Below are 248,748 nucleotides of genomic sequence, written 5' to 3' on the forward strand. Positions count from 1 at the left end.
AAGTCAATGGACTCCCCGGCTTCTGGGTATTATTTCTATTACTATTTTTAGTTTGCAGTGAAGTGGGAGGGCATGGTGGTAGCTGTGGTTTACTGGAAGCAATTTACTTTCCTGGAAAGTTAAGTGATGTTCTTGTACCTATTTGTTGTTATTGGTATATGTCTTTTAAATATTTCATATAAAAGACTGCTTTGTTGTTAAGTCTTCTTTGTGGAATCACAAAGCTGAGTATTCTAGAATAGATGCAACAGTATAGTTCCTGTTATTTAATTTAATTGATATATTTTAAATATATAATAAATTCAAAATAATTATGATGAGCTATTTATAGTAAGGGATAGAAAACAATGTCCAAGACAAGTTCTTCCCTCAGCGTACTTATCATCTAATTTGAGAAAAAAAAATGTCACACACACACATGGGGAAATCTAAATGGCATGCACATCCTTTGAAGAAAAAAGAGATTGCTGGAGCTTTAGGAGTGGGTTTAACCTCAGTCCTTGAAGGACTGGTAAGATTTAGGTAGGCAGAAAAAAGGAAAAGGGACTCCAGGTGAGAGCAAATTCTTCCACAGTGTGATATAATATATATCACACCTGCAAGGTGCCTAGGGCAGGTATTCCCACCTACTGAATAGGACATTTTAAACCAGAAAGCAACTTGAGAACTTACCAAGTTAGTTAATATAAGACAGGGATTGGAAAATTGTAGTCAGCTGCCTGTTGGTATTTTTTAACATCTTTATTGGAGTATAATTGCTTTACGATGGTGTGTTTCTGCTGTATAGCAAAGTGAATCAGCTATACATATACATATACCCCCATATCTCCTCCCTCTTGCATCTCCCTCCCACCCTCCCTATCCCACCCCTCTAGGTGGTCATGACCTACAAGCTAAAAATGGTTTTTACAACTTTAAATTGTTATAATTTAAATGGTTATATAAAAACCTCTATTACACCTTTGATTTTTCCTCTTAGCCTGTGATCAAATACAAACTAAATCCTGCAAAGCCTAAACTACTTACAATCTGGCCCTTTAAGAAAAAGTGTGTCAACCACTGATTTAGGATCTTCATTATGAAATAAAACATATTTGGATTATTATAATGAAATTAAGATATGGAATTATTACAATACACTTAAATATGGATCATCCTGTAAATATAGTTTTGTATCTGTCTCTTTTCCATCGAAACTTATACCTGTTCTTTTTATTCATCATATTTTCAAAAACATTATTTTGATGCTTGCTATTCCATTATAGAAATCTGAGATAATTCATTTAAATATTATTCTATTGTTAACATATAGAACATACAGATTGCTTCTAATTTCACTCATGAAAAATACAACAGTAAAAAAATCCTTGCACATAAATATTAACATCTTTTAAATTTAATTTATATAAAGCCCTAGAAGTAGAATTACTAGTTCAAAAGTCACAAAATGAACAGTTTAAAGGATTTCAAATGAATATTGCTAAATTGCCCTCAGAAAGGCTGTATACTTTATTCTTCCAATAGTAATGTATGGAAGTGCCTATTTTGCCATACCTTTGGAAACTCCAGTGCTCTCCTAAATATTTAGCCAACATTATGTAGAGGGTGTCTTATTTTAATTTGTTTTGCTGATGATTCTTGACATTAATTTTTTTCAATATTCTTAATGGCATTTTGCATTTCTTGATTTATTTTTTATTTTGTGTGTGTGTATGTATGGATTTTTTGCCCCTTTTACTATTCAAGCATACATCTTATTTCATAGATTTGTACATATTCTTTTTTTTTTTTTTTTTTTTTTGCGGTACGCAGGGCTCTCACTGTTGTGGCCTCTCCCGTTGAGGAGCACAGGCTCCGGACGTGCAGGCTCAGTGGCCATGGCTCACGGGCCCAGCCGCTCCACGGCATGTGGGATCTTCCCAGACCGGGGCACGAACCCATGTCCCCTGCATCGGCAGGCGGACTCTCAACCACTGCGCCACGAGGGAAGCCCTAAAAGCTTTTAACTTTAATCAGGTCCCGTTTGTTTATTTTTGTTTTTATTCTCATTACTCTAGGAGGGGGGTCAAAAAAGATCTTGCTGTGATTTATGTCAAAGAGTGTTTTTCCTCTAAGAGTTTTATAGTGTCCGGTGTTACATTTAGGTCTTTAATCCATTTTGAGTTTATTTTTGTGTATGGTGTTAGGGAGTGTTCTAATTTCATTCTTTTACATGTAGCTGTCCAGTTTTCCTAGCACCACTTATTGAAGAGACTATCTTTTCTCCATTGTATGTTCTTGCCTCCTTTGTCATAGATTAGGTGGCCATAGGTGTGTGGGTTTATCTCTGGGCTTTCTATCCTGTTCCATTGATCTATATTTCTGTTTTTGTGCCAATACCATACTACCTTGATTATTGTAGCTTTGTAGTATAGTCTGAAGTCAGGGAGCCTGATTCTTCCAACTCCATTTTTCTTTCTCAAGATTGCTTTGGCTATTCGAGGTCTTTTGTGTTTCCATACAAATTGTAAAATCTTGTTCTAATTCTGTGAAGAATGCCATTGGTAATTTGATAGGGATTGCATTGAATCTGTAGATTGCTTTGGGTAGTATAGTCATTTTCACAATATTGATTCTTCCGATCTAAAAACATGGTATATCTCTCTATCTGTTTATGTCATCTTTGATTTTTTTTCATCAGTGTTGTATAGTTTTCTGAGTACAGGTCTTTTGTCTCCTTAGGTAGGTTTATTCCTGAGTATTTTTTTCTTTTTGTTGTGGTGGTAAATGGGATTGTTCCCTTAATTTCTCTTTCTGATCATTTGTTGTTAGTGTATAGGAATGCAAGAGATTTCTGTGCATTAATTTTGTGTCCTGCAACTTTACCAGATTCATTGATTAGCTCTAGTAGTTTTCTGGTGGCATCTTTAGGATTTTCTATGTATAGTATCATGACGTCTGCAAACACTGACAGTTTTACTTCTTCTTTTCCAATTTGTATTCCATTTATATATTTTTCTTCTCTGATTGCCATGACTAAGACTTCTAAAACTATGTTGAATAATCATGGCAAGAGTGGATATCCTTGTCTTGTTCCTGATCTTAGAGAAGTGCTTTCAGCTTTCACCACTGAGAATGATGTTTGCTGTGGATTTGTCATATATGGCCTTTATTATGTTGAGGTAGATTCCCTCTATGCCCATATTCTGGAGAGTTTTTATCATAAATGGGTGTTGACTTTTGTCAAAAGTTTTTTCTGCATCTATTGAGATGATCATACAGTTTTTATTCTTCAATTTGTTAATATTCTTTAATTTGTATCACGTTGATTGATCTGCATATATTGAAGAATCCTTGCATCCCTGGGATAAATGCCACTTGATCATGGTGTATGATCCTTTTAATGTGTTGTTAGATTCTGTTTGCTAGTATTTTGTTGAGGATTTTTGCATCTATGTTTATCAGTGATATTGGTCTGTAATTTTCTTTTTTGTAATACCTTTGTCTGGTTTTGGTATCAGCATGATAGTGGCCTCGTAAAACAAGTTTGGGAGTATTCCTCCCTCTGCAATTTTTTGGAAGAGTTTGAGAAGGATAAATGTTAGCTCTTCTCTAAATGTTTGATAGAATTTGCCTGTGAAGCCATCTGGTCCTGGACTTTTGTTTGTTGGAAAATTTATAATTACAATTTCAAATTCATTACTTGTGATTGGTCTCTTTATATTTTCTAATTCTTCCTGGGTCTAATTCTTCCTGTACCTTTCCAAGAATTTGTCCATTTCTTCCAGGTTGTCTGTTTTATTGGCATATAGTTGTTTGTAGTAGTCTTTTATGATCCTTTGTATTTCTGCGGTGTCAGCTGTAACCTCCCCTTTTTCATTTCTAATTTTATTGATTTGAGTCCTCTCCCTTTTTTTCTTAATGAGCCTGGCTAAAGGTTATCAATTTTGTTTATCTTCTCAAAGAACCAACTTATAGTTTTATTGATCTTTGCTATTGTTTTCTTCATTTATTTCTGCTCTGATCTTTATGATTCCTTTCCTTCTACTAACTTTGGGGGGGGTTTGTTCTTCTTCTTCTTCTTTCTCTAGTTGCTTTAGGTGTAAGGTTAGATTGTTTATTTGAGATTTTTCTTGTTTCTTGAGGTGCAATTGAATTGCTATAAACTTCCCTCTTAGAGCTGCTTTTGCTGTGTCCCATAGGTTTTGGGTTGTTGTGTTTCCATTGCCATTTGTTTCTATGTATTTTTTTATTTCCTCTTTGATTTCTTCAGTGATCTCTTGGTTATTCAGCAATGCACTGTTTAGCCTCCATGTGTTTGTGTTTTTTACAGGTTTTTTTTCCTGTAATTGATTTCTAATCTCATAGCTTTGTGTTGGAAAAGATGCTTGATATGACTTCAATTTTCCTAAATTTTCTGAGACTTGATTTATGACCCAAGATGTGACCTATCCTGGAGAATGTTCTGTGTGCACTTGAGAAGAAAGTGTATTCTGCCACTTTTGGGTGGAATGTCCTATAAATATCAATTAAATTTATCTGGTCTATTGTGTCATTTAAAGTTTGTGTTTCGTTATTTATTTTCTGTCTGGATGATCTGTCCACTGGTTTAAGTAGGGTGTTTTAGTCATATCACTCAATCTGAGATTTAGTTTTCTTGTCTCTAAAATTGGAAACCTACCTCATGAAGGATGTTTAAAGGATTAAATATGATTGCATGGTGGCAAAATAGGAAAAGGATCCTGGGAAGAGGGAACAGCATAGAGGAAGTATGGAGTCTTAACACGAGTGCTTAAAGTTTGGGAGACAGTATAGCTGGAGGCAGGGCACATGTACAGCAGGTATGGGGATAGAAATGGGCTCCTATGGAGACACTTAAAAGGGAGGCCTAATCTCTTTTTGGAAGGTCAAGGAAATGATATCTGAGCTGAGGTCTAAAGCAGAGGGGGAGGATATCTGGTCAATATGGTAGACTGAGCTGAAGTGACAAATATCCCATCCCACTTCAAATATACAGTGATGTAGAAAAAAAATACAACAAGAAGGGTGTGATATGAAGCCAAACTCAAAGCAAGGAAGCTATGGTAGATTAAAGATGGTGACAAATTCTTTACTACTACCCATCTTGTTGAGAGGTGGTGACTATTTACTCTCCCCTTGAGCTGGGTTGCCTTGTTGACTAGCTTGACCAGTAGAAGGTGGCTGAACTAACAGTCTGGGACTTCTGAGGCTAGGTTGTAAGAAGTCTTGTAGCTTTGGCCCAAGACTCTTTGAAGACTCATTCTTGGAGTCCTGAGGCACCATGTAAGAAGCCCAACTATCTTGAGGGAGAGACCATGTGAAAAAGCCCTGAGACTACATGGAAAGTGACAGTTGGATTAAAATTTGAAAATTCATCAATATAATTTACCACATTAACAGAATAAGGGAGGGGGAAAAGCCATGATCATCTAAATAAATGCTGGAAGCATCTAACAAAATGCAAAATCCACCCATGATAAATATTCTCAGCAATGTAGGAATAGAAGAGAACTTCCTAAACCAAATAAAAGGCTTCTACAAAAAAACCTATAGTTAGCATCACAATTAATAGTGAAAGACTGAATGATTTCCCTCTGTGATTAGGAACAAAGCAGGCAATCTGTTCTTATCACTGCAATTCTATATTGTACTACAAATCCAAACCAGTGTAATAAAGCAAGAAAAAGAAATAAAAGACACACAGATTAGAGATGAAGAAGTAAAACTATCCTTTTTTTCCCCACAGACGACATGACTGTGTATGAGAAAATCCTAGGAATTACACCAAACAGTCACTAGACCTAACAAGTGAGTTTAGCAAGGTCTCAGGATATAAGTTCATCATAATACCAAAAACAATTGAATTTTTATATGTTGGCAACAAATAAACAAGAGATATATCATGTTCACTGATAGGTAGACTTAATATTAAGATAACAATTCTGCCAAAATTGATCTATAAAATTCAACACAATCATAGTGCCAGGATATATTTTTGTATAAATTGAAAAACTGATCCTAAAATTTATATGGAAATACCTTGGACCAGGAATATCCAATACAATTTTGAAAAAGAGTAACAAAGTTGGAGTATAACAAAGTTATACTAAAGTACTTGATTTTGAGACTTATTAAAGCAATGTAATCAAGACCATATGGTGTTGGTAAAAGGACAGATATACGAATCAACAGGACAGAATAGAGAGTCCAGAAATAGACCCACACATATATGGTCATTTGATTTCTGATAAAGGCCATTCAATGGGAGAGGACAGTTTTTTTTTTTTAAGTAGTGCTAGAAGAAGTGGCTATCCATATAGAACAAAATAAACTTCAACTTTTAACTCACCCAATACGCAAAATTCACTCAAAATGGATTATAGATGCAACAGTAAATGATAAATCTATATTTCTAAAACACATAAAGAATATCTTTGCAACTCTGGGTAGATGAAGATTTTTTAGGTGCTCACAAAAGTATAAACCATAAAATAAAACACTGATAAGCTGGATTTCATCAAAACTAAAACCATCTGCTCTTCAAAAGACACCATTAAGAAATTGAAGAGGCAAAGGAGAGAATGGGAGAAAAATTTCAAAGTACATATACATGACAGAGGACTTGTTTGCAGAATAGATGAAGAATGCTTACAACTTAATTAGATGGCAACCCAATAAATAATGGGCACATGACTTGAATAGAGATTTCCTTAAAGAAGATACAAGAATGGCTGATAAGCATATGAAAAGTTGTACAACATCATTAGTCATCAGAGAAATGCAAATTAAAACCACAATGGGATATGAGTACATATCCATTAGGATTGCTAAAATTAAAAAGACTGATACTACCAAGGGTTGGCAAGAATATGGAGCAACTAAGTAACTAGAACTCTCTTACATTGCTGATAGGAATGTAAAACCAATCACCTTGAAAAGCACTTAGTTGCTTGTAGAGCTAAACATATACCTACCATGTGATCCAACCATCTCACTACTAGGAATTTACCCAAGAGAAATGGACACGTGTTCCTTCACACAGACTTGTACAAGAATAGTTATAGCAGCGTTATTCACAATAGCCAAAGTCTGGACATACCCCAAAAGCCAATCAACAAAGTGATGGATAAACACACTGTGGTATATGTATATATAATGTACTCCTATTCATTACTAGAAAGGAATGAATTACTGAGATATACAACAATATAAATTAATCTAAAAATTATTATGCTGAGCAAAAGAAGCCATGCATGTTAGAGTACATGCTGTATGATTCTATTTACATGACACTCTAGAGAAGACACAATTAATCACAGTAAATCTAACCCCTCAGGTCCTAGCTATAGGGCCCTCTCACAATATGGCAGCTGCTGCTTCTTCAAGACCAGCAGGAGAATTGTCACTCCAGGCTGCTCAGAGTCTTACATAACATAATGTAATCACAGGAATGATTCTCCCATCCAATTCACAAGGCTTGGTCACTTTGAAAAGGTGGGGATTATTCAGAGCACGTACACCAAGAAGTGGGAATATGGGGGCTACTGAAGAATTCTGCTTACCACAGTTGGCCTTGTTCTACTGTCCAAAAGTTGAGATGGATATATTTGCACTGGACTCAATTTCTCTCTCTCTATTTCCTGCATATATAATATGAAATGCAAACTTTTGTCTCAACTGAGAGGCGCAAGATGTATCAGATACATGGTTTACCAATGTGGGGAAATGACATATGAGCTTTGCTTGGTCATCACATAATGGGATCAGAAGTTTGAAATTCAACACTTCTCACTCAGTTCTAGTACTGGAGGCCGACTCTGCTCTGGTCTGTAAAATGGTGTTTGATACTGTTTGGAGCATTATAGAGATACTTAATTTTTTACAGTGAAAGATTTACCGAAGTCTGACTGCCAGCACATACATACATATAACAATGCTATCTATTGATTACAGAAACGATAGGCAATCAAATAGTAAGTTCAACTGGGTCCATAATTCTTTATTTTCTAAAAAAAAAAAAAAATCTGATGTGAATATGATAAAATGTTCCTATTTGTACTTTCTGGGTTTGTGGGTGTTTTTCTTTTTCCGTATTTACATAAAGAGTAAGTAAATCACTATGATGTAAATTTGCTGACATATTCTTCTTTGTAAAATATTCAAAATTTTCCTATAACTTCCTTAGGAATAGTAAGCCTTGAGTAGATACTCATGAGAAAACTAAGACACAAGCTCTTGCAGGGCTGTGTTTGTTTGAGAGAGTTCCTGAACCTACTAATTGGTTCCTCAGTGGTATACCATTACTTGGATATCTAGTTCCATCTTAACAGGCTTATCAGATCTTTCTGGGTCAGAGTAACTTCAGTGTTAAGGAAGGCTCTGAGGAAGGCTCTTGTACCTGTAGGGACTCCTAGAGGGTAGATTACAATAGGCTTCTGTTAAAAGCCTCTTCCATTTACTGGGTGAAGAAGAGGTTAAGGGGTGGTGCTCATTCCCAGCTATAGAAAGTTGGATCAATTTATGATGTAGTGGCAAAGGATAATTTCTCATGACTCATCATCCTAGCCATTGTCTATCACAAGATTTCCCAAAGTATGTTCTCAAGAGCACAAACTCTGTGGAAAGCCCACAGAAACTGAAACAAAAACAAAAAACCCAAAACTAGAAGCTTCCATGGTCAAATACATTTAGGAAATATTAGATTAAACAAGTATAAACAGCTTTCTTTATCTCATCCAAGAAGGGATACAGTAGGGTTCTTTTCCAAATGTATTTGTGTTTTAGAAATGTATTTGATCACAGTAGTATCTTTTCACTCTTTTGAGAAACATGCTCTAACAAGATTATCTCTGATTTTTAAAATCCTTGAGCAGCCACAAAGCAAGCTGATCTTTCTTAAAAGTCATGCTGATAACTACAAGCAAGCTCTCCTTACCTACCCATTCACTGGCTCTCAAAGGCTGCTCTGTTATCTCCAATTCCTCACTAGCTGTTTCTGGATGCTAAAACAGAAAAGAAATGCCTCCTATTTCTTTCTTCTCCTCTCTTTCCTCTTAATTCTTCAAAAAATTAGAGACAGATTATATAACCTTGGGCTTCCCCTGAGTATATTGCTGGAAATATTCAAAAGCACTCCTTAGTACCTTGTGAGGTACTTTAAACACTTAAAAATACAAAAGGCAACTCAATAGGACTCCTTTAGGAATCTTTTTATAAGCTCAAGATGTGAATGATTCCTCAATAGAACAGACTAGAAAGTCCAGAAATAAGCTCCAATACATACAGGAATTTAGTATATGCTAAAGGTGGTATTTAAATCCATGGAGAAGAGATTCTTGAATAAACGGTGTTGAGACAACTCGGTAGAAAGCCAGAAAAAAATAAAGTTGAATCTACAACTCACACCAGACCCAAAATAAATTCCAGATGAATCAGAGTTTTAACATAAAAAATAAAACCGTGAAAAAGGCTAAAAAAGAAAAGAAAAAAACATTCCTATGGCCTGAGCTGACATAATACACGCTCAGCACTGTCCTTGTAAGTGACAGCCCACAATGAAATTGAAACTTTGATAGGAAAAGCAGGATCCAACTCTTCACCTGAGGCTGGGAAATGGTTTGATTAGGCAGAAGAGAAAAAAACTAAAAGATGTTTGTCGTCATGACAATGAGAAGCTATTAAGTTAATCATGTAATCAAGTGTGGCATATCTGGGGGACAGTAGGAGCCCTGATGGATATTAAAGGGAGAGATGTTTGGATATATAAGATGGGACCAGACTGTAGAGGATTTTGGATACCCAGATGAAGAGTTTACCCTTGATTCTCTGGGGGTTGATGAGCTAGGGTGCAGGATTTCTCAATTTCAGGACTATTGACATTTTTGACCAGATAATTTTTTGTTATAGGTGGCTGGGCCTGTGCATCATAGGATGTTTAGTAGCATCCCTGGCACCTACCTATTAGATACTACTAGCATCTCCCCCTTTTCGAATTGTGACAACCAAAAGTGTCTCCAGATATTGCCAAATGTTTCCTGGGGAACAAAATTACCACTGATTCAGAACGACTGAGTTCCAGAATGACAGAATAATTGATGTTTAAGAAGGACTGTCCAGCTGTGGTTGTAGAATGAACAGGAAATCAAGGACAGGAGCCCAAGAGAATGTATTAGAGGCTAGGTATGGTATATTGTTATAGTAAGGGCCCCCGATAAAGTACATCTCCCTGTATCCATGACCTTGTATAATCCCCTCCCCCATTGACTTAGGGCTTGGCCATGTGACTTGCTTTGATCAGTGGAATATCAACAAACACGACACAAGCTGAGGCTAGAAAAGCATTTGTGCACTGGGACTTACACTCATGAGACACTGCCACCATATGACAAAGCCAGTGCTAGCCTCCTAAAGACATATCCAGCTAAAAGCCAGCACCAAATTCAGACATGAGTTAGACACTTAAGACCATGCAGCCACAATAAAGCTATCATGACTACATGATCCTAGGCAGGCCAGCAGAAAAACCACCTACTGGAGCCCTGCCCAAGTTGATGGCAATGAAATGTTGAACAAATAAAATGGCTGATGTTTTAAATCACTAGGTGTTTGTTGTGTTGTTATGTAGTGATAGATAACTGTTACAGTAGGTGTGGAGCAGATTCACATCAGTGGAAATGAGATGTGTACACAAGACATTTGGAATAATCCATGTTTCTTGACGACTCTTCAATGAAGGGGCTTACAGAAAGGACAAAGCAGGTGAAAGAATATAAGAATTTACAATTGAGTGCAAAGGTCAGAGTGAGTTAATGAAGGAAGTTGCATGAGCAGTCTTCAAAAAAAGCACTTCTGGGCTTCCCTGGTGGCGCAGTGGTTGAGAGTCCGCCTGCCGATGCAGGGGACACGGGTTCGTGCCCCGGTCCGGGAAGATCCCACATGCCGCGGAGCGGCTGGGCCCGTGAGCCATGGCCGCTGAGCCTGCGCGTCCGGAGCCTGTGCTCCGCAATGGGAGAGGCCACAACAGTGAGAGGCCCGCGTACCGCAAAAAAAAAAAACACAAAAAACTAAAAAAGCACTTCTGCCTAAGAAGTTAAAAATATTATTAACTCATCTATTTTGAAAAATACAGCTATTTATTAATTGCTAAAAGAACAATGATAATATTTCAGAGATTCAGTTTAATAAGTAAATTTGTAAAGCTTTAAAGGCATTACCAAGCTAGCCATTTCTTTTTTTTAATAAATTTATGTATTTTATTTATTTATTTTTGGCTGCATTGGGTCTTCGTTGCGGTGCGCAGGCTTCTCATTGTGGTGGCTTCTCTTGTAGCGAAGCACAGGTTCTACGCACGCGGGCTTCAGTAGCTGTGGCTCACAGGCTCTAGAGCGCAGGCTCAGTAGTTGTGGCCCACGGGCTTTGTTGCTCTGTGGCATGTGGGATCTTCCAGGACCAGGGCTTGAACCCGTGTCCCCAGCATTGGCAGGTGGATTCTTAACCACTCCGCCACCAGGTAAGTCCCATTTCTTCTTTATATGGAAAAAATCAACCTTTAGAATAAACAGGAAAGCACATGAACTCAAAAATCGCTAACAATTTACATTGCACTGATAATAAAATTCATTTCAATGTATTAGCTATCTATTTGTATAGTACTGTATTCACTTAGCGAATAGATTGCTAAGTCCAGGGCTTCTAATGGAATGCCTCTCATAATTTACCAGTTAAATTTACAGATGGTAATTATCAGTGGTATTTACAGCTTGACAGATGCTGTGCGTGTTGACTTTATTTATTGTACTACACAAGAAGAAACAGTTCCTCAGATGCTTAGCACTTAGCTTTCTGTTTAAGAACACAAGCTTGAGGAACTGTGTCAGTCAAATCCTCTATTTTTATTATATCGAAAACAAAATAGTAAGCAATAAAGAGAATCCAGAATGAGAATAAGTGAAATAGAGTCATAACTAAAAGAAATGGAAATAAATAAAAGAAAATCTAAAAAGTGGCGGAAATTGACGTGAATAAAGTAAAAATAACCCAAATGCACTTTCACAGGCTATGAGAATCACCAAAGGGAACATATACATAAATCATGACAGAGTGAGGGTCTCTTGGAAATAAGACAAGATTTTTTAAGAGGATAAAAATGGCTGAATTTTAAAGATCTTATACCCATGAAGCAGCCAATATTAAAGAAACAATAGCATTGTTGAAATAAATGTTTAAGATCAAAGGGTAACATACATCTGCATAATTTCCATAAGATTGGTTGAAAGGAAAAAAAAAGCTACCTCAGTCCTTGTTTAAATATTGCTGCCTGCCAAGGATTTTGGTTATTAATTTTCTCTCAGGTTGAGGAGACAAGGGCTGAGAAAAATTATTTGGATTTGAGCATCTGGAAGATCTATGTGATTCCTACTGTGCGTTAACTAGTTGGACCTTAACGTTGGAGGGACATGCATTAAAGAAAGCCAGTAAAATCAGAGAATGGGGTCTTCTGGTAAATTTCATACTTTGGTTTGTAAGAAAACTTGTATACACGGAAGTTTACCAATTTTCCGGAATCAGAAAATAATAAAATACACATAACGTTAACCAATTTGGAATCCTACCCCTACCTTCCTTTCCCCTCTCTATCCAGTGAGTTAGTTTCTCATACCAGCTCTCGATTTACCCGAGCAAACACTGTTTATACCGAAGGCCCTGGCAACGCTTCTGCCTCACCCCCAGTTCTGGCCGGGCTCCCCAGCTCCAGGAGCCCCAAACACAGGTTCCAGAGGCCAGCACGGAAAGCACAGCCGGACTCTCGAAGGCGTGGGAACCGGAGCGGGGCGCTCCTCCTCCCAGGTTGGGCGGAGCCGGGCCTCGCTGGGCAAGTGCGTGAGGCCGCGCCGGGCGCTCAGTCGCGGCGGGCGTTGCTGCGCGGTGCGCGGGGCTAGGGGCGCGCTCGCACCGCTCTGGGGCTGAGCCCGGCCAGGGTCCGCGCGCGGAGCCACTTCGGAGCGCGCCGTCCCGACCCACCTAGGCGCTTTGCCCCGCCCCGACGTTCCCGCCAGTGGCCTAACCTGCTTGACTCGCCGCAACTCCCGGCGGCAGCAGGTGGCCTCGGACTCGCCGCCGTCACCGCTGCCCGAGCGGGCCGCGCGGGCAGGAGCCCTCTCGGTCGCCCCCGACAGGCGGGATGGAGCCGGACGGGGACCTGGAGGAGCTGGCCCGGCTGCGCTCCGTCTTCGCCGCCTGCGACGCGAACCGCTCGGGGCGCCTGGAGCGCGAGGAGTTCAGCGCGCTGTGCGCGGAGCTGCGCGTGCGGCCGGCCGACGCCGAGGCCGTGTTCCAGCGGCTTGACGCCGACCGCGACGGCGCCATCACCTTCCAGGAGTTCGCGCGCGGCTTCCGCGGGGCCCACCGCGGGAGACGGCGCTGGGGCCGGGGGCCGCGGGAGCCCGCGTTCACTGCGGCCCTGGTGGGGTCCGACCCCGGGGACAGCCAGGAGGACGAGGGCGACGAGGACGCGGCGGCGGCACTGGCCGCCCACTGGGACTCGGCGAGCCCGGGCCAGGCTTGGCAGGACTTCCAGGCGCGACTCGGGGACGAGGTCAAGTTCATCCCCAGGTGCGTGTGTGGTTTGCAGAGCGGAAGGTGGTGGTGGTGTTTCTGTCCTCCCTGGGACGCTGCCATCTCTCCCTCTTACATTCGGAGTGTGCAGACCCAGTGGACCCTTTCTCTCTCTCTCCTCTGTCTCTCTCTCTGTCTCTCGCTCTCTCTCTCTGTCTCTCTCTCGCTCTCTCTCTCTGTCTCTCTCTCTGTCTCTCCCTCTCTCTCTCTGTCTCTCTCTCTGTCTCTCCCTCTCTCTCTCTGTCTCTCTCTGTGTCTCTCTCTCTGTCTCTCCCTCTCTCTCTCTGTCTCTCTCTCTGTCTCTCCCTCTCTCTCTCTGTCTCTCTCTGTCTCTCCCTCTCTCTGTCTCTCCCTCTCCCTGTGTCTCTGTGTCTCTGTCTCTCTGTCTCTGTCTCTCTCTCTCTATCGCTTTCCTCCTTTCACCGACGCACTTTTAACTCTTCCAAGACGGGATCCCCTAGAGTTAAGGAAAAGGAATGCGTTCGGAGTCACAGTTCGGGGAGAAAGTTTCACCTGCTCATTTCTCAGTTTCACAAGCCGGAGTGAAATCCACAGCGTCCGGAGATTCTTCCGGGACGCTGGTTTAGGAGCGCTCCCCGAACCTCAGAGACTTGATTACATCACCTCCTACTCCTGGCCTCCAGGCTGCACCCGGAGCAGCAGCGCTCGGTGACCCGGTCTGCTAGCCAATTTGCCATTCTCTATGGTGGTTTTTGTGTTTGTTGTTTTCCTGCTACTACGTAGAAAACGACATTGTTGCGCATTTATATTGCTGCAGGTTCAGGGCATGGTGGGAAGGATATTCAGGTTTTATTGAGATTAATTTGCGTCTGTCTCTGCCTAGAGTCATGGTATGTCTTGAGCTGTTTTCACTTCTTCCTCAGGCACTACAAACATCTTAATACTATAAAATGTTTTTCTGCTCTCTGGATTTTCATTGAAATTTTATGCATCTCTGGTTGTCATTATTAGGAAGATCTGAACATTTTGCTTGGCAGTTCGCATATCTGAGACATAAGACTCAGAAAAGGAAATAGCCCTGGAAGACAGCAGTGGCCTGGCTCACCCATTCACCGCTTAGACCTGCAGGGCTGGGAGTCCTCAATTCCTCCTCCGCCCAGCTTCTCCCTCCTGTTTGGAAAGTTCAGGAATACTGGGCATGGAAGTTTACTCACTGCAGTATAAGAGAGATTGTGTAGAGAAAGTGGGCTTGATACCCATCTTTTCTGTTACTTACAAATGAGTGAAAATGCAGTGTCTCCACCAGGGAAGTAGAAAAATTTAAACTTTGCTATAAACCATATACTTTGAATCATCTTTCATCTGTAACTTGGTTTGGGTCCAGCTAGTTTAAAAAGGTAACAATATTAAGAATAAGAAAAGGTCAGACCACACCGTATTTTACACACGCAGACACACACACACACACACACACACACACACACTGAACTACTTTTCAGAGTTGCTAAGTCTCAGCAGCCAATATTTGACACTTAACCTTTAAATGATGAAAATGACCTTCTTAGGATCAGCATACAACCAGGTCTTAATATTATTGGTGACATCATTATTATCACGATGTCTTTCCGACTCTTGAGATGTTATTAAATATAATGGCACCAGCGTCACCTGGTAGACTTGTGTCCTAAGTCCCTGCGAGATTAACAAGGACAATATTTGCCTTCCTGTACTCGTTCAAGTGGAAAAGAACTAAACTGAATTGCTTCACCTGATTGTTACTATGGCAGCCGTTAGCTGTTTTGGTAAATTGGGTTGCTTCTATTCTACTTCCTCATACAGCTGTTCATCTGCCCTTCCTCCCATTCAGATGTGATAAAAATCTTTCCTTATTGACAATGTCATTGCCATTATTTCAGCCAAATTAATTCTGCAAACATTGTTGAGTGCCTGTTTTGTGCCACTGTCTTAGGTACTGTCCTAGGTACTTGGAGACAAAGAGAAGGAGATGGTGGTTCATGCCCTCAGGAAGTTCATAGTTTGGGTGAAATACTTCTCAAAAATTTCCTCAGAGAACATGTAAAGGCAGGAGGGTTATTTGTAGAGTTATCTGCATGTATTGTGGACATAACCCAGTAAACTGCCTGCAAGCAGGAACTTTCTTTGAATTCTTGAGGTTTTACCTTAAAAAAAAGAAGTCATGTTCACTTTATAATATACTGGGGCTTGGTTTAACGTAAAATATTATATATTCTTCCAGGGGGAAAATTGTCTCTCTGGGAAGCTGTGCCGTTTCATCTGGTGCCTTAGTTTCCCACCTGTCACTCCATCTTCCCCCAGGTGGCACCCTGTCCCACGTCTATCCTAGGGGGGTATTTGTGTACAGTTTAAGCAGAACAGATAGCAGATATAGGAATGTTTGGTTCCTGCAAAGGCAAACCGTGGTAGTGATTTCCATTTCAAAGATCATTCAAACTCTTAGATCAAAATATTAAACAAATTTGGGTTAAAGTCCTCAGTCGTCGATAATTGTAATATTAGAGAGAAAATAATATTGCACTGCGAAAGAATAAAAATGCTCTCTGGGTGGTGTGTTAAATTCTCAAGTTGGTCTTCTCTTAGAAACTGAGGGACTCCTTTCCTTAAAGGTTGGGGAGGGGAGTGTCCCGCCAGGTGTCACTGTTAACCTGAGCTGGGCAGGTGTAAATGGTCCAGAGGGTCAGGATGGGCCGTTACCACTAGTTCCAGTAAGCTGGAACTAGGTCAGCCAGCAGGTGAAACCAGAATGGCCAAGGCAATGTAGTTACTTAAGAGAATTCCAGAAGGAGGATTGTATCAGGCCAAGAAAAATCCATGAAGTGGGAAGAGAATGTCTGGGGAGAAACAGAGAGCAGAGTTGTAATTACCTAGTGAAGCCAGTTTCTGGTGTCAGGGGCATTATCTTGGTGAAAGGGAGGTTTGTATCCAGTAGGTACTCAATAAATGTACTCAATAAATATTTGCTGAATGTTCTTTGATTCCCTGCTTCATATACTGAGAATGCAGTTAGTTCATGCTGCATGCATTCTCTTCATTTCTTTTGTTGGTTCCCTCCCTATATTTTCACATTCTGGTGAGAGCTGGTATCTTCCGAGATTGGCAAGGAGAGAAGGATATAGGGTGTGTGTGTCTGTGTGTGTGTGTATGTGTGCATTGAGCATTCGACTGCGGCGGGGTCATGACAGGAATTCACCTCTCTCCTCTAGTCAGAACCGAAGCTTTTCAGAGTGTTCTCAATTCCATTTGTAGCGATTGAGTGTCATTTGTGGACTGATTCACTTTAACTTAGAACCCCACGTTCTCACAAACAGAAATGCTAGGGTCCAGCTGGCACCAGAACCACAATGGACTTGTGAATGGGCACCAGTTTTGCCACAATAGCCAGATTAGACCCAGGGTGGGTGGGTGCCTCTGGTGTAACAGGGGTTAGCGTGATTGGTGACGTGCCAGACAGGGCTGGGGCGGGACTTGTTCAGGCACCAAAATCAGACCTGTGTGGTCAAGCTGTTTCACATGATTTGTGCCCTTTCTACACACACAACGCTGAAGAAGAGTCTTCTGTTGAATAACTTAGAAACAAGAAATTTAATTGAGAAGAACCAAAACTACCCACGTGTGAACTGTTATGTGGATTGTCAAAAAGGTTTACTTCGGCACGTCCACATAACTATGAAGATGATGTCTAAAATGGAGAGGAAAAGCAACAGATGACACCAATCCCACTTAACTAGGACGCTTTAGAAAACACGAAGCTACAAGTAGGCAGAGGCATAGTTTCATGGTCAGGGACTCCTTTACATTTCCCTTTCTTGGGGTCCACTTTAGGGCTTTTGCCTCTGATCGTCTTCTTTTGTAATAGTGCAGTTGCTTCAAAAGCCCGCTTCACCTTAATGGTATGGTGCTTGGCAGGATGGGAAAGGGAGAGGAGAGTTGGACGCAAAGGGAGAGGTGAACACAGAGAGGGCTGGAGACACAGGGTGAGAGGAGGCAGAAGACAAGCAGACAGAGAGACACTGATTGATTAGATAGTGCCTCACTTTTCCCTCTCTTCCCACTCAGTGAGGGTATGGCCTTGAGACAGCTTGGGATGCGAGAGTTAAATCAGCTCTTCTCTGTTTGATCTCAGCTCTTGAGTATCTTCCACATGTGAGCATCTGGGTGCTTTGGACTGTGGTTTTTTTGTTTTGTTTTGTTTTTGCGGTACACGTGCCTCTCACTGTTGTGGCCTCTCCCATTGCGGAGCACAGGCTCCTGACGCGCAGGCTCAGCGGCCATGGCTCACGGGCCCAGCCGCTCCGCAGCATGTGGGATCTTCCCGGACCGGGGCACGAACCCGTGTCCCCTCCATCAGCAGGCGGACTCTCAACCACTGCGCCACCAGGGAAACCCCTGGACTGTGTTTTTAATGTTTGAAGATAAGTATATTTTTTTCACCCATATTGCCAGTAATATCTGCTACTCATCCAAGGAGATAGAGATTGGTTCCAGCCTTGAGGCACCATAGTGGGTTGGACTTCAGTCCTGGAAGAGGTTCAAAGATGTTTTTGACTGTGTGTGATGCTTACCTTTGGCACTGGCTTTGAGGCCTATCAGTGTGCTAGCCACAAGCTTTCCAGAGATTTCCTGCCGTTTCTGCATTCAGAACTGGGGATATATATATATGTATGTGTGTGTGTGTATATATATATATATGTATATATATATATATATGTATATCTTTATATGTCTCTATCTCTATATATAGATTGTATATATCTTTATTTTCTGTTTCTGGTCTGTTGCTGTTTGGTTTTCCTCTTCAGTATATCCTCTATCACAATTATGTGTCATTACGCTACTGCTGAGTGGGAGAAACCTGTCCATTTAAAGCACAGCTCTTCCTTGAACCATCCAAACCTTGCTCCTGGGCCTAGCGGGAGTCTCTGTATGGCTTATTTTTTATGAGCTCTGCTTGCTTGTGGTGGCCCCTTCTGGTTCTGATATTTGAATTTCATCTCGAGGTAGTAATTTCTTTTTGGCCTCCCGGCCCCAGAAAGGTATTCTGGGCTCCCATCCTTAGAGGACTGCCAGTTTTGGCCATACAGACAGTGGCCTGCTCTGACCCTCAGATCTCACTGATTGTTCAGAGCTCTGCTGGCAGGTTTTGGTGAGAGATTGTTTACTCAGCCCTTATGGTATGGGTAAAAAGAAAAAGGCTTAAGATGGGGTGTCATTGGAAGACTACCCTCCAAGGACCACAGACTCTTCTCTAGCTTGTCTTTTAGCCTAAAGTTTTCATTTACTTCTCTCCGGAATCACTGTTCAAATACACGGTCACTTTGAGCTTGTAAAACCTGTTTCTTGATTTCTTCCCAGGTTACATGATTTTATTTCATTTGTAAAATGGAAGTAGCTGAATCAGGCTGATCGGCCTTGAATGGAGGCTTAGAGGCTGATGGCGGAGAAGAGAGCCTTTGATGATGGGGGAGGTTAGGATGCTGAGGTGATTCAAACGTCTGCTTTTTTCTCCTAAGAGGATATACAGTATACTTTCTTGCTTCATGTGTAGCTTGTGAAAGCTTAGTTGCACCTGACTGCAGTATATCGTTGGAGGGAAGAAATGGGAAGAGAGTATTTATGGTGGGTATTTGGGCTGCTCCTATCTGACTCTGTTAGTCTCATATCACGTTGTAAAATGGAAAGTAAACACTGTTTCCCAGAGGAAAGCTGTAATGATGGAATGACACTTATGATTTCTTTGATATTAATTCCTCAAAAAAACAGTTTCACTGCTTCAACTGGTAAATATTTGGGGTCTTTCAAATTATAATTGCCTTTGTCAGAGTAATTATAAAAAGAGAAAAGTGAATTTTAGCCCTTAAGGCCTTATGTATATGTCTTATAAAAACAAGACATATAGATGCAGTAGCTCAGGCGTGTTTCTTTCATTCTTTCTCTAATTCCCTCGGTATTCATGTGCCTGCCAGTGTCCCAGGCACTAGAGAGACTCCTTCGTAGACCTGACCTTCAAGGAGCTCATTGTCTCACGTTTTTAAATACCTAGGAGTTTCTGACATCTGAAGGACCTGAGATGCAGTATAATAAATGCAGAAAAATACCTCAGGGCACATCTCCAGACTATGGACATTTCATGTCAAGAGTGTTTCTCAAATTGGGGGCCCTTTGGGTCTTTATGTGTATGCTTGGCAATCTTAGAAGACTAAACATTTATGTTTTCATTTTATGTTATCATTATATGATAATATAAAACAAATTAATTTGAGCACATTTGGAATCACCTGGATGACTCTTACATGACAGATTTGGCTACAGTGTTTCAAAACCTGCCTCTGTGTTTAAGATTGTATGGCATCTGTTCCTTGTCATGCATGGGCTGATGAGGAAGGCACAACAGTGGACTTGGTGCAAGTGATGTGTCCACGTAAATTGAAAGTGACCAACAACACAGAGTGTTGGGTTGTCTGTGTCCTCAATGGAAAAGTGATCAGGGAGTGGGGTTTTGATCCTGTAAGTGTGGCTGGAAAGTGCAGTACACAAGCTGCCAGGACCATACTGACATTGGCTGTGGGGGTGTAGTTTCAGTAGAAGTGCATCCCTTGTCAGTTTAAATGAATGTTGCTAATTCTCATTCCACTGATTTTGCAAATGCGTGTTGGTCACATAAATGTTTGGGAGCTATAAGTATAAGGAGTTTATATCTGGTTTATGTTTGTTTATAGTTAAGTGACGTAATATAAACAATATTTACATCAACTCTGGAATCCATAGGAGATATTTTCTTTAATAAGGTCTACATGTTTATCAAGTGTGAGAAATACTGGTCTAAAAGGACTTGAAATCCTCAAGAACTGTATAAGATTGAAAACATTAGTTTCTCTATTTTTCATTGCTTATCGATCTCATCCATCATTTAAATTGAGGGCATAATATTGTGGAAGAAGTTCATCTTAAATTGTTCCCAGTCTTAAGGATCATTTTTGTTATTTGCCCACAGAGGAAACTCTTCTTGCCTTTTCCCTATGTCATTCATTCACTCCTTCATTTAAAAAACTTTTCTTTTAATGCATGTGTGCCTGGAACTGCACCAGGAATGGGGTGCTTTAAAATGATATCCAGTCAAAACTCAAAAGTTTCTTAGACAGTTTCTCTCTCTCCAAAGGGGATGGCATCGGTGAGCGTAATGAACGGGAAGAATCACAAGGTGGGTGGTCTGGGTCCAGCTCTCACTGGGGGTCAGAAATCAAGCAGACCAAATTGACAGATGAATGGATAAAGAAGATGTGGCACATATATACAATGGAATATTACTCAGCCATAAAAAGAAACGAAATTGAGTTATTTGTAGTGAGGTGGATGGACCTAGAGTCTATCATACAGAGTGAAGTAAATCAGAAAGAAAAACAAATACCGTATGCTAACACGGTATATATATGGAATCTAAAAAAGAAAAAAATGGTTCTGATGAACCTAGGCGCAGGACAGGAATAAAGATGCAGACATAGGGAATGGACTTAAGGACACGGGGGTGGGAAGGGTAAGCTGGGACAAAGTGAGAGAGTGGCATGGACTTATATACACTACCAAATGTAAAATAGATAGCTAGAGGGAAGCAGCCGCATAGCACAGGGAGATCAGCTCGGTGCTTTGTGTCCACCTAGAGGGGTGGGATAGGGAGGGTGGGAGGGAGACACAAGAGGAAGGGGATATGGGGATATAAGTATACGTATAGCTGATTCACTTTGTTATACAGCAGAAACTAACACAACAATGTAAAGCAATTATACTCCAATAAAGATGTTAAAAAAATAATAAGGCATTAATTTTAAAAAAAAAAAAAGAAAGAAAAATCAAGTGGACAAACTAAATTCAGGGAGTTTCCTCCTCTCTTCAGTAGAGCAGTTATCTCCATTTATCTTGTGTGGTGGTGTCACAGTTCCAGCAAGAGAGACTCTAGGCCCTGTCAAATTATCTCCACGTTCCCTCCTCTTACCACCCCGTGGGCTGTGACTGATGTAATGGAGGGGGGCTCACAGACTCTGAAGCCTCCGGGGCCAGGCAGGTAACATAGACCTGGTGGAGTGGAGCTGGGGCCCAGTAGCAGCCTCTGCTTCATATGCTGGGGGGACGGACAGATGCTGCCATGCAGGACATCGGCCCAGTTTTGCCAGCAACGCCAACTTATAAAGGATGGTGAAAAATCCAGATTTTAAGTAGGAATCTCCAGTTTTGCATATTCCATGAAGGACAAAGCACAGAGGCGGGAAAGATACTTTTTCCAGTTTGCAACCCCTGTTTCCTACCTGAGAATGTGCCCTAGTAAATTCAAGTGTCAGGCGTGATCTTGCTTTGAAGGTTCGTGTTGATGTGAACATGTGGTTCCATGGTACCCTAACTTAGTATTTTAATCATGCTACTTCTTCCCCTTCCAAGTTTGTGGGATAGTATTTTGACCCAAAGATAGTCTGTCTGTACTCTCTTTTTTGCTCTTGGGTGTTCTTGTAGTTTCCTGAGTTACCTTGTTCAGGCTTAACAGATGTTGCTGTACAGTATTTTCTGCCTCCAGATTTGCTGCCCTGATGGTGTGTCCTTGGAGGAGGAGGGCTGAGCTCTGAAAGCATTGAGATGTCCAGAACACCTTTTACCCTGATGTCTTTCTTTCTCTTCATTTGAAGCTGAAAGTATTTGTCACTGTTTTAAGATATGTTTAAAAAAAAAAAAAAAGGAATGAAATAAAAATAAGGGAATTTAGTGATGAGAGGTTATATTTTCTGGTACCACAGTGGTATTTCCTTTCATTATTGGAATATTTTGTCCTTCAGTCAAAAAAAATTTTATGGGGATGAAAAGATGCTCATCACTAATCATCAGAGAAATGCAGATCAAAACCATAATGGAATATTGCCTCATACCTGTTAGGATGGCTGTTATCAAAAACACAGAAAGTAACAATTGCTAGTTAGAATGTGGAGAAATTGGGACCCTTGTACATTGTTGGTGGGAATGTAAATTGGTGCAGCCACTATGGAAAACGGTATGGAGGCTCCTCAAAAAATTAAAAATAGAACTACCATAGATCCAGCAATCCCACTTCTGCATGTGTATCCAAAAAAATGAAATCAGGATCTAGAAGAGATATCTGCACTCCTGTGATCATTGCAGCACTAGTCACAATAGCCAAGAGGTGGAAACAGCTCAAGTGTCCATTGACAGATGAATGAATAAAGAAAATGTGGTATATACATACAATGGAATATTACTGAACTATACAAAAAGAAGGAACTTCTGTAGTATGTGACAACACAGATGGACCTGAGGACATTAGTCACAGAAGGACAAATAATCTATAATTCCACTTATATGAGGTATCTAAAGTAGTCAACTCTTAGAAAGTTGAATGGTGGTTGCCAGGGGCTCAGGGATTGGGAAATGAAGAGTTGCAGTTCAGTGGATCATAGAGCTTCAGTCGTTCAACATGAAAAAGCTCTAGAGATCTGCACAATAAGGTGCATGTAGACAACAATACCGTACACTTAAGAGTTTGTTAAGAATAGAGATTTCATGTTATATGCTTCTTAACCACAAGAAAAGCAAACATATGGAATACAAATTTCTTTTTTACAGAGATAAGAAATTGGGATAGCTACAAAAGCTCTGTGTCTCATATCTTTTTGGATCAGTCCCAAATACAGGCTCCGTCAAGGTTTGCCCTTTAAATATAATCACACCTGTCGTTTTCAGGTGACCAAGCAGAAACACTCAAAATAATGACACATTCTGAGAGCTCCCTCCCACCACACACACTGAGGGCAACCGCTCTCTACAATTTCAGTTTTTGGGGGGCATTTTATGGGCATGTTCAGCCATGATACCCCCTCGCGATCATTACAATTATGGAGCATGCTCCAAGTGACCATTTTGTTATAATGGTATCTCTGACCTACAGTGGTTTTTTTTTAATGTCTGGATAGAAAACAAACAAGTGGGGCTTCCCTGGTGGCGCAGTGATTGAGAGTCCGCCTGCCGATGCAGGGGACGCGGGTTCGGGCCCCGGTCCGGGAGGATCCCACGTGCCGCGGAGCGGCTGGGCCCGTGAGCCATGGCCGCTGAGCCTGCGCATCCGGAGCCTGTGCTCCGCAACGGGAGAGGTCACAACAGTGAGAGGCCCGCGTACCGCAAAAGAAAAAAGAAAACAAACAAGTGCAGATGAGTTATTCATTCTGAAATCTGGGTGCAGCGGTGGAAGTTTCACCTGCTGTGAGCCTCTTGTGGCTGCCTGGTCCAGAGGTGGAGGGGCGGTGGGAGGTTGAGGCAGCCGGCACTGGCTTGTTGCCCATCTCCTTAGGCATGGGGGTTGCACAGTGCATCCCCTGGTGTGACCCACTCACCTCATAATTCTTGCTCCTGTAGAACAGTTACAGTCTGCTCTGGCTGAGGTGGACGAATTCCTGAGGAGTCAACCAACATTTGCTTAGAAAATCCATGTTTTAGGACGTTCATATATCATGTTTTCTAATGGACATGCCATAAACTAGTGTTCGTGTTTGTGATGCAAATATGTTTTCTTTTCCTCCTTGGGGATCTGTTGGCATAGCATGTACTTCAGTCTGGCAGAGATGGTTAGCCTGGGGATGTCAGTGAATGAATTACAGTGCATGCATTTCTACTCTAACACAGCACATGTATTCCAGACAAACCTAATGTTCTGCAAACACACAAAGGACATATGGAAAATAAAAGTAGGGATGGGGCTGATCTCTCCATATCTGTATAGCTTTGCAACCAGCATACTCAGAAAACCAGTAACAATCTGAATAAGATATTAGCACAATAAAAAAGTCACATTAGATGCTTAATAGAAACATACGACAGTCCAGGGTACCAGTACAGAAAAACTGTAAATGTTTTAAAGCAAGTATAGGATTTTGCACTTTGTTTTTTAAGGTGAAGGTAACTTGGTGGATGGAGGTACCTGGGTTGTGGCTGCTGGGTTACAGGAACAAGGACAGAATGCACAAAGACAGTGCATGTGTACCGTCTGTGCTGGGAGGAAGCCCCCAGGGAATGGGCATTGTGTCCAGACTGAGTTCACCTGCAGCCGGCTGCCTTCGGCTGTGGTAATGGGCTTGCACTTGGTGACTGTTACTTGGGCGCAGAGCATCGACATGCTGGGAAATGCAACTTCCACTTCTGCGTCATTCAGCTATTGACCTAAGGGATGAGCTAATTGATGCTGTAGGAACATGCACTGTGTCTGAGCAGTCCTAGTCTTGAGTGAAAATGCATGGGAGGCTAAAGCAAGGCACAAAGCCAGAAATGAGGGTTAGATTGATTCTGTGTGTACAGGTCTGGAGGTTTTATATTGGTCAAAAAGGGACAGTGCATTGCCTCTCTCCTAAAAGATGACAGTGAATAAGCTGTCTTCAGGCTAATAAACATCTGTCCAAAAAAGTCCACAGATCTGTTGGATAGGCTGTGATAGGTTCATCCTAATGAACCCTGGTGAGAATAATGTTATGTTGTAGGTGAGCATTTGGGCCATTAAAAAGTGACCTATTCTGTTGAATAATATTTTAAATTAAAGTTCTTATTTAGCAACTGAATAAGAATTCAGTTCTTATTGAATTCAATTTATTCAACCAAGTAAGCTGAATAACCTCATTCATCTGTTTTAAGCAGTGCTAGCATATACTCATGGTGAAGCTGGTACATTTGTTTATGCGATTAACCCCAGGAAAAGTACAGTGATATAAGCCACTGAGTTAGTTAGAGAAATAGAGCCAATAAGATGTGAGCGTGTGTGTGAGCGTGTGTGTGTGTGTGTGTGTGTGTGTGTGTGTGTGTGTAGATGAGGGGGCGTGGATTTATTTTAAGGAATAGGCTCACACGATTGTGGAGGCTGGCAAGTCTGTAATCTGCAGGGTGGGCCAGCAGGCCGGAGACCCAGGGAAATGCTGATATAGCAGTTTGAGCCCCAAGGCAGTGGGCTGGTAGAATTCCCTCTTCCTTAGGGGTGCTCAGTCTTCATTTAAAGGTCTTCAACTCACTGGATGAGGCCTGCCCACGTTCTGGAGGGTAATCTGCTTTACTCAAAATCTAACTGATTGAAATGTTAATCTCATGTACAAAAGACCTTCACAGCAACGTCCAGACATGTATGACCAAATATTGGAGCACTGCAGCCTAGCCAAGCTGACACATGCCATTAACCATCGCAGCTACTAAAAAAAGTTTTCCAGATACTCTGTTTTTGAGATTCCCTATGCTATGCGAATTGGTTCCGGTGAGATCAGAGAGCATTTTTTTATTGCTTCCAGCTTATAAAATATGCACCAGAAATTTTTCAAATATTTATTTGAATCTGGAAAAATCCCTTTACATATATTATAGTCCCCTTGTACCCCTTCCAAATGCCTAAACACTTCAAAACCACATATCAAATTTCAGGGGTGGTTTAATGTTATTAATATTTTTCTATCTGCCAAGAAGAGGCTTACCCTCCCTGTGTTCATGGCTCTGAGATGCCCCCTGGGAGAAGAGGGCTTCTTCACCCTGGTGTCCACCCCTCCATTCTCACCCTACACCCTCACTCATCCTCAAAATATCCATAACTCCACACTGAGCCCCTCACAGAAGAGACATCTTGGATTTAAGCAGCCTCAGCCGTCTGGCAAGTCACGCCAGCACTTTACGTTGCTGCACTTTCCCAGGCAGTCTAACTGCTTGCTTGTTCATTTCCTTTCTTCCTTTACCTCCTCTTCCTCTCTCCCTCCCTCCCTCCCTCCCTCCCTTCTGCAACTGCTGTGGGAAAAGCACTATGCTAAGAAGTCCAAAGGTGAAGTTTTAATGAGAAATTGTACAAAAATCCCCAGAGTAGGAACAGGTTCTTACTTTACTGTCCCCAACTGCTAGTTTTTGTCCCTGAGTTGGTAGAGCTAACAGGGATGCAAATTGAGAGGCACAGGGAGGCCCAAAATGTTCCACCAGATACAGGTCCTAAAACTCAGCCGTAAGGAGGCCGTGAGTTCCATGCTCAGTTTCCCAGGACAGGCATTATTCAGCTCCCAGGAGCTGGTTTTAAATCACGTCTTTTCTCAGGCTCTGCAGCTCAGGGCCTCAGACCAGCAACACTGGCCACACCTGGGCGCTCTTCCAGCAACGCAGGCTGTAGGCCCCACCACAGACCTACTGAAGCATCTGCGTTTTAACAAGATCCCTGGGAGACTCGTGCATGTCTTCAATTCTGCTGAGGAAATGAGAATTGAGGGTGTGGAATGCAGCCACGTTGGGTTGGGAGCTGCTATTCAAAAGGTAGAAAAGCCCCAGGAAGAGAATGTGGAACTGAGGTAGAAAAGGTAAACATCACGTGCTTCAGATTTTGCCTTGGGTTGCCTCTGAAATGAAATCCAAATTGTGAAGTGTTCGTGATTGAATTTCCCATGAAGATAAAAAATATATACCTCCTCGAATATATTGTGTAATATTTTGTGAACGTGTTCCTCAGAGACAAATACACCTACAGAAGAGTGCAAGGAGCTTGGTAGACGGCTTGCTGACTCTTCACAGATGGAACACTCTCATATGTGGCATCCAGATCTAGAAACAGCACGCACCTAGAAGCCCCGTGCTCCCTTCCCGCCACCATAGCCCCTCCCTGCCCCCCGGCATGATTTCTTCGGTGTCTCTTTCCTTACTACGTAGGTCTGGCTTCTTGCACTCACCATTATGCTTGTGAGCCTGTAGTCGTAGATCTGTCATTTTCTCTCTTCATTGTGCGAAGATATCGCAGTTTATCCATTTTACTTTTCACGGCCATTTGGGTCATTTCTACTTTGTGGCTGTTACATAGCGTGCCGCGATGGGCAGTCCATCTTTTGGCAGGCATATGGACTCACACGGTGCCTTGCTTTTAATAACTTCAGCTTTCCTTGCTAACTCAGGGTCATCATTATGAAGCTGAGTTTCATCCCGGGCTGTGGTGTAGCGTATCCCCAGGATTTGTGGGGATGGCAGTTCAGTTTGGCTTTTCGAGTTCCTGTGTGCATTTTCTGTTCTTGCTGTCAGGCTGCCGGGTGACGGTTTACTGTTGTCAGTTCTTCCTTCCTTCCTGGGTACCTTCGTTTACTGAAGACGCAGAAAGCAAACTGATCAGATGAATTAGAACTGTGTTCAGAACCCCTTTGAATGCATGTTACTCCTGTGCCAAGGACGGGGCTCACAGGCCGTTGTTCGTTCTCTCCTGACTTTGTCTGCTTTTGTATTCTTCTCAGGGCCAGATGCCTGAGCTTCAAAGGGCTGGAGTGCTGCCGTCGTTTTGAACTTAATTTTTTTTTTGACGGTTTTATTCCTTTTCCATTTTTATTTATATTTTAACTCCTTGCCCCCTTTCATCCATTTTGGAAGTTCCCCAAGGTAGACACTGTAGTTCTAATTGTCTTTGTAGAAATTATCCCATGCAGAAGAGGTCCAAGAGGGAGGGGATATAGGTATACACATAGCTGATTCACGTCATTGTACAGCAGAAACTAACACAACATTGTAAAGCAATTATACTCCAAGAAAAAGAAAAGTAAGCACAAAACGTGGATTTATATTATCATGACTACATGTGAGAAGTACGCACCTAGCCAAGAGTAGGCATGCTGTTACGCTGAGATGAATCCACAGGAGTCTGGCAAGTCTCGCACCTGGGTCTTGGGCCCCAGACCAATAGTTGCTTATTGAAATTATTTTTAATGCTCTTTTCTTTGAAAAGAAATGCTACAAAAACTGTACATGGAGGTAAACAGATACTGCTGCTTTGTGAGGTTCTCCTTGTCCACTCAGGCCGATTATTGTAATCACCTATTACAGCTCCTTCTTTAGTACCACTTATACAACAATCTGAATAAGATATTAACACAATAAAAAAGTCACATTCGATGTTTCATAGAAACATACAACAGTCCAGGGTACCAGTACAGAAAAACTGTAAATGTTTTAATGCAAGTATAGGATTTAAAGCAACCATTCAGCTTTTATTTCCATTTTGTTTAGTAGCTTTTAGGCCAGTTGTACACTCCAGAAGGGATGTTATCCACACCAGGTGAGAGAGGGCAGCTCATACCCCAGGGAAGCAGAACTGGAAACAAGGGCAAAATAAAGGTTTCAGATGAAAAATGTAAACTGAAATAAATGTAAATGCACAGTTGACTGAAATTGCTTTTTCATTATCTGATGAACCAGTGAATTAAGATGATGACTCGAGAAAAGACCAGTTTCTCTTTTCTTGGCTCTCCAGAGGGGTTGAGGTCAGATTCCTTCAGGAGATAGTGTTTGCAAATCTGCAGGTTGGTTGCTCTTCTAGTGGACTGTGGCTCTGGGAGCACAGAAGTGGACTAGTTTTCAGGGCAGCTGATTCTGGTATAATGTGGAAAAGTCAGATTTTAATAGCTTTTTTTGGCTACCTTCTTTTTTAAATCACATTCCAGAAAAATCACCCTTTGGTTCTTCAGAAAATCAAATGAAAAAGTAATTAAACTTCCCTGCAGGTTGCTAGGGAAGCAATGAAGTGCAAAGTTGATGAGCAGTGGAGTGTATCTCAGGAAACTTCTGTCTTGTGGAAAATATACCCTAGGCATCGTTGAATGAGACCAAGAACCTCTCAAAGGGTTTTAACTGTTGAAATGTCAAAATTAAAGATGTCAACAACGTTTTATTTTAGAGGGGAAGTGTGTTCAAGAAAATTTGTAAGAAAATCTCTACAACTAATTTTGCATTATTTTGATTTTTTTTTTGTCCATCTCTGCATAAACAGAGAGACTGGAAAACCATTATTGGTTTTTGATGGTTAGGTAGCAAGGTAGGTAGGTAAAAGTCAATGGTTAGGTAGCAAGGTAGGTAGGTAAAAGTCAATGATTCTTAAAAGTAGATTAAAATTTTTTCTGTGATATTTGTGTACCGTAACTAAACAAACACTACATGTTTGTTTTAAGTTAAAAATAAACTTAAAAATAGTTTTAAGATAGTTCAAAGATGTCATAGAAAAGAAATTCTCATTTAACTACATGATTATCAGGGCTAACTCTTATAACCTTTCAGAAAGACTTTTAAGAAGGCCAGAGCAGGTTGTGTACAATCTCCAACAGATTTCCTTGCCAGTATCATGTACACTCAAGCATAAGGTCGAGATTTAACTGTTGAAGACAATGTGACTGTAGCTTATGTACCTAACAGTTATCCTTTCATGATATCAATAATAATTTAGAGTTAAATGCCAGTCATTCAGTAGTTAGTAGCAGTTATTCGATATATATTAAATACGAATTCAAGAAGTAAGTTTACTTAAAAAACTAAAAATGGAGCTACCATATGACCCAGCAATCCCACTACTGAGCATATACCCTTAGAAAACCATAATTCAAAAAGAGTCATGTACCACAATGTTCACTGCAGCACTGTTTACAATAGCCAGGACATGGAAGCAACCTAAATGCCCATCGACAGACGAATGGATAAAGAAGATGTGGCACACGTATATAGTGGAATATTACTCAGCCATAGAAAGAAACGAAATTGAGTTAGTTGTAGTGAGGTGGATGGACCTAGAGTCTGTCATACAGAGTGAAGTAAGTCAGAAAGAGAAAAACAAATACCGTATGCTAACACATATATATGGAATCTAAAAAAAATGGTTCTGATGAACCTAGGGGCAGGACAGGAATAAAGACGCAGACGTAGAGAATGGACTTGAGGACATGGGGAGGGGGAAGGGTAAGCTGGGATGAAGTGAGAGAGTAGCATTGACATACATATACTACCAAATGTAAAATAGATAGCTAGTAGGAAGCAGCTGCATAGCACAGGGAGATCAGCTCGATGCTTTGTGACCACCTAGAGGGGTGGGAGGGAGACACAAAAGGGAGGAGATATGGGGATATATGTATTCGTATAGCTGATTCACTTTGTTATACAGCAGAAACTAACACAACATTGTAAAGCAATTAGACTCCAATAAAGAAGTTAAATTTAAAAAAAAAATTTACTGCTGAGTGAACAGATAGAATTCACTTATATCCCAGAATATGCTCATTTTAGGAGAGGAAATGAGTTCTTTGCTGGTACTCATGTTTCTGTGGTATATAGTAAGAAGTCCTTGGGAGATTTTAGAAAGACAAGCAAATCCTCATCTTCTGTAGAAGCTGGTGATGGGTTATCTATATAATGCAATATTTTAATAAGTCCATGTTGATCTTCATAAAATCATGTGATTTAATTTGCTTTTAGAACTCACATATATAATAATATCTATAAACTTAAACATTATTTTGTTTAAAATGCATCCTAATTTATTATTGAAATATATTTAGGATTCACCATATTGTTTTAGCCATTTAGCTTGGATGGAGTTCTGATTTCAGCATCCTCAACCCACAAACACACAAATCTGAAGTGGAAGAAAAGGAAGGGGTCTCTGTGTATCAGAAATATTAGTTAGAAATCCCCACAGGACATTTTCTCCAGTTGACGATTTTTGACTCTCTTCAGCTTTCTCAGTGTATGTTATATAGCAAATATTGGCTGCTTCCCTGTTGGAAACAGTGTGAAAGGAGAAAGGGGAAAATTAAATCAAGGCAAAAGGCAGCCAGCAGGTTGAAGAGGAGTGTATGCCCTTGCATGTAGATTTTAGATGCAACCTGGTGTGCTTCTAGAATCTCTCCTTTCTCACTGTGTTGTGAAGGGAATTGACCCTTTTCAGCTTGGCAGTCAGATATACCAGCTTGTCTCCTTCCTGACCCTGTGCCCAGCAAGGCTCATCTGCTCCCTCCTCACCACTGTCTTCTTTACCCTCCGTGAGGCCGAGTCCTTAGCCTGCCTCAGATCCAGTACAAAGCTCCACCTTCTCCACTCCACCCCGCACTGTGTCCGCCTTCCCTAGGCTCCGGCCTCATTCATTCATAATGCAGGATCTGTTGCTGGTCAGATCTCTGGGTGCTGCAAGGGATGTGGAGACTGATAGGGTAACTGGGAAGATAAAACATCCACAAAAAACTCAGTACATAGAGCTTCAGATGAAATGTGGCATGGGAAGGATTTCTTGTGGTTGAATCATTCAGAGCAGGCTTCATGGAAGAGGCAACTTTTGAGAGAGGCTTGACTGATGTGCAGAGTTTGATTTCTAGATAGGAGTTACAGAAAGTTTTGGTTTTGATCAGAGAGTAAGATTAAAATATTCTTTGACTAGGGAGAAATAAAGCTGTTTCCCAACTCTTTTCAGTCTCGAAAATTGAAAAAAAAAGTTAAGGAATGGTATAATTTGAAATCAACCAAGATAACATATTTGTCTCCTTTTTTGAAAATTTATGTATTGTGTGTTGGGCACTGTGCAAAATATTTGAGGACAGTGAGCACCTAAGAGTGTTTAGAAGATGGGACGTTTGAAGGAAATGAGATAGGAAAGTAGAGTGGCTGTAAAATTGGTTCTCCAAACCAGAATTTTCCTATGAATAAAATGAGAACTAATATACTTAAAATTATCTAATATTATTGAAATATTATTTTGTCTGAAAAATTGCTTTTATTATATATGTGGTCCTATAAAACAGTTCTATATAAAATCTTTTTAATAAATAAAAAATAAAGTTATTTCTAAAATATATAAAAATTTTTAGGTACATTAGTGCAAAGAAAATCTTTTAATAAATATGTGAACATTTAAAAATTGCAAAGCAGAGTAGTTTTGGAAAATATTTAAGTATTTTAATCTGTTGCTTATTCATTTATCTCTGATACTTTTTTGAAGAATATATATTTTTTCCAATGTGGTCTTATTATGCTTTTTTCCTCCATAAAATTGCTTGTAATCTTTGGAGTTACATTTTATGATTATTAAATTTGAAATTGTTGACATCAGCAATTGACTTTTCTCTGTGGGTCATGTTTTTAATTAAGAAAATTATTCTGTGTACAAGGGCTGAAGAGCACTTCAAGAGCAAATTCTGTGATAAGCTTAGAGCAGATTCTACTAAACAGGATATTCTCAATTTTTTTTTTGGTATGGACATGTATGAATATCGACTTTTGTAAATAGTTCAGCCCTTGATTGTCCCAAGTTCTGTTTTTGCCTCCCTTCAAAGTACTTTCTTTGACAAATACTTTGACAAGTTTCTTAGCTTTTATAAGACAAGACTTGTCAAATAAATTGTCTCCGTTTATGACTCTTTTGAATGTTTTCCCATACTTAGATGCTTCAAAATTGTAGGCCTTTTCAACTTCGTTTTATTTTGGTACAGAATATAAATTTAAAAGATGTAGATGCTGATGCTTCTTCAGGAGATTTGTGTCTTCTGGTTCACGTGGTTAACGATATCACTCTAATTCACTCTCGTGGAGGATAAATGCTGACAAACTTTTTTTTAATAAGCCTATTTTTAAAGAATGTTGTCAGGTTTACAGAAAAATTGTGAAGATGGTACAGAGAGTTCCTATATAACCTGTACCCACTTTCCCTCATTTATGACATTTTGCATTGGTGTAGTAATTTGTTAAAATGAATGAAATGATATTGATATATTATTAGTAATTAAATTCTATACTTTATTCAGATTTCCTCAGTTTTTCCCTAATATCCTTTTTTTGGTTCCATCATTCCACCAGGACACCACATTATACTTAGTTGTCATGTCTCCTGAGGCTCCTCTTGGCTGTGACAGTTAAATATTTCAAGCAAGTTACACGGTTATCACCATCATTCTTGAGGAAAGGAAATTTGGTACTGAACTTTTTATTAAGCATGCATCTTTGTTTGTCTTGTGGGGTCATTGCTGCTAAAAGGATTTACTGCAAAATGTAAAAGCATTACCATCCAGTAAAATAACTGGTTATACATTTAAACCACACTAAAAATGGTTAAATCACAGTAGCGAAAACATTCTAGTTACTTTCTGTTGCTCTGTGGCAGGACTCTCCAACTTGTGTTTTTGGTACCTATTTCCTGTACACTGTGCCTGTAATTTCCTAATTTCCCACTGATGTGGCCAAATGGCTGCCCGGCAGCACTGTGCATCTATCTGCGGGTAGCAGCACAACTGGCTGGTTTTCCAGGTGGCCCGCAGGTCAGACCCCTCCATCTTTCTGCATCACCATCGAGACCCGTAGGAGTTATCTGTCTCCAGCTTCTCTTGTCCAAGCTTAATTTGTTTTATCAGTGAGTATGTTTCCTGCTCCTGAAAAGAAAGTCTTAGTTACATTGTGTCTAGAGAGAGTCAGGAAAGGAGAGATGGGTTTATCACTGATTGTCTTCTGATTTAGCAGCACATTAGTGAGAAGTCTTTTCACTGCACAAATGTATCAACGCTACGTTCACCTTCAGGTGAACGCTGAAGGTAAAAAGCGCACATCCACTGACTCACCCTGGCTTATTTTAATGCAGCTGTTAATAACTTTAATGCTTAAGAAAACCTTTAATGTATAGTTAGTACACAGTTTAATAACAGTTACTACCTGTTAATGCAACTTTTTGATTACAGAAAAGGGGAAATTCTGGATAAATGCTAAAGGACAACAGGCTTAAATTGGAATTGTTCCTGGCAAACCTGGGAAGGTGATAGATGTCGTCTAAAGGGAAAATTTAGCATAGAAACTGATATGGCACTCTTTATTTTCTCCCCAACCCCTATCTTTCCTGCCCAAATAAAAATTTTCAGTGAAAAATAACTATAATCCACATAGTTGCACTAACATTACTAGATTAAATGCCTACATTTAACTTGACTCAAGGTAAATTGATAGGAATATTGGGAGAGTGAATGTGCATTATAAGGTAAGAAAGACACATATTCCCACATATACCTGCCCACTGTCTACAATATAAGCACATTGATAATGTGATGCCCATAAATGAAAAAATTTGATATGGACCTAGGGACAGGGTGAGAGCAAAGGCCTGTGTGTTCCTGGGTACAGAAGGGTTAGGTCTGCATTGCCCCATCCCCATTCCTGTGCTCAGGGCCCAAAGTAAGGCCCATTTGGCCCTCTGCCTGTTTGTGTAAATAGTTTTAGTGGAGCACAACCAAGCTCATTTGTTGATTGTTGTCTATGGCTGCTTTCATGCTACAATGGCAGAGTTAAGTAGTTGCAACAGAGATGGTAAGTATTTTATATCTGGTGCTTTAAAGAAAAGGTTTACTGACCCCTGGACTATATAAGCTTTGCAGACTGACCGCGAGCGTGACCCAACTCTCACTTTTCAGTTTCCGCTGCCCTGGCCCCATAAGACAACATTTCAGTCCAAGGGGCTTCCACGCCACACGGCTTTCTTCCTTTCAGCCCTTTTCCAGTACACAACATAGAAGCAGACAGGAGATAACCACCTACTTCTCTCTAACTCATTGGGGTAGAGGAGTCGAGAGGAAGCGTGACAATGGCTAATGTTTATCAATTACCTACAGCATTCCTTGCACTGTTGTCTGTGCTCCAGTTGGGTTAATCCTCACATTTCGTGGTAGGTTCAAGTACTATGCCCACTTTATAACTGAGGAAACTGGAGCTCAAGAGGTTAAGTGTTTCTCACAAGGCCCAGGATGTGCTGAGGAAGCATGTGAATTTAGCCAGGCCGTTACACTTACCCCGTGCACTCCTCCTTCCTGGCTTCAGGAGCCCTCCGCTGGCTCTGTCTTCCTCCCTCCATTGGCAAACTCCCAGTAACTAAATTTCAGTGATTTTAAATAGGAAGCAATTTGCAATTTGAAATGTTTCTAGACTTTGCATAAATCTAGTTAACGTGCTCACCTTCCAGGAAGTTTCCATTTTAAAACCTTTTGGGAAATGTTTCCCAAATAAGTACTTAGGCAAGTAAAATATTTTTTCAGGGTGACGGGAATCCAGGAGGAATTTTACCCGCAGGAGATGTATTCGGGCTGGGGGTCCTGGAGTAGGCAGCAGTGGTTGGTTACCTGAACTAGATCATCCTCTGACTCAGCAGCAGCAAAACAGCTGAGAAAAGCCCAGGCCACTGGATTGGTTGTGTTTCCCAGTCTGTGGGGTAGTGGGACCAGGTTGAATAAACCATTGTTTGTTTTTTCTAGAAGGGAGAGCCAGATCACCATTCTGTAACTGAGTTAATGAAGAGCAAAACCTGTTGTGAGAAACAGGCGGCCAGTGTGAGGCTGTTAGTGGGCAGAGGTACATCCTGTCTGGAAAGCAAGACTTGAACCTCCAAAAGAGAACTGATGCTGCCCTGTTCTAGCAGCACAGCTGGATTTTGGCTGTTGGAATTTATTTTCCAGTCAGTTGAGGTTTATTCTGAAAGTATGTGTACTATGTAATAAGAGTACACTTTGAAATCATTCATTTTCTCTTAACTTGTAAGGGGGAAAGAGGCTAAGCCTTTCCCCCTCAACTGACTAAATGACAGTATGGTTTGTTCAGGGCAGCTAAAAAGATCAGTTGGTGTCACCTGAATAGGAATATACTCATTATCCTTATTCCCAAAGAGAAATAAACTATCAGATTTTAAAAAGACTTTATTTTTTTAGAGCAGTTTTAAGTTCACAGCAAAATTAAGAGGAAGGTACACAGATTTCCTATACACCCCCTGCTCCCACACATGCACGGCCTCCCCATATCAACAGCTCCCACCAGAGTGGTACCTTTGTTCAAATTGATGAACCTACATTTTCACATCATTATCACCCCAATTCCTTACTTTACGTTAGGGTTCACTCTTGCTGTTGTATGTTCTGTGGATTTGGACAAACGTACACTGATATGTAGCCATCATTATAGTATCATGCGAAGTCTTTCACTGCCTTAAAACTCCTTTGTGCTCCGCCTGTTCATCCCTCCCCTCCAACCACCGGCAACCAATGATATTTTTACTGTCTCCAAGTGTTTCCTTTTCCAGAATGTCATGTAGTTGGAATCATAAAGTATGTAGTCTTTTCAGATTGGCTTCTTTTTCTTAGTAATATGCATTTAAAGTTCCTCCATGCCTTTTCATGGCTTGATAGCGTATTTCTTTCTAGTGCTGAAAAATACTCCATTGTCTAGATCCTGAATAATATTCCATTGTCTGGATGTGCCACAGTTTATTAAAATCCATTCATCTACTAAGGGACATCTTGGTCTCTTCCAAGTTTTGGCAATTATGAATAAATCTGCTATAAACATCTGTGTGGACATAAGTTTTCATCTCCTTTGGGCAAATACCAAGGAACACAATTTCTGGATCATATGGTAAAAGAATGCTTAGTTTTGTTAAAATTTGCCAAACTGTCTTCAAAGTGGCTGTACTGTTTTGCATGCCCAGTAGCAATGAATGAGAGTTCCTGTTGCTCCACATCCTCAATAGCATTTAGTGTTGTCAGTGATCTGGATTTTCGCCACTGTAATAGGCGTGTAGTGATAGTTTGTTGTTGTTTTAATTTGTATTTCCCTGATGACATATGATGTAGACTATATTTTTTCATTAATTTTTATTGGAGTATATGCTTTTTTATTAATTTTTATAGAGTATCCTTTTTATGCTTACTTTCCATCTGTATATCTTCTTTGGTGAGGTGTCAGTTAAGGTCTTTGACCAATTTTGTAATCAGGTTGTTTTTCTTACTGTTAAGTTTTAAGAGTTCTTTTTATATTTTGGATGACAGTCCTTTATCAGATGTGTCTTTTGCAAATATTTTCTCCCAGTCTATGGCTTATCCTCTCATTCTCTTGACATTGTCTTTTGCAGAGCAGTTTTTAATTTTAATGAAGACTAGGTTATCAGTTATGTCTTTCATGGATCATGCCTTTGGTGTTGTATCTAATAGGGCATCGCCCTATCTGAGGCCATCTAGGTTTTCTCCTAGGCTTATCTTCTAGGAGTATGATAACTTTGCATTTTACATTCATATCTGTGATCCACTTGGAGTTAGTTTTTATGAAGGATGTAAGATCTGTGTCTAGGTTCATTATTTTGCCATGTGGATGTCCAGTTGTACCAGCACCATTTGTTGAAAGACTGTCTTTGCTTCATTGTGTTGTCCTTGGTCCTTTGTCAATGACTATATTTATGTAGGTCTATTTCTGGGCTCTCTATTCTGTTTCATTGATCTGTCTATATGATAAGATTTTAGTTGTCTATAATTTTACACATTCTGTAATAAGGGAAAGTAGAAGCTAGTGAAAACTCCTGAAGTCCCACATTTCTGGATTAAATTACAGTAGACTTAGATTTACCTTCTTATCTGCAAACCTGTTTCAAAATCCTTCGCTTAATTCTCTGCTGCAGCCAAAACTTTGAGAAGTTGAGAATGGTTAAGATGTACACTTGATCATGTTGTCTCTTCCTTTAAACCTTCCAGCACCTTACCACCCTCTCAGAATAATTGCCCCTCTCCCATGTCTTTACCGTGCTTTCAGGCTCTGTGCAGTCATCTGGCTCTTGCTAACTTCTCCCCCAATCTGATGCTGCTGGTCCCTCCCCCACTCTAAGCTCCTCAGCCTCACCAGCTTCTTCCATTTACAGGAACTGCTGCTGGCCCCTCCCCTGCCCTCAAACCCCTCAACCTATGATTGGTTATTGGTTCCTGGAACAGGCCACCCCCACCCCACTTCTGCCTAGTTGGCATCTACTTATCTTTCAGGTCATCATACTGCAAGGCTTGGTCATGTTCACCTGCTCTATGCTGTCAGAGCATCTTGTACTTAATCTTCATGGTGAGCCTAATGAGGGAAGGTACTCAGTATGTTTCTTAGCATTTTATTTCCAGGATCTAACATAGTGCCCTTTGGATTGCCTGGATATTTAATTTCCCATGCTCAGATGTTAGGGTCATAGTGTCAGTTTTCTTCCAGCCATCCCTAGTGTAGGATGATGTAGACATTGAATACTATTTGCTTTTGTCCACAGAGAACCATTTAGGGTTTTAGATCTATGTAACTTACAGTTTGAATAAATTGGTTAGCTCTCTATTTCAGTGCTTAAAGCAGCAAGACTTTGAATCTAAGCGCCAATTTTCCTACCAACCTTACTGGGTCACCGTGTTCTTTAGCCTGGAATGATGTTGTCTGCACTTGACTATTTCCCAGAGCTGTCCTGAGACCAGAGGTGTCCAGGCATTCTAAATACTGGCCTTACAACATTACAAATACATAAACATAGATAAATATGTGCTCTTCTAAGTAAAATGTAAATCCTGTGGAAGTGTGTGACATTTAAAATTTTTACCAATCTTAATTATACCTATTTTTTTCCTCCTAAATTCAGGTAATTTATCTCTCAGCTTCAGTGGGAATATTTGCAATTTACAATGCTTATTTCCCAGGGATCATTTAAAATTTTTAAGTTGTGAATCTTTGATCAGCAGTTTGCCATTATCACTGTCTTTCAAACAAATCATCTTGTAATTTATTGAACAAAACGATGAAAAGGCTCAGATCTAAAACCAGTTGGTAATCCAGGGTGTGTCTTTCTCATTTCATTTGATCTCTTTCCTTAAGATATAAATTAGATTATTTTTAGCGTGAGTGGCTCTCTCCGAACAGAAGCAGAGACTGTTTTTCATCTTGGCTGACTAACGTGCATGACCTGACCCTTAATCTCTACCCAGTATTTGTCTGGTACACCTGTAAACAGGTTTGCATGGTATTTGTGAATCCAAGCATAGTTGTCTTATATGAGGCCCTGGACTTAAGTCTTGTCACTACCGGGCACCCTTTTCCACACCCAGAGGCACCACCCTGGGTGAGGGTCAGGAGTAAACAGAGCTGTGTGTGCAGCATTGTGTGGTCTGCTTGTTTAACGTTTGACGTCAGGAGCACGGACACTGGGAGAGACTGGTGACTCCTGTAATCTCGGGAGCAGAACAAAAAGACTGTCTTGGTACCAAGTAATGGCACCCAGTCTGTTGAGCTGAAGAATCCATAGGTGTTTAGCTGCCTGTACAGGGCACAGCATTTAAATCTTACATAGAGGGACCACGTATTATCTTGTTAAAGTAAAGTATTTTTTGTTTTTGTTTTGTTTTTTGCATCAGGTGTGAAAATCGCCATGTGCACTGCATTGCAGTCTCTAGGCATAATCCAGATGCTTCTCTAGTTTCACAGATAAGGACCGAATGAACCAAGCAGACAAAAGGAGGGGAAGAAGGGAGTGTGCCTCACTGTGTACAGTAGTGCTTTCCCCAAATAGCTTTAGGTAAATAAGAATTGATCAGATTATCTCATCTTAATCTTAGTTGTGCCTTCATTCGTTAAAGGAGTCCCTTTGTAATGTAAATGGTGCTTGTAGCAATAATACCTATCCTCTAAAATAATTTTCAAAAAATCTTGGTACATCAAAGTTTTTTAAATGGAGACAAGCACTTGGGACCCCTGAAAAGCAGATTAGCACTTACTTTTGGTATAAAGAGCTAGTTCCTCTGGAGAATTGGAATCCTAGCTCTGGTACCAGAATGATACTTACCTCTCTTGACCTCAGTTTCCTCTGTGGTAAATAGGATACTAGTGATAACTTCTTCATAAGGCTGTTGTCAGGATTAAGTGAATAGTACATTTAAAAGCTGAGATCACTGCTGGGACTGCATATGTAAGGTGCTTAATAAATGTCTGCTTCACTATATGAATGCTTCAGAATAGGCTTTTATTCCCTTGAAAGAGAATGGATGGTGGCAGTAAAGACTCACCCTGGTCATAGAAGTTTTATTATTTATTTAATATGAATCTATCAAGGAAGGAGTTAAGAAAGTAATTTAATCTGGAAGGTGATGATTAAAAAAACAAGTTAGGAAAGTATGACGCCAACTTTTTAAGTTCAAGTTGAGTTTTACAAAGAACTTCCAAGCCTTAGGCTCTACAAAATACAAACATTTCTTTCTCTCATATCGGGAAGATGGATGTGGTCAGGCATCCTTCCCGAGCAGTTTCCCTCCGTGTGGTGATCCAAACATATTTCATCACATGGTTTCACCATATTGGAGTTTTTCACTTCGGCCATGAGGATGAGGAAATGAGGAGGGAGGCAGAGAAGGAGAGGGCAGTGGGGAGAGGGGAGAAACAGAGAGAGAGAGAAATAGATATGAGAGAGGGATAATGAGAATGCATAAGAGCTGAGGATCTTACAAAGGATTTTAGGGGCCAAACATGGAAGTGGCAAACACATCATTTCTGCTGCCACTCCATTGGCCACAATTAGTCAGATGGCTCCAACCTGCCTGCCCAGGGTTCTGAGGAGTCAGTTCTCCCCTGTGTGCCCTATAAAAAGAAGCAGCATAGATGAGTATCCAGCTAGTCTCTGACACAACAGTTAACCATGTAATTTATTTCCTGCTAGTGGCAGACATTTTCTATAATTAATCTATTTGTACACTTCACTGTAAACTATTCCTGAAATTCTGTGTAATACCAGGACCAGCAAAGGACTCAAGAGAATTTACAATCATTATGTTCTTTTCTTATTTTAGAAATTTTCAAAAATTCAGGGAATTTTCGGAGACATCTACTTCTGAACATTATATTGCTGTGCAGTTAGCCAAGAAACAAGGACTCTTGGTGACAGTATCTTAATGGCAATCCTTGACAGGCAGGTCCCTATTAACAAGAAAGTTTTTATGCTTTGTAAACCGCTGATGGTCAGTAAATGACAAAAGGCAAGGAAGTTAGTGATCCTGTTGTACATTGAAATTACATGGGACAATGTAAGAGTTTTTTTTTTTTTTTTGCTGCTCGTTAATAAATATGGCTCACTACTGTAGCCAGTATTTGTACTCAGCTCTGACAGGAAGGATGATGGCAACTTTCTGTGTCTTATATCACCAAATAAAGTGACTTATTCCTTCAGGTTTATTAATAATATTTCAGTTGAGCAGTTCTTTTCAATCATAATTGGCCACTGCACACATCAAGCAGTTTATTTTTTTTTTATTTTTTTGTGGTACACGGGCCTCTCACTGTTGTGGCCTCTCCCGTTGCGGAGCACAGACTCCGGACACGCAGGCTCAGCGGCCATGGCTCACGGGCCCAGCCGCTCCGCGGCATGTGGGATCTTCCCGGACCGGGGCACGAACCCGTGTCCCCTGCATCGGCAGGCAGACTCTCAACCACTGCGCCACCAGGGAAGCCCCGAGCAGTTCATTTCTAAGAGAAAAACTGGGAGAGTTTATAGCTACGTGGACACACCTCAGGGCCATGCCTAAATAAGCTTTGGGTTAATATATACCTTACATTTTGAAGTGTTTCATAGTTCTGTGTAATGATTTTGAATCCCATTTCTTCTGCCAAGGTTCAGATGTTTACCACCACTGGGAAGCAATATAATGTAATGGTTGACCGTGTGATCTGCAGTATCAGACTGAGTTTTGAATCCCAATTCTGCCGTTCAGTCACTATGTGACCTTGGAAATTTTCACTGTGTGCTATGGTTGCCTAGGTATTTCCGATAACAAATATCAGACTGGGTGGCTTAAACAACAGAGATTTATTTTCTCACAATTCTGGAGACTGGAAGTTTGAGATCAAGGTATTGGCAGGGTTGGAGGTGAGAGCCTCTCTTCCTGGCTTGTCAACGGCGGTCTGACTGTGTCTTCACATGGCCTTATCTCTGTATCACTCAACATCAGCTCCCAAACTTGAGTCAAGGACACCACCAGCCTCACTGACTCACTCCTTTATCCCCTAGCAGAACAGCTGCCCAGTCTTACCAGGTTTTCTTTTGAAATGACTCTGAAATATTTGTCTTTGACAAATGTTAATAATAACAAGTATGAGGATTCTCACATATAAATATAATATATATGAAATAATTTTTAACTGACTATAAAACAATAGGTATATGTACTTTTAGGATCATAAAGTCTGAAGTATGTCTTATAGGGATTGGTGGAACATATTATTAAGTAATTAGTTTGCTACCTAACTTTTTTTCTGTAAATCTATTTAACTTTCTATGAAAGGAAAAAAACCCAGCAGTGACAAAAAAATCCTTCCCTATCACTCCTTCCCTGTGCATGTCCACTGCCCTCACTGGCCTCCATCTTCTAATATTAAATCATCACATTGTACACCTTAAAAAATCACGCTGTACAACCTAAATATGTACAATTTTTATTTGTCAGTCATTTCTCAATAAAGCTGGGGGAAAAAATGAAGTTGCTGTTCCACTGTTAAAAATATAATAATAATATGAAGAATAGTGCAGTAGCATCTCTGACTGCTATCTTCCCTCCATTCTGGTCATTCTATTGTTACATTTTTCTTCCTTGGTTCTTATGTGTCTCTTTCCTAAAAAATATTCTGAAATTTTGACTTTTTTTACTCGGTTTTATTTAATTTTTAATCTAATTCTTTTGGCAGAAAAGAGCAAGTTAGTACCTTGTATCAAAACATCAACCTCGTGGAGCCAAGACTAATTCAGCCATATGAACATGTTATAAAGAACTTCATCCATGAGATCAAACTTCAAAGCACAGAAATGGAAAACCTGGCCATTGCAGTGAAGAGGTATTTAGTCTTTCCTGTCTCAGTGGCAGAAGGGGTCCTTTAACTGGCTCTCTGACCAAGTGGCACAAAGACGGAACTGCATTATCATATGGTATGGGGGGTCAACCCGAACCTGAGGAATCTGGAACTTTCTAAACTAAGCCAGCACGAGGGAAGCTGAGTGAGACAGTACTTTGTAGGGTCAGCCAGCAATCCATCAGCAGGTTCCCATGATCCTATCATATAAACCCTTCAAGGCCTGTGATGCCATATAGAACAGTTCAAAGAGATTCGTTATCTTATATCCAGACCCTTGAAACATACAGGATACTTTTCATCCAGAGAGGCAGGCAGACTCCATTTGAAGCCTGGCCTTGTCACTGACAGAAGAGTGACTTTGGGCAGGTTACTTAATCTCCCTGAGTCTCAGCTTCTGCATCTGCAAAACGAGGCTGTAAATATTCACATCCTCGGGGTGTGGAGACCTCATAGGCTTGGGTGAAGCACTTGGCACTGGGCCTACCACATGGTGGGTACTCAGCAGTGTTTCTTTCCCTCTCTCTACCCCTCCTCACCAGCTTGACCTGAAAGCCTAGAAACTGTTGAGCCCTTACTCTCATACAGTTTATATAAGCCACAGCTGGCTTACATAGGATATCTTATTGGTTTTAACAGCAACCCAGTGCCAAAAAAGAATTTATATGTGTTGCAATCCAAACATCAGCCTCTTTGTTCCCTGGAAGACCACACTCCTTTGGCATATATTGGGAGAGAGGGCATTTTATTTGTCACAATTCCTGGGTGTTCTGCCCCACAGATGCTTCTCACCTCCATGTGCTCTGCCGCCAGCAGCTCCCAGTGTGCTGCGCACCGCACTGGTCTCTGCCCAGAACTCGTAAACGGCCCCTTTCATAGGATGCCCCCCATTTGCATGGGGGCAGGTGAAGGCCGTTCCTCTCTCTTTATTCTTTCCCTCCACATGATGATAAAACTATCTAGCTGACCCTGTGAAGTAATTAAAATATAGAAGAGAAAATGTTTTAAAACACTGATGCTAAATAGGACTGTTTTTATAGTCCTAGAATCATACAAGAGTTGAACTATCCACAGGGGGTTTTTTGTTCGTTTTTTTTTATGGTACGCGGGCCTCTCACTGTTGGGGCCTCTCCCGTTGCGGAGCACAGGCTCCGGACGCGCAGGCTCAGCGGCCATGGCTCACGGACCCAGCCGCTCCGTGGCATGTGAGATCTTCCCGGACCAGGGCACGAACCCGTGTCCCCTGCGTAGGCAGGTGGACTCAACCACTGCGCCACCAGGGAAGCCCACACAGGGGGTTTTTAAGTGAACATTTTCAGTTCCTGACTCCAATCTTTTCCCTCAAGTTTGCCTGCTAGAGGCTTTCAGTGAGATCATAGGGCGGTCCTCAGATCATCAATTTCTGTAGAGCATTCTGGGGTGTGGATCAGAGCCCCAGATTTGGCCTCCTTTGAGGGGTGACTAGCAGACACACATACTGAGTTTTTAAAGAGTCCAGTGAATATCTGTGAAAACACACTAACTCCCCTGTACATACACAGATGCGTATACACAGACCCCCACAAAGATACATGGGACACACACACATTCATTCACACATAACCTCTAAGTATAGTCCTGTGTAAACCCATAAGGGAAAGAAGAATGGCATTTTCTTCCCTCTGCTCTCATTCCCAGCCGGGCCGCTCTCTGCTGTGCACGGAGTGCATCACGTGATGTGGAGCTGATGGTGCTTCTCTCCTCCCAGCTTCTGTGCTCTGTGGGTGGGATCCGAAGTCGGGCTCTGTCCTAAGCCTAAGGCCTCCTAAAGGCCGCTCTCTGAGCTGGCAGAGACCGTGCCGAGGTGTTTAAGTGACTACTGTAAATATTCCCTTACATCCTTAACTAAGGACCATGCGTCCCCACCTCTGTTTTTGGTTAGGGGAGGGCCTCAGTCTTTTCGCTCAGCACTTGCACCTGAAGAAGGGGTTCCCAGTGTCCTGGTAGGAGCCCTGGACTAAGGTTAAAGTGGACATTCCCAACATGGTAGATGCTTTACTGGGAACTGGGAATTGCTGGGGCAAACAGTGTGTCATTATAGACTACCCTGATTTACTCCCCCTCCCCCAAAAAATAAGAAAGAAAGAAAAAAGAGTTGTTCAGAAGTGAAAAAGGCAGAAGGAACACATTGGGGAGGCGTCCCAGATGCCCAGATGTTTGGGACTGGATGTCTAGAAGGAATGGCTGGAAAAAAATAGTCATAACAAAGGGAGAAATGGATGTGTGGCTTAGCTATTCCCAGTCCCAGAGTTGACCAAAAAACCCTGAAAGTTGCTGTGGAGATACATAAAGCCTAGATTTCAAACATCAAGTGTTTGTAAACAAACCAGAACTAGCTGACTGTCCAAACTTGGTTAACATAACCTCGGGCAGGCTGTAAGGTGAAGAGGAAGTTAACAGGAGCAGAAAATAGTGATAAGTCACTCCGAAGTTTACTTCCGGGTCTTCCCTCTACCCATCAATGCTTGTTTGGAAGCTCATGTAGAAATTAAATTAATGCATGAACAAATTGTGTTGGGAGGGAGTAAATAAGTTGAAAGCAGGTAGGATGGTATAGCAGAAGCTATCAGACTGGAAGACAGAGGCCTTCTACTGAGGTCCTGTTTCTACTTTTATTAACACCATGTCATTGGGCCAAGTACATTGACTCTAAATCTCATGGTGGCTGCTTTCAGGTCACTTCCAATCTAGTTGAGTAGGCAAGACATACACATGTGAAAATTTAGATAATTGGACACAGAGCTGAGAGAGAACAAAAAATAAATTTTTTAGGGCTTAATCTGAAGCTTCAATCATTGTAAAGTGACAGGTGTCTCCATGCTAGACAACTGCTAAATAAAGCTATCTGGGTATCTTCGCAACGACATTTTCTCATTTCTAACTGTTTGGCAGATCAGTATTCTCTGCCTCCAGAGAAATACGATTTATTGATTGTATTAATAAAAGAAACAGGAATTTTCTAAAGGGCAACTATATCTACATTCTAGAACTTTAGGGAACCAATCAGAAATAATTTTTGAGATCTCTTCTTTTTTTCCCTTCTAACTATAGCATTTAGCATTGTGTTTTTCATATGGTAAAATTTCAAAATTTTATCTAACCATCTCTTTGCCATGGAGTTCTTTTCTTGTCTGGGATTGTAGCTCAGTCATCGCAGCAAAAAAGGTTTTCAGAATTTATTGAGAGCCTCCCAGCAATTTGGTATCTTTATCTGTTCTTTGCTACACTCTAGTTTAATACCATTTAATCTATTCCATTTATTTAATATCTAGTTTCAATGTCCCTTTACACCCAACTGATCGAATTGCCAACATCATTTTATTATGTGGAAGGAACAGGGAATATTATTTTAAATGGTATGTTTCTCCTCATCTGTAAAATAGAGAGCTTGAAATAGATGAGGTCAGAGTTTTCTCTTCATGTTACAAGGCCAAGAGTATAATGAAAAGGTGTGCATCCTCTTAAATTTCAGAGCCCAGGACAAGGCAGCCATGCAGTTGAGTGAATTGGAAGAGGAAATGGATCAGAGGATTCAGGCTGCAGAACACAAGACACGGAAAGACGTGAGTTTGTGGGATGGCCCCTTCATGCGATGAATCCTCAGAACACCTTTTATGGACAGGGCACCGGGCATCCTCTGGGTGCAGCAAGTCCAGACTGCCACAGGTGCTCTCAACAAGGGCACCGTTAGTGCTGGTGGTTTTATCAGGGCGGGGGTGGGGGGTAGAGTAAGGAGACAGGGAGAGGGAGTGGGGGGGGGAGAGGGAGAGAGAGAGAGAGAGAGAGAGAGAGAAAGTAATCAAATAAAGTGGCTAATTTCAGATGGCAACAAGCACAGTAAAGAAATGGCATGTGTGATAGACAGGCTGCTTCGGGTTGGGAGGTCAGGGGCCTCTGTGAAGAGGGGACAGGAGAGCTGAGGCCTGGAGAAGGCAGAGCCCGCCTTCGTAAAGGATGGTGGCTCCACCCTTAATACCACTGTCTTGCTGCCCATGTCCACCGCTACTTTAAATCTAGATTACAATGAAGTTAAAATGCTCCCTGCTAATTTTGGTGTTGTTTTACAATGGGATATACTTTTACTCATCAATATAGGAACTCTCATAGTTGAAAGTTGGGTGCTACCTTCAGTGATTTCCATAGGAGAAATAATTATCTTTTTCCTTTATGAAATATATTTGGGTGATTGATGTTTACTGAAAAGAGAAAATAGACATATTTCTTTGAGTAGCTAACTTCAGGTTGAACATTCCCTTTTTTTCTATTCATTTTCCCCATTAACTCTGAGAGGCAGAAAATTGAGAGAGAAGGGCCTGGGTGTTGGCATCCAATAGACCTTAGTTTGCCTCCTGGCTCTGCCCCGTCTCAGTTAAGTGGCACTGGAAAAATAACGTAACCTCTGAGCCTTTGTTTTTCCAGCTTTAGATGGGATAATGCCACCTACCTGCTTTAAGGAGGGTCGAGCCTGGTGATCTGTATGCGTGCCTAGTGCAGTGCCTGAGGTATGGTAGGGGCACCGTGGCCATTGCAGTTCTGCTCTTTTCTGGTGCTCTGCGTACCTTGTGCCCTTTCAGATTCTTCACCTTAAATTGCTTTACCACATGTATGCCTTCGGGTCTCTTGATTGTCTCATCTCTTAATAACACATTTAATAACTGTTTGGAAGTCATGTTCACAGAGTGAATAGCTCAGAGTCCATGGTCCAGCTTTATTACAATGATTATCCCATTCTTTTGTTAGCGCTTTATTTCTTCTAGTCTAGAAACAGTAACATCCTATTTTTTTCTGCCTTTTTCCCTCTCCATCCATTTAATCTGTGCATTCATTCATTCATCACACACTTATCAAGCATATGCGTTATTCTGTCATCAAATCTCCGCCTCTTCCAGCTAAGCACTTCCCAAACTCGTTGTTGGTGATGGATACCTGACCATGGCCCTACCCCTTATCACTTCATGTTTTGTTAATTATACCATCTTCCTCATTTTCCTTGGCTCTGGTACAGGGGTGGTGAATACATGGCATCTTTCTCTGTTCCACAGCGATGGCATAAGTGGCTGGTGAGTCACTGCACAGATGTGGTCTCTGAAACCTCAGCACACTGCTGCCAATGGAGCAGCTTTGGCCCTGGGATGACACATATTTGCCAGTCTGCCCCAGTCTCCTAGTCTCTCTGGACTAACACATCCACGCTGACTGAAGGTTTTCCCTAACTCACCTCCACTAAGCGTGGCTTACCTTGGCTCCCCACACACAGTTCTTCACCCCGCAGCTCTGGCCTGGCTCATTGCTCTGCTTTCACTCCAGCTGGTTTTTTTTGCCTTGATAACTCCTCTCCACTTTCCTAAATTTTGCAAAGATCAAAGAAAGTCTCCCCTTCTCCCCAGTGCCCTCCCCTAGTCCTCTAGCCACGTTCACCTCTTCCTGACCTTGACTCCTCTTGCACATAGAGTGTTTATCCCATTGTTTCAGTTAGGGTTTTAAAAATATGTTGTAACAGCTTTATTGAGGTATAATGGGCATGCAATAAACTGTACCTACTCAAAGTGTAGAATATGATAAGATTGGATATGTGTATATACCGAGAAACCGTCACCACAATCAAGATAAAGGTAGGTTCACATACTGTTGGTTTCCACGCCCCTGTGTCATGCCATCCTTCCTTGCCCCTCCTTGTCAGGCAACCGTCTTACGTCTTCTTTGGTGAAGCGTCTATTAAAATCTTTTGCTCACTCTTAAAACTAGGTTGTTTGTTTTCTTATTATTGAGTTTGGGGAGTCCTTTATATATTCTGATCTATAAATATTTCCTGACTTATCTTTTCATTCTCCTAACAGTGTCTTTTGAAGAGTAGAAATTTTTTATTTTTATGAAGTCCAATGCATCATAGATTTAAAGTAGTGGTGGACGTGGGCAGCATGGATATGTTTTTTCTCTGACGGATGTGTTTTTGATATTTAAGAAATCTTCGCATAACCCAAGGTTGCAGAGATTTTCTCCTGTGTTTTTTCTATAAGTTTTATTGTTTTAGATTTCACATTTAGGATCTAGTTTTTAAGGTATGGATCAAAGTTCATATTTTTTGCATATGCATATCTAATTGTTCCAGCCCATTTGCTGAAAATACTATCTGTTCTCTGCTGAATTGCCTTTGCACTTTGTCCAAAATCAGTTTTCTGTATTTGTGTTGGGTTTATTTCTGGGCTCTCCATTCTGTTCCATTGATTGATTTGTCTATCTTTATGCTGGTTATTACATTGTCTTGATGATTATTGCTTTATAATGTCTTGAATTAGTTCCATAATGAGTCTAGTATTAGTTCTTCAGCTTTGTTCTTTTTCAAAGTTGTATTGGCTATTTTAGGTCCTCAATTTCCTTGTCAGCTTGTCAATTTTGAAAAACAACAACAACAAAAACCCAAAACCTGTTGGGGGTTTGACTGGACTTCATTGCATCTGTAGATCAACTGGGGGAGATTTGGCATCTTATTAATAATGAATAATCCACAAACCTGATATATTCTCCATTTATTTAGGTCTTATTACACTCAACTCCACTGGTTATAAACTTAAAACTTTATTTGAATACAGAACATAGGATATTAAATTCCATAATGTGTTAAGAGAAAAAGGAAACTGAAAGATATTTGGGCTCATGGGAGCTGCAGCCCCTGACCTCCTGGAGTGCCCTTTTGCCATTCTCTGTACCAGGGGTGACACACATGAGAAGTACCAGCCTATGGGGCAGCACTTTGCATAGAAATTTGCAGGTGATGTGGTTTGAATTTAGATAAGGTGTAAACTCTTGGAAAAGCAGTAAACCCATCAGGCCTTCCTGAGTCCTGAGGACATGATAGGATTCAGGCAAGCACTGGGGCCCTTGATTGTGCCATAGCTTTTAATTAAACGCAGCCATATTTAATTAGCTAGTTAATTGATGAGCTGCAGCCCTCTATCACAGTAGAGTAGTGGTCTTAGAGGTGTCACCCCAGGTTACGTGTGTATGTAGGTTGTGGGATTCTGCAGTTCTTCCAGTCTTGTAAGTTTCCATTCCAGAAGTGCTGGGCATCTAAAGTTTGGTTACTTCTGCTTTACCTTCTCACTGTCTCTGTGTAGGAGACTTGGGGTCAGCCTTAGTTTGACACAAAATGTTTCTCACCTACAGGATTTTGAAGAACCTATTTAAATCAACAAAATCATTTTTTTTTTCTTTCAGGAAAAACGCAAAGCTGAAGAAGCCCTCAGTGACCTCAGGCGTCAGTATGAAACAGAAGTGGGAGATCTACAGGTGACAATAAAGAAACTCAAAAAGGTAGGTTTGTGGCAGCTGGGCTTTGAGGGATACTTTCAGTATCTCAATGTGTCTACATTTTTAGCAACTAAAAACATGCAGAATCATATTGAATCAGTGGATAGATCAGATTTCAGAATCAAATTGGACTCCTTGGCATGAATTTTTTTTAAAGGCCTGTAATTTCTATTTCTAAGGGCAGCCTATCTTCTGCATAGATCTAGTAAATATTTCTGGTCCCTTGAACAGTTGTCCATCAAACCTCAGTTTTCTTTCCTTGGTCTTTACCAAGTGCCTTCAAGTCCCACGTGTCCAGTGGACTGTCTGCTCACGACAGCAGGGACACTCTCTTTCCTGGTCATGTAGCCCTACACTCAGCTTACTGCAAGGTATATGTATTCAGTGAATATTTATTAAATGAAATGAATACTTCTCTGTGGAAAGTTCCAGATCTAGAGGACCACTGATCAGCAAGAAGTGGGAGAGAACCTGTTGACATGAAAGCAGAGGTGTGATTGGTTTGGGCTTCTGCTCTATTTGGTTTCTAATGATTAGGGTCCATTTCACTCAGTGGTATGCTGGTAGATGTTTTACAACAGGCTCTGGAAAGGGGAGGAAGGGAGGAGGCATTTGTAGCATTTGCCGATCTTCATGGTATAAATATTCCCACCATTACCGATTTCAAGCTACCAAGTTGACATCAGTGAATGCAGAGTTTGGGAAGAAATGCTTAAAATAAATAGGCTCTCGCCTGCTGGTACACATTGGCTCCAGCATAACACTGGATTCACTTCCTGCATGTGGATGGTCTCCATAACTAATGGAAATACCTTAGCTAAAATGAAAATGGGTACTTAAAAAATAATCGTCCCCGAAAGTGGCATTGTGAATTTAGGCACATCACTTTGCTTCTCTGGTTTTTCATAACCAGAGATAACCTTTAATGCTCCTTCCAGTGTTTATAGTGAATGAGATTAAGTGATAATTAACTGCATTTGTGGGTTACTGCAATTTAAACCTCTGGAATTATTAAGAATTCTCCCCAGTATCCTTCTTGGAAAAGTATTATCAACGTCAACCTTATATCTGATTTCCAAAGGTCATTAGACCATAATACTATTCTTGTATTACAGAATTTGAATGGACCAATCCTTTGCTTAATGCTAGAGTTACAGATTCTGCTAGTCACTGTCCTCAATTATTTCTGTGTCATCCAAACCTTTAAACTAAGAGAATGTTTGCAAGAGGAGACACAGAGTTGTTTTTTCATATAGTATATGATGAAGACCAAATAGGCCCTGAACAGTAAGAGTCAGGAATGATGAGACCCAAGTCCTTATCAAGACTGTGCCAATTTCAGACTCCCCTGGTGGTGCAGTGGTTAAGAGTCCGCCTGACAAGGCAGGGGACACGGGTTTGAGCCCTGGTCCGGGAAGACCCCACATGCCGCAGAGCTAATAACTAAACCAATGCGCCACAACTACTGAGCCTGCACTCTAGAGCCAGCGAGCCGCAACTACTGAGCCCACGTGCTGCAACTACTGAAGCCCACGCACCTAGAGCCTGTGCTCCGCAACAAGAGAAGCCACCGCAGTGAGAAGCCCACGCACCGCGAAGCCCACGCACCGCAACGAAGAGTAGCCCCCGCTCGCCGCAACTAGAGGGAAAGCCCATGGGTAGCAACAAAGACCCAACGCAGCCAAAAATAAAAAAAAAAAATTTTAATTTAAAAAAGACTGTGCCAATTTCTTCTGTAACACCCAGGACAATTGGCTTCATCGTTCTTTTTTTTTAAAAAATAAATTTATTTAGTTATTTATTCATTTATTTATTTTTGGCTGCGTTGGGTCTTCGTTGCTGCACGCGGGGGGCTTTCTCTAGTTGTGGCGAGCGGGGGCTCTTCATTGCGGTGCACGGGCTTCTCACTGCGGTGGCTTCTCGTTGCAGAACATGGGCTCTAGGTGCACAGGCTTCAGTAGTTGTGGCACGCGGGCTCAGTAGTTGTGGCTCATGGGTTTGGTTGCTCCGCGGCATGTGGGATCCTCCTGGAGCAGGGATCGAACTCGTATCCCCTGCCTTGGCAGGCAGACTCTTAACCACTGCACCACCAGGGAAGTCCGGCTTCATCATTCTGATCGTTAGCTTCTCATCTGTAAGATGGGATTAATAATAAACTATCCTGTCTAACCACAGTGACTGACATTTTCTTGACTTTGTAGCTTATTAAGCTCTTCTTCATAATTTAAAAAAATCAAATACTTAAACTTTCTCTGAGGAAAGTGCAAACTTCCCACTTTTACAGATGAGAACACTGAGTTCCAGGTTAAATAACTTGCACAAAGTCACTCAGCTAATAAGCAATGGGTTGTCTTTCTGTCTTTACACAGTTGGTGCTTTCTCACTTATACCAGACTTCCTGCCTGCCTGATAGGGTTGTTCTGCGAGAGAGTAAGAGATAATTTATGGGAGAACATGTTAAAAGCTGTAAAGGAATATACAGAAGTCTACAGATTTAATATAATCACCAGACATTACCTTATGCCAGTGGTTCTGAGAAACTCATTTTTTTCTCCACAGTTTTTTTTCTCTGAAATTGGCATGATCTTAAAATCAGTGGCTCTTTCGGCTTCAGCCACTTGAAAACCTTCCACTGATGCCACCTGGCAAGATGAAGAAAGTCTATCATCAAAGTACTTAGATTTTGATGAAATATCACATTCATTTTGATCAATGCATGCATATTCTATTAATGGACACCCACAAATCCCCACATTTCCCAAGGGATGTAAGCTATGTGTAAGAAAGACATTTTTGTTGTCCATGTTAGGGATGCTTCTGAGCCAATTTAGTCCGGTAATGCTCAGTAATCAACCAGGAAGTAAAGCTCATTTGTGTATTTATATAATTTTGTGTGTGTGTCTCTAACTTCATACCATACTTAAATTTTATTGACTTAAATCATTAAATAAGCATTTTTTGACATCACCATGAAGAAAACATAGTTGATTTTTGACACCAATTCTGCTCTTAAAAATCTTGGACTCTAGTAAGAGAGTTAAAACACTCATAAGTAATTATGATATAGAATAGCAAGTGTTAAATGCAGATAAAGTTTAAGAGAATATAAAGGTCCAGACTGATACGCAACATAACTGAAAAAGGGAGGACTGAGTTGCTTGATAGTTGAATGGTTTCCCCAAAACGGCTTTTCAATTGTTTCAAAGAAAAATATACACACTACTATATATATAAAATAGACTACTATATATAAAATAGATAACCTACTATATATAAAATAGATAACCAACACGGACCTACTGTATAGCACAGGAAACTGTACTCAGTATCTTATAATAACCTATAATGGAAGAGAATGTAAAAAAAGAATGTATATATATGTGTGTAATTGTACATAAGTACATATGTATAATATGTACTTTACACCTGAAACTAACACACTGTAAATCAACTATATTTCAATTTAAAAAAAAAAGAAAAAAAATGTACCTTGGCAAAAAAAAGAAAATTCATAAAATAAGAAAACCCTTTAAATGTTTAAATTATTTAAAGCAAATTTTCAAATCCTACTGGATTATATGTAGTTTAATGATTTATAAGGTTGTATAATGTTGAAAATTGGAGACTTCTAGAATTCCCATATCTACATGCACATATATTCCTAAACTTAACCAAATCAATTCAAAGTGAGTTTGTAAACGCCCAACTTGTATTTGCTTTTTCAGCTAGAAGAACAATCAAAACACGTAAGTCAAAAGGAAGATGTAGCTGCATTAAAAAAACAAATTTATGACTTATCAATGGTAAGAATTAACTTTTCACTTACAGTAATATATTTCCTGTTAGACTACTGTTTCCTAAATAAAATCATGCTATGATTTCAATATTCCAGGAATACAAGCTTAAAGAGAAATTAATACTACAGTTAGAGAAAGTCTTTGAAATACCTCTGACTAAAGGTATTATATTTATGCAGGCTTTTTCCCTCAGTGATACCTATTGTAAATGCTTTTTTTTTTATTCAAAGCAATAATGGCATGGCCTTTAAATTTTAAATAGTTAACCCCTGCATTCTTATAACATCAACTTTTATCTGTTTCCCTGACTTTGTAAGATGAGGTATTATTGCCCTGCCCTTCCTCCAAGTTTTCTGTCTGTCCCTTTTCCATCTTCTGCTGACCCTATCTTTAGTATTTCTGTTGCCATAAATGATAACATCGACATCGTTAGATTATCGTCATTTTCTTTATTTTGTTTTCAGGTTGACTCTAAAAGTTGAAAACCAATAATGAACATGTCCTTTATCGTGACTCTAAATATTCTCCCTGCAGAGCCAAGAAGTGAGCTAAAATTGCAGTTCTTTCTCTCCAGTCATTATCCCTGTGCCACTCAAAAGAGAAGGTCCCCCAGCTTTGTGGTCAGATAAATCCCCTTTATGCATTACCAGTTTCAGATTTTGCTACCTCCTAGTTGGTTTTGTGCTTGGATCACAATGTTCTCGTAGAGTTGCTTACTTCTCTTGGATTCTCTGGTGGAGTTTTTGGTTTCTTGTAAAAAGAGCCTGCCATCTTCACGATATTACCTCTACCTTGCAACTTATTTATTCTTTCCAGTACATGGAATTTGTTTTTTTCTCCTTGAAAATATTAATTTTGGAGTCCCGGAAATTTCAATTCTTATTGGACTGGCTGCTTTTTAAACTTGCTACCCAGATGTCATCTTGGAATTTCTGATCATTTTAGGTAGCTGTGGTAGGATTCCTGTACAGCTAGGCAAACATCTGTTTAGCTCAAGGCCTCTCCCCTGAAAGATGGCCTTCCTCAGAGCCCTGTGTGTGAAGCTGGCTGTCAGACATAGGAACCCAATTACCAGATGCATGGGGCCTGGATGTTCAGAGAGAAGCCTTAGCTTTGCTTTTGGGAATCATTCAGTTATTTTAAAAAAGACAAGCCCCGTCTTGTTGCCTTTGGAATCAACTCTGGCTTATCTGCTCTTCTTTCCTAGGGTAAGAGCAGGTAAAGGCTTGAGAGGCAGCATGTCTTAATGTACAGTTTTAATCTCTATTTCCAGACTCCCTTCTCACTCTCTGGGGTTCTGCCTGACCAGTGTCTCTTCTTTGTTCTACAGCAGAACCTTCAACACACATCTTCTGGACCTCCTTTTCCCCTACTCTCTTCCCCTTGTCAGCACATTGCCATCCGGTTTCCTTTTTCCAGCAATATGTTTAAATCACTTGACTGCTGATGGGCCCTTCTTCCATTCTTTTAATTTTTATTGGTTTATTTCCTTTGGTATTTCATGTTAATGGGGTCTCAAAAGGGAAAGAAGACAAATTCATGTGCCCAGTCCACCATATTGAACTGGAAGCCTCCAATGATTTTTTTTCTTCTTTCTCTTTTTTGTTTTTGTGTTTGTTCTTTTGTTTTTAAGAAAAATATAGAAATCTCCTAACCACACTGGCTTATTTTCAAGTGCAAAATTTAAAATTTTAGGTGATAGGATTTATTGTGAAAAGTAGCCAGTCTACCTGGTAACAGGTATTGTTAATTCCACAGAATATCTATCAGTAGTTCCACAGCTCTCATTAAGTAAAACAGATGTTTAAATGTTTGGTCTCCGTTAATTTGCCAATAACATGTTAAAGTACGTCATGATAAACTCTTGACTGTTGTAGTTTCACACCAAATGTCAAGTATTTTAAAAAAAGAGCTTTGAGGATTTAATTTTTGATACTTTCTTTAATACTTTATGAAAATATCAAATTACCTTGAATTGATAATTAGTTCTTTGAACACCAAGACTTGAAGACTTGTGGAGGGGTGAGAGTGATGTGTGGGAAGGTTACACTACACTTGACTTCACTTCTCCCGGGTAGAAACTGAGTCTAATGACCTGCACTGTGCCTTTCCTCTAGGAAAATCAGAAAGTTAAGAAAGATCTTTTAGAAGCACAGACAAACATAGCCTTTCTTCAGAGTGAATTAGATTCTTTGAAAAGTGATTATGCTGATCAGAGTCTGAATTCTGAAAGGTATGAAACTTCACATTTTACTTTGCAGTTTGAGTGGAATGTTTATTTAGGCAACCATCCATGTCAATGGAGCTCAGCTATGTAGTAATAAAGGGTTATTTATTAACTTTACTAACGTGTTCTTTGCTTTCTAAAGATTTTACTTGAGGTGTCAGATTTCCTAGTGATTTTTGTGTTTTCAATTTTTTAAATTATTGGCTGCTCAGGAAAGTGCAGGGCTTAGTAATGTTTGAATTAACTGGCAGCAGAAGAATATATCTAAAGTGTCAAGAGGCAGCGCTAACTGAAGTACTTTGAAGGTAAGAATCCTGGCCCTACAACATAAAATAATGGAAAATGAGACATCTTAGGCAAGTCATTTTATTTTGCTGTGCTTTAGTTTTGCAGTATGGTGTTAATAACATATGACCTAACACACATGCACCCACAGAGGCATGTAATTATATATAAGGAAGATACACATGTATATTTATATAAGGGTATTTAAATATAAAATTCATCTATATGCATTAGTATATGTGTGTATCCCCTAGTACATGTATACTTGAGAAAAACACCTTGTGTTTTGTTTGTTGGTTTGCAGACTTTAATCAGAATTAAGGTCCTGTAATGGAAAGCAGTGAAACATTTATTAAGGACTTACTATATACAGGTCCCTGAGCTAGATAAGGAGTTATGAGTGTGGAATATATAAAAAAAGAAAAGACGTGGCCTCTGCTCTTTGAGAACTTCAAATTTAGTTAGGAAAAATTAAAAGTTAAAAGCGTTATGGAGTTGAACAGCATAAGAACTCAGCCATGTCAGAAACAATACCACTGCAGTGTCACAGGTTGGGTTCATTGCCATGAGATGGTAGACAGAGTGTTCCTTTAGTTCAGAAAGGTGGAGACTTTATTAAAGAAGAGATACTTGAGATGAGTTTGTCAGCAAGCAACACAGGTCACACTGACAATTGCCCGGCACTGTCTTTAGTACTTTACTAGCATTAACGCATTCATGGTTTCCTATGAGATAGGGACTTTCCTTATCCCCATTTCACAGATGGGAGAAGAGTCTCAGAGATGTTCCAGGTGAGGCAGAACCCAAAGCAGGAGCAAGGACATGGGGAAGGATGAGACTGGTTTGGGGAACAGTGGTCAGCCTGGTGGACAGAAAAGGATATTTGGAATGGAAAGGCAAATGTTTAAAAAAGATTAAAAAGTTTAAAAGCTAGTTTAAGGCTATAATGTAAGGCCCCAGAATTTTTGGCTAAGGAACTTAAATTCCTACAGACAATTGGGAAACTTTTAGCCTTATCAAGAGAGCAAATGGACAGCTTATTACAGACAAAATTTGACAGCCTGAGGATTTTTGGAAGCTAATGATGGGGTTTTATCTGCTTAGAAATGGGGCAGGTGTGAGGTAGGGGCTGGAGGTAAGTGGCTGATGTTCTGAGTGGACATTTTGAGGAGGAGGCCAGGGCTTCTTCACAATAAAGCAACAGAGGAATCGCTGAGCATGAGTTTACAGTGAACAGAGAAAGCCTGGTCCTGTGGATTCCACTGTGGCTTAGGGTAAGGCGGGGAGGGCAGGCAGGGCTGGGAGCACAGAGACGAGAAGGAATCACAAGAAGGGAGAGTACAGCTGGGGCTGAAGTTGCATACAGCTTGGAATGAGCAGAGAAGAGTCAGAGGTGAGAGAATGGATTGGGCGGAAGGGACTGGTAATGTGAGTAGCTGGGGAGAGGGGACTCAGCAGAACATCAGGGGGTTCAGTCCCAGTGAAGAACAGAACCAGGTCAGTGGGCTGGGGTGGAGGAGCTGGTGGGTGCGGGGAGGGGGATGGGGGGAGCAGAGCCTTGCGAGAGGAAGCAGAGGCGTGGGTGTGCTTGTGGGTCACAGGAGGAGAGGAGGCTGCTGATGTCTCAGAGGAACCGGGCAGCAGCACAGAGAGATGGAAGACCACGGTCAAGGACACAGGCCTTTGGAAAAGGCGGAAAGAGGTCTGGGAGGGTAGGTGTCGGTAAGGCAGGACTGAACACCTAATCCGCATTCAAACATAAAATATAATTTTACAGGGATCTGGAAATAATCCGAGAGTACACAGAAGATCGAAATAGTCTTGAGAGGCAAATTGAAATACTCCAGTAAGTTCTCATATAAAGTCCTCATCACATTTACATTTAACCTATGTTTTGTTAGTAAAACAGGTGCCACATGTAACACGAGTTGCCATATATCAAAGGCTGGGTTCGCGGCTCCACGCGTGTCCCTTCTCAACACGGTGTGTTCAGCACGTCAGCTTGGCTTTCTGATGCTTCTAATCCTACATAAACTATTCAAATCCAGGGACTAGAGTATAATTCTCTAAAAGTGCTCGCAAGTCAGGTGATATGTCTGGCACGTCTTTATGATACCTTTATTTTACTGTAAAGGACAGTGGCCCTGACCTCATCAGCTTTCTCTGCAGCTCAGCACGCTGAGAGGTTTCAGGCGTCTCACATAGTGCATGTCACATCACTAGGCATACACGATCATTCTTTGGCAATTTATTGTGTCTGGTTAGCAGTATACTTTTCTTTTCTTTTTTTTTAACCTCTTGGAAATATTACACCTGCTCTGTCAAATTTGCAGCTAAGTTTTAGGAATTCCATCCTCTGAGACCTTCCCCACAAAACCTCCCCCTTTCCCACTGCCCCTTTCTCTCTTTTTCACCTAGGCAGTATTTTCTTCTGGTTTTAGTTCCCCCAAATGATGCCAGGTCAGATTTGACAATTTTTTTCCATCATTATGAATGCTTATTACATCTCACCTGTGACAATGATAGAGTTGATATATTACAAGAATCCTGTTAATTCATTTATTCATTCATTCAGCAGGTTTTCACTCAGCACCTTTTATGGTTCAGGTATGCCAGGAGCTGAGGATACAGTAGCAAGTAGGAGAAAAAGGCCTCTCTCCTTATGGGGCTAGTCCAGGGGAAGAGGATGGAACCTGATCAATACTTACAGATGTTAGATACCAAAGGAGCGGCAGGGGCCAAGGGGAGCCGAGTGTCTCGTAAGGGCATCCTCCTAACCAGAAAGGTCTAGGAAGCGTCTGACTTCTGAAGGACGAATAAGCCTGAAGCAGGGAGATAGTAGCCAGTCTCTACGGCAGAGACTTCATTTGATAGAAGAGGTTGCTCAGTCTCTGATAGCTTAAATGGCTGCTGTAAGGCATACAGAAAGTAAGTGCCTGAGTTGGGATTTGAACTTGAGTCAACATTGGAGCCTTTAACTGGTATAAAACAGTGCCTGGTGGTACAGCACCATGCCACAAGAAGGATGCAGGAGTAGCCAGGAGAAAGAAGTGTGACATAACACAGCACATCCGTGCAGTGGGGATAGAGAGTAGGTGGGGCCGGCTGGCTTCAGGCCTTTAGGGAACACAGACCTGCACCAAACCTATCCAAACAGTGGAGCTACCTGAAGGAGCAGTGGGTTCCACAGCATAGCTGACTCACTCCTAAAATGCCTTGAGACCTTTAAAGAGAGGTGACACACTGTTAAGTTGCACTTCTAGTAATGAATTATGATCTCGGTTTATGAGGTTTGAAGGGAAGTGGCAGAAAGATACAAGCGGTGGTAATGCCACGTTCTGAATATCACAGCCTGAAAAGAAGTGGTGACTTTCACCCCCACTAATACTTTCCTTATCTATTATTATTCCTTATCTATTATTATTATTTTATTTACTTTGTAGAACAGCTAACAGGAAACTGCATGACAGTAACGATGGCCTAAGGAGTGCCCTTGAAAACAGTTACAGCAAGTTCAACAGATCCTTGGTATGTGATAGAATTTTATAATGCATTTCATTCTTTCTCGTGGTATTTTGATAAAAATCATATATTTTCTTAGAAGAGAACTTATAATAATGAGAAACTATTTCATATAATAAAAGGAGACATTTTCCCAACTTAAAAAATATGCCACTCCTCTGCATAAATAAATGTCTAGGTGTCAGCCAACTCTTTGTTCAATGTTCCAGAAAACCAGAGAAAGATGTATAAGGTGTGACCTGGGTCCTGGAAGAGTTTATAGTATAGTAGGGAGTTAAGATGTGCACAGATAGCAATAATAGAAGAAAAAGTGAGATGTCTCATGGAGGTTAAAATATATATTGCCCAGTTGAGAGGAGAGAGAGGGTGCTTCTGGCTGAGGAGTTTATTTAGACCCACTGGTTTGTTCTTTCTGGTAGTGAGATCATCAGAGTGGAGGCCTTGGGCTTTAAACCCTCCTACAGAAACAAGCTAAGGCCCGTTTGGAATTTTGAGGACCTTTCCCTAGACTACATGTGCCAGAAAGCCTCTTCCCCCACTTTTGGGGGTCAGCTTCAAGGTTGGGGTTCCAGTGCCACAGCTTTGGGTATGGATGAGTCAGCTACTTAAGCCAAATGATGGTTTGAGAAGAGCTAAATCCTCAGTCGGTATTGCAGGGTCCTGGCAAGTCTGGGGAACCAAGATTCCCCTTTATGGCTTATATGGTAGGGTTTGGACTTAAGACATGATGAGGAGAGAGTACTATGGGAAGTTGTTGCAGTTTTTCCCTTGATTTCTGTGCTTTCGTTTTCTCATGTAGGATACCAAACTTTTAATTACATTAGTAAACTAGTGTGCTACAGTTTTTAAAAATGTACACAGAATTTTTACATGTAATAACAAAATATTACGTATGTATTTTATGTATTACAGCGCATAAATAATATATCACCAGGGAATACAATTTCCAGAAGCAGTCCTAAATTTAATGCTCATTCTCCTCAACCTCTGGGCTATGACAGGTATGTTAACACCTACTTACTTTTTGTTTAAATTCTGGAACAGAGTTAAAAGGAAAGTACATTTCCTTACAGGTAAATTAGAATAACAGAATATATTTGGGGCACTAATATCTGTTTTCTACTATCTTACTTTAAATTTATGAAACATGAAACATGTAAAGATTAAAGTAAAAATGTTTTAGAGAGAGTAAAGTGATTCCTTTAAGATGTTATCGTGACTTGGTTTTATGTATGCTTACCCTTACCTCATGCCTATTAAGTCTTGTTTCTTAGAAGTGCCCTCAGTAAGAGGTGTTTCAGGGAAGCCAGTGGAACTACCATATGTGATGTTGTGATATACGCAGTCTATGATGTTGAGACTCTTGACACAATCTGTAAATGTTTAATAGCTCAGTATAATATTATGCAAGCTATGTTCAAGGAAAGGCAAACTTTCAAAACAAACAGAAATGTGGCAAGTAGATGTTTATGCGCTAATGTATTAAAGGAGTCACAGAGGCTTCCCAGAAGTGAGGATTTAGCTCTATTTTTAATCAAATGAAGTGAAATATTAGCCCTGCTATAACTTGAGATCTAGCAGTAAAAACTGAAAGATTACATTTGTGTACACATGTGTATACATATACATGTCCAGTGTTGCTACTTAAAAGGCTAACTTGGAGTATGTCAAAGTTTGATGGTAGACGTGAGTGCGTAAACTGCAGGTCTCTGGCTCTCCATTTCTGATGCCACTTTCATAATTTATGTTCCTTCCCTTTTCATTTGAGGACTTTTGGTCTAAAGAATAATGTACTTAGTATCTTGGCATTAGCAAAATGGCCATATCCCCTTTCAGGAAGGTCTGTTTCCAAGGCTTACTGGTAATAACTTTTAATAAAATTCTATCCAAGTATCAGATGTTTTTATTATTCACTGATTTGTTTAATAAAAAATTTGAATGGTTTATCTATTTGTAGGAAACTGGCTTCTCTGTTTTTGAGAAATAGATATTACTTTTTTTTAAGTTTAAAAAGGTATTATTCTTTATTTTTAAAAATTGTGATAAAATATACATAACGTAAAACTTACCATCTTCACTATGTTTAAGTGTACAGTTCAGTGGCATTAAGTACATTCACATTGTTTTGCAACCGTCACCACCACCCACCTCCAGAACATTTTTCTTTTTTCTTTTTTTTTCCACACACACACACTGTATTTTATTTTTACAATAGATAAATAAACTGACACCAGGCATTGTACATGGATGACCACAACAAAAGCAACAATGATTGCACTTATGAAACACACTCATACTATGTCATAATATTGACATTCAGTCCAGTAATCCTCCACTGTAACAGCTCCTTTACTTTGCAATGAAAATTGATTTGTATATTTTTTGCCTCTGGGACCTTGTGGGATTTTTTTTTATTCAAACAGAAAGTCACAAAACTTATAATCATCCTCATCAGTTCACTCAGTCCCATGTAATTAATTTTTTTTTCATCTTGATCTTTTGTTAGCACTTTTATGAATTCATCAGTTTTCCATTAGAGTTCTGAAAATGCTTCTTCAGTCAGTTCAGCAGTATAGTCAGTTACCAGAAACCTGTACTTGTCAGAGTCTTTTTCATGAATTTCTTGAAGATGAAACCCTTCTATAGGAACATTTTTGCAAAAGCATCAGGGTACACCCAGAACTGTCTGTAAATGACAAAAGACTTAAAAATGACCATGGTTAAAGAGTTGATGAAAGTTCATAATAATGCAATTGACAAGGAAATTTAGTTATTTCTGAGATATACATTTTAAGGTAATAACTAGAATTATGACTTATAACATTATACCAGAACGTATAAGAGTTTTAGAAATTTCATGTAATGTCTGAAACATTTATATTAACATATTTCCATACAAATAACCCAAAGAGAGTTTAGCATTAGTTGTTTTTTTGTTTTTTTATACTGCAGGTTCTTATTAGTCATCAATTTTATACACATCAGTGTATACATGTCAATCCCAATCGCCCAATTCAGCACACCACCATCCCCACCCCACCGTGGTTTTCCCCCCTTGGTGTCCATACGTTTGTTCTCTGCATCTGTGTCTCAACTTCTGCCCTGCAAACCGGTTCACCTGTACCATTTTTCTAAGTTCCATATACATGCGTTAATATACAATATTTGTTTTTCTCTTTCTGACTTACTTCACTCTGTATGACAGTCTTTAGATCCATCCACACCTCAACAAATGACTCAGTTTTGTTCCTTTTTATGGCTGAGTAATATTCCATTGTATATATGTACCACAACTTCTTTATCCATTCGTCTGTCGATGGGCATTTAAGTTGCCTCCATGACCTGGCTGTTGTAAATAGTGCTGCAATGAACATTGGGGTGCATGTGTCTTTTTGAATTATGGTTTTCTCTGGGTATATGCCCAGTAGTGGGATTGCTGGATCATATGGTAATTCTATTTTTAGTTTTTTAAGGAATCCCCATAGGTTCCTTTAAAAACCTATGTATCACTTATGAATATAGATGCAAAAATCCTCAACAAAATATTAGCAAACCAAATCCAACAATACATTAAAAGGATCATACATCATGATCAAGTGGAATTTATCCCAGGGATGCAAGGATTTTTCAATATCAATGTGATGCACCACATTAACAAACTGAAGAATAAAAACCATTTGATCAGCTCAGTAGATGCAGAAAAAGCTTTTGACAAAATTCAACATCCACTAATGATTTAAAAAACTCTCCAGAAAGTGGGCATAGAGGGAACATACCTCAACATAATAAAGGCCATATATGACAAACCCACAGCTAACATCATTTACTCAAAGGTGAAAAACTGAAAGCATTTCCTCCAAGATCAGGAACGAGACAAGGATGCCCACTCTTGCCACTTTTATTCAGCATAGTTTTGGAAGTCCTAGCCACAGCAATCAGAGAAGAGAAAGAAACAGAAAGAATCCAAATTGGAAAGGAAGAAGTGAAACTGTCACTATTTGCAGATGCCATGATACTATACATAGAAAATCCTAAAGATGCCACCAGAAGACTACTAGAGCTCATCAATGAATTTGGTAAAGTTGCAGGATACAAGATTAATATACAGAAATCTGTTGCATTTTTATACACTAAGAGTGAACTACCAGAAAGAGAAATTAAAGAAACAGTCCCATTTACCACCTCATCAAAAAGAATAAAATACCTAGGAATAAACCTACCTAAGAAGGTAAAAGACCTGTTCTTGGAAAACTGTAAGACACTGAAGAAAGAAACTGAATATGACACAAACATATGGAAAGATATACTATGTTCTTGGATTGGAAGAATCATATTGTTAAAATGACCATACTGCCCAAGGCAATCTACAGAGTCAATGCAATCCCTAACAATGTAATCACTAACAAAATACCAAAGGCATTTTTCTAGAACAAATAATTTTAACATTTGTATGGAAACACAAAGGACCCTGAATAGCCAAAATCATGTTGAGAAAGAACAGAGCTGGAGGAATCATGCTCCCTGACTTCAGACTATGTTACAAAGCTACAGTCATCAAAATAGTGTGGTGCTGACACAAAAACAGACACATAGATCATTGGAACAGGATAGAGAGTCCAGAAGTAAACCCACACATTTATGGTCAATAAATCTATTACAAGGAGGCAAGAATATACAATGGAGAAAAGACAGTCTCTTCAGTAGCCAGTCCTGGGAAAACTAGACAGCTACATGTAAAAGAATGAAATTAGAACATTCTCTAACAATGTATGCAAAAATAAACTCAAAATGGATTAAAAATCTAAGTGTAAGATCAGATACCATAAAACATGTAGAGGAAAATGTAGGCAGAACACTCTTTAATATAAATCATAGGAATATTCTTTGGATCCATCTCCTAAAACAAAGGAAATAAAAGCAAAAATTAACAAATGGGACCTAATTAAACTTACGAGCTTTTGCACAGCAAAGGAAATTATCAACAGATCAAAAAGACAACCCACTGAATGGCAGAAAATATTTGGAAATGTATGACCAACAAGGGGTTAATATCCAACATATATAAACAGCTTATATAACCAAACATCAAAAAAACAAACAGCCAAATTAAAAAATGGGCAGAAGAACTGAATAGACATTTCTCTAAAGAGGTTGCTGATGGCCAACAGGCACTTGAGAAGATGCTCAACATCGCTAATCATCAGGGAAATGCCAATCAAAACCACAGTAAGATATCACCTCACACCTGTCAGGTGCTATCATCAAAAAGATGATATCATCAAAAAGAACACAAATAACGAATGTTGGGAGGATGTGGAAAAAAGGGAACCCTCATACACTGTTAGTGGGAATGTAAATTGGTGCAGCCACTGTGGAAAACAGTATGAAGTTTTCTCAAAAAACTAAAAATGGAATTACCATATGACCCAGCAATTCCACTTCTGGATATATATCTGAAAAAAACAAGAACACTAATTCTAAAGGATGCATGCAGCCCAGTGTTCATAGCAGCATTACAATAGCCAAGATATGGAAGCAACCTAAGTGTCCATCAGCAGATGAATGGATAAAGAAGATGTAGTATATATATACAATGAAATACAACTCAGCCATAAAAAATAATGAAATTTTCCCATTTGCAGCAACATGGATGGACTTGGAGGGCGTTATGCTAAATGAAATAAGTGAGACAGAGAAAGACAAATACTGTATGATATCTCTTATGTGTAGACTCTAAAAAATACAACAAACTAGTGAACATAACAAAAAAGAAGCAGACTCACAGATACAGAGAACAAACTAGTAGTTACTAGTGGGGAGGGAGGAAGGGGCAATATAGGGGTAGGGCAGTAAGAGGTACAAACTATTAGATATAAAATAAGCTACAAGGATATATTGTACAATGTGGGGAATATAACCAATATTTTTTAATAACTGTAAATGGAGTATAACCTTTAAAAATTGTGAATCACTATATTGTATACCTATAATTTATATAATAGTGTACATCAACTATACTTCAGTTAAAATTTTTTTAATTAAAAGCATCTTGTAAATTTAATTTTATTGCTTTTGTGGCCTTATTGGATTTTAAGTTGTATATTTGTTTTAGTTTTGAGTTTTTTCTAAGAACTCTAACAAAAATATAACTTTTGTATTTTTACATATTTAATTGTAATTAAAATATTCTTCAGGCAGATAAGAATAGTTTACTTTTAAAAGGGTATGTATATAAGTTGAGTTTGAGAAAGTCTGATCTATACCTATATTTTTTATTTAGATCTATATTTTCATGGAGGTGATTTTTCAATCAGGATGTTTTTCTCTTTCATTCCTTATCAAAAATATGAATAGGTTAGGGCTTCCCTGGTGGCACAGTGGTTGAGAGTCCGCCTGCCAATGCAGGGGACACGGGTTTGTGCCCCGGTCCAGGAAGATCCCACATGCCGCGGAGCGGCTGGGCCCGTGAGCCATGGCTGCTGAGCCTGCGCGTCCGGAGCCTGTGCTCCGCAACGGGAGAGCCCACAACAGTGAGAGGCCCGTGTACCGCTAAAAAAAGAAAAAAGATTACCCTCTCTTTTCTAAGAACATTCATCTCTTATTATTTCTCATATCTGGAGACCTATATACCCTGCCCATTTCCTCTTTCTGATGACATCATGTAGGCCAAGTGGCTAGGATGGTGCCCAATGTGTAGTAGGAACTAAGTAAGTTGTAACCCTTGTTTTATTTCAGTATAAACTTAGATACTTATGGGAATCAAATGGAAAAGCAAAAGTAAATGAGGTAATTAACATTTATAAAATGCTGGAGTTTCCCAAGTGGAAAGATCCACAGAAGTCAGGAGTTCTAGCCTTTGTATGGGGCATCCCCCTATGAAACCTCTCCCATAGGAGTCTTTCCAGACATGTCCACACTTAGTGGCAGAAAATTCATCTTGTATGCCAGACCATTCCAGGGCCACACATTTCTGACTGCCTGGCATTTTTCACCATGTCGATTACAGACGTGATTCCCAGAAAAGTTTATCAGTTGGCCCTGAGAGAATATAGTCTTCCTGTGTCAGCTCTTCAAATATTTGAGGAGAGAAACCATTACAACTTAAGCCGAGTGCACTGAAACATTTCTCAGACTGGAGGGTTTAAAGTCTCAGGTCATAATAGAGGTATTATCCAGAAATGGACATGCTGTTCAAAATATGGTCTGACCACATTAGAATAAAAAGGTTCAGATGTTCTGTGTACATTTTTCTTAACACAACTTGAGATTACATTTACATCCTGGGCATTCTGATTCTTTTTGTATCAGGAAATAAAGGTGATTTTTTTTAAATAGCTTCCTTTATTAAATGTTTGATTTAAGTGTCTTTATCTTAATTGATTGTTGCATAGAATGAACTATTGCTCTGAGCATTTTATTTCCCCTGTTGCTTAATCATGGAATACACTGAGGCTCTTGGCAAGAATGAGAATATCGGTCTTCTTGATTCTGTTGCTGTCTGATTCCATTGCTGTGTCATCTTGAGCATCGCCGGCCCTCAGGTACAGCAGTCCTCTCCTTTGTCACCAGGTCATCCCGCTCTTCCTACATGGATGAGGACTGTGACTCTCTGGCCCTCTGTGATCCCATGCAGAGGATAAACTGTGACATTGACAGCCTGCCAGAGAGCTGCTTCGACAGCGGCTTGTCTACCCTGAGAGATTTCAATGAGTATGACTCGGAGGTGGAGTACAAGCACCAGAGGGGATTCCAGAGGTCACACGGCACACAGGAGAGCTCTGGGGGTGATGCTTCAGACACAGACGTAAGCCCCAAAGTCATTTCTCTCCTAGGCCTGATCTTCCATAGAAATAGGTATCTCACCCCGTTTGACCTTTATCTGTCATGGGCATTGTTTTAAAGGTTATACATGTGAAACATAGTTGGGAAAATGTCTCTCCCTATCAAGTTAGGGAAAACTCTCACAGATTCCCTTTTGCAGCCACTCTGTTCCATAATAGCATTGACTGTTGATCCAGCAGCATATTTTTCTTCTTTTTATTTCATGACGTATATGTGTAATGAAAGACTTTGGTTTTTAACGGCTGACTTTAAAAAAAAAAAAAAAAAACAGGTTCCTGATATCAGGGATGAAGAGACATATGGCTCAGAAGGCGTGGCTTCCATCCTGGACTGGAAGCCGCAGGAGTCTGCTAGTGAAGGCAGTGTCATCAGCTCCTTGAGGAAGCCCATCTCAGCACTTGCACCACAGGTAGGCGGTTTCAGAGACACTTTTATTCATGAACACTGTTCATCTTCATGCCATATAACTTACTAGGAAGAAAGCTGGCACTACCTTTGTCACTCACTGTGGCTTCCTTCCCCTAGACAGACATGGTGGATGATAACCATGAATCTTCCAGCTCACAGAAGGCTTACAAGATTGTGCTGGCTGGGGACGCTGCAGTAGGAAAGTCAAGTTTGCTCATGAGACTTTGCAAGAATGAATTTCGAGGAAACACAAGTGCCACCCTGGGTACAGTTCCTTTTTCAGTGGATAATGGGAAAATGACCTTCTTTAGGTTGATTTCTATTTTTGTTAGGGATTATATACAGACACACAGATCTCTCTCTTTCTCTCTCTCTGTATAATATGTATATAGGTAGAGGGGTGTGTGTATGTGCACACGCACTTGCACACACACGTGTCCTTCTCTATAGAATAGCCCTCTGTTTTGGCTAAGGCCTAAATTTGGGAGAGGAAGACTAGCAAAGGACTGAGGTATCTGCTTACCCAGTGAGATCAACCAAACAAAGTTTAGAGCCAGAGATGACAGATTCATTTATTCAGCAAGCATATCCTGAGTCCTGCTGTGAGCCACATACTGTTGTTGGCACTACGGATACACAATCAACAAAGTCGACTAAATCCCTGGATGAAAAACACATTTTAAAACATGAGATTTGGGAGAGATGCACTTTTACACAGGGTGCCCAGGGAAAGCCTTTCTGATCACGTGTCATTTGATGTTGATAAAGTGAGCTTACCGATAGCCAGTTTGTCATTAAGGTCAAAATCATAGCCAGGTGTATGTTCCCTCCCCTCCTTCACAACGGAATACATGAGTAATAGCTCTCAGAACAAGGAAAAAATAGTGTCCTCATTTCCCAAATTTGCACAGTAATCAGTAAAAGGAATTGAAAGAAGATATGCAAATTATCATTTATTTTTCTTCCTTATCTAAAGAGTTCTTATTTTGATAACCAGAAACCTTAGAACAGATTACCTTCTTCACAATGGATGTCTTTCTAAATTTATGGTTCTCTGTTACACCTTTCAAGATAACAAAGCTGAAGGTTCACTTCAATTTGATTCATAAAAAGCCTACAATATTTGGTTCGGTTCCTAGAGAGCCTGGCATATATATACATCGTATACATGTACTTATATATATATATACATACACACATGTATATACCTGTATATATACATAGGCACATTTATGTGCATGCACACACACAGATATAACTGAGTCCATCTAATTATGTGGACACATAAAACATAGATTTTCCTTTTGTCCATAGATTAAATCCTTCCCCAAGTCAGCCAACCTGCAATAAGCATCTGCACGCACTTGTGTGGTCTGACTTATAATTAGTATGGAAGGTCACTGTCCTTGAGGGCCAGGTTCATTCCTCTCTGTCTAGCCGAACTTTGGCTTATTGGCTTTTGTCTCATCCTAAAGAGGGCTTGAAAGTAAAAACCAATGGAATTATTTACATCATGTTCTCCATGTTCTCTTATATTCCTTTTCAGGAGTCGATTTTCAAATGAAAACTCTCATTGTAGACGGAGAGCGAACAGTACTGCAGCTCTGGGATACCGCTGGCCAGGAGAGGCAAGTGCTTTCCATAATACTTTGGATTCTGCTGAGTTGCACAGACAAGCCTTGTAGGATACTTGGTGGGTTTTGTACTCATATAATTCTGATCGAGCACGTTAGAATTTCAAGAATGCTTGTTTTTTTCCACATCCTTTCCTCCTTCGCTGATCCATCAGCCGTGTGAAGAGGATCTTTAAGCTTCCTTTGAATTGGTGAGCCACTGATAAAAAGAGAATGCCCTATCCTAAGGAGAAAATTTCAGTGAGGCGGCATTCCTGAACGTGGCAACAGTGTGAGGAGCTGCATAGCTGGGGCACCACAGAAGATGGAGAGGAGGACCTGTCAGTTCCCCGGTTCAAGGGCAGGGACACAGACCATTGATAAATAGCAGACTCGCATCTGGCCACAGACAGTACCCTGTCTTTCTTTCACTGCTGATGGCATCAAGCATAGGTTTTAATCATATCTAACTCTTAGGGAACAGACTGTATCCGATTGTGCACCAAACAAGTATGGGGGTACCTGCCGACCTCTGTAACCAGGCACCATTCAGGGTGTTCAGATTCAACGGTGAACAGGTGGACACAGACACCTGCCCACATGGAGCTCATATTTTCTAGCAGCATTTGAAAGATATGTGTGGTTAACATAGCTATTTAAGATCCTGTAAAATACTGCACTCGGTTTAGGACAGATAGGCTGAGGTGTGCTCTTCCCCTGGTGAGCCCCCAACACCCTGTGTGTGTGTCCTGTGGTGTTCCACATGGTTAGTTCTTCTACCACCTACCCACCAGCCAAAAAATAATTTTTCTCTGATGTGCCTCTCCTTCCATCCTTCACACACACCCTTCTGTGTCCCACAGCTGGGTTCTGGTAGTGTGTTGCTGAGGCTGAAATTTTTAGAAATTACGATCTCAACCTTGTCCTGGCTATGCTCTGGGGTATGTAGACTTTCTTGGGATTATTTGGTGGAGAAAATGATTGGCTTTCTAAATCACTAGCCCAGATTCTTATTCTGTTACCTTTCACCAGGTCATTCTAGGCCTCGGGGATGACTATTTCACAGTAATAGGTTGCCATTAGATTCTTCTCAATTGGGGCTTGTTTTAAAAGGTAAGGGGAAAAAGTGAGCATAAAGGAGATGAAGAATGAGGCAGCACCAAACTGACTGACTGATTAGAACAATTACGTGCTATTCTCTTTTCCAGATTCAGAAGTATTGCCAAGTCTTATTTCAGAAGAGCAGATGGTGTTTTGCTGCTGTATGACGTTACGTGTGAGAAAAGCTTTCTTAATGTACGAGAATGGGTAGATATGATTGAGGTAAGAATTCAAAACAGAGAACCAAAAAATTACATAGGAGAGCTACAGGCTGTCTCGGGAAATGCTGTTTCTCTTCTTTGTCAAAACGAACTCAATTACAAGCCACTGATCCAGGCTCTCAGGAAGAACTGGATGTGAGAAGTGGGGTTCCCAATGGCACTTGGCAGTACTGGTCTCCTCAGTAGCTGGGCAAGTTCCCACAGAGCTAAGGACACTACTAAAGTGAGCTTCTGGGGTGGGGAAGGCGGGGGAAACTCCCGGGTTTTCTTTTTTCCTTTTTTTTTTTTTTTTTTTTTTTTTGCGGTAAGCGGGCCTCTCACTGCTGTGGCCTCTCCTGCTGCGGAGCACAGGCTCCGGACGCGCAGGCTCAGCAGCCATGGCTCACGGGCCCAGCCGCTCCACAGCACGTGGGATCTTCCCGGACCAGACCATGTCCCCTCCATCGGCAGGCGGACTCTCAACCACTGCGCCACCAGGGAAGCCCTGTCTTCATTTTTAAAGGATGGTTTTTCTGACTCTATAATTATTTGCTGACTTTGTTATACAGCAGAAACTAACACAACATTGTAAAGCAATTATACTCCAATAAAGATGTTAAAAAAAAAAAAAAGAATCCATACCTAGACACATCATGGTTGAACTGCTAAAAGTCAAAACAAAGAGAAAATGTTGAAAGCAAGAGAAAAATCACTCATTGTGTACAGAGGAACCACAATATAATAATGACATCAGAAACGAGTCCAAAAGGCAGTGAAGTGGCATAATTTCAATTGTTTTTGAGGCTCATTTCTTGATGCTGTATCAGGTGTGGTACCAAAGTGGATGAGCACCTGGATGTTTTTAGGCACCACAAAGAGTCATTTCTCAGTGAGGGCTGCTGCTTCGCTTGTTCAGGAGCTATAAACCTGTTTTTCTAGTCAGGTTGTCTTCTAGTCTCATAGCCTGCTCAGGGGGATGTGTCCTTACTGCCCCCTTCGTTTTACAGATAGGGAAATGGAGGCAGAAACAGGAAGAGACTGCCTGATTTCATGCAGCCGGCGAGTGGCCAGGTGGTGGGAGGGACAGAGTCTCAAACTTAACTCTGCCTCTCACATCTTACATTCTGCCAGCCAGCTCCTCTATGAATGCCGGGACAGACAGTGCAGCAGTATGCATATGCTGATTTGGGGAGCATTATCCTGAGAATCTGTTAATTTGAATGACTGCTCCTTGACTCTTCACAAGAAAAGTGTTGACATTTAGGGCCTTCTGATTTTGCTTTTGTTGTAAGCCAGATAGCAGCGAGTGTGGAACTCTGAGACTCCATTTTTGTCCCATTATAGCTGAGGGAATATTTGTGTGTTTTGTACCTGCGATAATGAAGTTGACTTGTAATCACCACTGTTTGAGTGAAAATTATAGAAAATTATGTGGGCACTACAGCCAAATGTAATTCTGGGGTCGCGCCTCTTGAGTTTGGTATTAGTTTGTATAGTGGCAAGGGTGATGGAGTCAGTTTGGACCACCCCTGGCCCTTACAACGTCTTATTTAACCTCTCTGAATTTCAGTGTTCTGATCTGGAAATGGGAGACGGTTTGGCTCCTTTTAGAGATATTTTGAGGTTTAAAGATATTGCCTGTACATCATGTGGCATATAAGGGGCATTCAGAAAGGGTAGCTGTTGTCATCATCAACCTCATAACTTGTCCAATGTTTCATGTATGCACAATTTTTTTCTTTTCTTCATGGTAGGATGCAGCCCATAACAGCATTCCTATCATGTTGGTAGGAAACAAGGCTGATCTTCGTGATGCTGCTGAAGCGGAAGGACAAAAATGTGTCCCAGGGTACTTTGGAGAAAAACTGGCCATGGTAAGAGTAAGAGTGGGTCCAAATGGGGAGGGACCTTTCACTTCTGTCTACATTTGCTGAAGAGGCTGTTTGACAAACTCCACTCTGTTTGATAAGTCTTCTGTCCCTATACAGGCAGAACTCCCAGTGGCCCCCATCCATCCCATGAATGTAAATAATTACACCAAGAGTTAAATCCCTTGTGGAGGTAAAACAATCACATGATCATTTTCCCCCACTGAGTACCAGTGACAAAGAGGATGCAAAATTATCGTGTCTTCCTCCTCACTCTTCCCCAGTTCCTGGAATCCTTCTCTAGTCCTGGAACCTAGGTAGAGGAAGAAGAATGGGTGTCCTGTTTTGAAAAGATGGGTTTGGTTCCAGAGGGTCACTGTGCCAAGGGGCAGCAGATGGTGCAGTGTGTCAGCTGGGTAAAGGGGTGAAGAGAATTGGAAGACTCATTCTTTCCTCTACGATTTGTAGTCAGTTGGAATAGTATAAAATTATTTTTGGCTATGCATTTGTACCAAGGATGGACCTCATTTCTGTCCAGATTATTACTGTGGGCAGTGTTTATTCTCTCATTATTATCATTGTGTCAGAATGCTATGTGGCCCTCTTATGACTTGTCTTACCCAAATAAGGAACCAGATGCTCCTTAGGTCAAATATGAAGTTCTTATCATAACAGTCCGATCTGACATTGCTATCATTGTTGTCTGTCATCAGCATGAAAGGACTGCTCTATAACATATACATGTGAACTTTAAAAAGAAGTTTCCATTCCACTATTCTAAGTTGGAATTGTTTCTCGTTTTAAATTTTAGAACTGTGAGCCGAATATGATAAACATCAAAACTAGGCAGTGAAATACAGAAGAGATCCATTCAACACATATTTAATTGTATCCACCATGTGAAAAAGCACTTCATTGTGAGCTGAGCAAAGGGTAGAGAACAAAGGAAACCGTCCTTATCCTCACGTGGTTTACTGTCTGGGGAAGACAGATGTTAAACCCACGAAATCCACATATTCCCCTAGAGAGCTCGTAATTCCTGGCCACATGCCAATTTTATTCCCTCCCCCACAGTTTCTCAGATTTCCCAAGGTTTGCTTATTTATTATGCATCTCATGTCCTCCACCCTCCTGCATCCTCAAAGGCCATCTCTATTTCACCCTATAACATCCTGGCTATGAAATTCAGCAGCAGCACTACCCATTTCTACTAGAAATACATTGATTTGGGGTATTTTTTAGATTTTCTGTGGATTTGGGGGCTCATGGGTAAAGGTTTCACGGTAGTCTTTCCCCATTGTTTGGTTCTTCCTTCTCTCCCTGCTCCGGAGCACCCATCACATCTTGCCCGTATCCCGCACAGGACTGTGTTGCCCACACCCAGCCCCACAGCGCACATAATTCTCCTTTCCTAAAGGAAACTGTCTCCAGCTGTTAGACAAAGACACCCAAAAATAACCTCATCATTTACATCTGCGGCAAGTGCTATGCTGGAAAAATACATGCCTCAAGAGGTTTTACAGTAGGAAGACCTAATACCAACTTTTCAGAGTTAGAAAACACTTAATCTTAACTTCAAGGGAGGATTACCTAAAAATCTAGAAGATAGGTAAAAGTCAGCCTGGGGAAAGAGTTACTAGGGATATAGGATAACCTAGGTAGTGGTAACAGCAGGTGAAAAGGTCCTGAGGTGGGAGGGAATTTGGAGTGTTGGGGAAATAGAGGGACGGCCAGGGTAACATGAGCACTGTGAGTGAGGGAGAGTGGTGGCAGGTAAAACTGGGAGGTTGGCTGGGGCCACGTACAAGCTAGGCCTTGTCGGCCAGGTAAGCATTCCAACATTGCTTGAGAGGGATGGGAAGCATCGAAAGGTCTGAAGGAGAGTGATATGATCAGTGATTGTATGTATAACCACTGGGAGGTTAAGTAATAGACTAGAAAATGTCCACTGGTTTTAGCAACACAGAGGCTGCTGAATCTTGATAGGAAAAGATGATAGATTGAAGGGGGGGTGGGATGTGTGTTAGCTGCCAGCCAAAAGGAGACATATTTTTGATGGACATTTAATTCCTAAGTGGTTACCTTAAGCTATCATTTTTCTCTCTCTCAAATTATTTGATAGAGAACATTTGGTAGTATGTGTGACACTTGGATATAAGAGCCTTAAACCATGAAATTTTGTATTGTGGGATTTTTTTTTTTTTTGGATGCAAAATAAAAATCCTCTGACTAGGAACTGTTCCTGGAATAAGTAGGCTCAAACCTGTTTTTTTTTTAAAGTCTTGAAACTCAATCCAATTTCTTAACTATTAGTTTTAGCACACTCAACAGGGCAATATTTTTATTTTATTTTATTGGTTTTAAAAGCGAACATTCCAAGAAACCTAATCAAAGCCTTCATTTAATGGTATATATATGTTTTTTACAGACCTATGGGGCATTATTTTGTGAAACAAGCGCCAAAGATGGTTCGAATATAGTGGAAGCTGTTCTCCACCTTACTCGGTAAAGTTTTGCCTTATATTTGGAAAACTGGATGTAGGATTGAATTTTCACTTAGCTGTTGTATGTGTCAAATTTCTTGACCATAATGTGAATCTACATGGGAAAACACTGTCTTGTCTTTCAGTAGTGGTTGGAGAAACATAGTTTTTATAAAAAACTGGTATGCTGCTTGTTCACTGTGAACATTGGCAAAATACCTCTACTGCCAAACAAAGCAGGTGCATCTGAGGTGTCACTGACATTTCTGCAAAATGTGCCCACAAAGCTAATAGCTGACGTGTGTGAATCACTTCTAGGAACCAGATTTTAAACACAGGAGACTATTATGAATATAACTATCTATTATATTATGACATTTTCCAAGGTAAAGGAAAAAGAACTCAACAAAACAAACTGTGTATCATGCCAGTTGGAAGCACTTTGTTTACATTATTTAACCCAGGTAATTATTAAGCTAAGGCAATGGTGTTAATAATATATAACATTTTGGGATGTGGATTAGAATGAAAATTGCATCATTGAGGAACTTGGTTTTAACTGTATTTTAATCCTTGCAGTATTCTTAGGAAATAACAATGTTTTCTGCTGGATTTACTTCTTCTGCCTAGTTTTCTGCCACAGATGAAAAAATGATTCTTTGCTGATCTAAAGGGATTCAATACACCCCCAAAAAAGAAAGAAAAAATATAAAAATGCGCATTAACAAAATCCAGCCAATGATCCTTAATTGCTGACAAAGCAAAAACATAATTTTAGGCATGTAGAGATTTGTGAGATCATTTGTGAGATTCTGATTTTATAAGAATCTTAACTTTAGTACAGTAAGGGGCTCCGTGCTACCTTAGCTTCAGGCAGGGAATGCTGAATTGCTGCCTGGGCTGAGCAGGAAAGGATGCTGCAGGCCAGGCCCTCCGCATGGCTGCCGGCTTCTGCCCAGCAGGTTGGAGGACTGTAGTGTCAGGAAGCTCAAAGTCCAACCTTAAATCTACCCCAAACAGCTGTGGAGTCTTGACTAAGTCCCTGTCTTCCTTTAGGCATCTCTAATCTGTACAATGAGGGAAGGGGCTAAAGAAAATGATCCCTAAGGCCCCTTCTAGTTCTGACAGTCTATGATTCCATATATAATAATAGCCTGGACTCTACTGAATAACATAATCACTATTTAACGTGGAATTGTCTTGTGGGGTCATATTACAGTTAAATGACTCCAAATTGCCCCGGTCACACCCAGAGTGCAGAATCGATCCTCTTTATTATATCATAAAGATAGGAGAGCCGACGACGGCCTTTTCCCCTGGTGCTCCTGCTGGCATGTTGGGTCAGCCCAGCAGCCTCCCTGTTTACAGTGTAGCTTCTTTACTTAAAACACCTGTGTGGGGCTTCCCTGGTGGCGCAGTGGTTGAGAGTACGCCTGCCGATGCAGGGGACACGGGTTTGTGCCCCGGTCCGGGAAGATCCCACATGCCGCGGAGTGGCTGGGCCCGTGAGCCACGGCCACTGAGCCTGCGCGTCTGGAGCCTGTGCTCTGCAATGGGAGAGGCCACAGCAGTGAGAGGCCCGCGTACCGCAAAAAAAAAAAAAAAAAACCTGTGTGCAGGAGCATTCTGATAACAAGGTCACTTCTTGTGAATCACTTATCAAGGAGCTTTTTAAATTGTTGCTATTGCATTATGGGCTGGTTTGAGGCCTCTAGGTTAGTTATGTTAACAATGTGTTAAACAGGAAAATTATAAATAAACCAAACATGTAAAGACTTTAATTTGCTATTTTATACTGTGTCATCAGATTGCTTGTCAAAATACCCAAGTCTTAAATGAAAATGGTATCATTTCCACAAGTGAAATTACCACTTTAAAAAGTTTTACAGCTTTCAGAATGTTATGTATAATAGTAACTCCCCTTCAAACCATGTTACGTCATAAAACTTGAACTAGAACAGTTTATGGGTTTGCACTGTCTGAAACAGTATTTGTTTTTGAAGGAAGGCCATAAATGTTTGGTTAACAACCTGAACTCCTCTGCTTTTTCTTGGAAAACCCTGTCTATCCCAGGAAAAGTTTCTCCTAGAAATGCAGTTTCCCTGTAGGGCTGATAGACATTCATTCCAACCATTCTCCACTGGTAAGTAAATCTGCCATCACTAGAGCCACAGGCTTTAAACATTTTTCAATAGATTCAAGTACAACAGGCATTAAACTGGTCAATGGCCTAAAATTTGAGAAAAACACGAAAAGCTCGGGCTGATGTATCAGTTCAGCGCCATTGCTGAGCCCATTGGGGATAAATCTGTCCATAAGATTGAGTCATTTAAAATGCAGTTGTTAAGTATATGGCAGTTTGGGGTGAGGTAATTTAATTTTCCCAGCCTTAAACCTGTTTTAGATGTTTGGAATTATATCCTCCTGATTTCCTTAAAGTGGGAGATGCTTGCGTCTTTGGTAGATTAAAGAAACTGAAGGCCAGGTGAACAATATGGGTACCTATTTTTTCTTCCTTAATATTTGCTTTCAATGTTCAGTAATGTCTGCATTATTATCATTTCTGCTCAGTATGAAAGCCCTGTAGAGATATCAGGTTATGTAAGATAGGCTGTGCAATTTAACATTAGAGAAAAAAAAGAAAACAAAATACATGACCAGGCAGCCATATGATATGTAATTTACAGAGGCCTTTTAGACTTTCCAGAAGGGAGAGATGTGAGTTGTCTTGTGAAGATGCTATGTTTGCTAAACCCATTGTACAGATAAGAAAATTGAAAATCAGAATGCTTCATCAGCTTGCTCCAAGTGACACAGTACTAAATGGCAAAATTGGGACTTTTCACTACTCTGAATCTCTGGCTTGCCTTTTAAATGTTGGTAATCTCAGGATTCTATTCTGCACTCTCTTCCTCTTACTCTTTCTCTCTCTGCCTAATGTCTTCCACCACCATGGTTTCTAGAACTGTGTCTAGAAGGTGACTTCTAATTTCTGTATTTTTAACTCCCATCTTTTTTTAAAATTCCACAACTATATTCCCACCCACCAACAAATGAAAATTCCATAGGCATGACTGATCCAACATATCTAAACCCTAATGTGTTCATTTTTCTTTAAAATTGTTCCTTATTCTATACTCCGGTTCTCAGGAAACTACTAACATTATAATTGAAAAAGAGTAACCTAGAGTCAGTCTTGACTCCTTCCTCTTTCTTCATCATCTGCCTCTAGTGGGTTCTGGGGCCCTACTGATTCAGTGACCTCTCTGCAATCTTCCTTCAATCCCTCCCCCCCCACGCTGTTCTGCTTCAGGCTTCAAATTTTCCTACCCCGTTTAGTGCAGGAGGGACTTAAGTTTCTGCCTCAGAGCTTCTCCAGCATCAGTTCATCCTCCACCCTGTAATCAGGGTAATCTCTGTAAATAAAAATCCAATTAAGACCTTCTTGCTTGCACCCCACATTGGTGCCCTACCTACAGCATAGAGTCCAGCCTCCTTAGCAAGTGGCTAATGGTCCCCCAGAGCCCAGTTCACCTACCTTTCTATTTGCATCTCTTATCTTGCTTCCCAAATGAAGGATAATCTATAGACACAGCAAACTTTGCTTCCGGTCATAGCCAAGTTCTTTTATGCCTCTTTGCCTCTATACATGCTATTCCCTGCACCTGGAATCTCTCTTCCGCATTAAATGACAGTGAATTCCTATCCCACCAAGAGGTCGGCTCCACTGTGCTTGTGTGTTAGCGGCTCTCGGGGACCTGGTAATGATTTATTTAGAAGACATCTGGCTTTCTCTCAAAGCTCACTAGTTGAGAGGGACTTCCCTGGTAGTCCAGTAGTTAATACTCCATACTCCCAATTCCGGGGGCCCAGGTTCAATCCCTGGTCAGGGAACTAGATCCCGCATGCCACAACTAAAGATCCTGCATGCTGCAACTAAAAACATCCCGCATGCTGCAACTAAAGATCCCCTATGCCACAAGGAAGATCCCGTGTGCCACAACTAAGACCCGGCACAGCCAAATTTAAAAAGAAAAAAAAAATTTACAATTAAAAAAAAAAGCTCACTGGTTGAGGATCCCAGAGTTTGGCATAAATCGGACATTTGTTGAATGACCAAATGGTCAAGATTTTGCATTTGGAAGTTGTATTAGTTTTCTATTGTCACTGTAACAGATTCCTACTAGCCTAGTGCTTTAAGCAATAAAAATAATAGTTCTGGAGGTCAGAAGTCTGAACCAAGTCTTACAGGGTGTTATGGGGTTGAACTGTGTATCCTCCTTCTTTTCCTGAGTCTTTATTTCTTATCTGTGAAGGGAAGACATTGATGCTCACCTGTTACCTGTCAGCATGTGTGTGTGTTGTGTGTATTAAATAAGGACTATGTGAAAACATGTAACATAGCATTTATTAACTAGTCTCCAGCAAGAACCAGTTTCCCTTTTGTTTCCTACTCACAGTGCAGTGGTTTTCAAAGGTTAGCACATATCAGCTCCTTTTGGGGCTGTGCTGACCAGTTTAGTAGCCACTAGCCACCTGAAGTGTGGCTAATCCAAGCTGAGATGTGCTGGATGTATTAAATAAATACTGGGTTTTGAAGACAGTATAAAAATTGTATTCAGACTATACTACAAAGCTACAGTAATCAAGACAGTATGGTACTGGCACAAAAACAGAAATATAGATCAATGGAACAGGATAGAAAGCCCAGAGATAAACCCATGCACATATGGTCACCTTATCTTTGATAAAGGAGGCAGGAATGTACAGTGGAGAAAGGACAGCCTCTTCAATAAGTGGTGCTGGGAAAACTGGACAGGTACATCTAAAAGTATGAGATTAGATCACTCCCTAACACCATACACAAAAATAAGCTCAAAATGGATTAAAGACCTAAATGTAAGGCCAGACACTATCAAACTCTTAGAGGAAAACATAGGCAGGACACTCTATGACATAAATCACAGCAAGATCCTTTTTGACCCACCTCCTAGAGAAATGGAAATAAAAACAAAGATAAACAAATTTTTTTTATTTGACCTAATGAAACTTCAAAGCTTTTGCACAGCAAAGGAAACCATAAACAAGACCAAAAGACAACCCTCAGAATGGGAGAAAATATTTGCAAATGAAGCAACTGACAAAGGATTAATATCCAAAATTTATAAGCAGCTCATGCAGCTTAATAACAAAAAAAACAAACAATCCAATCCAAAAATGGGCAGAAGACCTAAATAGACATTTCTCCAAAGAAGATATACAGACTGCCAACAAACACATGAAAGAATGCTCAACATCACTAATCATTAGAGAAACGCAAATCAAAACTACAATGAGATATCATCTCACACCAGTCAGAATGGCCATCATCAAAAAATCTAGAAACAATAAATGCTGGAGAGGGTGTGGAGAAAAGGGAACCCTCTTGCACTGTTGGTGGGAATGTGAATTGGTACAGCCACTGTGGAGAACAGTATGGAGGTTCCTTAAAAAACTACAAATAGAACTACCATATGACCCAGCAATCCCACTACTGGGCCTATACCCTGAGAAAACCATAATTCAAAAAGAGTCATGTACCGAAATGTTCACTGCAGCTCTATTTACAATAGCCCGGAGATGGAAACAACCTAAGTGTCCATCATCGGATGAATGGATAAAGAAGATGTGGCACATATATACAATGGAATATTACTTAGCCATAAAAAGAAACAAAATTGAGCTATTTGTAATGAGGTGGAAAGACCTAGAGTCTGTCATACAGAGTGAAGTAAGTCACAAAGACAGAGACAAATACTGTATGCTAACACATATATATGGAATTTAAGAAAAAAAATGTCATGAAGAACCTAGGGGTAAGACAGGAATAAAGACACAGACCTACTAGAGAATGGACTTGAGGATGTGGGGAGGGGGAAGGGTAAGCTGTGACAAAGCGAGAGAGAGGCATGGACATATATACACTACCAAACATAAGGTAGATAGCTAGTGGGAAGCAGCCGCATAGCACAGGGGGATCAGCTCGGTGCTTTGTGACCGCCTGGAGGGGTGGGATAGGGAGGGTGGGAGGGAGGGAGACGCAAGAGGGAAGAGATATGGGAACATATGTATATATATAACTGATTCATTTTGTTGTAAAGCAGAAACTAACACACCATTGTAAAGCAATTATACTCCAATAAAGATGTTAAAAAAAACTGTAAAATAGCTCATTAATATTTTTATTGGTAACATGCTAAAATGATATTTTTGTAGTACTGAGTTAAATAATATGTTAATAAAATTAATTTCACCTATTTCTCTTTACATTTTTTACTGCGGCTGCTAAAGAATTTTAAATTACATACGTGAATTACATTCTATTTCTATTGAACAGCGTTGCTGTGCTGGGAATATGCCAATTCCCAGGATCTACTGCTTTGTAACAAGCCACCCAAAATGTAGTCGCCTAGAACAAGACCACTTTTTATTTTTTGAAATTACCAGAAGTGACTGGATCTCACTGGAGGGTCCATGACTGCTCTCCCTCGGGCGTCTCATGCATTTGCGGTCGTGGACACTGCTGTGGCTCGGTCTGATGTCTGCGGCCAGGGGGCTCCTCCCTGTGGCATCTCAGCCCCCTGGACCTCTCTGCTGCCCTCTCTCCAGTGAGGAACACTGGGCTTCGTAAATGGCAGCTCAAAATGGTCAGGCCTTATTAATGCCTGGCTTGGAAGTTTTAGCACACCATTTCCTCGCCATTCTATTGGTCTGAGCAGTCACAGAGCCGGTGCTGACCATGGGGGAGTGACACAAGCTTCACCACTTAATGGGGGGCACCAGACACTGACAGCGGAGGCAGAACTCTTGGGGGTTGTCTTGGGGACAAGCTGTCACACTCTCCTTACCCACAGAGTTTGCCATTCAGCTTGTCTAAGGTGGGACTTCAGGATGTGTGTATTTCACAAGCATCCCCAGGGATAGGAGACTTCCCTAGGGGGCTTTCATAAGATCATGGAGATCTTTGGTCCAGTGTTGCCTCTAGCAGTTATTTCTAAAAGAAATTTAGGAAGAGGCAAAAGGAAGACATTTTTTCTGGATTTTAACCATCTGTTGTTATCTCCACGATCTTGTATAATTACAGAATGGTTATAAAGTCATCATTGCTTTTGTTAATGTTAAGCATTAGCTGGGGGTGGGAGCCAGGTTCCAGAGTCCTAAGGAGTGACCTGTGCGTGTGCAGACTATAAGCCATGCAAAACCACAGGAGAGAGCAAGAGTAGTCTGTGTGTGTGCATGTGAGTGTGTGCACATGTGTATAGGCACCTGGGCATGTGTGTGTGTGTGCGCACGCATGAGTGTGTGGCCTGGTACTGAGAATGTGAGCACTGGAGCCCACCTGCGTGGCCACTTCTCCAGCTGTGTAACCTAAGGGAAATTTCTTAACTTTTTTTTGCCTTTGTTTCCTCACATAACATGGGGCACAACAAAATCATATAGTTGTTGTGAGGATTAAATAGCACTTAGAACACTGTCTGGATGGCACACAGCAAGTGCTCAGCAGTGCTCTTTTATTTCTACAGAGTTGTTTATGGCTCAGTTTTATACCTCAGTAATCTCCTTTCTCACTGTGTCTCTCTCTCTCCCTCCAGGGAAGTGAAAAAAAGAACTGATGAGGATGACAGCAAATCCATTACCAATCTGAGTGGGACCAGTTCCAAAAAGTCAACCCAGATGAAGAATTGTTGCAATGGTTAAATCCAAAAGATCCTTGGCCCACGAAGCCTTCATTCCCAGAGTACTGAATGTACGTGACTTACCTGCTTCCTACATGGAGTGGTACGTCCTACAGGCCCTGTCGTATGGAGAGTTACAGTGTGGGAAATCTGAACTGTGCTCTCAGGTCCCTCCAGAACCTCGGCTCTTTTTTGCTATGTTTCAATGAGTGATTTGGGCCCCCTGGTTAAATATACCTGTCTTATCCTTACAAAGTCTTAATAGATAATGTGTAAATGTTTTTAAAGGGGTTAAAAAAAAAAAAAAAGCACATGCTCAGATCAAAGCTATAGAAGAAATTCACTGACGTAATTAGGTTCATGTGGTAAATAACCTATGACATTTACTTCCAATATTCAATACTAGAAAACTAATAAAAGGGGGTTACCATCCTAGCTTTGCTGTAAACTAGCCTTGTGGTCTCAGACGTGTTGCCAACCCACATTAGATCCATTTCCTCATCTGTAAACAAGCAGCTTAGCCTTTCAGGCCTAGGCCCTCTCAGCTCTGTAGCTCTTTTAAGGAGTGAGAAGGAGAGCATGATGGCCCACAGTTAATAAGGACTCTGCTTGTCTGTACTTTTAATTCTTTTTTATTTTTTTATTTATTTTTTTGCCATACGCGGGCCTCTCACTGTTGTGGCCTCTCCCCTTGAGGAGCACAGGCTCCGGACGCGCAGGCTCAGCAGCCATGGCTCACAGGCCCAGCCGCTCCGCAGCATGTGGGATCTTCCCGGACCGGGGCACAAACCCGCGTCCCCTGCATCGGCAGGCGGACTCTCAACCACTACGCCACCACAGAAGCCCTGTCTGTACTTTTAAAATATTGGGGTATTAATTTTTCTCACTTCTTGTACAAGAACAGGATTTGAGAAAAAATGGTAATGTTTTAAGCTCCAGTGGAGACAGAAAAATCTATTTTTTATATATAAAGAAAGAAAACAAAATAGTTGTTTTGGGGGACAAAAATAGTTTGTATATAAAAGAGGGTATTTTTTAATCTCAGAATACTTATAAAGTCAATGGTTTGAATTCACTGTTAAAAATTCTAATGAAAAAATATAAAGCGACATGCAACTGAAAATACAATGCCCAGGAAAGTTGTCACACTTCACTTAAAAAAAAAACACCAGCAAGAGACTGCCAGGGGCTGGTAAAAGGGAGGAATTGAGAGTGACTACTAATGGGTCTATGGTTGCTTTGCGGGATAATGAGAATGTTCTGGAATTATATTGTGGTAATGCTGCACAACTTGGTGAATATACTAAACCCCACTAAACTGTATACTTTAAATGGTGAATTTTATGGTATGTGAATTATATCTCATTCAAAAAATACGCTAGTATTGATTTAACATTTTGCTGAATGAAAATATGCATGCTCAAACCTCCCCATGGTTTACCCAGAGTATAATCTCCAGAAAAACGCAAATCCCCTAACTCCGTGGTTGCCAGCATTCTCCTCCTTAAATAATGAACAGTGAAAGAAACGTTATGTGTAGTTTTGGAAAATCACCTCTTTTGAAGAGGAATTGTGGTTAGGGTACAGGTAACTCAGAGTCCTTTGTTTCAGGTGATTAGGGACTCATACTCACCAACAGCCTGATAGGTTTTGCCCTCCTAGAAGCCGTACTGCCCCGCAGACTTCCCCACTGAAATGTCTCCAAAAGCCAAAGGAGTCAGTACCTGACCCCAGAGTGGGTCAGCAAGGCATGCTCTTTGGTTTTTGGTTTTGGTTTTGGTTTTGGTTTTCAGTGGCCTGAACCAGCTAAGTTATTCCCAACTAGAGTCTTGAACTTACCTTTGTTCATAGGTCCAGGCCCCAAATAGCCTGCTGAAAAAACTTAAATAATAGCTCTTATTTATTGTAATACATAAGCTAAAAAAATCCCTCTTGTAGAATTAAAACAATTCTATTTATGATTTTTATGATCATGTTAGCACACAGAGATTATAATTAGCCACAACGTCCGTTTAGCTTTTCAAAGTGTGCCTTCTCTCTACTGGTGAGATCTAGTTGGGTTTGTTTTTTGTTTTTTGTTTTTTGTTTTTTTTACTGGAAAGTTGGCTCTGTCCTCAACAACTCTACCATGGATTCCTGTTTTCTGTTTTTTGGTCCCAGGAGAAAAAAAAGTTTACATTTTTTACCAAAAAGAATGCCTTGCTGGTGGGGAATTGTCAAACTGAACCAGGGAGGGATGGTTATTTTTGTGCCATGGTGTGATGAAAGTTTTGCCACTGCTGTTTGCCTAGGTGGCATCTATGGAGCCTAGGTTAGAATAGGCCTGACACCTATGTGTTGATATATGGTACTCAAGTTTAGGTGTTTGGTGCAATTGCACAAAACTCTGTTGGTATACATGTTATTGTGTTGTCTTTATTTATTTTCCCACAAAGTGTCTATATTTGTCTTACAATCTGTATATAATAGTATACCTTTGATACAGAAGTATTATCTTGGTCTTTGCTTCTGGGTTGTACAGCCAGTGCACCCAAATTGATTAGATTACATAGGTGCCTGTGATAAACAAAGCAATCTTTAACTAATTGAACCTGAATAGATATTTTTGCAACAAAATCCAAATTAGAGACTTATAGCTCCATTAGAGACTTACAGCTCCGGTTAGCAATCTTGTTTAAAGAAGAGCTACTTATAGCTCTTTCAGTTGCCTTGCTAGGAAACCAAGATTATTACTAACATTTGACTTCGTGAAGGTGTTCTCAAATTTAGAGTATATTTTTGGTAAGAACAAAAATAACTAATGTTTTTAACTTGAACTTAATTTGCTACACTTGCATAGTTCTATGCAAGTAACTCACCTTGTCTCAATTTTTCCTTGGAGAGCTTTTAAAAATCACAGTTAAACTACACCCTTTTTTATGTATCCTGACACAATGGATAATATTTTAGTTTTGTCATGGAAAAGAACATTGGCTATGGAGACATTTTTCACTGTTAACTTTTAGCCTCATGCATTTTCATAATTTATTTTTTCCACTTGCTGCTTTATATGACATATGTGACATTTGATTATGTAATACTAAATGTGATTTGCATGAAGCCAAACCATACAACCCACTTGCTGAAGATAAAATTGAGTTTAAAGATATTTATATTCATATTTGTACAGTGATCGGCTTCAGAGTCACATTTTTTGTGGGCTTTTATTGTATATGTGTATGAGAAATTTCATATGTATATATTAAGAAGGCCTCTGAGTACTGAATAATTATTTTATGATTTTGATTTACATGGTTGACATTTTCATGGTATCGGCTATATTTCGTTTATACTGTTTATTTCTCTTCAAACCATTAATAATTATCCCGTAAAGTGTAATTTTTATAGCAATGCAAATGTCTAAGGAACTACAAATATTTTCTACATCATAAATTCAATAAAGCACGCTTGCTTTGGCCTTCTGGTGTTTCCTTCAGCTTTGCTGCAGGCATCGCTGAAGTAATTTTAGTCCTACGATGTGCCTACGTGAAACCCTGCCTCTAAAACACTGGCCTGGGCAGCTGGCTGAGAGAGAAAAGGATGAACACATGGTGTGTGGTACTGTGGCACATCATGTCATCTCGGCCAGCGGGGCTACAGGTCGACCAGCTTGGGGTGTGACAGCCAGCAACAGCAAGGCTTTCGTAGAAAAATTTCAGGACGTGCTCTGGCAGTTCTCATGACCTTAGGGGTTAGGCCCCTCCTCTGACACCCCTGCGTGGCCCCCCACCCTGCCTAGCTAACTCCGCTCATCCTTCTGCTATAGTTTAAACATCACTTCCTTCAGGAAGTTTCCCTTCTCAACCCCAAACCAGGATGAGGCTGCCTGCTTTCACCTGTAGAGCCCCCTTCCTAACTGGTCAGCATCCTTATTGCCCTCATACTTGTTTAACTAGACATAGCCTCTGAGCTTTATCCCTCTTGTCTGCTGCTGCCTCCCCTCTGCTATACACTGTGCTTGAATGGGAAATCAAAGAATTAACTGTTTAAAGGCAGGCTTTGCAGAGTTTCTGCAGACACACATACACAGAGACATACATACACAATACACAAGGACAGTATAAATAAGAGGCAACATATTTTGGTGGCCACAGGTCTGAGCTCTGCAGCCAGCCTGCCTGGGTTTGAACCTGGCCTCATGTACCTACTAGTCGGTAACTGTGAATAAGGGGCTTAATCTTTGTGTACCCCAGCTTCTTCATTGGTAAAATAGGGGTGACAACAGTACCTTTCTCATGGAGTGGTTGTGAGGACTAAATGAGTGTATGTGTGGAAAGGGCTTAGAATAGTACCTGGCACTTTCATCACCCTCAGTGAAAAAAGAAAAACTTTTGAAGCACCACTGATCACACTGGTCTTGCTCAGGGCCCTGGGTACTACCATCAATATGACAGAACTCCCGAAATTTACCAGATTACTTGGGGGAATGGGGCATTGTAGAGGATTCACTTGGACATAAGTTCATTTACCTCCCACGTATATTCTTGGTATTCCATTAGGCACAAAGTTGGGGTATCATATAGGATAGAATATTCTGTAAAGAATAGATTAAAAGAGAAGGAAATCATTGAGAGAAAAATGAGGGCCTGAAAGTTAGAATGGAAAGTTGTGAATGGAGTCCTTATAAGTGTTAGCTCTCCGTTTATTAAGGGGTGACTGGATGAAGTAGTTGAAAGGATGAAGAATGTACACAGAGCTCTGACTGGGCTTTCAAATCTAAATGACAGTAAAAATGGTGGTGGGTATTGGGGTTATTTAAATGGAAACTAACCTTTATACTATGACCAATAGCCTGTTGACAAGGATTTCCTGTGTATATATCCAAAAGTCCACAGGATGGGAATGAATATTCAACAAAGCATATTGTTTTGAAAGCCTTAAAATAAAAAAATAACATCTTTTCTTTCCAGATCTAGACATTAAGATGTTTTCATAGCTGAAAATGGAAAATAGGCACAAATGCTTCAACTTGAATTACAGGTTAAGATAAATTTTCAAGTGCAAAATTCTAAGAATAATTACCCAGTTTTAAATTTTTTTCTGCGTATCAGGTTTATTTGTGAATTTATATTTCTTAAATTTCTGTAGAATGGGAATTTAGTTGTAAGGCCCTTTAACTCGTGACCTCTCAGGCTGGCAGTTCAGGAACCATGTTTCATGGTATTTGACATACATTTTTATAGAGTCCCTGACTGTCCTTAGGATTTGGGCTTTCTGAAAATTTCTCAATCCCAGTTTTCTGGCACATCTTCCCACTGCTGTGCAGCAGGGTAGAACTCAAGAGCTGGATAAAGATCTCTTCAGAGGAAGTTCTATGAGTTCCAGTGTACTTTTAGGAGTAAAACTAATGCTCTTTAATTCGCCACAAATATCTTCTCTTCTTGATCAGTCATTTCAGAAACAGATATATTTACTCTTAGATAATATCCAAAAATTTCTTAACATGACCCCTCAGGCCCTCTGTGATCTGACTCCTAACTGTTCCTTTGCTAATTCAGTTATGTTTATTGAGCCTGACTGTGTCATGGGTGCAATTCTAGACCCAGGGGATGCAGAGTGAGTAAGATCTGAAGCCAACTGCGTTCTGGTGGAGGCTGACAACAAACTTGTAAACAAATAAAGAAGATCCACATTCTGCCTCCTCCCCCTCTTTCTCCACCCCAAAGTCCCCAGTCGGGCACAGGAAACTGTCCCTCTGTCAAGCCTTGCTCTCTCCCCTCCAGCCCTTTACTCAGCTCCACTCTCTGCCTGGAACACCACTCTGTCTGCTCTCATCATCTGCTTGCCCAACTCCTGTCTGTCCTGCACATCTCATTTCAGAGACCGCTTCCTCCCAGCAGCTCTACCCAACCCTGGGGTCTGAGCTAGAGCCTCTCCCCCATGATTTCTACCCCCAATGCCCATGGCAGACTTGGTGAGACTGCATGTCTCACCAAGATGAGCAGGTTACTTGTGTGCCTGGCATGCTGGATGATTTGTCTCCTGCAGCCCTTTAGACTTTACTGAGTGGGGGTAACCTTTCCCCACTCTCAGTGCACACTTCAGCAGCCTCATGATTTAAGATTCCTCTAGATCAGGGTCTCAAGGGTTTTTTTAATGTCACAGACTCCTCTGAAGCTGAGGAGCCCCTTGGAATAATGTTTTTAAATGAATAAAATGAAATACATAGGATTATTAAGGAAACCAATGATACTGAAAGACTGTTCCCAGTCACAGATACCAATAATCCTATTGGGATTTGTTGCTAGCATTTTATATTAAATGAAATGCTAAATTCCAATCAGAGTTTAGTAAAAAATACACATGTAATTTTTTCCCATTCAAGGTAGAAATATAGATTTTTACCCATAGACCCAATGGGTCCATGGCCCTAAGTAAGAACCCCTGCCCTGGGTGAGAAGCTGCAAACATAGTATATTCAGAAGAGAATTCCCACATAGTAATCAAAACTCCAAGCTTGACTTAGTGGTATTAGTCCTCTCCCTGATCCAGTTCAGTTCTGCTTCAGCCTGGAAGCTCGCTGTGGGAAGCAGGGATTGGTCCCCCTGCTCTGTCCTACATCCCTGACTACCACTTACTGGTGATACACTCCCCTCCAGGTTCCAAGCAGGGGGAGCATGATGTTAACATTATAGATGCTGTTTTATATGTTAGCAAGCCAAATCTCACAGAAGAAAAAGAATGCATGTGGCCAATTGTTCTTGACCATCAAGTGTGCTGAAGTTTAAGGATAAAATGTGGTCCTTGCAGGAATGTGTAGTAATCCACCTCCTGCCTTTATAACTGCAGCTCTGAAACTAGTCTGATTTAATCATCCCTCTTATAGCCATGAATATGGGCTGAGGAAGTAAGAAAGGTTAAAGATTGAGGATAATTGGGTTAAGAAGCAGAAATAGTGAATGTTGTCTGGGGTGAGATGGCATAGCATTTTTCTCCTCTCTAAAACCCCACTGAAACTAGAATCAAATGGGTTTTTCTTTTAAAGATACAGAGCCACAAAGGCAGAAGACAATAGGAACAAAATAATGAAGCTGGAGAGTAGATGGAAAACTTGGAACCGAGTTAACAACCTAAGAAAGCTGAATTCTAAGCTAGTGGGGGAAAGCTGAGAGCAATAGGTTTACATTGCCAATTTCCCAAAGGCAGAAGCACGTACCTCTGGAACTGGGAGTATAAGGGAAGGTGGGGTGAAAGTAGTTTGAGAAGCAGTTTTATCCTTAAATATTGTTCTCTCATGCTATGCCACTACTACTCTGACCAAAGTCTGGAGATGTATTTTCTGGAGTAAAACAGAGGGATGCTAGATTGGGGGCTATATAAGGCACGGTTGAGTGTGTTGGTACTGTTCAAAAAGCAGGGGAGTTAAATGACAATATGTAATCTGAGCGCTCAGTGCTAAAAGCTAATACTACCCACTCAGCTTTCAGAACACTGATGCTTTTATCTTCCAGAGATTGAAAGACTTTTCCCTGGAGTACTGACCAGATAAGAGGAAAGACCTTTTCTAAGAAATGCCACCCTGCCTCCATCACCCTACAGTAAAGTTCAAAGTTGGCAAGTCGTTCCCATCACTCAGAACTTTCAATCAGGATGTTAGCTCCCCTGAACACCTGAAGGATCACTGGATTTTTGTGGAAAGGTTCTAACATGGAAAACAGAGACCAAATAAAACAGAAAAAATATCAACTTAGGGAAACAGAGCTTATGCAGAGAAAAAAAATCTATCAATATATTTAGAGAGATAGACAAAACTACTGCAGCCATGAAACAAGAACAAGATACTATCAATAAGGAACATTCATAAATCAAAAATAAGATCTTAGAAATTCAAAACATGACAGCATAAGTTTACAAAAAAGTAAACAATATAGAGTTTGAAAGACAGATTTGAGGAGTCTTACAGAAAGAAAAGTGCAAAGAAAGAGAAACCAGGAGAGGAAGGAAGTCCAATATCCAAAAATAGCTGTTACAGAAGGAGACAACAGAGAAAGCAAGATAACACAATCAAATGTCAAAAGCAATTGATAGAATCTCCCCTCTCTGCTCCCTGTTGGTTATTGCTTAGATCTTTCTGGAGAACTCACCTGGGAGGCTGCTGTAGCTCTCTTGCCTATATCCCACTTCCATTGCCTAACAGCTGCATGGAATGAATGACACCTGGAATGAAGATCACAGCAGGACATGGAGAGGGGCTTGTCCCCCACCCCCAAGGGTAGGCAGGGACAGAAGCAGAGAGGAAGACCATGTAGATGGGGGTCTGAGTACCTGGGGCAGAAGCTGGGATGTTCCTAACCAGGGCATGTAAGGAGAAAAGCCAATCTGCTTTGCACTCAAAGGAGCTTAGAGCCAGGAAGCCAACTCAAGGTCCAATACTTTTGGAGGAAGGAGCTGAGTAAATCTCAGCTGCAATCTGTTTGCCCATAAAGGAGCAGTGGGTTTAGCATTGAAGCTTCTGGGAAAGAACCACAAACACAAGAGGTTTTCTAAACATAATGGGTTGGCCAAAAAGTTCATTCGGGTTTTTTCCATAAAATGTTATGGAAAATACCTGAGCTGGTCGAGTTCCTGCCAGCAGCCTGTACTCAGCCCTGCACGGTGTCTCATTTCTACACTACCTATACCTGGGATCCGTCACCACTTTCCTCCTTTCCACCAGCCTTGCCTCCCTGAATATTCATGTATCCTTTTATATATACTTATTTTTATATATGTATATTTATATGTATTTCATGTACCTTATATGGTGCTAAACTCAGTCGGCTGTATCCCCTCCCAGGATCTGCCTGGTGCCTTCCCCTTAGAGGATGACTCCTGTCCTTTCCCCAACCAAAGACTGCAACATATAAGCTTGCCAGCTCCAGCCCTTCATTCCTGTCATCCTTCCCCATTTCTTCATTACGTCCCACTGCATTTCAGAAAGCACCAGAACTACTCACCTTGACTGTCAAAAGAAAACTTTAAGGCTTTAGAAACTGTCCTGTCCCATTAACCAGACCAGAAAGTGGCCAGGAATCTAGAATTTAATGCCACACCTAAGTCTTTAACAATCAGATAAAAGGCTCAGAACTGAAGAGAGTCTGTGGCCCCTTCACCTCTTTCTGAAGATGTCCAATAATTGGCTATTTCAGAGAAATATCTGTTTATCATTCATGTAAATATGTGAAATTCTCTAAAACCCTTGGATTGAAATGGAGAAAGCTGGGGAGGGAGGTGGCTGAGAGGCAAGCTGAGATCTGTAAGCATCTACTAAGAAATGTAAGCCCCTCCAAACTACTTGTTGTCTCCACGCTCCCTCACTCACAGACTGAATGAAGTTCCTCCTACAGACTGTTTTAGGAGGTCATTCTGAGACATTCCTAGAGCTCCTTCCTGCTTCCTGTTCAGTCAGCCTGCATCCCACCCCCACCCCCAGCACCACCACCGGATGGGTGATCCACCACCACCGGCAGCCTGGCTGCATTAGAATGGATCTCTTAATGGTGGCAGTCACATTCCCTTGACCTCCTGAGAAGGCATAAGTGGACCCTGTCCTAGCTTCTTCTGTTAACTGGGTTGGAGCAGGAACTTGTCTCCCTGGAAGGAAGGCTGGAACCCCAGACCCTTCAGAAGGCCATGGCAGAACAGCATAGCTCAGGGCTGTGCTTGTTCCACTCGATGTAGGTTAAGTATAAGTAAAAGATTCGGCTCACCCCTTTCCCTTTGGAAGGAAACTTCTGGCTGAAGTGGCCAAAGAATGATTTCAGAGAAAGATGATAAACATGAACAAAGGGCAGCAAAACTACAACACAAGCAAAACATTACAAAATCCTTGAGCATGTGGTTTTTACAATTTTCAGGCCAAATGTGTGACCCTTGGAAAGGATGCAAATTCTAAGGTCAAAGTCACAAGGATGGAATGTGGAAAAAATCATCAGAGTTAGAATCCTAACTCTGACAGTTGACAAGTTACTTAACATTTCTGAGCCCCAGTTTCTTCATCTGAGAAAGGGAGAATAACTGTACATCCATACCCAAAACATCATTCACTGTTAATGTGCTGGTAATTCCCAAAGCCACTTCTCTGCACTATCCTTTCCTCTGAGCTCCAATCGTACAGCCAACAAGCAGGGGAAGCTCCATCTTGCTCCAAAGACAATGCAAATTAATTCAAATTTTCCAAACGTCCACCACCCCACCAAACTCTTTTCTAATGTCAGGGAATGGATGTCACTATACATCTACTCAGACCATACACCGAGTCAGTCACTGGGTTCTAATTTTGGTATCAAGTTGCCCCTTTTCCTCTATTTTTTACTGCCTCTGCTTATAGTTCAGTTTCTCACTCTTCCTTTCCTGAATAATTACAATAGAGTCTCATATCCCCAGGGCTTAGAATAGTGGCTAGTGTACAGCAATACCTTAATAGTACTTGAATCAATCCAAAGTCTGGACTGAGGGGGCAGATAAATTACTACATCAGTGATGAGTGCTATGGTATGTGAGGTCCTGCCACAGGAGGAAGTAGTCAGCTGATGAGGAGGACTGTAGGATCACATAAAGGGGTCACAATGAAAATGACCTTGAGAGGCATCTTGCATTTAACAATTAAAATATTTGAGTACTTACTATGTGCCAGGAACTATGCCAGACATTAACAGTCACCAAGACACAGGCCTTGCCTCCATGGAGATCATTATCTTGTGTAGTAGAAAGTCTCACATGCTCAGATTGTCTCATCAAAATATACACTTGGATGTCCAAAGTTTATCTCAAAAGTCAACTAATTCCCTGTGCCACCACTGCCACCACCCAATCACACATACCAAACCTGCTCCAATCACAGTATTTTCCACATCAGTTAATGGCACCTTTCTCTTGCCAGTTTTTCAGGCCAAAAATATTGGTGTCATCCTTGATTTTATTTCTAACAATCTGCTTCTGATCCATCAGTAAATCCTATTATCCCTACCTTCAAAATGAATTCAGAATATAACCTCTTCTTGCCTCCTCTGCTACTATGATTACTGCAGTAGTTTCATAACTATAATCACTCTGCTTCTTTCTGAGACCATGAGAATGTGGTCTATGTTGAGGATAGGCCATGTCTATCCTCAACATAGAAGCCTTATAGTGCTCAGGGAGGGTACTGGCTACAGATGATAGACAGATGGATGGATAGATAGACAGAGGTATATAAAACCAAGAGACCAGGTAAGGTCACCAAAGGAATGAGTATAAATGAAGGCGAGATCTAAAGACTGGGCTCTGGGACATTCCAACATTAAGAAATTGAAAGGGAGGGACTTCCCTGCCGGTCCAGTGGTTAAGACTCCACTTTTCTACTGCAGGGAACACAGGTTCTATCCCTGGTCCGGGAACTAAGATCCCACATGCCATGAGGTGCAGCCAAAAAAGCAGAAAAAAGAAAGAAACTGGAAGGGAAAAGAGGAACCAGTAAGCAGAGGAGACTGAGAAACAGTAGCAGGGAGGAAGGAGGAAATCCAGAAGAGTGTGACATACTGGAAGCCAAGAGGGGAAAATATGGCAAGGAGAAAGTGATCAACTGCATGAAAAATTCTGAATTGGCCAAGTAAGATGAGAATCCAGAGTTGAACACTAGATTTAGCAACACAGAGCTCACTCATGGCTTTGAGAACAGACTCACATGTGATGGAGGTGAAGGCATGACTGGGGTGGATTCAAGGGAGAATGAAAGAAGAGCAGTTGCTGATAGCAAGTGTAATCAATTCAAGGAGGTTTGTTCCACAGAGGTGCAGAAAAACAAGGATACAGCTGTAAGAGGAAGAGGGGCGCAGAGAGGGGTTTTTCTGAAGGTGAGAGACAAAGTATTTGATGTTGACATAAATGATGCACTTGAGGAGTGATAAACTGATGATGCAGGAGAGCAAAGGGAGAATGCTGGAGCCCTGTGGTGGTTACAGGTGAGGGGATGAGAGCAAATGTCCAAGTCCAGGAGATGGCCTTGGAAAAAGCACAGAAACTTTGCTGGTGGTTAATAGAGAGAAGGAAGCATTAATGAGGTAAGACTTTGAGTATCAGAAGAAAGATTGCTCCCCCATGTACGACAGTGTGGGCAAAAACTCAAAAGGGTAAGTGAGGAGCTGGGAAGGGACCATGGCTGGGGGTGGATGGAGGGGTATGAAGAACCAAAGCTGAAAGCCACAGGTGGAGACGGATTTTGGAAGTTACGAGGGCAAACTACTATTACAGCGTACGCAGTGGGTGTCCAAGGTGGCTGAGTTGCTGATCATGTGTGTGAAGAAGGTGTTCTTGGAAGACAAGCAGCAAGAAAGATTGCAGAGAGGTTCTAGATGCAGGCAGCCTTGCGCATTAGGCTAGAGGCACAGTGCAGGTGTGGCATCCTAGTGTCCATCCAGAGACTGGGGATGTCTGAGGGTAGGAGGAGAGAACTGGGAAGCAGAAAGACAAACAGGCTGCCCTGAGTGATGGAAGGGACCTCTGTTTTGGATACCTCATTTCTCTCAGAAGGTGGCACGTCTGCATTTCCACCTTCTGACCTACCACAGAGGAGCCAAAAGCTGCAGGAAGGGCAGGAAGTGCTGTAGCTTCCTCGTGCTGTGGTATGGGGGACTGTGGGATGCCCCTGCCTCACTGATTCCTAAGGAAATCCAGGATGGCTCAACATACCGTCAAACCAGGACGTGGGGCAGGACTCTTCCTCTGATAGGACCCAGCACTTAGCACAATGTGTCCTGCTAGCAGGATGCAGAAAAGCCAGGATGCGCAGAAGCATGACTGTGTCCCTCCATTGAAGGGTGATTCTGTGCCTAACAGATGGGAGCTCAGGCCCTGCTGTGGCCCCCCAAGGTGAGGAGGCACAAGGCCCAGGCCTGCTGAGCCACACCCTCCAGTGTTTTCCTAAAGCATCCCCAAAGATCATAGGGGGTCCTGTGGCAGGCACATCCTCCATGCCTGGTAAGAGCTGGGCAGAGAGCCACAGAGCAAGGAGAGGAGAGGGAGGCCCGGAATGAAGGGAATTGACTCAGAAGGGTCACAGCAGCATCACGTGGGAAGCTGAGGTTAATGTGCACACACCCTGGCTTAGGTGGAGCGGGTCCTTCCCATGTATCCCACCTGCCACGTGCCGGCATTGGCTTATGCTGCTGACCAAGTTTTGCAACAAAGGGCTAGGGGCACAGAGATGAGCTGGAACCAAGACCTTCAGGATTCTCAGTTCTCAGCAAAATCAAGAGCTGAGAGAAGACAGAGTCAGAGCCTATGATTCATGCAGGATGTTGTAGAAGGATGAAGCCTTGCTCATCCCATCCTATAACCCTAGCACAAGCCCCACCTTCCAGCTCCCCCTCGGCTCAAGAAGTAAAATCAGAATGAAAACTCTCACGGCAGGGCACAAAATCAGGTCTTCACTGCTCCAGAATTGCTGGTAGATGCTAGGGATATAGCAATGCTTGCTTGGGAACTTTGGAGTTCGCCTCTGCCCTCTGAGATACCATACTGTCGTGGCAAATGGCTCTGACCTTCTGGAGCCCTTCTCCTGGGCTCTGCAGAGAGCATTTCAGAATTCTACAGAGAGCATTTCAGAATTCTACAGAGCATTTCAGGCAACTGAGTGCCTGCAGTGCGGGAGAATGGCTTCTCCACAAAATCACTTCTCTTGTTAAACACCAAGTCCCAGCAAATAGGGACCGTGGCTGCTTTGTTACTGTACCTCCTCACTGCAGCCCTCGCAGGGAGGGCAACAACCACAGGATGCGCACAGGAGTAAACCCCAAGGCGCTGCTGCTTCCTGCACCTGTGAGAGGGGCTGAGCCTCTACTCCTCACCATTCATCCAAAGCCGGCTGCTCCACCTGCTCCACGGCACAGGCCTGGGCTGTCACAGAATGAAGGACAAGAGTGGTTCCATGTCTACGGCAGGGACAGGAAATAAGGGAGGACAGCCGTGAGGGTGTGTGGGGATGTGAGGAATGAGCACAGGCAGGCCTGTAAGGTGCTGGGGGACGCAGAGGACCAGATGCCTAACCGGGCTTGTGGAGGACTGTCCATTCCCATGCGCACAGACAGTGAGGCCAGGACCCTGAATACTTTATCTGGATGAGAGCGTGGGGAGGAAAGAGGGGGCCTGAAGGAGAGCTCTGTTTCCAGAAGGAGGGGTGCATGCTGCCAACTGCCCCCCTTTCCCGCCTTGTCCCCCTCCTCCACTGTAACTTCTCTGGGTCCACAGCCGGGCAAAGAGCATATCGGGGGCTTTCCAGAGTGTAGCATTCCCAAGGTCAAGCCCCACACAGAGGCCTCAGGGGCAGGGCCCCGGGCAGGCAGCCGGACACATGGGAATCCAGAGAGTGGGAAGGGAAAGGAAGCCAATCTCTTGCAGTAAATAGTGCTGGCAGCTGGGGCGCATCAGGGGAGAGGGTCAGGGGAAAGTGAGAGGCCAGAGCAGAGTCTCACACACAGTCAAAGACACATGCGTACAGACACCTAGCCACACAGACACATACACAGGAGGACATAAAGTCAACAATGCCACTCAGAAGCTAACTCAGAGTACCCAGAGACATGTTCAGGAAACACACCTACATAGACTCATGAATACCCGGAGTCAGACATGCCCCAGCAGACTCTGGCACCACACACATGCAGACAGACACAGCCCATCTTGCAGGCCCACAAACACAAATGCATTCCCAATCCATCTTTCCCAGCCTTTCTCCCCGATAAAACTAATAGGCCACCTCAGGCCAGGTCTGTTTATCCACCTCTAAACTCTGGTTTGTAATTTCTGTCCCATTGCCTGTCCTTTAATAAGGACAGTCTTGGATCCACACACACACCCCTGGTCTCAACAACTTGGCTGTGTGCTTTTAAAGGAACGCCACGGTCAGCAAGTCAGTCCCCTGCCCTCTTCAGCAGCCCCGTCCTTCACCTACACTCCCATGCCTACCCCCGGGAGTGTCCCCAGTTTACCGCAGGCTCCTGACCCTCAGTCTCTCTGATGCAGCAGAAACAGAATCTAAAGGAAGAGTAAACCAGACAGACCTACTCTGTCAAACTGACCCCCAACAAAAAATTTATCTCCTTGACCCATTTTGATCCCAATTTTAAACTCAAACAGTACCCTACTCCAACCCTAACACAATCCTAATCGAAGATGCACTAGCTCTTTTTTTTTTTTAAACATCGAGTTAGCTTTACTGAACAGTTCATGAATTGGGCAGCATCCCGTTTAGCAAGTAGAGGGGAGCTCTAAAAGGCTATAGAAAAAGAGAGCTTTTTAAGAGTATGACAAGGAAGTCAAAAACAAAAAAAGATTATTTCAGGGTTAGGTAATCTATCTATAGGGGATGAAGGAGATCTATGTGCCAGGTTACCTCATCTTCCTTTGGGGGATGGAAAGGATTACCTCACTGGTGCGGACCAGAAATTTCCACACCGATCAGTTTGGATTACATTCTTGGAGAAGGCTGTAACTTCAATAAGGTCAGGTATTAAGTCTTCCTTTTAGCATAAGTGACTCCATTTTGGGCCTGTCATTTCTTTTTTAACAGGGAAATGGTGCCAGATCAACTCAGATAGGACACCCCTACTCCACCCACACTTCAGAGTGCTGGGGAAGAAAGCAGACTTTTATAGACCCTTTCAATTCTCACCATGTAGATAAGCAGATTCTCCAGCTACTATAGGTGAGATCTACAAGATGCACTAGCTCTTATCAACAGGAACCATAAACGCAATTCCAAATCCTACTTTAACATCACCGTGATTCCAGCCCTATGCTTACCACTACCTACCTCCAATCCGTAACCATTATGTCAGTGCTGTTCCAAGCATAGTCCTAACTCTAACCCTGTCCCTAGGTAGCCACACATTGAGTAATGTCTACAACTATGCTGGGCACACAAATATCACACACTTCTGAAGGTAATGGGTCATCTGCAGTCCAGGAAGCAGTAGCTCCCTCAGTGACAGCTGCACAGTCATCAGGGCAGCTTGTCCCTGGCGGACTCAGTGCTCAGCTGGGAACCCAGGAGCACCAAGGCACCCAGGCCCTTTGACCCTTGTTACACATACAAGCGTACAGGGGCCCAGCTCACCCCAAGCCCTGTTCTAGCCCAGCTTCTGAGCTGAAATTCCTGCCATACCCCTCCCCGGCTCCTGCCTGCCAAGCTGGGAGCATCTGTTGCGCTGAAAGCCCCACCAGGCAGGCACAAATGGGCCTGAGGCCTGGAGCTGAAGGGAATGTGGCCTCTTCCCAATGTGGGCAATTCCAGACTCCTGCAACACCCACACCTAGGACCTCCACCCCGGAGCCAGGCCCAGGTGCCCGTCCTAAAGAGGCAGTGGGTCTGCCGACACTGGGGGTGAGTAGGGGTGGATTAGCACACCTCCTCTCCCAGGCTCCAGGGTCTCAATCTGGCATTAGGGTGTGTTCACTCTGCGCTCATCAGCAGAGGTAAAGCTGAAGTGAGCCACGTGCACCTCCCTCACCTCTCACCCTCGGCACCAGGACCTCCGGTGTAGCAGTCCTCTGTACCTCGGCCACCGCAGAGATTGTCAAACACTACCTAGGCTCTCTCGAGAGTTCACACCAAGCCAAAGCCTTCACCCAACAGACTGGAACACTTAGGTGGATACTCACAGGTCAGATGTGTAGCCATCCGAGTCTCTGCGTCCCCTTCCTTACCGTCTACATCCAGGCTGGCCTGAGGACAAGAGAGGGGCTTGGTTCAGGGCTGCAAGCTCCAAGATACGCACATGAGGTGCTTGATAAATTAACAAAATCAGCTTTAACTTCTAGAAAAATAAGTGATAAGGACTGTCAAGATCTGTGCAGGGTGTGAGATTTTACTCTATTTGTAACTTAACTAGCTATCCTGTTACTGTTCCATGAATGCTGGCAGAAGACACAGGACTCCTGGATCAGATATAAAGGATTTTATTACTCATAGCACAGCCATAGCAAGAGCTTTAGCATGGTTTTTTGCATCAGTTTCCCATGTCTACCAAGTGCCATGGGGGTGGCACAGGATCTCTGATAGATGCCTGCACATACAGTGGGCTGTGTTACAAGAGAGGAACATCTGTAAGGCAGTAAGGCATATGTGTGCAGCACTGAGGTTCCGTGATTCACAGCTTATTTTATAGTAAGAAACAAGCCTGATCTTTTTCCAGGGGGAAATGTTGCCTTATCTGTCAAGGTTGATTGTTGCAAATACAATCCTGAGAAATGGCATGGAAAACAATCAGGGCCTTGTATTCTTGGCATACCCAGTAAGAAAAACATTCAGGAATACTAAAGGTCCATGAGGGTTTGCCTCTCTCAACAGTGATTAGCAATGCGTAAGAACAAATGGTTCATGAAAAAAACAAAAACAAAAAAAACAGCTTTCCCTATGCTGGAAGAAGTCCCAGGAGAGACACTCTGGTTAAAAAAGAAGTCAATTAACAGAGACCCTACAAATTATGCTTATTCGTTACTTCTTTAGCTGATAGGTGGAACTGGGGATTTCTTTGTCCTTATCAAGGAAGAAAAGAGAGAAGACATTATCATAGGGACAACGTGAACGCTGAAAAATTTGTGGTAACCTGAGAAGGGTTTGGAAAAAACTTCAAAGGTCAGGGGCAGGTGGTGGTAAATAGCAGTGAAACAAGAAAGTAGAATAGGCCCATGTGGCTGAATGAAATGGAAGAAATGAGAGCAGATAACAACCTAAACCTTTCCTTGTTTGCAGAGACAGTCTCCAAGGTGTCTTCCCCTCATGATTCCCACCTCCTGGTATTCATGCTTTGTGTAATCCCATCCTCGAGAGTGTGGGTGGACATGTGATTTGATTCTAATCAACAGCACACAGCAAAGGTGATGGGATGTCATACATATGATTATATTACATTACATAATATAAGACTGTCTTCTAGCATACTCTAGAGACTACTTTCGGGCTTGATGAAGTGGCCACGTTGGGAAACCCCACGTGGAAAAAACTGCACGTGGCCTCTGTGGTGGCCTTTAGATGTTGAGGGTGGCCTCCAGCTGACAGCCAGCAAGAAGCTAGGGCTCTCAGTCCCACAACTGCAAAGAAATGAATTCTGCCAACAACCAGAGTGAGCTCGAAGACTCTTCCCCAGTCAAGCCTCCAGATGAGAACACAGCCCAGCTAACACCTTGACTGCAGACTTGTAAGACCATAAGCAGAGGACCAAGCTGGACAACTGACCCACAGAGACTATGAGATAATAAACTGTGGGTTGTTTTAAACCACATTTGTGGTAATTTGTTACACAGTAATAGAAAACTAATACACTGCTGTAACCATGAGAGTAAGAGAAGCATCTGTAAGGCAGTAAAGCATACATGGGCAGCATGGAATTTGTGTGTATGCAAGGCACACCCTAATTCCACAGTATGAGCTAGGGAAGAAATAGGGAAGGAGAAGGCATCTAGGGAACTCCTCTCCCTCAGCTCATTCTATAAAGACATGTAGCTATGGAGAGCCTGCAGCCCTCCTAATAGGCTGTAACCATCTCATCCTGCATATTAAATGTAAATTATCCTTTTGTGCCTTCATTTGATTCTTGATGTGGGATTGGCAGACATTTGTAAAAGGCTCAGAAATGTAACTAACTGTGATCTTTAGAACATGGGGAGGGGTAAACCCCAGGCAGTAATAAAGCAAAAGAAACCTTTGAAAAGGGAAGTAGGGATTTCTCTGATCACAGGAGAAAGCTACTAAATTTTGGAATTTAGTCAGTTTCCATAACACATCACATTTCTTTTGGATATTTACCCCAGAGTAGAATTGCTAGGTTATATGGAAGTTCTTTTTAACATTTTGAGGAACCATGAAACATTTTCTACAGCAGCTGCACCCTTTACATTTCCACCAGCAATGCAGCAGAATTCTAATTTTTCCACATCCTCGCAAACATGTTATTTTCCTTTTTTTTTTCTTTTTGAGAATAGCCTGCTGTGGATGCGAAGTAATATCTCACTGCGGTTTTCCTTTGCATTTCCCTAATGACTAATGATGTTGAGCATCTTTTCATGTGCTGGTTGGCCATTTGTATATCTTGTTTGAAGAAATGTCTATTCATGTCCTTTTCCCATTTTTGAATTGGGCTGGATTTTTTGCTGTTGTTGAGTTGTAGGAGTTCTTTTTTAAACTGGATTATTAATCCCTTATCAGCTATATGATTTGCAAGTATTTCCTCCCATTCCATGGGTTGTCTTCTCACTATCAAATGATAGTGCCCTTTGAAACGCAAAAGATTTAAATTTTGATGAAGTCCAATTTATCTATTTTTTTCTTTTGTTGTGCTTTTAATGTCATACTTAAGAAACCATTCCCAAATCCAAGGTCACGGAGATTTTCACCTGCTTTCTTCTAAGAGTTTTATAGTTCTAGCTCTTAAATTTAGGCAAACATATACTCTTGCTTCTGTCTCTAATATTTCTTCCCAAATAAAATCTGAAAAACAGATTTCATGATTCCAACCTTTATGACCTTTATCAAGTTGCTTAATCTACGTCTCAGTTTAATTATCCCTCAAGGGATAATTTCACAACGTTATTTTAAGAGTTATACGATTAAACATAGCTAGTATAGTGCCTCGCACACTGGTGCTCAATAATCCTACGTATCCTTTCTTTTTTCCTTCCAAGTACTTTCTTTACAGGACCTGCCAGAGTCAGTTATTCTACCTGATTTTACTGTTTTCTTCCTGAGAGTCAAGCCCAGAGCCTCAAATCTCCTTTCTTTGCTTCAGAGGTCTCTCTGGTCCTCTCCTCTCTTACACCTTGTTCTCCTACTTAAGTTCCTGCCTCCACTAAAATCCAGCTTGAAGCCAACTGGGCTACCACGGAGAATACACATTCTAACGGGGTTCGGGGAGGAATGGACAAAGGCGCAGTCCCACAGGGCCCCTGCCTCTCGACCACGTTGGAGGGATCACAACTTAAGGCACACTGAACCCTCAAGGAGGTCAAGGCCAAAGACCTTTGGGCATAAGGGAAGTTACTCCTGAACCTCTCCTTCCAGTTAGAGATTCCTTCCAGGCAGTTCTGAGGAACAGTCTCAGGTCCTCCTGTATATATACAGCGGTCCTCTGTGGGGTCCATCCCCACAGTGCTGGCTCCCGAGGCTCCCCATGTTCCCAAATGCTCTTCCACTGAGACAACACCAGAGACCACCCTTGCCGTCCCGTATGTACACAGCTGGTCTCTCTGGGGCTGGTGTCCTGCACACAGGGACTCCCCGTGGCAGCAAATGCAGAGAGAGCCCTGAGAGTCTCCATTCGCACGTGGGTCTTCCATGGGGGCGGCTCCGCACACCGCTTCCGGGACGCTCCCAAGGGGTAGAGGCAGGGACACTCGTGGCTCATATGCACAGGGACCCCCTCGGGGGCGGCTCCCGTACAACACCTCAGAGTCCGCTGCCCGCAGACCCGCCCCTCACGGTGCCTGCCAGGTCCCCGCCGACCCCGCCCCCGCTTACCGGGACGGCCACGATGCTGGACGCTGGTCCGGCGCTGGCTGACCCTGGCCTACCCGGGTTACCCGAATTACCCGAGCGCTGGGAGCAAGCGGCGCGGGTGGAGCGGCACGGTGAGATGGCGTCAGCCCGCGCGTCTAGAACACACCCACCCTCCGCACCCCACGCGGGTATGGCGCGTCCGCACGCGCAAGACGAACTCCGCGGGCCTGGAGACGTGCGCTCCGCCCCGCCCCGCCCCGCCCTCCTGCTCCTCCACGCTCCTCTCGCGCGCTTCAGTCGGCTACAGCAAGCGGGATGAGGCGCCAAAGGACGGTTGAGGAGCGGCGGCCCGCCCCGAAGAGCTGTGGGTCCGGGTTCCAGTGGGCGCTCCCCACCAGCGCCGCGGCAGGGTTAGTGCCCGCCCGGAGGAGGCGGCCCGGGAGGGGGCTCCTCGGGGGCTGCGGCACCTCCCAGTACCGCCCGCGCCGGGGCGAAGCGTCCGGCCGCCCGCTCCTGCCTGGGGAGGTGAGAATGACTCACCCGGCGGCCTCGATTGAAGCCAGCCTCTCCTACCGAGGCCAGCTGCCCACTCAGGCCTCCGGCCCCACGACCCTGGCATCAGGGCATAGACTTTAGCAGTACCGCACAACGGCGGGTCCAAATGAGCCTCACAAAGCGCTTGACTGGCCCAACTCTTTCTGTGCGCCGCTTTCTGAGATGATTGGTCTTCTGTCTCCATCAGCAAAGCTGTACCCTGATGTGGCCCACTTTTTGCTGCAGCACGCTTGTCCTTCAGACTATCCAGTTAGCCGTTCTGAGGGCTGTAATGTGCATTCCTACCGAACTAGGTACTTTGAAGAAAGTGGGGGTAACAAAAAAAGTTAAAAGTCATGAAGCCCCCCAACAACTAATTATAAAGCAATAACTAAAGAAATACAAACGATATGCTGAGGCTCTTTTTATTTAAATTATTTTTTAATTTTTTAAATATTTTATTTACATTTTAATATACCCCAAGTTTCCAGATGAATTCAGTTTCTATGTCACAAATACAATTCACTTCATCGTGTGGGGAATACAAAGAGGAACTCATTTTGTCCTTACTACCATGAAACTTACCAGTAGGGAAGACAGTACAAGGTCTTAAAGTACAGTGCTATATATTGCTCTCACTTTTAAATGAAATGCCACACACTAAACAGTGTACATATTAAGTAATTTAAACTTCACAACGTCACCATGAAGTACCATACTTTCATTGTTTACATTATACAGATGTAGAAAGTGAGGCACAGAGAGATTAAACAACCTGTCCAAGGTCACCTAGCTAATAAGTGGAATCTGGATATTCTGACTCCAGAGCCCATACTCCTAACCGTTGGTTTTACTGTACAGCCTCCAGGACCATGTTTACAATATGCAGGATCCCAAGTAAATGTTTTTGCAAGGACCCTGATTATGTAAACAATTTGATTAAAATATGTATTATGAAATTCATGACCCCATGTGAAGTATAATATTTTATTAATGAAGATTTGGGGTAATGGGTAAAGAAGTGGGACTTACATATTTGCTTGCTGTCATATCAGTGCACATAAAATTCTTGGTACTAAGAACCATCTCTTTTTGTCTTTATTTCAGATGCATCATTCCTAGCTAATTTCACATCTCACACATGAGAAAAAGGTAATGATGGTATTATTACTCACAAGGTCATAACTTCAGAACCTTTTTGTTTTGAAACAATATAGATCTTCTTGCCTCTCTAGTTTCCTAATACCATTTATTTAACGCTAGTTACATCATTACTTATGCCACCACATCATCCATCTTGCCACCTGTGAATACAGGCTTCTAAAGACTCTTTCATTGGTTGCTACAGTGTTTCATTAATGATGAGCATAAATGCAAATCTTACCCAGAGTATATAGTCAAGTCTGAATGGTAATTTGTTTTCTAGATTGTTAAATTTACCCTTTGGAATTTTATAATGTAAATGTAGAACAATGTACCTCCAACCATGTCTTTTCTTGAATTCCTTAGGCCATAAACACAACATGCCTAGAATAATCTTTTAGTGCTGACTGAACCCCTAGCTTACTCACACTGCTACCAGCAGGGAGAATAGGTGAGAGGCCATTGGCTGGTCAAGAAGAGCAATCCCATGGCACAGGATTATCCATCTGTCTTCCAGCATGACGTAAGAGCAACCAGGGAACAACCCTTCGTGGTAAACACACTCAAAAAACTAGGAGTAAAAGGGAATTTCCCCAGCCTGATAAAGGGCATCTGCAAAAAACCACCACTAACATCACTTAATGGTAAAAGACTGAATACTTTCCCCCCTGAGATCTTGAAAAAGAAAAGAATGTTCATTCTCACTACTTATATTCACATTGTACTGGAGGTTCTAGCCAGGTCTATTAGGCAAGAAAAAGAAGTAAAAGGCATCCAGATTGGAAAGGAAAAAGTAAAACTATATCTATTCACAGAACACATGATCTTATACATAGAAAAGTCGTAAGAAATGCACTTAAAACTACTAGAATTAATAAATGAGTTCAGCAAGATTGCAGATTACAAGCTCAGTATACAAAAATCAGTTGTATTTTTACATACTTTCAATGAATAACCTGAAAATGAAATATTTTAAAACTTCCATTCTTAATAGCATCAGGAAGAATGATACTTAGGAATAAATTTACAAAAGGAGTACGAAATGTACTCTCTGAAAACTGAAAAATTATTGAAAGAAATTAAAAAAGATCTAAGTAAGGATTTTTTTATGAATCACTTCACTATATACCAAAACTAACAGCACTGTAAATCAACTACTATTTTTTTTTTAAGAAATTTAAGGAAAAAAGATTTTTTAAAAAATCTCAGGTTCATGGATTGGAAGACAACGTTATCAAGATGGCAATACTCCCCAGATTGATCTACAGATTCAACACAACACCTACCAGAATCTCAGCTGACTTCTTTGTAAAAATTGACAAGCTGATTCCAAAACACACATGGAACTTCAAGGGACTTTGAATAACCAAAACAATTCTAAAAAAGAATAAAGTAGGAGGACTCACATTTCCCAATTTCAAAACTTATTACAAAGCAACAGTAACTAAGTCAGTGTGTTACTGGCACAAGGAGAGACATATACATCAATGAAATAGAATTAAGAGTCCAGGGATAAACTATCTATGGCCAACTGATGGCCAACTGATTTTTGACAAGAGTGCCAAGACCATTCAATGAGGAAGAATAGTCTCTTCAATAAATGGTGCTGGGGGCTTCCCTGGTGGCGCAGTGGTTGAGAGTCCACCTGCCGATGCAGGGGACACGGGTTCGTGCCCCGGTCCGGGAGGATCCCACATGCCGCAGAGCAGCTAGGCCCGTGAGCCATGGCCGCTGGGCCTGCGCGTCCGGAGCCTGTGCTCCGCCAGTGTGTTCATTACATGAGTCTGCCCTTGTTTAGAAAGACACTGATCCCACTGTCCTATCCACACAAGCACCCTCTGTCAGTAGGTACCAAATCAATAAGTAAACCTGTACTAAATGCCTAGTCTACAAAAAGGCATAAGATTGGCTTTGGCTCTGACTCCTCAGCTCTGAGACAGAGGAGCAAGGGCTGGGTAAGTTGCCGTAGAGGAGTTTGCAGCAGATGGTTTTAATGGCTTAGTGGGATGACAGTGATTGCGGGTTATCTGTAAGGTAAACAGTGCACCAGTTGGAGCTGGTGCCAAGTTTGCTGAATCTGATGATTTTGTCTGGGGCAAGAGGTCAGGCTAATGGGAGACTGAGAAATGTTGCAGCAACAAAAAGGTGGCAGTAGCTGCAGGAAGCAGGAGCTGATTGGGTAGGAGATAAAGTATTCTGTTCACCTTCTCTTCATCCCACTGGTGTGGGAGAGTCCCACCCTAGGGTTCTGGGAATGGCCAAACACACACCTGACACTGGACCTATTCGATTGACAGCAATTTATTAATCACATATATTCACAGCCCAGGGGAGGAGGACACAAAACACCATGTAGTGCCACACTGCGCTGCTCTCAGAAATAGACTGAACAAACGGGCTACAAGAGGCAGGCTTTGTAGTAACAAGAGGGTGAGGTGACCCTTGGTTCCCATGGGAGGATATGATTGGTTTGTTTGAATAACCCACATGCTGTGGGGAGTTGAAGCCCATTAGGTTGAGGACGGGTCGCGTTCAGCTGGTCCAGCTGACAGGGAAACTAGTGAGTAGGGGACTTTTCCCACTGGGCGAGGGGCATATCTGGTGAGAGTAGAACTCATGGTTAGGCCTCTGGGACCCTGTAAGGCTCAAAGATGTCAAGGCAGCACATGAAACTTTAGGCCTTACAATACATATAGGGAAGGAATAAAAGCTATTTTGTAGGTTTCCTGACCTGCTATTTAAAAGCTAATACAAGCTGCTTTTTACTTGTATATTCACCTTATTTGATTTTTATTAACCAATCATTCAGTGCTGTTTGGTAGAAAGTCTTCTTGTTCTTGTATTATGGAATTTTCAAGTTCAAGGAAGTTGTTGAAGGTTAAAATCCATCCCAGGTTCAGGTGGGACTATTCCTAAATTATCTTAAATGTAAGGATCTATTTTGGTTTTGAATAGATAATAAGAAGAGGTTTTTAAAATAACATGTAGTAATTGTTTCTTTGTATTGATTCACTTTGCTGTACAGTATAAACTAACACAATATTGGAAAGCAACTATACTCCAATAAAAATAAATAATAAAACGATGATACTATATATGGGAAACCCTAAAGACTCCACACGAAAACTACCAGAACTGATAAATAAATTCAGCAAGGTAGCAGGATACAAGATTAACATACAGAAATCTGCATTTCTTTACACTAACAATGAAATATCAGAAAGGGAAAATAAAAAACAATCCTTTTTAAAATCGCATCAGGGAGTTCCCTGATGGCCTAGTGGTTGGGATTCCAGGCTTGCACTACCATGGCCCAGGTTCAATCCCTGTCAGAGAACTGAGATCCATCCCACAAGCCGCCAAATAAATAAATAAAAATAAAATAAAATTGCATCAAAAAAATAAAATACTTAGGAATAAACTTGACGAAGGACGTGAAAGACTTATATGCTGAGAACTATAAAACATTCATAAAGGAAACTGAAGATGATTCAAAGAAATGGAAAGATAGCCCATACTCTTGGATTGGAAGAATTAATATTGTTAAAGTGGCCATACTACCCAAAGCAATCTACAGATTTAATGTGATTCCTATCAAGTTACCCATGACATTTTTCACAGAACTAGAACAAATAATCCTAAAATTTATATGGAACCACAAAAGACCCAGAACTGCCAAAGCAATTCTGAGCAAAAAGAACAAATCTGGAGATATAACCCTCCCAGACTTCAGACAATACTACAAAGCTAGAGTAATCAAAACAGCTTGGTATTGGCACAAAAACATATATGGATCAATGGAACAGAACAGAGAGCCCAGAAATGAACCCACACACCTACGATCAATTAATCTTCAACAAAGGAGGCAAGAATATACAATAGGGAAAAGATAGTCTCTTCAGCAAGTAGTATTGGGAAAGCTGGACAGCAGCATATAAATCAATGAAGTTAGAACACTCCTTCACACAATACACACCAAAAAAAACTCAAAATGGCTTAAAAACTTAAATATAAGACATGACACCATAAAACTTCTAGAAGAGAACATAGGCAAAACATTCTCTGACATATAGCAAAGTTTTCTTAAGTCAGTCTCCCAAGGCAAAAGAAATAAAAGCATAAATAAACAAATGGGACCTAATCAAACTTATAAGCTTTTGCACAGCAAGGAAACCATAAACAAAACAAAAAGACAACCTACAGACTGGGAGGATATGTTTGCTAACAATGCGACTGCCAAGGGCTTAATATCCAAAATATACAAATAGCCCATACAGCTGAATACCAAAAAAACAAACAACCTATCAAAAAATTGGCAGAAGACCTAAATAGACATTTCTCCGAAGAGGACATACAGATGGCCAGCAGGCATATGCTCAACATCGCTAATTATTAGAGAAATACAAATCAAAACTACAATAAGGTATCATCTCACACCAGTCAGAATTGGCCATCATCAAAAAGTCTACAAATAATAAATGCTGGAGAGGGTGTGTAAGAGGGAACCCTTCCACACTGTTGGTGGGAATGTAAATTGGTGCAGCCACTATGGAGAACATTATGGAGGTTCCTTAAAAAACTAAAAGTAGAGATACCATATGATCAAGCAATCCCCACTCCTGGGCATATATCCGAAAATCTCTTATTCAAAAAGATGCATGCACCCCAATGTTCATAGCAGTACCGTTTACAATAGCCAAGACATGGAAGCAACCTAAATGTCCTTCAACAGATGAATGGATAAAGAAGATGTGGTAGTTTTGGAACCAAGATGGCAGAGTAGAAGGACGTGCTCTCATTCCCTCTTGCGAGAACACCAGAATCACAACTAGCTGCTGGACAATCATCGACAGGAAGACACTGGAACTCACCAAAAAAGATACCCCACATCCAAAGACAAAGGAGAAGCCACAGTGAGGCAGTAGGAGGGGCACAATCACAGTAAAATCAAACCCCATAACTGCTGGGTGGGTGACTCACAGACAGGAGAACACTTATACCACAGAAGTCCACCCACTGGAGTGAAAGTTCTGAGCCCCACGTCAGGCTTCCCAACCTGGGGGTCTGGCAACGGGAGGAGGAAGTCCTAGAGAATCAGACTTTGAAGGCTACTGGGATTTGATTGCAGGACTTTGACAGAACTGGGGGAAACAGAGACTCCACTCTTGGAGGGCACACACAGAGTAGTGTGCACACCGGGACCCAGGGGAAGGAGCAGTGACCCCAGGGGAGAGTGAACCAGACCTACCTGCTAGTGTTGGAGGGTCTCCTGCAGAGGCAGGGGGTGGCTGTGGCTCACTGTGGGGACAAGGACACTGGCAGCAGAAGTTCTGGGAAGTACTCCTTGGCATGAGCTCTCCCAGAGTCCTCCGTTAGCCCCACCAAAGAGCCCAGGTAGGCTCCAGTGTTGGGTTGCCTCAGGCCAAATAACCAACAGGGAGGTAACCCAGCCCCACCCATCAGTAGTCAAGAGGATTAAAGTTTTACTGAGCTCCAGTGCACCAGAGCAACAGTCAGCTCTACCCACCACCAATCCCTCCCATCAGGAAACTTGCACAGACCTCGTAGATAGCCTTATCCACCAGACGGCAGGCAGCAATCCTGCAGCCTGTGGAACAAAAACCAAATTCACAGAAAGATAGACAAGATGAAAAGGCAGAGGGCTATGTACCAGATGAAGGAACAAGAAAAAACCCCAGATAAACAACTAAATGAAGTGCAGATAGGCAACCTTCCAGAAAAAGACTTCAGAATAACGATAGTGAAGATGATCCAGGACCTCGGAAAAAGAATGGAGGCAAAGATCGAGAAGATGCAGACATGTTTAACAAAGACCTAGAAGAATTAAAGAACAAAGAAACAGATGAACAATACAATAACTGAAATGAAAAATACACTAGAAGAAATCAATAGCAGAATAACTGAGTCAGAAGAACGGATAAGTGACCTGGAAGACAGAATGGTGGAATTCACAGCTGCAGAACAGAATAAAGAAAAAAGAATGAAAAGAAATGAAGACAGCCTAAGAGACCTCTGGGACAACATTAAATGCAACAACATTCACATTATAGGGGTCCCAGAAGGAGAAGAGAGAGAGAAAGGACCAGAGAAAATATTTGAAGAGATTATTGTCGAAAACTTCCCTAACATGGGAAAGGAAATAGCTACCCAAGTCCAGGAAGCACAGAGAGTCCCATACAGGATAAACCCAAGGAGAAACACGCCGAGACACACAGTAGTCAAATTGGCAAAAATCAAAGACAAAGAAAAATTTTTTAAAGCAGCAAGGGAAAAATGACAAATAAATACAAGGGAACTCCCATAAGGTTAACAGCTGATTTCTCAGCAGAAACTCTACAAGCCAGAAGGGAGTGGCATGATATACTTAAAGTGATGAAAGGGAAGAACCTACAACAAGATTACTCCACCCAGCAAGTATCTCATTCAGATTCGATGGAGAAATCAAAAGCTTTACAGACAAGCAAAAGCTAAGAGAACTCAGCACCACCAAACCAAGTCTACAACAAATGCTAAAGGAACTTCTCTAAGTGGGAAACACAAGAGAAGAAAAGGACCTAAAAAAAAAAAAACCCAAAACAATTAAAAAATGGTAATAGGAACATACATATCAATACTTACCTTAAACGTGAATGGATTAAATGATCCAACCAAAAGACACAGGCTCACTGAATGGATACAAAAACAAGACCCATATATATGCTGTCTACAAGAGACCCACTTCAGACCTCGGGACACATTCAGACTGAAAGTGAGGGGACGGAAAAAGATATTCCATGCAAATGGAAATAAAAGAAAGCTGGAGTAGCAATACTCATATCACATAAAATAGACTTTAAAATAAAGAATGTTACAAGAGACAAGGAAGGACACTACATAATGATCAGGGGATCAATCCAAGAAGAAGATATAACAATTATAAATATATATACACCCAACACAGGAGCACCTCAATACATAAGGCAACTGCTAACAGCCATGAAAGAGGAAATCGACAGTAACAAAATAATCGTGGGGGACTTTAACATCTCACTTATGCCAATGGACAGATCATCCCAAATGAAAATAAATAAGGAAACAGAAGCTTTAAATGACACAATAGACCAGATAGATTTAATTAATATTTATAGGACATTCCATCCAAAACAGCAGATTACACTTTCTTCTCAAGTGCACATGGAACATTCTCTAGGATAGATCACATCTTGGGTCACAAATCAAGCCTCAGTAAATTTCAGAAAATTGAAATCATATCAAGCATCTTTTCTGACCACAATGCTATGAGATTAGAAATCAATTACAGGGAAAAAAACGTAAAAAACACAAACACATGGAGGCTAAACAATACATTACTAAATAACCAAGAGATCACTGAAGAAATCCTCAACAAAATACTAGCAAACAAAATGCAACAGCACATTAAAAGGATCATACACCATGATCAAGTGGGATTTACCCCAGGGACGCAAGGATTCTTCAGTATATGCAAATCAATCTATGTGATACACCATATTAACAAATTGAAGAATAAAAACCATATGATCATCTCAATAGATGCATGAAAAGCTTTTGACAAAATTCAACACCGATTTATGATAAAAACTCTCCAGAAAGTGGGCATAGAGGGAACCTACCTCAACGTAATAAAGCCCATATACAACAAACCCACAGCAAACATCATTGTCAATGGTGAAAAACTGAAAGCATTTCCTCTAAGATCAGGAACAAGACAAGGATGTCCACTCTCACCACTATTATTCAACATAGTTTTGGAAGTCCTAGCCATGGCAATCAAAGAAGAAAAAGAAATACAAATTGGAAAAGAAGAAGTAAAACTGTCACTGTTTGCCGATGACATGATACTATACATAGAGAATCCTAAAGATGTCACCAGAAAACTACTAGAGCTAATCAGTGAATTTGGTAAAGTTGCAGGATACAAAATTAATGCACAGAAATCTCTTGCATTCCTATACACTAATGATGAAAAATCTGAAAGAGAAATTAAGGAAACACTCCCATTTACCACTGCAACAAAACGAATAAAATACCTAGGAATAAAGCTACCTAGGGAGACAAAAGACCTGTATGCAGAAAACTATAAGACACTGATGAAAGAAATTAAAGATGATACCAACGGAGAGATATACCATGTTCTTGGATTGGAAGAATCAATATTGTGAAAATGACTATACTACCCAAAGCAATCTACAGATTCAATACAATCCCTATCAAATTACCAATGGCAGTTTTTACGGAACTAGAACAAAAAAATCTTAAAATTTGTATGGAGACACAAAAGACTCCAAATAGCTAAAGCAGTCTTGACGGAAAAAAACAGAGCTGGAGGAATCAGACTACCTGACTTCAGACTATACTATAAAGCTACAGTAATCAAGACAATATGGTACTGGCACAAAAACAGAAATATAGGTCAATGGAACAAGATAGAAAGCCCAGAGATAAACCCACGCACCTATGGTCAACTAATCTATGCCAAAGGAGGCAAGGATATACAATAGAGAAAAGACAGCCTCTTCAATAAGTGGTGCTGGGAAAACTGGACAGCTACATGTAAAAGAATGAAATTAGAACACTCTCTAACACCATACACAAAAATAAACTCAAAATGGATTTGAGACCTAAATGTAAGACCGGACACTATAAAACTCTTAGAGGAAAACATAGGAAGAACACTCTTTGACATAAATCACAGCAAGATCTTTTTTGATCCACCTCCTAGAGTAATGGAAATAAAAACAAAAATAAACAAATGGGACCTAATGAAACTTCAAAGCTTTTGCACAGCAAAGGAAACCATAAACAAGACGAAAAGACAACCCTCAGAATGGGAAAAAATATTTGCAAACGAATCAATGGACAAAGGATTAATCTCCAAAATATATTAACAGCTCATGCAGCTCAATATTAAGAAAACAAACAACCCAATCCAAAAATGGGCAGAAGACTTATATAGACATTTCTCCAAAGAAGACATACAGATGGCCAAGAGGCACATGAAAAGCTGCTCAACATCACTAATTATTAAAGAAATGCAAAACAAAACTACAATTAGGTATCACCTCACACCAGTTAGAATGGGCATCATCAGAAAATCTACAAACAACGAATGCTGGAGAGGGTGTGAGGAAAGGAAACCCTCTTGCACTGCTGGTGGGAATGTAAACTGATACAGCCACTATGGAGAACAGTATGGAGGTTCCTTAAAAAATAAAAATAGAATTACCATATGACCCAGCAATCCCACTACTGGGCATATACCCAGAGAAAACCATAATTCAAAAAGACATATGCACCCCAATGTTCAATGCAGCACTATTCACAGTAGCTATGTCATGGAAGTAACCTAAATGCCCATCGACAGATGAAAGGACAAAGAAGTTGTGGTACGTATATACAATGGAATATGACTCAGAGATAAAAAAAGAACGAAAATTGGGTCATTTGTAGAGACGTGGATGGACCTAGAGACTGTCATACAGAGTGAAGTAAGTCAGAAAGAGAAAAACAAATATTGTATATTAATGCATATATGTGCACTAGAAAAATGGTACAGATGAACCAGTTTGCAAGGCAGAAATAGAGACACAGATGTAGAGAACAAACGTATGGACACCAAGCAGGGAAAGCGGGGCAGGGCGGGGGTCAGTGGTGGTGAGATGAATTGGGAGATTGGGATTGACCTATATACACTAATATGTATAAAATAGATAACTAATAAGAACCTGCTGTATAAAAAACAAATTTTAAAAATTCAAAAATAAAAAAATATTTGCAATACATATGCAAAGAGCTAATTTTCATAATATTAAAAAGTAGTTGTAAATCAATAAGTAAAGATAAATAATCTATTGGCAAAAAATAGTAACAGATAATTAACAAAAAAGGAAATAAACATACAAAAAGGTGCCTAGCCTACCTTAAAATAAATTTGTAAATATACAAGATACATTTATCACTTCTCAGGTTGACAAGGATAAAAAATGTGACATGTATGGGAATAGAGGCACCCTTAGGCAGTTTTGGTGAGGGTACAAATCCATACAACTGGTGGGGCAATTAGGCAGTATCAACATTTAAAATATTCAAACCTCTTTATCCATCAATTCAACTCTTAGGAATTTCTCCTACATATATATTCATACTTGTGTACAATGATATATATATGAGGTTCGTGTCAGCATTATTATTCAGAGCCAAAAAAACTGGAATTAACTAAATTTACATATAACTAAATAACCGAATGTGACATTGAAGATAAATTGTGTTGTAGCTCTATCAAAGAAGACTGTACAGCCATCAAAGAAAAGATACACAAGATATATTCATATTATTAAATAAAACAGGATAAGAAGTGTCTGTAATATGTTTCCATTTGTGAAGAAAAATATATCACTTTATTTATGCCCCCTATGCCGAATCAATTCTGAAAGATACACAGGGAAGGAAAACGGCAGACAAGGGTAAGGAAGAGACATACTACATACCTTCTTCTGCCTTTGGAATTTTGTACCATGTATATGTGTGCCTACTTTTAAAAAAAGCAATTACTTTTAGTTATTGAAATAAAATAAATGCCTCCGTCAAAAGACCTCATCCCTGCTCCTCCAACCTTTCCCCTCAATCCAATCCAGTCCACCCACCTGCACCTCTGCTAGAGGTGGATTGCATTTCTTACTGCCAAATGAACTCCATGGCCCATGCATCTACTGGTAAGTTTCTCTCCTACACACACTCCTTTCACCCACAGCCTGCCCTTAGACATTCAACTCCAATGTCTCTCCACCCAGGAGCCTTCTCTGACTATCCATCGATGCTTTTTCCCCTCAAGAATGGGATGTTGGGCTTCCCTGGTGGCGCAGTGGTTGAGAGTCCGCCTGCCGATGCAGGGGACACGGGTTCGTGTCCCGGTCCCGGAAGATCCCACATGCCGCGGAGCGGCTGGGCCCGTGAGCCATGGCCGCTGAGCCTGTGCGTCCGGAGCCTGTGCTCCGCAACGGGAGAGGCCACAACAGTGAGAGGCCCACGTACCGCAAAAAATAATAATAATAATAAATAAATAAATAATTCCATTGCCGGCTCTTACTTTGTGTGGATTAGTCTTCTTTTGGAGACCAGATAGTGAAGTGTCTTGAAAGTAGGAAGGCAACATGACTAAAATATCTTTGTACCCTTGACACTGCCCAGCTTAGGACTAAGCACAGATTGATGGCTCACCATGCCAGATGGGTGAAGGACTGGATGCTGGAGGAAGGACCAAGTAGTAACTTCAGAGATACTGAGGCCAAGAATTTTTTGGCTGGGAGACCACTTTTACCAGGGAAAGACTCTCAAGGAAATTCAGAAATTTTGAGATATTGGAGTCATATCACGATATCCATAGACAGCCAAGCAGGTAACATAATGTCTAAATCAATAGTCAAGGTGTAGGAGTGATGGATCCTGGGGCTGGTTGGAAAACACCTGTCATTCCTAAAAGTTAGCAAAATCCAGGTTAAAAAAAAAACAAACTCCTCAGGTAAACAGCATATATCCAGAGTAGATATATGGAAGTGGCCATATATTCCAATAATCCTTAGTTGGAAGTGGCCACTTATCTCTGTAGGAAGTCATCTTCCTGAGCAAGTAGAATGCTGTCACATGGGTAGAGGTGCTTTGGAACACAAAACTTTGGATAGTCCTCCAGAAGTGAACCAGATTCATGTGCCTCCATTGAAGGCAGTGTTTACATTCTCTTCCCACCACACAGAATAGAGGCTTCCCTTCCGCCACATATTTAAATTTAAAGATGCTGCCACCTTGGCCTTTCCCTGCCACATCAACTATGGTCCCCTTCATGCACCTCTGGTTTCCCATCACCCACTGCCTGTAACATCAAAGTTCTCCATTCCCAAGCCATACCAGACTCTGCTGTCCCTAAACTCATGTGTGCTTCGCACATATATTTCCAGTACAGGTGGAGGAGTTTATAGAGGTTCCTCTGTCCCAGCCACTCTTCCTCAGTTTTCGGGGGATGGGTGACCAGACAACTGTGGCGAAGGAAGAGCCGAGCTGTCAGGCTGGTGGAGGGTGTGGAGGATGAAGACAAAGTGGGAGCACAGACACTGCCTGTGAGCGGCGCCTTCAGTCCTTACAGACAACCTGACACCCTCATCTGCAGACTGAATCACCAGTGAGCTTCCCTAGACAGGTAAAGGTCTTTGACACCACACCTGCCTTGTGAAACAGGAGGGCTTTGTGATACAGTCTGGTGGCCTGGTTCTGTCATCTGTGAGGCGGAGGCCACAAGGCATAGCACTGGGAGTCATCAGGCACCAGGACCCTGAATGCCTACATATAGGGATGGTTGGTCTCCTTATGCTAATGAGGTTTAGACCATGCTGAGCCTGACTTCTGTTCTGTGGGATTTGGGGTATCCCTTATATACCTATGGCTCCATCTTCATTATTATCCTAATTATCTGGCAAGTGAAAAAGAGTTACCATGGATTAACACTGGAACCTAAAAGGAGCTGCTGCCTGGTAGGGAAACACTATGACCATGGCTGAACCAATCAAGCCTCGGATAAGATACATTCAATTACTCCTTATAGTAATTCTCCTTCTCAGAGCCTAGAAATAATCCTTTGCCAGGCCATCCCTGCAATGTACTCTAATTGAAAAATCAAGAATCTCTCTCTCGGGCTTGGGTTGAGTCCTAGGTAAAATGGAATCCACCTCACTGGATCTCTTCTGACCTCCCAAAATGGGGGATTTTTCTGATTGGTGGACTTAGTAAGCAAAAGCCCTTGGCTGAGAACCACTAACCATTTAATCAGTGCCATTATTCCTCCTGTGTCACACTAAATCCCCTGAAAATATTGTCCTGGGAAAGGGGACAGGAGGTATGGAATGTGGAGAGCCCTGAAGTAAGCACACAATAAATAGAAAAATGAAATATTCAGGTGAAAGGGTGGAGTACAGGAAGGCAATATAGGGCAGTGTATAACATACAGACAAATATATAGAAACAGACTGGGAAATGTATATTTCCTTTGTTTCACTTTAGACATGAAAAAGAAAATCGTGTCCCAGCTTCACACTCTCTTTGACCTTTAAGCGTCACCGGAAAGTCAGACAAAGGGCTAGAGATGCAGCATCAAGAGGTAAAGTCCCAGTCTCTGCTCTGACTCCCCTCCACTGTGGGTGAGATTCCCATGAACCCTGTCCCTCGATGACCCCTGGTGCCAGGAGCCAGGTGCTCTAACCACTGAAGGCTTCAGTTCTCCAAGTTGACAAAATCTGCCAGAAAACTGTTTTGGGTGGGAAATCAGAGTCTGGGAATGTTCCAAAATTCTCTACCTTACCCCTGGGAATGAAGAGTGAGGAAGCAGGGAAGAAGTCCTTAATTGTGTCATTTACTAGTTTTATGTTTACTAGTTTCCACTTCCCTGTGGAAGTCACTTCATCTTTCAGTCTTGTTACCATGAAATGGGCATCTGATGATCCTGCCTCACTCACAGTGTAGTTGTGAAGATCAAATGAGAGCAGGTCCAGGAGAGCACACCATACCTGGTTGAGTGGTACACAGACGTGCCTCACAGCACTAACTGTTGGGGTTTGCGGTCTCCTCTCATTCAGAGGCCTTCAGCTTCCTATAGGATGTCCCTGGGTCCACTCCTGCTCCATGTAACACTGTCACCTGGTTTCTCAGCTAGGAGACTTTCCCAGGAAGAAGCTGAAAAGCCATGGGAGCTGCTCTCTGTCATGAAAAGGTGATCTCCTGCTCTTTGCAGTCTCCCAACTCCCAGCCTGGTCTGTGATCATTTCTCTGCTTGGCCTGGGGCAGGGTTGGGGAGAAGGACAGTGGCTGAGAGGGAGCCAGACAGTGGAGCCTGGAGCACTGGTTGAGAGCGTTGCCAGGGCAGAGGGGGATCAGATATTTCAGGAGAGAGGAGTTTCCTAGTTCTGCTCTGTGCTAGGCTCACAGTGGCCCTGGAATTCAGAATTTCACTAGTGCATAGTTCATAAAAGACTCTACATGGGTTTGCACTCAGCCACAAGACAAGTTTTACAGTCAGGAGGATGGATAATTGAGTGAATAATTTTCATCATTTTCATATTCTCTTTACAGCTACACCCTTTCAAGGGCAGCCCCCTGGACCCTGCTGACATTACCTCCTCTGGTTCTGTCTTCAGCGGGGCAAGTTCCTGGGACAGCCCTCAGACAGGAGCTTGTCATATATTATACCCTTCTTCTCTAGATCTCTAGAGAATGGGGATGGACTCTCAAGAGATGTTGTGTACACCCTTTAATCCCCAGAACACAGAATTCCCAAAAGGATCTCCTTTTCTACAGTTTAGAAATACTGAATACCAGGCTGCGGCCTAAGCCCGAAAAGAGAATGACTCCAGGTTCTACCTGGTGATGTTCCTGGTGCTGCCCCATCAGCTAACCATTGGCTCCCCCATCTACCTGGTTCCTTCTAGTTCAGCTTCTCAACACAGTTCAGCAGGGAACTCACCCACCTCCCAGTCTCTCAAGGCCCTGTGCTCCCAGCTATTGTCTGAGACCTCGCTCAATAAGCCCCAGGCCCTCAGCCCAGCCCACCATAACTTGCCAAATGGCATTTCCCTAGGGGGAAAAAAAAAAAAAGCACATGAGTAAACACCCAGCGGATGCAGGCCTCAGGGTTTACAGGACTAGGGGAGGGCAGGCACAATCTCCAGGCCACACACTTGCGAAGAGGCAGATGTCACTCCATCAGTAACAAACAGTTGCCATGTTTCCCTCCCAGCCGGGGCTGGCTTCCTCAGGAGGGGAGTGTGCAGCAGCTCCTGTGTGCAGATTCCTGCTGCCAAACCTGCGATGCCATGGCTCTGGAGATTCAGCAGGTGGTGGTGGGTGAGAACACCCTGATCTCCCCCACTTCAAGGAGGCTGTCACAGGGCTGCTCTTACCTAGAGATTTTGTCCACGTCTAAAGTGTCTTCTGAGCAGAGACTGGAGCATCGTTCCCCACACTCCAAAGACCTTTCACTTCCATCTGCAACCTTCACAGTGTCAGAGAAATCCTTAACCCAGTCATCTGCCCAGTCAACAGGTGCAGCTAGCATCCGTGATTACTGGGCTGAACACCTCAAGCTAAGGCAGGGATTTCAAGTACCAGAGGTGCCCAGGGGCCCAGAGACTATGTTTTCTTCAAGGTTTGAGGAAACTAAGGTTTCAGTGAACCTGCAGGAGATGATGCAGAGCAACCCCAACCTTGTCTATGGGAACCAAGGCCAGCAGCCCTTGAATTCTCAGGTCTCTCTGCGGACCCTGAACCGAGAAGTCACAGCCCTGACACATGCTATGGCCTTACATATGGTCACTGTCCTCCCTGCCCACCTGTTATTCCTCAGTACTGAAGTCCGGAGGCTTCTTGAGGTACATGTAAAAGGACTGATGCACTTCCAGAGGTGGGGGCTCCCCAGACGTGTGGAAGAGTCCCTGAGGCAGCTTATACCAGATCTGCCATTATTTTACCACCCTGTACGTAACCAACCAGTCTCTTTCATCCAGAATGATACTTCTCAGTTCTCTACTGAGAAATTTGGGACCGTTTCATACCAGAACTGGGGTTCACGTATGGCCGGCCAGCCCAGCCAGGCCTTCTGGGTTTCTAAGTGGTCCATTATGGACCCAGAACAAAGACACTACTACCAGCAAATCCCAGACAATATGGCTCTAGCCTTGCCCTATCCAGCCCTTAAAGAATTAAGTGGCCTTTATCTAATGCCTGGGCAACAGGCTAACGACTCAGTGGGCCATGTGCAGCCGAAATATAGCCAGCCATACTGTGGCCTCCCTTCTCTGCACAGTGAGTCCCGGGTTGACACTTTCTTGGGTTCTCAAGGCCTCTCCATGAACGGGAGCATGTCCAAGCCCCCCTTGAAGCATCCTTTTCTCTTCAAGGAGCTCTCCTTCCTCCCTCTGATGCCTAAAACTCCACTCCAGTCAGCTCCACCCTCTTCTCCATCTTCCCCAAATTGGATTGCTCCAACTGAGCACCAACAAGCTCAGATCAATATCCCGTTTCTGACCCTGGATGAATGTGAAGCCTTGAAGTGGCACCTGCTGCAGAGGCAGCTCCAGCTTCAGTGGGGCTTGCCAGATGTTTTCCAGAGAAATCAGCGCACCCAGAGCCCCGTGCAGTATAAGCCCTGTGACAAAGCCCAGTCTTCTGAGACTGTGACAACTTCCTGGCCAGGGCAGCCCATCTCAGTCCTCACAAGGGAACTACTCTTGTTCCCAGAGCATGCCAGGAGGCTGCTGGAATTCCACCTCCAGTGACAGTTGATTCACCATCGCTGGGGCCTGCCCCAGAAGATCCAGCAGTCCATCCATTTGCTTCTGTCCCCTGCTGACGAGCAGACTCTCTCCTGGAGCAGCACAGCCCTAGACAATGTGAACGTCCCCCATCCTACAGCTCTAGAGGGCACTGGCGTTGGCAACCCATTCCCAGCCGTCAAGGACCCAGTGTCAGTCCCTATGCCGCACTTGTTTGACCAGGCCAAGGCAATATTGCAGAGCTACATCGACTCCAAATGTGGGCAGATTTACCAGGGCAAGGTTCCTGTCTGCGTATGTGGCTCCTGGGAGTGTAGAATTCCTGGGGTCCTGGAATTGGCTCCCTTTACCTGCACCCCAGAAAGCAAGCCCCTAGAACTACAGGCAGCAAATGATCCAGACAAACAACAGAAAATTACACCCTGGATGCCAACGGCCCTTGAGCAGCAGCAGCAAACCTCACCAGGTGCTAACACTGAACACCCTAAGCTGCCCCAAGCCCTGTCCGAGGGAGCCACTGAGACACTGGAGACAGCTTTACGGCACAAGGATCTGGCCTTCTTGTCAGGGATGCCTGCTCTTTATTATGTGGTTCTCTCCACGGCCATGGCCCCAGCAATAACTTCCCAAGCTATGAAAACAGAGATGGTGCCTGGCCTGTCGAATTTCCAGGAGAACCTCTGACTCAGGTGACCTTACCTGAAGAGCAGGGTCTAAGTCCTGGGCCAGGCTTTCAAGATGCCAACGAGACTTGTGCAGACATTGCAGGTGAATTCCAGGCTGAAGTGCAGATGGAAGGAATAATCAAGATGGTGCCTCTAGAAAGCCAGTCAGAGCCTGGGAAGCCATACTCACTCGGGGAACCCATCTTGGCCAAACTAAATTTCCATCTGAGAAAGAAGATCCTAGAGATACAACTGGGAATTCCCCTAAAGGCAAGGGAGTCCTGGGAACAAACTGTAGCAATGCCAGAGAACATATGGACACAGGAGTCTCTTGGGAGTCTAAACAACCACGGAAAAACACTGCTCCAGGAACTCCCCATCCCACCAGATATGCCACGTGCCCTGGATCCAGAATGGCTCCACCTCAAACAACAACTGGCCACTGAGTTAAAGGCAGTGCATCAGAAACAGAAACAACCCAGGTCCAGGGCAGTACCCCATGATTCTGTCCACTGGGCCTCCAAGATCTCACAACCCAGTGGGGACATGACAGAGACCCAGGTGCTCTGTGTTCAGCTGGAGGCCAGTGTGAACAACCCCAGCCTAGAGGAGCCCCAAAGCCCTGACAAGAGCAAGGACTCAGTCCAAGACCCCACACTGGCAGAAAAGAGAGAGAAGCCAGGCAAACCCAAAATGGCAGGGGACCACGGAGAAGGGGATGCCGGGTTTGCAGTCTCTTCCACAAGAGAAAAAAGCCACTCTGCTGAAGCCCAGAGGCCAGAAGGGATGCTTCTGAACAGGACACCCTGCAGCCCCTGGCAACAGAGACATCACTATCACCTTGGTGCTCCCTGTCAGCACAGTCCCCAGCATCACCCTCAGCTTAAATTCCCAGAGATACCTCCTGGAGTCCCTGGGGGGAAAGACTCTGAGAAGAATGACCTGCAAGACAGTCAAGCCAAGCTCAATGTCATCCTCAAACCAGCAAGCGTTCCTGAGAATGTCCAGCCTGTGGTGCCCCAGGCATCATAGGGCCAGCCTTTCCTGGGCCAACTTATTCCAGGTAAGCCATTGCAGGGCCAAACTTTACAAGGTCAGGTTTTACAGGGGCAGATGATGCCAGGCTATACTCACAAGAGGCCCAGCCTTCCAGAATCTGGCTTGAGAAATAAGATGAAATATTTTCTACACTGTATTAACCCCAAAACCAAAGGCAAAGGGCATGAGGAATCCATGTCCTCCCCATGTGAGAAAGTGGCTAACACAAGAAAAGAAAATGTAGCAAAGAGCCTGGCTCCAGCCAAAAGTCCCAAGGGGCGAACTAAGACAGAGGAGACAAGAGGGGACCCAAAGGCCCAATTTCTGCCTACTGAGAAGCAGGTGGGCCTGGCCTTCTTGGATGGTCCCCATTCCCCAGACAGTAAGCTCCGGCACCGCTCCCACTCCCATCAACTCCACTCTGCCTCAGTCCTGGGCATCCCCCGCCGCTGCCCTCGGCCCTGTCCACGAGTGGCTTGTGCCATCCAACCAGGGGACCCGCGCTCACTCTCACCTCTCACCTCAGATGGAAACATTGGTCTGCTCAAGAAGACCCAGTGCATTCGAAAGACTCTGTAGTCTCCTCAACGTCTGCATCCCTTGAAGAGGACTGCTACTGTCATTTTCATTAATGTACAGGTGGGCAGAGTGCCACCCAAAATATACTCTATATCTCTAAGCAGAGAGGTGTCTGTCTGCTCCTCCTCTCTACTGTGGTGTGTTCAAGGAAGGCATAAGGGAGGTAAATGTCCTTTTTATCTAGGGAAGGAGTTTTAACTCACACTTAAGCTGGGTCGCACTCCACACAACAACACCCCCTCCCCGGACTGTGGATAAAGGAACTGGAGCAGAGAAGGAAGGCCCTTGTCTAAGGTACACTGAAGGTAAAGGTCAGGCTTGACTTCTATTATGGCGACCTTGGGCCCAGAGGAGCCATGTGGACATGAGGATAGTACTGTCAAGAAGGAGTGGCCAGGAATCCCACAGGCAAAATTCACTGATGACTTCTATATATGCCCACAATCTGGAGGGGAGTGCCAGTCTTCCAACCTTGAGGAGGCGCTTTGTTTACCAACAGCATGTAGCTAATATGACTAACGTCAAAAGCAAATGGTAGAATCTCCCCTCTCTGCTCCCTGTTGGTTATTCGTTAGATCTTTCTGGAGAACTCACCTAGGAGGCTGCTGTAGCTCTCTTGCCTATATCCCACTTCCACTGCCTAACAGCTGCATGGAATGAATGATACCTGGAATGAAGATCACAGTAGGACATGGAGAGGGGCTTGTCCCCCACCCCCAAGGGTAGGCAGGGACAGAAGCAGAGAGGAAGACCATGTAGATGGGGGTCTGAGTCCCTGAGATAGAAGCTGACATGTTCCTGGGACTTCCCTGGTGGTCCAGTGGGTAAGACTCCACGCTTCCAATGCAGGGGGCCCAGGTTCAATCCCTGGTTGGGGAAGTAGATCCCGCACGCTGCAAGTAAGAGTCTGCATGCCGCAACTAAGAAGTCCGCATGCCACAACTAAGAAACCCGCATACTGCCACGAAGATCCCGTGTGCTGCGACTAAGATCCAGAATAGCCAAAATAAATAAATATTTTTTTTAAAAAGAAGCTGACATGTTCCTGAAGAAGGCATGATAAGAGAAAAGGCTGGTTTGCTATGTACTCAAAAGAAGTTGAGCCAGGAAGCCAACCCAATACCCAAGTGCTTTTAGAGCATGGAGAGGAATAAACTGAGTTTTAGTCTGTTGTCCATCGTGTGATGAAAAGAAGTGAGTTGAGCCTTATTGTCCAAAGGAAATGCAAATTAATTCAAAATTTCTGAACACTCACCCCCCACCCAACAAATCTGTTTCCCAATGTCAGGGATTGGTGTAACTATAAATCCATGTTTTTGCTCAGCCCAAACATGAAGTCAGTCACTGTGTTCTAATCTCGATATATCTCAATTTTGCCCCCTTTCTCCTGTGTTTACTGCCTCTGCTTGTTAGGTTTCTCATCCATAGGTATCTCATTCTTGCCTGAGTAATACAATAGTGTGTTATAACCCCAGGACTTAGGATAGCGGCTGGTGCATAATAATACCTTAATAGTACTTGAATCCAAAGTCGGGGCTGGGGAGGCAGACAAATCATTACATTCGTATGATGAGTGCTATCGAATAGGGAATACTGCCACAGGATTACTGGGGTACTCAGCTGATGAGGACCCCAGAAGGGTCACAATAAAAAGAACCTTGATTATGCTGTACACCTTAAACTTATACAGTGCCGAATGTCAATTATATCTCAAAACTGGAAGAAAGGGGAATTCCCTGGTGGTCCAGTGGTTAGGACTCCGCACTTGCACTGCAGAGGGCACAGGTTCAATCCTTGGTCAGGGAACTAAGATCCCACAAGCCGCTCGGCGTGGCCGAAAAAAAACTGGAAGAAAAAAACTTAAAAAAAAAAAAACCTTGAGGGCTTCCCTGGTGGCACAGTGGTTGAGAGTCCGCCTGCCAATGCAGGGGACACGAGTTCGTGCCCTGTTCCGGGAGGATCCCACATGCCGCAGAGCAGCTGGGCCCGTGAGCCATGGCCACTGAGCCTGCGCGTCCAGAGGCTGGGCTCCACAACGGGAGAGGCCACAACAGTGAGAGGCCCGCGTACCACCAAAAAAAAAAAAAAAAACTTGAGATGTGTCTTATATTCAATTAAAATATTTGCTTACTTACTATATGCAAGGTACTACAGTAAACACAACAAAGACACAGGACTTACACCACAGAGCTCATGATTTGATGTGATAGACAGTCTCACCTGCCCAAATTGTCTAATCAACATAAATACTTGAATGTCCAAAATTCACCTCTATAGAACAGTGAACTCCTGATTCCCTATTCCAACCATCATCTAATTACACATACATGCTCCAGTCACAGTATTCACAACATCAGTTAATAGCAACTCCATCTTTCCAGTTCTGAACAAAAACACTGGTGTCATCCTTCACATTTTTTTTCTAACCATCCACATCCAATCCATCCTGTTGTCTCTACCTTATGAAATGAATTCAGAACATGACCACTTCTCACTCTCTCTGCTGCTATGATTACTGCAGTATTATCATGACTAATCTCCCAGCTTCTGCCTGAGACCACACTTCCAACAGTCTTTTCTCAACAAAGAAGCTTGATGGTCCTCAGGGAAGGTCCTGGCTATAGATGATTAGATAGAAAGATAGATTACATCATGATGATGATGATGATGATGATGATGATGATGATGATGATGATGAAGAAGAAGAAGAAGAAATGGAGGAAGGGGTGAGGGAGGGGAGGGGAAAAATGAGGGGGAGGGGAGTGGGAGGAGAAGAATTAGGAGAATAAGAATAAGATAGATAGATAGATAGATAAATGGAGATGTAAAACCATGAGACTGGATAAGATCGCCAAGGCAATGACTGCAAATGAAAAACAGATCTAGGACCAGGCTTTGGGATACCCCAACATTAAGAAATTGGAGAAAAAAGTGGGAACCAATAAGCAGAGACTGAGAAGTAGTAGCCAGTGAGGTAGGAGGAGAACCAGGAGAGTGTGGCATACTGGAAGCCAAGAGAGGAACGTGTTTCAAGAAGAAAGTGGTCAGCTGCATGAAAAGTTGCCAATCTGCCAAGTAAGATGAGGACTCAGAGTTGATTATTAGATTTAACAACATAGAGATCATTCATAGCCTTGAGAAGACTAGACTAAGGTCAGAGACGGAGGCAAAGGCATAACTGGAGTGGATCCAAGACAGAGAGGAAGAGCAACTGGTGATAGCAAGTGTAATCAACTGCTTTAGGGAGTTTTGTTCCACAGAGGTGCAGAAAAATGAGGAGATAGAATCAAGAGGGCTTTTTTTTTTTTTTTTTTGCGGTACGCGGGCCTCTCACAGCTGTGGCCTCCCCCGTCGCGGAGCCCAGGCTCTGGACGCACAGACCCAGCGGCCGTGGCTCAAGGGCCCAGCCGCTCCGCGGCATGCGGGATCCTCCCAGACGGGGCACGAACCCATGTCCCCCGCATCGGCAGGCAGACTCTCAACCACTGTGCCACCAGGGAAGCCCCAAGAGGGATTTTTAAAGGTAGGAGATATAGCTTGTTGGATGTTGATGGAAAAGAACCAGTCAAGAGGAATAAACTGATGATGCAGGAGAGAAAGGGGGAACTGCTAGAGCAATGCCATGGTGCAGAAGTAACAGAATAGGAGTGAGTCCCCAGGTTCAGGGGTTGGCCTTGGCTAAAATCAGTAATCAGTAATGAGGAGGGACTTTGTGTATCATGAAAAGAACGGTTTCCCTACAATTAAGAGAACAGGGCAGGGGCTTCCCTGGTGGCGCAGTGGTTGAGAGTCCGCCTGCCGATGCAGGGGACACGGGTTTGTGCCCTGGTCCAGGAGGATCCCACATGCCGTGGAGCGGCTGGGCCCGTGAGCTATGGCCACTGAGCCTGCGCGTCCAGAGCCTGTGCTCCACAACAGGAGAGGCCACAGCAGCGAGAGGCCCGAGTAGTGCAAAAAAAAAAAAAAAAAAAAAAGAGAACAGGGCAAATACCTAAAGGGGTGAATGAGGAACTGGGAAGGATCGTGGCTGGGGGGAGGGCTGATACAGAGAGCCAAAGACAGAGATGAAGAGGAATGCTGGAAGTTACCATGGCAAGAGGTTTTTTAGGGCGTAAGAAGTCAGTAGCAGCATGTGAGCCCAGGTGGGCAAAAAAAAAAATAGTTGAAGTTGGTGATCACATGTGTGAAGAGGGTGGTCTTGGAATATAGGGGGAGAGATGTCAGAAAAAGCTCTAGATGCACAGAGCATGAAGAGGATGGGGCTTGAGACTGAGAAAAAGGGCAGGTGTGGCATCCTAGTGTTTATCCAGAGACTGGGGATGTCTGAGGGTAGGAGGAGAGAACTGGGAAGCAGAAAGACAAAGAGGCTGCCCTGAGTGATGGAAGGGACCTCTGTTTTGGACACCTCATTTCTCTCAGAAGGTGGCACGTCTGCATTTCCACCTCTGACCTACCACAGAGGAGCCAAAAGCTGCAGGAAGGGCAGGAAGTGCTGTAGCTTCCTCGTGCTGTGGTATGGGGGACTGTGGGATGCCCCTGCCTCACTGATTCCTAAGGAAATCCAGGATGGCTCAACATACCATCAAACCAGGACGTGGGGCAGGACTCTTCCTCTGATAGGACCCAGCACTTAGCACAATGTGTCCTGCTAGCAGGATGCAGAAAAGCCAGGATGCGAAGAAGCATGACTGTGTCCCTCCTCTGAAGGGTGATTCTGTGCCTAACAGATGGGAGCTCAGGCCCTGCTGTGGCCCCCCAAGGTGAGGAGGCACAAGGCCCAGGCCTGCTGAGCCACACCCTCCAGTGTTTTCCTAAAGCATCCCCAAAGATCATAGGGGGTCCTGTGGCAGGCACATCCTCCATGCCTGGTGAGAGCTGGGCAGAGAGCCACAGAGCAAGGAGAGGAGAGGGAGGCCCGGAATGAAGGGAATTGACTCAGAAGGGTCACAGCAGCATCACGTGGGAAGCTGAGGTTAATGTGCACACATCCTGGCTTAGGTGGAGCGGGTCCTTCCCATGTATCCCACCTGCCACGTGCCGGCATTGGCTTATGCTGCTGACCAGGTTGTGCAACAAAGGGCTAGGGGCACAGAGAGGAGCTGGAACCAAGACCTTCAGGATTCTCAGTTCTCAGCAAAATCAAGAGCTGAGAGAAGACAGAGTCAGAGCCTATGATTCATGCAGGATGTTGTAGAAGGATGAAGCCTTGCTCATCCCATCCTATAACCCTAGCACAAGCCCCACCTTCCAGCTCCCCCTCGGCTCAAGAAGTAAAATCAGAATGAAAACTCTCACGGCAGGGCACAAAATCAGGTATTCACTGCTCCAGAATTGCTGGTAGATGCTAGGGATATAGCAATGCTTGCTTGGGAACTTTGGAGTTCGCCTCTGCCCTCTGAGATACCATACTGTCGTGGCGAATGGCTCTGACCTTCTGGAGCCCTTCTCCTGGGCTCTGCAGAGAGCATTTCAGAATTCTACAGAGCATTTCAGGCAACTGAGTGCCTGCAGTGCGGGAGAATGGCTTCTCCACAAAATCACTTCTCTTGTTAAACACCAAGTCCCAGCAAATAGGGACCGTGGCTGCTTTGTTACTTTACCTCCTCACTGCAGCCCACGCAGGGAGGGCAACAACCACAGGATGCGCACAGGAGTAAACCCCAAGGCGCTGCTGCTTCCTGCACCTGTGAGAGGGGCTGAGCCTCTGCCCCTCACCATTCATCCAAAGCCTGCTGCTCCACCTGCTCCACGGCACAGGCCTGGGCCGTCACAGAATGAAGGACAAGAGTAGTTCCGTGTCTACGGCAGGGACAGGAAATAAGGGAGGACAGCCGTGAGGGTGTGTGGGGATGTGAGGAATGAGCACAGGCAGGCCTGTAAGGTGCTGGGGGACGCAGAGGACCAGATGCCTAACGGGGCTTGTGGAGGACTGTCCATTCCCACGCGCACAGACAGTGAGGCCAGGACCCTGAATACTTGAGCTGGATGAGAGCATGGGGAGGAAAGAGGGGGCCTGAAGGAGATCTCTGTTTCCAGAAGGAGGGGTGCATGCTGCCAACTGCCCCCCTTTCCTGCCTTGTCCCCCTCCTCCACTGTAACTTCTCTGGGTCCACAGCCGGGCAAAGAGCATATCGGGGGCTTTCCAGAGTGTAGCATTCCCAAGGTCAAGCCCCACACAGAGGCCTCAGGGGCAGGGCCCTGGGCAGGCAGCCGGACACATGGGAATCCAGAGAGTGGGAAGGGAAAGGAAGCCAATCTCTTGCAGTAAATAGTGCTGGCAGCTGGGGCGCATCAGGGGAGAGGGTCAGGGGAAAGTGAGAGGCCAGAGCAGAGTCTCACACACAGTCAAAGACACATGCGTACAGACACCTAGCCACACAGACACATACACAGGAGGACATAAAGTCAACAACGCCACTCAGAAGCTAACTCAGAGTACCCAGAGACATGTTCAGGAAACACACCTGCATAGACTCGTGAATACCCTGAGTCAGACATGCCCCAGCAGACTCTGGCACCACACACATTCAGACAGACACAGCCCATCTTGCAGGCCCACAAACACAAATGCATTCCCAATCCATCCTTCCCAGCCTTTCTCCCCAATAAAACTAATAGGCCACCTCAGGCCAGGTCTGTTTATCCACCTCTAAACTCTGGTTTGTAATTTCTGTCCCATTGCCTGTCCTTTAATAAGGACAGTCTTGGATCCACGCACACACCCCTGGTCTCAACAACTTGGCTGTGTGCTTTTAAAGGAACGCCACGGTCAGCAAATCAGTCCCCTGCCCTCTTCAGCAGCCCCGTCCTTCACCTACACTCCCATCCCTACCCCCGGGAGCGTCCCCAGTTTACCGCAGGCTCCTGACCCTCAGTCTCTCTGATGCAGCAGAAACAGAATCTAAAGGAAGAGTAAACCAGACAGACCTACTCTGTCAAAATCCCCCTCAGGAAACTGTGAAGAACCAGCTCCTGACTCGTCAGGAAGGAGCCCTTGATACAGGGCATGACCACATGTGTCGCTCTACCCCAAACTTCAACTGCAGTCCATGCCTTTCAACCCTAACCCTAACCTCAACTCCAGCCCCATTCACAAACAACTCTAAAACCAGTCCTTCAAGTGAGACCCTCAGAATAACTGTACCTCATAAAGGTAATGCTGCTGGGTATTACCCAAAAGATGTTTACATGGCCAGGTAAGTTCAGGATAGAAAACTGCGATGTTCCCTCTCCCCAGGAGCTAGATGCCTACTTCCCTCTAGTCGATCGCAGCTTCAGGGATCATATGGCCATTTATAACTCTCAAGTGCAGAAGGCCAGAAAATGTCCAAAACCTCTCATCTAAACCAGATCAATATCACACAATACGCATAAGGTTAAGTCCCTCTCCAGACTATCTCAGAAGCTTAAAACTGACCCCCAACACAAAATGTATCTCCTTGATCCATTTTGATCCCAATTTTAAACTCAAACAGTATCCTACTCCAACCCTAACACAATCCTAATCGAAGATGCACTAGCTCTTTTTTTTCCTAAAGATCGAGTTAGCTTTATTGAACAGTTCATGAATTGGGCAGCATTCCGTTTAGCAAGTAGAGGGGAGCTCAAAAGGCTATAGAAAAAGAGAGGTTTTTAAGAGTATGACAAGGAAGTCAAAAACAAAAAAAGATTATTTCAGGGTTAGGTAATCTATCTATAGGGGATGAAGGAGATCTATGTGCCAGGTTACCTCATCTTCCTTTGGGGGATGGAAAGGATTACCTCACTGGTGTGGACCAGAAATTTCCACACTGATCAGTTTGGATTACATTCTTGGAGATGGCTGTAACTTCAATAAGGTCAGGTATTAAGTCTTCCTTTTAGCATAAGTGACTCCATTTTGGGCCTGTCATTTCTTTTTTAACAGGGAAATGGTGCCAGATCAACTCAGATAGGACACCCCTACTCCACCCACACTTCAGAGTGCTGGAGAAGAAAGCAGACTTTTATAGACCCTTTCAATTCTCACCATGTAGATAAGCAGATTCTCCAGCTACTATAGGTGAGATCTACAACATGCACTAGCTCTTATCAACAGGAACCATAAACGCAATTCCAAATCCTACTTTAACATCACCGTGATTCCAGCCCTATGCTTACCGCTACCTACCTCCAATCCGTAACCACTGTGTCAGTGCTGTTCCAAGCATAGTCCTAACTCTAACCCTGTCCCTAGGTAGCCACACTTTGAGTAAAGTCTGCAACTATGCTGGGCACACAAATATCACACACTTATGAAGGTAATGGGTCATCTGCAGTCCAGGAAGCAGTAGCTCCCTCAGTAACAGCTGCACAGTCATCAGGGCAGCTTGTCCCTGGTGGGCTCAGTGCTCAGCTGGGAACCCAGGAGCACCAAGGCACCCAAGCCCTTTGACCCTTGTTACACATACAAGCGTACAGGGGCCCAGCTCACCCCAAGCCCTGTTCTAGCCCAGCTTCTGAGCTGAAATTCCTGCCATACCCCTCCCCGGCTCCTGCCTGCCAAGCTGGGAGCATCTGTTGCGCTGAAAGCCCCACCAGGCAGGCACAAATGGGCCTGAGGCCTGGAGCTGAAGGGAATGTGGCCTCTTCCCAATGTGGGCAATTCCAGACTCCTGCAACACCCACACCTAGGACCTCCACCCCGGAGCCAGGCCCAGGTGCCCGTCCTAAAGAGGTAGTGGGTCTGCCGACACTGGGGGTGAGTAGGGGTGGATCAGCACACCTCCTCTCCCAGGCTCCAGGGTCTCAATCTGGCGTTAGGGTGTGTTCACTCTGCGCTCATCAGCAGAGGTAAAGCTGAAGTGAGCCACGTGCACCTCCCTCACCTCTCACCCTCGGCACCAGGACCTCCGGTGTAGCAGTCCTCTGTACCTCGGCCACCGCAGAGATTGTCAAACACTACCTAGGCTCTCTCGAGAGCTCACACCAAGCCAAAGCCTTCACCCAACAGACTGGAACACTTAGGTGGATACTCACAGGTCAGATGTGTAGCCATCCAAGTCTCTGCGTCCCCTTCCTTACCGTCTACATCCAGGCTGGCCTGAGGACAAGAGAGGGGCTTGGTTCAGGGCTGCAAGCTCCAGACCCCTACAGCAAACTTAAGGTTCGGGTGGGACTGTGAGGTGAGATGAGCCCAAGCCAGCAACTGAGGGCAGAGGAATGGCTGGATGACAGACCTGGGGCCCCAGAGAAGGAGAAGGATAAGAACTCCTCTCACCATCTCAGGTCCTTTCCTGGGGACTGCATCTACATCTAAGCTCCACTTCCTTCCAGGTTCTCTTGGTGCCTCCCTCTCATGCCCCCACCTCCACCCCATAGGCTCAGACACCTGCACCCTAGTGTATGGCAGGGACTTCCTGTCATCTTCCTGCTCTGAGAGTAGCTATTTCCAGCCCTGACTTTATGTCCAGCCAGGTTTCTACCTCCGGCAAAGTCCCCACTCTTTCCTTCCCTTCCTTTAGGGCCCCTAACTTAGGTTCTAAGCCCCAGGAGCAAGTAAGGAGGTCCCAATGCCTCCAGTATGGAACATCTCCCTGAGGCCGGTCTACCACTACAGGGTCAAGTTCAGAGGTAGGGACTTAGGGTAGATCCTAGGAAGAGCTTCCCAAATTGAGGAAAGGCAGTTGAGGATGGGACCTAAAGCAGCTGTGGACACCATCTAACAAACAAGAGGCCCTCATGATGGCATAAACAAGGGGAATGGGGCAGTATGTCCTGGGAGAGAAAGGGAACCTAAGATTTTAGAAGAGGAAACGTCTTAGTCCCCAACTCTTCCCTGTCATGTTCTCCCTCATTCCACAAGCTGTGCCAGGGCAGAAAGTCCTCCCCTCAGGAAGATTGGGGGTACGTCATCCCAGCTTCCTCTTCCCCCAGACCACCTTTGTTCCCTTCCACTGGCTCTGAGCCCATCTGGAATTTGGGATGGGGAGCCAAATAGGCCCAGGTGGCTCTCCCAGCCCCACCCTACCAAATTCTTGGAAGTACCTGGACAGCTTGGTAAAAATACAGATAAATATATACAGCTTGGTAAAAATACAGATCCTTTGGCCCTATTCTGAGATTCTGTTTAAGATGGTCTGGGGTGGTGCCTCTAATTCTGTATTTTTAATAAGCTGCTTGAGTGATTCTGAAGTGCAGCCAAGTTTGGAAACAGTGTAAACAATCTAATATGATATGACTCTGGAATCATATACATGTCCCCCCAAGTCCATGCTATCCCACCTCTCTGGGAACTCTTCAGAGATAGGCTGCTCACTACTTACTTAGCCACTTCCACAAAAGGTAGGGCAGGTGTGGAAGGGGAGATTTTAGAGATGGGAATTAAAAGCTTTCTCATGCCAGGATTTGCCATAAGACCAGGTAAAAGACGCAAGAAATCTTATCTCCTTGTTTTTTCCCGGTCCTGTTCCAGGAATGCCAGCCAACTTGCCAACTGGGGCACTCCCTGCCCTGCTTAAGGTCTCAGCCTGTTGTAAAACCGCAGACTCAAGATCTCAATTATCTCTCTTCAAATTCACTCAGGTTCCAGCCCCTCTGTTCTGTGGGCCTTGAGAAGGCCCATACCACATCCTCATCCCCATCCCAACAATATCCCCATCTCCAATCCCCATCCCCTCTGCATCCCAACCTTCCCCAACAGCAACACCCCTATTATGGGCACAATCTTTCTATCACTATCTTGTACCTGGCCCATGCTGTCCTGACTGCATCCCTCCCAATCTGTCCTCTCTATATCTCCCTATGGTCTCGCATTTCCATAAAGCTGGGGTGAGCCTGGTGGTGAGGGGCACACTGGGTTTAGCACTCTGGGAACCAGATGGATTTTCCAGTCCTAACCTGGTGATCACAACTCTGAGGTTCTACACTGGTTTTAAACATAGATTCTAAGTCAGGACCTGATAATCCTCACACACTACACTCCAGCATAAATTCCAAATTGAGGGCTTCCCTGGTGGCACAGTGGTTAAGAATCCACCTGCCAATGCAGAGGACACAGGTTCAAGCCCGGGTCCAGGAAGATCCCACATGCTGCAGAGCAACTAAGCCTGTGTGCCACAACAACTGAGCCTGCACTCTAAAGCCCACGAGCCACAACTACTGAGCCCGTGTGCCACAACTATTGAAGCCTGTGTACCTAGAGACCATGCTCTGCAACAAAAGAAGCCACCACAATGAGAAGCCCATGCACCACAACAAAGAGTAGCCCCCGCTTGCTGCAACTAAAGAAAGCCTGCACAGCAACAAAGACCCAATGAAGCCAAAAATAAATAAATAAATAAATATTTAAAAATTCCAAATGGATAAAAGATTTACAATGTTAGAAATTAAATACAGAAATGACAGCATGAAAAATGTCAGACTAGAAAGCTCTAGGGTCAGCCCCTCCACCGAAGCAACCACTGAGCTGAAAAGAGCAATTGGAATCACCTATTTCAGAATTCTGGAACCTAACTGAGCACATAACAATCAGGGGAGTGCTTGATGAAGGCAGAGGATGTTGATCTTTCATAAGGGAACATCATGCATGAACTAGCTACTAGTCAATGCTGTAGGGACGGCAGCCCACATTCCCGGAGTGGCTGGCTGGTGGCAGAGAACCTTGTCCTCCAAATATTGGGGGCTTTACATTTTGGTTGGTCTGGGGGTTCCCGGAGAGATAGGTGCAGATGCTTGCCTTGGTTTTAGCCCTCTTGGGCTGCAGTAGCTTCCACAGTGGCATATATCAGAATATTTAAGGGGACATAACTCTTTTGTGGGAGAGGGGGAGAGAAATCTTTATCAGGTCATTGGCTGACCACAGAAGTAAGAGAACAGAAACCTCAGGGACCACACACAACAAAGAATACACTTGGCAAAACTTATTTGGAAAAGTCAAAATGGACAGCTACAGCCCTCAACAAGTAAATATCTGAAACCCCTAAGGAGTGGAAGAATCAGATTTCCAAAGACACCACATTTTAATACTCAGAATGTATAGTTCTCAACAAAAAATTAACAAAGCATACAAAGAAACAGGGAAGTATGACCCATTCACAGGAAAAAAGAGAATTTGACAAAAACCATCCCTAAAGAAGCCCACACATTGGACATATTAGATGAAGACTTTAAATTAACTGTCTTAAATATGCTCAAAGAGCTGAAGGAAACCATGGGCAAACAACTAAATTCTAGAGCCAAAAATACAATAACAAAAGTGAAAAAATTCACTGAGGGAGTTCAACAACAAATTTGAGAAGGCAGAAGAAAGAATCAGCATACTTGAAGATAAGGCAATTAAAGTTATTGAGTCTGAGGAGCAGGATAAAAAGATAAAGAAAAACGAACAAAGTCTGAGAGACCTATGGGATATCATCTAACATACTCACCACAGGAGTCCCATGAGAGAGAGAACAGAGCATAAAAAAAGTTTTTGAAGAAATAATGGCTGAAAACATCCCAAATCTGATGAAGGCATGAATATACATATTCACAAAGTTCAAAAAATTCTAAGCAGAATAAACTCAAAGAGATCCATACCAAAACACATTATAGTCAATTTGTTGAAACCCAAAGATAATATTGAAATTTTGAAAGCAGAAGAGAGAAGTGACTCACTACATACAAGGTATTCTCAGTAATATTAACAGTTGATTTCTTCTCTGAAACTATGGAGGCCAGATAGCAGTGGGATGATATATTTAAAATCTTGAAAGAAAAAACTATCAAACAAGAATTCTGTATCTGGAAAAACCATCCTTCAAGAATTAAGGAAAAAGTAAGACATTTCCAGATAAACAAAAGTACAGGAAGTTCATTACCAGTAGACTTGCCTATGAGAAATGCTAAAGGGAATCCTTCAGGATGAAAGGACAGGACAATAAATGGTAACTTGAAGCAATACAAAAAAATAAAGACCTCTGGCAAAGATAACCACATAGGTAAATATAAAAGATAGTATATTATATTTTTGGTTTATAACTCCTCTTTTTTTCCTTTGAGAATTAAAAGGCATAAATAATAATTATAAATTGATGTTAATGGGTACACAATATATAAAGATGTAATCTGTGACAATAACTATATAAAGGAGGTAGAACTAAGATGTATAGGAGCAGAGTACTATTTGTTTGTACTATTGGAACAAAGTTCGTATTATTCAAACTAGATTATTATAAGTTTAAGATGTTAATTTCAATCTCCAAGCTAACTACTAAGAAAATAACTTAAAAATATACAGAAAAGGAAAAAGAAGGGAATCAAAATGGTACACTAAAAAAATCAACTGAATACAAAGAAAGGCAGTGATGGAGGAAATGAGGAAAAAAATCATATAAGATATACAGAAAACAAATAGCTAATTGACAGAAATAAATCCTTCCTTATAAGTGATTTAAATAAATGAGTCACGAGTATGAAATGTACAGTGTCAATATAATCAATAATTATGTAATATTTTGTATGGTGACAGATGGTAACTAGACTTATTGTGGTGATCATTTTGAAATGTATAGAAATAGTTCCTGCACCAGGAACTAACATAGTATTGTAGGTCAGTTGTAATTCAAAAACAAACTCATAGAAAAAGAGACTGGATTTGTGGTTACCAGAGGTGGGGGTGTGGGAAGGGGGGATTGGATGAGGGTATTCAAAAGGTACAAAATTTCAGTTATATTAATTATGTTGTACATCACATAACTGTATAACACTACTATATGTTGTATATGAAAGTTGTTAAGAGTAAATCCTAAGAGTCCTCATCACAAAGAAAAAAATTTTTTTCTATTTCTTTAATTTTGTATCTATATGAGATGATGGGTATCCAGTAAACTATTTGTGGTAATCGTTTCATGATGTATGTAAGTCAAATCATTATGCTGTACACCTTAAACTTATACAGTGCTGTATGTCAATTATATCTCAATGAAACTGGAAGAAAAAATAAACAACATGAAAAAATAAAGTAAATGAGTTCAACTCTCTAATTAAAAGGCAGAGATTATCAGAATGGATAAAAAAAAAGCATGATCCATCTATATGCTATCTACAAGAGACTAACTTGAGATACAAATACAGAGCTTTAAAGTAAAAGGATGGAAAACAATATCCCATGCAACTAGTGACAAAAAGAGAGCTGTGGTAGCTATATTACTGTCAGACAAAATACACTTTTTGTCAAAAAAGGTTATAAGGGACCAAAGGGACATTGATAAACTGTTTGATACAGCAAGATACAACAATTATAAACAACTGACAGCCAAGCCTCATAATATATAAAGCAAAAATTGACAGAATCAAAGAGGAGAGTTGACAGTTCTACAATAATAGTTTTAGAATTTAATATCTCACTTTCAATAATGGATAGAATAACCAGACAGAAGATCAAGAAGGAAATAAGAGAACTTGAGCAACACTATAAATGAATTAGACCTAATAGATATACACACCAAAAACACTCTGCCCAACAACAGGAGAATACGTATTCTTCTGAAGTTCCCATGGAACGTTCTCTAGGACAGACGATATGATAGGCCACAAACAAGTCTAAATAAAATTTTAAGACTGAAATCATACAGAGTATCCTTTCTGATCACAATAGAATAAAACTAGATATCAGTAACAAAAGGAAAAGTGAAAAATTCAGAAATATATGGAAATTGAACAACACACTCAAACGATGCATCAAAGAAGAAATCACAAGGCAAATTAGAAAATACTCTGAGACAAATGAAAACAAAAACATAATATACCAAAACTTTTGAGATCCAGTGAAAGCAGTGCTAACAGGAAAATTTATAGCTGTAAATGTTTACATTTTAAAAAGATTTCAGGGACTTCCCTGGTGGTCCAGTGGTAAAGAATCCACCTTACAATGCAGGGGACACGGGTTCAATCCCTGGTCAGGGAACTAAGATCCCACATGCCACAGGGCTACTGAGCTTGCGCACCTCAACTAGAGCCTGCACACCACAATTATAGAGCCCACTCACCGTGGAGCCTGTGAGCCACAACTAGAGAGAGAAAAACCCACACACCACAATTACAGAGAAGCCTGCGTACCACAATTAAGACCCTGAATGCCACAACTAAGACCCAATGCAGCCGAAAAATAAATAAAATAGATAAATAAATAATAAATAAATCTTTTTAAAAAAGAAAGAAAATACTTTGAGACAAATGAAAACAAAAACATAATATACCAAAACTTTTGAGATTCAGTGGAAGCAGTGCTACAAGGAAAATTTATGGCTGTAAATGTCTACATTTAAAAAGAAGATTTCAGGTACTTCCCTGGTGGTCCAGTGGTAAAGAATCCACCTTCCAGTGCAGGGGACGTGGGTTCAATTCCCTGGTCAGGGAACTAAGATCCCACATGCCGCAGGGCAACTAAGCCCATGCGCCACAACTACTGAGCTTGTGCACCTCAATGAGAGAGTCCACGTGCCACAAACCACAGAGCCCACATGCTCTGGACCCCGAGTGCCATAACTACAGAGCCCACGTGCCCTGCACACCACAACCAGAGAGAGAAAACCCACACACCGCAACTAGAGAGAAGCCTGCGCACTGCAATGAAGAGCCCAAGCCGCAACAAAAAGATCCCGCACACCTCAGCAAAGACCCTGTGTGCCACAACTAAGACCCAATGCAGCCAAATAAATAAATAAATAAATAAATAAAAAGATTTCAAATCAATAACCTAACTGTACACTTTAAGAGATTAGAAAAAGTCAATAAAACCAAACCCAAAAATAGCAGAAAGAAGGAACTAATACAGATTAAAGCAGAGACAAATGAAATAGAGAATACAAAAAACAGAGAAAACTAAACAAAACAAAAAGATGGTTCTTTGACAAGGTCGACAAAACTGACACAATTGAGGTTAGACTGACTAAGGAAAAAGAAAGAAGATTCAAATTAGTAAAATCAGAAATGAAACTGGGAGCATTACTACAATTTCATAGACATGAAAAGTGTTATGAGAGGATACTATGAACAATTGTACATCAACAAATTGGGTAATCTAGATGAAATGGATAAAGTCCAGAAACACAAAAATTATCAAAACTTACTCAAGAATAAATAGAAAATCTAAATAGATCTATAACAAGTAAGGAGATTCAATCAGTAATGAAAACATCCCAACAAAGAAAAACCCAGGACCAGATGACTTCACTAGTGAATTCTACCAAATATTATTTTCTTCCAAACATTTAAAGAAGAATTTGCATCAATCCTTCTCAAACTCTTCCAAAAAATTGAAGAGGAGGAAACATTCCCTAACTCATTTTATGAGGCAGCATTACCCTGATACCAAAGCCAGACAAGGACACTACAAGAAAATAAAAGTACAGGTCAATATCCCTGATGAACATAGATGTAAAAAGTCTCAACAAAATACTAGCAAACCAAAGTCAACAGCAGATTAAAAGAGTCATACATGGCGATCAAGTGAGATTTATTCCAGGGATATGAGGATGGTTCAACATCCACAAATCAATCAATGTGATACACCACATTAACAAATTGAAGAATAAAAATCATATGATCAACTCAATAGATGAAGAAAAAGCATTTGACAAGTTTTAACACCCATTTATGATAAAAACTCTCAATAAAGTGGGTATAGAAGGAACGCACTTCAACATAATAAAAGCCATGTATGACAAGCCTTCAGCTAACATCATACTCAAATGTGAAAAGCTGAAAGTTTTTCTCATATGATTAAGAACAAAAGATGAGTGTTTATTATCACCACTTCTATTCGACTTAGGACTAGAAGTCTTAGCCAGAGCAATTAGGCAAGAAAACTTATATATGTACATAAAATCCCAAACACTTCACCAAAAAACTGTTAGAACTAAGAAACAAATTCAGTAAATTTGCAGAATACAAAATCAACATACAAAAACCAGTTGCATTTCTATACACTAACAGCAAACTATCTGGAAAAAAATTAAGAAACAATCCCATTTACAACAGCATCAATAACAATAAAATACTTAGGAATAAATTTAACCAAGGAGGTGAAAGACCTATACACTGAAAACTATGAGACACTGATGAAAGAAATTGAAGACACAAATAAATGGAAGGATATCCTGTGCTCTTGGATTGGCATATTAATATTGCTAAAATGTCCATAACTACCCAAAGTGATCTACAAATTCAATGCAATCACTATCAAAATTCCAATTGCATTTTTTCACAGAAACAGAAAAAATTCTAAAATTCATGTAAAACCACAAAAGACCCCAAATAGCCAGAGTAATTTTGAGAAAGAAAAGCCAAGGGGCTTCCCTGGTGGCGCGGTGGTTAAGAATCAGCCGACCAATGCAGGGGACATGGGTTCAAGCCCTGGCCCAGGAAGATCCCACATGCCGCGGAGCAACCAAGCCCATGAGCCACAACTACTGAGCCTGTGCTCTAAAGCTCGCGTGCCACAACTACAGAGCCCACATGCCACACTACTGAAGCCCATGCGCCTAGAGCCCATGCTCTGCAACAAGAGAAGCCACTGCAATGTGAAGCCCACACACTGCAACAAAGAGTAGCCCCCACTCACCACACCAGAGAAAGCCCAAACACAGCAACAAAGACCCAATGCAGCCGAAAATAAACATTAATTAATTAATTAGTTTAAAAAAAAAAAAAAGAAAAACCAAGCTGGAGGCATCATGCTTCCCGATTTCAAACTATATTACTAAGCTACAGTAATCAAAACAGTACGGTACTGGCATGAAAACAGACACATAGACCAGTGGAATAGATTACAGAGCCCAGAAATAAACTCATGCATATACGGTCAACCAATCTTTGAAAGGGGATCAAGAGCACAAAATAGGGAAAGGATAGTCTTTTCAAAAAATGGTGTTGGGTTTTCCCTGGTTGCGCAGTGGTTAGGAATCCGCCTGCCAATGCAGGGGACACGGGTTCAATCCCTGGTCCAGGAAGATTCTACATGCTGTGGAGCAACTAAGCCCGTGAGCCACAACTACTGAGCCTGCGCGCCACACCTACTAAAGCCCACATGCCTAGAGCCCATGCTCTGCAACAAGAGAAGCCACTGCAATGAGAAGCCTGTGCACTGCAACAAAGAGTAGCCCCCGTTCACTGCAACTAGACAAAGCCCATGCACAGCAATGAAGACCCAACTCAGCCAAAAATTAAATAAATTAAATAAATTAAGAAAAAAAATGGTGTTAAAAAAATGGATAGTTACATGTACAAGAATGATACTGGACCCCTACTGTACACCACTCAGAAAAATTCAAATTAAAAACTTAAATGTAAGACCTGAAACCATAAAACTCCTAGAAGAAAACACAGAAGAAAATCTCCTTGGCATCAGTCTTGGCAATGATATTTTTGGATATGATAACAAAGGCAGAAATAAACAAGTAGGAGTATATCAAACTAAAAAGGTTCTGTATACTCTTTCCCTGCCTCCGCTGAGTAACTCAGAGGTGGAGGTTGGGGTACATTCAAGATTCAGTTCCACCCATTACCCACCACCATGGCCGAGGAAGGCACTGGTGCTGGAGGTACAATGGACGTTAATACTGTTTTGCAAGAGGTGCTGAAGACCACCCTCATCCGCAATGGCCTAGCACATGGAATTTGCAAAGCTGCAAAGTGTTAGACCAGTGCCAAGCCCATCTTTGGGTGCCTGCATCCAACTGTGATGAGCCTGTATAAGTCAAGTTGGTGGAGGCCCTCCATGCTAAACATCAAATCAACCTAATTAAGGTTGATGACAGCAAGGAACTAGGGGAGTGGGTAGGACTCTGTAAAACTGACAGAGAGGGAAAACCCTGTAAAGCGGCTGGTTGCAGTTGTGTGGTGGTTAAGGACTATGGCAAAGATTCTCAGGTCAAGGATGTCATCAAGAAGTACTTCAAATGCAAGAAATGAACAAATTAAAGACTTGGCTCTTTAAAATAAATAAATAAATAAGCAAGTTTCTACACAGCAAAAGAAACAATCAACAAAAAGAAGAGGCAACCTAGGGACAGAGGAAATAGGAGAAAATATTTACAAACCATATATCTGATAAGGGGTTAACACCTAAAATATATAAGGAACTCCTACAACTCAATAGCAAAACAAACAAAAAAATCTGACTAAAAACTGGGAAAATGACCTGAATAGATAGTTTTCCAAAGAAGACATTCAAACAGCAAATGGGTATATGAAAAGATGCTCAACATCAATAATCATCAGGGAAATGCAAATCAATACCACAGAGATATCACATCACACCTGTTAGGATAGCTATTATCAAAAAGATAAGGGATAAGAAATGCTGGAAAAGGTGTGGAGAAACTGGGAACACTTTTGCATTGTTGGTGAGAATGTATATTTGTACAGCCATAATGGAAAACAGTATGGAAGTTCCTCAAAAAATTAAAAAAGAAATACCATATGATCCAGCAATCCCACTTCTGGGCATATATCCAAAGGAAATGAAATCACTACCTCAAAGTGATATACTCCCTTGTTCCTTGCATCATTATTCACAAGAGCCAAGATATGGAAACAACCTAAGTGTCTGTTAATATAATAGATGAATGGATAAAGAAGATGTGAGATATATATATATATATATATATATGTATATATATATACACACATAATAGAATATTATGCAGCCATAAGAAAAAGAAGGAAACCCTGCCATTTGTGACAACATGGATGAACCTGGAGGGCATTATGCTAAGTGAAATAAGTCAGAGAAACACAAATACTGTATGGTATCACTTACATGTGGAATAAAAAAAAAGGTCCAAACACATAGAAATAGAGAGTAGAATGGTGGTTGCCAGGGGCTGGGGGTGGGGAAAATGGGGAGATGTCTATCAAAGGGTACAAACTTTCAGTTATAAAATGATTAAGTTCTGAGGATCGAACGTACAGCATGGTGATTGTAGTTAATAATACTGTATTGTATACTTGAAATTTGCTAAGAAAGTAGATATCAAGCATTCTCACTACAAAAAAAAAGGAAAAGGTATAGCTATGTGAAGTGATGGAGGTGTTAATTAACTTGATTGTGGTAATTATTTCACAATGTATACATATATCAAATCATCACGTTGTATATTTTAAATATATACAATTTTGTCAATTATACCTCAGTAAAGCTGGGGGAAAAAACATAAGGGGAAATCTTCATGGCCTTGGATTTGGCAATGGTTTCTTAAATATGACACTAAAAACACAGGCAACCGAAGAAAAATAGATAAACTGAATTTTAAAATTTTGTGCATCACAGGACACTATCAAGAGAGTAAAAAGATGGAGCTGGAGGAATCAGGCTCCCTGACTTCAGACTATACTACAAAGCTATAGTAATCAAGATAGTATGGTACTGGCACAAAATCAGAAATACAGATCAATGGAACAGGATAGAAAGCCCAGAGATAAACCCACACACCTATAGTCACCTAGTCTATGACAAGGGAGGCAAAAATATACAATGTAGAAAAGACAGACTCTTCAATTAAGTGGTGCTGGGGAAATTGGACAGCTACATGTAAAAGAATGAAATTAGAACACTCCCTAACACCACACACAAAAATAAACTCAAAATGGATTCAAGACCTAAATGTAAGGCCAGACACTAAAAAACTCTTAGAGGAAAACATAGGCAGAACACTCTGACATAAATCACAGCAAGATTTTTTTTGACCCACCTCCCAGAGTAATGAAAATAAAAACAAAAATAAACAAATGCGATCTAATGAAACTTAAAAGCTTTTGCACAGCAAAGGGAACCATAAACAAGACGAAAAGACAACCCTCAGAATGGGAGAAAATATTTGCAAATGAAGCAACCGACAAAGGATTAATCTCCAAAATATACAAGCAGCTCATGCAGCTCAATATCAAAAAAACAAGCAACCCAGTCCAAAAATGGGCAGAAGACCTAAATAGACATTTCTCCAAAGAAGGCATACAAACCATAGATGGCCATAGATGGCCAACAAACACATGAAAAGATGCTCAACATCACCAATTATTAGGGAAATGCAAATCAAAACTACAATGAGGTATCACCTCACACGAGTCAGAATGGCCATCATCAAAAAATCTACAAACGATAAATGCTGGAGAGGGTGTGGAGGAAAGGGAATCCTCATGTACTGTTGGTGGGAATGTAAACTGATACAACCACTATGGAAAACAGTATGGAGGTTCCTTAAAAAACTAAAAATAGAACTACCGTATGACCCAGCAATCCCACTACTGGGCATATACCCTGAGAAAACCGTAATTCAAAAAGACACATGCACCCAAATGTTCATTGCACTATTTACAATAGCCAGGATATGGAAGCAACCTAAATGTCCATCAACGGAGGAACGAATAAAGAAGAGGTGGTACATATATACAATGGAATATTACTCAGCCCTAAAAAGGAACAAAATTGGGTCATTTGTAGAGACGTGGATGTACCCAGAGAGTGTCATACAGAGTGAAGTAAGTCAGAAAGAGAAAAACAAATATCATATATTAACACATATATGTGGAATCTAGAAAAATGGTATAGACGATCTTATTTGCAAAGCAGAAATAGAGATAGAAACGTAGAGAACAAATGTATGGATACCAAGGTGCAAAGGGAGGTGGGTGGGAGGAATTGGGAGATTGGGATTGACACATATACACTATTGATACTATGTACAAAATAGACAACTAATGAGAATGTACTGTATAGCACAGGGAACTCTACTTAATGCACTGTGGTGACCTAAATGGGAAGGAAATCCAAAAAAGAGGGGATATATGTATATGTATAGCTGATTCATTTTGCTGTACAGTAGCAAATAACACAACATTGTAAAGCAACTGTACTCCAATGAAAATTTTAAAAGAGAGTGAAAAGACAACCCACATAATGGGAGGAAATATTTGCAAATCATATATTTGATAAGGGTCTATTATCCAGAATGTACAAAGAACTCTTACAATTCATTAGTCAGATTTGTATTTTAGGAACAGTCCTCAGCCTGCTTGAAGGAACAGGAGAGTGTGGAGCCTGGAGTGAAACAAGGAGGCAATCACAGTGTTCCAGAGGAGAGGTGGTAAGGCCTGCACCAAGACAGTGGCTGGGGATAGAAGGAGGGCCTTTCAGGGACTTCCCTGGTGGTCCAGTGGTTAATAAGAATCCACGCTTCCACTGCAGGGGGCGCAGGTTCGATCGCTGGTCAGGAAACTAAGATTCCCGCATGCCACCAGGCACAGCCCAAAAAAATTAAAATTTAAAAAAAATTTTAATTTTTAAAAAAAAGGAGAGCCTCTCAGATTCAACTAATATTGAGGAGGTAGACTCAGGCAGCTTGGGGGACTGAATGGCTGTGTGAAGTTTTCATTTCCGCATACTAGTGAGGCTGGTTGCCAGGACAGGATCTGTCTTTCAGGAAGGAAAAGGAGGGAGATCCCTATACTTGCCTGGACAGAGTAGCTGGGGATGGGGGAAGTGAAAGTGTCTGCCTGCATAAATAGGCAGCACACCAGTCCCAGCCCACACACGGACCCCCAGTTTGGAGCTCTCCACCTCGCCCGAGCTCTACCGTGGCCATGGCTCAGTCGCTGATTCTGAGCATCCTTGTCCTAGTTCTGGCCTTCTGCATCCCCCAGACGCAAGGTATCAAGGAGGGAGTTGCCTAGGATGGGGGCAAGGGGGTGGAGAGGCCGGGGTAGGAGCCTCCAAGCAGCCCCTCACTCCCTGTGAACCCCACCTGCAGGCAGTGATGGAGGAGCACAGGACTGTTGCCTCAGGTACAGCCTAAGGAAGATTCCCACCCACGTTGTCCGCAGCTACCGGAAGCAGGAACCAAGCCTGGGTTGCCCCTTCCCAGCTATCCTGTAAGTGGGTACAAGGGGGTGGGTGCAGGCTGGCAGCTGAGTGGGAAGGCATGATGGGCAAGACTAAGACAGGCTTGCTAACCCCTGAACCCTAGGTTCTCACCTCGGAAACGCTCTCAGCCAGAGCTATGTGCAGACCCTAAAAAGGCCTGGGTGCAGCAGCTGATGCAGCGTCTGGACAAGCCAGCAGCCCCATGGAAACCAGCCCAGGACTGTAAGAAGGACAAGAGGGCCACCAAGTCTGGCAAGAAGGGAAAGAGCTCCAAAGGCTGTAAGAGGTAAGGAAGCTAAAGGGACGGGGGGTGGGAAGTGAAGGGGAGCCTTGATCATCCCCTCAAAGCCCTCTTCTGCCCTCCCAGGACTGAGACCCCAAAAGGGCCATAGCCCAGTGACGAGCCCGGAGCCCAGGAGGTCCCCACCAGTCTCATCAGGGCTTGGAGCTCCAGCCCAAGGGACAAGAGGTGGGCTAGGAGAGAAGGAGGACTCAGGGGGCCCAGAGCAGCCACCCCATGCTGGCCTCCCCTCACCCCTTCTCCAGCTTCAACCACCCCTTCTGTATACCCACCCTACCCTGCACGGCTGAGCTGCCCACATCAGGCCAGGCCTAGAGAGGCAGAGAAGGGAAAGTCCCATAGGAAATGTGAGAGGTGGCAGCAGGACTGTCCCCTCTGAGGAAAGGTCACCCAGGGCCCCGGACCTGACCGTGCTCCACACTGCACCCACCTCGTCTTTGTAAATATGATTTATACCTAACTGAATAAACAGCCATTCTGGCCTTCCTCCCAAGTATCTGTTCCTGTGTGTTTGTGTCCACAGAGAAGCCACTGTCACCACAGGGTGGAGTCACACACTCTGGGGTCCTGGCCAAGAGCTCAGGCTGGCAAATTCTATATCCTCACCCACCCCAAGAGTTTCCTTGCTTCCCAGGTGCCCAGACCTGTGGGCAATAAAAGGGAGGCTAACAGGAAGGGTGGGACCAGGGCTGCCCCTGGTCTCTGAGAAATCCCTGCCAATGAAGAGACAGTGGATCCCAGGCACATGTCCCCAACAGCTCCATAGGCCTCTGAGACCCTGAAGAGATCCCTTCCCTGATTCCGCCCAGCATTCTTTCACTCCCAGCTTCACCGGGGACTGCCTCCCCTTTCCTTGGGGTCTACTGGAGGGAGGCGGGAGCCTGGGCCTGCCTGTAACACAGGTGAACACAAGTTCTACCGAAACCTGCCCTACGCAGAGTTCCAGCCCTGGGAGCCCTCGAGAGCCCCTATCTCCTCCCAAAGACCCCAGAGGACTCCCTTCCGCCCTGACCGGTGAAGCAGGGTCTATGGCCTCTCCTTATTGTTTGATGGGGCTATGCGCTCTTTATTCCTGAGTTCTCTGTTCCTCCCTCAGCTTCCTTCCAGTTGGGAAAGCATCCTCCCCTTCCCTTTTCTCCTTTCTCCCCTAGGCGGGGCCTGGGGTACTTTAGCCCCTTTAACCTCTTGAGGCCAAGGAATAAGTCTCCAATGGCAGGAATTTGGAACCCCAGAACTCAGATGTAAATTAGTCTCCTCTCCAAGAAGGCTCCAGTCTAACTCTCCTCTACCTCTCCCTCCCCAGAGCAGAGATCCTCCAATTCCCCGCTTCGCCCTTAGGCTAGGAGAGAGAGGACCATTAGATGGGGCCAGGCCACGTGGGAAAGAAGGGAACAGATCCTGGGAGAGGGGCAAGGAACTAGAGGTGGTTGCCACCACCTTCTCCTTCCACCGGGGCCTGCGCATGCCACAGCACTTACCACTTATTATAGTCATTAAAATATTTGCCCTCTGCTCCTTCTGAGTACAGTGAAGACAGGGGATGCTCCCTACCTATCATCATGCGGCAGGTGTGATCTTAGTCTACAAACTCAGATGTTCAAGATTTACTGTACTTTAAAATGTTCTTTCAGGAGTTCCCTGGCAGTCCAGGGGTTAAGACTCGGCACTTCCACTGCCAGGGCCGGGGTTCAATCCCTGGTCAAGCCACATGGCATGGCCAAAAAATAAAATAAAATGTTCTTTCAATGAACCTACTCCAAGCCCCTGCACCAGAGCGCTGGCATTCCTGGGGTCCCATCTGCCAAGGGCTGTGCAAAGGTCAAAGAAACAGCAAGGCACAGGAGAGGCTTCCTACATGCCCTCTACCTCATCCCATCATTGGACATCAGTCTCACCAGTGAATGCTTTGGCCCCTGTGTTCCCAGCAGGTATGACTCCCCAGGTCCTGGACTCTCAAACTCTTAGCTCTGTGCCACATTTGAGCCATGGGAGCTCAGCTATGAGAGCCTCCAGGCTTGGACCTAGCTTCCCCAGACATCTCCCCAGAGCCATCTACTCAGGTGGCTTGCTTGCTTCATCCCAGTCAAGGATTAAAGCCCACTGCCCATACTGGCTGGACATACACACCAATCCCCTCCACAGTCTTCAAGAACTCTCTCCAAAACCCTCCCTCTTCCCAGTCCCTCCAAGGTATAACCTCTTCCCAGGTTTGCTTTAGACTTTTACAAAGGCAGAAGGGACTCTAATATCAGGGTGCTACTACTCTCAGCCCTACCAAAACCCTCGCTTGCTCTAAAGAGAAAAGAAAATCATCAGCAAAAAGAGAAAAAAAGGAAAACATAGGCAAAACAAAACAAAACTTCATATTTCACTAAATTATCCTGCCACACTGCATAGCTGGTATTTGCCTCAAGCCCTGCCCTGATTAGCATGCAATATAATATCTATCTTATCAGAGAATGAGTCCCTACTCTCCTTTTCTGCCTTCATCTTTGACAATACTGTCCTGTTCTTTCTTCTTTCTGTAAGATCCATAATTCAAAAAAATCAAATAATACATACTCATGGTTAAAAAAAATCAGAAAGTACCAAAAGGCTTATTCTGAACAACCATTTCCTGCAACTTTTAAGCTACTTCCTCTAGGACTTAGTGCCATATGTCTAAATACTTTGTTCATACCTCTGTTTCTTCATTTACCTATTTTTAAAGTTATCAACTGAGGGACTTCCCTGGTGGTACAACGGTTAAGACTCCACGTTCCCAATGCAGAGGGCCCAGGTTCGATCCCTGGTTAGGGAACTAGATCCCACATACATGCCGCAACTAAGAGTTTATATGCCACAACTAAGGAGCTGGTGAGCCACAACTAAGGAGCCTACCTGCTGCAAATAAGACCCGGCGCAACCAAATAATTAAAATTTTTTTTAAGTTACCTATTGACTTCCTATTATAAAAAGTGGAGATTTAGCTCTCTTACGAACCCTCTTCTCCTGTCACCCTAGCCTCTAAATATAGCTATACCACTATATTTAGACGATGATCAGAATTTACATTATGATGACCATGTAAATGTTGTTCACTGCAGAGCAAAGTAGCGTACTGTGCTTACTTTCCTTTTGTCACTGAGCTTTTTGTTTTTCATAAAGATTCAAATTGTTCTTCCTTTATTTAAAATACCTCTACCTTCCCATTATCACAGCCTCAGTATTTTTCAAACACTTCATCATAGGATTAAAGACCTAATGTTTAAAATATATGTTATAGAAGACAATATAGGTGAGGGTGGTTATAACCTTGAGGTAGAAAAAGAACTTGTTAAACATAAAACCATAAAACACAAACCACAGGGGGAAAGATCAACACCACCGAATTCAAAGACAAGTAGGAGTTCAGGGTAAAGATGGCAAATTAAACACAGGAATTTATTTTCACTCCTTCTTGAGCCCCAACTAAAACTAAAGTAAGTGTTTCTAAGGACTTCCCTGGTGGTCCAGTGGTTAAGAATCCGCTTTCCAATGCAGGGGATGTGGGATCGATCGGGGAACTAAGATCCCAAATGCCACAAGGCAACTAAGCCCGCGCTCCACAACTAGAGAGGCCACGCTCCACAACAAAGACCCAGCGCAGCCAAAAAATAATAATAATAATAATAAAATAAATAAAGTAAATGTTTCTGGTGTGTGTATACATTTTTAAAGGCATCAAATCACAAAGACCCGAATGGGAGGGGAGATAAAAGTAACTTTCCAGAAGATTGCTGTTTAGATAAGTAAATATTTCAGTAAAAATAAGTATAAAGCATAAAATGAAATTATAAAGTTGGAGGACTTCCAAATTGATGCTCATGCATACAGTAAAAAGAAATATTTCACTGAATACTAGTCTGCCAGTGTTCAACAGAAAGACAGTTAATGGCTTTTACTAGAAATGTGAAAAGAAAAAAATTCCAAAGATCAGTCATCCCCCAAATTTACAAAACCATCATCAAACAAACATGAAAACTCACTGTAACCCCTGGAATTTCCTTTAACAGTAATTACTATCTTCTAACAATGTCACCCTCAGTGCCATTCAGAAAATTACTAAGACCATGTTTTCAAATGATTTCAGCACTATCTCTTCCATGAAATGATAACACACCCACACACAATTACGAAATGGTGGGCCAGCTCCCTTTTGTCAGTGTTGCCTCAAAGTCTGAAGCCTTCTGCTTCCCCTGGCTCACTCCTTCTTTGTAAATCCTTTAAGGGCCTCTTTGACACAAATGTAAAGGATGGATGGGGCTAGTAAGAGCTCCCAGAATTACAGCTAATAGAAATGTCTTAACAACCTCAGTCATATGAACTGGAAACTAATTCCAAACTGAGCAACCAGATTTCTTAACACTCCTCTCCCTCCATGGTACCTGGGCCACATGTTCGCTAGCCACTATTTCATTCTTTACTCATCAGTCATTAGAGGGACATGATCACCAATGACAGGATCTTTCTTTTGACATCTTCAAAAATGGGGTACTATGGGGCTACCAGCACAGCACCACTGACATATTTGGCATCTTCTGCCCAGCTTTATGGCACAGGAAGGTCAGGGGGACTGGGTCTATACTTGCTATTTATGAAAGCTCAAAATTAATTTGTTTCCTAGCTTTAATCATTTACCTGTGAAAATGTCTTCAGCTTCAACTGACCTCTTTTGTGAAGTTCTTTTTCTTTGCATGTCCAGCTGTTATTTATCCTTGTATTTGGGGACAAAGTGATGCTATTTTGTTAAAAATCATCAATGTATCTTTCCTTTGCCATCAATGAATTACCACTTTTATGGGTGTTGAAATTGCCAAGCCTTTTTCTAATGCCTATATTTGGTATTCTTCTAGCGGTGGCTCTTCTGCAGTTCCCCTACAGAGATTGTGTTAGCTAGCTATGTCAGGAAGCTGAAAACTTCATTTTCTTCAAGAAATCCATTTCCCAGTTGGTGGCAAACAAAAACACCCCAGGGAAACTCTGATGCCATGTTCTTGAAGACTTTTGTTTTAGAGTCCTGGATTGTGCTAATAATAAATTTCAATCTAATATTAAATGAATAACCGAACTCCACCTGTGATTACCTGAGCAGCCGGCGCCAATTTCGGTTCAGAATACCCACAGCGGACGGGATGTTAAACTCCACTTGGCCTCATTGCCCGACTCCGCCACTAGGAGGCAGCATCGTCGTCGCGGTCCTCCGTCCTCCAAAGGCAAACAGGCTTGTGGGTTGAACACTACTGTTCTCATTTCCTTCATCTTTCTGGGATTTTTTTTTCCCCCTTTATTATTTGTCCTCAAATGTGTCTCATGCTAGACCAGGGGTCTAGAATTTTCCCATGTCCACTGATGAGCAGGACAAACTCGTTTTCCGTCCCTGTCCAGGTGAAAGCACTTCATCCTCCGGCACCGAGCGAGCGTCGCGCCGGGCACACAGTTAGGCGTTCAGTAAACCTTGAAAGCCTATGGTTTCAACCTAAAGGTTGAAAGACACCTTTCTTAGAGCTGGCACCGTAATTACGTGGTTTAAGGAATCAATCGGGTGCGGGTTATTTATGTTGCGAAGGAAGTCCCGGAGGTAATGTGAACTTCCTTCAGCCTTTAAGACAAACATTGCTTCCTGTCTTCCACGTTGGGCGCCCTGGCCTCAGGATAAATTGGGAATACTTGGGGTGGGGAAGACAAATACTCACGGAAAAACACCGGCCTCCGGCCGCCCATGCGTCCCAGCCTGCCCAGCCGAGTACCCGCGGATTCAGGGGCCCGAGTGGCAGAGATTTGGCGGGACAGCCGCTGTGCTCGACCCGGGGTAATCGCCGCTCGGGGGCTTCCCGAGCCCACGCCGACCCCAGGTCCTGGAGCTGCGGGTCCCACCCGCAACCCGAGTCTCCCTTCTGCACGTTCCGCCCGTGTGCCGGGACCCGCGCGCTGGGACCCGGGGCCGGACCCTCGGCATCGGGACCAGCTGGGGCCTGGAGCGGGGACAGCACCAGAGGCCGTGCCAGGCCCACGGACTTTGGGCCCAACGCCCTTCTCAGTCTCTCTGAGCAGCCCGCCGGGTCAGGGCCGCATCCCGCCCTTGCTAGAGCACCCGCCACCCGCCAGCGCCCACCCACCCCTCAGCCAGAGCGGCGCCCACTCCAGAGCCTCCCTTCCCAGGCTGGTGCGCCCTCTGCAGGCCTGGGAGAGGAGACACATCAGGCACAGACGTGGACACAGAGCCACAGCTCTCGCTCTCTCTCACTCTCACACACACACACACACACGCGGACGACGGGCACACCAGTCACGCTCAGCCCCAGGGACACAGCTCCTGATACTCACATTCATCCATTCAACAAACATTTATTAAGCATCTAATCGAGATGCTCTCCACAACCGTTTACTCCCTGGTACTCCCACTCCTACCATGGCCTTGGTTGACTTTCCCGGCCTCGCTGCTGCCTTACCTGCCTCGATGGCTAAAGTGCCCTCCACCCAAGATCTCCCACCCCTGCGGCATGGATTTGATCAGACCAGGGAGCATGAAGGCTGAGCGGGCTTCTTGGGAGAGTGTGGTGCCAAGATGAGCTGAACTGCCCTGAGCTGGGAGATTTGTCCAAAACTCACACTGAACCAGGAACCCCAAGAAGGCCACGTGGCTGAGAAGAGGGTGAACTAGGCAAAGCAGGTAGCACACTGAGGGCTCTATGGGTGTGGTCAGAAACTGTTTCAAACCCACCTCCCTGGTCTCCACCACCCCACCACTGGATCATTTAAACCAATGGCTGGGGAGTTGGTGCCTTAAACCTTCCACCCATAGGGCCTATGCCCTCCCCCTTTTTGCCATGATAGAAGGTACCATCAGAACACCTGACAGCTGTCACCTTCCCCGATTCCTCTTCTTCTCCCTGATCTGTCAGTGTTAGGGAGCTCCAGGCCTTGGAACTTGACCCCTTCTATCTACACTCACTCCCTTGATGACCTCATTGTCTTATGGTTTTAAATACCATCCATATGCTCCCAAATTTTTATCTTCAGCTAGAATCTCTCCCCTGAACTCTAGACTCATACTACCAACTACGTACTTAACATCTCCACTTATATGTCCAAAATGCAGCTTCATCTTAAAAAGTCAAAACAAGGCTCCTGGAGGGCGAGATAAATTATGAGTTTGGGATTAAAATATACATGCTACTATATATAAAATAGATAACTAACAAGAACCTGTATAGCACAGGGAACTATACTCAATATCTTGTAATAACCTGTAACGGAACAGAATCTAAAAAAGACCAGCGGACCAGCAGTCCCCTGTATATATGCAACTGAATCACTTTGCTGTATACCTGAGACTAACACAGCATTCTAAATCAACTATATTTCAATAAAAATTTAAAAAAAAAACAAGGCTCCTGACCTTCTCACAAACCCACTCCTCTACAGTCGTCCACATCTTGGTAAATATAACTCCAACAATCACATTGCTCAAGCCAAAAACATTGAAGTATTTTCTCTGTCTCTCTTTCTCTTCTTTCTCTAATATCCTATGCTGAACCCCTCAGCAGAGCCCACTGGCTCTACATTGAAAATGTCTCCAGAATCTGACCACTTCTCACCAACTCTCAGCAACCTCATGTCCTCCCTGGATTATTGCAATTGCCTCCAAGCTGGTCTCCAGGCTTCCATTTTTGCACCACTTTTGTCTATCTTCCATCTGACAGCCACAGGGAGCCTTTAACACATGCCAGATCATGTCACTGTTCAAAACCCTCCAAAGGTTCCCCAACTCATTCAGAGTAGAACATAAACTCTGCAATGGCCTACAAAGCCCTACACTATCTGGCCCATGTTGTTGTGTCCCAGTGCCAAGAACAGTGTCTGGAACATAGGACGCCCTCAATAAATATTTATTGAATGAATGTGGTGTAAATCCCTTGTTTATTATTAGTTCATTATTTCACCCTTTGCTGCTGATTCTCAGGATCTTTCCCAACAGGCATTCCAGGAAGACAGTATTGAAATTTATGTGAAACCTTTATGCCAGCTCTGCACTATACTCTTGTATCATATAAGACCTTGGAGGGAAACAAATGGCATGACCCAAAAGTCTTAATAGAAAAGAATTTAGTGAAGGGTCAATTTACAGAGGTGAGGGCAAGGTTGTTGTGGGAAGCCACTGCACATGATTTTGTATAGCTCCAAACTTCAGGCCATCTCTCCTTCTGACAAAGTGGACATTAAATGTACTGCCTGAAATTCTGCCCACTGAGAGGACTTCCCTTCACCACTGTCTTTCAGGGCCACACCTGAATGTAAGCAACTGTCTACTTTTGACTGATGCCAGCATACCTTAGAGACCCATCTGAAAATCAAGACCATACACTTCCTCTCTCTGTTAACTGTTTATAGAAAACTTCTCCATGAAGGCGTAAGTATAATCAGAAGAAGAAGCAGAAAACAATAAAAGTAGGAATCTGAGTCACCTCCCCACACTTTTACTCATGCCTTCTGAAATTTCTAAGGCCTGGTCTCAAATGTACAATGTTCCTTTGAAGTGGAACACTGGCCATGCACATCCAACTATATGACTTGCTATAGATAACACCCTAGGTTGTGTGGTCACTGGGTGATCTATAGTCTGAGTTTTAAACCAGGGCCCAGTGGCAAATCAGGACTGATTTTCAAAGAGTAAATAATCGTTAGCAGAAGAGGTATGTCCTTACTCCAACACCCTAAGTGTCTTTCCTGTAATGCTCCTTCTGGGGTTCCTGTCGCACCCTTCTCTGCCACAGACAATCTGAAATTCCCTGGATTTGTGAGTCATAAGGCCCAAGTAGACAGGCAACTTTTCCCCAGAGCCTAGACCTGCTGCAGACCCCTTCCTTGCTCTGGGCCTCATTCAAAACTGTCAGCTTGGGGCTTCCCTGGTGGCGCAGTGGTTGAGAGTCCGCCTGCCGATGCAGGGGACACGGGTTCGTGCCCCGGTCCGGAAAGATCCCACATGCCGCGGAGCGGCTAGTCCCGCGAGCCATGGCCGCTGAGCCTGCGCATCCAGAGCCTGTGCTCCGCAACGGGAGAAGCCACAACAGTGAGAGGCCCGTGTACTGCAAAAAAAAAAAAAAAAAAAAAAAAACTGTCAGCTTTATGCCATATCCAATAAATATTTTGCTGTACTACACCTAACTATGATGTATGTTGCCTCCAAAATCCAAACAGCTCTTTAAGCATTGTGCCTCTTCACGGTAAATGTGCAACATTCCCCAGATCACTGGTTTTCAGCTTCTCCCTACCTCTAATCGCCTAGAAATTTTACCTATGTTGCAGGATCCTGAATTTTTGGAAGATTTCTTTCTCTCCCTCTGACATACATAGGTCTTACTGAGGCATTTAGGGCGACTGCTATTTCTTGTGCGCCAGTAAACATAATGTCATCAGTTTAAAGGACTGCTTCGATATTCTGTGAGATATCCAGATTATCTTATGATAATCAGAGCAGGAAAGCTGATAATATCCCTGAGGTAAAACAGTGAAGGTGTATTTCTGTCATTATAGAAAACGAATGGATTTCAATGGTCTTTAAGTGACAGCTACAGAAAGAAGGCACGTGTTAGATTATTAGCTGTAATATGCTGTACCAAGGGCTGAAGCATCTTTAAGTCTTTGAAGGTGCTCTATTCTATGCACATCCTCTAGCAACAAAGCATTGCTTTAAGTTTACTATTGTAGGGGGGAACATGGTGGGGCAGGCACAGTTCAAAGGACTTCCACTTGGCCCTTCCTACCATAATTTTCCTCACTCCATGGTCAAGGAACCAGTGTGGAGACCTTGCTAATTACTAAGTATAGTTATTCCCACTATGCATTCTGAAACTAGAGAAATAACCACTGGATAGGTCTTACAGATTCACTGTGAGATGGACCTGAACCAAGATCCTTCTATCACCTGAACTCCATAAACCCTTACTCTGACTAGTGGACCACAATGGGGTTTTGGGTCCCCAAGACTAGTATTAACATGAGACAGTATCTAATAATCCCCCAAAGATCTGAATATTTTCTGTTCACCATTCATATTCACCCTGGCAAACGGCTACAGATCTCTCTAGGGAAGGCTTAGAGAAGTGATTCTCGAATTTTAGCATACATCAAAATCACCAGAAAGGCTTGTTAAAATACAGATTGCTAGGCCATTCCCAGAGTTTCTGATTCAATGGAGTTGAGGCAGAGCCCAAGAATTTGCATTTCTGCCAAGTTCTCAGCTGATGCTGATGCTGCTGGTCCAGGGACCACACTTTGAGGACAACTGACTAGAAGAAAGATATATAGAGTCCACCTGTGAAAAGACTCAAGCCTTCCCACCCACCCCCACCATCCAGTCAAGGGGCTTCAGATCTGGGGAACTGATCTAAGTCAAGGAAATGGGTAAAACACTGTAAATCCCCAATACAATTTGAATCAAGTTTCTCCCTACCAGGCCTAGACATTTTACACTTATATGGGTCAGTAAGTTGTCCATCTATTTCATTCCTAGGAAAACTATGATCAATTAGCTACCACCACAGATCCTTATGGGCAAAGCACAATGATTACCACTTGTCCCTGCAGCTTATTTAATAATTTCATTCATCTTATTGCTCAGAAGGTGAGCATCTAGACTCTACCACTCAAAGATTCCATTATTCTCCTTGAAATGAGATTGCCCAGTCCCAAGAGAACATCTCCCATCCTCATCTCCTGCCTACTAAAGAAACCACTACAGGGCTTCCCTGGTGATGCAGTGGTTAAGAATCCACCTGCCAATGCAGGGGACATGGGTTCGAGCCCTGGTCTGGGAAGATCCCACATGCCGCAGAGCAACTAAGTCCATGCGCCACAACTACTGAGCCTGTGCTCTAGAGCCCGCGAGCCACAACTACTGAAGCTCACGTGCCTAGAGCTCGTGCTCCACAGCAAGAGAAGCCACCGCAACGAGAAGCTCCCGCACCTCAACGAAGAGAAGCCCCCACTCGCCGCAACTAGAGAAAGCCCGCACGCAGCAACGAAGACCCAACACAGTCAAAAATAAATTTTAAAAAAATAATAAATTTATTTTTAAAAAAAAGAAACCACTACAGTGCTTTTCATAGTTAGTGTTCTCATCACCAGTGCTTTTCTTATGGCCTTGGAGAAGGAATTATCTTCCTGGACCCTTCAGAGTTAGTGGTTGCACATAAGAGGGGCCTCCAACATTCCCATCTCTGTAACCTTTGCATTCTTTCCTCTGTTTTGCTACTCAAGGTATATTCTGAGGACCAGCAGCATCAGCATCACTTACAACTTTGTTAGAAACACAACATCTTGGACTTCACCCAGACTTACTTATCAGAATCTGCAGTTTAATAAGACCTCCCAGTGAATCATATGCACCTCAAATTCTGAGGAAGACTGTTCTACAATATGCCAGTGAGGTTCTAGCACCCCAGCCTCACTGATCATAGGCCACTGTTGAGTCCAGGCTTCCAGTAACCAACTCAACAGATTATTAACACCATTCCCAGGTGCTCAGCTAATACAGTAATACCCAAATCCTGGATAAGGGCATACATATCAACAAATTTGTCCACACTGGTCCCCGAGATTCTCCCAATACGGTTGACAAGTTCTTGCAACTCCTTCAGTGTACACGCTATTGTTCTTGGAGCATACCTTGTACATTCCCATCCAGGCTATGTTAGAATCAAACTCGCACTATGGGCCTGGAGGCTATGAAGGGTGGTGAGGGTGGATCCTGAAGAGGACCCCTGCATGCCTTTTGCCAGGGAGTTATTAAAAATATTTTTTAATGGATGGGAAGGCTGGATCATTCATGGTTTGCAGGGGGAGGAGTGTTCTTCTGCCAGCAAGGAAGGTTTAAGGGAATTAAAAGGTCCAAAATTCTCAGCTTTGTTCATCTCTGCCTAAATGTCCCCATCCCAAGTCTCAGAGTCCTTCTCCTTCCCAAGAGTGCGCTTATTCTAATATTAGGAATATGGTGGGGTTGTGCATTTATCCGGTGTTGGAACTCTACCACACATACAATCGGTTTTGGGGTTTGAGCCATATCTGCCATGTGGCTATGGATCACATAAATTAAAGATGACTTAAGAATTCCATGGTGAAGTGGGATAAATTAGGAGGAGAGGGATAAATTAGGAGCTTGGGATTAACAGATACACACTACTACGTATAGAATGAATAAACAACAAGGACCTACTGTAGAGCACAGGGAACTATATTCAATACCTTGTAATAACCTATAATGGAAAAGAATCTGAAAAAGAACAGATACATAGATATACATGTAACTGAATCACTTTGCCGTACACCAGAAACTAACACAACATTGTAAATCAACTGTACTTCAATTCAAAAAAATTCCATAGAAGTTGTCTGAATCTGTACCCATAACTTGAATTAGAATTTCATGTTCTTTTTTTTTTTTTAACCTTTACTGGGTTTTTTTTTATTTTTTTTTTACATCTTTGTTGGAGTATAATTGCTTTACAATGGTGTGTTAGTTTCTGCTTTATGACAAAGTGAATCAGTTATAGAATTTCATGTTCTTAAACTTTTCTTTTTCTTCTGTAATTGTGCCAGCACAATCAGAAACAGGCAGCCCACCCAACCATGTATGTAAGACCCTTTGAAATCACCATTTGCGGCCATAGCAATTAAGTACCTGAGGCATTTTATCTCCTAATGTCTTTCCCTCCATCAGCATCCCACACTGCACCTCACTTAGTGATAGTCTTAAGTGATGGTGATGCTTCTTCATGTTCTGGATTTACTCGTGTCCTCTTTCCCCATGCAAGGAGGTTTGTGCGCTCAGCAAATATATGAGCAACACAATCCCAGGATCCCATTTTGGAAATCTATTTCCTGGGATGTCTTCTGGTACCATTTACTGTATCAGTTAGGATCCTGGCAGGAAACAGATGGCACACTCAAAAAAAGTCTAACCAGAAAGATTTTAATAAAGGGGCTATTTAAGAGGTGGGGGTCAAGATTAAGGAACCAACAAGGAAGAGTGAGGCACTCAGGGTTCAGCAATAGTGGGAAACCATTACCATACCAAGGCCTGAAGGGGTCAGAGGAAGGAACAGTGTTTTGGGAGCCTCAGAGATAAACCCACGGAGAGGAGGCAGCCCAAAAGAAGCTAACTGTAGATCAGTGGTTCTCAAACTTCAGCATGTATCAGAGTCATCAAGGGTGTGTTAAATACGGATTGCTCCAGTAGGTCTGGAGTAGGACCTGAGAATTTACATTTCTAACAAGCTCCCAGGTGATGCTGATGCTGCTGTCCGAAGACCACTCTTTTTTTTTAATTAATTTTTTTTTTTTTTTGGCTGCGTTGGGTCTTCGTTGCTGCACGTGGGTTTTTCTCTAGTTGCAGTGTGCAGGGGCTACTCTTCGTTGCAGCACATGGGCTTCTCATTGCGGTGGCTTCTCTCGTTGCGGAGCACGGGCCCTAGGTGCGCGGGCTTCAGTAGTTGTGGCATGTGGGCTCAGTAGTTGTGGCTCGTGGGCTCTAGAGCACAGGCTCAGTAGTTGTGGCATACGGCCTTAGTTGCTCCACAGCATGTGGGATCTTGCCGGACCAGGGCTCAAACCCATGTTCCCTGCATTGGCAGGCGGATTCTTAACCGCTGCACCACCAGGGAAGCCCCCAAAGACCACTCTTTAAGAACAACTGCCACAGAGTAAATTATTCACTGTCAGAACTATAGCAAGATGAAGGATTTGGAGAATTAATACCCCAACCTCTCTCTCCTACCACTTATATCCTGCTGCTGTCTCCCATGGCCAAGCCCAAACAGAAGCTAAAGGATAAGGGATCCTGAGTAATACTGTCTGTAGAGGTCACTCTTCTAGAGAACAGAGCAGGGCAGAGAAGAGTGGAGAATGGACGGGGGTGGGGCAACAGAGAATAATCAGAACCACCATAAAGACAAGGATCCATGGAAAGATGGAGAGATAGATGCACTGACAGACATCTGAATAAAAGGATAGAATAATAATAATGGTTAATATTGAGTGTTCATTGTGTACCAGCCTCTAAACTAAGGGTTTTGCTCAGATTACCTCATTTAATCCTAAGAATTAAAAGCTATTACCATTCCTCTTTTACAGAGAAGGACACTAAGACACAGAAACTAGATACTTTGCACATGGTCACACAGCTAGCAAGTAATGTAATCTAAATCCCAACCTAGGCATGCTATGTGTAGAGCCTCACTCCCCTGTGCTGTTGTGTGATCAGTGGCAGACAGGCAGTGTGGGATGGTAGGAAAGAGTGTAAATCTTAAAGATGCCTCAGTTCAAGACACCTATTTCCTTTGTGACCTTGTGCTCTGAGCCTCATTCCTTATGTGTTAAAAGAGATAATAATATGATAATAATAAAAACTACTTCCTAGGGCTTCCCTGGTAGAGCAGTGGTTAGGAATCTGCCTGCCAATGCAGGGGACAAGGGTTTGAGCCCTGGACCGGGAAGATCCCACATGCCGTGGAGCAACTAAGCCCATGCGCCACGACTACTGAACCTGTGCTCTAGAGCCTGCAAGCCACAAGTACGGAAGCCCGCGCACCTATGCTCCGCAACAAGAGAAGCCTCCATAATGAGAAGCCCGCGCGCAGCAACAAAGACCCAACGCAGCCAAAAATAAATAAATCTATTAAAAAAAAAAAACTACTTCCTAGTTTTTTGGGGAAAGTTAAGCAAGGTAACAGTGGTCAAGTCCTTGGTATGAAGTCTAGCACCTAGTAAACATCAGAAATACTATTACTACTATTATTATTAATGGATGGAAAGGAAAATAAGTCAGAAACTTATGAGTGAAACACTCTCCCATCCAAAAGAGGGTTCAGAGCTTGGGTAGGGATGGGTGAATGGGTGTCCCACATATTAATTTCTCTTCTGAGGACTTCTGATCTATCTCCAGTTTTTCTCATAAAGATGGGAAATCACTTGTCCCCACCCCCATCTGTCTATTCCTTGGAATTTGGGGATTTGTGTGAATATGAGCTGGCCAGCCCCCTCTCCTTAGAAATCCCCTCTTGGTTTCCAGGATCCAGAGGAAGGGAAAGATGAAGGGAGTTATGCCAGGCCAGGCTCCCTCCAGCTGTTCTGTTGACCCAGGTGTTGGGCATATGAAAATGGTAACTCAAGAAAGGGACAGTGCTGCTGAGTCAGGAGGTTGAATCCCAGAGGTCTGAGATGTGGGAAGAGGTGGTGGGCCTCCTTCCAAGGAACATTCCTTCTCAACTCTGCTTGTCTCAAGGGAGAGACTGGTTCCCAGACCATGGATGGGCAGGCACTGTAATGACCTGGGGAGGCTACCCCCAGGCTCCATGGTTGTTCTGAGGGCACCAGGGAGTCTTCTACATCACCACCAGCACCAGAGAGAAGAACCACAGAGAAGAGAGTGAGGATAAGGGATAAACCTAGGGAAGGTCACGCAGCTCCTCACTCAGGCCCCTCCATCCCAACCATCATCTAGAGGCCAGCCCTGTGGCTGATGACACAAATGCCACCAGGGAGGTGATAGTGCAGACTCTCTCTCTGGAGCTGACAGCACAAGGTCCCCTTCTCTTGGCCAGACTGCAGGCTGCTTAGGTTCTTAGAGCTGAAACCAAGGAAAGCAGAAGAGAAGAAAAGAGGGAGGGCAGGGTCAGTTTCCATCAGAAAGAGGGGGGCAGAGGGGAATCCACAGAACGGACTTGGAGGGGAATTTCTGAGCAGAGAAAGTGAAAGTTCCGGGCCATAAATGGGTGGAACGGACAGCTTCCTCCAGCTTCATCCACTCTCACATTCCCAGACCCCTTCACACACCGCACTTCTCGGCACTCTCACCCACTCCCAGCCAGGCCTCGGCTTCACACAGACTCTGCCCAGATTCACTCACGCTCACAGCTTGCTGGCAGTCAGTCTCCGCTCATCCTCCATGGCATCCCATGCAGCTGCACTACTAGCCCTCAGCCTGCTGATTCTCTGGACCTCCCCTGGTAAGGCTGAGGGGAGGCTTAGGGTGGGGGGCAAGTAGCAGGGGTGTCTAGGGCTCAGACTGCTTGACGCTGGACGTGAGGGACTATGTGAGTTACGATTGCATGTTTCAGTGAACCTGGGTTGTGCCCCGTGTGTGTGCCTGTGAGTGGCGGTGTACCTGGGTCCCTGAATTCCCATGTGTATCTGTCTCTTGGTGTATCCAGGGCCTATGACTACCCCCCTCTCTTCAGGCTCTATTTCCTGCTGCCTCAGTTTCACAGGCGGGAGAGAACAGTATATACTTTCTTAAGGTGGAGAGAATGGGAGACACTGGTCTAAGAAGGGTCAAAAAATTTAACAGTGGTCAAAAAATTTAACAACTCCTAAGTTCTGCTAATGCCACCCTCCTGTTACCCACCCCACCCCCTTCCCTACCCCACATCCTTCCCCCAACTGACACTGTAACCAGCGTGAGCTCTTCATTTGTGGGGAAGTTGAAAGGACTTGGGAAAGAAGTTGGGGTGATCAGGGCAGCAGGAGGGCATTTGTGGGGCTCAGGACAGCGGTCGTTTGCCGAACTGCTTAGAAGTGCTTCAATATATTTAGCAAATATCAATCAGGTCTAGCTGCCGCCACACACAGACAGGCATCCTTAATGCCAGTGAGGGCTGTGGCCTCCGTTCCTCAGTGTCCCTGTGTCCTGACACTAATCCTACCCCAGCTCTGGGAGATGCCAACGACGCTGAAGACTGCTGCCTGTCTGTGGCCCGGCGCCCCATCCCTGGATTCCTGGTGCGAGCCTATCGCTACCTGCTCATCAACAATGGCTGCAGTGTGTCTGCCGTTGTGTGAGTTGCGGGACAAGCCTGACTAACCTCACCTCCTCCAACAGCCCCTGGGGAAACCCACCCCCACCTTCTTATCGCTCTTCTCCTTGCCAAGCCCAACCTCTGCAAGGAAGCCCCTGAAACAGGTTCCTAGGTGTGGTCCCCAGCCACTGCCCCTCACACCAGGGTCTGCCAGGAAGCTGGGTTCCAGGGCTCTATTTTCTCTGACCTCTGACCTCTGTCTCCAGGTTCACCACCCTGAGAGGTCACCAGCTCTGTGCACCCCCAGACCAGCCCTGGGTGGGCCGCATCATCCGGAGACTGCAGAAGAACTCAGCCAAGGCAAGCCTGGCCCTCCCCAGCCCTGCCTCCTCCCTGCAAGCCCCTGTCCAAGACCCCAGCCCATGACTTTGCCTCTCCTTCCTCCCCCAGGGAAAGCGCTACAGCAGGTAGCCCATGATAGCCCCAGAGGGAGCCCTGTGTCTGAGGGAAAGAATGTGAATCACTGAAGCCCTGGGGAACCAAGGACCAGAAGGGAGGACCAGGCCTCCTGCTCCCCTGCCCCAGACCTGACCCAGCTGGGACGGGGCAGGAGTGTGAGTGTGAGTGTGAGTGTGGATGAGTGTGGTGGAAGCACAACTTCTCCATGCCCAGACTGCAGTGTTTCCAATAAAGCCCAGCTGGTACCCACGAATCCGTCTGTCTGCTGTCTGTTTGCTGTCTGTCCAGGAGGACTGTGATAGGAAGGGGGAGGTGGGATGGCCGGGTTAGTTTCCACCCTGCAGCCCAAGCAACGTCCTCATCGACCTCCACCTAATATGCTGTGTTCTCAGGATCAGCTCCCATGATCAGGGCCCCACCTCACGTCTCCTCACAGCCCTATCACACTCCACGGCTCAGCAACACTAAACCTGTGCCCGTCCCCTGAATGACCCAAACTCTCTCAGGCCTCTGAGTTTTTGCCCTCCAGGACAGGTGCTCAAGCATCCAGGTGTCACAGGGATCTGGTGTCACTGGGGGCGGGTAAGGGAGTTGTTGGGAACCAGCTCTCATGGCTGGAGGAGGGCCAGGAGGCCCAACTCTGTTGCCTGGGGAGAAAGAACCCATCCACCCAAGCCATTCCCTCTGTCTGGAACACTCTTCTCTCTCTTCTGCCTGCCTGGCTTCCCATCTGGGTCTGGATGACTCCTCCTCCAGGAAGCCTTCCCTGACTGCACACTGGGTTAGGCAGCCTCCCTCCCTCCCAAGCTCCCAGAGCCCTCTGCTCCTCTCCTCTTGCAGCACTCAAGATGCTGAGTTATAATTGTTAGTTTGTCAGGGATCTTGTCTATTTTGGTTTCCACTGTCTCCCTGGTATGAAGTACACGGCTTGGCACAAGGTAGTCACTCAATAAATACTTGTCTTGAGAGCAGATAAATATGTAAGAAAAGGGTCAGCAGCCAGAGGTGAGGGCCCATCTGTCCATATAGAATCTGACCTCCAGTCCAGCCCTCTTCTCTCACCCAGTCACTCTGGGCCAGGTCCAGCCCCATCTGGGTCCACGTGGCAATCCTGGGGCCATGCTTCTCAGGGATACTGACAGACAGACCTGGGAGCCAGAGGTCAGAGTGGGAGAGGAAGGAAAAAGGAACAGCCAGAGAGCTGGGGAGATTCAGCATGGGGGGACCCCCACCACCTCATAGCCACATGGGCTCCAGGGCCAAGGCAACACTGAGACCAGAGGAGTCACAGGGAAGGAGTCTCAGCTCTGGGAGACAAAAGCCCTCGACTCTTGGAACATCTCACAAGACTGCTCTGGGAGGAATGAACTCCTCGTGCCCGGGAAGTCCTCTGGGAAAGCTGGCTGGTTGCCCAACTATGGCCCCTAAGGGCCTGTCCAGCTGGGAGCAGCAAGTCTGTGCCCCTGCGGTTGGGATGACAGCTAGTACACCAGACTGAGCATCCTCACCTGGGAACAGGGGCCACCACTACACCATATACCTTATCTGGTAACAAAAGCAGGCCTGGGCAGGCTTGGGCAAACTTGGAAGGGAAGCAGCAGTGAGGGGTTGTGCCAGCCCCTCCTCACTGAGCTGATAGCAGCTTCTTCCTCACCTCTGCTCCTAGGACGAGGTGTCCAGAACCTCAGATAAATCAGGTCTTGGAGTCACAGGAGTGGGTGGAATGGGGAAAGTTTGCAAGAACAACTGGTATAGCCAGGAAATTTGGCTCCGCTACCTGTGGGAAATTACCCATCCATTCATGCATGCATGCAGCCATCCATCTAGCTGTCTCTGATCCATTAGACCTCCACCCATCCATCCACCCACCCCCCACTAACTCATCCATCCATTAAGTCAGCCAACCATGGAGTTCCAGAGGTCACAGCTGTGGACACTCTTTGGACCTATGCCCTGCACCGCAGCAGGCAGAGGACAAACACAGGTGTGAGGAGGGGGTACATCCCCTCAAATCCTTCTGGGTCCCCAGTGAAACCAAGCAAAGTTCAGCCTGCCACAGAGGCAGAGACAAACTCACCCTCTGGACACTTGCAGAAACACACAGATGGAGTAGAGAAGGTGAGGGTGGGAGCACTGAGGAGGTGCTACCAGGAGAGAGGCACCTGGACACCACCTCCCTGACACTGCCACAGGTGGGGGGCGGGGCAGGGATGCAGGAACAGGTCATGAGCTCAATGCCCGGTCCCCAATCCCCCAATCCTGTTTCTGCCCCTGACTGTGCAACTCTGGGGAAGTCCCTTCCTCACTGCCCCCTCCAAGACCTTACTTCCCCCATCTGTCAGGTGGGGGATAGGGGGCTTCATTTTTAAGAGCCCCTCCAAACAAAGACTTAATTCTTAAATCTTTGGATCTTAGGCTAACCCTCCCCAGCATGCACACAGTCTCCCCAAAGTCATGCACATTCAGAAAGGTCCCCACTCGGACTTCCCTGGTGGCGCAGTGGTTAAGAATCCACCTGCCAATGCAGGGGACACGGGTTTGAACCCTGGTCCGGGAAGATCCCACATGCCGCGGAGCAACTAAGCCTGTGTGCCACAACTACTGAGCCTGCGCTCTAGAGCCCGTGAGCCACAACTACTGAGTCCACATGCCACACTACTGAAGCCCGCACACCTAGAGCCCTTGCTCCGCAACAAAGAAAAGCCACCGCAATTAGAAGCCCTCGCACCGCAACGAAGAGTAGCCCCCGCTCGCCGCAACTAGAGAAAGCCCGCATGCAGCAAAGAAGACCCAATGCAGCCAAAAATAAATAAATAAATTTATTTAAAAAATAGAAAGAAAGGAAAGTCTTCACTTCCCGGGGCCCCAGGGACCACCCTCTGGGAATAAAGGGGAAGCTGAGGTTCAGGAAGAAAGAAAATAATCTAGGTGCTGGTGAAGTGGCTGGAACAGCCCCCTGCTGGACCCTGAAGGCCTGGAGGGTGAAGAATTTCGAAGAAGCCTGAGCCCTCCCCACCTCTTCTCCAGCCAGTGCCTTTCCTCCCAGCTTTCTCCTTCCTTGTTTTTCCCACCCCCAGCCACCAACCCTCCCGGACACTAGGTCTTTTTCCCTTACCTCCCTGCCAGACACAGGAGGGCTTAGCCCAGCAACCTGTGACTTGTCCTGATCCACTTAAACATTCTCAGCACTCTGATTTCATCTAATCAACACCTGCCCTGTTTCACTATGATTCACTGACAAGTGTTGAGTCTTTACTTCAAGTTCTGACGGGCCTGCCTACCTGACAATGATGAAGCTGCCCGCTCTCTGAGGGGTGGGGTGGACTCCTAGCTCCCTAACCAGGATATGGGGGCCTTGCTGCCTGCCTCTAAGTAGACACCTTCCTCTCTCGGACACACGGCACTTGCTACAGGTCTAAGGCAGGCAGCTGAGTGACACTTCCCTACCTGAAGTCCTGTGGTCCCATCAGCCAACATCTCCCTAAAGGGACCTGACATCCCTACTTAGAGAGCTTCCAGCCTTTTTGTCCACCCCTATGGCAGACAAAAAGCTTCCTATCCACGGGGGAATTCCCTGATGGTCCAGTGGTTAGGACTTGGTGCTTTCACTGCCGGGACCCCAATTCAATCCCTGGCTGGGGAACTGAGATCACACAAGCCTCTCAGCCCAAAAAAAAAAAAAAAGGCTCCCTGATAGAGTTCCCAGGGAACTGCCAACATTGCTCTGCCCAGGGCCTGGCACAGAACAAGGCCTAGTACACATCTGAGTAACAGAAAATGGAATTGAACATGACCCTTTCCCACGATTACCCCACCACCGCTCACACCTGGAGCACATCCAGTTCTCGGGATGGGGGCTGTCTCAGTTACATGGCTAAGTGTTTGGTCAGAGCCAGCTCCATACGGTTTTGATCAGATTTTCATCATCTCATGTTCAATTTCTCGGCAAGCCTCCACGACATACCCCCTTCTCCGGCCTCCGGGAAACTCAGAAACAGCCAGAAAACCTTGGGAATAAGAGCTTCACAAGGGAGCAGGACTCCCAAGTGGGGAGTTTCCTCCAAGAGGCCCTCTGTCAGAAGAAACAGGCACTTTTCTGGTCAGAGAACTTTCGTGATGGCTCCTGAGGCTTTGTCCACGTGGGAGGGCTTGGCTCTGTAGTACTAGCTATATCACCACTAGTGCTTACTAGGTGCTGGGCACTGCTTTAAACACTATTATCATTCCTATGTTGCAGCTGAGGAAACTGAGGTGCAGAGGTTAAATAACTTACCCAGGCTGGATGGCCGGTAAAGTGGCAGAGCTGGGGGTCCTGGCTGGGCAGACGGGCTCCAGAATCTGACTCTTAGCTACCAAACATACCACCTCTCTGAGTTGATCCACCTCCTAAATAAAAATGGGAAATAGTACAGCAGGTGCAGGTCTGAGGAAGTGGCCCTCAGAGAACAGGGAAAACCGTTCCTTTGAGGTGCTGACCATGTGCCAGGCTCCAAGCTGAGTCCTTTATGTGCATTATCATTGCATCCTCAAACAACCCTGCGAGGTGGGGATCACTAGTCCCATTCTATGTATGAGGAAATGGAGGCACAGAGAGGTAGAGTGATCTCCCAAGTCCACTCAGCTGGTGAGTGGCAAAGCTGAGACTGCAGCCCGTCTGCCTGACGGGTAGCACTTAGGCTGAGGGCTGGGGGCTGGGATGTCCAGATGAGGTAGAAAGGCTTGGCTTCCTAGGAAGAGCTGGGAAAAAAACAAGAGAAGAAGCTGAAGGTCTCAGACAGGACCCCAGTGCTTGAGCTCAGACACAGATATGCCCCTTGGAGGCCTCCTGGGCCGGCCTCTCCAGCAGAAGGGGAGCCTGCTTCCCCAGAGCCTCCAGGAGGAAGTGGGCACAGGTTCTCAAGGTCTGCTCAGGCCTCAGTTTTTCCAGGAGTGGAGCAGTGGAGAAAGGGCTCAGCCTACAACTATGCCCACCTTCTTACCTCCATTCCCAGGGGAAGAGCAAAGGCCAGGACCTGGTAATGTTGAAAGGAAAGGAGGAATGGAGGGCAGGGTTGGGATCTGGAGGGCAGGGATAGGGGAAGGACTAGGGGTCTGTGGGCGAGACTTCTGGAAGGAGTGGGCCTCTCAGGGGGCCTCTGAGCCAGCCTGGCTGGGGCCCCTGCAGGGCAGAGCTTCTGGGGACTGCAAGCGTCGGATCAGATCCTGAAGGACCTGCTTCTGAGGGCTGCTTCCATCTCCTGAGGGGCCAAGCATGGGGTGGAACCTCTGAGGATCAGAGTAGATGGGGGAGTCAGACCTCCCAGCCCACTTCTATTCCTAGGACCTTTGAGTCTTCCATGGCTCCGGAGGGGAAGCACAAGACCTGAGCTGCCCTGGGCTCCAACCCGGCCGAAGTAGGATGGCTGTAACCCCAGCAGCTTTGACACTGCCCTATCAGACAACAGGACCCACCCCCCACCCACCACCTCCCAGAGTTCTGGATCTCAGAATCGCACTCACTGGAAATCTGGACCCATTACCATCAAAACCACAATCACCTTGCCGACCTCATACCTGTCAGACCATCACTTCAAGGATCCTCCCCCAAGAGGAAGACACCCCTTCCTACCAGGGACCCAACACTGTAAAGCTCTCCATCAATTCAGGAATCCTGGCAGGACATCCCATCACCTGTTGGCGTCCCCACTGCTGACAGGAGCCCCATTCATGTCAAGGTCCCCCCATCACTATCAGGCCACCATTCCTCTTGGGAAATCCTATCACTGTCAGGAACACCCAAGCCCGTCAGGCAGGACAGCAGCGATGCACCACTCCAGGAACACCATTTTCCATGTAGTCTATGTAAATGGCACCTCTTGGCATGGCAGCCCTAAGTGTCAGAGCATCTGTTAACACAGGGTCCCCAGTGGTCTTAGGGCTGCCATGACATAGAGTCCCAGCCCTGGCAAACCCTTGTGTTTAAAGTGACGCTACATCACTGTCTGGAACCCAGAAATAGTTATTCACGCCAGGCACTGTTCTGGGTGCTGACGGTACAATAGTAAGCAAGACAGATATCTTCTTGGGATTCAGGGAGCTGAATGTAATCCTTTGGGGATTCTACGATGGAAGGCAACATCTACTGGTAAGTAAGACTAATATAATAAGAAATTCCTCAAACACAGAAAGGGGTTAAAACTGTGGGCAGTGAAAAAAAAGACAAATACCTTGATAATCCACCCTACGGCTGTCCAACATCAACATGCTTCCTTCTTACCAAACCCTAGACTTAACATTTTAAGGGTATCACCTAACATAAGATCACTTTTGTTTATACAACCAAAAAGATTCACTGCTCCCCAAAAAGAGACTCTTCAGAGCCTTAGCAATTACCACACCTGTCTTTGCTTGGGCTGCCATAATAAAATACCATGGACTGAGTGGCTTAAACAACAGAAATTTATTTTCTCACAGTTCTGGAGGTTAGATGTTCAACATCAAGGTGCCGGCATGGTAGGTTTCTACTGAGAGCTCTCTTCCTGGCATGTAGATGACCACCTTCTTACTAGGTCCTCACATGGCAGAGATCTCTCTCTCCCTTCCTCTTCATTGAAGGCCACAGTCCTATAAGACTAGAGCCCTACCCTTATGATCTCATTTAACCTAAATTACTTCCTAAATACCCTATCTCTAGATATAGTCACATTGAGGGTTAGGGCTTCAACATATGAATTCTAGGGGACACAGTTCAGCCCATAGCAAAAGCCAAATCTAAATCCACGAACTCAGAATGACATCCATTCCTCCTCTAGTTTTGCTGTAATCTCATCTCTCTATTCTACAACACCTGGTGACCACCAGCAGCACACCTGATTGGTCAGGATAGGTTGGGTGAGGCTGCAAGAACAAATGACACCTAAATCTGAGTGGCTGAACACAACAAAATTCTGTGCTGCACACATACCAAGCCTGCTGTGAGTCTAGGCAATCTCTAGCACAGCTGTACTCCATGTGGTGGCTCAACATTCCAGGCTGCTTTGATCTCTTGGCACGTTCTTTCATCTCAACACATGTTTCCGTGCTGACTCCAGCCAGGCAAGACAGCAAGGGGAACCCTTCCTTAAATGCTTCTATCCACAAATGGCACATGCATTTCATTGGCCAAAGTGGGTCATACCTCCATGCCTAACTTCAAGGGAGCAACTGCCAGGAGGAGAAGCAAACCAGAATCCTGTGAGTAGTAGTAATAGTACCACAACAACCTATATTCAAGAATGGAATAAAGGAGGATGAAAGAAAAGAGGAGTCAGTTAAAGAAATGCGGACATTTCAGAGCCAGGAAGGAAATATGAATAAAAGCTGTAGTCAGTAGTTCTGAAACTAGTCCTGGGGCTTAACTAGAATTTATTACTTCTTTCTTATATTAGTTTTCTATTGCTGTGTAACAAATCACCACAAATTCAGCAGCTTCGAACAATCCAAATTTATTATCTCACAGTTTCCGTGGGTCAACAATCTGGGTACAGGTTAACTGGGTCCTCTGCTCAGGGCCTCACCAGGCTAATCTCAGGTGTCAGCCAGGCTGCCATCTCATCTCAGGCTCTGAGTCCTCTTCCAAATTCACTGGGTGTTGACAGTTGTGGTTTTAGGACTGAAGCCCTGAGTTCCTAGAGCTGCCTGCAACTCCCTGCTCCATGGCCCTCTTCACAACATGGCAGTTTGCTTCTCCAAGGGCAACATGAGAGCATCTGCTGCTGCTGTTTATTTCTTAGCCCTAGACACTTTTTTAAAGGGCTCACCTGATTAGGTCAGGCCCACCCAGGGTAATCTCCCTTTTGACTAACTCAAAGTCAACTGATTTTGAGTCCTTAATTACATCTGCAAAGCCCCTTCATTTTTGCCACATCACTGATATCCCATCATATTCGCAGGCCAAGAGGCCAAGGGGATCCCCTCAAAGCGAGGAGATTATACAGGACATGCACACCATGAGGGAGGAATCTTAAATTCTGTTTGCCACACTTCCTCTATGATTCATTCCCTTTACCTCCAACTGGCACTTCAGCTGGTTGACATTCTATGCCTGCTAAGGGACCCAAACCTTCATGCCCAGGGAATACTGGTCCCTGGTGGTCCTGCCTGATTAAGGTTACAGGGGTCTTCCATGAACTTTGACCACTGGGCATGGCATCACCAGGAGGTATCCCAAGTACCCCAGGGATTACCCCCACATACATAGCTTCTCACACCACTTGCCTTCTGCTGCCTCACACACATCAGGATTAATCACAAAGCCCTGTCCCTCCTGAACCTCTGTGCTTGCTGTTCATTCCACCTGGAATGTCCTACCTCCTGCCTCACCCATCCTCAAGGCTCTGCAGAGCTCCCTGTTACATGTAGCTTCCCTTGCCTTCCCTCTGGCCCCCCTACCCCCCAGGCTCATCACCAGCGACACAGGTCACCTTCTGCTTGGTTTCAGAGGCCCTTGTTTCCTGCACGTCTCCTGAGAAAGCTCAGTCCAGGCCCAGAAACCCTGGGGCCCAGAGTGGCCCAAACTGCAGAAAATGAAGGAGAGGGGATGTTCAGGAAATCCTGGCAGTGGCTGAGGCAGTCCTTCAAGCTGCTGAGGGCAGGAGGCAGAGAAGGAGGGTGTACCGTTGCTCAAGACTTCCCCCAATCCTGATGTCCAGTCACCTCCGGAAGTGCTGTGCAATATCCTACCCACACTTGGACTAAAGGGACAAGCTCTGCCCTGCAGGCTGGGCCGGGACCCTCTGGATATGGACAGAGGGTTTGGAGAAGGATTTGCGGGGTGAAGCAGACCCCCTCCTAGGATCAGGGACTTTCAGAAGCTGAGTCATCAGGCTTCTTGCCCATTTCCAGCTCCTTTCTGGAATAAGAGAGCCCAGGCTCCTCAGACCAGAGCTCCACTTCCACAGGCCACACAACCCATTTTTTTCTAGACTCTAGATGCCCTCTGCAGGCCCCATGAGGTTGGAGCACAGGCCAGGAGCCTCGCATCCCCTTTCCCTATGCACTGGATGCCCCCTGCAGGCCTTGTGAGGTTGAGAGCCACAATGGGATGGATTAAACAGAACACACATATACACACAAACACAAAAGTGGGGACACCCTTACCCACATACATACGTCCATACCCACACACACATACACAGGCATATAATCAAACACAGTGCCAATCACTCACATCTACCAAGGACACACCACAGACATTTAAGCATATAATCACAGTACGGACACAAGGGGACATATAGACACACATACACAATTACACACAAACCGTCATGGGCACACAGACACAAAGACACACATGGACACAATCTTTCCTCCTAGAGAAGAGTATTTGTTTGGAAGAAATATGCTAAAAAGCCACCTGGGGAACAGGGTAATATCATGAATGGTGGACTTAATAAAAGAAGGTACCTAAACTGCCTCTCAGTCTAATGGGGTCTGTTGACTAGAGAGCCTTTTGTTTTGCTGGGCACTGGAGTGGTTACAGTTGTGGAACAGTACGGAGAAGAGTTGGGGTAGAGCTACTAAAAAGAGAAATTTGGAGTTTGCAAGAGCTTAATCTATATAACTCGTATGAAAGCGCATTCTTAGAAGTTGGGCTCCTGAACTCAGAAAGCCAGGTTGAACTATCCTCACTGCATCCCAGGACACCCTAAAAAGAGACAGCCCTCCTGATGCTGGTAATATATGGGAGGTGATGAATGAGAAAAGGGGATGGACCTAACTACCACTGAATGTACCCACTGTGAGTCAGGCACATGGACTACCTCACAAGATACATATTATTCCCATTTTACAGATCCCGTTCCCTCGACTGTCCAGGGTTCTAAAACCGGATTCAAATACAAGAGTTTGAGTATAAAAACCCTGTTGTTTCCACTACATTAGTAATGGCAAGTGCAAGGAATATAAGTTTCCATTCCCTACTCATGTTCCCAACAATGACAGAACGTATGTGTCTTCCCCACTGATCCAGATCAGTGATTGGCAAACTATGGCCCAGCCAGCCTGCTGCCTGTTTTTGTAAATAAAACTTTATTGGAATATAGCCATGCCTGTTCATTTACATATTGTCTATGGCTGCTTTGGGGCTACAACAGCAAAGCTAAGAAGTGACTACAGAGACAGTATGGCCTACAAAACCTTATTTATTAGCTGAACCTTTAACAAAAATTTTGCTAACCTCTGATCCAAACCCAGCCTCAACTTGGAGTTGGCAAGTCTTCTTGCCTTTGGTGTCTTAGACATTGAAGGATGGTCAGATAAATAAATAACTGGGATGGATGGATAGATGGATGGATTGAACCAACAGATGGACAGACATATATGGGTAGTATATCAGAGTTTTGCTCCAAATATGTACCAATGTTCTGCCATTTATAAGCGATGAAACATTGGGTAAATTAATCTTTCTGGATCTTAGTTTCCTCATCTGTAAAATGGGGATAATAATACAATGATCATTATCTAGGGCTCTTTCTATTGCAAATGACAAAAACCCAACTTAAAGTAGCTTAAGCAAAAAGTTAAATTTGTCATATCACATAACTAGATTAAGATTTGGTCTACTTCAGCACTGGTTGGACCCAGGGATTCAAATGATGTTACCTCCATCTTTTAACTTGACTTCTCTCTAATTCTTTTTATGTGGAGACCTCATTCCTGTTATAGACAGGTGATCTTCTAGCAGCAGAAAATATGGCCACTGGAAGCCTCAAGTCCACATTTGTATAGTGAGTGATCCAAAACAGAGGGCCTCTTTCTTCTAACATCAAAGCTCATGAAAAGCTTTGAACTGTGCTTGTGACACATACTCAGTTCTTCAATATATTACAGTGGCCAGGGAATGGAGTACTCTGATCAGATCACTATGGTGAACGCAGCCACCAAGACCACGTGAAGTGAGAGAGAAATTCCCTAAAGGAACCAGGAAAAGGAGTATAAAAAAGTGTCTGCATGAACAAAAGCATCACTCACAGCATTCTACTTCATAGATTTGTCATGAGAAAATGATTTTAGAGCAGTTAGCATGGTGCATGGCACTTAAGTATCAACAAATGTTCATTATTACCATAACTGATAAATAGATGAATGGATGCATTAAATAGACAGCTAATGGTTAAACATATAGATGAATAAATGAAGAAGAAGATGTGAAAAGATAGATGAAAGGAAAGATGGGAGAATGGACCGATGAAGAGACAAAGATGGGGAGACATATGGACACATGGATGGACGGATCGATCAATTGATAAATGGATGGATGATGGAAAGAAAAGGCAGACAAAAAAGGGCTCACAGTTAAGTTTGTCATATCATATGCTCTAGGGCTGGGAATGGGAAACAGAATAGCGCTCCACAATTGGTGTCTCCTGAGAGGTCTCCTCCTCTGGTCTCTGTCTCTTGGGTCCCTCTCATCAGGTGGGGGAAACACTTGCTCCCCTCCCTCGTCTCTAGTTTCCTTGTGTCCCTGTGAGTTAACCAGCCCCTCTCCTCAGAAATCCCCTCTCAATTCCCAGGATAGGGAAGGCATGGCAGAAGGGGGTGTTTTAAGCCAGGTTCCCCTCATGCTATCGATAATTCTCTGACTCAGTTTGGGGCACAGGAAAATAATGGGGGAGAGGGACAGTACTGGCTGGGCCAGGAGGGTGAAGCCCTAGAGTCCTGAGATGTGAGATATGGGAGCTGGACCTGCTTCCAAAGAACTTTCCCTTTAGCCCTGCTTGTCGAAGAGAGGAGTAGGTCTCAGATGATGGATGTGTAGTCATTGTGATAGGCCTAGGGAGACCTGGGAGGAGATCTTCTCCAGCCTTACCCTGCTACCTGTGATTGTCCTCAGGGAATCTGGGGTCCCATCTTTCCCACTCCAGTAGTCTTAGGACCACAGAGAAGAGGTGGGAGTAAGGAGAAACCTGGGAAAGAGGGAGGTCCCCTCCACCTTGCTCTGACCTCTAATCCTGAACCAAGCGCTGACCCCTAGCCTTAAAACTGATGTTCAAATGCCTTCAAGAGGACGACACTGCAAACCTTCCTCTAACAGGGACAATGCAACCCCCTTCCCTTGTCCAAAATGTTGAGTGCTGAGGTTCTCAGAGCTAAAGACAAAGAGTGGGAAATGGGGACAGGGAGACTACTAAGGAGTTATGAAAGGGAAAAAATGTTCTAGATAGATGGAGACAGTGGGGAGTGCACTCAGTGGAAAGGTATTCTGCTACCAACTCATGTACTGCAATTCAATTCAGACACTAACAACCCAGAGCTAGTGTTAGACTTCACAGGTTTAAGGGCACAGTCCCAACAAGCCTGCCCCCACTTGAGATGCCAGTCACAAGTGGGGTCCCCAGGCCACCTGCATTTCTGCCTAACTAGCTACAAGTCCAGAGGTCTTCAAACCCCCCTCAGGTCCAATAGTTCACTAGAATGACTCACAGAACTCAGAAGTGCTATACTGACAACTACTTTTTTGTTTGTTTGTTTTTTGGTTTTTGGTTTTTTTTGCTGTACGTGGGCCTCTCACTGTTGTGGCCTCTCCCGTCGCGGAGCACAGGCTCTGGACACGCAGGCTCCGGACGTGCAGGCTCCGGACACGCAGGCTCATCGGCCATGGCTCACGGGCCCAGCCGCTCTGCGGCATGTGGTACCTTCCCGGACCGGGGCACAAACCTGTGTCCCCTGCATCGGCAGGCGGACTCTCAACCACTGGGCCACCAGGGAAACCCTGACAACTAGTTTTTTATAAAGTATATAGATCAGGAACATCCAAATGAAAAGACACACAAGGAGAGTCTCAGCGCAGAGCTCCCATGCTCTCTCCCCATGGAGACACAGAGGGCATGTCACCCTCCCAGTACATCAATGTGTTCACCAACCAGGAAGTTCCATGAGCTTTGGTGTCCAGAGTTTTTACTGAGATTTCATACATAGGCATGAATGAATTGTTGGCAACATGACTCGATCTCCTCTGATGGACTGGCTCAAAGCCCCAATTCTGCAATGATATGGTTGGTCTTTCTGCTGACCAGGCCTCATCCCAAGTCACCTCATCTCTTAGCATCAACTCAGGTGTGACCCAAGGGGCTCATAGATAACAAAGACACGCGTATTACTTGAGATATTCCAAAGATTTAGAGTCTCCCTCTCAGGAACAGGGACAAAAGCCAAATTCTTTAGTATACAACAGACAGAGCCCTGCATCTGAGTGAAGGGATGTGAATTACTGAAGCCCTGGGGACCAGGCCTCCTGTTCCCGTGCACCAGACTTGACCCAGCTGCAGCAGGGCAGGAGTGTCACTGTGAGAGTGAGTGTGAGGGTGAGTGCGGTGGAAGCACAGCTTCTCCATGCCCAGACTGCAATGCTTCCCACTGGCATCCATGGATCTGTCTGTCACCTGTCTGTATGTAGCCCAGGCAGGGGAAGATAGGTATGAGAGGGGAAAAGCGTGTGGGATGGTGGGAAGAGGATAGGTGAATCTATTCTCCACACTTCAGCCTGAGGGAACTTTTACTTCACTCATTTCTGGTCATTCTCTCCCATACCGTCCAGCCACAAGGCTCCCTTCCCCCCTCCCCAGACCAAATAGGGCAGCTATTTCCAACCTCCCACACCGGGTTAATTGCTTTCTTGGCTTTACCAAAGCACCCTCTACTGCCCCCAGCCAGTCAGCTTCGTCTATTGTAGTGATCTTATTGTCTCTTTTGATTGCCCTCACCCCTCCAACCTAGATGACAAGCTCTCTGAGGGCAGAATCTGTGCCTGTCTTCTCTGCTGTATCCTCATGCCCAAGCACATCACCCAGCACATAGTAGTCACTCGATAAATATTTGTTGATTAGTGACTGCAGGAACAAAAATCGCAAGAAAGGAGGTCTCAGCTCAGAGAGGAAGGGCTGTGACCCTTTAACTATGAAGTGACTTGGCCAAGGCCACTCAGCCAACAAGTATTCCCATAGCCTGGCCTGTCTAGACTGGGCCCTCTCTGGAGCCCTATTCCTCCTCTGCCCAGAATCATAAAAATAGAATGGGGCAAACAAGAAAGGCAATTGTCAGAGCAGAAGCCAAGAAGACAGAGAGGAGAGGGGATGCCAAAGAGTACTGGAAGCGTCCCAAAGCTCTTTTCTTGCTGCCTGGTACTGAGGTCTCCGTCTTCCCAGGGTGGAGCTCCGAAATCTGACTCCACCCTTATAAAAGAGGGTCCGTGCCCTGCCTCTTAGTAATAAGCCCTGACTCCACCCCTTTATTGATAGGCTCTGGCTCCACCTTCTGGACTATGCCTCCTCTGAAGAAATGCCCTGGCTCCGCCCCTTCCGGGTAATAGGCAAGCCCCACCCCTAGTGCGTGACGGTGTCCTTGTGACGTAACGTACCGGCCTGTTTCCGGGGTGGAGCCAGGGAGGGTGGGCGTTTAGGCTGCGTCGACCCCTCAGCCCCCCTCCAGGTGACCCCAATCCCCGAAAATCCTCACCCGGGGCCCCAAATATCCCAGCCCCATGACCTCGAAGGCCTTTGGCTCTAACCCCCTAAATGCCCCATGCCCCCGAGGTGCCCGACCTCCCAATCCCTTAACGTCTAGTGCCTCCCAAATCTTCAATCCTACCCTGTCCCGATGTGGCAACTGAGTCTTCCCGGGGGCACCTGTCTCATATTACCCGAGAACAAGTCAGACTGGTCCAGAGAATGACAGAGAAGGGGATCCGGGATTGGGGAATCCTTGATCCAATCATGCCGCTCCCCAGGAGACGTTCGGAACCCAGGACATGTCGGGATTGAGGAGATACGAGGTGGCGCTGGAGGCTGAGGAGGAGTGAGTGGAGGCGGGGTTCTGCGGAGGAGGAACCTAGCCGCTCCGGGGTGGTGGGGGAGGGGCGGGGAGGGCGCGAGGTTTCTGGGGCGGGAGAAGCGGGAGGGGTGGGGCCTCTTAGGGGGCGTGGGCTGGAGGAACCGCCTCTAAAAGACGGGGCGGAGCCTTCCACGAGAGGGGCGAGGCGTCCAAGGGGCGGAGTCGGTGGGGTCAGCCCCGCCCCGCCCCGCCCGGCTCTGCCTTCTCTTTGCAGGATCTACTGGGGCTGTTTCTACTTTTTCCCCTGGCTGCGCATGTGGCGAAGGGAGCGGAGGTGAGGGGGCTGCGATACCGCGGACCCGCCCGGGGCATGGACGAGGCTCAGTCCGGGAGAACCGATCGCGGGGAAGCCGGGAGCCCCCGCCCCGCCTCATGCCTGTGTCGGGTCGCCCCACAGCTCAGCGCACCCTCGGGAGCAGAAGCTGGAGCCTCTGCGGGGCCTAATGAGCTGTCTGTCAAGTGGACTGGGCACTGCTCCCCAGCGCTCCGGTCGCAGCCTCCCCCGCCGCACCCCCGCTGCCACTGCCCAGCCAGCTGGTGCATTAAAGATTTAAACCAAAGCCACCGTCCTGCCCTCCTGATTCTGCCGCCGCTGCCGCCATTCGGGCTGGGAGCCCTTCTCCACGCCGGCTGTTTCCGTATTGACAGGGCCTCTGTCCCTGATAGGGTGTCCGTCCGTGTCCAGGCTCCCATTATTCCTAAGGGTCTCTCATCAGGGTCAGGCCTCCCCTTACTACCAGTGATTGCCTTCCACCACCTAAGCCCCCCGCCCCACCACACACACACTCATCTCTATGAGTGGTCTGTATGGAGGGAGCTAAATAATCCTGGCTTTATCTTCCTCCCAGCCTTGTCCCCACATCCATAAATCCTCACAATCCCAGCTCTCTGCTTCCACCTTCCTCCTAGACAGGACTTTGCCAGGTGCCTGAAGAATCTTCTCCTGGGAGTGGATCTAAAATATTTTAAGCCCATAGTTGTAGGAAGTAGGCTGTGAGAGGAGGGAAAGATTCCTAGAAGCTGCTACCCTCGGCCTGCCATAGGGGAATGACTTAGAACTGTTGGAGGTCTTTCCTACAGTTAACACCCCAGCTTCTGGCTCCTCCAGTTGGATCCCAAGTTTAAAGATACTTGGCATCAGGGACTTCCCTGATGGTCCAGTGGATAAGACTCCATGCTCCCACTTCAGGGGGCATGGGTTCGATCCCTGGTTGGGGAATTAAGATCCCGCATGCCGCACAGCGCAGCCAAAAAAAAAAAACAAAGGTACATAGATACTTGGCATCAGCCCCCCGAAGTGTAACCTCCCTAGGAGAACCCAAGGGCCACTGCTCCCTACCTTTCCTTTCTGTCTTGTCACCGAGTTGGGCTGAAACCCACTAGTTCCTGAAGTGATGAAGGGTCAGGGACTCCTAGTGGGTCTGCTTTCAGTTAGGGACTGGCCCCAGCACCAGGGAGGGCACCACAGAATTAAGTTAAAGGGACTGCCCAGTTTGTGGGTGGGGTCAGAGCTAACTTCCAGCCTCCTGCTGACCCTGCCATAGCAGGTTGTAGCTGGGAAAAAGACTTGGCCCGGGCTTCCCTGGTGGCGCAGTGGTTGAGAGTCTGCCTGCCGATGCAGGGGACACGGGTTCATGCCCCGGTCCAGGAAGATCCCACATGCCGCAGAGCGGCTGGGCCCGTGATCCATGGCCGCTGAGCCTGCACGTCCGGAGCCTGTGCTCCGCCACGGGAGAGGCCACAACAGTGAGAGGCCCGTGTACCTCAAAAAAAAAAAAAAAAAAAAAAAGAGACTTGGCCCTATCTTTGGAGAAGCCAAAGGGGAGAGATGGGTGCATACCTGGAAGAATTTGTTTCTTCCTTCCCAGGCCTCTGGATTGACTGGTCCAGAAAAGACTCCAAAGTGTGTGACAGCCAGCCAGCTGAAGATTTGTGACAAGATGATGGTGCCTCAGTGGGTGCACCCGAGCTCTGGGGTACAAGTCCAGACTGGAGGGTGGGTGAGAGACCCTAAGGCCTCTGGTACTAGAAATTCAAGATGAGTGACCTCTGGGTTGTGGCCACCTTCAAGAATGGACCCAGGCTCTTGAGGCATTTCCTCACAATGTCTACATTGAGAACCCTGACAAAAGAGTACCCTGTCCAGCCCTGGGCCTACACCTCAGAATCCCTCAGGATACTCAGATTTCCTGAGTATCCACAAGACAAGCTCCAGGGAAGGAGCCCCCAAGCCTTACCCTGGACAGGAGCGGGAGAAGCTCGAGTCGTTCAGCCTGGGAGGGGGATTAGTCCCTACTCTCCGAGCTTAGGGTCGCTCCTGATTGTTGCAGCCGCCCTGCAGCAGAAAGATGCCCAGGGAGGTGTGAGTCCCCATCCCAAGAGTAGGCCTGCCCCATAGAGGGTAGCTGGTGACAGAGCAGAAGGTTGTAGAAGGTACCCCTGCAACAACCACATAAGGGCTGGATTACTGGGTGATGATCAGTTTATGTTTAAAATATAGAGCAGGACAGGAGGGTTCAAATCTCCAGACCAGGAGTGGGAAATTCTTCAGGGTGCCAGGGGCACTAAACTTAGCAGCTTGCCCCCACCCTAGGCTGTCCCCGGCTTCCTGGAAAGGACAGGAGGAGGAAGATAAGGAATAGTTTTGCATTGGGTGGGGAGGGGGGTGGCTAGGGGAAGAGGGGGTGAGGGCTGGATATGGGATTTAAAAAGAAGGGACAGGAAGGTAAAGGGAGGTCGGGGCTTTAGCAAGAGGATGGGATGCAGAGGGTGTAGGGGTTGGGGAGGGGGGGTTTCTTCCAGGCCCACAATAGAGAGAAACTGGCATTTGAATAGAACAAAGGAGAGGTAACTGAGCTCTTGAATCTTATGTCTCAATAAGCCAGGGGCTGGAAACCCCAGGTCCCTGCTGGTAAGAGGCTGGCATGTCTGGGACAGGACTAGGCAAAAACAGGAACGTAAGATTTCTTGGGTCTCTTACCTGTTGGACAGCAGCAACCTGGCACCAAAGAACTTTTATCTTCCCTCACCTGCCCTCCATATCCACCCCATCCTTCCTCCCTATCTCATCTTCCTGGGGAAAGCAACCCACACCTCAGTATCCCCAAGGCAACCACCAAAAAGGGCCTTCTCCCAGCTTCGCAGTCTGAATGTGACCGGCCCAGGCAAGACTCCTCCTCAGTCAGAAGGGCCTGCTTTAGGGAGCCATTCCCATCAATTTTTCCTAATAAGACAAGCAGGCTAGGGCAGGAAGCGGGCAGGGGGAAATGAAGGCAAGTTGGTGCTGGCCTGCCATCTGCTCCCAGCCCACCCACAACTCCCCCATCAGAATTTGGGTGTGCTAGTGTGACCGTGTGGTTGGACGATTGTGAAAACACAACCGTGTGGGAGTGGAACTTTGAGTATAACTGGGACTGTATGATTCCATCCGGGGTTGTCTGACCATGTGAGGTTGATCGAGTGACTGAGGTGTGACTGTGAATGTGTAACTATGAGTATGTGAGTGTTAATGTCCATCATTGGATGCCACTGTGGATCCTTGGCCGCCCTTACTCAGTTACTGTACCATCAGTCCCCACGTGCACAATCCCCTCCCCAGCTTCTCTGCCCAGGATTTAGGAGCCCATGGGAAATTACTGTCCTAAAAGAGGAGGGGGTCTGTGGCACAGGGGTCTCTGGTAATTAGGGCCCAGGAGTGTCACAGGATGAGCAATACATCTTCACCTGCCGCTGACTCACCTGGTGCCCCAGGTAAAAGGCACCCAGATAAAAGGTAGGGAAGGAGGCAGAGAAAGAAGGAAGTATCCAGGCTGAGCATCATGAAGGGGCCCTCACCCACCAGCAGCCTCCTGCTGCTACTGTTGCTCCTAAGCCCAGACCCTGGAGGAGGTGAGTGTTTGGGGGTCTAGAAGGCCAGGGGTCTGGGTGAATGGGATGGAGGGAAAGGGGCCCAGGAAGCCCAGCCTCCAGCTATCTGATGGAGCTTAGGGTCAGAAGCCCTCCGAACACACGGTCCTGTTGTCCCCTAGCATTGCCACTGGCACCCAGCACTACATCATGCTGTACTCAGTTCTACTGACAGCCACTCTCAAGCAAACTACCGAGGAAGGTCATCCGAGTGGAATTTCAGGAAGCTGATGGGGACTGTCACCTCCAGGCCTTCGTGTGAGCTTTGACTCTGCCCCTGATTTGACCCCTGACTCTGACCTCAGTCCCAACCCCTGATGCTGATCTCAACCCCGCCCCAATTGCTAATTCTGATGCCAACTCAGGTTTTCATCTGGCCTTTGCCTCTAACCCCTGGGCCTTACCCTCATCTCCAAGCTACGACCATGGCTTTGGACCTTTCCTTTCCCAGGTTTCACCTGTCTCGACGCAGCATCTGCATCCACCCCCAGAACCGCAGCCTGACTCTGTGATTTGACTGCCAAGGGAAGAGGCTCCAGGGGACTCTGCCCAACTGAGTTTGGAGATGATAGGGAAAATGGGCCGGGGCCCCCAGTAGCCAAAATAATAAAGCAGCATCGCCCAGTAGTCTCTGACTGTGATCTCCAAGTTCTGTGTGTTCTCCTGTGAGTCCCGAATCCGGAGCTGTGAGACATGTCAATAAACAGAAGAACCTCCTCATTCTCTTTATTCACACCTTCACAACCCCCGCCAGGGGCAAGGCCGAGAGCCAAGGACCCACACACACTCCCCAGGTACCTATATACATACATGCAGAGAACACATGTTCCCTGCCTCACATACACGTGGACACACATGGACACAGACATACACATCTACACACATTCCTCAGGTGGACTGCCAACTCTGAGATGAAGCCAGAGGTCCAGGCACCTTTCAGCTGGCAAGTTGGGAACACAGAGTCTCATAGAAATGAGCTCCAAACAGAATTTCCAGCTGAGAACCCCACTCCGTGGGGATCTACTGTCCTGCCTGGGTTCCACCTGTCTGTCCATCCACACCAGCAAGACAGAGTTATAGGTGGAATCAGCTGAAGCCTTCCAAGATCCTCTACAGGTTTGGGACTCCTAGAAGAAGGAGGAAAATCAAGGGAGATAGTAGGACTGGATCTTGTCCCAGATTCCCAGAGAATGAGGGAGGAGACCCAGCTCTGAGCCCAACACTCCAAAAGTGAATAGGGGAGCCCACCTCTGTGTAAGCCCCAATACCCTGAAGATGAGGGAGTGGACCTAGCTCTGGGCCCAGGCACGTCAAGAATAAGGCAGGGGATCCAGCTCTGAGCCTAATACCCTGAAAATGAGGAGGGAATCCATCTAGGAGCCCCAGTATCCTGCAAGAGACAGAAGAGACCCAACTCTGAGCCCGGGACTCAAGAACGAAAGGCCCATCCCTGAGTCCAGAAGTTACAAGAATGAGGAGCCCCAACTCTGATTCCCAAAACCCTTATGACTAAGGCACCTGGCTCTTAATCCAGACACTCAAAATGAGGGCACACATCTCCAAGTCCAAACCTCCCAGAGGTCATACTCACCTGGAAGCTTGTCCACCGGAATCATCGGGGCCAAGAACCCAGACTTTCGGGGTCCATCCTTCTCACATGGTCTCAACCTCAGCCTGGAGCACAAAAAGGAAGCTGTCTCCCTGACAATGTGGGGCATCTCAGTCTCTTCCAAAAAGGTTTGTTAGTAAAGGGTCAAGAGAGGAAAGGGTGAGAATCATGAAGTTGGGGGTGGGAGAAGGAGGAGGAATGGTTCCAGAATCAGACACGTTCAGTGCAAAGTCATGAGGGGTGGGAACGGGTGTGGTCTATGGGTATCAGAGCCCTTGTGTGGGATCAGAGGATGAGAGGCCAATGGCAGTCACTTACCAGAGCCCCAGTGCCAGGGCCCCAGCCACCAGTCCCAAGAAAGAGAATATTCCCAAAGATGCCAGCATAGCCACCTGCTCCAGGGCGTCTCTGTGGTCTGAGGGGGAGGGTCACGTGCCAGCTGTGAGAGCAAGCCTGCCAGACCAAACTCGGTGCCCTCTTCTCTCTGGGGCTTTCCCATCCTCTACCACCTTTGCCCATCTGCCCAAGCTCACCAAGTGGCCGCGGGTCTGGTAGGAGGGACGGTCTTGGGGGAGCAGGGCTAACCGCCTGAGGTTCTTCCTCTGGCTGCGCGTGTTGCTGGCCCCCAGCTGGTATCTCCTTCGGTAGGGGTCCTGGAGGGAGACGAGACCTGAGGAGAACTATCCACGCGGGGTCGGGGTGGAGGTCAGGGCCCGCCAGGCGAGGCCAGGGCCAGGGTTGGACACAGGGGCGCCTCGGAGGCGGAGCTTGAAAGGGTAGAGCCAACTTCTGGGGATGTAAGCAGGGGTGGAGGCTGAAGGGCGGAGGCTGAGGGGCGGGGTTTAATCTGGGGCAGGGTTTAAGCTAGGGCGGGGCTGCAGGCAGCTACAGGTGAAGCCTGGGGCCGCAATTGCCACGCCGCCCCGTAGCGCCTGCAGTTCCACCAATAGATGCTGGGCAGCGGGGCCTCTGCCCTTTCCCTAGGCTCTGTCTCTCACCGGTGCTCGGAGTACCCCAGGCCTCGGGGCTCCAGGCGCTCCAGGTGCCTGCGTCCAGAAAGTCCCGGGCACTGACCCGCACGGCATGGGGCAGCCCAGCCACAGCGTCCGTGATCACCTCCTCCAATCCAGCCGGTTCCACCTGTCAGTGCAGATGGTTCGTCGGCACGTTATCCAGGTTATAAGCACTCAGCCTATCTGCCCCCCAGAGCCAGTCTGCAAAGAGCACCCCTTCCTCCCAGTCCTGTCCCTGTCAGCCTGATGCAGCCGTCTGGGCCTCACGTAGGGTGGCTGGTGGTGTCAGGCCTACACCTAGTGTTCAGAAGACAAAAGTGCACAGTGGTTTTGTATACAGGCTGTGACTTCAGACTGCCTGGGTTCAAATCTTTGCTGTACCACTTACTGAGTGACCTTGGACCTCTCTCTGTGTCTCAGTTTGTTCATTTGTAAAATAGAGGTGAATACACCTAAATGAGATAATACATGTAAAATGTGTAGCACAGTGCCTGGCAGACAGATGGTGTTCAATAAATATTGGTTATTGTCTGAGGCAGCGGCTCCCCAGGCCTGATGCTGGCCAATCTTTGCCATCTCCAGATGTGGGACTTCACCTCTATCCACATCTGAGTATATGAGTGTTTGTATGTGGCTGTGCCTCTGGCTGAAAGGCACTCCTTTTCCTAGAAAAGTTATTTTTAAAAAATCACTACTGTCTTCCCACAGATGGGCTGAGATCAGTTACAGCCCTGCAGGGCAGAGGCTCGGTCCCTCAGTCTCTGCTACAACCCCAGCACCCAGCACAAGGCCTGGCCCATGGAGAGTACGCTGTAGGGGAAGGCCACGGGGCGTCAGTTACCTGCCAGATCTGGTCACGCAGAACACCCAGGAACATGAAACTAGAGACAGGACCCACAGCCCCAGATTGGGACGCACTCCAAGGGCCTCACCGTGGACCAGGCTGGATGCTGTGCTGGACGGTACTGCAGCCGGAACTTGAGCAGGAAGTGGGGCTGGCGGGGCCAGGAGGCAGGGTACGTCCAGCTGGCACGCAGGCGGCGAGGATAGCCAGGTACCGACTCTACCCGCAGCCCCTGGGGTGGGTCAGGGCGCACTGGGGGCAGTGGAGACACAAATTCAGGGCACAAGACAGGTACTCATCCCTTCCCCACCACCTCCCAAGGGAAGATGGGTGTGTGCCTAAAGGTCCCTGAGGGGAGGCACTTCCAAGGAGGTTGGGGAAATCTTAAGCTTGATCATCCATTAGGCACAGGACCTATCTGTCATCCCTATTATAAAGTAAGCTAAGATCTGAGGACGGATTTTTGAAATGTTTGTTGAGTGAGTTAAAGAGTGATTCTGGGACTTCCCTGGTGGCTCAGTGGTTAAGAATCCGCCTGCCAGTGCAGGGGACACGGGTTCGAGCCCTGGTCTGGGAAGATCCCACATGCCACGGAGCAACTAAGCCCGTGTGCCACAACTACTGAGACTGCACTCTAGAGCCCACGAGCCATAACTACTGAGCCCGCGTGCCACAACTACTGAAGCCTGCGTGCCTAGAGCCCATGCTCCACTACAAGAGAAGCCACCGCAGTGAGAAGCCCACGCACCGCGATGGAAGAGTAGCCCCCGCTCGCCACAAATAGAGAAAGCCCGCGTGCCACAACTACTGAAGCCCACGCGCCTAGAGCCCATGCTCCGCTACAAGAGAAGCCACCACAATGAGAAGCCCACGCACCGCAATGGAAGAGTAGCCCCCGCTCGCCACAACTAGAGAAAGCCCGCGTGCAGCAACGAAGACCCAATGCAGCCAAAAATCAATAAATAAAATAAATAAATTTTTTTAAAAAAGAGTGACTCTGCTTTCCATCCAAGGAAGATGAGTTGGCCCAAATTCCAGCCAGCGCTTTGGTGACCCCCTTCCACACACAGATCAAGAGGAAGGAGAGGCCAGCAAGGGCTTCCACTGGGCAGGGAGGACATGAGATACAAGTGCCTTCAGCACAAGGCCTAGAAGCAGAGAGGCAGCACTGGGGCTAGGCAGCCAGGAAGGACTAGTAGGGAAGGGGGTAGTGGCAGCAGTCTCTAGAAGCTGATGTAAGCCTGCCTCCTGGGCTCTGATCTCCCTGGGTTCTTAGTCTCCGTGGGGGCCATCTGTGTGCCGAAATGGGTCTATGTTGGGAGGGAGCTATGTGGGAGCTCAGGGGAGGAGAGTTCTGAATTTGGGGGGTACCTGTACTCTGGGGTCCGTTTGGGGTCTCTGTGGTAGGGATTTAGGGAGAGCTCTAGGAGTGGGTACTCACAGATGCTCTGCAAGCTCACATCCAGCAGGCGTGTGCTGGCCCCCAGGGGGTTCACTTCAGTCACATTGATCCGGTACTGGCTCCAGAACTCTGCCCCATGGACCACACAGCGGGCAGCCCCTGGGGGGTCCTGTGGGCATGGCCAGGGCCCTGTGGATGGACTCATCCTAGGAGAGAGGATGTGGTCTTGAGCTTTGGAAATGCTCACTGTGGTACCCAGCTAGAGCCCCCAGCTTCCCTCTCATGTCCTACCTTTGGCCATCGGCTCCTGGTACTGTCTTCTTCCTGGCAGGGAGGAGGCCATCCGAGGTCAGGAAGGAAATGAGGGTCCTCCTTCTCTCTCAGGCCTTCCTTAGGACATCCTTACCTACCTCCCATACCCACGTTTTGCTAAACACCCAAACATATAGGTATACACACCGATCATGCACACACCTGTAGGAGGTGAGGTAGCGGGTGGGTAAACCGCTAACCTGGCTGGGACTCCAAGTGCAGGAGAAGTTCTCATAGTCAGCTGCTTGGCAGGAGACAACAGGGCGGACTGGGGGGTCTAGAGGCAGACGGTGCAGCTGGAGACCGAGAAGTTCCCAGCCCCTACCCATCCCAGAGGGCTTACTCAGGGCCTGGATTCCCCCAGGGGCCCCATGTCTCATCACTGCTACCGCCAACACTCCCTCCCCAACTCACAGCCCAGCTGCAGGGTCACCATGCCCCCAAGTGCACCATCCAGGGTCCGGCAGATATAGGTGCCCTCGTCAGTGCTTTCTGCCCGGGCCAGGACCAGTTCGTGCCCTAGATCAGAGTCAGGTCCCTGGAGCAGCCTTGTCTCCCCGTCCCGAAACCAGGACACCGGGGCCCTGGGGGTGAGATGAGATGATGACAGATGGAGGGAAGATTTAAACTATGAGTCCGACCATGTCACAGCTCTCCATTGGCTTCTCAGTGCTTGCAGTAAAGATCAAACTCCTTTTGCTGGCTTACAAAGCCCCTGGTGATCTAGCCCTTGCCTTCCTTTCCTTCTTCATCACCTTCCTGTCTCCCCCTCCCCCACTGCACTCCAGTCAGGTTGTGCCTCTTTTGGTTCAAGAGTGCGGAGCTCACTCCCACCTCAGGGCTTTGCACTAGCTGTTCTCTCTGTCAGGAATGCTTGCTTATACCCCAACCTTCAGAAATTAGCTTCAATGTCACCTCCTCCGAGAGGTCTTCCCTTATTACCAATAAAAAGTGGTCACTCAGTTACCCTCTTCCACCTCACTCTCTTTTGATTTTCTGCCCTGCAGGTATTACTACCTGGCATCTTGCCTGGCTTGTGCACTGCTGCATCCCAGGGCCTAGAATAGACCAGGCACTTAGCAGGTGCTCAATACATGTTGGTTGAATGTTCTGTTGAATAAGGATGGTTTGAGGGTTAAGACAGACAAAGAGGTGAGGATTACAGATACAGGGGCAAGGATGGGAGGGGTGTGAGGACTGGGCAAGGTCAAGAAATGGGTCGTGAAAGGGTCCTGTCAGCCCAGCAGGCTGGTGGAGCACTTACCCAGCAGTCACTCCAGGGCAACACAGCGTCATGGCCCTGCCAGGCTGCCCATACTGGACCCCTGTTGAAGGCACTTCTGAGCAGAGGCTCTTCCTTTCCCTCTCTCCCACCCCACCCCACACTTTGTGACAGTGACAGGATAAGGGGTGGACTTTTAAGACCTGAGTGGGGTCATGGGGTCAAAACATCATGTTATAATCTGGAGACAGAGGTCAGAGAGCAGGGTAGAGAGATGTTGCCAGACTGGATTTCAGGGGTTGGGAGGATGACAGGTTAGGCATGAGAGGGGCCACGGTGATGGTGGCAAGTCACAGGTCAGAGTTGGGCCATAGAGCAGAGTTTTTCTCACCTGGGGGGCCCCAGGCCTGGGGGCAGGGACAGGAGGCAGACACCAGGGCTGTAGCCACGGCCACCAGGACCCTGCTCAGCCCTGAGCAGCTGCTGCTCATCTGTGGGGAGAGAGGCAAGGTCAGCGATCCCCCATTCCCAAGATGGGAGGCTAAAGTCTGCCTCCCCCTCTTCCAGACTGAGGCTTTCTAGGAGGAAACCAGGTGCCCAGTGGGGTAAGGACATCAGACATCACTGGGGGCTCTGATGTAAGGTCCCCTTTCCACCATACGCCCAGCGCTGTGTGTGAGTACACACACACGCACTCACACACACCCTCACACCCCCCCTTCTCAGTCGTGGGCTTAGGGCCCAGAACAAAAGCTGGAGGCGACAGACTGTGCCAGCACCGCCCCCTGCACCACCCTTGGCACCCACCCCTGGCACCAAGTGTTGGCACCGGCTCAGTCACTCCCATTAACTCCTCCAATCCAGCTGTTGGGAATTCCGTGTCCACCCCACCTGGCCCAGGGATAGTCGTTGCCTCTGACTGACCTGAGGCAGCCCTCGTCACCCTGGGGTGGGACTGTCATGGTGGGTCTGAGCCCACCCTGTACCCCTGCCATGAGGCCTAGCCCTGCTCTGGCTGCCAAGCCTCTTCTCGCCTGGGCCTGGCTCCTTGCTCTGCGCCGCTCATCTGGGCCTGACTCTGGAATCTTGCTGGTCTTGAGCCTGTGAGGCCGGATGGGGCTAGGGTGCAGGCTGAGGCTGCGGAGTTAAGCAGATCCAGATGCCCTGACTGCTTCCAGAGGCTGGGGGTGGGCGAGGAGCCAGAAGATGGAGACAGGGTGGCGGGACAGGAGAGGAGGCTGAGAGAAGCTGGGAGGCTACAGGAACAGGAGGCTGGGGTGGAGGCCACAGGACAAAGAGATGCTCAGAGATCAGGACTGGAAGGCAGTGAGAGCTCAACGAGGTGAGGGCTGGGCTGGGGCAGCAGGATCTCAGAGAGGCCAAAAAGGTAACCAACCACGTGTGTACGGCGGATGGAGGTGCTAGGAGAGAGGGAATCCTGGATGGGAGAAAGCAGGATGAGGAACGCAGTGGGGAAGAGGGAAGGGGGGGTGGGAGAAGGCGCAGATGGGCAAAGGGCCCTGGGCGAGGGCTCCAGAAGAGGGAGAGCCCAAATCCCTCCCAGGTGGAGCTGAGCAGCGACCTCCGCGTGTCTGTGTGTCTGTCTGAGTGTGTCTAGTGGCTCACCCCGGCCCCCCGGCAGCATTTACCCTGCTCAGCCCTGCCCTACCTCGATGATTCCAGTGGTTGACTGTCCATGGCCTCCAGGACTTCCTCCCACCAGCTACAGCACCCGTCTCAGCTCTACTCAGTTCTGGGACCCCAGAATCGTCCCCTCCTTCCCCTTCCCTGCCCCCGCCCCTCTGGGCCATGGAGCTCGGCCGCCCCTAGCCAGGCCCCCTCCTCTCTCCTTTCTCCTCCCTCCTACTCTCCCACCCCCTCCCACCCAAGGCCCTGGGAAGGGAAGAGGCCTCCCCCGAGTCTGGAAAGGAAGCCACAGACAGAGCCAGGCACAGCCAGGCACAGCAAGAGGGAAAGGAGAGCTGCTGTGTCCCTGTCAGCAAGAGGTTCCTGTGTTTTCACACAGCAGAACACAGGCACATTCACGCGTGGACTCCCCAGGCACAGTCAACAAAGATACGCCCTTGAACACGCGCGGACACAGTCAAATCAAAAAGCAGACACATACTCGTGCTCCCACTCTTTTCACTCCCCAGCAAATATTTCCTTAGGGCACAGCTGTCTGTATTTTAAGGGGAAGAGGGCCCCATGTTGGGGGATATAAAGAAAAGCCAAAGAGTCCAGTTTCCCCCTCCCCTGGACGTTCCAGCCATTTCTCACCTCCCCCGCTACTCTTCAGGCCCCAGCACCAGGAAATACCTTTGGTCCCTTGGTGCCAGATACACAAGACCCACACTTACCCTCAGACACACACTCTCAGACACAGCCACTCACAGTTACACCGATACACTCAGACATCCTCACCCAGGCTCAGACACTTAAACATTTACACATACCCAGACACACACACAGACACACATCTCCCTCTTCCTTGCACAGCCAAACACACACACTTAGCACTCCGCCCTGGGATGGGGGGGTCACAGCACTCTCTAAAAGCAACTCCTCATCATAGCGTAAGCCCCCTCTTCCAGGGAGCTCTTAGCACGGCAGATCCCCCATCTCATCACCATTTCAGGCCCCCAGGTAGCCAAAGAGACAAAGGTGAACAGGGGAGTCAGGCACAGGGGCACAGAGAGAGAGACAGAGATGCAGAGAACATGAGAGGCAGGACTAAAAAGCAGATACACAGAGATACCTGGGGAGACGAAAGTGTGAAGACACACAGAGCACTAGCTCTAGGAAGACAGTAGTAGAGAGAGAAAAAGAAATATAAGGAAACTGAGTCAGACAGGGAGACAGAAAATAAGGAGCACTGGACCAGTGACAAGGATTCTCAAGCACTAAAAGAAGGAGGGAGAGCCAAGTGTGCTGGGGATGGTCTGCTTACCCTGGCCACTAAGTAGAAAGGTCAGTCCCATTGGCTACTGAAGTGGGTCCCCAAAGTGCAAACCCAGCTCCACTTCTCCTCAGTCTAACAGGATACAGGACACACGCCGAGTGCAAGTCTCATTCCTCCTCTGCCATGCTGAAGTCACACACTGGCACACGCAAACCCAGCCATCCACTCTCACGCTGTCAGACACAGTCTCAAACTCCGCAGAGACCTTCCCAAAACACATTCCCTGATGTGGTCACAGGCCCTCTCACACACACACAAACGCACGACCGGGTCTCTGCCCGCAAACTGCACACTGACACACACACATAATCCCACACAGGCACAGCCACATGCAGACTCAGCCTCAGCACAGCGACACCCGCAGTCACACTAGCTGAGTTTCACCAAGCGACACTTGCGAAGTTTCGCACACTGACAGCGTCACACACAGCCTTGCAGTCTCTCTCTCTCTCTCTCTCTCTCTCTCTCTCTCTCTCACACACACACACACACACACACACGCACACACGCACACACACGCACTGACATTCCGTCAGTCACTCCGGGCCCTTCAAATCCCACACCCCCAGGCCCCGCCCTCTCCTGGCAAGGCTCCCTCGAGCTCACCCGCGGCCCCATCAGGCCTCACCTTCTGCGGCCACCGCCGCCAGCGCCCTCCGTCCTCACCCTCTGCCCCGGCCTCTACTCCCTGCCGCCCTGGGGCACGCCGTGGGGCGGCTCCGCCCAGGCACCAATGGAAGGAGAGGGGTGAAATAGGGGGGGCTCGACCCATTGGAGCCTCCAACTGCCAATCATCCCCACACCCACCTCTGCCGGACACTTCCTGTCCCGTCCGGGACTGAGGAGGCTGCCGGGGACCGAGTCTAGAGCCGGGTTCCTGGGTTCTGGCCTGAAAGCCTCTCCTCCTGGGACAGCAGGACCAGAGCTCTCAGGCCCCGCCCCGTCCACCCCCCAGCTGTCCTCAAACAAAGCCTCAAGTTCAGTGGCTTAGGAGCTACTGGGCAGGTGACCAGAGAAGCTGAAGGTGCCCCTGACTCCAGATAAGGAGGTGGACTGGTTGTAAGGCAGTGGGTCTCAAACGTTGCTGGACACTGTGGTTTTAAAACTCTCAAGCCACACTCCAATTAAATCAGTACTGTTTAAAACTCCCCAGGTGATTCCAAAATGCAGGCAAATAAAAGGTGTAGGATCAGGTATGTGTGTTTGTGTGTGTGTATGTGTGTGTAACTATGTATGTCTCCCATCCAGGGTTCCACTCCCCAGCCAATGGGGGCTCAAGGGAAATGTGTACATTTGTCTGAGCTTCTTCCAAACCAGGGTAACACTCCAAGTTGACCCTTCCCCTCCAGGGTCTCTAGGAAGAAAGAATCCTGGACCGGAAGGCAGGCAGCCAAGGTTCTCCTGGGTCAGATCATCACTGTCCAGCCTTGTGTGATTTCCCCTCCCAGAGACTCAATTCCCTTGAGAAGAATGGAGACAAAAAGTGTTCTGGCCATTCCCGCATTACTCACAAGCTCCTGTCCTCACCTAAAAGTTTGGAGGACCCTAGGTGGCATCATGTCTCCTGGGTTGTATGACTTGTTATTCCCACAGTTACAGTCTTGCCAGGGAAATAGCTCCAGAGGGGAGGGGGTAGACCCAGGGTCACTCCAAAAACCATCCCCTCCTACCATGGCCCTGAGGCTCCTAACTCTGGCACCCCTTCCCTGCCAGAGCTGTCTTCTGCCCTGTGCAATGATTGGGGCACAGGGGCAACAGAGGTGTACAGAGCCCGTGCATACACGCTGCACGTGGGAGTCTGGAAAGGCCAAGGACACAAAGCCACGTACACGTTCCCTACCCGCCCCTTCAGCCTCTGTGGGCTGGAGCAGAGCCAAGCTGCAGCCACTCACAAAGCCAGGGTTCTGGCCAGGAGCCTAGGGTCTAGCCACTGACCAATGGGACAAGGATCCTGCTCACCCACTCCGACCAAACCTTCAGTCCCAAGCTTGGTGAGCTGACACCCTAGGGATGGTAGTAAAGGGGACTCTGGCCTTCCCAAAGCCTCAGCCAAAGACAAGAACAAAGGTTTCTAAAACCACTTTAAACTGGGATGCCTTTGTTACTCTAGGAGTAAAAGCCAGACATGACACTGAGTATTAATTTTGTTCAGAGATTTGGGGCAAAGAGGTGGGGAGGTTGTGCCCTTAAGTTTTTGCTCATCTGTTGGCAAAGAAAAGTTGTGGCTGGAGCTACGCCTTCGGCCTTTAACCCCAGACCCCCAAGGATCAGAGTTCACACTCCTCTGGTGTTAGAATATGTGATTCAAGTTTGAGAAGCACAGTTTTATTGATCCCACATCTGCCCAAACCCTAGGCCCTAGTTCCCTCAGGCAGAAGGCCCTGTGGTCAGTGTGGTCAGGCGATGGCTGCTGTCTCCCTGTCCTTCTGCCCCAGGCGGTAATGAACCTCAGGAAGCGCCCTTAGTCTCTCTGCAGCCTGGAAGGGGGAAAGGGGATAATCAGAGAGGTTAAGGGCTGCCCAGAATGGTGAGTGCTAGGAGACGCTAGACACTGGGGGAGAGCATGCAGGGTGGGGAGGCTGGTGAGAACGACCACTGGAATAGCCAGAGGATGAAGGAGTCAGCTCCTGAGTCCCTAGAAATACCCAGGTCGTGGGGATTCTCAGGGTCATGATTGTTGGGATCCCTTGAGGAAATAGGAGGGAAAAGGGGACCCAAGGACCCAGGGTGCTCCAAGTCCACACCTGCTCAGGGGTGAGGTCCCTCTGGGCCTGGGCAAGCATTTCATAGCCAACCATGAATTTCCGGACTGTGGCAGAGCGCAGGAGTGGAGGATAATAATGAGCATGTAGCTGCCAGTGGTCCCAGTTGGCTCGAGCCTCTGATCCGATAGGAGCCCCTGGTGGGAAGAAGGCAGAGATAGTTGGGAAGGGTCCTTTCTTAGTTCTTCAGCCTAGCTCTTACCCCCAGACCATAGCAGGTACCTGAAAACTACATCTTCCAGCATTCCCTGCCAGAGAGGAGACAAGGCATTGGAAAGCCCACTGGGAGACATAGTTCCACCACATTCACTTCTCCACTCTCAGTCCCAGCATCCCTGCCCTGAACACTTCCCCAGCAAGTGTTCCAAGGCCTGCTGGGAGTTGCAGTCCACTAAGCTGGGAACCAGGAGCCCAGAAATGGTGTTGGGGTTAGATATGGGTACTCAAAAAGCCTCACCGTGCCAGCCCATGGAGTAGGGAAAGGATGTCTCAAATAGGTTGTCATACTTGGTCAAGAGCTTCTTCATGATGGAGGCTAGATCTGGAATCAGAGCCTGACTCTCAGTCTGGGGCCCAGATGCTGGCCCCACCAGAACTATCCCCATCCAAAGCCTGGCCCCAGGGTCCCACCTGGGAGACTCACCGTCACGCTCAGCCGGGGTCAGCTCAGGCAGCCGCCGCACATGCCGACGGGGCAGCAGTAGTGTCTGGAAGGGCCACACTGCCCAGAAGGGGACCAGCACTAACCAGTGCTCACTGGTTAGGACCAGACGGTCCTAGGACCAAATGGATATGAGGTCATCAAGGTGGGTGTGAGGGGGGTCAGCAAATAGGCAAGGGAAGGAGAAGAGAAGACGTACCCAGAAACCGATGGTTTCTCACCACTCCACCACTACCACCCTAGTCTAAGCCATCATCACCTTTCCTTTAGCTTACTGCTATGTCCTCCTAGCAAGTCTCTCTGCTACTTCCCTTCTACCCTCCTCCTTCACACACCTCTCCTTTTTGGGGTGAGGTTACGGGCTTCCTGGGGACACAAGATCCAGCTTTCTCCCACCTTCCTGAGCAGCTCTTGGCGGCCGTACTCCATTAGCAGGGGCTCTCCGTGCTGACTCTGATAGGCCCGCTGAGATCGCTCCTCACGCTGGGCAACATCTGGCAGGAAACTGCTGGCCCACACCTGTCAAGGGGGAGGAGAAGAGCAGACAGTATCCCTCACCTCCAAGCCTCCACATCACTAGCATACTTCCTCTGTTTTCCCTTACTCCAGTTCCCCACCCCACACTGTCTTGGACTCAGTCCAGATATCCACTGAAGCCCGTGACACACATACCTGGCAGTGGGGATGGGGGTTGGAACAGCCCATCATGGCTCCTTTGTTTTCAAAGATCTATGAAGTAGGGGTAGGGAGCTTTATAGCCAAAAGGACAGCAAGTCAACCCCTCCGAAACACAACCTGTGGAAATAAAAATGCCACTTCCCAAAACCAAACTGCACCACCCCCTCCCTGCCCATCTAGGGGAGGGGGCGACCTCACAGACCTGCACCCAAGGGTACTGGGCACCCAGCTCCTCTGTGACTGAGGCCCATGCATCAACGACAGCTCGGATCTCAGGGACTGACATGAGTGGCAGTGTCACATCCGACCAGGGGTGGAAGCACATAACCTTACTAGGTGGTAAAGGAGGGAGAGATGACAGAGATACAGGGCTCGTTGAGCTGGGGGCAGGGCCCAACCCCAGTGCTCAGTCCAGGCCTCGGGTTGAAGGGTGTAAGAGTGGAAATTCATAGTTACCAAACTCCTCGAGCAGCCTCTGCTTGGAAAAGGGGGTGATCACTGGGTCCTAAGATAAAGGGGTATCACTCTCTGCAACAGAAGTCCCCCAACAAGGTCCAGCCTCTTTTCTCCCCAACAGCAGCTAGATCCAACTTACCTGGACTAGGGGCATCAGGCTGCAGAGCTGGGAAGTCATTGTCAAACAGGAAGGTGCCTTCATAGTGGGGATTCACCTACAGACAAGGATGGGCTAGAAGCATTTGCTGGCCCATAACACCAGTCATCTGATGGGCTTCAAGGCTACAAGGCGGGAAGAAGGCCACTCTGAGGTCAAAAAGACTTGGTGAGATATGACTCAGAGGTCCACTCCCCTGTGGGGCGAAGGGCTAGGGTCCACTCCCCTATAGGGTGAAGAGAAGCTCTAAGGGCAGTGGATGGGGAACTACTCCCCCCGGGCCCAGCCTGCAGATGTAGGATCTAAAGACTTACCTCTCCATTGGCCCGTGTGGCCCCCGGACACAGAGGGTTGTGGGGGTCATGGCGGGGTACTGTCGTCAGAAGCGGGGGTTCTACCTGCCCCTGCCAGGGCCGCTTCATGCGGTGCGCTGACACCAGCACCCACTCATCTTGTAGCGGGTTGTAGCGGATATGCTGATGCTCTGGAGGCAAACCGTCAAGATCAGTCACAAAGCCCTATGCCCCTTTCTCCCCTGGGTCTTACCCACCAGCAGGCCCAAGCTCGGATGCACCCTGTTGTCCCCACCCTACTCAGGAGCTAAAGGCCAGAGCTTGGGCGTTCCCAGCGCCAATCAGCCTGCAGCCCCAACACCGGCGTGTCCCTTCGCCGCGCGTGCCTGGACGGGTGGGCGCGCCGACCTGCGGGCAGGGACGACAACTTCCTAAGGAAGGGGAGGGCTCAGCTTTGCTTCCCAGCGAGTCCCGGCCGCCCTGCGGTTACCGCTCGCCCGGAAGGTTGTGGCCATGGCGTCCGCCTCCGACGCCTGCCGGCGCTGCTCAGGACACGCTCCCCTGCGCGCCAGGACGCCACCGGGTGGAGATACCTTCGGTAACTTCTACCTGCTCACCTCGCCCCCACCGCCTAGTCGGCCCGGCTCCGCCCCGCCCTCGCCCCGCCCTCGCTGATTGGACAGCCGCAAGCACGTGACTGTCTGAGGGCCGGCCCGGCCACCTGGGGGCGGAGTTCAGGACTGCCTACAGCTACAGGGGGCGACTTTGATGATCCCACTCTAGGGCCAAAGCCACTAACTACCCTGGAAGAACCTCTGTGAAAGCTGCTTACCACAGATCCCTCGGCTCCAGGATGCTTACAAGAGTTATTTGCTTTCTTAAAGTCATTCATTTGGTCATTCAGCAAATATTTACTATCTACCACCACGTGCCAGGCCCCTAGGCTCCACATGGCGCAAAGGGATGTCCCTGTGTGCACGAGTCAGGCATAGACTCAGCCCTCCCAGAGCTTACATTCTAGGGTAAGTCAGGGCATAACTCTGGATCCACAGTCACCTCACTCACCTGCTTGGTGGCTCTGGCAGAGGAAAGGCAAGGAGGTGGGAGTGAGGGGCTGTGGGGCTTGATTTGCTTCAGCTAAACCTTGGCTTCAGGTACTATCTGGAGGAGTGGGTACCTCACCGTAACCATGCCCTAGCCCCACCAGGCAGCAGAAACGGGTTTGGGAAAAAAGGGCTAAGTAATCATATTCTCTCTCTCTCTCATATACACACACACACAAAGCACAAGAAGTCGTCAGGGTAAGAGGGCTATAAGAAATCTGAAAATGTGGGGAGGACAGGACTATCAGTAGCTCCAACCACCATCTGGGTGGGGTCAGAGGTGTTTCCTTTGCACACCCCTGTCCCTTCTCCAACTTTTCCTTGGAACAAACCAGTTGGCTAACACTAGGATAAACTTCAAATTAATTCCTCCCCTGACACTTTATAGAGCCATCTAAATATTGTCTGAACCTCCTCCCCATTTCACAGTGGAGAACCGAGGCCTCAAGATCACCCAGAGGATAAGTGGCCAAGCTGAGATTTCAACCCAAGTTTCCAAGCTCTTCCTGATACTTTGAAATGCCTCTGAGACTTCAGTGAGTTTTTGTTTGTTTGTTTGTTTTTTGGCCATGCCGTGTGCAGGATCTCAGTTCCCCAACCAGGGATTGAACCTGTGTCATAGCAGTGAGAACCCAGAATCCTAACCACTAGGCCACCAGGAAACTCCCTCAGTGAGTCTTAAGATAGAAACCTAGTGAGCTAGGAGCTGGGAAGTAGCAGTGAGGGCCCTTCCCCCAAACCAGGCCAGGACAAGCCAGGTGTTTTGCTGAGCTCAGATGTAAAAACTGGGTCATAGGTCATTTACCTTATCTCTGCCCAGGGGCCTCAGACTGGAATCTAAAGAGGCCACTAGGTAGAGGGCAGGGAGCAGGGAGCTAAGAAACCAGAGTTTTACATGTCCCACTGGCTGCACGTGTAATAGGGATATAAGGGGGATAAAAGATACACTTTTTGTGGAAAGGGAATGTTGCCTTGCTATTTCAGTAAACAACAAATTTTGCTACAGCATCAGCGCTGCAGCTGCCCCACAACTGTGGTGCGCCCTGAGGGGAATTCAAGATGGAGAAAAACAGGAAGCATTATCAGCTTTTTTTTTTTTTAACTATTTGCTTATTTACTTTTGTAAATGCTTTTTTTTTTCTTTTCTTTTTTCTTTTTTGGCCACGTTGTGCTGCGTGTGGGATCCTAATCCCCCGACCAGGCTTCCAACCTGCGCCACCTGCACTGGGAGCGTGGAGTCTTAACTACTGGACCGCCAGGGAAGTCCCAGCATTATGTGCTTACTTCACTTAGTATGATAATCTCTAGGTCCATCCATATTGCCACAAATGGCATTCTTTTTTTTTTTTTTTTTTTTTTTGCGGTACGCAGGCCTCTCACTGTTGTGGCCTCTCCCGTCGCAGAGCACAGGCTCTGGACGCGCAGGCTCAGCGTCCATGGCTTATGGGCCCAGCTGCTCCGCAGCATGTGGGATCTTCCCGGACCGGGGCATGAACCCGTGTCCCCTGCATCGGCAGGCGGACTCTCAACCACGGTGCCACCAGGGAAGCCCCTCATTCTTTTTTATGGCTGAGTAATATTCCATTGTATATATGTACCACATCTTCTTTATCCATTCATCTGTCGATGGACATTTAGCTTGCTTCCATGTCCTTGCAATTGTAAGTAGTGCTGCAATGAACATAGTGGTACATGTCTCTTTTTGAATTATGGTTTTCTCAGGGTATATGCCTAGTAGTGGGATTGCTGGGTCATGTGGTAGTTCTATTTTTAGTTTTTTAAGGAGCCGCCATACTGTCCTCCATAGTGGCTGTATCAATTTACATTCCCACCAACAGTGCAGGAGGGTTCCCTTTTCTCCACACCATCTCTAGCATTTACTGTTTGTAGATTTTTTGATGATAGCCGGTATGACTGGTGTGAGGTGATACCTCACTGTGGTTTTGATTTGCATTTCTCTAATAATTAGCCTTTCTCTCTTTTTTTTTTTTTTTTTTTTTGCGGTACCCAGGCCTCTCACTGTTGTGGCCTCTCCCGTTGCGGAGCACAGGCTCTGGACGCGCGGGCTCAGAGGCCATGGCTCACGGGCCCAGCCGCTCCGCGGCATGTGGGATCCTCCCGGACCGGGGCACGAACCCGTGTCGCCTGCATCGGCAGGCGGACTCTCAACCACTGCGCCACCAGGGAAGCCCACCTTTCTCTTTTTTAAAACGGTGTGTCCTTATCTTTGACGAAGGAGGCAAGAATGTACAATGGAGAAAAGACACCTCTTCAATAAGTGGAGCTGGGAAAACTGGACAGCTACACGTAAAATAATGAAATTAGAACACTCCCTAACACCATACACAAAAATAAACTCAGAATGGATTAAAGACCTAAATGTAAGGCCAGACGCTATAAAACTCTTAGAGGAAAACATAGGCAGAACACTCTTTGACATAAATCACAGCAAGATCTTTTTTGACCCACCTCCTAGAATAATGGAAATAAAATCAAAAATAAACAAGTGGGACCTAATGAAACTTAAAAGCTTTTGCACAGCAAAGGAAACCATAAACAAGACCAAAAGACAACCGTCAGAATGGGAGAAAGTAGTTGCAAACAAAGCAACTGACAAAGGATTAATCTCCAAAATATACAAGCAGCTCATGCAGCTAAATATCAAAAAAACAAACAACCCAATCCAAAAATGGGCAGAAGACCCAAATAGACATTTCTCCAAAGAAGACATATAGATGGCCAACAAACACATGAAAAGATTCTCTACATCACTAATCATTGGAGAAATGCAAATCAAAACCACAATGAGGTATCTCCTCACACCAGTCAGAATGGCCATCATCAAAAAATCTACAAACAATAAACACTGGAGAGGATGTGGAGAAAAGGGAACCCTCCTGCACTGCTGGTGGGAATGTAAATTGATACAGCCACTATGGAGAACAGTATGGAGGCTCCTTAAAAAACTAAAAATAGAACTACCATATGACCCAGCAATCCCACTACTGGGCATATACCCTGAGAAAACCATAATTCAAAAAGATACATGTACCACTATGTTCACTGCAGCACTATTTACAATTGCCAGGACATGGAAGCAAGCTAAATGTCCATCGACAGATGAATGGATAAAGAAGATGTGGCACATATATATAATGGAATATTACTGAGCGATAAAAAGAAACAAAATTGAGTTATTTTTAGTGAGGTGGATGGACCTTGAGTCTGTCATACAGAGTGTAAGTCAGAAAGAGAAAAACAAATATCGTATGCTAACACATATATATGGAATCTAAAAAAAAAAAGGGTTCTGAAGAGGCTAGAGGCAGGACAAGAATAAAGACACAGTTGTAGAGAACGGACTTGAGGACACAGGGTAGGACGGGGAAGCTGAGATGAAGTGAGAGAGTAGCACTCACATATATACACTACCAAATGTAAAATGGATAGGTAGTGGGAAGCTGCTGCATAGCACAGGGAGATCAGCTCAATGTTTTGTGACGACCTAGAGGGGTGGGATAGGGAGGATGGGAGGGAGGTTCAAGAGGGAGGGGATATGGGGATATATGTATACTTATAGCTGATTCACTTTGTTGTACAACAGAAACTAACACAACATTGTAAAGCAATTATACTCTAATAAAGATATTTTTTAAAAAAGAAAAATACAAAACAGTACAAAATAAATAAATAAAACTAAACAAAAATAAAAGTGTGTGCTGGAGAAGATTTCAGAAAGACCAGGTAGGGGAGCTGCAGACCTAGACAGTCCCAGAGGACTGTCTGAAACAAGGGGGCAGAGACCAGATTTGCTAGTCCCTGCTACGCAGGGTTCTTAAAGAATGGTCAACTCAGGAGTGTCACAGAAGCCAGAGCCAATACAAAATCATATTCCCTCAATCCTGCATTTTCCTCTAAATAATCCCTTTTTTTTTTTTTTTTTTTTTTGCGTTAAGCGGGCCTCTCACTGCTGTGGCCTCTCCCGTTGCGGAGCACAGGCTCCGGACGCGCAGGCTCAGCGGCCATGGCTCGCGGGCCCAGCCGCTCCGCAGCATGTGGGATCTTCCCGGACCGGGGCATGAACCCGTGTCCCCTGCATCGGCAGGCGGACTCTCAACCACTGCGCCACCAGGGAAGCCCTAAATAATCCCTTTTTTATCATTCCCTTCTTGGTCAAATTTCTCAAAAATTAGTTCATCTTCCCAGCCTCTACTCTTACCCGCACAGTACACTATAACATGTTTTTTGCCCTGTAGTAGTCGGCGTAAATAATCTTAGCTGCTGTAACAAACAACCTCCAAACTCAGTGGCTTAGTACCATGGTCCATTGTGGGAGAGAGGGAGAGCTCTGTCCCATGCAGCATTTGGAATTCTCCACTACTTAATTGTATGTAACTATATTAGATAAGACAAGAAAGTGAGTGTCAAGAATTTCACAGATTTTACGAGCCAGACCTGGAAATGGCATATGTCATTTCTGCCTATACTTCATTGGACAGAACACAATCACATGGCCTCACCTAACTACAAAGTAGACTGGCTGCCCAAGAGCAAAAGGAATGGATTTGTGAATGTATAGCATAATCTCTGCTACATGCCCATACTGAGAAACCCAATGACCATTTCCAGTCATTTCATAGGACCACTCAATTATATTTGACTGTGTTGACCATTCCATTACTCTCACGTGTGAGGCTACACTCTTCCAGTTCTCTTCTGCTTTATGTTTTATTGATATAACTAACACATATGACACCACATGCCAGACACTAATTGCTTTGTAAATATTAACTCATTTAGTCTTCATCACAATAAAGGTATGTACTTTTATTCATCCCATTTTACAGATGAGAAAACTGAGTCACAAAGAGTTTAAGTAACTTGCCCAAGATCACACAACCAGTAGGTGGCGGGAGCCAGGCTTTTAACACAGTCAGTCCTGTCCAGAGTGTCTTTCTTATCACTGCACTATGCTGCCTCTTTTCTCTTGTTTCTTTTCTGCTTCTCTTCCTTTTTCACTCCCCCCCCCCAATCCCCGCCGCCGCCGATAACCTTCAGTTGGCTTACAAGGCCCTCCTCTCATATTTTGTACTTCAGAATAAAGAATGAATTGTTGGCCCCCGGAAGACCCCACGCTGTCTCTCCTTGGTGCCTTTGCTCTTGGAGTAGGTCTCACTGGCTCACTGGAATGCCCTTCCCATCGCTCTTAAAGACACTGCTCAGGTGTCACCGCCTCTAAAAGCCGTCTGTAACGTTCCCAAGTAGAAGAGCCTCCTTCCCACCTCCTGTGCTAGCAAAGGCGGGCCTTAACCATCACAAGTCCGGAAGGCCCTGCTTCCGGGTTGCCTGCTTCACCAGTCAGTGAGCCCAGGCGGGCCAGTCCATTCTGTGTCTCACCGCCACCCCCGCAACCCCAAGTAGAACGGCGCTAGGCGAGAGCGTGCCTAGATACCCCAACGCCTGCAGCTAGGAGAGCTTGGCCCCGCCCCCTTTCCTGACGCGCGCGGCACCGCCCCGCCCTTCGGCGCACCCGGCTCCCCGAGAGATAATGGTTCGACCCGAGAGGCGGTGCCCCGGTGCCCTGGCAGTTCCGATTGGCCAGGGCGAGCCGTACCACGGCGGTGGCGGGGGAACGGGTCGTAGACGGCGCGCCAAGAGACACGGAGGCAGTGAGGGTCACAGCCTTAGGCCCCCACCTCTCTCTGCGCTGCGCTGGGCCAGGCCGCCCTCTGGGATGCAGTGGGCCGTGGGCCGGCGGTGGGCGTGGGCCGCGCTGCTCCTGGCGGCCGCGGCTGTGCTGGCCCAGGTGGTCTGGCACTGGCTGGGCACTCAGAGCTTCGTCTTCCAGCATGAAGAGATCGCGCAGCTGGCTCGGCAGTACGCCGGTGAGGCGGCGGGTGGAGGGCAGGGGGCTGGGGAGGGCCGGGCGTAGCTGGAGGTTCCGGGGGCACCGTTCCCCAGTTCGTGACCGATGCTGGCCCTGACTTGGTTGTTCCTCTGCCCCCGCCAGGGCTGGACCACGAGCTGGCCTTCTCTCGGCTGATCGTGGAGCTGCGGCGCCTGCACCCAGGCCACGTGCTGCCCGACGAGGAGCTGCAGTGGGTGTTCGTGAACGCGGGAGGCTGGATGGGCGCCATGTGCCTTCTGCACGCCTCCCTGTCCGAGTACGTGCTGCTCTTCGGCACCGCCCTGGGCTCTAGCGGCCACTCGGGTCAGTGCTGGCGGCGGGCCGGACTGGGAGGCTGGGGCTGTACAAGGGCCCATGCCCTCCTTCCTGATGTTCGGCCAGGCCGTCGAGTGGAGCGGATACCCTGATATTCAGTGTCCATTTGATTGTCTCTCAGGGCGCTATTGGGCTGAGATCTCGGATACCATCATCTCTGGCACCTTCCACCAGTGGAGAGAGGGCACTACCAAAAGCGAGGTCTTCTACCCAGGTGGGTAAGGTGGCTCTGTTAGAGAGGTGGGTCTCTTCATTCTTGGGTGCCTATAGTTGGAGGAAAGAGCCATGGCATGGAAAAGGGGTGCGTTGAAGGGCCCTCGTCCTAGTTCCTTTGCCCTCTAGTTAAGCCCCAGGTGGTTGGTTGAGGCAGGGTTCAGGGTCTCTGTTGCCTTCCTCTGTCAAATGGAAACAAAACATAACAGCTCCCTGTTAACCACGTCTGATTTTAATGATCCAGTATTCCAGCAGTTGTTGGGGAGATCAGAAATGCTCTCATGCCCCCAAAGACAAGGCAGACAGTTGTCTTCCCTCTTGTGTATAATGAAACATTTGGACTTCTAAGTAAGTTTGAGGTTGAATATTACAAGCATATTACAAGTTACGACAAGCATATTACAAGTTACGAATATACAAGCATATTACAAGTTACGACATTGTCACTGAACAGGTACATTTCTCAGAAAGCCTGGCAGGTCTTATATTCACCTCTCCCTATCTAACAGGCCCAAGTTTAGCTAAACTTCTGCTTGACATGAGTTAGGCTTGGGAATGCAGACCTCCATGACTCCCAAACAATGGTGCAGGGCCAGGTGAAGCTTCCCCCAAGAGAGGACATGAGCCAGGTGATGCCACACAGGAAAGTTTAAGAGTGGCCACCTTAGCCTCGTACCCTTGCAGATGGGCAGCCAGGCCAGTGAGGTAAGGCTTTTCCTTTCCTGAAGCTCCCTCTCCATTCCCTACCCCTAGAGAGCCCACAGGCTAGGGAGGTAGTGGCAATGGGAGGGCAGGGCCAGGCTCTTCATGTGGGTGTTCCCTGTACCCCCAGGGGAGACAGTGGTGCACGGGCCTGGTGAGGCAACGGCTGTGGAGTGGGGGCCAAACACATGGATGGTGGAGTACGGCCGGGGTGTCATCCCATCTACCCTGGCCTTCGCGCTGGCTGACACAATCTTCAGCACCCAGGACTTCCTCACCCTCTTCTATACTCTTCAAGCCTATGCCCGGGGCCTCCGGCTTGAACTCACCACCTACCTCTTTGGCCAGGACGCCTGACCAGCCAGGCCTGAAGGAGGACCTGTGGATGGACAGGAGCGGGCAGGCCTGCACACATCCACTTGCTGGAGCCCACGTGAAAAGACATGGACATACTCACAACATGCAGATACTGAGTTCCTGGTGTATGAGCAGGGACACACATGCATACAACCAAACATAGTCATGGGAACACATGGGACACACATTCAGATACTGAATCCTGTGTGTACGGCAGCATTACGCATTCACACCCATGCAGAGAGGGACCCCCACGTATACCAAAGGGGCCAGTCATGTTCGAGCACATATCCCACAAGCTCGACTCACTAACTCAGGCCTTTCCAGAGCTTCTCTGCCCCTAGTCAGGCTCTGGAGTTAGGGATGGGGGTGGCTATTACAAACTGCCTGGGTCTGACCCTTCAACCCAGCAGCCATTGGAGGGGATGAGGGAGAAGAGGAGCTGCCTGTGGAGGCTCCCTTCACCTGCAGCTGTGATGCCCTTCCCCTTCATCTCCTTGTCCTCACCATATGCCTTACCCCATTCTGTTCCCCTGCTATGCAAGTACCCTCATGGCCTGTCCCCACCCTCGCAACCAAGTTAGCTGGAGAACCAGAAGAATGTGGCAAATGCTGAGGTTATACCTCCCTCCAGGGTATAATGGGGAGGCTGGCCTCAGCTGAGGGCCCAGTGCTGGGGTGAGGACCTAGACAGGTGGGCCCAGGTCCAAGGGGTTGCCGCTGGCCCAGAGAAAGCCTTTTCTGCACGCACACACACAGACACTTACTACAGCTTCCAGACACTGCCTTTGCTGCATTCTCTGTCCATCTATCTGTGTCTGTCAATAAAGACCTGTTGAACAGTTTCATTTCTTTTCGTGTCTGAGCAGCAGGAGGACCTCTAACTCCTGGGGGCCTCAGGAAGGCCTCTCCCTTGTGTGATTCAGTTTATGACAGCAGCTTTTTACTGTATACTTTAGTGTTCCCAGGAATCACCTGGCAGGCTCGTTGACTCTACAGATTATTGTGCCCAATCCCCAGAGATCAGTTCTGGGTTGAGGCCTTGAGATCTGCATGTTTAATAAGATTCTCTCCACCAGGTTTGAATGCCACAATTTCAGGAATTCATGGCTGGGTGAGGCGGTGTGTGTCTTGCTCTTGGTCTCCTCTCTGCCAGTGCTGTTCTGGGCACAGTCCCGGGACTCCTGCCCTGGATGACCACGGGGTGGCAGTGTGCAGCCACTTTTGGGCTGAAAGGCATAGTCACTCTCCAACTCCTTTTTTCTAGGTTTCCAGGGTATCATGTCCACGTCCACCCAGAGCAGGAGTTCTTTCTCTCCAGTCTGCCTTTTCCAGGACCCCCCACTTCTGTGGAGGCTCCCGGGGCTGGGGAGCAGGCACACTATCTGGTGGTGTCTAAGGTAGTGGGGGGCTGGGGCTAGGATGAGGCCAGAGAGGTGCCTGAAGTACACACTCCCAAGGGTCCTGCACTTGCCTCACCCTCTTCCTGGCCCTGTTCTGACGATGAGCAAGGCCCAGGCCTCTCACTTCTTAGGATTCTGTTATATTAAAAATGGAAGGAACATGATTATAAAAAAATGTACATTCTAAAAATTTGATATTCTAATGAGTAAAAATATAAAAGACTACACGTATAACCATCTGGAAGCAACATCAAAAGTCTAAATATGTGGCTCAGAATGAATGTGAGGCCCAGGCAAGGTGGCCATCCTGACACCTTACCACCACCACAGTGTTGGCCATGACAGGTCCTGTCTGGGGCCTCTCACTTGATCACAGGTTGCAAAGCCAAGCCTCAGGATTTCTCCCACCCTGTAACCCAGCTTTGCCTCTAGGCTTAGAGCCCCCATCTGTTAGGGATGCCTCAGCTCCCTTTGTCATCCCTACCTTTCACATAGGACTAGGCTCCCAGGCCCCTCCCCATCTCTGTTGCCAAGTCCAGTGTTTATTTCTTCTCACTTTCATTTGACACAGTTACTCTTAAAAGACTCCTGTGGCTTACAGGACACTACTCTCTTCCTTCATTGCCTCCTTTGCTAGATCTGGCTCATTTCCTCAACCTCTCACTTCCCAGGTTTACACTGCTCTGAGGTGATCTCAACCATTTCATGACTTTAAATACCATCTAGGGAATTCCCTGGAGGTCCAATGGTTAGGACTGGATGCTTCCACTGCTGGGGCCCAGGTTCAATCCCTGGCCAGGGAACTAAGATCCCCACGGTGTGGCCATAAATAAATAGATAAATACCATCTATATGTCTATATACTAGTCTTACTGAGATACAATTGACATGTAAAATTTTGTTAGTTTAAGGTATACAACATAATGATTTCATATATGTCTATATTGTGAAATGATTACCACAATAAGTTTAGTTAACATCCATCACCTCACATAGTTACAAAGCTTTTTCCTGTGATGAGCACTTTCAAGATCTGCTCTCTTAGCAACTTTCAGATATACGATATAGTATTGTTGACTATAGTCATGCTGTACGTTACATCCCCAGGACTTATTTATCTTAAAACTGGAAGTTTACCTTTTGACCACCTTCACCCATTTTCCCCCTGGCCCTGCCTCACCCCTGGCCTCTGGCAACCACCAATCTGTTCTCTGTTTCTGTGACTTGAGTCTTTTTGTTTGTTTTTATTTTTATTATTATTATTTTGTGTGTGTGTGGGGTACACGGGCCTCTCTCACTGTTGTGGCCTCTCCCGTCGAGGAGCACAGGCTCCAGACGCGCAGGCTCAGCGGCCATGGCTCACGGGCCCAGCCGCTCCACGGCATATGGGATCCTCCCGGACCAGGGCACAAACCTGTGTCCCCTGCATTGGCAGGCGGACTCTCAACCACTGCGCCACCAGGGAAGCCCTGTTTGTTTGTTTTTAGATTCCACATATAAGTGAGAACATACAGCAGTTGTCTTTATCTGATTATTTCACTTAGCATAATGCCCTCAAGGATGAATGAATAAAGAAAATGTGGTATATATCTACAATGGAATATTATTCAGCCATGAAAAAGAAGGAAACCCTGCTATTTGCAACAACATGGTTTGATCTTGAGGACCATCTATGTACCTTATGCCTAATATTTTGTCTCAGTCTAAACCTCCTCTGAGCTCGATTCAGATATCTGACCACTTTCATCTCCACTTGACATCTCCACTTGGTCATCTAATTGGCATGTCAAACTTAAAGTGTTCAATGCGAACTGATTTCTCTCCCAATCCTGCACCTCCTGTAGTCTTTACTGCCTCAGTTAAGGGTACCTCCATTTACCCAGCTGCCTAGGCCAAAACACCTTGGAGTCATCTTGGATACCTCCCATTCCGTCACATTCTACATTCAAGATATCAACAGATCGTGTCTGGTTTATCTTCAAAACATATTCAGAATCTAACCACTTCTTGCCACGCCCACTGCTATCACCCTGGTCCAAGCCAGCATCATCTCTTGCCTGGATTACTGCAAAGGCCTCCTAATTGAGCCTCATGCTTGCATCCCTTGTGGAGGGTTCTCCACACAACAGCCAGAGTCAGACTTTCAGTCTTTGCTCAGACATTTGCAATGCTTCCCATCTCATTCAGTCCTTTCACTGCCTCCAAGAACCTGCTCCAAGGTCTATGTTACCTCTGACCAAACATCCAACCGTTCACCTTGGCCATTGTGTTCTAGCCCAGTGGCCTCTTTGCTTTTCTTCTGACACATCACACTTCCACCTCAGGATATTTGCACCTGCTGTTCTCCTGACTGCATGGCTCTTCCTCCCCTCCTTCAGTTTCTGCTCAGCGAGTCCTTCCCTTAACATTTGGGTAATATCAGCCCTTCTGTGTTGGTTTTAAAATACCTCCAGGGGACATCCCTGGTGGCGCAGTGGTTAAGACTCCAAGCTCCCAATGCAGGGGGCCCAGGTTCGATGCCTGGTCAGGGAACTAGATCCCACATGCATGCTTCAACTAAGAGTTCACATGCCACAACTAAGGAGCCAGCGAGCCGCAACTAAGGAGCCCACCTGCTGCAACTAAGACCCAGCACAACCAAATAAATAAATAAATAAAATGAAATACCTCCATACAATTTTTGATACTCTTCCCTTTAAGAAGTGAAGCCTAATTCCGTTCCCCTTGAATGCAGGCTGGACTTAGTTATGTACTTTTAACAACTAATACATGGCAGAAGTGATGGTGTGAGACTTCTAAAACTAGGCCATAAAAAGCACTCTTCCCTCTTTAGTCACTCTCTCCGGGGGAAACCAACTGCCATGTTGGGAGGACACTCTGGTATGAGGTCCTCTCCCATGGAGAGGCCCACCTAGGGAGAACAGCCTCCTGCCAACAGAGCATGTGAGCAAAGTGGATCTTCCAGTCCCAGTCAAATCTTCAGATGACTGCAGCCCTAGCCAACATGTTTACTACAAGCTCATGAAAGACACCACCACTCAGCTAAGCCACTCTCGAATTCCCTATCCACAGAATTGTGAAAACATAGATGTTTTTTCAAGCTTCTAAGTTTGAGTGTAATTTGTTGCACAGCAATAGGTAACTAACGGCACCCTTCCCTTTCTATTCCCCCCAACCCAGATTTATTTTTCTACATTTTACTTATCACCATGTGACACAATATACATTTCCCCCACGGAATTATGCCATTATAATAAGGACTTTGTTTTATTTACTCCTGTGTCCAACAGTGCCTTGCATAAAGTAAGTGCTCAGTAAGTATGTGTTAGATTAATGGATGTCTAGGTCAGTCTGTCTGTCTCTGTGAGGTATAGGATCAGAGGGGGCTATGTGTGGGTTTGAGACAGCCTTTCCTCTTCACAGATGGAGAGAGAGAGAAACCAGGTTCCAGTCAGGTTATTCCTTCCCCTTTGCCCTCCCCAGTTGTACCCTCCTGGCTCAGACCCCAAAGGTGAATTTACTATGCTTGATTGATTCTTTTCTTTTGGGAGTAGCATCCAAGTCCCTTGCCCCTCTCCACCCCCTCCAAAGCAATCTCCAAACCCTCAACTGGAATGTCCCCAAGCCAGTTCCTACCTTTCCAACAGGAATCTTACCTTCATCTCTCTCCAGGCACTTTCTCTCTTCTGAGCAGCTAGGGAAGCTGGGTGGGGGGCGCAGTGGGGAGGCAAGCTGAGCACAGGAGTTGCCTTGGAGAGGGATGGCAGCAGAGAGGGCTGGACTCTGCCCCAGGAGAACTTATACCACACCAAGCTATGGGGGCAGGGGCATTGGATCTGAAGGTGGTTGGATCACCAATGCCTCTTGATGGAAGTGGGATCTGACTGGCTGTCAGACCTGAAATCTGAGCGGGTGGGCACTGGAGTGTGAGCAGGACTGAGCCTCAGTGTGGCTGGCCAGAGATGGGCCACAGAGAATGTGGACTTAGTGCCACAGTGGGAGCTGGGCTGGGGACAAGGGTGGAGGCTGGAGACAGAGCAGGGGGCTGTCACCCACCACAAGATCCTGGTGAGAAGAGCTGGTGGTCCAGACCAGGGCAAGCTGGGTCTGAGAGGAGCAGACTCATTGGGAGAGGGTTGGGGAGGAGGCAAAAGTTACCTCTGAATTTCTGCCCCCTAGAGGAATCTTGGCCCTGAGACCAGTGTGCCTCACTGGGTATGAATGAGGTCAGGTGGTGCTCCCTGGTGCTGAGTTTGACACAGCAGAGTTTCACACCTATGCCAGGTATCACTCCTACAGAGGCGTGTTGTTCACTCACACACTTGGCATCACCTCCCAGTGACTCTCAATGCTTTTAGTAGGTCAATTCCCTTCCGCACAGGAAGAAACTGGGGAATGGATGAGGGTGCTTAGGAGGAGTGGGGTCCAGGGCTGCTGAGGAACAGCATCTCAGCATCTGGAGGATAACTGGGAGTAGGGTGGGCCTGGAGCAGTTGGCTAAAGGTGTCTGGAGCTAGAGATTGGGAGTCATGCAAACATGGGTGGAGGATGTATGTGAAGATGGGCAAAATGCTGATCACTATTGAAATTCTGAGGATTGCCAGAGGTTCATTATATTATTCACTCTTCTTGGGTATATGTTTGAAAATTTCCATAATAGAACGTCAAAAGAGCTATGTGGCTTTGTACCTGCGGGTGGTATGTGTGCCCTGCTGCTGGTGTGGAATGAGCTCAGAGACCTCTGAGTGTGTGGGTGCAGAAGTGAGTTCACCACCATGTGCGCGTATTGTGCAAACTGCAGCGTGCGTGCAGTTGGGGACAGCACCTGGGCAGGGCAGGGGAGAAGCTTCTGTTCTGCCCAGGCCCTCCAGTCTCACCCCAGCACCCCACAGAGTGAGTCCCCTCAGATTACAGCCTGTCCAGGCCCTTGGCGCTATAGTATTTATGTAACCAAGTATGTGAGATAGGGCGGCTGTGTACCTTGAACTTGTGACAGGGTGTGTTGGTGTGTGAACACGAATGTTTGTATGTGGATGCCGGGCACTGAGTAAGGGTGTGGGGACCCCCCTCCCCCGACTTGTGAGGCTGGGAGGGGCCCTGCTCCGGAGTTCGGTGGTGGTGGACTCCTCACTCTCCTTTGCACGATTCCCAGCAGCACTCCAGCGCCCTCTCCCCCCCACCCCCGAATCTGGCTGTATGGAGGGTGGGAGACACCTGTTGGGGGTCTGGAAGCGTCAGAGCCCACCGGGGCCTCTCCCCCTGCGCCCCCGCCCGCCCTGCCCCTCGCGGGTCCCGCCCCCGCGGCCGCAGCCGGCAGAGCAGCGAGTGAGCGCCCCGCGGCCGGAGGAGCGCGCGACTGCAGGAGCGCACGGCAGGGGCCCCGCACAGGGAACCGAGCTGAGACAGGGGCCGCCCGACAGGCGGGCTGAGCGGAGGGAGCGCCGTGGAGACGCCGGGGGCAGCGGGCCGCGCCAGGCTGGTGAGTGTGGCCGCGGGGAGCCAGAGAGCGGGCGTGGAGACGCTGCTGTCCCCGTCCCCGTCCCCGTCCCGGGCTCTACCCCCGGCATCCTCTGTTCCCTTTCCTCCTCGGTTCTAGTTCTCTGCGTCTCTGCCCCGTCTCTCCGTCTGTTTTCCCTGTCTCTGTCCCTCTCTATTTACTGTCTTGCCCGGTCTCTATTTCTAATCTCTTTCTTCTGTCTCCTGCTGCGTCGGTCTTTGCCTGTTCTCTCTCAACCCCGGCCTCAGTATTTGTCTCCCTCTGCCTCTGTCTGTCTGTCAGTCTCCCTGGACTGCTTGTCACTCAGGTCTTTGATATTTATCTCTTGCTCCTCTCTCTCTCTTACCTTCCCGGTCTCTCTACCGGATATCTCTATCAATCTCATCTCTCCCCGTCTCTGTTTCTCCATTCTTGTCTCTGTCTGATATTTCTGTCACCCTCCACCTTGGTCCCTCTCAGTCTCTTGTCTCTCGCCATCTCTCATTTCTATCCCCATATCTCCCTGTCATTGTCTCTCTCCCTCTCTGTTGGATCTCTCTCTCCTCCATCTGTCTCTGTTTCTTGGTCCCTGTCACCCTCTTTGATCTGCTCAGTCTCTACCTCTCCTCGGTCAACGTCTGTTTCTGTCTCTTTGGGTCTGGTCTCTGTCTCTCCTGCTCTTTTTACCTCTCTGTCCACCTCTGAGAAAGCTGTCTTTCTGTCTTTTTCCTTATGGCCCCCCTGCACTTCCCTGAATCCATAACCACCTCCCCTTGTGTTGGGGGCTTTGGGGGAGTGGGTGCAACACGCATAATTCTCTCCTCCACAGGCAGCCCTTTCCTCAGGGCAGCGCCTGGTGCCAGCCGGCCCACCAGTGGGGGGACTGCGCCTGGAAGCTGTAATGGAGGCCCTGCAGAGACAGCAGGCAGCCCGACTGGCCCAGGGGGTGGGGCCTTTGGCCCCTCCACGCCCACCACCACCACCGCCGCGGCCTTCCTTTCCTGGATCCAGGACCCTGCAGGCCCCTGACGGGGGCTTGGGGGAGGTTGGAGCTGAGGAAGAGGAGGATGCCCAAGAGGATGAGGAAGGAGAGGAAGCTGGCACAGAAGAGGAGGCAGCCGAGGAGAGCCACCCAGGGACCCGGGGCACCAGCTCACCTTCCAGCCAGCCCCCTGGACCTCATCCCCACGAGTGGACCTATGAGGAGCAGTTCAAGCAGGTAGGACCCTCTCAGTGTCAGGCCCTCCCCCTTCCTACTCTCTGGGCAAAAGCAGAGCAAGGTGATCAGTAGCCCCCCACCCCCACCCCACTGCGCTCTGCAGGATGGAAAGACAGAGACATAGAGACCTGGAGAGAGACAGTGGGAAGACTGAAGGCTAGACGGGGACTGGGAGGGAGAGACAGACATGCTGAGACATGGAAAGAAGTGCGTAGGCACACACCGTGAGGTGCAGGAGACGCCCAGAAACATGGAGGCTGACAGACTGGAGGCTTTTGGTGAAGCTGGAAGGGAAAGTGGGAGGGGTGCAGGAGCCTTCAAGGATTCTGAGGGAGGGGGATCTGGGGATCCCAGTGCCAGCACTACCATACCTTCTCGCACATCAAGTCACAAGGTCATATTCCAGTGACCAGTGGGGGTGTCCTGGGCTGTCTACTTCTGTCTTGGCAGTGGAATGGAGGTTGCCGCTCCTTTGGCAAGCTGATACCCACTTCATCTCTTCCTTGTCACATTCTCCCCACCCATGTCCTCTCCCCGGCCTGAGTTCTATGGGTGACAGTTCCCAGCCTGTGATGGCCACTACAGCCGCAGTGTGACTAAAGGGCTCCTGTACAGCTGGGAATGATAAGACCTTACTCACAGGGCCTTAATTTGAGGTTCTTCATCCCTGCGGAACCCATCTGGATGTTATTCTAAGGCACTACTCTAGGCTGTCATTAAGAAGATGTTATGCAGGGCTGAGATTCTAGGTGTGCTATTCTGGTGGTGTTACTCGTAGGGTGTTGGTTTTGGGTATTTTCCAGAAGTGTTCATCTATGCTTAGACTCTGTGGTGTTAGTGTAAAACTGATAGTGTTACTCGGGGCTCTGTTACTCTGGAGATGTGACTCTAGCGACTGTTTCTCCTGGGTGTAATTCTGGGGATTATTACTTGGAGACTGTGTGTGTTTTTTGTGGGTATCCATTTAAGACGTAGGGCTCAGTTCTTGTGGGAGTGTAGATCTAAAGGTGCATCTTTGGGGTTTGTTACTCATGGGTGTTTTTTTGCTCTGAGAGTTCTTATTGGCAGGTGGAGTGTTACCTATGGGTGTTATGCAGGGACTGTCACTCTGGGTAAAAGACTCTGTTACTTTAGGGATTGTCCCTCCTGGGGGGTATTTGAGAGCTGATACTGGAAGTAGAGCTCCAGGTGACTGAGAATAGGTGGGATAACCCCTGGACCTTTTAAGTCCTGACCCTACAGATCCTGGGTGGTTCAGGGCCATTGCCTCTGTGGGGCAGCTTCTGTAGTGCAGGAAGCTGTTCCTGGAAGATATGTGGGCTGAGGGGCCCAAGGTTTCCATCCAGGAGCTTTTCTGAGCATCCACCCTGCCTGAGGGATGGGTTAGAGGCATCTCTGCCCCTCATCCCCACCCCTGGCACACAAACATGTGAACAGCAAGAAGCCCTTGCAGGTATGAATGAGTGAATGAGTGGCTCAGATATATCTGTCGGTTTCCTCAATGTGGAACACAGCGCCAGCCTGACTTCCTCCCAGGGGCTCTGGAAGGCAGGCTAAGCCTCCGTAGCTTTCTCTCTTCCCCTACTCCCCAGATGGGTGGTTTGAGCTGCCCAGGGCACCACTGGCCAGTAGAGGGGTCTCTGTGTATCAGGAAAAAAAGTGCCCACACCTGCCCCCAGGGGAGAGAACCCAATGCTCTCTCAGGAAGTCTACATTTCAGAACTTACTTACCCCTTCAGCTGGGGATCCTTAATCTGGGGGTTGGAGTCCAAAGGGTCCCGGGGTGGGGTGGGGGCTGGGTAGCAGAGCTGGAAAATGACCTCAGTTTTTCCCCAGCTGTACGAGCTCGATGCAGACCCCAAGAGGAAAGAATTTCTGGATGACCTGTTTAGCTTCATGCAGAAGAGGGGTGAGTGGGTTGATGTAAGGGAAGGACCCCCACTTACCAGGCTTGAGGAAGGGAAACCCCAGGGTTTAGTCCTTAGTTTGGGTCCTCTTTGCAGAGGCCTGGGCTTGGCAGCATGTATCCTTTGGGCCCTCAATAGCGTCTTTAACCTCTGACCCTGCCCCCCTTCTCCACCCAGGGATTAATTAGTGGCCAGCCCACTGGCAGGTTAATGAGTGTGGGATCAATTGCGAGGGTGGGAGGGGGAACTGTTAGGAGGCTGGCCTGGGGTGGGGGGGGGTCCCAGAATTGGGGGAGTGGGATCGGAATGCCTTGGTCCTCTTCCAGCCTTGTCTCTCCTCAGTTTCCCCTTGCTTCAGGCAGGAAACACCCAAGGTGTTCTGCATCAGGAAGGACTGGAATTAGACTGAAGGGAGGACTTCTCAAGGGGTAGGCAGGGGCTGTGGAGGAGAAGGAATTCCTTTCCGGGAATCTCAGAGCCAGAAGTGAATGCAAGAAGGGTCCAGGAGGGGATCAGGCTGGGCGGCAGTCCATCACTTTGGCTTCTCCCCAGATTCATGGGTCGGAAGACTGACTCATTATCTCTCTCTACAAAGCTAATTAACTCACTCCACGAGTGCGGCCTGATAAGCTGCTAATTAACTGGCTTCACTGTCCCCCTCCCTTAGTGCAGCTGCTGGCCAAAGTCCCTCAGGCCCCCACCGCAGGCCCAGAACCCCTTTCGGGTCCCTTCCTAACCAGGAACCCTCCGTGGGGCTCCAGGTCCTTTGGCTCCCCAGAAAGGCCCGGTCATTCTGGTCCCAACGTCCCCTCCCTGCCCCTTCCTCCCGGTCTCCCCTCCACTGGGGGGTGGGGTAGGGTGGTCTCAGCAGATCCTAGCGCCCCCTTCCTCCCAGCTCTGCCTCCCTCAGGTCCCTGCCTTCCTCTGCTCCCTGTGCGGGGGGAGGGGATCCCGCGGGACCGATAATTTCCCCCCATTAATCAGGCCGCAGCTAATTGTTCGGGTCCAAAGGCGGCAGCGGAAGGGGACGGGATCGGTAAGGAATTAACTGGGGCCCATCGCTCAGCGCAGACAGGCCCCTTTGTCAGGACTGGCCGGCGGGGGCGGCGGGGACTGCGGAGTCGGCGAGCCGAGGCGGGGGTTGCTTCTTCTCCCATCCACCATCCTCCCGCCTCTGGCAGCCACCCCGGGCCGCTGCTTAGGGGAGTCTGGCTCTTCAGCACAGTCAGGAAGTCCTTCCTATGGTCTACCCCAGAGGTCGGCAAACTAAAGCCTGCGGGCCAAATCTAACAGCCCATGAGAAAAGAATCTTTTTCACATTTTTAAATAGTGAAAAAAATTAAAAGACGAATAACATTTCTGGACATGTGAAATGCGAATTTCAGAGTCTGTAAATAAAGTTTTATTGGAACAGAGACGCGTTCATTCCTTTAAATATCCTCTATAGCTGCTTTCAGGCTGCAGTTGCAGAGTGGATTAGTTCTGACAGACTGTTTGGCCTGCAAAGCCTAAAACATTTACCATCTATCTGGCCCTTTACAGAAGAAGTTTGCCAACCCCTGGTCTAGCCTCCCACCCTTCCTGCTACGATGGAGGCCTTGGGGGCTCTGTGGGCTCGGCCTGCAATCCCACCTCCCCATCCCTCCCTGTTCCCCTCCTTTCTTGACGGTCCCGCCCTGTACCTGGGGCTCACCCAGGCAGGTCCAGGCAGCCGACTCCTCGAGTCCCTGAGGATGCCCGCAGACAGGGTCTCAGTCTTAGTGTGCTGACTCTCTGCCAACCCCCCGACCAGGGACGCCAGTGAACCGTGTGCCCATCATGGCGAAGCAGGTGCTGGACCTGTACGCGCTGTTTCGCCTGGTGACGGCCAAGGGCGGTCTGGTGGAAGTCATCAACCGCAAGGTGTGGCGGGAGGTAACGCGCGGCCTCAGCTTGCCCACCACCATCACGTCGGCCGCCTTCACTCTACGCACCCAGTGAGGCCAAGAGCGCGCGCGCGAGCGGTGGGAGCAAGGCGCGGGACCGGGGGTGGGGCGCGGGGCGCGGAGGGCCCCGGGGGTTCGTGTCCGGGGGTGGGGCTTGATCAGCTGGGCCCAGCCTCCCACCCCACCTCGTCCGCCCTTAGGTACATGAAGTATCTGTACCCGTACGAGTGCGAGACGCGGGCGCTCAGCTCCCCGGGGGAGCTCCAGGCCGCCATCGACAGCAACCGGCGGGAAGGCCGTCGTCAAGCTTACACCAACGCCCCACTCTTCGGCTTGGCGGGGCAGTCCCCTTGGGGCACTCTTGGCCCCGCCTCGGGTTCCGGGCCCGCCCCTCCCGCGCCCACGCCCGGCCCCCGCACTGCTCGGGGCTCCGCCTCCGGCCTGCCGGCGCACGCCTGCGCGCAGCTGAGCCCGAGCCCCATTAAGAAAGGTGTGAGGGGAGAGCGGCTGAACTTTGAGGGTCTCTGAGACCTAGGGGGAGGCTGAGATATAGGGAACATTAAAACGTGGAAACTCTGAGGTCTGGGAGCATCGAAGTATGGGGACAGTAAGGACTGACGGGGCACTGAGGTTTGGTGCATGCTCAGGTTTAGGGGTCCTGATGTTTGGGGTCAATGAAGCCTTGGGAGCTCTGGGATATGGGTTACTGCGGTGTGGGCCTGAAGCTCAGGAAAAGGTACTTTATCCAGAGCAGCTTCATTCAACACCAGGGCTCCTATTTGCATGTGGTTTATGCCTCCTGTTTTTCCTGGCTTATTTAACAACCGAAAGCAAGGAAACCCCCCAAATTGTCTGGGACAAACCTAGTCAGATATATTGGCCTTTTGGGGCTCTCCAGCTTCAGAGCCTCTATTCGGAGACTGGATGGGAGGGGAGATTGAACTTGGTGCTTGAACTTGGATGACCTCCCTTGGTCCCAGGCCTGTGGGAAGAACCAGATGCAGAGACAGGGTTGGTTGGGTCAGGGGAGCTAAATGACCTGTTTTTTCAGAGGAGAGCAGAATTCCAACCCCTCGACTGGCACTGCCTGTGGGCCTAGCCTTTGGACCTGCACGTGAGAAGGTGGCACCAGAGGAGCCCCCAGAGAAGAGGGCTGTGCTGATGGGGCCCATGGACCCACCTCGACACGGCGCACCCCCCAGTTTCCTGCCCCGTGGCAAGGTTCCCTTGAGGGGTGAGGAGGGGCTTGTTGCTGAGAGGGCTTAGGGCCTGTGCAATGAGGGAGGACAGACCCATCACCCCATAGGCATTGGAGGTGGGGCAGATAGATCCCTCAGTAGACAACACTGTGATTACAGGTGTGGGGCGGAATTGGAATGGGGGCTCTCTATAGGGATGGAGGGGGGAGCTTGTAAGTCTGAAGTCTGATTCCCCAAACTGTGACTCCCCTGCCCCCTCCTGGACAGAAGAGCAGTTGGATGGGCCTCTCAATCTGGCAGGCAGTGGTATCAGCAGTATCAACATGGCCCTAGAGATCAACGGGGTGGTCTACACTGGTATGGGTACTGTAGGCTGTCTATACTGGCATGAGGTCAGGGGTATTTACACTGGCATGGGGATTTTAGACTTTTTCTACTAGCATGAGGTTCAGAGATATCCAAACTTGCATGGGTAACATGGGGTTCAGGGGATTGCTACACTGGCATGGATTAAAGGGGGTGTCTACATGGCATGGGATCCAAGGCATGACCTCTCTGGCATGAATACCATGGGATGTCTTGTCATGGGCCTATGTATCAGTGTAAATATTTCTTGTTTAGTTGTTGGAGGGTATCTGTATTGGCACAGGAGTCTCTAACTGACTCAAGGGGCTTTTCATCATTGGTTACGGCAGGGCTCTGTGTGTGGTGTTCTAGCAATCAGGACACTGACTTTTTTTTTTCCCTCTTCTGTTTCTTTGCCTCGCCTTTTTCTGCTTGTGTTTTCCCTCTACCATCTCCTCACCCCTTTGCCAGGCGTCCTCTTTGCCCGTTGCCAGCCCGTGCCAGCTTCCCAGGGCCCAGCCAACCCTGCACCCCCACCCCTGATGGGGCCCCCTTCCAGCGCCTCACCCTGAGAGCTCACACCTGAAATTGAGAGCCCCAACCCCATTGCTGAGGGGGGAGGAGACACCCCTCCAACCCATTCTTCCAAGGTGCCCATTCTAGGACCTGGGAATGGCCACTCCCCCCCTCAACCATGCCATGTGGACTTGAAGCCAAAGAGATTTCTTCTGATGTTACATCTACCTCATTGCAAAAGGAGGGCATCTCCTCCCTGGCCAACTCCAGCAACATCTACCAAAGAGTTCTTCCCCCGGTAACCCCCATCATCTCCTCATGTGCTCCCTTGTGTCAATATCATCTCTAGGACTCCACCTCTTCGAGTCAGACCTGCTTCTCTTCAGGAGCCAGGTGAAGGGTTGAGTTGGGGTGTTGTGAAGATGTCCCTCAGGTCACATCTGCATAATAAAGCTGCGGTCCCTCCCTCTCCAGTGCCTCCTTTCCTTCTTGTTTGGGCCTGTGGGTCGGGGAGGAATTATGTGGTATGCACAGGCTGTGTTGGGCCAGGGGTTCTCAGAGAAGACAGAATAGCAAAGGCCATGAGTAGGAGAGCTCAGTTTCATGAATCAGACTGCCTGAGTTCAAATCCCGATTCTGCCACTACAATGTTGAGTGTCCTTGGCACGACACTTAATCGCTTGAACCTTAGAAAACTCCAACTTGAACCTTAGGAAGACTCACGGGGCTTCCTACTATTCTATGGGAATGGACCAATCTTAGAATAATGGGTATATATATTTATATGTGCAACCTCGGAGAATGGGGTAGGGAAACCTCTTTGGTACCCTGGAATTTGGTACCCTGGAATAAAGGCAAAGGTTGTTTTGACGAGCAGGGGCTGGAAGTTAAGGTAGGGCCTGACGGGTAGCCGTCGCCTAGGTTACAAGACAGCTTTTGACAACTTTCGTCGGCCCTGCCTGCCGCTTCCGGCATCGAAGGGCTGAATCGTGGCATCACTTCCTGTATGCAGGGGAGCCCATCCACTCGGATTGGCCCGCCTTCTCTATTTGGACGGACGTCCCGCCCTCTGGCTGCTCCTGGCTGAGGCGGAGCGGCGGGAGCTATGGCGGCTGTGACAGATGTGCAGCGGCTACAGGCCCGTGTGGAGGAGCTGGAGCGCTGGGTGTACGGGCCGGGTGGGTCTCGCGGCTCGCGGAAGGTGAGCTATCTGGGGTCCAATGGTCCCTCTCTGGGGCAAAGCAACAGCCGTCTACTGGCCTGGTCCTCGGGATGGATGCTACCGCTCCAGAGTCCCGTTGCCCGCAGCCCGACCTTTGAAATAACAAAGGTTCGAGACCTCCCGGAGCATATCGGGCCCTCGGAGTCCATTCCCACGGAGGGCACTGTGAGTCTGAGGTGGGCTCACTATGGAGACTCCGCCTTTGCCCTCGCAGGGTAGTTGGGGAGACCTGACACACTCGAGAAACTGACTAATCAGAGTTTCAGTAAGAGCTGAAGCCCGGAAGGGCCGTTGTGGAGCCCTGCGTAATTGCTAAGTGAATTGTGTAAAGAGAGGTCCATAGGACCCCAAAAGAGGCAGACTGGAGGTGGATAAAGAAGGCTTCAGGGGGTTAGGGGTGTGGTCTGGGAGGGCCGGGATTAGGAGGGGAAGGGATTGGGTACTGAGTGTTCAGATATGGACTGGCACTCCTTCCCACCAGTGACTGAATTTTGACAACTGTGCAGCTCAGTTTCCCTTCCATCCCCTTTTTAACTATGGAAAGACTTTTCACTGAAGGTGGAGTGTCAGGCACACCCTGGAGTTGAGTGCCTCAGAGGTAATGATGTCTGTTTGTACACTTCTTGTGGAATTAGTTGTCACTAACAGATTGTGTCCCATGTGAGAACTGACTTCTCAGAACATTCTCTCCCTTTCACATCTATGACGCAAATCCTCCTGATTTTCCTCCTACGTCTCTGGCTGCTTCTACGCAGTCTTATTTGCCTCCCCCTATATTTGACCCTTGAATATTGTCATTCCTTACCCTCTAACCTAAAACCTGTGTGATATCATACACTTCCGTAGCCTCTCCCTCTAGTCAACCCTTTAATATTGGAATTCCTCATCCTCTACCCTTAAAGCCTAGGTAGGTTCATCCAAGAGGAGGAATCAGGGAATAGATAGTATATGCTAGTGCCCCATAAACTCTAAAGTAGTTCATCACCTCCCCAGTCACACTTGAAACTCCCCAAGGAGTACATGATTATCTCCCCCTTCACACTGAGGATTCCCGGAAGGTAGGGTTGAATCTCTTTTAATACTAGAGAAGGGGACGATAGCTGGGACAAGGAGGTTTGGGAGTCTGAGGGAATGAGGGTTCCTTATGTCTTCCAAGACTTGAGCCAAGTGGTAAATCATGGAATTAACTTCCACTCCCCCAATAGGTGGCCGATGGCCTGGTCAAGGTGCAGGTGGCTTTGGGGAACATCGCCAGCAAGAGGGAGAGGGTGAAGATTCTGTACAAAAAGAGTAAGTGCTTCCATGAGGTGTCTGCCTGTTCTCCTTCCCAAGCCTGTGCTTCCTGGTTCCCTGCCCAGGCTCTTCAGCCTAGTAGGTCACTGGAGTTGCCCTTTGGGGATAGCAGGTGAAGACATTGCCCTGATGAAATGGTGAATTGGGGTGTGCTTTCTATTTTGTGGTGAAACCCCAAGCCCATGGCAATGTCCTAAGTTATGGGATGAGAGCACTGCCTGAAAGGTCCCCTGGGGGAAGGAGGGATGAGGGGTATGCAATTTCCACAGGCAAGGTTCAGAGGCAGGAAAGAAATCAGGCACTGAGAGCCCCAGTCTTGGCTCAACCAGGCCTTTTTGATTATGTCAGAGCTAGCAACCTGTTCAGGAACTAGAAATCAGATAAAGCTCTGGCATGTCTTGGTGGCACTGAGGGGCAAGGTGCCTTCCAGCCTTGAGGATAGATCAGTGGGAATGCTGAGGGCCCAGGGTTTTAAAGTTTGAGGCTGGCCAGCAGGTGATCAGAGGGGTAGAGACAGGGAAGTGGGGATAGGGGACCTGGTGGAGGCCTGCTGGACACTGAGGGTGTCAGCTCCTCACTCAATGGTCTCCCCAAGGCTGACACCTCCCCTAATATCCCTCACAAGACAGATCCCCACTCCCCAACCTTATTCCATTTTCCATCTTGCTACTTTTCCAGTTGAAGACCTGATCAAATACCTGGATCCTGAGTACATTGACCGCATTGCCATACCTGATGCCTCTAAGCTGCAGTTCATCTTAGCAGGTAGTGCTGGACAGTATGTGCATATGCATCTGGGGATGTGGATTGTGGGAGAAGTCGGGCACAGAGATAGCTTCCCTGCCCGCCCTCTCCTGGATACAGCCCTGGAAGCTGCTTTCTGGAATCTGGCCTGGTTCTGGACTGAGGCTGGAGGTGGTCCTGTGGTCCTCTAGTAGGCACTGGGTACAGTATACTTCAGAGCCAGCTGCAGACCATGGTGCCTGCCACAGTGGAAGCTACTCCGGTGTTCTATCTATGGCCTGCCTCTAGGATTTTCCTTCAGAACCTTCCTTACTTCTGCTCAGTAGACATAGGAGCTTCTAAGAAAGGGTAGGGGCAGAGAGCATTGCATTTGGGAGAGGTGAGGTTATAGGCATGAGTTTCAACATCTTTCTTTCATATGAGAAAGCGCTGGGATTTCAGAATTCTAGGCAGGAACTATTGTCTTAGCAATGTCTGCTTATCAGTTAGTTAGCCACTCCACGAGGTATGGTTTGCCAAGCACCTGTGTTTGTTCATGCATTCAAAAGTGATCATCTACTGTGATCCAGACTATCCTAGGTGTGAGGTATACAATGGCGAACCAGAACATACCTGAGCCACTGCTGTGGCTTAGACACCAAGTTCAGGAGGTCTTCTCCTGCTCCGATTATTATTTTCTTTAATTAATTAATTTATTTATTTTTGGCTGCGTTGGGTTTTCATTGCTGCGCGTGCACTTTCTCTAGTTGCGGTGGCTTCTCTTGTTGCGGAGCATTGGCTCTAGGCGCACGGGCTTCAATAGTTGTGGCACGCAGGCTCAGTAGTTGTGGCGCACGGGCTTAGTTGCTTTGCGGCATGGTCTCCCAGACCAGGGCTCGAACCCGTGTCCCCTGAATTGGCAAGCGGATCCTTAACCACTGCGCTACCAGGGAGGTCCCTCCTGCACTGATTCTTAAATCCAGCCTCTCCATGCCTCCCTGTCGCCACTGCCTCAGTGTTCATCCCCTTGTACATGAATAGTTGCAGTCTCCTAAGTCCTCTTCTTGACCCTAGTCTTCCCCTTCTTGCATGTGGTTCAGTATCATCTTCCCAAAGCACATTTCCAACATGCCATTTTGTTTAGTTTGGAACCTCAGTGTGTGTGTGTCTCTCTCCCTATTAGGATAAATTCCTAATTCCTTAGCATGCCATTCCAAGCCTTCTATAGACTTCCAGATCTACCCTCCCATCTAGCTGTTTCCTGTGCTCTCCTTGCTCCAGTTCATCCAAATGAATTCTTTTTCCTCGACTAATTGACAAGCATTCTTGCCTCCAAATGTTTGACATAACAGTCCTCCCTTCTTGAATGCCCTTCCCACTCTGCAGCCACTGAAACCCCCTGTGTACAGGGTCATTCCAGTCCTGCTTTCCTCACTGGACTGTCCTGTTAGTGTCCCAGCTCTCCAGGAACTTGTAATTGTCTGTGCCTCTCAGATCCACTGAGCAGAACCTGCCTGGTAGTTTTCCACGTCTCCTCTTTCAGACCTTCCCAGGAGCCCTTTTATGTGGGTACCCAAGTCTGAAGTACTTTGTTTCCTGTGGCCTAGGAGGGGCTCTGAGTTTGTTGATAGGAAGCTAGAGGAAGGGGCCTCAGAGTTAAAACTTGGAGAAAGGTAGGATTTGGAGGAACTTAGAGGCTCCTTGGGCTCAAGATAGGTCAGACCAGAGGCATCCAAGAGAGGTGGAGGCAGATTGGGGGAATGTGCACATAGCGAAGGGGGCAGTGGGCAGACTAGCTGCCCCAAGCTCCAGGCTCAGCCATCTCATCGGCCCCTTGCATGGGAGTGGCTGTGCCCAGGCTCGCCTCACTGCCACTGCCTTGTCTGTTTATGCCTCAGAGGAGCAGTTTATTCTCTCCCAGGTTGCGCTTCTGGAGCAGGTGGAGGCTTTGGTGCCCATGCTGGACAGCACTCATATCAAAGGTACCTCTCTGGGGCTGCAGCTCCACTACTCTACTTGGGGAGGTGGGTGGATGGGCAGGACTTTCCTGGGCTCAGGCTAGCTCTGCTCCTTGTCTTTATCTCACCCTGGGGGTACCAGACACCTGCACTGGGATTAAAATTTCCAGGGCAGAGAGCTCAGCTTCAGAATGTCAGGCAGTTTGGCACCAAGGACACTCATGTAAGGCCAGCGACCTCCAACTCTGGGATTCCTTCTGTCTTCTACCCCACCCCTCAGCATCTGTCCTTCAGGGTGCTGCAGAGCCCAGATTTTACTGTAAGAGTTCCTGCCAGGTGTGTCAATGTGTGTGAATTCTTCCTGCCGCACTGCCTAGTGCAGTCCCTAGGCCTGGGTTTTGACAAGCAGACAGTGACTTTAATTGAATCCAGATAGCCATCTTGTCTGTCTCTAGAGGTATTTTTCCCAGCTCCCCCTCCCTACCCCTGATCAGCTTTCTGCTGAGCATCTGACACCCTTAAGCTGTGGGCCCAGCATGGTGGCTGAGGCTCTGGGTGTTGGATTCCAGGTGGCCAGCTTAGGGACCTGGCACTCATCCTCAGTCCACCTGCAGGCTCCCTGTTCCCTAGGCCCGGCAGACCTGGTCCCGCTGGGCTGAGAGCAAAGGAACAGATCCCATGATAATCAAAGCTTCCTTTACTTGGCCCTGCTCACAGCCCTGGGGTGGGTGTATGGGGCAACTCTGGGAACCCCAGGGTTTTGTCTTCTTCTAGGGGCCTGCATCTTCCCCTCCCCTTTGGGTCCTAGAGTAAGACTGAGGTGGGCAGGGAGTCCCACCACCACGTCCAGAAGCAGTGGTCGATGAAGCTGGCATTTGTTTAGCCTCTCCACTCAATACTCTAATCCTACCGAAGACCTAATAGACTATTGAGCAGTCCCGGGGGAAGGCACAAGCATCACTAGGCAGTGTGTGTTGTGTTTTACAGCCGTTCCTGAGCATGCCGCCCACCTGCAGCGCTTGGCCCAGATCCACATCCAGCAGCAGGTATGGGAGGGGAGAGGCCTGGAGGGGAAAGTAGAGGTGGTGAGGCTCCTAGTCCCCACCCCTGCCTCCTGGGGAAGCAGCCTCAGGCCTCCCTGATGTCAGCTTCAGGGGGAATTTAGGGTTTATCCTTTGTCTTCCATCTGCCTTCCAGAAGGGAAGGGATTTGCCTACGGTCACATCCAGGTCTCCTGCCTCCCAGAGTAGGGCTACCCGGAGGTATCAGATTGATGTTGGGAGGTACCCATGAATTCCTGGGGATGATGTGTCCTTAACTGTGGTAGAAGAGCTGTTTTTTCACTATTCCCAGGCCCTAGTGTAAAGGTCAAGGAGGGTTCAGAAATAGGGGACAGGGAGAAGGAGGCATATTCTAGCAGGAGTATTTGCTTATATGTGTGGTTCACCGCCGCCCCCCCCTTCTGTCAGCCTTAGGACTGCAGTTAGGCTACCCACACTGGAGCCTGAAAGTGCCTCTTTAGAAATTTGCTCCTTTTGGCACTGGGGTTAAACATTATCTTTTCTAGGCTCTATGGGGAGCTAGGGTCCCTGATGAGGTGGGCAGTGGGAAGCAGGGCTTTGTCCAACTCCTTTCTCTGCCACACCTTGGCTCCACAGGACCAGTGTGTGGAGATCACTGAGGAGTCCAAGGCTCTCCTAGAGGAATACAACAAGACTGTATCCTTTCTGCTCAGCCAGGCCCCTGAGGAGTGCTGTCCGGAGCCCTGTCCTTTTATTCCACTTCTCGCTCTGTTTCTCATCCCATCCCAACCAGCCTGCCCATCCCCCTGCTCCCCGACACTTTAGGCAGATGCAAACCTCTCCACTCCCTCTCTCAGATGCCCGTTCTCACCTTGACCTGCGACCAGACAATGCTTCTCTCCAAGCAGTTCGTGCAGTGGGATGAGCTACTTTGCCAGTTAGAGGCTGCCAAGCAAGTGAAGCCAGCAGAGGAGTGATGGCTGCTTCCCATCCTAGGGTGGGCCAGGGCAGCCAGGCTCCAGGCCCTATGCCAACCTGCCCTTGTAACAGGACAGAGCAGAGGCAGCTCTGTATTTATTGGATTCACAGCCTACCAGTCTGCACTCAGGTGGGGCTCTGGGGTCAGAGGTCTGGCTACTTGAGATTTGCTATTTGCACCCCCTCCCCCCTCATCAGTGTCCTGTTCCAAAGACAATAAACTGTACAGATCACTGGAGGTGTGTGTTAGCTTCCCGATGTTGTATGGGTATGGTGGTGGGGATGAGGTTGATAGGCCAGAGTTGTTGGCCTTCCTCCTAGTTGGACTGAGAGCTATACTCGTCCTAGTCTGGCTTTCCGGGAGAGGTAAAGCTCTCAGGATGAATGCTCTCATTTGCTTGATGTGAGTGGAACATTCCTTTATGTATCCATTTATCCCGCATTTACCAAGTACACTCTAAATGTCAGATGCCATACCAGGTGGGGAGGACACAGGTAGGGTCCACCTGATTCCTACCCTGTACAGGCTAGCTGAGGAGACAGTCAAGGAAAAGGGGAGGGACAGGTGGCACCAGGGTTCTTTGGGGGCACAGAAGAAAAAGGAATGTGGGACGCAGCCCTGGAGGGTGACATGCAGGGTTTTGAGAGCCAAGGGAGCAGCATGTGCAATGCAGAGGGGAGCCTTTAAGTTTCTCTCTTGGGAGCCTACTTGGTGCTATTAGCCGAGAAGGGGAGACTAAAAGAGGTTTGGATGCAGGGGGCTTTTAGGGGGTGGGCCGTGGAGAGCGGTGGTACGGTTGGAAAGGAGAGCATGTTAAAGAGCAGAGAAACTGATGGTCCCTCACTCCACCGAGTGTTTGCTGCCCCCTTGTGGTCTCAGGGACTGCTGTGGCTCCAGGCCCCTTTCCATCTGGCCTGCCCACCAGCCCACCAGCCCACCAGCAGGGTCTCACTGGCATCTCAAATTCAGCACGTCTGAAACTGGGAGTCATCCTAGACTCTTCCCTCCTTCTTCGTCCGAACAGTCGTCAAATCTACCTCCTGGTATCTTCCAACTTAATCTACTTTTCCCCATTCCCACTGCTGTTTCTCTGGTTCATTCTTTCAATAAATGATTTATAACAAATATTTGAGCGCTTATTATACGCGGAGCAACGTACGAATCTCCATGGACATGCCCCCGGGATTTTGCGGGCTGGAGTCACCAGCGGTTGCGGCCCGCCCCCGCCTGTGCTGCAGCCACAGTGCGCTGTGCACACGAACTGGTTTGACTTGCGCCTGATGAAAAAGCCCCGTGGTTCGCCAGTGCCCACGGGGTGAGGTCCAAGCTCAGAACTCGCTGGCCAAGGCTCTCGCCCCCGCAGCAGCGGCCACTTCAAACGGCACCTCTTGCTCTTGTCCAAAGTGAAAGCCGCTGCTCCGCCTTTACTGCTTCGGTGTGCTCAACGGGTAACGCCCTCCCTGTCATCTTCTAAGGGCCAAATCCTCCGCATCCTTCGGACGCGGGACTCCTCCGACGGCCGCTCCTCTCCTCCGCAGGGCTCTCTCCGCCCCAATAGGAGTGCTCCTTGCCCGGGGCTGAACAGCTGAGACAGCCCGAGCGCTCCGAGTCTCCGCGTCCTGGCCCAGCTCACTCTCCGGCGTCCCCCCACCTCTCGGTTTACGGGCGGAGGCGCCGGGGTCCCCGCCCCTCAGGCCCCGCCCCGTCCGGCGAGCGCGGCCTCGCGGCCTCGGCGCGCTCCCGGGAGACGCCATCTTGGCTTCGGATCGAGCTTGAGGAGTGTTCGGATGCGGTGGTGAGAGCAGGAGCCTAGTAGGGTGGGGGCTCCTGGAGGTACGGGGAGGAGAGGGGAGGTCGGCTGCTGGGCCGGTGCGGCCTGCCGGGCACTGAGGGCGGCCCGTGGCGGTGGGGACCGCCGAGCCCGGCCGCCGGCGAACTCGACGCCAGGGTTAGCTCGAGCAGCCCTCGGCGTCAAGCCCCTGTTCCTGGGTGTCTGAGTGACCTGGGTTGGGGGGATCGACCCTGGGACTCTCCGGGTGAGGGGTGCTCGGCCCTGTCCTAAGGGTCCCAGAGTGGGGGAGGGGGTCACTTCTGTTTTTGAGGAGCTTTTGGATGAGGGCTCTTGGCTCTGTGTCGGCGAGCTTGTGGCGTAGGGGCTTGGTCCTCTCCTCTGGGGGCACGAAGTGAGGGGCCTTGTCCCTGTCACCGCTTGGAGAGCCCAGGGTGAGGAGCACTCAGCCTTGTTCTCAGGGAGTCTCGGGTGAGGGCCCGGGCCCTGTCCCCAGGAGCCCCAGATGAGGGAAGTTCATTCCCAGTGCTAGGGAGCTTGGGATGAGGGGGCTTGGCCAGCGTTTGGGGAATTTGGTCCTGTCGCAGGGACTCCGGGGTCGGGGGAGGGTTATGGCCCTGTCCAGAGGAATGGGGTACAGCCCCCTCCCAGGGTGAGGCAGGCGTGGCCCCCTGTCCTGGGGATGAGGGCTTATGGTCCTGTTTCTGGGAAATCTGGGATGAGGAGTGGGCCCACGTCCTAGAGAGCCGGGGTGGGGGGTGGGGGGTGGCCCAGGGCACCCTGCCTAGCATTCCTCTGACACTTCCCTGCAGTGGGCAGCAAGATTCAGACACGACAGCAGCCGGATGGAGCACTACCGGAAGGCTGGCTCTGTGGAACTCCCAGCACCTTCCCCGATGCCCCAGCTACCGCCTGATACCCTGGAGATGCGGGTCCGAGATGGCAGCAAAATCCGCAACCTGCTGGGCCTGGCGCTGGGGCGGTTGGAGGGCGGCAGTGCTCGGCATGTGGTGTTCTCAGGTTCTGGCCGGGCTGCAGGCAAGGCTGTCAGCTGTGCTGAGATTGTCAAACGGCGGGTACCAGGCCTGCACCAGCTTACCAAGCTGCGCTTCCTGCAGACCGAGGACAGCTGGGTGCCAACCTCACCCGACGCAGGCCTAGATCCCCTCACGGTACGCCGCCATGTGCCTGCGGTATGGGTACTGCTCAGCCGAGATCCACTGGACCCCAATGAGTGTGGCTACCAGCCCCCGGGGGCACCCCCTGCCTTGGGCCCCACACCTACCTCCAGCTCTGGCCCCCGACCCCGAAGAAGGGCTCGAGACACCCGGTTTTGAAGACCTGCTGGCAAGCTGTTCTCCAGGCCTGAATGTCTAGGATGGCTGGGCCTTCTTTGAGAAGCCTCTGTAACTGCTCAACACCCCCAACAAGACTTGAGCCTACAGAAGTGGGCCTCCCTGTCCTGCTTCCACTTCCCTCTGGCTTGTGGAAAGGGACTGCTATGAAGAGTGACAGGTGTGGTGTCTCTGCCGGGTTCTGGATTGCCTTCTACCTACAGTGCCTCTGATCTACCTTCTGACAGAGGTCCAAGGAGTGGGTTAGGAAATAAAGGTTCTGCCCATTCGTCTGATGAGCCTGTGCTTGGCCTGCTGTGTGGAGGTGGGATTAAGGGAGTGGGAGTCCCTGCTCTTGACCCCCAGGAGCTCACAGGCTGGAGACAGGAAGGGTAGGCTCAGGTTGGTGCTAGGAGGATCTAGAGTCGATAAGAAGCCTCAAGCAGTAACCTGACTGTGTCTAGACCCCTGGGTGGCTGGCTGCTTCCTGTTTTGGGCTGGTTTAAGGACTCTGCCAGGTCATTTTTCTCCATCTGCAGCATATACCTCATTTTATTGCACATTGCAGATAATGCATTTTTTACAAAGTGAATGTTTGTGGCAAGCCTGCATTGAACAAGTCTGTCAGTGCCATTTTTCCAGCAGCGTTTGCTCATTTCGTATCTCTGTCACATTTCAGTAATTCTCACAATATTTCAAACTTTTTCATTATTATTATATTTGTTATAGTGACCTATGATCAGTGATCGTTGATGTTACTACTTAACGCACTGAAGGCTCAGATGATGGTTTGCATTTTCTAGCAATAAAATATTTCTAAATTGAGGTATGTACATTGTTTTTTTAGACATAATGCTATCACACTCTTAATAGACTACAGTGTAGTGTAAACATAACTTTTGTAAGCACTGGGAAACCAAAAAATTCATGTGACTCGCTTTATTGAGATCTTCATTTTATTGAGGTGGTCTGGAAGTGAACCCAAAATATCTCTGAAGTATGCCTGTATTATAGTATAGTGGTTAAAATCATGGTCTTGGGCACCAGACTGCCTGGATTTTAATCCTGGTTCTGCCACTCACTAGCAAGTTACTGCTATGTGACCTTGGGCAAATTACTGCTCTGTGCCTTAGTGTTCTCATCCATGAAACAAGATATAGTGCTCACCTCGTAGGCTTGTTAGGAGGATTAAATGTAGGAATATACATATGATTCTTAGATACCACCTGGGCCTGTATACACTCAGCCCTCCATATCTGTGGATGCAGAACTCGTGGATACAGAGGACTGACTGTACTACATCATTTTCATATAAGAAACTTAAACATTTTGGTAAAAAAAAATCCATGGGGGCTCCTGGAACCAATTCCCTGAGGATACCGAGGGATGACTGTAAATGTTAATTGCTCTCATTATTAATGACTCAGCTTACAAATATGCCTTTTCCTTAAAAACATAACCTCAGTCCCACGTTTTCCCTTCCTGTCTCATCCTTTCCTTTTTACCCCTTGCTGTTCCTTTTCTGTCTCATCTTGGCCATAGACTGTCAGGTTCACCATGGTCAGGTCAGGGGCCTGAGGAGAGTGGTGAAGATTGCAGTGGTAGCCAGTGGGGTACAGGAACCAGAACAGGATTGTGGGCAGTAGTAGACTCAGTGAAGAGTTGAGTGAATTGCGTCTCCCACTGGATTTTAAGGTCTTCTCCGTTGTGTCCAGTAGCCTGGGTGTCCAGTCACCGGGAAAGCACAAAGTTTGGGCTCTTCTGGGCCCATGTGGCAGGGTGGGCACAGCAGTTTGAGTGTTGAAGTGATAGGCTGAGGGGATAGGGCCAATAGGGGCTTAGAGCAGGGATGAGGGGACCACAGGGCCAGCAGGCTGTGGTCAAAACTTTGAACACTGCATCTTTTGCTTTCTGAGGTCAGTTGCCCAGAGTGGAGGGGTGGGTGATGGAGATTCAGGGGATATTAGGAGAGACAGGAAACCCTCTCAGCAGCTGCCCAGCTGGGCCTCTCAACTGCAGAGGGCCATGAAGCATCTAACACACTCCTTGAGGCTGTGGTCATGACTTCGGTGTCTTGCTGCCAGCAACTGTGTGACTTCTCCCCGTTCTCTTTGTGGCTAATTCAGGGTTTTTCTTCCCACCCAGCTTCTGCATAGTGCCTTTTCGCTGAGCATCTCCACTTGAGTGTCTTCTACCATCAACAACTCTCTGAGTATCATTGGTCTCCAGAGCTTTGGGACCAGGCTTCTTGCAGACTATTGATCTGTGGCTCAGCATCCCATCCTGACCTAGCCTGCTGTGGCCTGGTGGAATGATCAATGGAATAAGCATAGTGACTTGTGTTGAGGGAATGATTCAGTAAGGTGGCATCACAAGCTCTGGGAGTCCTAGGATGGGCTCCCAATTGGGCAGCTCATCATTAAGGCACCACCTGGGGTCTCCAGGGTGATGGCAGGGGTAGTGTGGAGGGAAACTGAGCTGGGGTCAGAATCCCTTGGGAAGAACAGGATCTGCAGTTCAGAGAATCAGGAGATAGGACACAGGCTGAGGGAGAGATGGCTAGGTTCTGGGGCCTTTTCTCTGTTTGACCTCTACAGGGCCTAGTTGGGGCCTACAGGAGGAATTGCAGGGAGGGAGCCAGAGAGAGGTGAGGCCTTTAGAGTCAGAAAGCCTGACCAGGCTTAGGAGGGAGGGAGCATAAGAGTTACGTATAATTGCTGATTCAATTTCTTTACTTCCCACTTTCTCCTTAATTCACTGTAGTATGGCTTCTTCCTCCATAATCTCTTAGAAAAGGTAAGGGCACAAAAAGTAAGGAAGTGGAGATAGCTTTTTCAAGAAACTATTGTGATGGGAGGGGAGAGGTGACTGGGATACAGAGAGAGTTTTATTTATTTGTTTAATGAATTAGCAGAGACTTGTTTATAGGCTGATGGGGGAAGCCAATAGGGAAAGGGATTAAAGGTGCAGGAGATTGTGGCTAACTCAGAGTGAGGCTCCTGGGGGAGATGAAAGGGAGTGGGCCTTGGAGCATGGAGGTATGGCTGTCAAAGGGAAGAGGAGAGCAGACTCCCTGGAACAGGAGGGAAGGAGTTGAGGATGGCTATGCCTGCAGATGGGTGAAGAGGTAAAGGTGGGACATAAGAGAATTCAGAGTTCAGAAGGCTTTTAATCTCTTGAAGCAGGAGTCCAGCTCTGCTGCTGAGAGTAGAGCAAGGAGGCTGGTGAGATAGTTGTTGCAATTGGGAAAGATACCTAGGGAGGTACAGGAGGATGACCAGTCAGGGCTAAAAGCCCAGTTGAGGCTGATGATCATGAACTTGTAATATCAGTCAGGGTGTGTGCGCTCCAGCAGCACCCACGGGACAAGTGAAGACTCAGAGGAAGCACTGTTGCATTCTTCTACTAGGTTAAGATGGGCAGAAATGATGGAAGAATAGTGAGGAGACTAGCAAGAAAGTGTATGTGGGGAAGGCCCAAGGAATCCAAACTGGGTCAGGAAAGAAGTGAAGATAGAAAGGGGTAGGGGTCAGTGGCCTAGACCCCATGAAAATGGGTGGGGTGGGGTGGGGTGAGGTGGAGTAGATGAGAGAACTGGGATAGGGTATCATAGCTGTACCAGTTTCTAGGGCTCCCATAACAAAGTACCACCAACTGGGTGGCTTAGAACAACAGAACTGTACTGTCAGTTTTGGAGACTAGAAGTCCAAAATCAAGGTGTCAGAGCCATTTCCCTCTGAAACCTGCAGGGGAATCTTTACTTGACTCTTCCTAGCTTCTGGTTTGCCAGCAGCCTTTGGCCTTTTTGGCTTTTGGATGCATTACTCCAGTCATCCATCTTCACACTGTCTTCCCTTTGTGTCTGTTTCTGTGTCCAAATTTCTCCTTTTTATAAGGATGCTGGTCATATTGGATTAGGGCCCATCCCAATGACCTCGTTTTAACTTGCTTACCCCTATAAAGATCCTATTTTCAGATAGGGTTACATTCTGAGGTACTAGGGCTTAGGACTTCAATATACTTTTATGGAGGCACGCAATTCAACACAACAGTAGCTGAAGAATGAAATGGAGTCAGTGAATTTGAGAGTTTTACGAGCTGACAGGACTTGCTAGCGGGCATGAGAGTAGATAGTTGGGTGGCCTGGAGGGAAAGTCACTGAAGATGAGGTTGAGGAATTAAGAGGCTGGGGAGGACAGTATGTGGAGGAGGCAGGGAGCAGCCAGGATAGAATGTGCTGAGCATTCTCACTACCTGCCTTGGAGGTGGCACGTACAGCGAGTCCCCTTGAAGTGGGGCCTTCAGAACAATATGACAAGGAGTTATATACCTCCCATATGCAAACAGGCACCAAGTCCTGACAATTTTGCTTCCTAGGTCTCTCTCCATTCCCACAGCCTCTGCTGATTTGTGCCCATCATTGTCTTAAAACTGTCTCCTTGTTGATCTCCCTGCTTCACTCCCCTCTGAGCTGTCCAAACCAAGCCAGTGGCTGTTGCCTTTGTTTAGAATGCCCTTCTGCCAGATACCTGCATGGCTGTCTCCCTCCCTCCTTTAAGTCTTTGCTCAAATGTCACCTCAATGAGGCCAACTTTGACCACTCCATTTAAAACTGCAGTCAAGTACTTCTGATATCCCTTACCCTGCTTGCTTTCTTTTCTTTTCTTTTCTTTTTCTTTCTTTCTTTCTTTCTTTCTTTCTTTCTTTCTTTCTTTCTTTCTTTCTTTCTTTCTTTCTTTCTTTTTCTTTCTTCCTTCCTTCCTTCCTTCCTTTCCTTCTTTCTTTTTCTTTCTTTCAAATATAATTTACTTCTTTAATGTTTTTGTTTACTGTCTGTCTCCTCCTGATGAGAATGTAAATTCCAGATGGGCAGGAATCTTGTTTTGTTCAGTGACATAACCTATGGATGTTGAACATTGCTTGGCACATAGTAGGTGCCCCATAAGTATTTAATAAGTGAATGAATATTGAGTCTCCAAGTGTGTGGCTAAGCCTCTGGGCCATTCCCACATCTGTCATTCTTTTGTTCCCTTAGTCTCTCCATGCCCAGATTAGAAGACAAGATCCAAGTTCATTCATTGGATGGCCTTAAAGGATCCCCTTTATTGGTCACTTACATGCCACAGTCCATCTTCAGCTTGGTCCCCTTGGACTCTGGGCTCTGGCCACACTAACTCCTCACTCTTCCCACTTGCCATGAGATTTTTCTGCCTTCTGTCTGCTTAGAACTCATCAAGATTGTTCAGAGGATGCCACTGGCACTCCGTCTTCAGGGCCTACCTCCTCACTCTCCTCTTGTTTGCCTGGAACTCTGGGATCAGGCCTGATGCTATAAGGCATCACCACTCCCAGGTGATGTCTGGCTGCACTTCTAAGTCTGTCCACAAGATGACAGCATTTGTGAAGAAATGGCCCATCCCTTCCCTTTGTAGGGTCTGTGCAGAGTCGGGACACAGGGTAGTAGTGGCTTGATATTTGGCCTTCAGTAGACTTAGTGACCTCTCAGTTATTCAACAAATAGCTAATTATCACCCATAATGTGACAAATATAGTCACTGGGCTCGGAAGCTCCAGCCCCATGAGGGCTATAAGACATGTATATAGGTGATTTCATTATTGGTGCGGTAAGTATAGAAATTAGGGAAGCTCATTAGATTTCAGGAGTTCAGAATCCCTCGTCCAGTCCTTAGGGACAGGCAAAGCTTCAAAGAGAAGGAGGTAATGCCTGTGTTGAATCTTGAATAAGAGCTTTGACTTCCCTGGCGGTACATTGGTTAAGACTCCGTGCTTCCAACGCAGGGGGCACCGGTTCCATCCCCTGTTGGGGGAACTGAGATCCTGCATGCTGGCACGGACAAAAAAAAAAAAAGCTGGAAGAAAAGTGGAAAGGACATTCGGGGTGAAGGGCAGGCATGAGCTAAGGCACAGAGGTGAGAAGAGCTTAGAGATGATCACTGGAGCATGAAGTTCAAAGCGAGGAGTATGAGGAATGAGGCTCAGAGGAGGGTGGGGTGCTGGACTGGAAAGGCCTGAGTGCCCGGCCAAGGAGCTTGCACTTTTTCTTGAGAGTGATGGAGGTCTCTGAAGGCGATAAGGAGGGAGTGATGTGGGATATCAGATTGATGTTTCAGAGGGAGCTCTGGCTGCTACAGTGTGGAAAGTGGATTGGGGACACAGGGCAGGGAGAGCAGTGAGGAGGCTGCTGCAGGGATCCAGGGGGAGATGGTGAAGCCAAAATTATGGCTGGAGACGGCCCTGGAGAAGCCCCTCCCAGCCCACAAAAGCTTTCAAGGCTTGGCACTTTGAAAGGGTTCTTGGCCCTAGGCAGCCTCTCCCCTGCCATTTGAGCCACCTCAGCCCTTCTGTTCCTGAGACTCCTTTGGGCTCTATCCTAGCTCCTCTGGTTATTCTGACTGGAACCAGGTCTCTGTCAGTTTCCACGTGGAGGCCGCAATGTCCTAGGTCCCTCTCAGTTGGTAGATCTGTAGCCGTCAGCTCAGCATACACGCCAGTCCCTCTGAGTGTTATCCCTTCATGCACCTTCTTCTTTGACTCCAGATGGGAGTGTGACTGAGGGGCCTCCTCCACCAGGGAGCCAGGGTGAGCACTGGTCACTCGCTGCCATGCCCCCTCCACCAGAGTTCATGTGCGCACATGTGAGTGAGTGTGTATGCAAGTGCATGCATGTGTACTGTCGGCAGGACTGATGCCGAGGGAAGGGCATCCCTAGAAAACAGAGGGGCATCACCTGAGGAAAGGTCTGGAGGTAGGAAGTACAGGGGGGGTGTTTGGGGAGCAGGGGGGATGTTGTTAGCAGGGTCTGGCAGGGACGGGTCAGGGCCTGCGAGGTTGGGCCTGGAGCCATGACCGCATACTGCCAGAAGGGGCGCCACAGCCAGGTTTTGAGCAGGGATTGAGAGTCACCTTCATTCAGTCTCATGAATATGCACGGACCTGTTGAATTATGCAGATAGAAAGGATGTAAATGTATGTGCAAATTTGGTGCTGCCCTCCCCGTTGCTATGGAAACCAAAGAATAGCAAGTGGGGGGGTCCAAACCCTAGGGAGACCAGGCTGGAGAGACTGGAGACCTGGAGACTCTCCTCTGTCGCCTGCTTTCCCCATTCCTGCTGTTTTGATCTCATTCTCTGTCTCAGTCTGTCTCCCTTTGCCTTGCTCTCTCTCCATCTCTCTGCCTCTCTCGATATTTCTCTCTGTCTTCTCCATCTCTACTTCTCCCTCCTAACTGTTTTTCCTTTCTGTCTCCTAGTCTCTGAGTGTCTGTGTCTGTATATTGTTGACTCCATGTCACAGTTGCCCTATGACTCAGACACTGTTTCTCTCTGACTCCATGTCTCTCCCTATCTTTGTCTCTGTGTCTTTAATTCCATAGCTCTCCCTCCTTCTGCGTCTCCCTCTCTCTGTGTCTCTGACTCTCCCTCCTTCTGCATCTCTCTCTCTCTGTGTCTCTGACTCACATCTGTATTTCTCTGCAGCTCTATTTTTGTGTCTGACTCTGTGTCTATTTCTTGGTCTCTCTCCCAGGTTCTCTCTCTCTTCTGTTTTGCTCTGTCTCTCTGAACCTCTTATCCCAATGCTTGTCTCCATCTGATGGGAAGGACAGGAAGCTGCACATCTGCCCTTGCCTGATGGGATGCTCCACCCCTGGCCCAGCTGCCCACATGTTCAAGGATTCCTAGGCGCTCTCCCCACATAAAATCCTGTTTTTGGTCTGGCCCTGTCACAGTGTTGCCACAGGATCCCCGTGACAGACCCAGGCTGACTGCCAGGACACCAGGGCTCCCAGCCTCTGCCTGCTGTGTGACCCTTACTTGTGTTTCTTCCTCTCTGGATCTGTAGCCACAGCTCTCTCTCCTTGAAGCTGGTGGGCACCTTGAGGCAATGATGTGCTGCTGGGAATAGGGAATTGAGAGACAAGTCTTAGTGGTTCACCCATCTGGCCCTCTGCCCAAGGGCTGACTTGAGGGGCCTGGTGGGGCCCCAGGTATGGGGGCGTCTGGGGCTAGTTGAGACCAATCCTGGCCCCCAGAGAAGACTCCTTGCTGAGCCACAGAGTCAAACAGCAGCCTTGCCACAGCCTATCCATGCTCCTGCCTGCTGCAGCCTCAGCCATCCAGTTCCCTGTTTGGGGTCTTTTGTTTGCCTCTCCTTCATTTGGTTTATGTTTATAGAATACCTATTTCACAGGTGCCTTCTGCCTTCACAGATAAACAGTGATATAGAAGTGACATCTGGACTTTTTGTATCCCTGCCTTCCCAAGAAGGGGCTCTTTGGTCCAAGTGAGGAGCCTAGACTCTTCAACCCCCAGTTTCCTATCCCTGGTGGCCTCAGTTTGGGGGTGCAAGAGTCATGGATCAAGGTTAAGAGAGACAGAGACACGCCTCCATACAGGGTTTGGAATGGAGTGTGGGAAGCTCAGAACAGGACTTGGGGTGAGGGAGGGCCAGAGTGTTTTGAGGGCAAGTAGACCACCCTATGTAGAGGTGGAGGGCTTCCCCTTTTGGTCCTGGGCTCTGGGCAGCTTGCCTTACCTCCAAGCAGGCTCTATATATGGCGGATCTGGCTTAGGCCCAAGTACAGGGGTGGCCAGAGCAGTCAGGGCAAGTCCCCCCTCCTCCAAGAGGCTGCCAGGCTGAGCCCCCAGCAATCCTGCCCCTCCAGAAAGGACACAGACACAATCACTCTTCCCACTAACTGTGATTCACCCACGTTCAGGCCCGGGTGTGATCCCGCTGCCAGGAATTCCATGTGTGAATTAAAAACCTCCCCGGACACCCCACCCCACTCGACCTGGGCCAGTTGTGCCAACCCGGCTTGGAGCAGGGTCAAACAGAGTTGTCTGGGGGGCTGCAGGCAGAGCTGGACACGGGGAGAGGACAAGGGGTCAGGAGAAAGGTGGAGAGACAAAGACTGAGAGACAGAGAATGAGGTAGCTAGCTAGATGGAGAGAAAGACTGGCAGAGGAGACACAGAGAAGGGATGGGGTGAAGCCAGAGCCGGAGGCAGCTCTAGTACCCACCAGCTGGCGCTTATCACTTGACTGGATTATCTCATTTCACTGAATCTTCACAACAGTCTTAGGCATTAGGCATGATTATGATCCCATTTCACTCCTGGGGTAATTGAGGCACAGAGACATTAAGTCACTTGCCTGAGGCCCCAAAGCCATTAAGTGGTGGAGTAAGTATTTGATCCCTTCAGTCCCTCTGAAGAGCCAAGGAGAGAGGCAGACCTAGTGACAGGTGGAGACAGATTCCCACAGCAGCACTCCCAGGGAATTTGGGAATCCTGGAATCATCAGGCAGCTGTGCAGGCCGAGGGCCTTCCCATCAGGCCAGCAAACATGCAGGCGGCTTCCTGTCCTTGTTGTCGGAGATAAGGACTGCGGCAGAGAGAGACATCAGAGCAGGGAGAGAGATGGAAGGGGAACTCCGGGCCACAGAACTTATGGGACCTTCCTTCTCCCTGCCACCCTGGGGTGCAGCCTGCCCTGCTCCTGCTTCACATCCAGCCCAGCCAACACCTGGTTCTGGTGGGGCCCAGGCTTGAAGACTCCTTCTTTCTTTCTCATGTCCTCGTGGAGCATGCTAGTTGAGAGGCACTTCTGCCCCACATCTCTACCTCTTTCTTTTCTTTCACTATTGAGAAATCCTTCCCATTGTCTTACTTCAGCCCCCTATGATAGCTTTTGCAATAAGAGATCAAGATTAGAATTTGGGGATGCTCTGATATGGGGGGTCAGCCTAGTATACACTGAGGTTGCCTGAGCACACAGGGGAGGTCCCCGAGGGCTGGCCTTGGTTGCCTTCTGGTTGGATGCCCTTTCTGGTTGGTATGGGGAAGAGGATCATCGGCCCAGCCCGTGGGGACCTAGAGGGCTGAGCTGTTAGCGGCAGGGAGGATCTGGCAAGAAAGAAATCAGGAGCTATCCCGGGGGAGCTGGGGAGTCAGCGTTATGGTTTCTAATGTCTTAGCCCTGGTTTCAATTACCCCCAGGGTCTCCAGGGCTCCCTGACTTCTGTGGGCTTCCGAGCTCAAGAAGGCTCAGGACCCTTCTGAGAAGACCAGAAACCAGGGACTCCAGTATGGAAGTGTGGAGGCAGGGGAGCTCTTCCGTTCTCTTCTTCCCCTGCGCTTGGCTGAGAGGTGCCAGCCCAAGTAGGGCTCCGGGACAGCAGGGAGGCTGGGGAAGGGGGGCCCACCCTCTGCTCACAGGCCCCTGTGGAGGGGCTACCTCAGCCAGCTCCAGAGCACCAGCTTGGCCCCGCTGGCCGCATCCCACTCCTGGCTGCTAAAGCCCAGGGCTCTTTCTCAGCCTCACCAGACTCCTTTTTGGTCCTGTGACAACCCTGACTCCTGGCTCTCCCTCTGCTTCTGGGGCTAACCCTTTCCCTGCCCTCTCTGTCTTTTAATCATGCTTCCCAGGGTTTCAGCCTCAATTTTCTCCTCCCCTCCCCCTCGTCACTCCCTTTCCCTGCTGCCTGATCTATCTTTTCATCTTCCAGCACCCTCATAGTGCTCAGCCCAGTCTGAGATGTTGATGAATGTCCGTGCAACCAGCACGAGCCAGAGTAGAGGGCCCTGGGAGCTGTGGAAGAGAGACTGCACGCCTCCAGCCGCCCGCCCTCTCTCAACTTCTCTGCCCTCTCCATCCTCGCCCCTGCTGGCTGTCATCCCACAGACGCTTCAGCTGGCCATGTCAAGCCCCAATCCCCTCTCCAGCTCTGTGCCACTCATGCCAAAAACCTGGGAGTCCTCTGTGCTTTTGTACACAGTGTTCCCTCTGGGCCTGGCACACAGTAGGTGCTAATAAATGGCTGTTGAGCTGAATTTAACTCAATTTTCCCTCTTGAACTCCTCCGCTGCCTCTGTCTGTTTCCCTGGGGCTTGGTGTCTCTGGCATTCAGTCTCCAAATCTCTAATCTTTGTCTTCTGAATCACCACGGTTGAGTTTCTGGGGGGAAGTTTCTCCATTCTCCCTCTGCCCCAGGGAATCACAGGGTATCCAGGAATGGAGCTGTGGGAGATGAAGTCTTGGGGCCACATGGCCCTCAGTCTGGTTTGGAAATCCCAGACTTCTGATCAGGGAGGCAGCTCTACAGCAGCAGGGATCAAGGTGTGCTGGCACTGGACAGGGACAATCCTTTAAAGACATGTGCTTCCCCCATGAAGAATGGGAGGTGAGGGAGAGCAGGGCTCACAGGAATAGGGAGAGAGAGGGAGGGAGGGAGGGACTTTGTGTTTCTGAGCAGGGAATTAGTTTCATGCAAATTTTTGCAACACAAGATGAAAAACTTCATCTGTGATTGTGTAAGTTTGTGTTCTTGCTCCCAGCTTCCGACACACAGAGCTGCTAACCCCTAGTTTCCCTGTCCTCCCCTGTCCCTCTCTCCCCAACACCTCTGGATCCTCTACCCCCTCCCTGACCATCTGCTTCTCTTTCCAGACAGCCCGGAACCTGGGATCACCTGGGGTGAGGGGCCTTGGGAGAGCCGACCCCGGACTGAGTGTCCAGGGGTCCTGTTCCCTGTGTATAGGGCAACATGGGGGTGCCTCCAGGGGCCATGGGAGCAGATGAAGAAGATGAATCTGAGTGCCCACCCTCTGTCCCCCAAAGCCCTGCACCATCTCTTCAGCCCCATGGCCCTGCCCCAATCAGGCTGGAGGTCTCTCTCCCACGGGTCACTGCAAACACCTCCTCCCCAGCTGTCCCACCTCTAGCCTTAGCCCTTCTCACCACCCTCTACCAGCAGACTCAACTTTCTCGCTAGAAGGCAAATCTGGTTCTGTTCCTCACCTACTTTATGCCTTTCCAGGCCTGTGTGACCTTGGCACCAAAGGCACTTCAGGATGTGGTCTCTGAGCCACTCAGGATGCCTCATCCTTCTGCCTTCTAGGTTTCTGCTTAAACCCTTACTGGATACCAAACCCTGTTTCCTATCCCTCGAGGCTGTGACCCATTCAGATAGGCTCCCTCTCCTGTATCCTGGGACTCTACTCCCCCAGGTTCTGCTTGCATCATTCATTCATTCACTCATTCAACATTTATTTAGACCTATTTCACATGGTAGGAGCGCCTGTTCTGTGCCAGACCCAGCTCTAGGTGCCTGGAGGTGGAGGCCACAGGGCTGCCCTCATGGAGCTCACAGGTGCCACGCAAGTAACTAGGTAGGTGAACATCACACAAACTGTTCTAAGGAAAAAGTATGGCACTCTGGGGGAGGGCAGAGGGGCTTAGTCTAGGCTTCTCTTAGGTGACATTTAGGCTGTCATCTCTTCCCTGATGGGCCTGTGGAGCCAGACACGGCACTGTCACATGGACAAACTAAATACTTACCTATTTTTTTTAGTATCCATCTTACCTGACTAGAATGTGAGTCTCATGAGGGCAGGAGATTTTTAAACTTTTTTTTTTTTAGGCAAAAAGTAAACAGTAAAGCACACAAATCTTAAGGGCACAACTTAAATTTTGACATATGTATGTACACTCTTGGAAACCTCCCACTCCCCCAGCAAAGGTAACTGCAATTCCAGCTTCTATCACCATAAATGAGTTTTGCCTGTTCTTCAGCTTCATATAAATGAAATCATTCAATGCATACTCTTTTGTGTTTGGTTCTCTTTTTTTTTTTTCCTTGCTCAACATTCGGCTGGGAACTTTATCCATTTTTGTTGTGTGTAGCTATAGCTGGTCCTTTTCCCTTGCTGTATCTATATCACAATCTATTCATTCATTTGGTTGTTTCCGGTTTGAGGTTATAATGAATAAAGCTACTAAGAACACTCTTGGTGAACATACACAATAATTTCTTTTGGGTATATATCTAGGAGAGGAATTGCTGGGTCATAGGCTATACATATGTTTAGCTTAGTAGATCCTGCCGAACAGTGTTCCAAAGTGGTTGTAACGACTTATACACCCACCAGCAGTGTGTGGAGTTTTAGTTGCTCCACATCCTTGAGAGGGAAGGGATTTTTGTCTGTTCGGTTCATTACTATATACCATCTCTTAGATCAATGCCTGGCGTATGCTAAGTGCTCAATACATATTTATTGACTGCCTTATGAATGGAGGAGCCATCAGCATTCCTGGGGTCCTGTTCTGGCTCTGGCACTAACTTGCTGTATGACTCTGGGAAGGTGACTCCCCCTTCTGAGCTGTTTGCCTGTCTGTAGCATAAGGGGAAGGACCCTGGGGGCTTTGCCTTCCAGCACCAGCTGGGTGCTGTGAAAGCTGGACACCTGTTCATTCATTCACTCCACTTGTACTGACGAACATCCTTTTATATACCAGGGTGGTGAAGGTGTGATCTGTGACGTGCCACGGACAACCTCTTTCGAGTCAGTCAGCCAGGACCAGGGGTCACTGCCCATCTTATCCCCAGCTCATCCTCCTGGAGACCGCTCCTCCTCTCTCTGTCCAGCCCTGACCCCAGGGGGAGGGGCTCTGGACTGAGCCTGCAGATGGAAAATGTGATTAATAATCAAAAAAAACATCCAAGAGGAAGAGACCAGGAAAACAACTTGGGGAAGGTTCCTCGCCCAGGGGAGGGGGGCCATGTCCTGGGCTTTGGGACAGCTCCGGCTGCCCTCCCGCCGCCCTTTCTGGGAAGCTGCCACAGGAGTGGTTGATTTTAGCCAAAAGTGAAAAAAAGCCACCCTAATTATTTATGAAAAAGATGCCCCCTCAATGTAAATTACACTTCCCCTGGGAGCTGCCCCCTACTCTGTTATTCGCCTCTTAGTGGTACCCCTGCTTGGTCAGGCTGGGGGGCCCTGGAGACACTGGGCTGGGAGCAGAGGAGGAATTTCAACATGAAATGTTTTGTTCATTAACAGAGAACATAGGGGGAAATTCCCTTTCTGCCTGGGCCTGGGCAGCCCAGGCAGATAAAAGCTATTGTGAAAAATTGAATCTGGGCTGCAGAGTGGGGTGAGGGTTATGCTGGGGTGGGGGTGGGTGGTCACAGACAGTCTCTCCCCTTCTCTTAGACTCCTGACTTTCAGGAGCTTCCTGAGCCTTAATCCTTCCTCCTTTCAGGGATTTCATTCCCAATGTCTCAGGTTGCCCTCAAACTTCCTTCTTAGCAAAACAGGAGGAACTGGGGTTAGACTGGAGTTAGAACTTCCAACTAAGGAGGAAGGAAGGATATCAAAGAGAGGGAGGGGGGCCTTGGACCTATCCAGATAATTTAGAATTCTGATAGAATACGTTGGGATCGGTAGGCAACAAATCTGAGGGGGCCTGGAGCAGGAGTGAAAGCATCTCTAACTCTCAGTGGCTTTAGAGAACCCCAGGGAGGAAGAGGAGATGGCTCCAGAGAACTCCTGGAGTATTCAGCAATTCCAGGCTGACTACTTAGGCACCAACATTATGGCTTCAGCTCTCACCCATTCTCTACCTTTAGGGGATCTTTGCCCTTTTCTGGTGCCAGAGATTAGAGGGTTCGGGGCACACTCAGGTGGCGATACAGATGACAGGATTCCAGAAGGGGGTCTGCAGGGAGTGTTGTAAGTGGGGCCTAGATGCTGTCCCGGGATGTGTGTGAGTCGTCTCTGGGGGGCTGAGCTGGACCCTGAATGTGTTGGGGGGGGGCGTGCTTTGGGTCCCCCTCCCTGGCTCAGCCTGGGGCTGTGTCGGATCAGGTTTCTCGGCGCCTGGAGCCTCTGCGAGGCCGAGCTGTTCCCGGGCCCCAGCCAAGCAGCCCCGGGCGCTGGCACTGCGTGAGGAAGCAGGAGGGGGGTGAGGGGGAGCGAGGAGGGGGGCTGTGAGGGCGTTTACGTAACCGCCTCCTGGAGCCCGCCCGGACCCGCCAAACCCCAGTGTGGGACTCCGTGTGATTGAGAGCGTGTGTGACTCTGCGTGTGTGCCTGTGTGACACGTGGTGTGACTGAGTACATGATTGTGTGGGTGACTGTGTCTATGTGTGGTATGGTGTATAAGTGCGTGATTCGGGGAGTCCCGCCCTTCTGAGACCTCTAACCCCCAGCCCCAAGCTGGGGTCCCTGACTCCCAGTGTGCCTTAGTGAGGTTCAATATACAAGTTTGACTCTTTGAGGCCAGGTGTGTGACTTTACATAATGTGTGTCCGGCATTTTTTTAAAATTTATTTTATTTTTGGCTGCGTTGGGTCTTTGTTGCTGCCCGTGGGCTTTGCTCTAGTTGCGGCGAGCGGGGGCTACTCTTCATCGCAGTGCACGGGCTTCTCACTGCGGTGGCTTCTCTTGTTGCGGAGCACAGGCTCTAGGTGCGCGGGCTTCAGTAGTTGTGGCACGCAGGTGCAGTAGTTGTGGCTCGCGGACTCTAGAGCACAGGCTCAGTAGTCGTGGCGCGCTGGCTTAGTTGCTCCGCGGCACGTGGGATCTTCCCGGACCAGGGCTCGAATCTGTGTCTCCTGCGTTCGCAGGTGGATTCTTAACCACTGCGCCACGAGGGAAGCCTATGCCTGGCATTTGTAGGTAAGATAGAGGCTCTGTGTGAGTGTTTGTGATGCTGGGTAGCCAGGTATGTGCCTCACGGTGGACCTTTTTGATGGCATAGCAGGTTAGAAATAAACACCATTTCCCGAAGGAGTACTGGAAAAGGTAGGTGGGGTGGGGGCTCTCTTTGCTTGAGGACAGCAGGAATGGGGAAGGGTCCTTGCTACCCAAAGGCTTGGGATGGCACAGTTATCTTCTGGGGAAGGGGCATGGGAGGTGGTTCAAGTTAAGGTCACTTGCCAGGGTGGAGCCAAAAGTCTTTCATGGTGGGTGTAAAATTCCAGGGAGTTTTACAAAGTCAAGGTTCCAGGGAACCTCTCCCCTCCCCAATTTCCCAAGGCCTTCCAGAATTATCAAATCTGGGATAACCATCACTTGCAGGACACTAGGGCTCTGAACTGGGGGCGTTATTTCCCACTGCCCCTCATAGGAGAGGCAGATGGTGAAGATGGGGTAGGGCTGGGAGAGGGTGTCAGCGAATTGGGGTTTGGCTTAAGGATAGCGGTGCCATGAGACAGAGGGGGGCTGGTGCAGAGCTGGGGATACTGGGGATAGGGGCGCCTAATAAAGCTGGAGAGGAGACAGGGCCAGTTCTTGCAAGGCTTTGAAGAGCCGCCAACAAGGCTTGGCTTTGCCCCAGGGAAATGGGGTCCAGGAGGGTTCAACACGGAAGCTTAGAAAGCTCAGAAGCTCATGTGCAGATAGAGCATTGGAGCCAGCAGGAGCAGAAACCCACGAGTAATCTGTTGCCCCAGTTGAGATGCAAGGAGAATCGCTTTTGGACCAGGCGGTAGCGGAGGGAGGGAGAGGGGGGCCGCACCCCGGTTGCTCAGTAGGTGGGCGCTGCCTCTCTGTTGGAGCCGCAGCTTGAGAGAGAACGCGCGTCTCGCACCGCCCGCCAGGTGTCGCTGCGGCCCTGGGGAAGCGGGCGCGGCCGCCGGGTACTGAGCCGGGAGAAGCTAGAGATCGACCGACGCCGGGATCCGGTCCGACGTGCGCCTCTGGTCCTGGCTAATCCTCTGACACACCGATTTATCCGGCTGCCGGACCCCGGTTGCCCCGCATGGACCCTGCCCCAGCACCCGCGGACTTGGGCACTGCCGTCGGCAGCCCAGGCGTCCCCAGGTGGAGAGGTGACGTTGGTCCGGGGCGGAACTCCCCACTGCTCTCAACCTGGCAGAAAGAGGCTGAGTCCAGGACACGGGGGTATCCGGAGGTCAAGTCACCCCACCCGCAGATCTCGACGCCCGTCGGCGCCTCGAGGGGAGGGGCCCCCCGCCCCAGAACCCAACCTCTCCCAGGCCTAGTTTCGGCGCCGGGGGAGGGGTAATTCCGCCCCCCCCAACACAGATTCTGTCGCACCGTCTCTATTCCTTCCTGGTGCCCACCACCTCGTCCCCGCCCGCGGCCTGGGTACTTGGAAGCTCCGGGCCCGGGGAGACCAGATAAAGGACACCTACTGTGGGTGGGGGTGAGCTGGATCTCAGCTGGGCGCCACTATTTCTCTGTGTGTCCCTAAGCCCCAGCCGGCTCTCTCTGAGCCACAGCCCCGACTGACCCCTGCCGGTTGCACTGAGGGGATTCTGCGGCCACGGAAGTGAAAGTGAAAAGCCCGGGCAGTGGCGGGAAGAAGGTTTTTCCTCTGCAATGGGAGTCCCTGAGGCATTTGTTGGGAAAGGGCCCGGGCGCTCTGGGCAGCCTACTAGGGAAGGGTGTGAGGAAGCAGCGAGATACTTCCTTCCCCGCTCCCCGCCCCCAGGCCTTGCGCAGCTCCTGGGAGGGGCTAGGAGCAGGGATTATGGGTCAAAGGTCAGGTGAAAAATCCGTGGGGTGGGAATGGGGGCGGGTCACTCGTTCTCCGCCGCTGGCATTCACCCTTTCTGTTGCGCTCTCCTGTGGCCTCAGAAGGAGTCAGGTTGTCTAACCTTAATCCCCCATGTAATAGCCAGACCGGAGGTGCGGGGGCCAGTGCAGTGAGCACACCCGCCCCTCAGAGGCCCAGGCTGCGAAGGGAAACTCGAGGGGTGAACCTCCAGCGCCAAACTCTGGCACTCGCGCTCCGGCACTGCAGGTCCAGGCATAAAGGGCGCACCCTCCCTAAGACCCGCATCCCATTGGCGGTCACTCCTCAGGCCGTGTGTCCAGGGGTGGGGGGTGGGGTGAAAAAGGAGAGGGTAATTGTGGCGTGTCACCGGAGACTTGGTGGGAGGCAAGGGCCTAGGTTCCCAGCCTGGTCCATGCTGGGTCATGCGAGCAAATAGCCTCCTCCTTTCAGCGCGAGGGGTGTAAGTGTCTGTGCCTGGGCGGGGTGTGAGGTGGGGTCGTTGTTGGGGGGCGATAGGAAGAGGGGAGGCGCGGATACCTAAGTGGGGCCTGGGGGCCCTGGCTCGCGCTCTTCTCACGGAGATGCCGGCCAGAGGACCCCGAGAGTTGGCCCGGGGTGTGCCAGGGTGTCGGTGCGAGGCAGTCAGGGCCTGAACGTGCGGGAGTGTGCG

The 248,748-nt window shown here is 46.2% G+C and overlaps 12 protein-coding genes, 1 long non-coding RNA gene, 1 other non-coding gene and 1 pseudogene across 41 annotated transcripts; 12 read left to right on the plus strand and 3 right to left on the minus strand.

Annotated features, from left to right (window-relative positions):
• Positions 1-12,746: 12,746 nt before the first annotated feature.
• RASEF (RAS and EF-hand domain containing) lies at positions 12,747-86,945 on the plus strand. 3 transcript variants are annotated; one of them, XM_004275121.3, is made up of 17 exons: positions 12,747-13,611; positions 42,919-43,065; positions 46,592-46,682; positions 50,335-50,430; positions 54,153-54,230; positions 56,342-56,457; positions 58,514-58,582; positions 60,180-60,264; positions 61,171-61,259; positions 67,828-68,062; positions 68,372-68,509; positions 68,626-68,773; positions 70,055-70,136; positions 71,330-71,444; positions 73,177-73,296; positions 75,719-75,795; positions 83,405-86,945. In XM_004275121.3, the coding sequence occupies exons 1-17, from the start codon at positions 13,181-13,183 to the stop codon at positions 83,508-83,510; spliced, it is 2,223 nt and encodes a 740-aa protein (XP_004275169.1). In that variant the 5' UTR covers positions 12,747-13,180; the 3' UTR covers positions 83,511-86,945. The 3 variants fall into 3 exon arrangements, with proteins under 3 accessions (XP_004275169.1, XP_033293727.1, XP_049566745.1); XM_049710788.1 differs by lacking the exon at positions 12,747-13,611 and adding an exon at positions 18,448-19,093; XM_033437836.2 differs by lacking the exon at positions 58,514-58,582 and having other exon boundaries at positions 12,748-13,611.
• On the minus strand, positions 62,253-179,516 carry LOC117203385 (uncharacterized). Of its 8 annotated transcripts, XR_007477777.1 has the most exons (8): positions 179,376-179,516; positions 168,993-169,456; positions 153,161-156,553; positions 152,552-152,943; positions 133,282-133,345; positions 100,145-100,208; positions 63,447-65,711; positions 62,253-62,944 (listed from the first exon to the last, which is right to left on the minus strand). It is a non-coding gene; the product is annotated as an uncharacterized LOC117203385 (long non-coding RNA). The 8 variants fall into 8 exon arrangements; XR_007477770.1 differs by lacking the exon at positions 63,447-65,711; XR_007477771.1 differs by lacking the exon at positions 63,447-65,711 and having other exon boundaries at positions 168,993-169,105; positions 179,376-179,514.
• SPATA31F1 (SPATA31 subfamily F member 1) lies at positions 104,020-125,458 on the plus strand. Its single transcript, XM_012534907.3, is given in 7 exon segments — positions 104,020-104,501; positions 105,618-105,662; positions 117,644-118,213; positions 118,791-118,836; positions 119,385-119,445; positions 120,469-122,654; positions 122,657-125,458. Coding segments are annotated over 5 exon segments (4,065 nt in total). The 5' UTR covers positions 104,020-104,501; positions 105,618-105,662; positions 117,644-118,069; the 3' UTR covers positions 124,285-125,458.
• TRNAA-UGC (transfer RNA alanine (anticodon UGC)) lies at positions 126,018-126,090 on the plus strand. Its single transcript has one exon. It is a non-coding gene; the product is annotated as a tRNA-Ala (tRNA).
• Positions 142,123-143,216, plus strand: LOC101273465 (40S ribosomal protein S12-like; annotated as a pseudogene).
• Positions 146,772-147,939, plus strand: CCL21 (C-C motif chemokine ligand 21). 2 transcript variants are annotated; one of them, XM_033437838.2, is made up of 4 exons: positions 146,772-146,932; positions 147,033-147,153; positions 147,249-147,431; positions 147,494-147,939. In XM_033437838.2, the coding sequence occupies exons 1-4, from the start codon at positions 146,866-146,868 to the stop codon at positions 147,516-147,518; spliced, it is 396 nt and encodes a 131-aa protein (XP_033293729.1). In that variant the 5' UTR covers positions 146,772-146,865; the 3' UTR covers positions 147,519-147,939. The 2 variants fall into 2 exon arrangements, with proteins under 2 accessions (XP_033293729.1, XP_004275168.1); XM_004275120.3 differs by having other exon boundaries at positions 147,513-147,939.
• CCL19 (C-C motif chemokine ligand 19) lies at positions 163,295-164,917 on the plus strand. Of its 2 annotated transcripts, XM_033437837.2 has the most exons (4): positions 163,295-163,471; positions 164,173-164,299; positions 164,527-164,620; positions 164,711-164,917. In XM_033437837.2, the coding sequence occupies exons 1-4, from the start codon at positions 163,411-163,413 to the stop codon at positions 164,729-164,731; spliced, it is 303 nt and encodes a 100-aa protein (XP_033293728.2). In that variant the 5' UTR covers positions 163,295-163,410; the 3' UTR covers positions 164,732-164,917. The 2 variants fall into 2 exon arrangements, with proteins under 2 accessions (XP_033293728.2, XP_004275175.3); XM_004275127.3 differs by having other exon boundaries at positions 164,527-164,917.
• LOC101272950 (uncharacterized) lies at positions 179,102-180,126 on the plus strand. The gene is made up of 4 exons (XM_033437839.2): positions 179,102-179,164; positions 179,463-179,530; positions 179,781-179,840; positions 179,964-180,126. The coding sequence occupies exons 2-4, from the start codon at positions 179,484-179,486 to the stop codon at positions 180,118-180,120; spliced, it is 264 nt and encodes an 87-aa protein (XP_033293730.1). The 5' UTR covers positions 179,102-179,164; positions 179,463-179,483; the 3' UTR covers positions 180,121-180,126.
• A 711-nt stretch (positions 180,127-180,837) lies between these two features.
• Positions 180,838-184,070, plus strand: CCL27 (C-C motif chemokine ligand 27). Its single transcript, XM_033437834.2, is given in 4 exon segments — positions 180,838-183,454; positions 183,595-183,730; positions 183,924-184,021; positions 184,024-184,070. Coding segments are annotated over 4 exon segments (351 nt in total). The 5' UTR covers positions 180,838-183,384.
• Positions 184,071-184,182: 112 nt separating this feature from the next.
• Positions 184,183-193,574, minus strand: IL11RA (interleukin 11 receptor subunit alpha). 5 transcript variants are annotated; one of them, XM_049710789.1, is made up of 13 exons: positions 193,465-193,570; positions 190,266-190,365; positions 189,917-189,977; positions 189,067-189,236; positions 188,815-188,929; positions 188,632-188,664; positions 188,380-188,546; positions 187,027-187,190; positions 186,080-186,221; positions 185,615-185,734; positions 185,400-185,496; positions 185,064-185,173; positions 184,183-184,599 (listed from the first exon to the last, which is right to left on the minus strand). In XM_049710789.1, the coding sequence occupies exons 2-13, from the start codon at positions 190,363-190,365 to the stop codon at positions 184,583-184,585; spliced, it is 1,296 nt and encodes a 431-aa protein (XP_049566746.1). In that variant the 5' UTR covers positions 193,465-193,570; the 3' UTR covers positions 184,183-184,582. The 5 variants fall into 5 exon arrangements, 4 of the variants coding, with proteins under 4 accessions (XP_049566746.1, XP_012390370.2, XP_049566747.1 ...); XM_012534916.3 differs by having other exon boundaries at positions 185,064-185,146; positions 193,465-193,567; XM_049710790.1 differs by lacking the exon at positions 184,183-184,599 and adding an exon at positions 184,606-184,862 and having other exon boundaries at positions 193,465-193,573.
• Positions 193,575-195,139: 1,565 nt separating this feature from the next.
• GALT (galactose-1-phosphate uridylyltransferase) lies at positions 195,140-198,496 on the minus strand. 5 transcript variants are annotated; one of them, XM_004275116.4, is made up of 11 exons: positions 198,334-198,494; positions 197,865-198,034; positions 197,533-197,608; positions 197,394-197,442; positions 197,140-197,269; positions 196,932-196,988; positions 196,656-196,778; positions 196,242-196,374; positions 196,056-196,139; positions 195,581-195,735; positions 195,140-195,313 (listed from the first exon to the last, which is right to left on the minus strand). In XM_004275116.4, the coding sequence occupies exons 1-11, from the start codon at positions 198,356-198,358 to the stop codon at positions 195,233-195,235; spliced, it is 1,083 nt and encodes a 360-aa protein (XP_004275164.2). In that variant the 5' UTR covers positions 198,359-198,494; the 3' UTR covers positions 195,140-195,232. The 5 variants fall into 5 exon arrangements, with proteins under 5 accessions (XP_004275164.2, XP_049566983.1, XP_012390368.2 ...); XM_049711026.1 differs by having other exon boundaries at positions 198,461-198,483; XM_012534914.3 differs by having other exon boundaries at positions 198,252-198,483.
• A 5,952-nt stretch (positions 198,497-204,448) lies between these two features.
• On the plus strand, positions 204,449-207,286 carry SIGMAR1 (sigma non-opioid intracellular receptor 1). 3 transcript variants are annotated; one of them, XM_049711112.1, is made up of 5 exons: positions 204,449-204,831; positions 204,957-205,157; positions 205,291-205,383; positions 205,973-206,087; positions 206,215-206,383. In XM_049711112.1, exons 1-5 carry the CDS (start codon positions 204,495-204,497, stop codon positions 206,240-206,242), a joined length of 774 nt encoding a protein of 257 aa, XP_049567069.1. In that variant the 5' UTR covers positions 204,449-204,494; the 3' UTR covers positions 206,243-206,383. The 3 variants fall into 3 exon arrangements, with proteins under 3 accessions (XP_049567069.1, XP_033293719.2, XP_004275162.2); XM_033437828.2 differs by lacking the exons at positions 205,973-206,087; positions 206,215-206,383 and adding an exon at positions 206,433-206,599 and having other exon boundaries at positions 204,468-204,831; XM_004275114.4 differs by lacking the exon at positions 205,973-206,087 and having other exon boundaries at positions 204,475-204,831; positions 206,215-207,286.
• A 6,926-nt stretch (positions 207,287-214,212) lies between these two features.
• ARID3C (AT-rich interaction domain 3C) lies at positions 214,213-220,904 on the plus strand. 2 transcript variants are annotated; one of them, XM_004275113.3, is made up of 7 exons: positions 214,213-214,539; positions 216,376-216,448; positions 218,239-218,422; positions 218,572-218,861; positions 219,423-219,605; positions 219,838-219,927; positions 220,387-220,904. In XM_004275113.3, exons 1-7 carry the CDS (start codon positions 214,222-214,224, stop codon positions 220,485-220,487), a joined length of 1,239 nt encoding a protein of 412 aa, XP_004275161.2. In that variant the 5' UTR covers positions 214,213-214,221; the 3' UTR covers positions 220,488-220,904. The 2 variants fall into 2 exon arrangements, with proteins under 2 accessions (XP_004275161.2, XP_033293714.2); XM_033437823.2 differs by lacking the exon at positions 219,838-219,927.
• Positions 220,905-221,474: 570 nt separating this feature from the next.
• Positions 221,475-227,865, plus strand: DCTN3 (dynactin subunit 3). 4 transcript variants are annotated; one of them, XM_004275111.4, is made up of 7 exons: positions 221,475-221,632; positions 222,859-222,943; positions 223,625-223,711; positions 225,568-225,651; positions 226,615-226,673; positions 227,286-227,345; positions 227,537-227,865. In XM_004275111.4, the coding sequence occupies exons 1-7, from the start codon at positions 221,537-221,539 to the stop codon at positions 227,624-227,626; spliced, it is 561 nt and encodes a 186-aa protein (XP_004275159.1). In that variant the 5' UTR covers positions 221,475-221,536; the 3' UTR covers positions 227,627-227,865. The 4 variants fall into 4 exon arrangements, with proteins under 4 accessions (XP_004275159.1, XP_004275158.1, XP_033293716.1 ...); XM_004275110.4 differs by having other exon boundaries at positions 227,286-227,865; XM_033437825.2 differs by lacking the exon at positions 227,286-227,345 and having other exon boundaries at positions 227,507-227,865.
• A 1,449-nt stretch (positions 227,866-229,314) lies between these two features.
• On the plus strand, positions 229,315-231,047 carry RPP25L (ribonuclease P/MRP subunit p25 like). 3 transcript variants are annotated; one of them, XM_004275109.4, is made up of 2 exons: positions 229,315-229,423; positions 230,230-231,047. In XM_004275109.4, the coding sequence occupies exon 2, from the start codon at positions 230,263-230,265 to the stop codon at positions 230,752-230,754; it is 492 nt and encodes a 163-aa protein (XP_004275157.1). In that variant the 5' UTR covers positions 229,315-229,423; positions 230,230-230,262; the 3' UTR covers positions 230,755-231,047. The 3 variants fall into 3 exon arrangements, with proteins under 3 accessions (XP_004275157.1, XP_049567079.1, XP_012390377.1); XM_049711122.1 differs by lacking the exon at positions 229,315-229,423 and adding an exon at positions 229,438-229,461; XM_012534923.3 differs by lacking the exon at positions 229,315-229,423 and adding an exon at positions 229,469-229,851.
• Positions 231,048-248,748: the final 17,701 nt, after the last annotated feature.

The sequence above is a fragment of the Orcinus orca genome, chromosome 6, assembly GCF_937001465.1.
Source record: "Orcinus orca chromosome 6, mOrcOrc1.1, whole genome shotgun sequence".
Taxonomy (NCBI): domain Eukaryota; kingdom Metazoa; phylum Chordata; class Mammalia; order Artiodactyla; family Delphinidae; genus Orcinus; species Orcinus orca.

Bases quoted from the DNA above. Each gene is read 5' to 3' on its own strand.
- RASEF (XM_004275121.3), top strand. From the start codon at position 13,181: ATGGAGCCGGACGGGGACCTGGAGGAGCTGGCCCGGCTGCGCTCCGTC. The intron at 43,066-46,591 runs GTATTTAGTCTT...CTTAAATTTCAG, and splicing joins CTGGCCATTGCAGTGAAGAG to AGCCCAGGACAAGGCAGCCA. The intron at 71,445-73,176 runs GTAAGAATTCAA...TCTTCATGGTAG, and splicing joins AATGGGTAGATATGATTGAG to GATGCAGCCCATAACAGCAT.
- CCL21 (XM_033437838.2), top strand. From the start codon at position 146,866: ATGGCTCAGTCGCTGATTCTGAGCATCCTTGTCCTAGTTCTGGCCTTC. The intron at 147,154-147,248 runs GTAAGTGGGTAC...CCTGAACCCTAG, and splicing joins TGCCCCTTCCCAGCTATCCT to GTTCTCACCTCGGAAACGCT. The intron at 147,432-147,493 runs GTAAGGAAGCTA...ATCCCCTCAAAG, and splicing joins AGCTCCAAAGGCTGTAAGAG to CCCTCTTCTGCCCTCCCAGG.
- CCL19 (XM_004275127.3), top strand. From the start codon at position 163,411: ATGGCATCCCATGCAGCTGCACTACTAGCCCTCAGCCTGCTGATTCTC. The intron at 163,472-164,172 runs GTAAGGCTGAGG...ATCCTACCCCAG, and splicing joins GATTCTCTGGACCTCCCCTG to CTCTGGGAGATGCCAACGAC. The intron at 164,300-164,526 runs GTGAGTTGCGGG...CTCTGTCTCCAG, and splicing joins TGCAGTGTGTCTGCCGTTGT to GTTCACCACCCTGAGAGGTC.
- LOC101272950 (XM_033437839.2), top strand. From the start codon at position 179,484: ATGTCGGGATTGAGGAGATACGAGGTGGCGCTGGAGGCTGAGGAGGA. The intron at 179,531-179,780 runs GTGAGTGGAGGC...TTCTCTTTGCAG, and splicing joins GCGCTGGAGGCTGAGGAGGA to GATCTACTGGGGCTGTTTCT. The intron at 179,841-179,963 runs GTGAGGGGGCTG...GTCGCCCCACAG, and splicing joins ATGTGGCGAAGGGAGCGGAG to CTCAGCGCACCCTCGGGAGC.
- IL11RA (XM_049710789.1), bottom strand. From the start codon at position 190,365: ATGAGCAGCAGCTGCTCAGGGCTGAGCAGGGTCCTGGTGGCCGTGGCT. The intron at 187,191-188,379 runs GTGAGTACCCAC...CACTGCCCCCAG, and splicing joins TGTGAGCTTGCAGAGCATCT to TGCGCCCTGACCCACCCCAG. The intron at 185,497-185,614 runs GTGAGCTTGGGC...CCTCCCCCTCAG, and splicing joins ACCAGACCCGCGGCCACTTG to ACCACAGAGACGCCCTGGAG.
- GALT (XM_004275116.4), bottom strand. From the start codon at position 198,358: ATGGCCACAACCTTCCGGGCGAGCG. The intron at 196,989-197,139 runs GTCTGTGAGGTC...CCTACTTCATAG, and splicing joins CCCAGTACCCTTGGGTGCAG to ATCTTTGAAAACAAAGGAGC. The intron at 196,140-196,241 runs GTGAGTCTCCCA...CTCTGATTCCAG, and splicing joins GACCCCGGCTGAGCGTGACG to ATCTAGCCTCCATCATGAAG.
- SIGMAR1 (XM_004275114.4), top strand. From the start codon at position 204,495: ATGGTTCGACCCGAGAGGCGGTGCCCCGGTGCCCTGGCAGTTCCGATT. The intron at 204,832-204,956 runs GTGAGGCGGCGG...TGCCCCCGCCAG, and splicing joins GCTGGCTCGGCAGTACGCCG to GGCTGGACCACGAGCTGGCC. The intron at 205,158-205,290 runs GTCAGTGCTGGC...ATTGTCTCTCAG, and splicing joins GGGCTCTAGCGGCCACTCGG to GGCGCTATTGGGCTGAGATC.
- ARID3C (XM_004275113.3), top strand. From the start codon at position 214,222: ATGGAGGCCCTGCAGAGACAGCAGGCAGCCCGACTGGCCCAGGGGGTG. The intron at 216,449-218,238 runs GTGAGTGGGTTG...CCCCCCGACCAG, and splicing joins TAGCTTCATGCAGAAGAGGG to GGACGCCAGTGAACCGTGTG. The intron at 219,606-219,837 runs GTGAGGAGGGGC...CCTCCTGGACAG, and splicing joins TGGCAAGGTTCCCTTGAGGG to AAGAGCAGTTGGATGGGCCT.
- DCTN3 (XM_004275110.4), top strand. From the start codon at position 221,537: ATGGCGGCTGTGACAGATGTGCAGCGGCTACAGGCCCGTGTGGAGGAG. The intron at 225,652-226,614 runs GTACCTCTCTGG...TGTGTTTTACAG, and splicing joins GGACAGCACTCATATCAAAG to CCGTTCCTGAGCATGCCGCC. The intron at 226,674-227,285 runs GTATGGGAGGGG...TTGGCTCCACAG, and splicing joins AGATCCACATCCAGCAGCAG to GACCAGTGTGTGGAGATCAC.
- RPP25L (XM_004275109.4), top strand. From the start codon at position 230,263: ATGGAGCACTACCGGAAGGCTGGCTCTGTGGAACTCCCAGCACCTTCC.